At 45.1% G+C, this 259937-nt stretch overlaps 6 protein-coding genes and 1 long non-coding RNA gene across 8 annotated transcripts; 3 read left to right on the top strand and 4 right to left on the bottom strand.

Moving 5' to 3' along the window:
* The first annotated feature begins 11446 nt into the window (after positions 1-11446).
* Positions 11447-40020, top strand: LOC122919567. The gene is made up of 6 exons (XR_006386809.1): positions 11447-11461; positions 28677-28992; positions 32762-32874; positions 37091-37622; positions 38494-38578; positions 39606-40020. It is a non-coding gene; the product is annotated as an uncharacterized LOC122919567 (long non-coding RNA).
* Positions 40021-47805: 7785 nt separating this feature from the next.
* Positions 47806-84610, bottom strand: VWA7 (von Willebrand factor A domain containing 7). Its single transcript, XM_044306693.1, is given in 18 exon segments — positions 47806-48497; positions 49889-50060; positions 51088-51218; positions 51415-51627; positions 51629-51675; positions 51926-52018; positions 52484-52612; positions 52710-52842; positions 53612-53800; positions 55583-55699; positions 55796-55908; positions 56011-56180; positions 56724-56919; positions 57242-57364; positions 60018-60114; positions 64879-65160; positions 76070-76318; positions 84548-84610. Coding segments are annotated over 17 exon segments (2826 nt in total). The 5' UTR covers positions 76280-76318; positions 84548-84610; the 3' UTR covers positions 47806-48086.
* A 2840-nt stretch (positions 84611-87450) lies between these two features.
* On the bottom strand, positions 87451-132192 carry VARS1 (valyl-tRNA synthetase 1). Of its 2 annotated transcripts, none has more exons than XM_044268638.1 (30): positions 132174-132192; positions 113485-113821; positions 113254-113397; positions 112289-112403; positions 111593-111762; positions 111321-111506; positions 110461-110588; positions 106537-106701; positions 106368-106449; positions 106166-106285; positions 101159-101267; positions 100985-101073; positions 100813-100903; positions 100602-100726; positions 100400-100503; positions 99832-99990; positions 99659-99749; positions 99100-99205; positions 98870-98940; positions 98243-98368; positions 97395-97499; positions 97149-97217; positions 96972-97050; positions 95381-95508; positions 93344-93499; positions 93040-93246; positions 92136-92247; positions 90257-90432; positions 89986-90135; positions 87451-87662 (listed from the first exon to the last, which is right to left on the bottom strand). In XM_044268638.1, the coding sequence occupies exons 2-30, from the start codon at positions 113797-113799 to the stop codon at positions 87591-87593; spliced, it is 3750 nt and encodes a 1249-aa protein (XP_044124573.1). In that variant the 5' UTR covers positions 113800-113821; positions 132174-132192; the 3' UTR covers positions 87451-87590. The 2 variants fall into 2 exon arrangements, with proteins under 2 accessions (XP_044124573.1, XP_044124574.1); XM_044268639.1 differs by lacking the exon at positions 132174-132192 and adding an exon at positions 117419-117515.
* A 4214-nt stretch (positions 132193-136406) lies between these two features.
* LOC122919555 (fucolectin-like) lies at positions 136407-156815 on the top strand. Its single transcript, XM_044268641.1, has 7 exons — positions 136407-136503; positions 144323-144355; positions 145666-145951; positions 146155-146303; positions 146724-146806; positions 146883-146949; positions 156222-156815. The coding sequence occupies exons 1-7, from the start codon at positions 136461-136463 to the stop codon at positions 156254-156256; spliced, it is 696 nt and encodes a 231-aa protein (XP_044124576.1). The 5' UTR covers positions 136407-136460; the 3' UTR covers positions 156257-156815.
* A 152-nt stretch (positions 156816-156967) lies between these two features.
* LSM2 (LSM2 homolog, U6 small nuclear RNA and mRNA degradation associated) lies at positions 156968-162593 on the bottom strand. The gene is made up of 5 exons (XM_044268642.1): positions 162436-162593; positions 161936-162003; positions 160010-160040; positions 158213-158272; positions 156968-158006 (listed from the first exon to the last, which is right to left on the bottom strand). The coding sequence occupies exons 1-5, from the start codon at positions 162436-162438 to the stop codon at positions 157881-157883; spliced, it is 288 nt and encodes a 95-aa protein (XP_044124577.1). The 5' UTR covers positions 162439-162593; the 3' UTR covers positions 156968-157880.
* A 217-nt stretch (positions 162594-162810) lies between these two features.
* RPS28 (ribosomal protein S28) lies at positions 162811-171034 on the top strand. Its single transcript, XM_044268643.1, has 4 exons — positions 162811-162918; positions 163132-163179; positions 167562-167696; positions 170950-171034. The coding sequence occupies exons 1-3, from the start codon at positions 162880-162882 to the stop codon at positions 167682-167684; spliced, it is 210 nt and encodes a 69-aa protein (XP_044124578.1). The 5' UTR covers positions 162811-162879; the 3' UTR covers positions 167685-167696; positions 170950-171034.
* A 7623-nt stretch (positions 171035-178657) lies between these two features.
* Positions 178658-192200, bottom strand: NDUFA7 (NADH:ubiquinone oxidoreductase subunit A7). The gene is made up of 4 exons (XM_044306388.1): positions 192056-192200; positions 190095-190144; positions 186730-186879; positions 178658-178844 (listed from the first exon to the last, which is right to left on the bottom strand). The coding sequence occupies exons 1-4, from the start codon at positions 192104-192106 to the stop codon at positions 178748-178750; spliced, it is 348 nt and encodes a 115-aa protein (XP_044162323.1). The 5' UTR covers positions 192107-192200; the 3' UTR covers positions 178658-178747.
* Between the last annotated feature and the right edge of the window lie 67737 nt (positions 192201-259937).

Here is a 259937-nt window from a genome sequence, read left to right on the forward strand (position 1 = left end):
CTTAAACCCCATGGTGATTTGACTGTGTTTTTGGCATGTTTGGATATATTGAGCGCTCAGATCCAAGCCATCTGGGGAAATGTTAAATGTCTATGTTTACTGTAATGGTTGGGACATTGTATATTTGAGTAGTGATGTCTGTCCTATTGTCTCCACGTGTGTATTGGCGATTTCCTTTTGTCCTGAGAGATAATTGAATTACTCCTCGGTTGTCTCCAGGACAGAAGACATTGTGTATTCTCCTGCCTGTCATAATTACATCAACCCATTGTGTAAGGTAATTGTATCACAGGCAAAGGGGAGGATTTTGTGTGGGAGTTTTTTTTCTGTATTGTACGTGTTTATTGGTTGTTTTTTCAAAACCCTGTGGGTGGTACTAGTGTGTAACAATGTTATATAAGAACAATAAACACGCAGCTCTGGCTGTCCACTGCTTTACCCTCAACACGGAGCCTCGTCTCGTTCTTGGGGGGATTTGCTGTATGCTGTTAGAGACTGATTGCTAGGAGTGTAAGACGCTTGGGTGCGTTTCCTATTCATCTGCTAGCAGCTATTTATGAGGTTCCATTCAGGAGTTTGGAGTATTCCCTTGTATGCCGTTACAATTGGTGGCAAGCGGCGGGATCATTCCCACAGCCAGAAGGACAGCTACAGGAGACACCATTCCATGGATTTTACAATTTGAGGGCAACGCATGTCCCAGTACAGTGACCCTGACAGCAGCAGGATGGAACCAGCAGTGGCATACGATGAGGAAGACTTGGATGGCCGGGATGCATTAAGGAAAGGCATCTGGTACCAGGACCTGGACAATGTAAAATACCAGCAAGGTGAGAGTCTCCCCAGTGAAGAGCAGCGATTGTAGAAGCAAGTGTCCCTGCGGATGCCCTTCCTGGGAGAGCAGCCCCTGGAGGAATGGGCGAAGGAACTAGAGCACCGGGTATGGCAGGAGCTATGGCTGGAGGATGCCTACCAGGCACTCTGGTGGTATATGGCACAGTATATACCCTAAACAGCTGAGCATGACAAGCCAGAGGGACAGGAGTTTGATGGTCCTGGCTTGTTATGGGAGTCCTTTGCAGAGCCTGACTTCGGGAGCCCTGCACAGTACAGACTTCAGGACATTTTATATGAGAGGGAGGCTAGGTAGGATTGGGATGACCCTCATGAGGTAGAGAAAGACCTGGCTCACCCCTAGCAACCCTGGAGTGGGAACTGGAGCAGGACTACTGAGATCTCTTCCACTCCATTGGGAAGGCTCAGCAGGACAGCAAGATGACAGATCCGGATCCAGACCCATTCAGCTGGGCAGATATTGTGGAGATTTACTGGGAATAACCCCAGGTGGCTGGTGGAGGTGGGACCAAGGTCTCTCCAACTGTCCTGCAGGGAATTGGGAGCCCAGTCTCCATTCCCCAGCGGCAGGCTGAGTTACAGGGGGCAGAGACAGTCGGTCCTGTCCCCCAGCGGCAGAGTGTCCTACAGGGAATAGAGAGCCCAGTCTCCTTTCCCCACCAACAGGACACTGTATTGGGAGCTGAGACAGTCTGTCTCCCTCCCCAGAGGCTAGAAGTATGTATGGGAGAGGAGCTTCTTACCCCCTCTCCCTATTGGCAGTGTAAATTGCAGGGAATTGGGAGCCCAGTCTCCATTCCCTAGTGGCCAGGTGATTTACAGAGAATTGGGAGCCCAGTCTCCATTCCCCAGCGGCTGGGTGATTTACAGGGAATTGGGAGCCCAGTCTCCATTCCCCAGTGGGAGTGTGATTTATTGGGAATTGGGAGCCTAGTCTTCATTCCCCAGCGGCAGGCTGAGTTACAGGGGGCAGAGACAATCAGTCCTGTCCCCCAGCAGCAGATTGAGTTGTTGGGAATTGGGAGCCCAGTCTCCACCCCACAGCAACAGAAGGATTTGTTGGGAATTGGGAGCCCAGTCTCCATTCCCCAGCGGCAGCTTAACGTACCAGGGGGAGACAGTAAGCCCCACAACCGTGCAGATGGGACCGTGGTCTCTGCACTCACAGATCAGGGGGTAGGGACAGTCGGTCTTTGGAAAAGGGGAGAAATGTGGCGAAACCAACCTCGCCACTGGGTGGTGGAGAAGCCTGGTTGCCAGCCTCTTGCCCCAGGATTATAGGCCCTCTCATCAGCCCATGCTAAACTTAAACCCCATGGCGATTTGACTGTGTTTGTGGCATCTGAGCGCTGTTTGGATATATTGAGTGCTCAGATACAAGCCATCTGGGGATATGTTAAATGTCTATGTTTACTGTAATGGTTGGGACATTGTATATTTGAGCAGTGATGTCTGTCCTATTGTCTCCACGTGTGTATCGGCGATTTCCTTTTGTCCTGAGAGATAATTGAATAACTCCTCGATTGTCTCCAGGACAGAAGACATTGTGTATTCTCCTGCCTGTGATAATTACATCAACCCATTGTGTAAGGTAATTGTATCACAGGCAGAGGGGAGGATTTTGTGTGGGAGTGTTTTACTGTATTGTATGTGTTTATTGGTTGTTTTTACAAAACCCTGTGGGTGGTACTAGTGTGTAGCACCCAAAGGCTATTCCAGCAAAATCTGTCCTCCAAAAACCATATGGCGCTCCTTGCTTTCTGAGCCCTGCCGTGTGCACATACAGCAGTTCACGACCACATATGGGGTGTTCCTCTAAACTGCAGATTCAGGGTAATAAATAGTGAGGTTTGTTTTGCTGTTAACCCTTGATGTGTTACAGGGAAAAATTGATTAAAATAGAAAAACTTTTGAAATTTTATCCATTTTGCCTTAATTCCTGTGGACTATTTAAAGGGCTAACAACATTTCTTAAAAAACAGTTTTGAATAGTAGTTTCTAAAATGGGGTCATTTATGGGTGGTTTCTATTATGTCAGCTCCTCAAAGTGACTTTAGAACTGAACTGGTTCTTGATTTTGGAAATTTTCTTGAAAATTAAAAAAAATTGCTTCTATAATCCTAAATCTTCTAACGTCCTAAAATAAAATTACATTATCAAAATTATGCCAACATAAAATAGACATATGGTGAATGTTAATTAATATGTATTTTATGAGGTATCACTGTCTTAAAAGCAAAGAGAATCAAATTTAGAAAATAGTGAATTTTTCCAAGTTTTTGTTAACTTTTGGATTTTTTAATAAATGAAGGTAAAACATACTGACTCAAATTTACAATTAACATGTGCAGTGTGTCACGAGAAAACAATGTCAGAATGGTTTGGATAAGTAAAACCATTTCAAAGCTATTACCACATAAAGTGACATATGTCAGATTTGCAAAATTAGGCCTGGTCAGGAAGGGGGTAAATGGCCAGATCTGGAAGTGATTTTTTTTTTCTCTACAGTTTAGTCCTCTTATTAAGAGAAACAAGAGTCTTGGGGGGCAGTTATGAATTGCAGAAGGAGTTAATAGGAGCAGCATGCCTGTGGTCTTGTGGAGAGACTGCAAAGTGTCCTTAGAAGGAGAGTCAGGGATTTCTACCATTGCCATCCTTGTTGTGTCCCATACACAGCCATTGGGAAAGGTAAGCTCTGTGCTACACCTCACAACTGAGCCTGTTGCTGTTATGTGTGCTGCAACTCTCATCATCCTCAGTGAAGAGACTGTTCTTTTTTATCACTAAACTGGGTCTGCAAATTAACTCCATAACCCACCTAACATCAAGGGCACCCGAACTACCATGAAGCAGGAGCCCCACATAGTCAAGGAATGCCCCAAGGTAAGGGGAAAAAAAAGGTGCCCCCCCCCATTCACTGCACAGCTCTAGGGAACACCAGAAGGAGGACTGCCACCATGAATTGTGAGTGCTACTACCCCCTCAGGGCCACAACCACCACTCCCATGCTCTTTGCCCTGCGCCTCCCCTCTGGGTCACTGCACAGCTATATAAAACATGCATCCACATTAGCGCAGTGGTGCCCTTACAACCACTAGCCACAAAACCTCAACCAGCTGAAGTCATGAAACCATGGGTATCCATTAACAGTAAACCACGAGCCATAACTTGCTTCCCAGGGTCCGCCCCCTAGAGAAACACATATATGTCATACTACACCTTAGTGTAACTAAAATCACCCAATTTTCTTATGATCCCCATTGAACAGGGTAATGAGTTGTTGCCAAAAAAAAACACCAAAGTACCCAGACTTGATTGCTTTAAGTCTGCATACTCCACCAATCATGGATCCCAAACTCCCAAACTTATTCCAGGCCAAAATTAAACACATCCAAACCTAAATCTGTAAGGTGGACCCCATCCCTACCAATTTACAAACTTCCCTTCTCCAATAACACAAGTCTCACCACCAAGCCCCCATTCAGCCTGACAAAGTTATCCAGGCTTTGTTATTCTTCCCATCCAAAGTAGAGACTGAAACCTGATTCCTCCACTTGAAGCGTTAAATAATTTCAGATCAAATAATCAGCAAACCAGGATGCCGATCCCAAAAGCATAACAGGTCCCGTTTGATGTGTTTGATAAAATTCAGCATAGGATGGCTATCCACGTGATTGCTTCCCACGTGAGTGACTAAAATTTGTAGAAACCCCCCCCCCCAATAATCTACAAATACTAACCTGAAATCGAGGACACCCATCCAATGCACCTTTACGATTTCCCTGTCCAAATTCTGCCACCTGGACGAACCTGGGCCCTCTGATTCGCCCAGTAGATATATATGAATGTCCAAGGGTCCAAATTATACACTTTACGGGAATCTGAAAGAACAAGAGCATGTAAGACACAGCAAAAAGAAAAACTCCAACAGAATGAACACTACCGGTCACTCCAACAACTGAGGCCCACATAAATATTGAAATTACTGGACGCTCAACGACAGCAGCCAAACCACAGCGCACCACCTTGGATTGCAATTGCGCCTCTCCCCGTCATTGTACCTCTCAGATGCTGTGTTCATAGCTTATCACGGCATCTGATAGAAATAACACAGTGTAAAATAAAAAATTAAAATAAATTTTTTTTTTTTTAAAACAAGCATAATCATACTTATCGCATCCATTTGCTCGGGACGAGCCGGCCGCAGCCATCTTGATTGGAGATCTGGAGCTAAATCTCGTGCGGCCCGTGATGATCCAAGACACCCAAGATGAAGCGGATCAAAACCCGGGTCAGGCATTGTGTTGGATTTTTTGCGCAAATAAACAAGAATCTTGTAAGTAAATTAAGTGCTTTGGAAAAGTTTTTAGTGGATCTATGCCATGTTCATTTTCTTTCAAAGGTGGGGCATATAAGATCTGAAGCCACCAGTGGGTTAAGAAATACCGGAGCAGGGGGCGTGGCCTGCTGCCGTCTGAGATGGCTGCTCAGTGTTAGAGCTCCTCACCACCATCCCTGACAACGCGGCTCAAAGCATCGTGGCTGAAGAGGAACGACGACAGAAACATCCTCTCGAGTTCCCCACCGCCTCAGGGACATGATGACTAGAAAAAAATCGTCCCGACCGGGTCTCAGAAGGCTAACTGACTTCTTCTCTGCTCAGGAGCCGGAGGGCGGCTTCCCGCCATTGCGACATGCGGCGGCAGCGGAGTGCCGAGATAATGAAGGCACCGCTACTCTCTCCAACAGAGGAAGCGCTCCCCGTACCTCACAGGGATACGAGGTCCCAGGGGAAGGGGGCGATCATTTTCCCTTGCCGCAGAGAAGCAAGCCCAGAAGCGGAGAATATAGACGTGACTCTGTGCAGGAGGAAGGGGCCGCCATGACACCAACGTCTCCGGTGAGTGAGAACACAGCCGGCTCTGACAAGCGCGGCACCCTCTCCCCAGGCAAGGCCCAAAAAACACCCTTAAACACAACTACAAGCTCAGGGGCCGCACTGCTAGATCCTCTCCAGAGCTTTATATGTACTGACCAGGCAGTGTCAGAGAGTTCATTGAAAGCGATGATGACAGCGGTCCATCAATCTCTCACATCGCAACTCCAGCAGGTAGCGTCCACCATTACTTCTGCTGTAGACGACTTAGGTTCCAGGGTGAACCATATAGAATGCAAGATGGGGGAATTAACCAACTCCCACAATAACCTTATCGATGCACACTATTCCCTGGAAGACGAGGTGTCAGGGCTGAAAGCTAAACTTGCGGATTTAGAAGACAGGAATAGACGCAATAACTTAAAATTTAGAGGGATCTCTGATGCGATTAGCTCAGCCAACCTACAACTACATCTTGGAGAAATGCTCAAAATGGTGTTTCCAGATAAAGATCCTAACCTTCTTCTGATTGATAGAGCGCATCACCTACCTAAACCGAAACACCTCCAGGCCTCTGTGCCCAAAGATGTTATTGCACGTTTTCACTTTTACTGCATAAAGGAGGATTTAGTTGCTTATATGAAGAAAAACCGTAACCTTCCAGCTCCCTATCAGGACATTCAAATATTCGCTGATTTGTCCCAAGCGACGTTACAAGCAAGAAAACAACTTTCTCCAATTACCAGAATTCTGAGAGATCTTCAGATTCCATATAGATGGGGATTCCCGATGAAGCTCCTGATCCACAAAGATGGGAGAACATATATCATAAAGAACCCAGAAGAGGGTGAAGCACTACTTAAGGCCTGGAATGCTGGCGGACCGACCTCGCCGACACCAGCAAAGAACAAACCTAACGCCCGTATTACTCCAGATTGGTCCACAGTGGGAGATTGAGTTTCATAATACGGTCTAGAGCGGTCGTTGTTCTCTTTAACCATATTGTTTTCCATTATAGGGATGGAGGAATAGGGCCGGACTGTTTCCCCCCCAGATTTCTCTGGTCCAGGTTTCTCTTTAACCTCCTCCAGACCAGTCATAACAATTCTGATTGTTTAACCCCAGTTTACTATGCGAATCGTATTAATCCTAATACTGTGTTATTTTGGCAATGTTGTCTCCCCTATTCTTTTTCTTTTTCTATGTCCTTTTAATTTTCTTTTTACAGATGGTGATGCTATACTATATCCAGTTCCTACACAGACTAGAGTTGTAAGGGCTACACTATGTATTCTACCTCAAGGTATTTTTATATGTGATGGCGGTTAAGGTACTATCTATTAATGCCAAGGGGCTCAACTCTCCATACAAAAGATCCTCGCTTTGGAAGGATGTTCGCTCCTCTCATACTGATATAGTTTGTGTTCAAGAGACACATTTTGTGAGTGGCAAACATCCACAGTTCTCTAATAAAGAGTTCTCTATAGTATTACTCGCTAATTCTTGTAAAAAGAAAGCAGGAGTAGCTATTGCAATAAGAAACTCACTAGGATTTCAAACTGAAAAAGTGATTTGTGATGAAGGCGGGCGATATATTATCTTAGTAGGCCAGATTGGCCCGGTAGTAATGACCCTCGTCAATATCTATGCCCCTAACAAATCCCCAGTTAGATTTTTAAACAAAGTCCTGGCAAAAACTCGCAAGATTCAAAAAGGAGCTTTGATGATATGTGGAGACTTCAACATTGTCCCCGACGGGTCTATTGATTCTTCCAGCTCGAATAGAGTGTTGGCTCCCTCACTGGGACGGTGGATAAGGGACAATCATTTTTATGACACGTTTAGGTGTTTAAATGCAAATTCTAGGGAATATAGCTTCTACTCTGCTAGACATAGATCATTCTCCCGAATTGATCTGTTTCTTTCAGACAGATCTCTTTTGTCTAAGATTTCCAAATCTTCAATTGGGAAGACATCTTGGTCAGATCATGCGCCCATATATTGTTCTATCTCCCAAATCTTACCAACAAACACACAAAGAGTGTGGAGAAACAATACTTTTCTTCTCCGTCATCCCACGTATCAGGCACGTACAAAAGCAGCTTTGATAGAGTATTTCTCCCTCAATAACACAGGTGATGTTAGTAACTTTACTATCTGGCAAGCCCATAAAGCGACTATTAGAGGAGAACTGATTAAACAAAGCTCTCACTTCAAAAAAATAAGGGAAGCTAAACTGACATCCCTCCTAGATGAAGAAACCAGACTGGAAAGACAAATTAGTTCAGACCCGTCCTTACTATTACATAAAACATTAATGTCTCTCAGACATGATATTCACTCTACCCTTCAGATGGATTATGATAGACAGCTAACCTCTATGCGTCTAGCGTACTACAGGTCATACAATAAACCAAGTAGATTAATGGCGAGGAAAGTAAAACCGCTGGCCCAAAAAATTAATATCCCTTTTATACTAGCCCCTGACAAGATATCTAAAATTACTCACCCAAATAAGATAGCAGAAGCATTCAATCAGTACTATTCGAAGCTATACAACCTTAGCAAAGATGCCTCCACTCACCAACCATCCACAGACAGCATTGATGCTTTTCTCCAAAAAATTAATTTGCCCTCTTTAAACTCTGAACAACTAACGGAACTAAATTCCCCAGTCTCCATTTCCGAAATAGAAAGTATTATTAAATCTCTTAAAGCTAACAAGTCACCCGGTCCAGATGGATTTTCCAACGAATACTATCAGATATTCTCCTCCGTTTTGCAGCCACATCTAGTGAAACTCTTTAATGGAGTCTTACTCGGTGACCAATTTCCATCTGAAATGCTGCAAGCCACCATCGTCACCATACCTAAACCGGGGAAAACACCTGACTCCCCCGCAAATTTCCGCCCTATCTCGCTTCTTAACTGTGATATTAAGCTTTATGCCAAATTACTCGCTCATAGACTTATGAAGTTTATGCCTATAATAATTCACAGTGATCAAGTAGGCTTTACAAAGGGCAGAGAGGCCCCAGATGGGACTAGGAGGATGCTGGGTTTATTGCAGAAAGCTAGGTCCATGGCGTCGTCTTCTCTGCTTCTTACCCTAGATGCAGAGAAGGCGTTCGACCGGATACACTGGGGATTTGCATCAGCAGTGCTAAATAAATTTGGGTTTAGTGGCTATATAAAAACTGCAATTTTAGCTCTTTATACTTCCCCCTCAGCTAGAGTATTGGTAAATGGGTCCTTATCATCCCCTTTTTTAATTACAAATGGCACTCGTCAGGGTTGCCCCCTTTCGCCTTTCCTTTTTTTAATGGTTATGGAGCCTTTTGCGGAAATGATAAGGGTGTCAAGTGAGATTAGGGGTATCCCAGCCGGTAACCGCCAACATAAAATAGGACTGTTCGCGGATGACGTCATCCTGTCAATCACTGATCCCATTCCTTCCTTAAGAGCGGCTTCTCAGATTATTAAAGAATTTGGAGAGGTATCATATTATAAAGTTAATGAGACCAAATCCCAAATGCTAGCTATAAAAGTCCCTCCACCCTTGAAAGAGTTATTAGGAAAAGAATTCCCTTTCCAATGGGCAGAACAATCTATTACATATTTGGGTGTCCAGTTATGCTTTCCTCTATCCAGAATAGTAAAGTATAACTATGATACAATGTACAAATCTCTTCAAGCCGACTTGATCAGATACTCCAAAATAGAGTTGTCCTGGCTGGGACGAATAACAATATATAAAATGATGATTCTACCAAAAATTCTATATCTGTTCAGAACACTTCCTATCCCCATCCCTGCTTCAGTCATAGCTAAGTTTAAAACTCAAATGCTTTCATTCATATGGAACAAAGGTCCTCATAGAATTGCAGCCTCTATACTTTATAACCACAGGTCCAATGGAGGCCTAGGTGTCCCTAACCTTCAGGGGTATTACAACTCCTTTATCTTAAAGCAGCTAAAACTTTGGCTTAACACAGAACAATATCCAAGCTGGAAACAGATAGAAACGGATCTTAATGAGGGGAAGACTCTCCGTTCACTTTTGCTATTACATGCAATGGATAAGAAATTTCCGCTACCCACGGCACCGACAATGAAAGCCACTATCCAAACATGGAAAATGGTGTTGCAGAAGGATGAGCTTAAGGTGCCGGTGAAAACCTTGCAGATCCCGGTAGAGATTCTGCAATATTATATTCCAGACATCTCGGTGAGCGGGTGGCGGAAAGCAGGGATTAGCGTATTGAATGATCTCTATGAGGGAGATACTATTAAGTCCTTTGCATGTCTGAAATCCTCATATCATCTACCGGACTCTTATAGCTACCAGTTTACTAGAATAGCCCACTTTTTAGTTAAAGGACCTAAAAGGGAAGTAAAAGTCCCGATAATTCTACTCCATACAGCACCTGGCCCACAAGGAATTCCCCAAGTACCTACAAAGGTTATATACAACTATGTGACAAATGATGACCACTTTACTAAGAAAGCACATTTACTTAACTGGGAGAGGGATTTTAAAATATCTTTTCCCCTGGCTAAATGGCAGATTGCGATAAGAACTACTTACAAAGCCACAAGAAACTCTAATCTGATTGAAGGGTACCTAAAACTCCTAACACGGTGGTACTTCACCCCAGTCAAACTTGCCAGATTCTATCCTAACATTGACAATACATGTTGGCGATGCCAAGTGAAGCCTGGTAATTTGATCCATGTTTTTTGGGATTGCATTGGACTCCGCCCCTTCTGGGTAGAAGTAAATAAGCTAATTGAAGATGTCTTAGGACGGAGTCTAATGCTATCCCCAGCTATGGCTCTTTTGTCATTAGACATTGACACACTCCCCCCCCAAGTTAGACCTTTATTATGTCATATTTTATTAACAGCTAAATTATTGATTGCTAAACATTGGAAATCATCTAGGAGCCCTTCCGTGAACGAATTGACAGAAAGGATTTCCACAAATGTCATTTTTGAACATTTATGGGCCCATAGAACGAACAGGTTAAAATTCTTCTATACTTCCTGGTCCCCGTGGCTATCTAAATTTCCTTTGCCGCAGTAATCAATCTCCTATGGATGCTCTTGTGCATCTCCCAGGGATTCCCTGAATTGGCCTAATATAAGTAGGTAATTATACGCCTTTGGTTGCTTTTCAACAATACCATCTCTTTCATTTTTATTATTTTTCTTTTTCTTATTCTCTCCCCCCCCCCCTCCCCCTTCATGACTTACCTTCGGGTAGCTTACTGTAATAGTTCTTATTGTTGTTACCCTAAGTTCTATGTTGGCAGCACCCGCGCGGGTGCCATAGGACTTTATACATTAACAAAAATGTTGTCAATCTACCAAAACGGTGGCTGCGCCCACCAGTTATCGAGTTTATACGTTTGAAGAACTCTTGTGTGGCTGCGTCCACAATATGTCGATACCACTTGCTATACATTTTGACAATAAAAATTTTCTTGAGAAAAAAAAAAAAAGAAATACCGGAGCAGTACCCGTGAAGAGGAGAGGAAGGAAATGGTGTTACCACATTCCGGGGAATTCGGCGTTCTATCTGTCTGTATAGCAGAGTCTTTTGTAAATGCGGCAGAACCAGACAGGCTATGCAATACCAAACTAGAGACAGAAAGTCGTCAGAAGACGAGCCACGGTCAGTGGAACAAGCAATCCAAAAGGCACAAGAACCAGGAACACAGCTAATGAGTAAGAGACTATCACTGGAGTGCAGACTCAACGACCCTTATACAACTTGAATCGCTGGGAGGGCGGGCAACTCTTCCAAAATCAAGGAATTTGCTCATCGAGAGTGACTTAAGGCATTTTTAATCAGCCAGATGTGGCAGACAATTGTCGAGAGGGAAGCGTTCCCTCCCAGCAATCACCTGCTTGCTAGCGGAGGAGACTTCTACTATTACATGTAGCGATCTCCTCCACAGCATAGAGAGGAGCGCTCATTATGACATCACTCGTTCCCATGCTGTATAGCGGTTTGCCAGCGGCAGATTGTTATTAGACCAAACGATCTGCCGAATGCAAATGATAATTTTTTAACATGTCAAAAGATTTAGATTGCCCGATGACTTCTCGTTCATCTGGAAATTGGCAACAGTATTGCACTGCAAGATGATCACTAACAAAAGCTCATGCGGAACGCTCGTTAGCGATTTTCTGCAGAAAAATCAGGTAGTGTAATACGGCCTTAACCCCTATGCCGCGCAATAAATTTTCCTGGCACTGGTCTATAATATCACATCCATGACAAAGCAGATCTTCTGTTTGGTAACTGAATACATCGTTTAAGGAAATTCTGCAACGTCTTAGGCAATCTTTTTTCATTTCAAATGATTTTTAAACAATAAGCAAATCGACTGTTTACTTCTTATTGTTTCCTTCTTTTCTGGCCAGCTTTCTTGAAACAAGTTAGAGCTCTTCTTGACGTGGCTTAATTCCACAGTCTTTTTTGGTTTTATTCAAGATGGAATTTAAAAGTAACATTTCCTTTCCTTTGCCATTTGTACAAAAAACCTGATAGTACAGAAATTCACAACTGCATGATAAAAATGGATTCTCCAAACCTGAATATCAAAAACAGGTAATTGATTATGAGATTGCAAACTTGCAGATTGCCCCAAGTCCGTCTTCAGAAACCCCCAACAATCGATTGTACATAGGTTAATTTTTATTGATCTTTCACTTACCTGGTATTGATTGTGCTGGATTAATGGAATGATGCTATCTGGGTCATGGGATGAGGATATCTAATTGACGTATCTACAGTTCCCTAAATTTGTGTCTCTTACAGGGGTAATTCCAGGCTCGAGATATTGAGGACCTATTCTCAGGATAGGTCATCATATCAGATCGGCAGGGGTCCAACACCTGGCAAGAGAGAAGGATGACGGAACTTGCGCACTGTGCGCACCTTCCCTTCATACAGCTGATAAGCAGGGGTGCCGGGTGTCGTACCCCCGCCGATCTGATATTGATGACCTATCCTGAGGATAACCCGGAGAACCTCTTTAAAGGGGTTGTCTCATCTCGCTGAAATGAGACACAGTCCTGACCACCAGCACTCCAGCACTCGTTGTTTCAGTAGCTCCCATTACAGTGCATGGCCAGGACTGGGTTGGCCCTAATGCTATGCTGGGTCCCCAGAGACCACCGAGGTGTCACCATGTGTGGATGCTCTCCAGAAGGGATGGTAAGGCGTGGTGCACCCCAATGGGAATTAAGTCCAGAGAGTCAGGGTCTGCAGTAAACCAAGGTGCTTCTTTACTGGAGGAATTCAGGTGCAAAACAATACAGGCGAGGCATAGGACTGGCTTCTCCAGTCTGGCAGAAGAAGGGTGAGCTGGCACTATGGGGTGAGCTGGCATTATGGGGGGAGCTGGAACTATGGGAGGAGCTGGTACTATGGGGGGAGCTGGCACTATGGGGAGGCTGACACTATGGGTGGGCTATCCGAAAAAAAGCAATGGAGGCAGCATGTCCGGTAAAAAACCCTTTAATGGGCACAGCCAAGTGAACTTAACGTGCAAAAAAGTGTGTTTGATAAAGGCTGTGAAGCGGCCGAAACGTCACAACTTTTTTGCACGTTAAGTTCACTTGGCTGTGCCCATTAAAGGGTTTTTTACCGGACATGCTGCCTCCATTGCTTTTTTTCGGATTCATCATGAGGGAGCCCTAAAGAATCTTGGACTCCAGGTGGGCTGTTGCATTCCGGTTGACCGCAAGATCTGGTGAGTGCGATTCCAATACTTTATTTTTTACTACTATGGGTGGGCTGACACTATGGGGGGAGCTAGCACTATGGGGAGGAGCTGGCACTATGAAGGGAGCTGGCACTATGGGGATATCTGGGGGCTCTAAAGGGGCTTTTTTTTATTATTGGCACATTATGGGGGCACTATAGGGGTGAGAGGCACCATGGGGCATCTGGTGTCACTATAGGGGCATTATTTGGGGGCACTATGGGGAAGTGGGGGCTCTAAAGGGGCCTTTTTTATTGGCACATTATGGGGGGCACTATTGCATTTGGTGGCACTAAGGGGGCATTTTTTACTGGCACATTATGGGAGGCACTATAGGAGAGAGCGGCACTATGGGGCATTATTTGGGGCACTATTGGGGAATATAGTGGCACTAAGAAGGGGCATTTTTTACTGGCACATTATCGGGGAGAGGAGCACTTTAGGGACATCTGCTGAGGGCACTAAGAAGGGGCATTTTTTTACTGACATATTATGGGGGACACTATGGGGAAGGGGGAGAGGAGCACTATGAGGGCATTTACTGGGGCACTATATAGGGGTATTTTATACTGGCATACATTATGGGGACATTAGCTCAACTGCGGGCACTAAGCGGGTATTTCATGTACTGTCATATTATTACTACTAGGGGGTATTATGGGGAGCTTTACTACTACTGGGGGGGCTATGAGGAACATGATTACTAGTATGGGCACTATAGGGGCACTATTACTACTAAGTGTGCTCTGGCAGAGAATTATTTCTATTAGTGGGATTTTGGGGAGCACTGTTACTTTGGGGGGCACCCTGGCATAGTATCAACTTAGCACAATTATTTTGGGGGGACATTATCTTTATACTATTAGTGTCTGGGCGCAGTTATTTTTTAGAGCCCTGTGTGCCAATAATTGTTGAAGGGGGCACTATCTGTGAGGTAGTAGTATTCCCAGGGGTACTGTTTCTGCAGTATAGTATTCGGGGCACTATCTGTGTGGTAGTAGTATTTCCAGGGGGACTGTTTCTGCAGTATAGTATTGGGGGTGGAAGGAAAGGGTGTTCAGAAGATGTAAAGATGATGGAAATGTGGGAAACTAATGTCTGTTTGTCAATCTCTGCAGAGACAGGAGATGGCTGAAAAATCATCATGGCGGTCTGGTCTGAATGGAGAAGATGAGGAAAGAGAACATCTACAACAAAGGTGACATCACTGGATGTAAGAGGTAGGTGGCGCTATGTAGGAGAGGAGATGCTCCGGCTCCTCCCCCTGCCATTTGCAGAAGGGGGATTCAGAGCTGGGTGAGGACGACCAGGGGGGGCAGCAGGCCACGGGCGGCTGGCAGATGGTGGGGGAAACCACAGGCCTTGAGCAGGATCTGGGGAGGTAGGAGAGCGGAGGAGCTTCCTGGCTGTAGCCGGCTGTCTGTTGCATAATGTGAAGCAGGCAGGTCCTCCCCTCTCCTTATGATGTGTAGAGACAGGCCTCAACAATAGAATTTCAGCTGTACAGTGTTTGTTGGGAGTGGCCTATTATATGTAGGAAGGTCTTTTAATAATGGGCGGGGCAAAAAATTGGCCACTTGACTGGATTTGCTCCCCAGGACTAAGGCTGCCAGCCCTTCCCCGAGTGGGAGGGGTGGAGTGGAGAAACTCAGCACAAACAATTACAAAGTTGCCACTCTCGTCTGGCATAGAATTACATTAGAGCTTCAATGATACTCAATGGCAATGACACAGTAAAAATAAGTTTCCAGACATAACAACAGAGCTAAACCCCAAACATTCAAAGGTTCAATCTGTCTGGTTTTGGTGGTAAGCAAGTCTGGCTTTTCCCTCCAAAACATACTCTTCTTTAAACCCTATGGCAGCTGTAGAAAACTACCAGCTTCTTATTCAAAGTCCCAAAAGTCTCTCAGTATTCATTAACCCTTTCCACAGAGCCCTGCAAATACAGTGCAAATGAACAGGACATATATCACAACTAGAGATGAACGAATCAAAGCTGACGAAGTGGAATTTGTTTAGAATTACAGAAAAAATTTGATTTGCAACGAATGGGAATTTGCTCCCGCTTCATGGTAACGAATCGCAATTTTCCTAAAACGGCGGCTACACGTGTGATAACTGAGGACATGGGGCAAGGAACTCTGGGAAGGCGGCATCACCCAGATTGACATGCCTGCATGCAGCTAATCAGCAGCCAGCCAGCCCTGTGATGTCACAGCCCTATAAATTTGTCAGCCATCGTACAGTCAGACATTTTCCAGCGTTCAAAGTGCAGGGACAGATGTGTGAAGGCGCTAGGGACAGCAATGGGAAAAACAATTGTGGGGGGGGAGACAGAAAAAACTATTTATAAGTGCAGGGAAAATATAGGGAGGAATCATTTCACAGCATCTTAGTGCAGGGAGAGACGTCAGAAGGCTCTAGGGACATTGATAGGAAAGTGATTTACAAGTGCAGGGAACGATTATTTGGGGATGCAAATAGTCATTAGACAGCTCTGTCATTCAAGCTTTTTGCTATTGGGCTGCAAGTGTTATGTTGAAAAGGCTTTAGAGGCTTATATCTTAGTTTCTTATTTAGTACTACAAGAAAAATATATACGCATTTCACTTCTGCAGTTATCTCTGTTGAAAGCGTATAGGGGTGTATTTTAGTAACAAAGAAAAATATATATACGCACTGCACTGTTGCAGATATTTCTGGTGAAAGCGTATAGGGGCGTATTTCAGTACAACAAGAAAAATATATACGTACTGCACTGTTGCAGTTATTTCTGGTGAAAGCATATAGGGGCGTATTTCAGTACTACAAGAAAAATATATACGTACTTCACTCTTAAAAATTTTTCTGGTCAAAGCGTATCGTGGCCTATTTCAGTCCAACAAGAAATATATATTCTCAGGTTACTTCTGCAGTTATTTCTGGTGAAAGCGTATAGGGGTGTATTTCAGTAAAAAAAAGAAAAATATGTACGCACTGCACTGTTGCAGTTATTTCTGTTAAAAGCGTATAGGGGTGTATTACAGTAAAAAAGGAAAAATATATACGCAGTGCACTGTTGCAGTTATTTCTTGTGAAAGCGTATAGGGGCGTCTTTCAGTACTACAAGAAAAATATATACGCACTTCACTCTTTAATTGTTTTCTGGTTAAAGCGTATAGTGGCCTATTTCAGTCCAACAAGAAATATATATTCTCAGGTCACTTATGCCTCTTCTCCTAGAAAACCCGCCGCAAGTTGTCTTCTGTACAGGTTTCCCTATCTTTCTATGGTTTGAGTAAATTCACATGGTAAACCTGCTACGGCTTTCGCCGCCCTGGCTGGTGTACCTTGTAGTTTACATCTCCAATTTTCTCGAGTACCTCGTAGGGCCCCTGCCACCTAGCCAGGAACTGTCCACGGTCGGCACCAGAACCAAAACCTGATCACCAGGGGTTAAAGATCCGGACCTGAGCCTGCCAATTATAGACCCGACTCTGGGCTCGTTGAGCTGCCTCCATATGCTCCCTAACAAGAGGCAACACTGTCTCTATCCGATCTTGCATCTGGGTAACATACTCAATGACACTTTTATGTGGAGTGGGTTGTTGTTCCCATGCCTCTTTAGCCACATTCAAGAGACCGCGAGGGTGTCTGTCATATAGCAGTTCGAAGTAGAGGCCTGGGGTACCTCTAGCACTGCGAACATGAGATAAGGCAGAAGCGCACTCTGCCCTAACCCCTGAAGACGCCGTGATACGGCGAAACATGTCGGGGGGCAGCGTGAGGCTCTGATTTTATAACAGTAAATCACTGTCGCTCAACAGCACAAGCAAAATGACACACACAGTGCATATATAATATACAGGCAGCGCGCAGCCTGTTGGCACAAGTGTATAGGAGGTTAACCTAGTCAGGTGACAATCTGACAAGGTGGTCTAAGTGATATATGAAGGGCAGTGATTACTGGAATTTTAATTTAAATGAATTAGCTATTCACACCAGTAATATTAAGTAATTGAGAATAAAAGTTAAGTCTTAGTTAAATAGGTAGGCGCAGGGAAAATTGGTGGAATTGAGTCCAATAGGACATTAGTAGTAGAGAATGTTGGTCAACACACCATACCCCTGCTCTTAAAGGGGAAGTACAATAATTGTAAGGCAGAAGGAGGTCCCAGTCCTTCCCATCTTTAGACACTACCTTTTTCAAAATATTTTTTTATGTTTGGTTAAACCGTACTACCACACCGTCCGTTTGCGGATGGTAAACGGACGTCCATAGTTGTTTTATGTGCAGCAACTTACAGAGTTCCCTCATCACCTTGGACATAAAAGAGGTCCCTTGGTCGGTCAGAACCTCTTTAGGTAGTCCTACTCGGGAAAACATCTCCATTAACTCCTTAGCTATGAGTTTGGCTGATGTATGTCACAGTGGGTACCGAGTGGCGTAGTCTAGAATGTCTAAGATGTGTTGATGCCCTCTGGCAGACTTGGTTACTGGGCCTATGAGGTCCATAGCTATTCGGTCAAACGGTACTTCGATAATCGGGAGAGGTACTAGGGGACTACGGAAATGTGGCTCGGGGCTAGTTATCTGGCAGGTCGGGCAAGATTTACAAAACTCTTCCACTTCTTTGAATATGCTGGGCCAATAAAACCGCTGTAAAATATGATCCTGAGTTTTCTGCAGCCCAGGTGACCCCCGAGAACGTGTTGGTGGGCTATATCTAACTCAAACTCACGATAAGCCTTGGGGACCCAACTGTTCAATAGGTTCACTCCGTAGTTGGTTTACCCGATACAACATATCTTGATGAACCACAAAACGGGAAAACACCTACTCTGCCCCAGGTTGTTGTGGTTCACCATCTACTATTAACACATTTTTCCAGGCGCGGGATAGGGTTGGGTCCCGACGTTGGGCGGTACCAAAATTATCCCCGGAAACATTGAGGTCTGCCAATTCAGGGCCCGCCGGAAATTCCTCAACTTCTCCCACCATCACACTTAGCGGGGTTGTCTCCCCCTTTTCCACCGAAGTGGCAGTCACCCCTACTCACTCTGGTAGACAGGATTAGCGGACGCAGTATACAGGCAACAACAAGTTCTTTGGATCAAACAGTTCAGTGTTTTATTCACACTTTAGGCAGGTGACAAAACAAATAGTCATATTCAAACAAAAAGTCACCTTGCGGTGTAATTCACAGCATGCAGCAATTCTGCCTCAAATAGTCCTTCCTGATAGCAGCATCAACCTGTTTTCACACCAAACAGGTAGCAAGCCTTCATCCAGACACAAGGCTCCCAGATCCTAACACAGAGACCTGGCTTCTGAGCCCAGTTGCCTATTTAAGGACATTTAAATTTAAACCGGCGTTTAAAATCTGGTCCGGTATTTAACCTCACCCAGCTGTAAATCAGCCCAGCAGCACATGCTAGGAGGATTTACCTGTTTTCCAAGACCAAACCTCTCACTTTGTCACAATAAGCACTTCACTCTTTAATTTTTTTTCTAGTTAAAGTCGCCAAATTCAATTCAATAAGAAATATATATTCTCAGTTCACTGCTGCAGTTATTTCTGGTTAAAGCATATAGGGGCGTATTTCAATACTGCAAGAAATATATATACGCACTTCACTCTTTAATTTTTTTCGGTCAAAGTGTATAGTGGCCTAATTCAATCCAATAAAAAAAATATATTCTCACTTTACTGTTGCAGTTATTTCTGGTAAAAGTGTATAGGGGCGTATTTGAGTACTGCAATAAATATATTAAGGCACTTCACTCTTTAATTTTTTTTCTGGTCAAAGCGTATAGTGGCTTTGTCAGTCCAACAATAAATATATATTCTCAGTTCATTGCTGCAGTTATTGCTGGTGAAAGCGTATAGGGGCATATTTCAGTACTGCAAGAAATATATATATGCACTTCACTCTTTAATTTATTTCTGGTTAAAGCATATACCGTAGTGGCCTAATTCAGTCCAACAAGAAATATATATTCTCAGTTCACTGCTGCAGTTATTCCTGGTGAAAGCGTATAGAGGCATATTTCCGTACTGCAAGAAATATATATACGCACTTCACTCTTTAATTTTTTTCTGGTTAAAGCATATAGTGGCCTAATTCAGTCCAACAAGAAATATATATTCTCAGTTCACTGATGCAGTTATTTCTGGTGAAAGCGTATAGGAGCATATTGCAGTAAAAAAATAAAAATATATACGCACTGCACTGTTGCAGTTATTACTGGTGAAAGCGTATAGGGGTTTATTTCAGTACTTCAAGAAATATATATACCTGTCATCTCTACTATGCTACCCTCAATGAGCATTTCTAAATGTTCATTGTGTTACCCTAAACATATAAATTACACTTTTAATTTCATTTGCAGACAAATTCAATAAGTATTATGCATTTTTGTACTTCCCGCCTTTTATGCAAATTAACATTAAAAGAGTCATATCTTACTTGTGTGACCAGAGAAGAGTCATATTTTCAAGCTCTGACTCATCTCAGGTTAATTTGCATATGTATCAAATCATTTTTTTCCACAATAAAAGCACACAGAGCTATGGGGACTGGGTATTGCGGATGTGCTAGCAGCCATCTAGCACTCCATGTTCTCAGCTCTATACCCAAAATCCAGGTGACAGGTTCCCTTTAAGTTGTTTTATGGTGTAAGCATATAGGGACGTATTTCAGTACTACTAGAAAAATACACTGAACAAAAATATAAACGCAATACTTTAGGTTTTGCTCCCATTTTGCATGAGCTGAACAAAAAAATCTGAAATATTTTCTACATACACAAAAGACCCATTACTCTCAAAATATTGTTCACAAATCTGTCTAAATCTGTGTTAGTGAGTGCTTCTCCTTTGCAGGAATGTCTACCAGAGCTGTTGCCCGTGTAATGAATGTTCATTTCTCTACCATAAGCCGTCTCGAAAGGCGTTTCAGAGAATTTGGCAGTACATCCAACCGGCCTCACAAACGCAGACCACGTGTAATCACACCAGCCCAGGATCTCTACATCCAGCACGTTCACCTTCATGATCATCTGAGATCAGCCACCCGGACAGCTGCAGCAACAATCGGTTTGCATAACCAAAGAATTTCTGCACAAACTGTCAGAAACCGTCTCGGGGAAGCTCATCTGCATGCTCGTCGTCCTCATCGGGGTCTGGACCTGACTGCAGTTCGTCGCCGTAACCGGCTTGAGTGGGCAAATGCTCACATTCTATGGCATCTGGCGTTCTGTTCACGGATGAGTCCCGGTTTTCACTGTTCGGGGCAGATGGCAGACAGCGTGTGTGGCATCGTGTGGGTGAGTGGTTTGCTGACTTCAACGTTGTGGATCGAGTGGCCCATGGTGGTGGTGGGGTTATGGTATGGGAAGGCGTATGTTATGGACAATGAACACAGGTGCATTTTGATGGCATTTTGAATGCACAGAGATACCGTGACGAGATCCTGAGGCCCATTGTTGTGCAATTCATCCACGAGCATCACCTCATGTTGCAGCATGATAATGCACGGCCCCATATTGCAAGGATCTGTACACAATTCCTGGAAGCTGAAAACATCCCAGGTCTTGCATGGCCCGGACTCACCGGACATCTCACCCATTGAGCATGTTTGGCATGCTCTGGATTGGCGTATACGACAGCGTGTTCCCGTTCCTGCCAATATTCTGCAACTTCGCACAGCTATTGAAGAGGAGTGGACCAACATTCCACAGGCCACAATAAACAACCTGATCAACTCTATGTGATGGAGATGTGTTGCAAATGGTGGCCACACCAGATACTGACTGGTTTTCTGATCCCCCCCCCCAGTAAAGCAAAACTGTGCACATTTCAGAGTGGTCTTTTTTTGTGGGCAGTCTAAGGCCCACCTGTGCAATATTCATGCTGTCTCATCAGCACCTTGATATGCCACACCTGTGAGGTGGGATGGATTATCTCGGCATAGGAGAAGTGCTTACTAACACAGATTTAGACAGATTTGTGAACAATATTTGAGAGTAATGGGTCTTTTGTGTATGTAGAAAATGTTTCAGATCTTTGAGTTCAGCTCATGCAAAATGGGAGCAAGCGTTTATATTTTTGTTCAGTGTATATAGGCACTTCACTCTTAGAGTTTTTTCTGGTCAAAGCGTATAGGGTCATATTTTAGTACAACAAGAGAAATATATTCTCAGTGCATTTCTGCAGTTAATTGTGGTGAAAGCATTTAGTGGCCTATTTCAGTAAAAAAGGAAAAATATATTTGTTGCTTTTAGGGTTGTTTTAATTTCCGTTTAATTTGTTTCATTCAGCTACAAGTATGTCAGGCAGAGAAGTGCTGGGCCATGCACAGAGGAGTGGCAGAGGCCTGAATGTTTCTGGCGCAAGCAGATGTCGCAGCAGAGTAAGGGGGCGTGGCAGCAGGAGTCGCAGCGAGAGGTCTGAGCTCCCGGTGTCATCTAGCTGTCGTGTCTTGACCAGCAACCCAGCGGTTCTTGATTGGTTAACTCTGTCATCCACGTCATCCCAAATGACATCAGATACCCCCAGCCAATAGTCGGTGGGTTCGTCAGACACAACCATTAGTTGGCATGGCCTGGGAGCAGGCCTTGTACCATCACCTATCCTATTCCCTCACCACGGGAAGTACTACATGCAGTGGGCTCAGCTCCACTTTTCAGCGAGGATGAGCTACTAGAGGACAGTCGGCAGCTACTGCCCAGCCAAGATGTGGAGAAGACATCCACCGCTTCCTTTGCTAGGTGGGCAAGTAGTGATGAGGAGAGTAGCGTGGGAGCTTGTATTGCGAGCGGTCAGGCTCCTGACCCAGAGACCGTTGAGGAGACACTACTCGATGATGATGAAGCCAATCGCACTTGGGAGCCGTGTGAAGAAGGGGCTTCTTCATCATCAGGAGAACAGGGTGGCAGCTTGCCCGTCAGGCAGCGGCTGAGCCAGCAAGTTGCTAGCGTAGCCAGGAGTCAGCAGGGTGGCAGCAGTGGGAGGTCGGGAGCCAAACGTGCACGGGGTAGACCACTTGCTCTGCAGTAGCCTACCTGCCCAGAAAGGAGTGGTGCATGGGTTCACGGAAGCAGCGGTGGTAGCAGTCAGCCAGTGAGTAGTGTTGGGGGGAAAATCAGGTATTCGGCGCTGTGGCAGTTTTTTGTGAATCCGCCGGAGGAGGTCAACATGGCCATATGTAGAATATGTGGTGTCAGAGGTAACTTTCTTTCCAGGGATCATCCTCACAAATACCTTCGCAGACAACAGGTTTTCATGTCCCAACTCGCGACACCTAAACACAGTATATCCCTGACTCACCTAAGTCACCGTTCACACACACGTGAACCCATGCGGCTTTCCCAGCCTGATGTCCATCAGCCTCCAGGCTGTTACCACACCGGTGTCTTTTGGGAGATTGTGGTCTAGTCGTACACCCTACGCTGACCATGCAACCCTTATCCCTAGGCGTCGCGGGATCCCCCCAAACCTCAGGCTAATCCCAGCCTTGTGATCTCTCAGCACTCCCAGCTCAGACCACACACAGAACCACTCCAGGCTTCTGTACAAAACACACCCCTCTCACTTTGAGGACAGCTTTATGCTCCGTTGATTGTGGCACCTGTTGCTGACCACTGATGGGAAAGAGATGGATAATCCTGCCATTCCTCTGTCCTAACAGCTATGAGGCCTGTCACTGTCTTACAGTGGGCAGAAGGTGAAGCGTGACCAGGGTGCCAATGTTGGCACCACAGCCTTGTGTCAACATATGCAGCGTCCCCAGGGCCGACTCCAGCCTCATGTGGGCCCTTGGGCGACAAATCCCCCTAGGCCCCCTTGGGGCATTTTTTTTCATTTACATGTCCCTCTGTGGCTCCCACATGGTATAATGACCCCACTGGCCCCTATACAGTATAATGACCACTAGTGGCCCTTCACACAGTATAATTCCCCCCCCCCCAAAACCCCCACACACAATATAATGACCCCAGAGTGGCCCTCTATTGAGAATAATGACCCCCAGTCACCCCCCCATTCAGAATAATGACCCCCAGTGTGGTTATACTGTATGGAGGGGGCACTGGGAGTCATTATACTGTATAGTGGTCATTGGGGGTCATTTTATTTAATGGGGGGTCTGGGGGTCATTATACTGAATGGAGGGTCATTATACTAAAAGGGGGCACTGGGGGTCATTATACTGTGTAAGGGGCCCTCACAGTGTAATTACCCCCCAGTGTCCCCCTCACATACAGTGGATATAAAAAGTCTACACACCCCTGTTAAAATGTCAGGTTTCTGTGCTGTAAAAAATATGAGACAAAGATAAATCATTTCAGAACTTTTTCCACATTTAATGTGACCTATAAACTGTACAACTCAATTGAAAAACAAACTGAAATCTTTTAGTTGGAGGGAAGAAAAGAAAAGAAACTAAAATAATGTAATTGCATAAGTGTGCACACCCTCCTATAACTGGGGATGTAGCTGTGTTCAGAATTAAGCAATCACATTCAGAATCCTGTTACATAGGAGTCAGCATACACCTGCCATCATTTACAGTGCCTCTGATTAACCCCAAATAAAGTTCAGCTGCTCTAGTTGGTCTTTCCTGAAATTTTCTTAGTCGCATCCCACAGCAGAAGCCATGGTCCACAGAGAGCTTCCAAAGCATCAGAGGGATCTCATTGCTAAAAGGTATCAGTCAGGAGAAGGGTACAAAAGAATTTCAAAGGCATTAGATATACCATGGAACACAGTGAAGACATCATCATCAAGTGGAGAAAATATGGCACAACAGTGACATTACCAAGAACTGGACTTCCCTCCAAAATTTATGAAAAGATGAGAAGAAAACTGGTCTGGGAGACTACCAAGAGGCCTACAGCAACATTAAAGGAGCTTCAGGAATGTCTGGCAAGTACTGGCTGTGTGGTACATGTGACAACAATCTCCCGTATTCTTCATATGTCTGGGCTATGGGGTAGAGTGGCAAGACGAAAGCCCTTTTCTTACAAAGAAAAACATCCAAGCCAGGCTACATTTTGCAAAAAACACATCTGAAGTCTCCCAAAAGCATGTGGGAAAAGGTGTTATGGTCTGATGAAACCAAGGTTGAACTTTTTGGCCATAATTCAAAAAGATATGTTTGGCAGCAAAAACAACACTGCACATCACCAAGAGAACACCATCCCCACAGTGAAGCATGGTGGTGGCAGCATCATGCCAAGGGGCTGTTCTTCTTCAGCTGGAAGTGGGGCCTTAGTTAAGCTAAAGGGAATGAATATATCTAAGGTACTTTTAAGTAGTTAATGATTGTATATAATTAGTTAGATTATAATCAAATATCCACATGACAGGTTCCCTTTAAGCATGACAAAGACCCAAAGCATACATCCAAATCAACATAGGAATGACTTTACCAGAAGAAGATTAAAGTTTTGGAATGGCCCAGCCAGAGCCCAGACCTGAATCCGATTGAAAATCTGTGGGGTGATCTGAAGAGGGCTGTGCCCAGGAGATGCACTCGCAATCTGACAGATTTGGAGTGTTTTTGCAAAGTCAAAATGTGCCATGCTGATAGACTCATACCCAAAAAGACTGAGTGCTGTAATAAAATCAAAAGGTGCTTCAACAAAGTATTAGTTTAAGGGTGTGCACACTTATGCAACCATATTATTTTATTTTTATATTTCTTCTTCCCTCCACCTAAAAGATTTCAGTTTGTTTTTCATTTGAGTGGTGCAGTTTATAGGTCACATTAAAGGTGGAAAAAGTTCTGAAATGATTTAACTTTGTCTCATTTTTTTATATCACAGAAACCTGACATTTTAACAGGGGTGTGTAGACTTTTTATATCCACTTTACCTATCATTGCTGGAGCACAGGGGAGCCGGCGGTCTTGTCATTCAGTAACCACAGCTCGCTGCACGCCTTCTCTTCTCTGGCCCGCTGCTGCAGTGAGACACACGTCATGATGTCACTGCTGGGCTGGGCCTGGAGGAGAGAAGGAGCTGTGCAGTGATGTAGCTAGAACTAACTGGGACCCACAGTAAATTTTAGTACGCCCAGGTATGCCGGGTGCTGAAGTCGGCCCTGAGCATCACCATAAAGTGGCCTGGGAGAACCGTGGCTCCGATGTGGTGGTCCAGCCTGCCGCAGCTACCGCTACATCACCCAGTGGCACGCACCCAGTTTCAGCCAGTCAAGGCTCCACCACCTCAGCCGAAGGGAGCTGTCTGTCAATCCCATCTTCTGCTGGTCCAGATGCTCCTGCTCCTACTCCTCATTAGTCATTCCGTCAGCAATCGATCACCGAAGCGATTGCCAAGAGACAACATTATGCAGTGCACGCATCCAACGGCGCAGAAGCTGAACGTGCTCCTGTCCAAGTTGCTGGTGTTTCAGTCCCTCCCGTTCCAAGTGGTGGATTCTGCACCTTTTAGCGAACTGATGGCTTGTGCCAAGCCGAGGTGGAGAGTCCAAAGCCATTATTTCTTTGCAAAAAAGTCAGTACCAGCCCTGCACACACATGTAGAACAGAAGGTAGGCCAGTCCTTGAGCCTGTCGGTGTCTGCCAAAGTGCACGGCAGAACCGACGCGTGGAGCTCTAACTACGGTCAGGGACAATACATGTCCTTTATGGCCCACTGGGTGAATGTGGTTCCTGCACAGCCACACCAGCAACTTGGCAAGGTCATGCCGCTTCCGCCTCCACGTTTTCACACCGTTGGTCCTGCGGAATAGGCAGAGGCTGGGGCAGGGAAACAATGAAAAAAGACAGAGCAGCCAACACGATGAATGTCGCCCCTGGGCACTTGCGAGTGCTTATTTGCATATGAATTAAAGTACTGTGGAAAGGGTTAATAACACTGAGAGACTTTCTAGCTAATAATGAGAAGCTGGTAATTTTCCACAGCTGCCATGTCAAGTATGTCAAAGCCCCTAGTGTTCTTCAGTTAGGGAACTGTGCATGACAAGAAGAAGAAACTGAGATGGGGATACTTTAACTAGGGGGGCTTTTTCATGTACTTCATTAGAATTTTGTGAAATTCCCTATAAAACACATGATGGATAATGGGTGGCTGAGTAGAGTTATATAGCCATACCCCTTCTTGGGTAGTGGTTGATCACATTGCGGTTCCTCTATGCCTTGTCAAGAAAACACTATACTTGACTATAAATGACATCTGTCTATCAAAGGAGGGGAAAGGATACTGATGATGGTATATGTCAATTTTAAAGCTTTGTTTTCCCCTATTGATTCAGAAAAATATAAGAAAAATGCATAAATTTCACTGTCCTAAAAGGAAAAACGTCTTTCTAGATCCCAAGTGGCAAACGATCAGGTCACCAATCCTTTACATTTCAATAGGCACTAAGGTTATCTAGCTCTCAACTGTAGCCATCACATGTTCCTGCTATGACCAGCTGCTGAGGTGTCTTCTTCTCTGGTTCACCGCTGTTTAAGACTGCTTTCACACTAGCGTTCGTCGGTCCGCTCGTGAGCTCCGTTTGAAGGGGCTCACGAGCGGACCCGAACGCAGCCGTCCAGCCCTGATGCAGTCTGAATGGAGTGGTCTGGCGGCGTTCAGCCTCCGCTCCGCTCGCCTCCGCACGGACAGGCGGACAGCTGAACGCTGCTTGCAGCGTTCGGGTGTCCGCCTGGCCGTGCGGAGGCGTGCGGATCCGTCCAGACTTCCAATGTAAGTCAATGGGGACGGATCCGTTTGAAGATGCCACAATATGGCTCAATCTTCAGGCGGATCCGTCCCCCATTGACTTTACATTGAAAGTCTGGACGGATCCGTACGAGGCTATTTTCACACTTAGCTTTTATATGCTAAAATAATGCAGACGGATCCGTTCTGAACGGATCCGATCGAACGCTAGTGTGAAAGTAGCCTAAGAAGCTTTGTCGACTTCGGGAACTTTACCTTTTTTCCTTCAAACAGAGGCACTGCACACTTGTCTTTCTGGGGAATTCATTTGTAAATCGATGTACATTATTAATTTTCCCACTCCTTACCTCTTCTCAAGGCTAAATAAATGGAATTATTTTACTCTTTCCTAATTAAAGAAGGTCACCTTAAATTTTGTCTTGGGATTGTATTCTTTTTTATGTTCGCTCAATGGGGTCCACTATTGTGTTACAACCATCTGAATTTGGAACTGATTAAGAAATTGCTCTTGTGTGATCACTTTCAATAAATGTGCTCGGATTTCTTGTCCTACGGGTATCAGTATTTCTGTTCTGCCCAGCTGAGTTAGAGAATCATTAGAGATCACGTCTGCCTCAGTCTTGGTATTTCTGAAGTGTTTAGTGTGGTTATAGCACCATCTAGCGGTGTTAAGTTGTATTATACTTTGTTTTTCCTGTTACAATACTACTGTATTGTGGGAGTGCAAAGCATCCTGGGAAAGAGAAGTCTCCAGTTTCCAGGACACATCAGCAGAGCTGTCCTATGCATGTCTCCTTCTCAAACTCCACCATCCTTGTAAAAGCATATCTGGTCAGAGATCTACATTTGTTTCAGGGATATTGTGTGTTGCAGAGCTGTTCAGCTAGTTGTAATTGTTACTCAGGGAGTTGTTATTACTGTTAGGCTACTTTCACACTAGCGTTAATATTTTCCGGTATTGAGATCCGTCATAGGGTCTCATTACCGGAAAAAAAAACGCTTCTGTTTTGTCCCCATTCATTGTCAATGGGGACAAAACGTAACTGAACAGAACTGAATGCTCCAAAATGCATTACGTTCCGTTCTCATACCGTAAAGCAAACCGCAGCATGGGATGTGGAGCAAAACTGATCTGTCATGACCCACAATGCAAGTCAATTGGAACAGATGCGTTTTCTCTGACACAATATAAATTGGATCTGTCCCCCATTGACTTTCAATGGAGTTCATGAGGGATCCATCTTGGGTATGTTGCAGATAATACAAACGGATCAATTCATAACGGATGCAGATGGTTGTATTATCAGTAATGGAAGTGTTTTTGCTGAACCCTGCCGGATCCAGCAAAAACGCTAATGTAAAAGTAGCCTTAGCTAGCCATGCAATCTTATGTACAGGCAGCCATTTTACCATGTGCTTCAGTGTTAATGTAAAGTTATAGTACATGCTATGCTATGCTTAATACTTATATATGTTATTTGTATTCTTGTAGTTTTACCAAACAATCCTGTTTTACCAATCAATCGTATATAATCAATAAATCACATGTACGACCTGTTGATCAATAAACAAATTAGACTACAAAGAACAGTCCTCTTATTTGGGAGACAGGAATGGTTTATGCTGAATGTCAGACTGCACACTGTGTCAACATGTATGAAGACAGAACAGTATCACAATATCCTGTCCGGATGTATCTGTACATTGTGGGGAGAAGATATCATTGATTTGCAAATACTGTGTGAAGCAACACATTTATAAGGACTGGGGATCAGGTACCCATCGTTACACTTCATTCGAACATCCAGGTAATGCTTTGTGTGTGAATGGTATTCAACAAATATCTCATAGACGTCAGTCATTTCTCTTCATAGTACTGAGGCTGCACCTGTGATGCTGTACTTGTCTCCATCTCTGGCTGACATACCTGTGCAGTATTTATCCAAAATTTGCTAATTTAAATATAGTTGTTGAACCTAAGACAGGCTGAAATAGCCATAGGTACCAGTATAAATGTCTGATTGGATGGGCTCTTCCCATAGATTATAACAGAGAGAGCTGGAAGAGAACTGCACTGGTAGGACAATGCAAAAGAAAATCACTAAAATAGATATTACTGAAATGTTACCTAGATAGGAGTGACGTATATCACACTAGACGGCAGTTATATCTAATATACAGTCTCTTCTGCTGGGAGGGAGGTGTTCTAATAACATATGGAAATATGATATGATATAATGCAGTATAATGAGCTAAGTCAGTGTATCTAAGCTTATCATTGTGTGATACTGTCTACTGAACCATGTATCTAAGCCTATCATATGTAATACTGTCTACTGAACCATACATCCAAGCCTATCATATGTGATACTGTCTACTGAACCATGTATCTAAGCCTATCATATGTGATACTGTCTACAGCACCATGTATCTAAGCCTATCATATGTGATACTGTCCGCTGAGCCATGTATCTAACCCTATTATGTATGATATTGTCTACTGAGCCATGTATCTAATTGTATTATGTGTGACACTGTCTGCTGAGCTGATGATCTAATCCTCTCATGTGTGATACTGTCTGCAAGCTGTGTATCTAAATCTGTCATATGTGATACCATCTGGCTGAGCAGTGTATCTAATCCTCAGAATGGTCCTCAACTTTTAACTGGACTTAAAAAAAATTCCAGGGGAGTACCTCATTGGGAGTTATGTCATATCTACGCTCAGGTCCATAAATATTGGGACGTCGACACAATTCTAACATTTTTGGCTCTATACACCACAATGGATTTGAAATGAAACAAACAAGATGTGCTTTACCTGCAGACTGTCAGCTTTAATTTGAGGTATTTACATCCAAGTCAGGTGAACGGTCCAGGAATTACAACACTTTGCATATGTGCCTCCCACTTGTTAAGGGACCAAAAGTAATGGGACAGAATAATAATCATAAATCAAACTTTCACTTTTTAATACTTGGTTGCAAATCCTTTGCAGTCAATTACAGCCGGAAGTCTGGAACGCATAGACATCACCAGACGCTGGGTTTCATCCCTGGTGATGCTCTGCCAGGCCTCTACTGCAACTGTCTTCAGTTCCTGCTTGTTCTTGGGGCATTTTCCCTTCAGTTTTGTCTTCAGCAAGTGAAATGCAGCTCAATCGGATTCAGGTCTGGTGATTGACTTGGCCATTGCATAACATTCCACTTCTTTCCCTTAAACTCTTTGGTTGCTTTTGCAGTATGCTTTGGGTCATTGTCCATCTGCACTGTGAAGCGCCGTCCAATGAGTTCTGAAGCATTTGGCTGAATATGAGCAGATAATATTGCCCGAAACACTTCAGAATTCATCCTGCTGCTTTTGTCAGCAGTCACATCATCAATAAATACAAGAGAACCAGTTCCATTGGCAGCCATACATGCCCACGCCATGACACTACCACCACCATGCTTCACTGATGAGGTGGTATGCTTAGGATCATGAGCAGTTCCTTTCCTTCTCCATACTCTTCTCTTCCTATCACTCTGGTACAAGTTGATCTTGGTCTCATCTGTCCATAGGATGTTGTTCCAGAACTGTGGAGGCTTTTTTAGATGTCGTTTGGCAAACTCTAATCTGGCCTTCCTGTTTTTGAGGCTCACCAATGGTTTACATCTTGTGGTGAACCCTCTGTATTCACTCTGGTGAAGTCTTCTCTTGATTGTTGACTTTGACACACATACACCTACCTCCTGGAGAGTGTTCTTGATCTGGCCAACTGTTGTGAAGGGTGTTTTCTTCACCAGGGAAATAATTCTTTGTCATCAACCACAGTTGGTTTCCGTGGTCTTCTAGGTCTTTTGGTGTTGCTGAGCTCACCGGTGCGTTCCTTCTTTTTAAGAATGTTCCAAACAGTTGTTTTGGCCAGGCCTAATGTTTTTGCTATCTCTCTGATGGGTTTGTTTTGTTTTTTCAGCCTAATGATGGCTTGCTTCACTGATAGTGACAGCTCTTTGGATCTCATCTTGAGAGTTGACAGCAACAGATTCCAAATGCAAATAGCAGACTGGAAATGAACTCTGGACCTTTTATCTGCTCATTGCAATTGGGATAATGAGGGAATAACACACACCCGGCCATGGAACAGCTGAGAAGCCAATTGTCCCATTACTTTTGGTTCCTTAACAAGTGGGAGGCACATATGCAAACTGCTGTAATTCCTGCACCGTTCACCTGATTTGGATGTAAATCCCCTCAAATTAAAGCTGACAGTCTGCAGGTAAAGCACATCTTGTCTGTTTCATTTCAACTCCATTGTGGTGGTGTATAGAGCCAAAAATGTTAGAATTGTGTCGATGTCCCAATATTTATGGACTTGACTGTATCCTCTGTGCGTATTTAAAAGCAACTCCAACTTATTCAGACAAGTGTTAAAGGCATTGTGTGCACCAAGGCACCTACCAGTGGAGCACCTTAAATGGAGGCAGACCATGCAATTGCTATAGGGCCTGGGTAGAGGGAGTTACAGAGCCGAACTCCTTTCTCTTCACAATGTAAAAACACTGCATTTTCATACAGAGGCCACTAGGGGGAGCTGAATGCAAACAGATTATTTCAGCGTCCAGTAAATTGTAGCTGCATACATTTCTATGCACTGATCTCCCCCTAGTGGTGGCTGCAGACAGACAGATTTATAAAGGAATAGAATCAGGACATTTTTCAGTGCATTTTTTTCAAGCTGTGTGGTGAAAATACACAGAAGGAGCGCCATAATTATGAAGAATCTGTTCCAACTTTTTTCCAACATAGAAGCCGGATAAAATGAGTAAGGTGGAGGGAGACTTTTTTTTACAATTATTTTTAATTACATTTTCTAGTGCTCCATACAAAACAAAAATTTGTAAGATATCTGGGGCATTGTACTTTGTGTTGTCTGTGACTGATTATCAGAAATTAATGCTAAGTTTAGCTATGGCGAGATCCGTGTTCGCCCCTGGTACCTACATACAATTATGGTGGACACGCCCTGTCCTCAAGACTTTCTCATCTTCCCTATTTAAGGCACTAGATCAATCAACGGCAACGCACCCGTTGCTCCTAGAGGCTCATTTCCATATATTAAAACATTACTTTTCTCAGCAATGCGGGCACATATGAACATGGGACCAACACAGACGCTTCACCTGCCAAGCGCACCTGTAACAGGTCAGCCAGTGTCAGAGGTACAAATCTGCCAACTGATGCCCGTTATCCATTGGGTATACAATGTGTTAAGAGTGCCTGGCCCTGTCAATCAAAGTGGAGAGGGTGCGACAGTTGCATGTACACAATTAAGAAGGTTGTACAGCATTTGTGTCTGGTCTTGCTGCTCAGGTCCATTAAAGTAAATAGGGCTGAGCTGTAATTCTTCACACCACCTATGGCGCTGTTTTTTGGAGGAAGCAACCATGTCTCAATAATTCTGAACAACCCATAAAAACCTGGACAACCCATTACAATTCCTAGATTTATGGGTTGTCATAACCTTACAACTTCCAGAACACTTTTAAATAGACTTTGTAAGATAAAATTGTAATGAGAAGAGCAATCTTCTGCCAGTTCTTCTGCCAGTAGATCCCGCTCTGGACCAGATCAACAGGTCAAGTCTGACGAAGGCCAAATGATGGACTTTGGAAAGAAAACCTTGATTTTCATTACTCTCTGGACACTTGGTAAGAGGAGATTGAAATTGATGATGATGAGTGATGTGAGATTTGAAGCACTATGAGATGTCTCCATGATGTGCCTACAAGGGCAAATTTTTGTTCCCTAGAGGAATAGCTTTAGTTAAATGACATTTTCGATAGCTCTGGAGACATCTCCTACCAAGATAAGGTTCAAAAACATAGATGTCCATAGAGGCTTTATAAACGTGAGGGAGCAGAAAATCTAAATCTACACATTTGAGGAATCAACATCACTAAGAAAACTTATCCATAGGGTTGGGGGAGTCGACAATGTCATCCGCAACCAGCTTGGGAGCCACATGTGGCCCTTGAATAGGCTTTTTAGTTCAGTGTAGCTCAAAGCTACCAGTCCAACTAGAAAGTGGCTTGCCAACTGACAAAAAGGTTGGGGACCCTACACCTTGGGGGCCAATAATCTACCTATTCACATAATATAATTAATAGAATCAGTTTTCCCCAAACAGAATGTGTATTTTTGTGTATTCTAGAAATGCCACCTACAGGTGGAATTTTTGAATTTGAGGCTGTGAAGAATAAGCAGTTGAAATGGAGCTCCCACCACTACAACAATACAGTATATTAAAGGGAATGTGTCATCTATCATTTTTTGTGACATTTTAAAAAAGATAGTCGTACATATCCTTTTTATTTACTGTGTTTTTAATCTCCTGTGCAGTGACCCAGTGGTTCATTGCTAAAGGGTTAATACTATGGATGACCGAAAAAAGGATTACTGTTATGGTTTATTGTTAGAATTGCCATATGGCTTATTGCTTAAAGGGAACCTGTCACCTCCAAAAACCATCCCAAGCCACCAGCAGTACCTGAGAGTAGCCCGCAGTTTGTTTCTAATGATCATTTTCGTTCAGCAGTCAGATGTGGTAAAAGATCTGAAAACATTATTTTATCCCCTGCCCATGCTATTTTGTAGGCATGCTTGAAGTCAAGGGGGCAGCGGCCTCCTTGCTTCAAGTCAAGGTACCCGCGTCCCCTTCCGTACCCCTTCGCTGTGACTGACAGCGCTTATGCAGAGAGTTCGGCAAAGCCAGTCAAACTGCCGGCTGTCAGTCACAGCAGAGGGGCAGGGAAGGGGGCAATGGTTACCTTGACTTGAAGCAAGGAGGCTGCTGCCATCTTGACTTCAAGCATGCCTAGAAAATAGTGCGGGCATGGGATAAAAGAACGTTTTCAGAGCTTTTAGCACATCTGACTGCTGAACGAAAATGATCATTAGAAACACACTGCGGGCTACTCTCAGGTACTGCTGGTGGTTTGGGATGGTTTTTGGAGGTGACAGGTTCCCTTTAAACTATATACAATACTTTATGCACTATGTACTCCAAAAGGTTGCATATGGGGGGGAAGAGTTAACTGCCATCCCTTAGTTAGAGTTGCCGGGTGGTGGGCTGGACCTGCCAAGCACCTGGCAACCTGGGCTGGACCCACCCTCTAGTTATATGGCTGCTGTACAGAGAAAAGTCTAGCTAAGTTACAGAAAAGAGTCTAGCTAAGCTACAGAGTAGTCTAGCAAAGCCATAGAGGCCTAACTGCCAGAAAAAGCAACTGCACTGAGAACCAACCTCTGAGAGAGAACAGAACAGATATTTACAGAAGGTTGAGGACCATTAAGGGACAGTGTGTTTACTAGCCAGAGAAAATAAAGCACACTTATGACTTTGGATTTGCTGCACATGTTTAGGGTTAATTGCTTCTGGCACTTACTACAATTCCAAGATGGACTAGCCATTCGATTTAGAACTGCACTCTGCAGTATGGATATTGCAGCTATATGGAAAAAGGACTTACTCAACTGTAGTCTATTGAGAAGATTGTCTTGTGTATTTAGAAAGAGACTTAGAGGGAATATGCGGTAACTCAGAATAGGGTAGTTGTGAAATGTAAAATTATGTTATTTAATGCTTTGTAATGTAAAAATCACGGTTCTGTATGGATCTGTTGGGATTATTAATCTTGACGCTGCCCCTACAAGAAATTAAGTGTGGGTCTGAATCTGCCTTTAGATCAGTCTAGTGAGTTAGCAGAGGAAGTGAGGGGTTGTTACACGTGCTCCGCTCCTCACGGTACAAGGCCAAAGTTCTAGAGAATCACCTTCATTCTCAGAGGATTATCTACTGAGTGAAAAACCTCACCTTTTCTACCGTTCTCAGGAAAGAGAGGGAGGAAAGAAAAAACGTGAAGGTCCAGAATATGCCTGGCTTAGCAATGGAGTCAGTCAGTAAGGCCTTTGCTGACCAAAGCTATTGACTTTATTGCAGTGAGAGGGACATTGCTGAGACACCCTTCACACTTGGACACAGTCTATCTTAAATCCTGTACCCCTCAGCTGGGAATTACAGTCAGCATTGCAAGAGAAATATTGCCAGCTATAAATTCAGTAGAGAGAGACTTTGGAGAGACAGAGGGAAGGAATACTAACAAACCTCCATCCTTGATCAAATCCATACATTGCTATCCGGGCAGGTTTGCACTGTAATCCTGGGTTCAGACCTGAGCGTTTTACAGCGCGTTCCTACGCGCTGTAAAATGCTCAACAAGGAGAAACCAATGATTCCCTATGGTAATGGTTCTCACCTCGGCGTTTTACAGCGCGTACGATCGCGCTGTAAAACGCCCGAAGCCCCAAGAAGTACATGAGCTTATTTGGGGCGTCCTGTCACGCGTTCTCGTACATAGACTTTCGGGAATGCGCGACAATGGGCGTTCGCTTGTCTCTGTATGCGCGATTGTAAACGCCGGTACAATCGCGCATACAGAGCGCTCCATCGCGAACACTCAAGTGTGAACCCAGGGTAAAGGGGCATAGCTATAGGGGAAGTGGCTGCTTTGGGGCCTGAACTCAGAAGGCGCCCACCCAGCATGAGGACTAAAAGATTGTATTGTCAGGACCCCCTCAACAGTATTATAATATGACATTATATACAGAGACACTGTAGGAAACGGACCGAGCGGCTGCCGGGCCTCGTCAGAGAGCACAACCTTGACAGGAGTGGGGGTTGCACGTGAGGACGGTTTTGCAAAGAAGTTTCTGGTGGTGGGGGACCCATTCAAAAATTTGCTGTGGGGCCCAATCATTTCTAGTTATGCCACTGACTGTAAACTATTTGGCACTGTGTTTTGATTCCGTTGGATGTACTACAACTCCTATTCTGCACTTTAGTAAAAAGAGATTTTTATTTTCTACAACTGGCCTGGTTACTGACTACAGCATCATACGCCGGCCACCCACACCAAAAGCACAACACCCTGGGCACCTCAACTACCATTAAGCAGGAATCCCAACATTGGGTGAAGGGGTGGAAAAGATGCACTCTCCTTTCAGTCCCCTGGCCCTATGGAGCATCAGTGTGAGGATTGCCACTACGGTTAACCGTTACAGACAGTCACTACCACTCCCATCTTCCTTTACATTCCCGCTCGGCTGGTTGGCACAGATTCATCTACTGCCTGCCGCTACACACAGCTTTTGGAAAAAGACTGTCTCATGATATACCCTAGAACTATGCCTTCTACTGATATTTGTACATTGACACCCATCATCCTTAGGAAAGAGGCTTTTAGTCATCATAGTCATGCAAGCCTAGTTGCTGCCTCCATCATCTGCTTGTTACTCTGTTTGTTATTCTTCTCATTTCCCTGTCCACCTCCGTAACATCACTGAGTTGGTCGCACATGCTCAGTTCCATACTTCAGCTGCAGCCCTCCGTATCTACTATGACAGTTACAGGAGAATAGTTGCAGTAGAAAGGGCAAGACCCCAGAGAAAGGACTCGTCCCTATGTGCCAGCCTGAAGAGGATCTTGTAGAGTAACTGGAGAAATGAATGGGGAGATCTCTAGATCCATGTTAGGTACAGAGCTGGCTTTAGCTTTGCTAGTAAGAGATTGTCTTGTCCTTGTCTGATTTTCATTTTACATTAATCATAAATCAACACATAAAAACCCATTAATTATATCTATGCACTTTGACATAATGGTATATCAAGGTCCATGGGCAGTTATGATATCTTGATGGGCACAGTTCTCTTGACTGTTTCAGAACTTGCTATTATGGTTAGCCCTCTCCCTTGGTCAGGGACCTGCAGTACTCCATTCCTCCATCGAGACTGAGGTTCTTCTTCTGAAATGTGGTTTACTGAAGTTCTTGTTCCTTTACACGTCTTATATTGCTATTTCTTCCGCAGTTAGATCCCAAAATGTTCAAAGGATCACAAACAATCTAGAAATTTTGGTTTCTGTCCCATCGACCCACATCGGAGACACAGAAATTGGGTCAGCAGACCTCACTGTATCAGCCGGCCACCCACTCCTGTACACAATGGTAGCCCAGAAGAATGAAACCCAATGCATCAACTCCACCGATCTCCTCTGCACCTCTATGATCAAGGAGCCAACGGTTAATGTATCAGTGTCCTCCAGAGGAAGCAAATGGGAACAGATTAATCTATTCCAATTCCACTAATGGGTCACTGCAGCTCGTAATCCATGTTGGCTCTGAAGTCACTCTCACCCCCCAGATACTGAATGGTGGAAGTGACAACATCACGATTATTCTAGATATTTTGTATGATAGCGCCAACACAAGTCAAGGCTCGTTGAGGTCAAGAAGAAAACCAACTACATTTAGCCTTAATGTTGACTTTGCCACTACTACGACCTCTACTACCACCGTGGATGAAGAAGATAAAGGACAAGGAAATGGACAATCTACCCTCCGTGAGTTGGCATATTAATATAATTTTTTTATATATATGTATATATATTTTATATTAGGTCTAGGGCCCCTTTCACATGAGCGAGTTTTCCACGCGGGTGCAATGCGTGACGTGAACGCACAGCACCCGCACTGAATCTTGACCCATTCATTTCAATGGATCTGTGTACATGAGTGTTTTTTTCACGCATCAGTTCTGCGTTGTGTGAAAAACGCAGCATGTTCTATATTCTGAGTTTTCCACGCAGCCCTGGCCCCATAGAAGTGAACGGGGCTTTAGTGAAAAACGCATTGCATCCGCAAGCAAGTCCGGATGCAACGTGTTTTTCACTGATGGTTGCTAGGAGATGTTGTTTGTAAACCTTCAGTTTTTAATCACGCGCGTGAAAAACGCATCAAAATGCATTGCAACCACGCGGAAAAAACTGAACAACTGAACGCAATCGCAGACAAAACTGACTGAACTTGCTTGCAAAATGGTGCGAGTTTCACTGAACGCATCCGGAGCCGATCCGTCACGCACGTGTGAAAGAGGCCTAAAACTTGTACTTTCCATGAAAATACCAATGGAAATGTCTGAATAAATGGACAGTTGGGCGTTACCATTCTCCTTGTCTGCCTGGCGTGTCCTTACAAATTTTGACATTGTCCAACCCCTCCATCAGATTGTGTACGGACACACCCTACTGACAGAGGAAGGTATCAGCCAGTTGATAATTTAGTCAAGCTTTTCCAGGAGTAATAAACAGAGGGACAGCAAAGCGTAGATTTAAAAGTGCTTTTCAAGGAGGACAATTCGGCGCCCAAGGAACAATGGCGGAGATTACTGAGTGCAGCTCGGATTGTAAGGAGTATTATGTGATTTCTCCGCAGATTCTGGCCCATTGAGCGCTCTCATTCTCCTGACTCTGCTTCCGATTTTGCTTCTCAAGTGATCGACAAGAGACTGATGACCGAGGTAAGTTGTAAGAATGACACAGACAGTCACACATCTCCACCTCTTCTCCAGGACTGTGGAAGGCCTTCGGGGGATCCCCATGTTCCTGGGGGGGTCCAGATGTGAGCAGTATGTACAGAACCCAGAAAAAAGGAGCCGAACTGGATAATACTGAGCCTCATGGCAATGTTTGTAAAGTCCCCTATTAAATTTAGCGATCCCATTCTACTACAGGCTCATCCTCTCACAGCGTAGACACCCGGTTGTAAAAAAAACTACTTAAAAGGCATCTGTCAGCAGTAGTGTAGAGCGAATCGAGCTTCGGATAATAGATCCAAAGTCGATTCATTCTAACACATTATAATGTATTAGGCAAAATTCGCTTCACCCGAAGTCGCGCAAGACTCCGGTGAATGAATTCAATATTCTGTTCTGTGCATCTTTCTACATTTGTACCTATGACACTGGCTGACCTGTTACATGTGCGCTTGGCAGCTGAAGGATTCTGTGTTGGTCCCATGTTCATATGTGTCCGCATTGCTGAGAATAATGTTTTAATAAGCCTCTAGGTGCAACGGGGGCGTTACCATTACACCTAGACACTCTGCTCTCTCTGCACCTGCCGTGCCCTCAGTACTTTGTTTGGCAGGACCATTGACAGGTGTGATGTCTTTTTCACTGCCTGTCTCTGTCAATCAAAGTGTCAATCAAGGCAGTTGCAGAGAGAGCAGAGCCTGTAGGAGTAATGACAACTCCCCCATTGCTCCTAGATGCTAATTTGCATATATTAAAACATCATCTTTCTCTGCAATGCGGGCACATATGACCATGGGACCAACACAGATGCCTTCAGCTGCCAAGAGCACATGTAACAGGTCAGCCAGTGTCATAGGTACAAATCTGCTGACAGATGGGCTTTAAAGGGTCAATAAATGTAATAGATAGTTAGATAGATAGATAGATAGATAGATAGATAGATAGATAGATAGATCTTTAACCCTTTAATAACACATTCTGACCAAGCCGCTATTTCTTTCTTTATTTTTAGGCTATTAAATGGCATTTCCTTCATTTTTATGACAATACTGTATTGTCTCTTCTCGGATCACCTCGTCACTTCTAGCAAATCCCATCCAAAGTAATAAAGGCAAAGATATGAGGAGGATCAAACAGCAACGAGCCCTTAATACAGGACTCCCTGCTCCTGATGATGGAAAACAACAGGCACAGAAACAGAGAAAATAGCAAATTCCCGGAGCTGAATGGTCAATATCTCCGGATTATCCACGTTATGTTCACACAACTCCTCCCCAGACAGGACCTCTTCTTCCTATAGAACTTCCACAGCAAAAATAAATAAATAAAATACAATGCAACAGCTCTCTGCAAACCAAATGAAGTACAAAAAGTATTCTCATGCTAATGCTATGCTTTTTAAGTAAATTTAAAATTCTTGGCAAATACATTTTGTACATAATTATTTGGGCCCGTCTGCCATCGTCAAGGCGATCTCTGTAAGAAGGGAACCTAACACTAAATTCTGCCTGTTATGTGCTATGATGGCTACTGTAAAATCCAGGGAGTGCAGGTTCCACATGCATGCTGGGCCCAGCTTAATTTTTGTCATTAAGGTCATTAACTTCCACAGCAGGTTTATCACAGCTCGGGACACAACCCCTGATGAAGCCGTAAAGGTGAAACCTGGTAGGAGGTGATCTCCTGGGCATCGTACTGATGTGTAATGCATGCCTCCCAAGTGTCCCTCTTTTGCAGGGACAGTCTTCTTTTTGACCCAAGTCCCTCTGTCCCTCTTTTTGTCCTGCATTAATACATTTACTAAATTGCTCCTTACTAAACTATCTGTATGGTTTCTACCTGTATATTACACCATTATTTCTTTATTTGGTACAATTTCTACCTTAAAATATCTATAATCTGATGATTTATGTGCTAATATTTAAATGGACATTGAAGCGCAAGAAAAATATTGTCTTAGGGGCTCCACATGCTGTAAAAAAATAAAGGAACTCACCTCACCGATCCCCGGCTGCTCCAGTTGTGACGGTGTCAGTACTTATGCTTTGGGCGGAGTTAGAGGTGTGGCCTAGTATGAAAAAAATTGCCGTGGTGCATGTCGGCATATATTGTCCCTCTTTGCGATTTTCAAAAGTTGGGAGGTATGGTAATGTATTTAAATCTAATATGGATCTCCTCTAGTAATCCTATATGTCCTGCTGTCTGCTGTCCCGGCTGTCTTCTGGTCTCCAAGAAGTGATGTGACTAATGAAGTCTGAACGCTGAGAGAATCCGTCCAGAAGAAGAACCTGCTGTGGAAGTGACTTTTCAGCTCCGGAACATTGTTTCTGTGTTTAATGGGGTTGTCTGAGATTTTGATATCTATAGCTCAGTAATGGCTAACCTCCGGCACTCCAGCTGTTCGAAAACTACAACTCCCAGCATGCTCCATCCATTTCTGTGGAGTTCTGAGAACGGCCAAGCAAGTGTACATCTTGGGAGATGTAGTTTTACCACAGCTGGAGTTCCGGAGGTTAGCCATCACAGGGATAGGTCAACCTTATCTGATCACTGAGGGTTCCGACTCCCGACACTCCTGACGATCAGCTGTTTGAAGAGGCTGCAGGACGCCAGTGAGCACCGCGGCCTTCTCCCTGCTCACCAAGCACAGCGCCGTACATTGTATAGTGGCTGTGCTTGGTATTGCAGTCCAGGGCTATTCACTTGAATGGGATTGAGGTGCAACTTGGCCACGTGACTGATGAATGTGACATCACTAGTCTGTAAAGAGGCTGCAGCATTCACAGGAGCACAGCGGCCTCTTCAAACAGCTGATTAGTGGGGGTGCCAGGAATCAAAATCTTGGACACAAGATGATGATGTGACACTACTGGCAGGTGGGTAAATGAACAACGGTACCTGAGCTATGGCTGTGCGCTGCCTCCAAGAGATCGAGGAGGGAGTCCTCTGATTCCAGGAAAAGTGTCATCCACAGCCAGAGCCACTGATTCCGGGACTACCGCCACCTCCAACTTTCCTGATGGGATACCAGGCCACGACGACCTTCTCATATAACCCACGGTAGTCAACTACCTGGAAGATGGTGTGGTGTCGGCAGCAGCCAAAGGTCCTCGATTTCCGACTCCACCAGCTGAGACCCAGTTACCACAGCACCCGCAGCCAGAGATCCTGAGTTCCCCTGCCCGGCGGGAGATTCCTGCGACCTGAAGCAACAAGTGGCCGCAGCCATTGCTAATTTGACCACTTGGTCATTACCTGATATCTCCACAAGAGGGCAGTGGAGTACCGCAACAACAGCGTGGCTCACCGACAAAGGGCAGGAGCCTCTCCTCATGAGTTTTAGCAGCTCAAGCAGCGATGAGAATTTTAGGTTCCTCCTCTAAGGAGCTGCCTTTCAGTCAAGATGCAGAAAGAAAAGTTATAGACTATGGGAGCCACAACATGGACTGGACTTGAAGGGTGAGAACTTGTTGGCCCATCTGTTTTGTTCTGTTGCCCTGTTCGGTCTTCACCCAGATGGACATGGTTTGTCAGGACTCCGCCATCTGCAAAATACCTCCAAGTTGCACTCAATGGCGCCAATCCCCTTTTTTCCCCTTTTTTCCCCTTCTCATGTTAAGTGGGAACACCACCTGTCTTAAAGGGTTCTCATTTATTTGATACCATACCTTATGTGGATTACAAATGACTTTTGTCTTTTTGTACTATTTTTGCATTAATGTTTTTACTGGTTCTGCAACGTTTAAGCACTTTAGGCCCATTGTCTGGACTCTTTCATGGGTACAACAATGTGACCTCTTATGCACTTTTGAATGGACTTTGAACTTTATACTGTTAGCCAGATAGTTAGTGTCCTTGCTTCATTGCTCATATGGACTGCCTCTGAGGACGCTGAATACTAATGGTCCCACTTTGCCTTGTGTTAGTTTAGAAAGCCTAGGTATTGTACTGTATTTGCATATGCCCTTAAGAGTTCGGTATCCACACACAACAGGAGTGTATTTGAGCGCTTGTTGCAGACTTTTTGGTTCTCTGGTTAAACCGAGAGGGAGAGCTGTGAATAGACACCCTACTCATACGGGCAGAGACCTAGTGGTTGCTGTTGCTATATCAGTCTACGTATGTCATAATAATAAATAGTCTCATGCAGCACTCTAACTTTCCTTGGGTAAACTTAGACCACACCCTAAGCAGATGCCAAGGGCGGCTTGGTTTTAAGTAAGGGGGTATGTAACACTCCACAGTGGTGTTACCACTCCTGCACCCTGCTATTTCTAATGGGCTACCACAATGTCACCTTATGTATTTTTGTCCAGGTCCTCCACAATGTGCATTCCTAATCTTGTTATGCAACTGTTCATATGTAATGTACCTGGTTCACCAGCAGGTGGCAGCAAACATGGCAGAGCTATAGTTAGAGAGAATGGAACTTGCCATTCCATTCTTACCCCTCTCTGAAGAGAAGTAGGCTAGCCCGACTTTCTGAAGGACAGGTGGGGACCAGATAGGTTTAGTTTTAGTTTACCCCCAGCAAGGGAAAGGGTGTGTAGGGGAACGTCTCTGCTGGACATGCCCATGCCAGCCAGAGGAACCTAAGCTCTACTGGCCATGGAGGCAGAAGTTTGAAGCCTCAGAAGCCAAGAGCATAGTCCTCTGGTAGAACCAAAGTCTGACTAAGGAGTGAGATACAGCATAAAGAAGAAATAAAAGTCATTAAGCTAGCCTATCAGTACAGCAGAGAGAAAGAGAGAAAGCAGAGTTGAGTTTGCCTGGACTGGACTCAAGTTATTCTTTCAAATCCCTCAATTATTTCCCCCTATTTATTGCTTCGGAGCCAAAGCCTGGGGTCTAGCAGTATCTAGGTAGGAGCACCGTGACACACAGTAAGAGAAATTTAGGCCACACTACACCACTCGGCATTCCTACTGAACCTTGGAAGCAATATAGAAGGCCCTGGGGAACGCTCCCTGATCTGTGATGCAAGTCTAAAATAGACAAACTATCAGAGCACATATTAAAAAGTAAGGAGAATCTGACCATGGACAGGGTTTTTTTAAAACATTTTTATTACAAATACCTTGTGCTTGTGAAAAATGCAGCGACAATTATGTATATAACGAGGAATAGCTGGAGGTTGTGTCTTAATAAATATAATATGTTCACCTCAAGACCAACCAGCCGTAAACCAAGGAACATCAAATCTACAAAAACATTCAAAAACATACAGTGGAAATGATAACAGATCGTAGATTTCCAGGCTTCAGTAGACACGGTGGATTTATAAAATCATGGCTCATGACTGTTTTTGTGATCTGATCAGGGCTCGAAACGTCTCCCCAATGGAGTCTTAGATGGCTTCTTTATATAGCGGAGGGTGTTACATGTTTCACAGGTGTTGGAGCCAGGCAAACAACAAGCCACTCTGCCCTGGTCAGGGTATTTAGATGAAGGGCTACCAATTATTTTGCCCTCTTTTGTTAGTTTTGATACCTGAGGCCCAAACCTTCTCAAATAACCAAACAGGACCTAAATGACCATCTCTGGTGGACATCTACTTCTTAGAACAAGGGCTGCAAAATTGTCTATACATTGGTATCTCTGTGTCCTGGTCTAGTGGCAGCTCTAAGCCGTGATGGCCCAGTGGTCATTGTATTTTCTGATGGCCCAATGGACATGGAGGCCTGGAGGCCATTAGCAGACATTCTTCACCTGTTAGGTCTTATCTTAAAGGGGTTGTCCGATCCTCTTATATTGAGGATAGGCCTCCGGTGTCCGACAACCTGCAACCCCACCAATCAGATGTTTTGAAGTAGCTCTAGGTCAGCACTGGGACTTCAGCTCCGTCTATTGTGTAGTAGCTTCTGGTACCAGAGCTACAGCAGACCAGTTGATCGGCGGAGGTGCAGGGTTGGACCTCCACCGATCAGGTATGGATTGCCTACCCGGAGGATAGGTCATCAGTATAGAAGGACCAGAAAAATGTTTTAACCTTAAAACACCAAGGATTTAAAAAATATTATACAACTGAAGTTCACTGCACAAACCAAACTACAGAACGTCTCTCCAAATATTTCACCAAGTTCAAACTGTGCCTAACCATACTGTCCACACACGTAGCTTCTAAGCATCCTACATCGTCTAACTACTCCGTCCATGGATTACGTCTTCTTGTATCTGCTGAGCAGATGCAACATGGCCGGAAACACGGACTTGTGCAAAACAGGAAATGCTATCATCAGTTCCGACCAAATCATAGGGACTTCTTAAAGGAACATGCCAGGCACAACTGATACACTGGGTTATGCCTGGTGCAGGCCCAGAGGGGGCGGAGCATGACGGAGGGATTCTTCTCTTTGGTGTTCTTTGTATACCTGAGTTATGCTCCGCCCCCTCGGGGCCTGCACTAGGCATGACGCAGTGTATCCGTTTTGCCTATAGTGTTCCTTTAAGGAGCAAACTAAAATGTCATCATAAGGGCTCATGCATGCGAACATTTTCTTTCCGTGTCCGTTCCGTTTTTTTTTTTTTGCGGACTGTATGCGGAACCATTCATTTCAATGGGTCCGCAAAAAAACGGAAGTTACTGCATTCCGTTTCCGTATGTCCGTATTTCCATTCTGCAAAAGAATAGAACATGTCCTATTATTGTCTGCATTATGGACACGGATAGCACTGTTCTATTAGGGGCCAGCTGTTCTGTTCCGCCAAATACAGAATGCACACGGACATCAACCATATTTTTTGCGGATCTGTTTTTGCGGACCACAAAATACATATGGCCGTGTGCATCAGCCCTTAGTCCTCGAGTTGCCCTCATCCAAAGACTTTTTTTTTTAAAGATTCCATTCCACCATTTGTAACAATAGGTTGTGATCACTTCCACTGGGTTTGTCACCCAGCGTTTCCTCAAACCAGTCAATCAAACCAGATACGTAGTTATATCCTCCATCCCTATACAGTGGCATAATGAGGCAGATTAACCCTTCATAGACTGAGAGCAATGGCTGACAATCCCTGATGAACCTGAAATAGTAGCCATATTGCAAACAGATTTAACTTATTTTTTATTTTCTTATTTTTCTTTATTATTTTAGTTGGAAATGCCCTTTAAATGAACGTCTGCTATTTAAAGAATACCTGTCCCCTCTCCTGACATGTCTGTTTTAGTAACTACTTGCATTCCCCATGTAACAACATTTCTGGAGCAATTTTTAATATACGGTAACTGTATGTTGTTCCTATTTTAGTGTTACTAGAAGTTATGAGCTAATAAAGGTCCATCTGGGTGTTACCAGTTGGGGGGAGGGGTTCCTGCACAGTCTAACACTGGCAGCCTGTGATTGGATAGTACCAAGACACTCCCAACTGGTAACACCCAGCTGGACTATTGCAAACTGTTAGCAATTCAATTATAAACTTCTAGTAAGAATAATAGAGGAACAGCACAACAGATATATATATATAATGCTCCAGAATTGTTATTACATGGGTAATGCATGTAGTTACTAAAGTAGACATGTCAGGAGAGGTGACAGGGCCTCTTTAACGGAATATCATCTTTAGGAGCAATATTTTGTGCTGATAATAGCCACCACAAGGGGGAGCTCTGGAGCATAACGCATACTGTTTTATTATTGCTTTCATTGTATATACAGAATGCAATAAGCTCATAAGCTCCCCCTAGTGGTAGCATCAGGAAGTCAGAATTTTAAAATGTAGGAAGTCATAGCATATGTAGAGAACGTGCAATAAATATGTGACAGATGCGGAACTCCTCGCAGAACTTGCACCTATCTCGAAATGAGGGTCCTCCATCTTCTGCCAACCTGGTGAGACAGCCGTTGACCACAGCATCCTGGAAGGTACTAAATGGAGAAGCGGCTGTTTGTATCTCTCTCCATTCCTATCTATGGCAGCCACATCTTGGCTGTTTTTGTGACTCCCATAGTAATGGAGAGAGCTACAGACACACGTAGACCCCTCTACATTCACTATCTGCCTAGAGGCAGGGGCTACCATCCGCTTCACCCATCAGGATGGGAGTTGGGGTACCTCCATTGTGGTACCCCAGGTTCCACATACAGGTCCCACAGGTTCTCAAAGGTCCCAAACATAGAAAATTACCATATTTTTCACTTTATAAGACACACTTTTTTTAGGGGGGAAATGGTTGTGCGTCTCATAAAGCAAATACCAGTGAGCGCTTACATTATGGAAGTAAGCTAGTATGCATTAGGTGCCGGGAGCGGGGAAGAAGTGCTGCAAGTGCTTCGGGTACTCACCCTCCCTGGTCTTCTTTGCTGGGGCCAGCGCTGCACTGTCCTGACCCCGTACAGCGTCAGGATGTAGTGCGCGCACTATGACCTGACGGTGCATGCTGTCAGGTGACAGTGCAGCGCGGGCCGGAGAAGACAGGGGAGCGAGACGTCTGCCGGAGATGAAGAGGAGCCGCAGCGCAGGAGAGGTAGGAGGAGTTTTTTTATTTTATTCTGATACTGAGGTCTGATGGGATCAGAAACAAAGGGCTGATTGAGGTCTGATGGGGGTCAAAAATAAAGGGCTGATTTGAGGTCTGATGGAGGTATGACATTAATGCCTCTTGCACAAGACCGTATGTATTTTGTGGTCCGCAAAAAATACGGATGACATCCGTGTGCATTCCGTATTTTGCAAAACGGAACAGCTGGCCCCTAAGAACAGTACTATCCATGTCTGTAATGCGGGCAATAATAGGACATGTTCTATTTTTTTGCGGAACGGAAATACGGAAACGGAATGCATACAGAGTACCTTCCATTTTTTTTTGCGGACCCATTGAAATAAATGGTTCCATATACTGTCCGCAAAAAAAACGGAAAAGGAATAAAATTTGTTTGTGTGCAAGAGGCCTAAGTGCTGATCTGAGGTCTGATGTGGGTCTGACATAGAGGGCTGATGGGGTTCTGACGTGGAGAGTTGATATGGGGATCTGATGTAATGTCCTGATATGGGGATCTGATGTAATGTCCTGATATGGGGATCTGATGTAATGTCCTGATATGGGGGTCTGATGTAATGTCCTGATATGGGGGTCTGATGTGATGTCCTGATATGGGGATCTGATGTAATGTCCTGATATGGGGGTCTGATGTAATGTCCTGATATGGGGGTCTGATGTGATGTCCTGATATGGGGGTCTGATGTGATGTCCTGATATTTATTTGGGTCTGATCTGAGGATCTGATATAAGATCTGATGAAAAAAAAAAATCTTATTTTCCTCCTCTAAAATCTGGGGTGCGTCTTATCATCAGGTGCATCTTATAAAGCGAAAAAATACGGTAATCAGCACAGAATTTCGGACCAATTAAGTAAAAAATGGAGGGCAATCACCTTAACGTTTTGTGCTCCTATCTGATCACTGTGCTTTTCATACCTGGTGCTGGGGATTTTTGGCACCAGACATTTTCATCAGTTAACATTATTCTTTCTCGCAGTCCTTTGGACTGCTGTAATCAGTCTGACGTCGCCTTATCTTCTGCATGTAACATATCCCCGAGGCCCACCACAAGTACCAGCAGAAGGGGTATAATCAGTAAATAGTGGGCTTTATGTTCCGTCTGCGCAGCCGTGAATGGGGCAAGTAGAGAACAGCTCCACGCTGCCTCCTTGTGGTTAGTAATCGATAGCTCAGCTTGCAGGGCACAGCAGTCGGATGTGTATTCAACGCCGTCATTTCCTGCATCTGAATAATGAGAGGCTGAACCAGAACCATTCACAACGTGGACAGATTTAATCCCATCTATGTCTGTGACTAAGAGAGTGGCCCTCCACTGGTGATCCTTGCAGCGGCTGGGGGCCAACGACTCAGGGCAGGACTGGAGATAGGATGGCTGAGGGCAAATGGGTGGAGGCGACGTGGAGGTCTGCAGATAGGAAAGATAAGGTGGAGTTAAGAATGGAATACACTACGAGTTGTAATAAGTAGCCATGGGGCCCCTATAGCAAAACTCAGAATAGGGCCCCACTTTGAAGTAGCAAATTCATTTAAGAATTGAAAATATAATTACTAGGGTTAGATTAAACCACCAGAGGATCCTTCTTAAGGCCATGTTCTGGCACAATAATGGGCCCCTATTACCACAGGGTCCTAAAAGGGGCTGTCTATGTTCTGAGGCCTTTTGGCATGAGCATCCACGTCACCGGTCCTACAGAGGGAAGCATTCCTCCCTGCCGCTAGGGTACGTCTATTTTGGTTCTGCCACGCAGTCTGATCCCACATGTCAACATCCAGTTTGACACGGGGCATGTGTGCAGCTGCAGCCAGTACACATCCCCCATGCGTTACATGACCACCATCAAACCAGATGTTGATACATGGGATAGGGGCACCTTAGTGGCAGTGGGGGACCAGAGGGGAGCAGAAAAGATTGCTTTCCTCCGTAGATCTGGTGACTTGTGGGGGCTCAAGCTGAAAGGTTCCCAAATGTGTACAACCCCTCAAAGGTCCAGGAGAGAACATCACCATTTGGTGTTGACTCTAGGTTGATCATAAAAATTCTAACATATTGATTACATGTTCTTGCCCACCATGGAAGTTTGTAGTCAGTTTGTAAAATAGCACTGGTGGATTGTCAGCAAGCCCCCTGAGCACCATAGCAGTTCACATGCCTGGTACTTCAGCGGTTGTGCCCATGTGAAGAAGCCTGAGAATCAAAAACTATTTTGTCTTCATAGCACCATCTAGTGTCCAGACATTGTAGTTTTAGTATTTTTCTTCATATAATCTACTCCAATGTTTCCTGAAAGTGGTGCAGCTACAGGGGTGCAGAGAAGTGCAGCCACCAGAAGGCCTCTGCCCTTGGGGGAGCATTACAAACTGCAGGGGCAAAGAGCCCAGGGTTTAGTTCTGATTCGCGGTCCTAGTGCTCATTAAAAACTAATGCAATTATCATTAAAGGGTTTCTCCATTTTGGATAATCCCTTCTTGTTAGAAGGGTCCCTCGATAAAGAACTGATCACAACGTGTTCAGCTGTGTCCTTTAGAGTGCTTAAGTTCCCTGCAGCACCCCCACAGGAGAAATGAAGCATTACACAGTGTCCATTCAAATTAATGGGATGTCTATGTAATGGAGGACTGGACTGGATGATCTATAAACTTTGGTCAGTTCTTCAGGAGCACATGAGGTCCAGTTGGGATCTGCTCATATGGAAGGGTACTAAAACAAAGGTCAAGCTGACTAAAAAAAAAATGGCCTCTTAGCACAATTACACAATAAAGTCACTATTCACATTTAGTAGAGCAGGTATCACCTACCTCATTTTCCCCAATAACTATTAATGAGAGGTGGGTGAAGCATGGCGGTTGGGAGCTGCTGCCGCACACATCCGCCTTTGCCATCACTGTGACGATGGTATTTTGCTCGGTGTTGTCAGGAACTCTGATCTCCATGTTCCTTAGTTCTGTCTTTCCAGGCTCCATCTGTATCCTGTCAGGAGAAGTTCAGAGGTTTCAGGTTCAGAAAGTCAAATAATCTTCAAGAGTTGGGAGAAAACAAAGAGGAGGTACCTTCAAGGAAATCAAATACAGAGGAGGATTATATTTAAAGGGAACCTGTCATGTTGCACAGGTAGGCAGCAATTTATAGAGCAGGAGGAACTGAGCAGACTGATGTATAGTTTCATGGGAAAAGATTCTGTATAACTCATGTTTTACTCTTCTAAATCTCTGCACTATGTTTAAATGGAATCTGAGTTTTCAAAAAATAAATTGCATAATGCTGTGCTTCCTTGTACAATCTTAATTGTGAAGGTGTATTATTATTCCCTGTTTTACTTGCACAGCTAGATGCATTTCACTCAGAAGCACTCCGAAGCTCACAGAATAGATAAGGAGGGGGAAATCACACTTACAGAAAGGCTGTATGCTCCCGTGAATTAAGAAGCAGAATTAAGAAGTTGTTTTATCAGTCTCAGAATCTCAGCTACCTCTGACACGCATCTTTTTCGTTTGAGCTGTCTTCTGAGTCTCTGTTACTAGAGACGGATCTTGCCTGACAGGCAGTGGACTGCAACTTAGGTGGAAGTGAGACCCCTAGTGGCCATTACTTTACAGCTTTTTTCAGGTGGATGCAGGCAGATTTTTAAAATTAAGTGATTTAGACTTTTGCTAGTTACTCGATTCTCTATTAAATGAGAGAAATTGTGTGAAAGTACGGTGACTCTTTAAGAGCCTAGTAGGGCGATCGACAACTATCTCTGAATGAACAGGGAAGGCTGTCAATCACTGAAAGGACCGCCCACCGGACTCCTAAACACAGAAAGACCAGAGATTTAAACACATAAATGACAAGTTATACTGCAAATCAAACACAGTGTTCAACATGACAGGTTCCATTTAAGTAATGGCTTGGGACTAGTGAATATGTAGTCCATGTGCAATTTTCTGATCAAGCATCAAAAGTCATAAAACGATCTGAAGAAGAATCTAGTATGTTTAATGGGACAGCTGCTCACCTGAATGTAGTAGAGTCCGTGTTGACATCGTTAGTCATGCTGATGGAATAGCAGTGATGTTCTCCAAAATTCGTGACCTTCATTAAAATTGGATGTAAGGTTCCTGGTGTCACAAGTGAATTACTGGACATCTGGAAGACATTATTATACTTCTATTTTAAACAAAATACTCAAACAGTTCTATGAATCTACTGTATAAAAGATGAATCTATCATGGTCTGGTCTACCTCTGAACCCCCTAGGAGACTCATATAGATGGCAATGCCACACCTGATTTTGGTATGTTGACATAAAGAGTCCCTAGGAATTAATAAGCACAAAGCTTACCTCCAAAATGCATTCAGCTGCACTGAATTGTTGCGGTGCCTCCCGTTTCAGCTGAAGTCCTCTCCCATCCTGACCTCTCACACCAACACTAAACTCTCCGATGGGGATGTCACTGATTTTCGCCGTGAAGAGTCCGGCCTGATTGGCCGTCTCTAGTTCGGCTGTCTGCGTCTCGCCGTTGCGTGAGGTCAAGCTGACATGGCTTAGGTTGGCAGGACTCTGGGAGGCCAATGGCATCAACAACCAGGATCACAGGGACACCTTGAGGACAGCAAAAGGAAATAATGGAAAGAGTGGAGGCATAATAAACAAAATAACGTGCCATAGTCTATATCCACTCAGTTGTAACATAAGTATTCCCTAAGACTCGAAGACCTTCCCTACTCAGTCTCCAGCATAGAACCATGACATCATGCATGTTCTCAAATGGAAGCCTCGAGGAAGCCTAACCTAATTCCTCCACAAGTCTGGAAGGTAAACACCTGGCTTAGACCCTTGCATTATTACCTACCAGCCACTGGTTGGTTGTTGAGTTCATAGAGTCCAGGATGAGACCCATTCACAGGAGTCCCAAAATAATAGAGGAAATCGACAGAGCTTCGACCTAACAAAGAGAAAGAAAACCAGTAGTCTGAGATAGGAGAGGAGACATAATTTACATGGAGAGGAGAAACCTAAGACATCAGTAGATCCAGGTGAAAAGTTATGAAGCTAGAAAAAAATGTATGCTTGATACCACATGTAAAAGTTATAGGTTGGAATTCATTCAACAAGATGTTAAAGTTGTCAGAAGGTGTTCTTACATGCATCGTACATATTATCATTTTTTTTCCTTAGCACCAGTAATTCACCAACACATTTCATGTAAAAAACACCAAAAACCAACAAGGTAAAACATGTGTGGTTTTCATAAGTATTTCCCTTTTTCAAAAGCACAAAAAAGATTGCAAAGAAATGTGAAAAACATAACGTATCCAAAAAGAAATTAGACTAACACAGCTCTGCTCCATCTGCTGCAGAGACGTAATATGTCCACATTTTAGCAAAAGTGCTTCTTAACATTCCTCACCTTGGACGTGAATACTGTAGGGTTCGACAGTTTTCATGAATATTGTCCAGTTCCCCACCTGCAGAGGGTCTGACAGAAACACTCGGGTAAATTTGCCATAAGACTGGCGGCGGCCATTTTGTTTTCGACCTAGTTCAAGTAAGAGAGAAGTGTCTGCTTAGTAAGGCTCGAAGGCGTTCATATCTCACATTTCAGCTCACTCTGGAGCTCCACACTACTCCATTACCTCTCGGATCATGGATACGGAATTCCCTGATATCGCCGTTTATGTACAGCGTGACGCTGTGCAGAAACTCGTCCACCAGAAAGACATGATGAGCGATGCCTCCCTCTGTGGTCTGCACGTGCAGGAGGGTGACCTGCGGCAGGAAAGATTTACCATTACACCTGCAGTACCCCAGAGGGTTACTACAAATAAATTAATGTCCATTGTTAATTTTAAAGCACTTTTTCTAGGTGATGTTTGCAACACAATTTAGTTATTGTATCCTCCTCTGGGTCAGGAACTTAGTGAGTTGAGGTCTAGCTGACTGCGGGAGGAACTCTCATCCATGCATCCCAACAACTACCACCAGGACAGAATATACAGACTGCTGAGGGCCAATTTAAAGGACTGGTACAAAGGACAGACAGTAAATGCAATCGCTTGTTTATGGCAAGAGGCCTTACTGCTAGTGGAAAGGGTACATCGCCTCAGAAGACCACCACACCTTTACCAGAGATTAGGTACCCGTTGAAAGATCTACATCTTGCTGTGGGAACTGTAGTTCAATATTGTGAATTTGCACCCCCTTTAGTTGACTTGGAAAGTAGTTGGGATCTGATAGAGAGACTGAGAGTCAGCAATCTTACTATCATCTCATGTTCAGCCTTGGAAGTATTGTGTATGTACTCTGGAGGATCTGAACTGAATGCTCCACCACTAGGTGGGAGTCCCCAAAAGGTCCTTGGTGTGCCCTGAGGGAGGAAAGGGTGCATCCTCCATTCACTAAGGCCACCATGAACCATTACTACCACTATCTAGGCCACAACTACCTCTCCCATTCCTCCTCCACTTCCCATGTAGGCTCGTGCACACCTATGCTTACAATTCTTTGGCGGACTCTCCCTCGAAGCGTCTTTACTCACCACATCAAAATAGGCTGAATCTGTTATAACTTTGGCAACTTCCGAGATGTCTTGGTTGTTGGTAAAGATGATCTGACCTCCAGAAACTGAAGCCAATTCTGCATAAAGATCAAATCTGTTTGGACGTAATAACTCCCGACGGCTTCTTGCTCTTGTTCTGGAAGGGTCCTCTGTTATTAGGAAAGACACCTAAATATGATAGACACTATATTATTACTAATAACCTTTCTATTAATGTGGTGGTCCAGGATAACAAAATCAAAATTGCTTTCTCCAAAAATAGCGCCACATCACAGGCTGTCTGTGGTATTGCATATACAGTGAGGAACAGAAGTAATTGAACACCCTGCGATTTTGCAAGTTCTCCCACTTAGAAATCATGGAGGGGTCTGAAATTCACATTGTAGGTGCATTCCCACTCTGAGAGACAGAATAAAATAAAACAATTCAGGAAATCACATTGTGTGATTTTTTAATAATTTATTTGTCTTGCACTGCTGATCATAAGTATTTCAACACCTGAGAAAATTAGTGTTAATATTTGGTACAGAAACCTTTGTTTGCCATTACAGAGGTCAAACGTTTCCTGTAGTTCTTGACCAGGGTTGCACACACTGCAACAGGGATTTTGGCCCACTCCTCCACACAGATCTCCTCTAGGTGAGGAATCAGCCCAGAACTACAAGGAAGGAGCTGGTCAATGACATGAAGAGAGCTTGGACCACAGTTTCAAAGGTCACTGTCGGTAGAACACTACGCCATCATGGTTTCAAATCAAGCATTGAACGGAAAGTTCCCCTGCTCAAGTCATCACATGTCCAGGCCCGTCTGAAGTTTGCCAATGACCATCTGGATGATCCATAGGAGGCTTAGTACAAAATCATGTGGTCAGATGAGACCAAAGTAGAACTTTTTGGTCTAAACTTCACTCATCGTGTTTGGAGGAAAAAGAAGGATGAGCTGCATCCCAAGAACACCATCCCTACTGTGAAGCATGGGGGTGGTAACATCATGCTTTGGGGGTGCTTTTCTGCAAAGGGGACAGGGTGACTGCACTGTATTAAGGAGAGGATGAAAGGGGCCATTTACTGTGAGATTTTGAGCAACAACCTCCTTCCCTCAGTCAGAGCATTGAAGGTGGGTCTTGGCTGGGTCTTCCAACATGACAACGACCCGAAGCACACAGCCAGGATAACCAAGGAGTGGCTCCGTAAGAAGCATATCAAGGTTCTGGAGTGGCCTAGCCAGTCTCCAGACCTAAATCCAATAGAACATCTTTGGAGGGAGCTGAAACTGAAGCTGTTGCTCAGCAACAACCCTTAATTCTGACCTAGAGGAGGAGTGGGCCAAAATCCCTGATGCAGTGTGTGCAAACCTGGTCAAGAACTACAGGAAACGTTTGACCTCTGTAATTGCAAACAAAGGCTTCTGTACCAAATATTAACACTAATTTTCTCAGGTGTTGAAATACTTATGTTCAGCTGTGCAAGACAAATAAATTCTGTCTCTCAGAGTGAGAATGCACCTACAATGTGAATTTCAGACCTCTCCATGATTTCTAAGTGGGAGAACTTGCAAAATCGCAGGGTGTTCAAATACTTCTGTTCCTCACTGTATACTTCAATGGCACTAAACTGCAATACCAGACACAACCCATTGACAAGTGTGGAGCGGTTTTTGGAAAAAAGCAGCCTTGAATTTCTAATCCTGGACAATCTTGAGGGAGCTCCTGTAGGAGGAATAATTAAGGAACAAGGCCTTACCCTAGCATATGTACGGTATAATTTCCATACCGAATGTGAAAGCAAGATACGGTCAAGGGGGTTACTTAGCTCCCAAAAATATTTTTGGATTGTTGGAGCACAAGAAGAACATGATAACTTCATACTTATGTCTTCAGGGCAGCAATAGTGACCAACTAGCTTCTATCATTAAAGTCTCACCCAACTGTTTCAAGCCTCAATCACTCACCTTCATCTTCCTTTCTTGGATTAAAGCCTCAACATTACTTCGGAGATGTTCATCCTTGGACGAGGCATCGGTGAAGACGAAGATTTCAGAATGTGGAGGTGTATTGATTAGGGCTAGCTGAGGAGATAGGAAAAATGGTGATGAAAAATTGTTAAAAAGTGAAAAGATGTCAGAGAGAGATAGAGATTTGGGCTGAAGGTTATGGACACTTACCTGAAGAGCTGATAAACACATCTCAGGTTCATCTCCACCACCAAGAGCATGAAGACTGTCAAGGACTTTTAAGAATTCTTCAGGGTCACTTGTCTTATACACAGGGCCAAAGCCTAAAGATGCAAAATTACCATGATTGACCATCTGACCCTACCACAGATAAGTTGGTACCTGAATGTAAGAATAAGTGAGTCCAGATGAACTGGTGAACTTACTTGGGTCATGGAAGGGCACCAAGATGTAGTAATCTGGTTCCAGTAAAGTCCTGCGTTGACGTTGGATAATGTTTCGTGACTGTAGACGAGCCGATGTGATCTCTTCTCCCATACTACCTGTAGTGTCCAGGACAAAGCTCAAAGCTGGGAAGGCAGAAACTCCCAGGAGTCTGAAGCAACAAGCGGATATATGCAGATATGTAGCAGAGCTGAATGACAGCACAATGTGCTATATTATCTTAATTCAAAAAGTTACGACAATGTAAACCTTTAATAGGGTTCTTTGGGATTCCATTAAGGATTCCATCATTTTGGTGGCATGAATGCAGCCAACAACATGCTGGAAAACGTGACAGATAGATTTGACACAAATGTAAATGGAGCCCGACAACATTTAAATTACTAGAGTACAACCATAGATTTGCATGCAGTATCAAACTTAGGTTACGTGGCCAACCCTCCATCTATACAGGTCATGTGCACGTCCAGTTTTAATTGCATCATTAACATTTTTATCATCTTGATCAGTGTAAGATACATCATCAACAAGATCTATTCAATCAATTAGAAGTAAACCCTAGTCACAGGGTTGGCTCCACACAGGCTTTTCTGCCGAACTTTTGGGGCCCCATGAATAAAATAAAGGCTGAGTCAACTGGTTGTCTTATAGGCCAATCTGGCCCTGTATGCAATCATCTATCTGTGCATCTCACCTTAACATATCTCTATCAGTCACCTCTCTTCGTAGCTCACTCAGAAATTTAATAGACGCCTGTAGAGCCAATCGAGCAGCTTTATCATGGAGAAAATGGTGGGGGGAAAATACAGCAGTGGCTGTGTCCTTGTTGATCCCTCCTCGGGCACTGCGTTCTCTACTGTCATCAAATATACCCCCATGACTGCACTTCCCTAATGTAAAAACAAAAAATTACAAGTTTTCAGTTTTAGGAATCAACAGGGGTCTTAACGGTCAGATTGACACACATAGACAATGTATGAAGGTTCATGGTGGGAAACATTTTATTCTATGGAATAAGAGAATATAAGCAACTACCAGAGATCTCCAACAGGGGAAATTCAATATGCCCAGTCTAATATTTAAACATTGGGGTACAGTTGCACTCACTGACAAATATCTACTGTTTATGGTCATCTTAGGTTATGTCACAATGACATGTTTTTCATCAGAACATATGAAAATCCATGAAGTCTCTGATTTAACTCTACGTACCTCGAGGCTTTACAGGTGACACTCCAAAGTATCCGGATGTCAGGAGATGTCTCTTTTGAATGGCTGCTGCAATGTTATTCTGGCAAGAGATATCAGCACAATCTGTACAGGTCTGTTCAGAGACTGAGAGATGGAGAGAAGAGACAGAGGAACAGTCATGGAAAACCTCTGCAGGATAATGGCAGTGAAGACGTGGAGAGGATATTAGAACAGATGGCAGTGGTCAAGTTTCTGATGTCAACGAGAAGATGTTTGTTATTCACAAATGATCCCTAATGAACAATGGACATTTTGGACAGAGGGTGATTGATTCCATGATGCCCTAGATACTACATGGATGAAAGCACTGTTTACATCAGCCTGTACTCTATTGACCAAAGTAAAATGGCAAAGATTAGAACATTGTTAAGGAAAAGATAAACATCCTCCGTCGGCTACATGGCTTGTGACCTATAGACCAAACTCTACATCCTTTGAGGCACTTGTCTTACACAATGAGGATCTCTTATGCCTGTATTCCTTTAGTGGAGTAAAACACATCCACAGATGACAGCATAACAGGCAGACAATGCTGGCCACACCACAACAGGCTGACAAGGCTGGTTATGCCACAACAGGCAGACAAGGCTGGTCACACCACAACAGGCGGACAAGGCTGGTCACAGCACAACAGGCAGAAAAGGCTGGCCCCACCACAATAGGCGGACAAGGCTGCTCACACCACAAGAGGCAGACACGGCTGGCCACACCACAACGGGCTGACAAGGCTGGTCACACCATAACAGGCAGACAGGATTAGTCACACCACAACAGGCTGACAAGGCTGGTCACAGCACAACAAGCTGACAAGGCTGGTCACAGAACATAAGGCTGACAAGGCTGGTCACAGCACAAAAGGCTGACAAGGTTGGTCAAACCACAACAGGGTGACAAGGTTGGTCACACCACAACAGGGTGACAAGGTTGGTCACACCACAACAGGCTGACACGGCTGGTCACAGCACAAAAGGCTGACAAGGTTGGTCAAACCACAACAGGGTGACAAGGTTGGTCACACCACAACAGGCTGACACGGCTGGTCACACCACAACAGGGTGACAAGGTTGGTCACACCACAACAGGGTGACACGGCTGGACACAGCACAACAGGCAGACAAGGCTGGTCACAGCACAACATGCTGACACGGCTGGACACAGCACAACAGGCAGACAAGGCTGGTCACAGCACAACATGCTGACAATGCTGGTCAAACCACAACAGGTTGACAAGGCTGGCCTCACCACAACAGGCTGACAAGGTTGGTCACACCACAACAGACTGACACGGCTGGTCACACCACAACAGGGTGACAAGGTTGGTCACACCACAACAGGCTGACACGGCTGGACACAGCACAACAGGCTGACAAGGCTGGTCACAGCACAAAAGGCTGACAAGGTTGGTCAAACCACAACAGGGTGACAAGGTTGGTCACACCACAACAGGCTGACACGGCTGGTCACACCACAACAGGGTGACAAGGTTGGTCACACCACAACAGGCTGACACGGCTGGTCACAGCACAACAGGCAGACAAGGCTGGTCACACCACAACAGGCTGACACGGCTGGACACAGCACAACAGGCTGACAAGGCTGGTCACAGCACAACAGGCTGACAAGGCTGGTCACAGCACAACAGGCTGACAAGGCTGGTCACAGCACAACAGGCTGACAAGGCTGGTCACAGCACAAAAGGCTGACAAGGCTGGTCACAGCACAACAGGCTGACAAGGCTGGTCACAGCACAACAGGCTGACAAGGCTGGTCACAGCACAAAAGGCTGACAAGGTTGGTCAAACCACAACAGGGTGACAAGGTTGGTCACAGCACAAAAGGCTGACAAGGTTGGTCAAACCACAACAGGGTGACAAGGTTGGTCACACCACAACAGGCTGACACGGCTGGTCACACCACAACAGGGTGACAAGGTTGGTCACACCACAACAGGCTGACACGGCTGGACACAGCACAACAGGCTGACAAGGCTGGTCACAGCACAACAGGCTGACAAGGCTGGTCACAGCACAAAAGGCTGACAAGGTTGGTCAAACCACAACAGGGTGACAAGGTTGGTCACACCACAACAGGCTGACACAGCTGGTCACACCACAACAGGGTGACAAGGTTGGTCACACCACAACAGGCTGACACGGCTGGACACAGCACAACAGGCAGACAAGGCTGGTCACAGCACAACAGGCTGACAATGCTGGTCAAACCACAACAGGTTGACAAGGCTGGCCTCACCACAACAGGCTGACAAGGTTGGTCACACCACAACAGACTGACAAGACAGTTCACAGCACAAAAGGCTGACAAGGCTGGTCACACCAAAACAGGCTGAGAAGGCTGGTCACACCACAACAGGCTGACAAGGCTGGTCACACCACAACAGGCTGACAAGGCTGGTCACAGCACAACAGGCTGGCAAGGCTGGTCACAGCACAACAGGCTGACAAAAGTGGTCACACAACAACAGGCTGACAAGGCTGGTCACAGCACAACTGGCTGAGAGGGCTGGTCACAGGACAACAGTCTGCCAAGGCTGGTCACATCACAACAAGCTGACAACGCTGGTTACAAGGCCGGATTGCACTAGGCAAGAATAGCGTATAAGAAGTGAACTACTTTGAATAGGTGACAACCTCAGGGGCATCAATAAGAGTCTTAATAAAGCAGAAATTAAGAAAAAAGACAGTGCCAGGATGGCAGAGCTTATAAAAATCCTACATACCTTCAGCTATAGAGTCAATGTCTTTCCCAGGGGTGGCAAGATCAGGATGGATGTCTGCGTTCCCCAGTTCTACCCAGTTGGTATGGCTATAAAAATCCTGAAAGTAAAAGTGAGCAGAAGTTAGGACAGAGGTGTAGACCAAGCAGATATCAGTTACAGCCATGAGAAAAACAAAGTATGCCCTCTTTGAACTCTATGGTTTTACATATCAAAACACAATAAAAATCATTTGGTCCATGGAAGGTCTTAAAATTGAGTGAATACAACCTCAGATAATCCACAACACAACAGATTCCAATGTGTAATTATCTATTCAACAAAAATGAATTCAAAATGGAAAAGTCATCTGATCTGTGAAAAACTAAGTTCACCCCTTGAATCAGTAGCTTGTAGAACTTTTAGCAGCAGAAGTACCTTGACTTCATCTGTCCCTCACATTGTTCTGGAAGAAGTTTGGCCCACTCTTCTTAACAACATTGCTTCAGTTCATTGAGGTTTGTGGGAATTCATTTTTGCACAGGTCCTGCCACATTAATTCATTTGGGTTGAGGTCAAGACTTTGACTGGACCATGCAATCACTTTGATTCTTTTCTTTTTCAGCAATTTTGTTGTAGACTTGCCAATCTGCTTGGGATTATTGTCCTGTTGCATGACCTACTTTCAGCCAATCTTTAACTGTTGGATAGATGGCCTCACATTTACCTCTAGAATACTTTGGTATACAGAGGAGATCATGGTCGACTCAATGACTGCAAAGTACCCAGGTCCTGTGGCTGCAAAACAAGTTGAAATCAAAAGTTCTCCACCACCATGCCTGACAGTCGGGGTGTTTGTGCTTATATGTTGCATTTGGTTTTCATAAAAAATGTAACTGTGCATTATGGTCAAACATCTCCACTTTGGCCTCGTCTCTCATAATCAGTGTGGGGGGGAAACTCCACACTGAACACAGGAGGGAAGGTGAACAGTAACTGGGCCTGGAAACTAGGGAAGAAACAGGTCACCTCCTAGATAACCCTAATCCGGGCCCTGACTACCTATGATATGATCAATATGAATAGACCTTGAAGGTAGGAATATTCATATGCAGGAAACCTAGGCCTTGATTTCCCCATAAGGCCCTGGAATAAGATTAGGACCAGAGACAACCCATTCCTCCCCAGATGGACGAATGGAAGTCTCTGTCTCAGGCCCAGATACAACAACAGGGAATATAACAAACACAAACAAATGCAACACTTAACTTCTGTAGAGATGGACGAACAGGAACACCAGAGACGACCTCACACCAGCTCAGCCAAACCCAAATGAAGCTATCTATCGCATAGTCAGAAGGATGGGGTCAGACTATAAATGGTAGAAGTGATGACCACTGAGCAACAGCTGAGAAAATGGAAGTGGTCATTAACCCTATCAACACTGAATCAAGAGAAATCAAGGAGGCTGTTAGATTCCTCCACACTCAGCCAGTCTCCCTGATCTCCTGACACCAGTCACCTGAGGGACCGTGACATCGTCTGTCTAAAGAACATTGTTCCAGGAGTCTTGTGGTTTGTTCAGATGTAACTTTAGCAGGGCTGCCAAACTCTTTTAACAAAGAAGAGGCTTTCTCCTGTTCAGTCTTTTTCCTAATCCTAACATGATCTTGAACATTTAACATGCTAACCAAATCCTGTAGCGTCTTAAACATTTATTTTTATTTTTTTCATCTGAGCATTGCATGGTCTGACCTTGGGATAAATTTGTTGGGACGTCCATTCCTGGAAAGATTGTCAGCTGTCTTGAATGTTTTTCAATTGTTAATAATCTTTCTCGCTGCAAAATGATGGACTTCCCAAACTGATGGGCAGCAACAATTTCTTCTTTAAGATCACTGCTGATGTCTTTTCCCCTTGGCATTATGTTAACAAATGCCTGAATGCTCCAGACCAGCAAACTGCCAAAACGCCTGCTTTTATAGAGATCTTCACACTTACTGATGATTAGTTAATCAAGGGCATTTGATTAGCAGCTGCTTCTTTTTCTTACCCTCTTAAGCAGTAAGGGTATACTTAAATTTTTATTGAATTAATTATGACGCAGTAGAATCTTTCATGTGCTGCTATTCATCTGAAGTTTAATTTATGTAATTTTAAGACCTTCTAAGGACCAGATGTTCTTTTATTATGTCCTAATTAAACCATAGAATTCATGGAGGGTGAGCTTTGTTTTTCTCATCACTTTAAGGGTCCATTCACACGTCTGTTGTTTCTTTCCGGATCCGTTCCGTTTTTTGCGGAACGGATGCGGACCACCAGTTGCGTACCCATTAATTTTCAATGGGTCCTGAAAAAATTCGGACAGCACAATGTGTGCTGTCCGTTTCCGTTGTTCCGTTCCGCATGTCCGAAAAAATATAAAACTTGTCATATTATTATCAATACAAAGTCAATGGATCCGCAAAAAACGGATGACATACGGAAACATTTTCAGGAACAACGGATCCGCAAAAAACGGACCGCAATTCGGGATATAGAAAAATACTGACGTGTGAATGGACCCTAACTGTATATAGTCCATGCAGCATTTTGCTTCACCAGGGACTCCCAAAAAGGAAGAGCGACCCCTCTGTAGACAACTGTTATGAGGTTCTTGTCCCTCATAAGTAAAGAGCAGGATACTGGTTGGCTGGATGAGATGCCAAAGACACAGCTGGGGGTATGGGGTGTGGAGGTGATGGCTCTCATTGAGGAAACCTAGCCAACTATTATTTTCAGCCAATGTTGGAATTTGTGCGTTTCTCATGTATCTTCTGTAAAGCTGATCAACATTATACAGATCCTTAGGAGAGTTTGATTTATGACACTACAAAATTATTAGTCTTTGGCCGATTTGAACTAATTTGCATATTTGTTTTTCTGGATTGGTTGACATGAGCTAATTTGCACAGATTTTTGATAAGAAGGTCAAAATGCTCTACACTGACACCTACTGGCCCATAGAGGTACTGTTGGAAAAAATTCTAATGATTAACAAAATTTTAAGGATTATGACCTGACCACGAAGCGCCGATCTCTTGTGATCTTATCTAGGTAAGATACCAGCACTACAAGATTGCCATTGCAATCCATGGGCTATACATGTAATGCACTGACCAGTCAGGTCCAACATGTAAAGTCGTGGCCAAAAGTTTTGAGAATTACATAAATATTGGAAATTGGAAAAGTTGCTGCTTAAGTTTTTATAATAGCAATTTGCATAAACTCCGAAATGTTATGAAGAGTGATCAGATGAATTACATAGTCCTTCTTTGCCATGAAAATGAACTAAATCCCCCCAAAAACTTTCCACTGCATTTCATTGCTGTCATTAAAGGACCTGCTGAGATCATTTCAGCAATCGTCTTGTTAACTCAGGTGAGAATGTTGATGAGCACAAGGCTGGAGATCATTATGTCAGGCTGAGTGGGTTAAAATGGCAGACTTGACCTGTTAAAAGGTGATGCTTGAAATCATTGTTCTTCCATTGTTAACCATGGTGACCTGCAAAGAAACGCGTGCAGCCATCATTGCGTTGCATAAAAATGGCTTCACAGGCAAGGATATTGTGGCTACTAAGATTGCACCTCAATCAACAATTTATAGGATCATCAATAACTTCAAGGAAAGAAGTTTAATTCTAGTTAAGAAGGCTTCAGGGCGTCCAAGAAAGTCCAGCAAGCGCCAGGATAGTCTCCTAAAGAGGATTCAGCTGCGGGATCGGAGTGCCACCAGTGCAGAGCTTGCTCAGGAATGGCAGCAGGCATGTGTGAGCGCATCTGCACGCACAGTGAGGCGAAGACTTTTGGAAGATGGCCTGGTGTCAAGAAGGGCAGGAAAGAAGCCACTTCTCTCCAAAAAAAACATCAGGGACAGATTGATCTTCTGCAGAAAATATGGTGAATGGACTGCTGAGGACTGGGGCAAAGTCATATTCTCCGATGAAGCCTCTTTCCGATTTGTTTGGGTCATCTGGAAAAAGGCTTGTCCGGAGAAGAAAAGGTGAGTGCTACCATCAGTCCTGTGTCATGCCAACAGTAAAGCATCCTGAGACCATTCATGTGTGGGGTGGCTTCTCATCCAAGGGAGTGGGCTCACTCACAATTTTGCCCCAAAACACAGCCATGAATAAAGAATGGTACCAAAACACCCTCCAACAGCAACTTCAACAATCCAACAACAGTTTGGTGAAGAACAATGCATTTTCCAGCACGATGGAGCACCGTGCCATAAGGCAAAAGTGATAACTAAGTGGCTCGGGACCAAAACGTTGACATTTTGGGTCCATGGCCTGGAAACTCCCCAGATCTTAATCCCATTGAGAACTTGTGTTCAATCCTCAAGAGGCGGGTGCACAAACAAAAACCCACTAATTATGACAAACTCCAAGAAGTGATTATGAAAGAATGGGTTGCTATCAGTCAGGAATTGGCCCAGAAGTTGATTGAGAGCATGCCCAGTCGAATTGCAGAGGTCCTGAAAAAGAAGGGCCAACACTGCAAATACTGACTCTTTGCATAAATGTCATGTAATTGTCGATAAAAGCCTTTGAAACGTATGAAGTGCGTGTAATTATATTTCACTACATCACAGAAACAACTGAAACAAAGATCTAAAAGCAGTTTAGCAGCAAACTTTGTGAAAACTAATATTTGTGTCATTCTCAAAACTTTTGGCCACGACTGTACAGTATACTGAGTCTCTTTGGAGTGGCTCTTCATTTTGGCTAAAGGAAAGGATTAATAATGGGTTTTAGCTTTCTATTATACCCAAGCGCCCAAAAATAGACAACCCCTTTAAAGTTTAAATTCAGCTAGCCTCAGTATACCACCTCCAGCCTTACCTGCAGTGAATGTAATATCTGGCCCAGTATCTCTCGGGCTCCTTCATATTCCTTGGCCCTCATACTCCACAGCAGATCCTCACGGGCTCGTAGCACCAGGCTGTTCCCTTGTCTCACCCTCTCGGAGTCAAAGTGCCTCAGAGGATCATTGCGGGTACCATTCAGAAAGTCCATATTAGCATTGGCACTAACGATCTGCCTCATGGCGGTTCGATATGGACGCAAGGACACTTCATCTCCATAATATGCCCCCAATATGGCGTCAGCTGTTAGAGTCTTGCCCTGGGAGGTAAAGGAAAAAACGTATGAAGTTATTCTTTGGACGGTGAGTGAAAGTATTACGTGAGCACAATATGGTGATTTGTGGTCACTGTTTGGCGGCATTATTTGGACTTTGCAAAAGCGTATTATTTGGAGACTATATGGTGTAAATATTTGGCCAGTGTATTATTTAGACCACGCTTTGCTGCAATATTTGGGCACTGTATGGCAATATACTGTATGTACTCATCATATGATGGTACTTCCTGCCATACATGGTGGTTTTTTTCAGTATATGTAGCTCTTATATGATAATGTTATTCATGCTTGGTATGGCAGTATAATTTAGGCACAGTATAGGGGTATTATTAGAACTTTGGACAGCGGTATTATTTGCAGACTATAAGTCTTATAATTTGGTTATTGCATAATACTAATATTTTTTTCATTCATTTATTTATGTTACGCACTTATATAGCGCTACTATATTCCGCAACGCTTTACAGACATTAGCATCCAACTGTCCCCAGTGGGGCTCACAATCTAAGTTCCCTATCAGTATGTCTTAGAAGTTTGGATGGAAACCGGAGAACCCGGAGGAAACCCATGCAAACACGGGGAGAACATACAAACTCAATGCTAATATTTACACAATGCTTGACGGTACTTTTTTGGGCACTGTGTCAGTACATGCAGTCATTATATGATGGTATTAGTCATGCAATATTTTTGGAAAGTGTTCTTTTTATCTGGGGCAATTTATGGCAGTTTATGCAGTAACTATCTAATAGTATTATTTATGCTCTGTATGGCAGTATTATTTACACTTTGCATGCCAGTATTGTTTGAAGACTTTTATTATTGCATCAAAGCATGTGAATAATACTTAGTCTCTGCTTGGTTGCAATGTTTGGACACTGTATGGCAGTAAATGAAGACATTGCATGATGTGAATATTCATCCAACATATGGCAGTTCTATTTGGGCACTATGGTAATATATGAGGGCACTATACAGTACTATTATATATGCTTGGTATAGCAGTATTATTTATGTACTATATGGCATAATTATTATTTGGGTACTGTATAGCAGTATTGTTGAGCACTGTATTGGAGTATTTAGGCACTGCATGGCAGCATTATTAACACACTGTATAACAGTAATATTTGGGCACTGTATAGCAGTATTTTTTGAGAATTGTATGGCAGTATTATTTGGTCACTGCACAGCAGCATTTTTTGAGCACTGTATGGCAGTATTATTTGGATATTGTATGGCAGTATTATTTGGATATTGTATGGCAGTATTATTTAGCCACTGATCTTATTGCAGTATTGTATGGAAAACATTGCAGAGATCCCTTTCAATGTTTCCACACATACCTTAGACCAGTCTGTGGCCCTGACTGTGTCATTTTAACTCCGTCATATTCACATTGCATAAATACTAAGATGAATATAGACTCCCGGAGCTATAGTGCAGATCCTGGCATTTGCACAGTACAGGACCATGGATAGCGCCTGTATGTCGTACGGATGTAATGCGGCTTGTCAGGGGGGGTCATGTGTGGTGAGTCAGCACCGCTGCCCCCAGTCTGAAGCAGAACATTGCATCAATGGCCGCCCCAGCAGGGGGGACTTATAGAGACAAGCATGTGGCGCGGTCATCCCCTTATAATTTCTCAGTGCACCTGCTCCATTAGTCATCTGTCCTTCTCCATTCAATCTCTGATGACTCCTTTCCTATTATTAATAGGCTGATTAAGATTGCTGAAAAGTCTACAGCAAACTGGGAACGGGAAGGAAACCGTGACTATGTGATCTCATCAAGAGCCACCGAAATCCACTGAAAACATGCAATTATCTGCACCAGTGAAGCGGTAGTTTTGCACATAATGCATATAGTAGATGCATATAGAGGGGCTTATATGAACTACTGGGGACACTATAGAGGGGTCTATATGAACTACTGGGGGCACTAAAGAGTGGCCTATATTAACTACTGGGGACACTATAGAGGGGTCTATATTTACTGCTGGGGACACTATAGAGGGCCCTATATCAACTACTGGGGGCACTATAGAGGGGCCTATATCAACTACTGGGGGCACTATAGAGGGGTCTATATCAACTACTGGAGGCACTATAAAGGGGCCTATATTAACTACTGGGGACACTATAGAGGGCCCTATATCAACTACTGGGGGCACTATAGAGGGGCCTATATCAACTACTGGGGGCACTATAGAGGGGTCTATATCAACTACTGGGGGCACTATAGAGGGGCCTATATTAACTACTTGGGGCACTATAGAGGGGCCTATATTAACTGCTGGGGACACTATAGAGGGGGCTATATGAACTACTGGGGCACTATAGAGGGGCCTATATTAACTACTTGGGGCACTATAGAGGGGCCTATATTAACTGTTGGGGACACTATAGAGGGGCCTATATTAACTGTTGGGGACACTATAGAGGGGCCTATATTAACTACTGGGGGCATTATAGATGGGCCTATATTAACTACTTGGGGCACTATAGAGGGGCCTATATTAACTGCTGGGGACACTATAGAGGGGCCTATATTAACTACTGGGGACACTATAGAGGGGCCTATATTAACTGCTGGGGACACTATAGAGGGGGCTATATGAACTACTGGGGCACTATAGAGGGGCCTATATTAACTACTTGGGGCACTATAGAGGGGCCTATATTAACTGTTGGGGACACTATAGAGGGGCCTATATTAACTGTTGGGGACACTATAGAGGGGCCTATATTAACTACTGGGGGCATTATAGATGGGCCTATATTAACTACTTGGGGCACTATAGAGGGGCCTATATTAACTGCTGGGGACACTATAGAGGGGCCTATATTAACTACTGGGGACACTATAGAGGGGCCTATATTAACTACTGGGGGCACTATAGAGGGGCCTATATTAACTACTGGGGACACTATAGAGGGGCTTATATTAACTACTGGGGGAACTATAGAGGGGCCTATGATAACTACTTGGGGCACTATAAAGGGATCTATATCAACTACTAAGGCACTATAAAGGGGTCTATAGTATCTATTTGGGGACCTATACAGGGGCCTATAAAAACTACTGGGGAACTACACAGGGGCCTATGATAACTACTTGGAGCACTATAAAGGGGCCTTATTATTACTGGGGGCACAATAGAGGGGCCTATAATAATTACTGGAGGATTATAAAGGGGCCTTATTAATACTGGTGGTACAGTGGAGGGGCATTATTATTGGAGGACACTACTACTAATGGGCTCTATTAGTAATGAGGGTACTCTGGGAAAGGATTTTAATTGGTGGGACTTATATTACTATGATGAACTATCTCTATGGCACTATTATTTCTGCTGTATAGTATTTGGGGGCATGAAGGAGCACAGTGGGTGCAGTATTAGGGTAGCAGCAGGATGACACTGTTGGGGCACAAAAAGTGAGGAACATAATATGTCTGTGCGGTAAACTCTGCAGAGACGAGACGTGGCTGAGAGAAGTCGTAATTATGGTCTGATTCCAATGGAGAAGATGAGAGAAGAGAACATCTACATTCGAGGAGACATCACTGGAAGGACTAGGTATGTGGTGATGTATTCTCCTGGATGTTTAGTAGTAATGTAATGTAATGTCCATCCAAATACACCATTAGCACTGGGGTGGGTGGGCAGAGGTGCAAATATATTTCACATTCACCACACAAGTTGGACTGTCTATTTTAAAATGCAGGGCGGATTTTCAGTCCCAGTCCGGCCCTGTCTCTGGGGAGAACTACAAGTTATAGTAAATGGGTGTTATATGTACTTCTGGGTTCACTTTATTTGGCTATAGCCAACTTTGGTTGTGGACCATCCGGTAGTACCAACTTTTTACTTATTGCCAAAGGTCCACAAGGATAGGAATAACCTTCTCGGATGCCCAATAGTGTCTGGGATTGGAGGACTCTGTGAGCAGGCTAGTAGATATGTTGACTTTTATCTGAGGGGATGTGTGGGGACCTTACTGTCTTATGTCAAAGACACCTCAGATGTCTTGCGTAAATTCAATCGGGTCTGGTTGGAGGACAACATGATCCATGTAACTTGTGATGTTGAGTCCCTGTATACGTCGATGTGTCATGACCACGGGATCCGAGCAGCCAGATATTTTTTTGCAGATGACAGATTTAGATAGGGATTTGATCCAGTTCATCATTGATTTGTTGACCTTTGTATTGACACATAATTTTTTTGTGTTTAAGGACCGCCTCTTCCTACAGCTCCGGGGGACGGCAATGAGGGCGACTCATATGCCAATCTGTTCCTGGGGCTGTGGGAGAGGGAAAATGTCCATAATCCGCCTGGCTATAGCTCTGTGATCTCGTGGTCCAGATATATCACCAATATTTTGTTTATTTGGTAGGGCTCGACATCCGACCTGGACCACTGCATCTGACCATCGTTATGTGAGGCACAGTGTATTACCTTTTATCTAGAGATTGTTATTATTATCTTGTGGAGAGACATGGTTGTCCAGGGAGGTTTGGCCCCTTGCTTCTCTATGTATCTTTATTCCAACTTGCCTTTTTTCTCAATTGTTTAATATATGTAACTTAATAAAGTGAATATATTTTTGATAATTTGGGCCCACTGCTTTTTTGTTTTTATGACATTGTGCGTAGTTTAGGTGGGGTACGGTACTGTCAGCAATAGACAGAGAGGTTTTGTAGGTTTATACCTGGTGGTCTAAGGCAGTGAGGGAGTTCATTCCAGTATCCCTGATGGTCTAGGCAGGGCCATGAAGGGGTTACTGTAAAGATCCCCTGTGGTCTAGGGTAGTAAAGGGATAGAGATGAGTGTCGGTATGAGATGTCAGAGGAGCTATAACTGTATGATGGCACAGTTCTGTCTATGATTGGGCAGAGGGAGTCAGGAGTGCTCTGCTGATCATTAAGGGGAGAGTCAGCAGGTGATACGTGGGGAGCCATGGTTTTTGGTTGGTAAGTGGTGTATGTGAGCTCTCCACTCAACGATGGCAGGAGGAATCAGGCAGATAGAGTTGTATCAATATGCTTGACAGTTACTGCATGGCAGTATTATTTGGACTGCAGAGTACAGTATTAAAAACTATAAAAGCTACAATATCTGGGGAAATTGTGTGAAGTGTTGTTGCCTCCACCAGTAGTCTACAACTGGAGTGGGCGGAGTAACTGGGTGGAGTGCCTTGAGTAACTGTTGTGTGGTAGGAGTGGCTGAAGTAACTGTGGAAAGGTTGGACTGGGCAGAGTAACTTTATGGAGTGGGCAGAGTAACTGTGTGGAGTGTTTGGAGTGAGTAAAGATAGTAAACATTACACTAGCCAAAATTTTAAAAAGTGCACATGGCAAGCTTGATAGAGTGAGAAATGCATTTCAACTTTCATTCATTTATATAGCACATTTCATTGCAATGTTGTTGCCCAAAGTGCTTCACAGTTACATTAAAACATACATTTATAAAAACATTAGCAGCCGATTTGTGTAGGTGGGCTTGAAAATGAGGGAGTGGTGGCAGTTTAGAAATCATGTCCTGATTTTTCAGCTCACACTCTAGCTTTTGTCACTCTGCTGGCTGCTCACACATCTGGGTTCCTATGGCAACTCACTCTACAGCAAGGGCAGAGAAGAGCGGTTAAAAATAATCTGCTCCAACTTGCTCACTTCACTGGCGGTTTATAAATTATAAATCCTACGGCAAAGTGTCACAACCAGACAGCTGAGAAGCTCTGACAGAGGCCTTTCAGAACCTCCTCCTTGAGTTCTCTTTGTTGTGCTGTTCAGTTCCTCATCTCGTTAGCCTCTCTCAGCTGTCATGGAGTTGGACTGATTGCATCCCTTTAAATTCCGCCCCATAATGCATTACTGGGCGGCTTATACTACTTCCTGGAGTATGTGTGCATGCTGATCTTGTTTTCCAGTCTGCTACAAAGTTAAGTGCTGAACATTTATCTGTTATTTTCTGTTTGCTGGATCCCAGGTGACCCTGACTCCCTCCGTGTCTGGTGTAGGGAGCCGGTGGTCGTGTCCCCTCACTATTGTAGGGTGTTCAGGGGTTATATAGTCAAGGTACGTGGATATGCAACCTTCCACCTCTGGGATCTTTGCATAGGCTGAGCAGCCAGGGAAAGTCTCAGGTCTTGTGCAGGGGTCTCCCTTTTGGTTCCTTAGCTTTGGATCCACTCAGTCATATATGCATGTTGCTTTGTCTTGTTTCCCGTACACCATCCGTGACACAAAGAGCTTTATATTGCAAGAATCACAAGACCAAGACCTACATTTTGATGCATAGTCTCTGTCTCTGAAATATTAAAAATGAAGGCACAGTCGCAGTTTAGAAATTGCCCTTCAAATTTGAGGTGGCTAGAGTGGAGTTTCAATGAATGTTAATGGGCGGCGTGAGTTGCAAACAAATGGTCATATTGTGAAAACTATCAGGACTATGGCTTAGCCGTGGACATTTTTAGTGGCAGCAGGGATAGCTGAACATTTTGATATAAGATTTGTGTAGGTGGGCTTGAAAGTGAGGGAGTGGTGGCAGTTTAGAAATCATGTCCTGATTTTTCAGCTCCCACTCTAGCTTTTGTCAGCTCCCACTAGTTTTGAACATTCCGCTATTACTTCCTATGGGACCAATTTCGCCACAAAAACGCTGATATTTCGTGAACCATTTGGCGAAACGTTCCACAAAGTAATAGCACACCAATCCGCACGTTTCGGTATATTACTGTCTATGTAGTGTAAAAACGGTGGGAGGAGTTAGGGTGGAAAATTTGGCTATAATAATAATAATAAGAAGAAGAATATATATGTGAGATAACAGTAAGTGGTCTTGCGATGCAAGAACAATTAATAAGCCAGCAAGGAGCTAGCATAGATGTCAGGCGTAACTAAACCAAGCTTACTTCATAGAACAGTAAGGAAGCAAGCTCAGTAAATGGATGCAGCACTAGAACCAAACTTACTACATAGATATGGTACCAGAACCAAGCTTGTTCAGTAGATACAGTAAGAGAACCACACTTACAACATAGATATGGTACCAGAACTAAACTTACTACATAGATATGGTACCAGAACCAAGATTACTACATAGATATGGTACCAGAACCAAGATTACTACATAGATATGGTAAAAGAACCAAGCTTACTACATAGATATGGTACCAGAACCAAGCTTACAACATAGATACAGCATCAGAACCGAGCCCATTACACATTTCTCCAGCCGCCCTGCTGGGGTTTTGATTTGCTCCTAAAGCTAAAAAAATAAGTTCTGGAAATAGCTCAACATTGCTATCTAATCAATTCCCTGAGGCATTGCACAGTCCACAGACAGCGCACCCGCCGCAGCCGCTCAGTATTATGCAATAACATGTAATGATGACAACCTTGCTCTACATGTAGGGCACTTGTAACAGGATGGAGAATACGCTCAGCCCTTGGTCACGTGTCCCTGACATACAAAACCTCATGAACCACACACGCCATATAGACAAAGAGGAAGAGCTGAGTACGTGACCCTCCACAGACACGAAGAGCGGTTTTCTGATCTACAGACGTACACCATACACTAATAGCCATAGAAAATACTATAAACGAAAAAAGTTAAAGAGCAGCACACAAACCAATACCTTTAAAAGACCAAGGACCAAGGTCTTGCTGAAGATACCAAAAAGAACATAGGCAGCACACTTAAATCCGTGAAAAAAAGTGGGTGATTTATTAACCCATGTGATAGCAACGTTTCAGCTCTCTCCATGGAGCCTTTGTCAAGCCATGTTACAATGTGCTTATATAGCATACACAATTAGACCTAGTGATTACATGATTAGATCTCAATAAAATTAAAAACAGTGTTTAAATACATGATTCCGAAGTGATTTCATAAACGTGTACATAATTCTTTATCAAAAGTACCAAAACAATACTATATAAAGTGCAATGTGCTAATAATCCATATCATAAAATATCCTTAATTGACAAACATCTCATCACAAGTGTACATGATTGTGTGATTAAAATCAAATAACTCATTAGCAGAGTCTCACATGTAGCTCGAGACGGCAGGAACCGATCGGCGTTAGGTAAGACATACTGCGCAGGCGTCGAGTGCTTCTCTTCCCGCGAGACTAACATTTCGCATAGAGGACATCTGATACCACAACCAAGATGGCGACCCAGCAGTGAAAATTGACTGTGCATGCTCCAGCCCATAAGGAGGTTGGATGCGTTACTCAAATCACATGATCGCGGCACATGACTGCCACTCAAAACAAAGCAATTCACTCCATACTGTTCACCTCGTAGAGGAATACTGGCTGGAATTACAAATCGGGCTAATAGCAAATCGCCATCATAGAAAATACTACATATGTGGGGTCATTTATCAAGCTGGTGTAGAACTGGCTTAGTTGCCTATAGCAACCAATCAGATTCGACCTTTCATTTTTCACAGCTCCTTTGGAAAATGAAAGACAGACTCTGATTGGTTGCTATGGGCAACTAAGCCAGTTCTACTTTACACCAGTTTGATAAATGAACCCAATAGGAGGCAGAAACACGTCTATCCAATCTGTATTACATGTTCATTGCATATAGCCTGAAGCTCCTGGGCTCCAGTACAAAACCTGTGACCGGAACCTCGGCCTAACTGGACTCCTCCTATGGATCTTTCGGCCCCTTCAGACTCCAGAGTGGTGGAATTGGAGGCTCGGCAGGGAGGTGGTAAATGTTTACTGTGAGAAAACCCCTTTAAATCTACATAGATCCAAAATACTGAGCCTGACACAGTGTCCCAAACCTCCTGCTGCCCTTCACACAGCCCTATAATGACAGCCCTATTGATATCAATAGAAGCTGTACAAATCTGTAAGCGGTAACTTTTTTTAAAAGGTCAGAACGGGTTAAAAAGCAGCAATCCTTTTGTCGCCTCCCATTATGACGCTTCCCAGTTCCCTGCTGGTGTCTCTACTTACTGAGCCCTCTTGGCACACAAGAAATGACTGCTCAGCCAATCACTGGCCGCAAAGGAGACCCACCCACCTCATACAGTGATTGGTTGACTGCTGATTTCCTGTGTGTCAAGATGGAACAGGAAGTAAACCAGCGGGGAAGTGTCAGAATGGGAGTAGCGGGAATCAGTGAGGTGAGTAACACTCTTCTTTTATCCTCATCCATTTGATGGCACTGCGGGGAACACTCTACTTACTGAATGCGCAGGACCTGTGAAATGTCATCACACTGGAGCGCAGGTCTTGTCCTGTGCATCCAGTGAGCAGCGAGTGTTCACCGCAGCGCGATCAAATGGAGGAGGTGAGTTTTATAACAGTGGCATTATTAATACTGGGGCCATTACTGGGGCTATATTAATACTGGTGACAACTAATGGGGCATTATTAATACTGGAGGCCACTAATGGGGGGCCTTATTAATATTGGGTGCCACTACTGGGGCTATAGTAATACTGGGGGCCAACTAATGTGGGCCTTATTAATACTGGGGACAACTAATGGGGCATTATTAATACTGGGGGCCACTAATGGGGGCCTTTTTAATACTTGGGGCAACTAAAGGGACAATATTAATACTGGGGGCCACTAATGGGGGCCTTAATAATACTGGGGACCACTACTAGGACATTATTAATACTGGGGGTCACTACTGGGGGCCATTACTGGGACATTATTAATACTAAAGGGGGCAACAACGGGGCATTCATTTTACTGGGGCCTGTGTTAAGCCACGCCCCCACAACTTAACTTGGCCAGTATTTTTTTTAGTATTCAGGTTAAATTGCATTGTTGGCACTTTGGGATAAATAAGTGGGTTTTGGGTTACAGTTTGGGCACTCGGTCTCTAAAAGGTTCGCCATCACTGGCCTAGGCCATGTGACCAATGAATGTGATGTCACTGGTCTAGGAACAGGCTGCAGCGCTCACCGGCTGATCAGCGGGGGTGCCGGGAGTCAGACCCCCACCGATCAGATATCGATGACCTATCCTAAGGATGTGAATCTCAAAAAAACCTTTAATATATCATGAATCCCAAATTAGAGGAACAATTTCTACGTTATACTTTAAACAAGACCCGTGGCCCTTCCGGTGTCTCAAAACTACAACTCTCATCATACCCTGATGGCTGACGAGACATCATCACACAGGACAAGAGACAGAAGCATAAAGATCTGTTGCCAATATAAAAGTGCTTTATGTCATCTCCTAAATTGCGCTGCTTAGTCATGCCCCTTGGAAAGACGCCTGAGCCTCCATCCAGCCGGGTCTTCCAAGAGATTAAGGATCTCTGCTCAGGAATCCATCATCCTACCGTAATGAACTATACTTATCCATATTGTGACTCACAGGGAGTAGTCCAGGAGCATGATGAGTACTCATGTAGCTCAGTGGGCCCTAACTCTAATCAGGTATGGTTAGATCCACCATTAGGACAAAATACCGCTATACACGTACCATGCAATCCATGGCGGAAACCAAACAGATACCACTAGAGTCAATGGGATCTGTCAGGTGCCATGGTGTTCATCAGATCCCAGAGTTGTCAATTCCATTTTTTTATTATACAGCCCAATAGGAAATTCTCCTCCTTATTAAGGTCTATATATTTTTGCCAATAGGAGAATCTGCCATATCATTAATTTCATAAAGATGGAGGCCAGTGTGAACAGAGGCTTAGCACAGGGCAGGGAAGTTCGGCAGGGCATGCATTTGACCCAATTAAAGGGTCAAAGGACCCCTAAATATAAGATCCATCTAAAAATAACAAAATGTAGATCTACCTAAGAAATCCACAAGGTGCCCCCACATGGCCTTGTAAACAATGAGACGCCCCCCCCCCCCACCCCCACCCCCCATCACCTCACCTCAAAGTCTTCCCAGCGAAGAGGGGGTCTGGTGGGATGCTTGTTGTCCAGTAGGATCTGCAGGGTGACGTTGAGCATGGCTTCTTCTGTCAGATCCTGATGAGTGAAAGATCCCCAGGTGAAGGACAGGATCTTGGACCAGAAGTTGGGGAAGAAGGCATGGCCGCCTGGTATGGCCAGGCCCCAGAGGAAGAGAAAGGGGAGGAGCATGGGGCAAGGAGATGGTTATGGATCCTTCATTGAGGGCACCTGCCTGGATGGAGAAGGACCACATATTAGTGTATGATTACCTAAAGGTCAGATAACTTTCTGGTCTATCTTACATTTCAGTAAATGTCACCAATTTCAAGATCTCTGCTTGCTGCCAATGAATGGAGGCATTTTTGGTTATACCCAGAGCCAGAAAACACTACTTTGCCCTAAATAAACACTTAAAAGGGTTGTGTCAGTATACTGTAAATGCTGTTGTCTTTGATTCTATGCCCTTTGTGTATGTACTATGTATGTTTCATGCAAACTGTATACCACCCAAGCCATTATTGTGTAATCCTTCACCTGGTCCCTTGTCCTTATGTGATTGTGCTATCCTTGTACATTGATTTTGACCCTTGAGTGGGTTGCCACATTGTCTTGTGTGTACCATACTTGTGCTATTCTCTTTTAATAAAACGAGTTAAAAAATATAGGGTTGTGTCATGAAACATATACTAAGTTTTTTAAACCAGCACCTGATCTGAATACTTTTGTAATTGCATGTAATTAAAAATTTGGTATAGCCAAAGAGTTATTCAATAAAATGTATCTGTACAGCGCCACCTGCTGTTTGTTCTTTTTCTTATTTTTTTTGTCCATCTCACTGAGCTGGTCGCACGTGCTCAGTTTAAAAGTGCACACTTTTTATGTATTTTTTTTTAATATAGTGTCAGGTTCTTTTCTTTTTCATTTGCAGTATATTCATGGCAGTTGTATTTTGTTTAAAGCAGAATGTTGTAACAATTCACACGTTTGTAACAAAAAACAGACCTAAAAAAAATGGATGTGACATGAAAAACACAACAAAAAACACCATCAAATTCATGTGTGAAGGAACCCTTAAAGGGACATTATATAAAACATAGCAGCATCCCTGAGCGTGCTATTCTCCTCTTTTCGGATCACGTCCTGTCATTACTATGAGCCTCACTTGTCACTTATCAGAACTGTTTAACGATAAGACATTTGTCATTGTCGCCCAAAGCAACCAATCAGAGCGCACCTTTCATTTTTTAACTGCTGTGGTAAAATCAAAGCTGAGCTCTGATTTATCGCGAAGGGCAACAAAGACAGTCTTACTGTGAATGACTCCTTATGTACCTCTGGAGGCTTCCATTTTGCTCCTGAGGCCAGACACCAGATCAGACCAGCTAGCCAGCAGCTGCAGGGACCTTCCAGACACCCACAGCACCGCCAGTCCCTAGTCAAACTTGGAGGGACTAGAACCTCCTTATCAGAAACCATTTGGGCTACTGGGACCCCAGAGATCATCGGTGGGTACCCTGGAAGCAAGTGTTCAGTTTCTCTGCAGTGCCACCACTGGTAGAAATTGAGTATTGCACACATGTCATTGAAATCAATGGGTGGTCAGTGTAACGTATGGACATGATGGGTCCTCCAGAGCGAGAGGAGTTCTTTGGGGCCGTTCTTCACTCAAGGTCCTTAATTGGAGACTTAAAGGGATCTGTATATGACTTTATGTCTAACGTATCTTCCTCAGCCGACACTGGAGGCCATATGGCCACCAGATGAGACTTTCTCAAACACATTTCCATTTTTCTTGCTGTGTCTGCATGTTGACAGCGTTTTGTTGAATTTGGAGTTAACATGGCATCTTCACATCTCATTAGGAATGCCAAGCAGCTTTGTCACCCCCCCCCCCCCCCAACTCCAGCTGCTAATATAAACCCTGCACCCTTCCCCGCCACTGAATACGCTATTCCTCAGTCACACAAAGCCTCCTGTCACATAATTACTGCCTGCGACCCCATTATTACATCTCTGCCGCTGCTCACACTCTATTATTAATGCGATGGAGGCGTGGAGAAAATTACAATACTCAGCCTTACTGGATTACTTGACACCGAAAATTGTAATATTACATTTAAAATGCAATTTAAAAATTTAATGTAAAATTAAATTGAGCAAATTCATGTATAAACTTTTTTTTTTTTTTTTTTTTATCAGTCTTTTAATTGCTGCTTTAAAAAACCAAAAGTCACCTGTATTGGCTGACAATGCAGTCCCCATCAGCTTCCCTAGAGTCCATCCATGCCAAGGCACCGCAGTGCGGCGTGCTACCGACAACCGTGGCAGCTGGGCCATTCAGGGTTCTGGGAAAGCTGGACTGCAGCTTCTGTCATACAGATCATGTTGGTGGTCACCCAGCTTTCCAAGAAGCTGATAGACCTAAGAGAACAACATGGCATTTACTACTGATCTGTAGGTTTTGTCTAAGGCTGGTTTTAGGAGGCCAGAAGATCTGACTCTGGACCCCGCACCGTCCTACTAAACCAGATTCAGGCAGGGATCAGCAACCTTCGGCACTCCAGCTGCTGTGAAACTACTACTCCCAATATGCAAAATTTCTTGGCTGCTTTTGTAACTCCCCCAGAAGTGTAAGGAGGATTCTGGGAGTAGTAGTTGTAGAACAGCTGGAGCACCTGCACTATAGAATCCTAGGGGGATCTAAGTTTGCGTCAGAAGATCCATGAGGGCTCTAGATTCTGAAGCTGGCCTATGCTGTAGGGCAGTGAGCCCAAGAGCTGACACTCCGCTAGCTGCATCTTTGTAAGTCCTGACCTACCTTCATGTACTGTAGGTCACCACAACATTAATCTTGAGACACCCACAGATATAAGAAAGTTGTCAGGTTTTCTCATGACAACACACACGTCTTCCAGCTATGGCCAATTTGACACAGGCATGTTCGGTTTGGGAAACATGTTCCGTGTGATGGCCGCATTTCCCAGACCGAACGTTGCTCCTCTGACCTGAACTCACATCATCTTCATGACTTACCATGGTGTGAGTTCCTGCCCAACCACAGGTCTACTGAACTGTACTCACATAATGCCACGAGTACAGTACAGAGTAGTAGACCCGTGTTTGAGAAGGAACTCACAGCATCATAAGTCATGAAGATGATGTGAGTTCGGGTCAGGGAAACACTTTGTCTGATGGATGCATTTCCCGGTACGAACACTGCTCCCCTGACCCGAACTCATGACTTACCATGCTGTGAGTTCCTGCCCACCCACAGGTCTACTGAACTGTAGTCACATAATGTCATGACTACAGTACAGTAGGAACTCAAAGCGTCATCAGTCATGAAGATGATGTGAGTTCGGGTCAGGGAAATACTTTGCGTGATGGCCGCATGCTCCACTGTGTGTGAGTACCCTTAGACTAATTTCACATGAGCGTGTTCCATCCATGAAATATGCTTCATGTGATGGCTGCATACCCCGGACTGAATGCTGCCCCTCTGACCCGAACTCACAGCATCATCATGACTTAAAATGCAGTGAGTTCCTGCCCAACCACAGGTCCTCTGTATTGTACTCGCGCATTCTGAATGGAAAGAGATCCAATCAGGATGTCTTCCGTTCCGTCAGCGTTCCGTTTTGTGACCAGACACAAAACCGCTGCAAGCTACGGTTTTGTGTTAAGTCATAAAAACGTGAAAAAACGGATTACTGAAAGCAATGTAAGTTAATGGTGACTTTCAATGTATTTAGTGATTTGGATCTGTTTTTTTTCCGTTTTGATTTTACACAACCGCCTCCTAACGGAACGAATGCATCCAGATTCAGAACGGTGCGGAAACTGACCTGCGGGACGTATTTTGACATTCGCAGCACATGTATTATTTGTGCAGATTTTACCCTTTGCAATGAAGTGGATTTGATGCTGAAACGCAACGAAAATCCGCACAGAAAATCAGCAAAAACTGACACTGCTCTGTACATTCACTCTGAGGAAGGAAAGAGATAAGCGGCTGGCATACACCTCTGACGACGCTTATCTTGGGAAAACAAAGGATCCAATAAAATCTGACGAGTCCGACCCTTGTTTCCCCTCAACATCGCGCTGCCCCATAGACACGAGATTCTCAATATCCGCAGCCCGCTGTCTCCTACGTCAGTGCGGGGGTCGCATTGTAACCAGTGCCTATAGCCAGAACTGGGGGCTCCTGAGCTACTGGTTGGGGGCCACTGCATTAGACAATGAGCTCTCTCGTTGACAGGTCTGCTCCACGGTGCACAGTGGAACAAAAAAAATTAAAAAATCAGGACCTTTTTGCAATTCCCACATGGGAGATGTCACTCTGGCCGCAGGGATTCAGTGCACATAGTACGGTACATAACTGTGCGAGACGCGCGGTGGGAACAGGTGTCGGGAGGAGACTCCGATTATAGGCGAGTCCCACAGGCACGCCCGATCTATACATCTATATGGGGCACAATGACAGCGTTTATGCCTGCAGCGTGCAAAGGTGCACGGGTACAACCTGCATACATTATACATGGGTCTATAGTGCACTCATAAATTAATGTATACTTACACGCACTTATAGAGATCCAGAATTTCCCCTGCCGAGTGCACACAGATCAGCGTGTACTGGAGTATACAACAGAGCGCACACAGTTATGTATAGGTCCATATTGTGCCCATAGTCTATGCATAAATCTATACAGTACACACAAGACCATGCGCACACGTCTGTAGATACTAACATGTAACGTGCACACTATGTATAGATCTATATAGAACACACAAGACCATGCGCACACGTCTGTAGATATTCACATGTAACGTGCACACTCCTATGTACAGATCTGTACAGTACACACAGGACCATGCGCACACGTCTGTAGATACATGTAATGTGCACACTCCTATGTACAGATCTATACAGTACACACAGGACCATGCGCACACGTCTGTAGATATTTACATGTAAAGTGCACATTATGTACAGATCTATACAGTACACACAGGACCATGCGCACACGTCTGTAGATACTCACATGTAACGTGCACACTCCTATGTACAGATCTATACAGTACACACAGGACCATGCGCACACGTCTGTAGATATTTACATGTAATGTGCACACTCCTATGTACAGATCTATACAGTACACACAGGACCATGCGCACACGTCTGCAGATATTTACATGTAACGTGCACACTCCTATGTACAGATCTATACAGTACACACAGGACCAGGCGCACACGTCTGTAGATACTCACATGTAACGTGCACACTCCTATGTACAGATCTATACAGTACACACAGGACCATGCGCACACGTCTGTAGATATTCACATGTAAAGTGCACACTCCTATGTACAGATCTATACAGTACACACAGGACCATGCGCACACGTCTGTAGATACTAACATGTAAAGTGCACACTCCTATGTACAGATCTATACAGTACACACAGGACCATGCGCACACGTCTGTAGATATTCACATGTAAAGTGCACACTCCTATGTACAGATCTATACAGTACACACAGGACCATGCACACACGTCTGTAGATACTAACATGTAAAGTGCACACTCCTATGTACAGATCTATACAGTACACACAAGACCATGCGCACACGTCTGTAGATACTCACATGGACCAGGCGCACACGTCTGTAGATACTCACATGTAACGTGCACACTCCTATGTACAGATCTATACAGTACACACAGGACCATGTGCACACGTCTGTAGATACTCACATGTAACGTGCACACTCCTATGTACAGATCTATACAGTACACACAGGACCATGCGCACACGTCTGTAGATACTCACATGTAACGTGCACACTTCTATGTACAGATCTATACAGTACACACAGGACCATGCGCACACGTCTGTAGATACTCACATGTAACGTGCACACTCCTATGTACAGATCTATACAGTACACACAGGACCATGCGCACACGTCTGTAGATATTTACATGTAAAGTGCACATTATGTACAGATCTATACAGTACACACAGGACCATGCGCACACGTCTGTAGATACTCACATGTAACGTGCACACTCCTATGTACAGATCTATACAGTACACACAGGACCATGCGCACACGTCTGCAGATATTTACATGTAACGTGCACACTCCTATGTACAGATCTATACAGTACACACAGGACCATGCGCACACGTCTGCAGATATTTACATGTAACGTGCACACTCCTATGTACAGATCTATACAGTACACACAGGACCAGGCGCACACGTCTGTAGATACTCACATGTAACGTGCACACTCCTATGTACAGATCTATACAGTACACACAGGACCATGCGCACACGTCTGTAGATATTCACATGTAAAGTGCACACTCCTATGTACAGATCTATACAGTACACACAGGACCATGCGCACACGTCTGTAGATACTAACATGTAAAGTGCACACTCCTATGTACAGATCTATACAGTACACACAGGACCATGCGCACACGTCTGTAGATATTCACATGTAAAGTGCACACTCCTATGTACAGATCTATACAGTACACACAGGACCATGCACACACGTCTGTAGATACTAACATGTAAAGTGCACACTCCTATGTACAGATCTATACAGTACACACAAGACCATGCGCACACGTCTGTAGATACTCACATGGACCAGGCGCACACGTCTGTAGATACTCACATGTAACGTGCACACTCCTATGTACAGATCTATACAGTACACACAGGACCATGTGCACACGTCTGTAGATACTCACATGTAACGTGCACACTCCTATGTACAGATCTATACAGTACACACAGGACCATGCGCACACGTCTGTAGATACTCACATGTAACGTGCACACTTCTATGTACAGATCTATACAGTACACACAGGACCATGCGCACACGTCTGTAGATACTCACATGTAACGTGCACACTCCTATGTACAGATCTATACAGTACACACAGGACCATGCGCACACGTCTGTAGATACTCACATGTAACATGCACACTCCTTGGTACAGATCTATACAGTACACACAGGACCATGCGCACACGTCTATTCACATGTAACATGCACACTCCTTGGTACAGATCTATACAGTACACACAGGACCATGCGTACACGTCTGTAGATACTCACATGTAACGTGCACACTCCTATGTACAGATCTATACAGTACACACAGGACCATGCGCACACGTCTATTCACATGTAACATGCACACTCCTTGGTACAGATCTATACAGTACACACAGGACCATGCGCACACGTCTGTAGATACTCACATGTAACGTGCACACTCCAATGTACAGATCTATACAGTACACACAGGACCATGCGCACACGTCTGCAGATATTCACATGTAATGTGCACACTCCTATGTACAGATCTATACAGTACACACAGGACCATGCGCACACGTCTGCAGATATTTACATGTAACGTGCACACTCCTATGTACAGATCTATACAGTACACACAGGACCATGCGCACACGTCTGCAGATATTTACATGTAACGTGCACACTCCTATGTACAGATCTATACAGTACACACAGGACCAGGCGCACACGTCTGTAGATACTCACATGTAACGTGCACACTCCTATGTACAGATCTATACAGTACACACAGGACCATGCGCACACGTCTGTAGATACTCACATGTAACATGCACACTCCTATGTACAGATCTATACAGTACCCCCCTGTAGGTGCAGATACTCACGTGTGGTAAAGTGCACACTCCTATGTACAGATCTATACAGTACACACAGGACCATGTGCACAGGTCTGTAGATACTCACATGTAACGTGCACACTCCTATGTACAGATCTATACAGTACACACAGGACCATGTGCACATGTCTGTAGATACTCACATGTAACGTGCACACTCCTATGTACAGATCTATACAGTACACACAGGACCAGGCGCACACGTCTGTAGATACTCACATGTAACGTGCACACTTCTATGTACATATCTATACAGTACCCCCCTGTAGGTGCAGATACTCACGTGTGGTAAAGTGCACACTCCTATGTACAGATCTATACAGTACACACAGGACCAGGCGCACACGTCTGTAGATACTCACATGTAACATGCACACTCCTATGTACAGATCTATACAGTACACACAGGACCATGCGCACACGTCTATTCACATGTAACATGCACACTCCTATGTACAGATCTATACAGTACCCACCTGTAGGTGCAGATACTCACGTGTGGTAAAGTGCACACTCCTATGTATAGACCCACAACGTACACACACAATTGACAACTGAAGCTGTGACAGGTACACACACCTATATTAACCATTACAGCACCAAGCTTACGCCGCTTCTCCCATGTATATTTCTACAAATCTCTTCATCAAACCTCCTAATTGCCGTGTCACCAGTCATAACCCCCATCATCCCCTCCGCACCTGCAGTTCTCGGCCACCCTTCAGCGTCCTCACCCAGACCTCTAATCTTCTACTTTACAGTCGCCACTTCGGAGTGTTCATCAGCCCGATAAATGACAGCGGGTCCCTCCCTCCGCTCTTAAAGGGACAGCAGCAAATTATTCACTAAGGCTGCATGTCAGGAGAGTTACTTTATTGTGTGTGTGTGTGTGTGCGGGGAGACAAGCGGTGTCACAGAAAAAGGAAGCAATCATCTGAAAGCAATGCGATCACAAATAGACCGGGCGGCCCCACAGGACAGGGCAGTGCAAAAAAAGTCACTCACAAAAAATTTATAAAAAAATAAAATAAAAACTCTGGATCCAAAATGAGTAAAACGTAGAACTTCACAGTGGTGTGGCCCCTTTAATCCGCCTTCTTTGTGTGCCTGTCTTTTGTGTGTGCGCACAAGTAACAGGTCACAAATCCTTTGTGCTCCCACAAAAAGCCGAGGCTGGGGGGGAGCGTGAGAAAGTAAGCGTTAGCCACTAACCCCCCCCCCCCCCCAGGAATAGCCAAGTGCATCTCCCTATTAGTAGGCAATGGATGCTTAGGCGCCAGGACTGGGGCACATAGGTCTTTATAAGCTGTAATACAGTGGCCCCAAGAGCTGACACTCCATCACGCTGGTGTTTTTCGGTTTTAGATAATTTTTTGGAGGATATTATATACCGCCATCATGTGTATGATTGCACAGTTCTGCTCTTGTTATTCGCAGCCATGTGAATGGGATTAGGTTCTGAAGCGGTGTCATGGGACTGCGCCCCGCAGAGAGGACGGCTGCTCGCAGCTGCACCAACCAATTAACTCCTGCGCGTTTCCTTAAAGAACCTTTCATTTAAAAGAGAAACTGTCTCTGGCTTCTGCACCGACCCTTTATCTTCACGTTACATAGCGCCTCGTGTCACCATTATTGTACACACCGTTCCCTTTAATCTTAAAGGAACGGTACACTTATTATGCCAATCCCGTCTACTACTTGCTGTGCGGTTTTAAAAGGGATCGGGGCACATTTACTAAAGGCGTAAAATAGTCACAAGTCCCCCTTCTCTAACCGGCCGTGCGACAATATTTAGTCGCGTGGCCGGTTTTACGCCATGTCTGCCAGTTAGGCGTGAGGGGGTCGGCCCTGGAAAATTTATTTACATTTACACTTGGAAACAGGCGTAATTGTTGAGATAAAAAAAAACAGACTGCTATAAATGCACCTAATAGATGACAAGGCGCATGCCGTCATAGGTGGGAGGCCATAGAGGGGTCCACACACTCGGCTTGTTCAAATATTACACTGGACATTTATTTGAATACATATCCTCTTTTTCTCCTACTTAAAGGGGTTCTGCAGTTTTTTTAAACTGATGATCTATCCTCTGGATAGATCATCAGCATCTGATCGGCGGGGGTCCGACCCCCGGGACCCCCGCCCATCAGCTGTTTGAGAAGGCAGTAGCGCCGCGGCCTTCTCACTGTTTACCGCAGGCCCAGTGACATCACGACTAGTATCACTGGCCTGGGCGGGGCTAAGCTCTGTGCACTTGAATGGAGCTTAGCTCCGCCCAGGCTAGTTGATACTAGTCGTGATGTCAGTGGGCCAGCGGTAAACAGTGAGAAGGCCGCGGCGCTGCTGGAGCACCGCTGCCTTCTCAAACAGCTGATCGTGGGGGTCCTGGGTTTCTGACCCCCGCCGATCAGATGCTGATGATCTATCCAGAGGATAGTTCATCAGTTTTAAAAAAACTGCAGAACCCATTTAAGGCCCATGGAGATTTCATTTAAAAAAATAATAATAATTTACTTCCTAAGTAACTTTTAAAATAGTCTTCATTAAAGATTTCCTACCATCTTGCTTCTGCAGTGTGTGTGCACGTCCTTCACCTAGCTGGTAGTGCTGCTGAATCTGACATACCGGTATGCTAAATGCACACAACAAACACATGTCTGCTAAATGAACAAACCCAGCTCTGCTACACGCAAACACCGATCTGCTACAGGCACACACAGCTCCGCTACACAACAAACACAGCTCGGCTACATGCACACAGCTCTGCAACACGCATAGGGTACATCCTTGGTAATAGACAAGGAGACACTGGTTGCTTGGGACAACTAAGCCAGTTTTTCCTTTAGGCTAGGTCTACACGACAGAATTTGTCACAGGAAATCCATTCAAGATGGATTTTTCTGCGACTGTAGCGTCGCAGCATGTCGCATGTTGCAGTGCGACAACATAGACTGCCATTATAAAAATTGTTGCGCGATATTAGTGCAACAAAATGTCGCGCTACAAATGTCGTCGTGTAGACCTAGCCTTACCCTATAGGGTACATCTTTACTCATTTCTTGCACTACTCGTCTGCCCACCGGTGACATCATCGCAGGTCCTTGACGTGCAGCACTTTCATCCCCATAAATTGCGGCTTGGGGAGACCTTCAGCCAGAGTTACACCTCACGCCTCTCTCATTGATCCAGTAGGGCGGTGTACGAGGGCTTTGCCGGATCATTAAGGAAACGGTCAGAGGGTCTTGCACTGCTTGACCACCCTGATTGCGGACTATAAGATGCAAGCTATTTCTTGCTTTAAAAAAAAAAAAGTGCGTCTTATCATCCAGGAAATACGGTAATCACGTTTACTTAAATATTATTTTTGATTGGTACATTCCCTACCACCATTGCCTGTATGGACACTACAGAAAACCACGGGGTATGGGGGGCATATGCTTTGGGACATGGCAGATGGTAGGTGGCATCAGGCTGCATTGTATTTGATATGAACGATGGGAAATCAAAAGCAAAAGGGCTGTCTGGTTATGTGGAGTCAATGGTGTATACGTCTCTGTTCATACAGCCGCACCCTCCCCTCAGGAATCCACACGCTGAGCCGTCCTTGGTTCTACAGGATTTATTACATACAATACACCCTGCAAGACAATTCTAGAACAACATTGTCCTCTTCTCTAAAAAAGATAAAGTTCTGGAGCAGCATCAGGGCCGCGGGCGAGTCCTGCAAAAGCCGAAAATAATTTACTACTGGACCATGCCCTGGAAACTGCTCATGGCCTCCTCCACCTTCTGGTATTCTGTTTCAAACTGCTTCATCTAAGGGAACATAGAAAGTGGAGACAAACAAGTAAAAAGAATGCGCACAGTAGAATGATAAATCAGTAATGTCACGGTAGAGGGGGTAATACACACAGCGGCGTCAAAGTACAGGGGGTAATACACACAGCGGCGTCAAAGTACAGGGGGTAATACACACAGCGATGTCACAGGAGAGGGGGTAATACACACAGCAATGTCACGGTAGAGGGGGTAATACACACAGCGATGTCACGGTAGAGGGGGTAATACACACAGCGATGTCACGGTAGAGGGGGTAATACACACAGCGGCGTCAAAGTACAGGGGGTAATACACACAGCGATGTCACAGGAGAGGGGGTAATACACACAGTGATGTCAGGGTAGAGGGGGTAATACACACAGCAATGTCACGGTAGAGGGGGTAATACACACAGCGATGTCACGGTAGAGGGGGTAATACACACAGCGATGTCACGGTAGAGGGGGTAATACACACAGCGATGTCACGGTAGAGGGGGTAATACACACAGCGATGTCACGGTAGAGGGGGTAATACACACAGCGATGTCACGGTAGAGGGGGTAATACACACAGCGATGTCACGGTAGAGGGGGTAATACACACAGCGATGTCACGGTAGAGGGGGTAATACACACAGCGATGTCACGGTAGAGGGGGTAATACACACAGCGATGTCACGGTAGAGGGGGTAATACACACAGCGATGTCACGGTAGAGGGGGTAATACACACAGCGATGTCACGGTAAAGGGGGTAATACACACAGCGATGTCACGGTACAGGGGGTATTACACACAGCAATGTCACGGTACAGGGGGTAATACACACAGCGATATCACGGTACAGGGGGTAATACACACAGCGATGTCACGGTAGAGGGGGTAATACACACAGCGATGTCACAGTACAGGGGGTAATACACACAGCGATGTCACGGTAGAGGGGGTAATACACACAGCGATGTCACAGTACAGGGGGTAATACACACAGCGATGTCACAGTACAGGGGGTAATACACACAGCGATGTCACGGTAGAGGGGGTAATACACACAGCGATGTCACAGTACAGGGGGTAATACACACAGCGATGTCACGGTAGAGGGGGTAATACACACAGTGATGTCACAGTACAGGGGGTAATACACACAGCGATGTCACGGTAGAGGGGGTAATACACACAGCGATGTCAGGGTAGAGGGGGTAATACACACAGCTGGGTCAAAGTACAGGTGGTAATACACACAGCGATATCACGGTACAGGGGGTAATACACACAGCGATGTCACGGTAGAGGGGGTAATACACACAGCGATGTCACAGTACAGGGGGTAATACACACAGCGATGTCACGGTAGAGGGGTAATACACACAGCGATGTCACAGTACAGGGGGTAATACACACAGCGATGTCACAGTACAGGGGGTAATACACACAGCGATGTCACGGTAGAGGGGGTAATACACACAGCGATGTCACAGTACAGGGGGTAATACACACAGCGATGTCACGGTAGAGGGGGTAATACACACAGTGATGTCACAGTACAGGGGGTAATACACACAGCGATGTCACGGTAGAGGGGGTAATACACACAGCGATGTCACAGTACAGGGGGTAATACACACAGCGATGTCACGGTAGAGGGGGTAATACACACAGCGATGTCACGGTAGAGGGGGTAATACACACAGCGATGTCACAGTACAGGGGGTAATACACACAGCGATGTCACAGTAGAGGGGGTAATACACACAGCGATGTCACGGTAGAGGGGGTAATACACACAGCGATGTCACGGTAGAGGGGGTAATACACACAGCGATGTCACGGTAGAGGGGGTAATACACACAGTGATGTCACGGTAGAGGGGGTAATACACACAGCGATGTCACGGTAGAGGGGGTAATACACACAGCGATGTCACAGTACAGGGGGTAATACACACAGCGATGTCACGGTAGAGGGGGTAATACACACAGCCATGTCACAGTACAGGGGGTAATACACACAGCGATGTCACAGTAGAGGGGGTAATACACACAGCGATGTCACGATAGAGGGGGTAATACACACAGTGATGTCACGGTAGAGGGGGTAATACACACAGTGATGTCACGGTAGAGGGGGTAATACACACAGCGATGTCACGGTAGAGGGGGTAATACACACAGCGATGTCACAGTAGAGGGGGTAATACACACAGTAATGTCACGGTAGAGGGGGTAATACACACAGTAATGTCACTGTGCCACCTGTAGGCAGAGGCTGGTATTGTTAGTGAATAACCATCCAGGTTGCAGGGTTGTCCCGGTCTCACCTTTTCAGAGTCCTGCTGCTGCACGGTGGGGGGAACCTTGGTGCGGTAGTCCGCTCCCCCTATCCGCTCACGTAACTTTGCCAGCTGTCGGCTCAGCTCGGTCTTCTTCAACAGCAGCTTTCCCAGCTCTTTGTCCACGTCGATGAGCCCCTGCACGAGAAGATAAGACACACATGAAGCCACTACTGGAGAAATGTATAATGTGGACGGAAAAGCAGCGGGACGCTGGCGCTGGAGACGCCGTTTCATCTGTACCGGCGGTTCTTTTTACCTTCAGCATCATGAAAACCGTAGCCTTATCAGAAGCCGTGTTGACGGCGCTCCCTGCTGGAGATGGATCCCGAGGCTCAAGGATTGCCAGGGAGCGGGAGGAAGAGAGGACGGTGATATACGAGGTGTGGGCAACAACCACAGCTTTCGTATCGGCGTCCTGGCATTTCACGTAACCTGTGACAGCACAAGAACATGCAAAAAGCTGGAGAGACGATTAAACACTTAAAGAAGAGCCGTCACCTCCCCCGACATGTCTGCTTCAGCAATGACTTGCACCCCTCTTGCAATAACCATTCTTACAAATATGTTGTGCTATTCCTCTATTATTCCTGCTAGAAGTTATGAACGAACTGCTAGCAGCTTGCATTGGAGACCCAGATGGGAGTTTCCAGTTGGGAGGAGGGGTGTCCAGTCCTCCGATGCTAACAGCACTGACTGGATAGTGTCAGACCGTGCAGGGAACCCCCCCAAATGGTTACACCCAGCTGAACCTTCATTAGATACTGCTAGCAATTAATGAATAAATTCCAGTAGGAATAGTACAGGGATGGCACAACATAGAGTCATAAGAAGAGATGCTTCAGAATGGTTATTACATGGGGGGGGGGGATGCAAGTTAGTTACCACAACAGACACGTCAGGAGAGGGGACGGCTCCTCTTGACGCTGGACTTACACGCCGTTGTGTCAGCGGTCAGTAACATCCGCAATATTTATATAGTGAATAGGACAAGCCCTGATCAACGTGAGATAATGCGGAAAGAATTTTATCACTTTATGGCACTAAAGGGTTAATAGGCAACCAACCTTTATGGTTAAAACACTAGTGACAGACTGTATATAGGTATAGGCTAGCGCAAAGTCCAGACTCTGTACAAAGACCACGCCTTGATGCTACATACAATGATACGTTTAAAGAACACCCGCCACCTCCCCTGACATGTCTGCTTTAGTGACCACTGGCCTCCCCCACGGGATATCAATTCTGGAGCATCTATTCTTATGATTCCTTTATTATTCCTTCTAGTTATGAATGACTTGCTAGCAGTTTGCAGTGAAGGTCCAGAGGGGGGTTACCAGTCTGACACTATTTAATCGGTGCTGTCAGTGTCAGCCTGCGCAGGGACACCCCCCCCAACTGGTAACCCCCCTCTGGACCTTCACTGCAAACTGCTAGCAATTCATTCATAACTTCTAGTAGGAATAACAGAAGACTGGCCCATCAGGGAGACAGAGGAACAGTTTCTCCAGAATTGTTATTAAATGGAGCAGTTACTAAGACAGACCTGTCAGGAGAGGGGACGAGTCCTCTTTAATGCCATGATGCATTCCATATTACTGCTAGGCAATGAAAAGGTTAAGGTGGCAGCCTGGCTGCTGTTGGAGAAGGCATACATGGAAGGATGTCAACATGCCCAATCATTTGCCATCCTGAGAGGTGAGCACTGTCAGAAACGGGTGGCAGCACTATACCCTCCTCCTACGGCAGTGAACACGCATGCTCGGCTGATCTGTAGAAGTATCTCACGTGTAGGACTGGCAGGAGGACATGTCCGCCCATCACTATTAAAATGTACTTATTTTCTAAACTATTCCAGAAAAAAAACACTTTTTTCCTAAAGCTCAGAGCCCAGTTTTAATCTGATCCCAACTCTAAAATCCCCTTGTACAGCCTGCTGCCACCACTAGGGGGTGCTCACAACATACAGATTTATACAGCAGCAGCATAAAGGAACCATCATCAAAGACCCTAAATAGGCAGCAGCGAAGGGGGTTCATAGACCACTGGCCCGATTCCTACGACAGAGCTGGAAGAGTCGCAAAAAGGAACGCCACACAGAGGCAGGAGCGGTCTCCGATCCACCGGGGCCTACTCACAGTCAGCCTTGGTCTTGGTGAGATTATAATCGGCCCGCAGAGACCGGATGGATTTCACGATCAGTAAAGCCAGATCCATATTCTTCTCTATTTCCTCGTCTCGCCAACGGAACTAGGAGGACAGAAACGACGGTGAGTGCAACCCTACACAGACAGTTCTGACAGGATCCACTCCACACAGGCTTAGGACGGTCCCATCCTTACAATAAGTCCTCATCAGCAGATGGATGGACTCCCAAGCACCCCCACAATCATCTGTTTGAAGGGACCGCAGCGCTCCAGCGCACCCCAGGCGGTACTTTTACTAGTGGTGGTGCCTGGTATTGCATTTAATTAAAGTGTAGCTGTCATTCTTTCTATATGCAGTACATCATACAGATGTAGCAGAGTGGATGTTCACATCATTAATGTCCCTGTGCATATTGCAAGGCTCTTTAAAAAGGGCATCTGTCAGCAGTTTTGTACCCATCTACCTGTGTTGGTCCTATGTTCATACGCGCCGGCAGTGCTGAGAAAAATTATGTTTTAATATACTCAAATGACAGATGCCCTTTAATGGCCGAGACCAGGGGAACTTTACAAACGCAATTCATCGTACAGATGTAGCAGAGTTGATGTTAAGATCATTAATGTCCCTGTAGATGTCTCGGGGCTCTTTATTGGGTTGGATGTAACTTACTTTGTAGCTACCCATCGGTGGCACTAGAGGAACGTTTTTTTCCCCCTACCTATAGGTGGCAGTAGAAAGACTGCTTTCTTTCTTCTGGAGGAGAGCCATTTTACATACCTCTCCCTAAAAATATTGCTCATCCTGCCTGAGATGCTGCACACCCCCCTCTACATGACGACACAACGGTCCTGCTCCTAAATCTAGAGATAAATACGGTATTATAGAGGCGGTCACCTCTGTAGCATCAGGATAAGGAGTGACGGCTATACTGGGGAACTTCTCAGAGGACCGTCGGGGGAGTCGCTGATAAAGCTCCTCTGTGAGGAACGGCATGAAGGGTGAGAGGAGTCGGAGGCCAGCGTCCAGGCACGTGTAGAGCATGTTCCTGGCTACGGCAATGGCGATTTCATCTGTGCCGGAGAACACAGGCTTCAGACATTCCTGAAGAAGAAGAAACCAACATGAAGGACAGTGAAAAGAAGATGGAAAAAAGACAATGATGGTGGAAAGGTCATATCCATGAACTGTAGGTCCTTACCAGGTAGACGTCACACAGGTCATACAACCAGAAGTTGTACACGGCTGTGGTGATCCCCGGAAAGTCGTAATTCCGGAAGCCAGTGTCGCAAAGATCCACCGCTAAACTGAGACGACTCAGAATCCAGAGATCCACCAGACTCTCCTGTCCAGTGGGCTGAAACATGACACGGATTAGAGGGCAAGACACCCATGAATGTTAGGCTTCACTTGAGTCGCCGGCACTTGAAGCAATTCTGTTGCACGTACAAGGTCATAAACCATAATGGCGGCCTACACGACTGCCTTCAAGGGAATCTCGAGTGAGAGTGAGTGTGTCGCCTTTAACAACATTAGAAATTCTCATCAAGTCCTGGTCAGACTACCTGCTCAACATCACTACTGTGTTTTATAGGGAAAGAGTGTTATGATAAGTGGGTGGGGGGCTCTCATGGGATATTGCACTCTTTTAGATTTGGGTGCGTTGGATCTGTATCGCTGGCTTTAGTTGGTGGGAGGAAGTGGAGGTGGGATCCTGATAACCGCCTCTTCACTAGGGGTTGGGTGGGAATTCTGGGGCACATGCCTTGTTCTTTATGGATACAGTATTATGTGGGATGCTGTTGTCCCTATTGTTTGTATACATTTAAAAAAAAAAGTTAAATAAAAATTATACGATAAAAAAAAATAAAAAATTCTCATCAAGAATGGTGGATTTAGGTCTCCTAGAGTAAACTGATCATGACTCGAAGGGCTGTTTCACACGAGCGAGGCTATTGCAGGAATCTCACTCCATGCGCGAGCGCTGTCCTCCGTTCTGGACTTGCAGCATCATCATGATTTATAATGCTGTTTGCCTCTGCTTGACCTTACTTCTACAGGATCACGGGGACATAAAGCGGTCAGTATCATCCTGTACCGTGTTTCTCCAAAAATAAGACAGGGTCTTATATTATTATTTTTCTCCGAAAAAAGGGGTAGGGCTTATTTTGGGTCCATGAACAACAATCACACATTAATGCTTGGACAAAAAATAAAATAAATAGAGATTCATTCAAATACAGTATAATCACAGTGGGTGGCACAGTACTACGGTATGATACCGGTACAGTACTCTGGCAGGCAATGCCACACTTCTTTCTGGTACCGTACGTACACTGCCCCTGAGCCCCTAGGCAGCAATGTGTACGGTACGTTACCAGGGAGATCCGGCGCGAGAGATGACAGGGTGCTGATTGGGGGAGGGAGCAGGACGCGCTCACCACCAATCAGCACCCCCAGCTCAAGGCAGCAGAGAGGAGAAGGACATCCTCCTGCTGCCTCATTCAGCTACGGTAGGGGTAAGTTAGAACGTGCGGCTGGCGGCAGTACAGGGTAGAGAAGCGGTCCAGCGATGTACCCGTTCGGTACCGTAGATGGAAGCACCGCTGCCGGCATACTTTTGCAATGAGTGAAGCCGCCAGCCGCGACGTATGCGCGGGCTGGCGGCTTCACTGAAGGCTAAGTGTTGGCAGCCTGCGCTGCTGTACCGTAACTCCTGCCCGCCTCTGATCAGCTGGGAGAGCGCTGATGTCCTGCTAGCCCGCCCTGGCAGCTCAGGAGCCATTAGTGATCGCTCCTGAATCCATAAATATAAAATTAATCTAGGGCTTATTTTTGGAGTAGGGCTTATATTTAAGCCCTACTCCCAAAACTCTGCAAAATAGGGCTAGGTCTTATTTTCGGGGAAACACTGTAGAAGGTAGGTCACACAGAAGCACACAGCATTATAAATCATGATTAGGGATGAGCAAACTTGTGTTTCAAGTTCCGCGTACAAAGTTCGGGTTATCTAAGAATTCCGTTATGGATTCCGCTAACACGGACCATAACTTATGGCCGAACTTGAAACACCGGTTCGCTCATCACTAATCATGACAATGTCGTGCTCTCCTGCAAATCCAGAAAGGAGGATCACTCACACGGAGCGCGATACCAGCCATGACCTCGCTGTGCACTACTGTCTACCCAACTAACTAAACCAACGTGACCCTGGAAACCTCCCTCTCCCACCACTCACCAGTGAAGATGGAGGAGGGACATAGTTATCTCCCAGGCCCCGCATGGCGAACTTGGTTGCATTCCAGAGTTTGTTGCAGAAATGACGGTAACCGAGGATCCTGTTGACATCGAGGTTAATATCTCGGCCTGAAAATAATTAATACGAGGTAAAATAATTGATTTCTTATTATAAACTACCAACACGTCTTACCATATCCTAAAACTATCTGAATCTCCTTTTCGGATACCGAGCTTCCTATCTACTGTCTGGGCAAAAATGTGTGGGCTGCCTGCTACCACTAGGGGGAGCTCGCTGCCTGCTGTTTGGACAATAACACAGCATGCAGTAAGCTCATGACCTCCCTCTAGTGGTGACGGCAGAAAGCCTGAATGCTATTTTTTAAAGGGATTTTCAAGGTCTCATCATTCCACCTTCATTAATCCTAACTTGGCTGCAAAAGAAAGTTTCCAATATACTTACTGTCTCGAAGTTGCACGGATCTGCCACACGACACACCTGTGCTCCGAAATTCTACATCTGCCGACATCACATCCTTCAGTCAGAACACTTGGTTTCTGATCTATGGACGGCATGTCATTTCCACACCCCAGTGTAAACTACATGCTGTCGACGGGGTAAGAACCATTTGTCTTCATAGCACACATGCAAACTCCTGAATCCACCTAACCTGCACATGCACCAGGGAGACGATAGTCGTGGCCCCATACACCCCCCCCATCAATTCTGGGCTGCACAAGTGACTTGCCTATCCATAGACCAGATCGGAAAACGGGTATTCAAACTGAAGAACGAGATGTTGGTGGATATAGGATTTCAGGAGAGAAGTTCGATCCACACAACGTCGAGAAGGTAAGTATAGTGGACACTTTCTTCTGCAGGCCGGTTAGGATTAATTAATGTGGATTGATGAATCTCCACTGGGTCCAAGAAACCTCTTTAACTAGGACTCTGCAGGGGATCTGGAGCGCTCATCAGAAATAAGGAGCTCTGATTGTTATAAAGATGTTTTAAGAAGCTAGTCAGCACTGAATTTCGCACCATAAACAAGAAGACGCTAAAAGCTGGACATTCCCTTTAGGCCTCATGCACACGACAGTATTGCTTTTTCAGTGTTTTGCGGTCCGTTTTTTATGGATCCGTTGTTCCGTTTTTTGTTTCCGTTGTGCTTCCGTTTCCTTTCCGTTTTTCCGTATGCCATATACAGTATACAGTAATTACATAGAAAAAATTGGGCTGAGCATAACAATTTCAATAGATGGTTCAGTAAAAACGGAACAGATACGGAGGACATTCGGATGCATTTCCGTACGTGTTCCGTTTTTTTTGCGGACCCATTGACTTGAATGGAGCCAAGCACCGTGATTTGCGGACAAGAATAGGACATGTTCTATCTTTTCACGGCACGGAAATACTGAAATACTGAAACGGAATGCACACTGAGACACTTCAGTATTTTTTGCTGAACCATTGAAATGAATGGTTCAGTATATGTTCCGTATACTGAGCTCAAAAAACGTCCAGTATACTGAACGCAAAATACTGTCGTGTGCATGAGCCCTTAAGGCCAACCACAGAACTGTAAACCTACCCTGACTGGTATACGCGCACAAAGCAAATCTCAGGGCATCTGTTCCACACTCGGGGATCCCACCAGGATAATCCGCTTTCTAAGGAGTAAAGGACAGACCGTTTTATTACATGGTCCATCAGCCGACCTGGTATGGTGATGGATGGGACTCCGCGCTGAGCAGGGATCTGGACTCACCTGTCCTTCCTTGGCTCTTTCCATCTCAGCAGGATCCAGGTTACTGTCAAGAAGTTGGGTGTGAAGACCCTGGGAAAGTAGACAGAAGGGTTAAAGGGGCTGAAACGCCGCCGATCAGATGTTGAGGATAGGCCATCACTTGTAATGAAGTGGAAGCCCCTTTAAGGAGACAAACACATACAATTATGATGACTTCTTGATTTGACATCCCACCTCAGCACTTCCCCTTCCACGTGATCTCCTTACCTCCAGGGTAATACCTTTGATCACGTCCAGGGGGTCAATGACATTGCCCAAGGATTTACTCATCTTGCGGCCATGAGCATCACGCACTATAGCATGGAGGTACACCTGAGGGAGGACAAGAGGATGAAGGTGACATGAGTACTATGTAAATACCTTATTTATATAGTTCTGACCTCCAGTTACACCCTGCATTATAGTCACAGCTGCATTCATAATTCTGTAAGCTTCAGAGCTGAACTCTCTGAAGCTTATGCCTATAGGCATTTGCTTCCAATGATCTTATAGTTTAAACTAGAAGACAAATAATTAGGGAACACTGAGGTGATAGCCGGGTAACTGAACTTATCTATAAAAGCAGGGATCCGCAACGTTCACTACTCTACCTGTGGTGAAATTACAATTCCTAGAATGCATATTTGCTTGGTTTTTCTTGGAACTCTCATAGAAGTGAGCGGAGCATGTCGGGAGTAGTAGTTTCACAAGAGCTGGTGTGCTGACTACTGTATTAGATGTATGTCATCCAATTTTGTGAGGGTAACAAACCATCTAATGCGTAAGGTGGGCCTGACCACTCGCCACCGGATGGAAGATGCCGGGGGAAGAGAACAGTCAGGCATGTTGGATTTAAAAATATCCGATCCGACACTAATGATGTCTGGCAGCGGCTTTCTCTCCTCTCCCATTCACAACACATGCATACTTGGCCAGACAGACATGTGTATCAGGGAACCGTTGTCATGAGCGTTCGGCCAACACTTATCTCATGTGTATGTCCGGCTTTATTCTGAGAGGTTTTCCTACGTGGATAAACGTACAAGTCTACGAGATAAGCACACGTGGTACCTCACCTCTTTGAAGGGCAGCTTCTCGGTCAGCGTAAGACCTAGCATCACCATTCGGGCCACCCAGAAGAACAAGATGTCATGTCCAGTCTCCAGGAGAGTGCCGGGGTAGAAAACCTTTAGGTCCTCAGACTAAGGGAAATCAATAGAATGCGTTTTATTATCCAATATAGTGAGGAAACAAGTACAATAAACAGGACACCATGCATACACTGCCGCTTATGGACAGGTGGGAACCTGGTGGCCACTAGAAGATCCAACTTAAGGGGATCTTCATACCACAGCTATGATATGCCATCAGCTACTGATTTGCTGGAGGTCCTACTGCCAGGACCACACCAATTCTTAGAAAGGAGGGCAAAGTCCTAACGTGTTTCCCGTCACAGCGACCACCAGGCCAACCACTAGGGCAGGAACATGCAACATGGCCCCACTGGCTTGTTTGAGTCTGTATCACAATTCCCTGTCCAGTAGGTGACCAGGACATCCATTGTGCAGAAGAAAAGCAGCCTTGGTTCCCTCAGTCTCAGAACTGGCGACGGTCATAGAGGCCGCACCCACACTGGATAAATCAGAAAGTTGGGGCGGAAATACCCCCGTAAATACTAAGCTTCAGTCTTTAGGGATCCTAACCTCATTGGGCCAGCCAAAGATGGAGAATGGGAAAATCCCAGAGGAAAACCAGGTGTCAAGTACGTCTTCATCTGCAACACAACACAGAGATGTAGAATTCAAAGTGAGGACAACACAGCGAGGGACTCTGTACAATTCATGTTTTACGGATGTACTAAGAACCACAATATAAGGTCAGTCAGGAACAAGTCTAATCTTTGGAAGTTAGTTCCTACTACCAAAGTACTTACCCTGCCTCAGCGACACCTTTTCAGGGGCAACGTTAAAAGCTTTGGCGGCCTTGGATCTCACCTCCTCCTCCGATCGCCCGCTAATCCAATATTTGCCGTCTGTATCCTGTACAAGCAAACTGCATGGTCAATACGTATGATAAATGCATCGATACTGTCAATTGTTGCCTTATGTTTGTTGAAAGGGGTTTTCCAAGGCTGGATAGGTCATCAGTACCTGATCAGTGGCGTTTTGACACCGGGGACCCCCCCGACCAGCTGTTTTAGAAGGCAAAAATGCTACTGCGCCTTCTCACAGCTGTCCCTAGGCTAGTGACATCACATTCATCAGTCAGATGGCCACGGTGCAGCTCAATCCCATTCAACTGAATATGGCTGAGCTGCGATACCAAGCACGGCCACTATACAATGTACGGTGCTGTGCTTGGCGAGCTGCGAGAAGGCCGCGAGCGCTGGTACCTTCTCTAACAGCTAATCAGTGGGGGTCTCGAGTGTCAGAAAACCCCCTCTAAGCTGGTCACACAGGCACAAGAAACTGCAGTCATCCGAACCCTCTCACCTCTCCAGGTGGCACAGACGGGTCATTAATAGTAACAAAGTAGGCCGGGATACGGTGACCCCACCAGAGCTGCCGGGAAATGCACCAATCCCTGCAAAACGAAATTCAACATGAGAAGTAGTAAGTATTCAATGCCGACAGCAGCGCTCACATCCATACAGCGTGATAATCACCTGATATTATCCATCCAATTAAACCAGGTTTTAGTGTGGAACTCGGGTTTGATTGACAGGTGTCCATCACGGACGGCGTCCGCGGCTTTCTTGCCCATCTCATCGCAGCGCACGTACCACTGAGGCTTGAGGAGCGGCTCTACAATGTCCTTAGATCGACTGGAGAAAGAAAGAGCCTTATCACAGATGTAGCAGAGCGGAGTATGCCATCTGGTGGAACTCAACGTGAAATCAATCTGTGATTTACACAAGGCTGCAAGCAGCCCTCGAGCAGTACTTTAACTTTCAAGTGATTGTATAAGATTGGGAATTTATTTATTTTTTAACCCCCTCAAAAAACAAAACAAAGCACCACTATTGTCTACGAGCTGGTACTGTAGCTGAACTGCTATACCACACATAGCCTATAGACAAGAATGGCGAAGTTTCCTGAAACGTCTTGTGCCCTCACACTGCAGATGGAATCTAACCCAAATTACATGTCCCACCTCCGAGCACCATTCGATCCATGTTAATAGAATGCTTCTAATACTGCAAAAAGTGAGCAATGACTTCATGAGGTCATTACCTGCAGACTGGGACCACCATGGGATTGTCCTTTATTTCCTTGAATAATCCCTTATCTTTCAAAGCTTGCAAGACGGCTTTCCGGGCCTCAAAACGCTTCATTCCCTAGAACAGGAAAGAAAATTCAAAGTGTTGGAGGACGGAAAAAAAAAACATGATGAGGCCTTCACAAAACGATAAAATATCACCGCTCTGCTCCTCACCAAGAAAGGTTGTGGGACGTTAATCAGGAGTCCGTTGTCATCCATGATGTTCACAAACTCGAGCGAATGTCTCATCCCAACCTCGTAATCGGTCTGGTCGTGAGCCGGGGTGATCTTCACCGCCCCTGAAATGGTGGGGGAGAGATGGAGAAGATGAGGAGGAGACGAGAGCTGGTTCCATACGGCAAAGACTAGTCATGCTCACACTTACCGGTCCCAAAACTCATATCCACAAACTCATCAAAGACAATGGGAAGGAGTCGAGAGGAGAATGGGTGGACCACAGACTTTCCCCTCAAGTGCTGGAATCATGAAAGACAGGAGTAAATATCTTCTGAGGTACGAACCAAAACACGTCACCTAAAGAAGAACTGCTTGCTTACCTTGTAGCGCTCGTCCTGAGGATGGACAGCCACGGCCGTGTCCCCCAGCATGGTCTCAACACGAGTGGTGGCCACTACAACCTCCTCACCTAGAAGGACATCCATATCAGAAAGTAAATGGGGTGGGGGTCAACAACAGACACAGAGGGAACAAGAAAGGTCATAGGATCTCACCTGTATCTTGTATTTTATAAGCAAAGGAAACCAACACCCCAAATTCCACGCCCTCCTTGTATCCAGGCACCGGCAGCACTGTGCGACCCGTCAGTTCCTTCTTGTCTACCTACAATACCAACGTCATTGACGTTAAAACCATCGACCAACCTTCCAACAGTGAGTAAAAGGGATGACCAAATTCAAGGCTGACTGTCCATTCGCTATACTCAACTGTGACCTGATAAATCAGACCCCTAGGCCACACTTAGAGGCTATGTCCTCGGGCGGACATGTGTCTCCATGGTAACAGACTACAAACAAACCCTGTGTAATTTGGCTCAGCAGCCAAATTCTTACTAACCTATACAACGAATGTCAGCAAGAAGTAAAGGACAGAGAGAAGCAAACATGGCTCTGGGAAGTGACTACATAAAGTATGTTTGTAGTCTGTAACCATGGAAACACAAGATGCACAGGATCTGAAGATACAAAACGGTACGAAATTTTTCATGAAGATGGTTGCAAAAATATATATTTTTTCATTATAGATGCAAAGAAGTTTTTCCAGCTTTACTTGAACAAACATTAACCCATTCACAACTTCAGTTAAGTAATGCCGACAAGGGACCAATCAGAGTGGTCCCTTGTCAGCGATTGCTCCAATTGGTTAGTCTATCAGACTAACCAATAGGATCGCGGCAGTGTAAAAGTGCCGGTTTCAGGCTTGGATCTGCAGGCATTAGCTGATCTGTGCCTCCAATATGTGCCCCTCATCTGTGTCCCCTGTCCCAATCTGTGCCCCCAAATAGCTACTGTCTCCCTCTCTGCGCAATCTGTTCGCAGTGGCTTTAACTTACTCTGCACGTGCCAGTCCGTGGCTCCCACTGTGCATGCCTGTGTCCCCTGCCCCCATATCAGTCCCCTGCCCCCATCTGTGCCCCGTTGCAGTCCTCTTGAATGTGATGGCAGTGGCTCAGTTTCTGAGCCTCCGCCATCAGCAGCGAGTGTCAGCTGTATGCTGACACTGCTATAACCCCTTAGATGCCGCGGGGGGCTCCCTCTCTCAACCATCGGGCTGCTGTGCTGTGATGGCAACAGCCCGATGGTTGTCATGGCAACTGGACGCTTTGCAAATGCGTCCAGTGTTGCCATCAGAAAACCTGATAGTACTATACTTTGCAATGCAAGAGCATTGCAAAGTATAATACAGACATCAGCCCCACTGGATCTTCAAGATAAAAATAAAAATAAAATAAAAAGTGTGAAAAAAAAATGTAAAAAAATAAATGTCAATTAAAAAGAAAATAAACAGCCTTTTCACATGTCCGCTAATTTATAAGAGATGCAAAAAAAATTATAAATAAACTACACATAATTGCTATTGCTGCATCCGTAATGACCTGATCAATAAAATGATTATGGTACTAATCCCACATGGTAAACGCTGTAAAAATAAAAAAAACTATGGCGGATTTGCTGTTTTTTTGCCTCACCTCAAAAAAAATAAAAAAAATAAAAATTAATAAAAACTGATCAAAAAGTCATATGCATACCAAGAATGATATCAATAAAAACTACAGTCCATACCGCAAAAAATAAGCCCTTATATAACTATGTTGACGGAAAAATAAAAAAATGATGGGTCTTAGATTTTGGCAATGCAAAACAAGAAAAAAAATGTTTAATAAAAAGTGATTTTATGATAAAAAAAAAAGTGGTAGAACACAATACAAATTTGGTGTGGCCATAACCGTATCAACCCACAGAATAAAATCATATCAGATATACCACATGGAGAAACCCATAAAAATAAAAAACATTTACAAAAATGCAATTTTTGTCTGCTTCACCTCTTCAAAAATGGAATAAAAAGTGCTCAAAAGGTCATATAGACCCCAATATTGTACCAGTAAAAATTACAGCCCGTCCTGCAAAAAAACAAGCTCTCACACAACTACATTGACGGAAAAATAAAAAAAGTTATGGATCTTCGATTTGGCGATGCGAAAAAAGAAATGTTAAAAAAAAAATAAAAAATTTAGGATATAAAAGTGGTAGAACATAAATAAAACAATATAAATTTGGTGTTGTCATAACCGTATCAACCCACAGAATAAAATTATCTTAACAAATATACAACATGGAGAACCTTATAAAAATAAAAAAAACACTAGCAGAATTGCAATATTAGCCCACTTCACCTCACATAAAATTAAATAAAAAGCTATCAAAAAGTCATATGTACCCAAAAATGGTACCATTAAAAACTACAGCCCATCCCGCAAAAAATTTGCCCCACACAGCTCAATCAACAAAAAAAAAAAAAAAAAAAAAAAAAAAAGAAGGAGATCGCCCTTAAAGGGTTTCTGTCACCTGAAAAATAGGTATTAAGCTGGCTGACATGAGCGATGTGCTAATGTCAGCTGAACACAACTATATTAGCGCCATCTCACTGCCTGAAGCCTTTATTAAGAAAAGAAAACTCTTGTAATATGCTAATTAGACTCTAGGAGTGGGGGGCGTTGCCCCCCGCTCCTAGAGGCTCCGTTCTCCCACCTCTGGCCACGCCCTGCTACACTAGATTGACAGGAGCAGACATCGTTGGTCTCCTACCTCTGGCCCTGTCTGCAGCGTAAATCTCGCGCCATTCAGTATTTGGCGCAGGCGCAGTGAGTGAAGGGCGCTCACCGGCTGCCAGCTTCCTCACTGCGACTTTCTTGTACAAAAATATAACTTTTCATTTTCACAGCCATGTGTTTCTAAATATTATGAAACGCCTCTAAGGTAAAAGTGGTCAGTAAACCCCTCAAAAAATTATTTGAGAGGTGTAGTTTCCAAAATGGGGGGGGGGGGGTTCTACTGTAGTGGGCCTTCAAATATGACCGATACCCAAAAGCCATTCCAGCAAAATCTGCTCTCCAAAAATCATATGGCGCTCCTTTCCTTCTGAACCCTGTCGTGTGCCCATACAGCAGGTTACGACCACATATGGGGCGTTTCTGTAAACTGCAGAATCAGGGTAATAAATATTAAGGTTCATTTTGCTGCTAACCCTTGCTATGTTATAGGAAAAATTGGATTAAAATTAAAAATCTGCGTAAAAACTGAAAATTTAAAATTTCACCTCCATTTTCCTTTAATTCTTGTGGAACACCTAAAGGGCTAACATAGTTTGTAAAACCAGTTTTGAGCAATTTGAGGTGCGTCCTTTCTAAAATGGGGTCAATTATGGGTGGTTTCTATAATGTAAGGACCTCAAAGTGAGTTCAGAACTGAACTGGTCCTTGAAAAATTTGGTTCTGAAAATTTTTTAGAAAATTTGATAAATTGCTTCTTAAATTCTAAGCCTTCCAACGTCCTAAAAAAATAAAATGTAATTTTTTAAATGATGCCAACATAAGGTAGACATATAGGGAATCTTAAGTAAAAACTATCTAATAAGGGATCATTATCTGCCTTTAATACGTAGAAATTCAAATTTAGAAAATTACATTTTTTCCCACATTTTCTGTAAATTTTAGATTTTTTTATAATTTAAAGGTAAAAGTCATCAACCCAAATTTACCCCTAACATACGAGACGTCACGAGAAATCGATCTCAGAATGGCTTGGATAAATAAAAGCATTCCAAAGTTATCACCACATAAGGGAACCTGTCACCATGATTTTGCGCATAGAGCTGGGGACATGGGTTGCTAGATGGCCGCTAGCACATCTGCAATCCCAGTCCCCATAGCTCTGTGTGCTTTTATTGTGTTAAAAAAACGTTTTGATTGATATGCAAATGACCTGATATGAGTCCTGTATCCGGAGATGAGTCAAGCGGAAAGGAGCCCAGCACTGCCCCGCGTCCTCCAAATCTCCTCCTTGCTGGCTGACGTCACAGAGCTGGGGTGCCGAAATCTCCCGATGCGCGAGCTAGCGCATGCGTAGTTCGTTCCCTGTGCTGATGCCAGTACAGGAAATGAACATGATGCCGACACTGCGCATGCGCTAGCTCGCGCATCGCGAGATTTCGGCGCTCCAGCTCTGTGACGTCAGCCAGCAAGGAGGAGATTCGGAGGACGCGGGGCAGTGCTGGGCTCCTTTCCGCTTGACTCATCTCCGGCTACAGGACTCATATCAGGTCATTTGCATATCACTCAAAACTGTTTTTTAACACAATAAAAGTGCAGAGAGCTATGGGACCTGGGTACTGCAGATGTGCTAGTGGCCATCTAGCAGCCCATGTCCCCAGCTCTATGCACAAAATCATGGTGACAGGTTCCCTTTAAGCCTGGTCACGAAGGTGAAGGAATACATTGGTGGTATATCGCTAGGATATGCCCCCATTGTCTGATAGGTGCAGATGCCACACCTCTGGGACACGCACCTATGTCAAGAATGGAGCCCCGAAAGTTGGGGAGGGCGCACTGCGCATGTGCAGCTGTCCTCTATTAATTTCTATGGGGCCGCCGAAAATAGCTGAGTGCTGGCTCGACTATTTCCGTCGGCCCTATAGAAATGAATAGGAGCGAGGGCCGCACAAGCGCGGTGTTTCCCCCCCCAGGGTCTTGCGGTCACCACCTTTCCCGCTCCATTCTTGGGTCCCAGAGAAGACACCCACACCTATCAGACAATGGGGACATATCCTGGCGATATGCCCCTGTTGTCTTAGATGGGAATAAAGCTTTAATCAATACATAACTTCTAATATACTTGTTTATTTCCTTCAGTTTCAAGATCTCTACTTGCTGTCATTGAATTGCAACTATTTGGTTCTCAACTAAAGGCTGAAAACCTGTCCTGACGATGAGCCGACTGACATAGGCATTGCTCTTTGACCGGAGTATGCATGTCTTCAGCCTTTGAAGGTCAACAAGAATCTTTCTATTCCCGACAGCAAGAGGAGATCTTAAATGCAGAGGAAGAAACCTACACTTCACCAATCCAGCAGATTAAATCAAGGCAATTAAAAACACTTGAAAGTCTTCAACAACCCTAAACTTATGAGTGTCCCAAATATCTGCTCCTCCAGCCACTCACCTCTATGTCCGATATGGCAGAGTTGAGGGTGCACGACCAGTTGACCAGTCGCTTGCTGCGATAGATAATCCCGGTTTCATGCAGACGAATGAAAGCTTCCTGGACGGCTTGTGATAGTTTCTGAGATAAGGAAACAAGAACATTATTAATTGGGAGAATATTCTCAAATGGAAAGAACTGGAGGAACATGGTGGCTTCTTACTGGCTCCATCGTGAAACAAGCTCGATCCCAGTCCAATGAACTACCAAGAATCCTCAGCTGGTGATAGATCCGGTCACCTTTTCTGATAAGAAGAGAAGGAAGATGGTGTGAAGGCCATAATATATATAGCTAATGGGAACAATGATGGGTAAAGCAGGCCATGACTCACTCTCCCTTCCATTTCCAGACCTCCTCTATGAACTTTTCTCTGCCCAGGTCATGGCGGGTCTTCTTCTGTTCTCTCCAGAGCTTCTTTTCCACCACAACCTGAGTAGCAATCCCTGCGTGGTCACATCCAGGGTTCCACAGGGTCAGCTCACCTTGCATGCGATGCCTTAAGGGAAAGTAATGGGGGTTAAGTTGGCCATAGACATTAGATAAAGGTCAGAAGAACCCACCAGTTTCGGGGTTTCCTCAACAGAAGAAGTTGAGGAAGATGAGGATTAGGCAGCTGGATTCCGACAGGCACCATCCATTTGTTCTCAAGTGCAGAAAAGTTGCTACTAGAGGTGTCAGGCAGCGGCTTATACCTGTCTCTACTGAGAAACACACGCACACTTGGGCCAAGCCCAGGATGAATGCGGTTTGAAAAAGATAGCTATCTGAGGAGATCGGCTACCTTCAGTGTCACAGATACAGTCATGTGAAAAAATTAGGACACCCTTTGAAAGCATGTGGTTTTTTGTAACATTTTTAATAAAAGGTTATTTCATCTCCGTTTCAACAATACAGAGAGATTAAAGTAATCCAACTAAACAAAGAAAACTGAAGAAAAGTCTTTTCAAGATCTTCTGTAAATGTCATTCTACAAAAATGCCTATTCTAACTGAGGAAAAAGATAGGACACCCTTGCCCCTAATAGCGAGTGTTACCTCCTTTGGCTGAAATAACTGCAGTGAGACGGTTCTTGTAGCCATCTACCAGTCTTCGACATCGGTCTGAGGAAATTTTACCCCACTCCTCAATGCAGAACTTTTTCAGCTGTGAGATGTTTGAGGGGTTTCTTGCACGTACAGCCCTTTTCAAGTCACCCCACAGCATCTCAATGGGATTCAAATCTGGACTTTGACTTGGCCATTCCAGGACTCTCCATTTCTTCTTTTTCAGCCAATCTTTGGTTGATTTACTAGTATGTTTTGGGTCATTGTCATGTTGCATGGTCCAGTTCCGCTTCAGCTTTAATTTTCTAACTGATGGTCTCACATGTTCTTCAAGCACCTTCTGATACACAGTAGAATTCATCGTGGATTCTATGATGGTGAGCTGACCAGGTCCTGCTGCAGCAAAGCAGCCCCAAACCATGACACTTCCACCTCCATGCTTCACAGTTGGTATGAGGTTCTTTTCTTGGAATGCTGTGTTTGGTTTACGCCAAACATGTCCTCTGCTGTTGTGTCCAAATAATTCAATTTTGGACTCATCTGTCCAAAGAACATTATTCCAGAAGTCCTGGTCTTTGTCAACTTTATCTCTGGCAAATGTCAGTCTGGCCTCGATGTTTCTCTTGGAAAGCAAAGGTTTCCTCCTTGCACACCTCCCATGCAAGTTAAACTTGTACAGTCTCTTTCTGATTGTAGAGGCATGTACTTCTACATCAACAGTAGCCAGAGCCTGCTGTAGTTCTCGAGATGACACTTTAGGGTTTTTGGAGACCTCTTAGCATCTTGCGGTCTGCTCTTGGGGTGAACTTGCTGGGGCGACCAGTCCTGGGCATGTTGGCAGTTGTTTTGAAAGCCCTCCACTTGTAGACTATCTTCCGGACAGTGGAATGGCTGATTTCAAAATCTTTTGAGATCTTTTTAAATCCCTTCCCAGACTCATAGGCTGCTACAATCTTTTTTCTGAAGTCCTCTGACAGCTCTTTTGCTCTCACCATGGTGCTCACTCTCACTTCAACAGTCAGGAGCACACCAAACTAAATGTCTGAGGTTTAAATAGGGCAAGCCTCATTCAACATGCAGAGTAACGATCTACTAATTATGTGCACCTGGTGTGATATACCTGTGTGAGATCTGAGCCAATTTAAGAGGGAATACATGTGAGGGTGTCCTATCTTTTTCCTCAGTTAGAATAGGCATTTTTGTAGAATGACATTTACAGAAGATCTTGAAAAGACTTTTCTTCAGTTTTCTTTGTTTAGTTGGATTACTTTAATCTCTCTGTATTGTTGAAACGGAGATGAAATAACCTTTTATTAAAAATGTTACAAAAAACCACATGCTTTCAAAGGGTGTCCTAATTTTTTCACATGACTGTACATGCTATACTATGTTGTGCTTTTTCATAGTAATAATGGGTATTATTTTAGTTATAATGGGTATTCATCGCCTTTAAGAGCAATGTTGATTTATAGTCACTGTTTTGTATGGATTTTCATGTAGGCCAAAGTAAGTCCATGAGAGGATTACTGTGCTGTTCAAAAGCTAGTGTTATTGTAACAATATAGTATACATTTAGAAAGTTAGAAGATACACCACACCTGCAGATTCTGAGGCTTCATTGTTTTTCCTATCTGAACATGAATTCCACAGTGTGAGAATTGTCTAGATGTTCCACAAAGTATACATTCATGTATCAAAGTTAGTCCCTCGGCCTTAAGACAAGGCCTCCAGATGTCAGAGGTGTGAAGTATTGAAAATATCAGGCATGTATGAGTTAACCCTTAATAGTATGATGCTTATTGCTTATACAACAGTGCCACCTAGATATGAGCAGTTAATACTACATTAGTAGCAAAATTGCATTCTGGGTAGTATTATGACGTCATGCTCCTTATCAATGCACACACCCATCCAACAATGATTGGAAAGTTCCAAATTCGGAGGGCGGGTTCTTCTGATAATTTTTGGGTTAAGAAACCAGATACCAGGAAAGAAAAAAAAAAGGAAAAGGAAAAGAAGGAAAAAGAGAAATAGATATCTGGAGAATCATTTGGATTATAGGGAAAAACTCTTGAGAGCTGGCTGCCCCAAGACTCTGCACATCACTTGACCCTTGGGTAATGTATATTTTGTTTTTACGTAGTATTGATCTAAATTAATTGGTATGATACTTAGCCAGATACCCGCTCATTTGCGGACGTGTAACGTTAGTTGCTACATCAGTATTTTCTCCGATTTCAGTTACGATGCATATAACTGAAAAAAGGGGATAATATTGGAGAAACTCTTTGTTGGGAATCTTTGTATTCCCTAGTTTGATATCAAGCCAATAATTTATAAGTTTTGTTGCAATACTACCATTATCCGAAGATTGGTCATCATTTTGGGCGGAGCAAGGGCTCGTATCTGTCATCTTCTTGATTGAGTTTTCCGCATAATCCATTGATTGTATATCTCTTACAAATTTAAAGCTGTATTGCATAATATTCTTGTGTTGGTTGAGTAGTGCTTTGTTGGTATCATATAGTGGTGAATTCTGGGTACTGCATATCATTGTATATTATTGAAATTTATGTTTATTAATTTTTGTTTGTATTTTAACCTATTGTATAATAAACCATTTATATTTTTGCATAGACGCTTGTACTCTGTTTTACTGATTACACAAAATAATCAGGTTCTCGATTGAACTCTTTTTGAGATGTTTATGTCCATCTAACGGGTCAATATAGTTTGCATAATTTCTCTTTTTTTTTTTACATTTATATAAAGCATTTGCTTTATATACCCGACAACTATACACCTCATATTTATTGGGCCTCGCTGCATCCTGCTGGGATGCCCTTGTATCAGTAAGTATGGCAAGACGATGAGGACCGTCCACTCGGATTGCATCCAAAATATTAAATAATATCTCATCTCTCTAACACAGCCCAATGGGTATCAGTGCTTTGTGGGCTGTGCTAGGCGAGATGTGACCAATAGGCTGGTAGCCCACACGGTGCACTACACATATCCGTGCACCTTGCACCTTTTAGAAGCCTTATTTATGTCCAAGTATTATGCCTTTTTCAGTGAGGTGCTTGTTATATACATTTTTGAACCATTTGAAAGCTTTGTATCTACTGGACATTGCACTATAAAAATAAAAAAATAAATCTCCTGCCTCTAATGCTTGATTCGGATCACCTAAGTTCTTGATGGGTACTCACCAGCGGGTCAGACTGTCCTGGATGGCGTTGGTGAGGGCATGGCCAAGATGCAGGGAGCCCGTCACATTTGGGGGAGGAATACACATCATAAACATGCCCTTTGGGTTGGGTTCTGAGATACTTTTTCTCTGTAAGACAAAGATAAAGGAGCTGAAGCTGATCCGACATGAAGAGGCTATATGAAGTCCAGGGAGCTATATTGATCGAGGAGACACTGGACTGATCAAAGATCGCACATGCAGATTTTTCACTAGGTTCCTACATGCGTCCAATCCATCAGTGGATGGAACATATGCGAACAAAACCAGGGTTGGAGGACCTAGTGTGTCCATGCGTTACATGAAAACCAGCTGATATCAATGAGAGCTGTGTAATGCTTCATTTCCCCTGTGGAGGCACTGCAGGGAAACTGAGCACTGAGAATGCCAGTTGCAGATAACCACTGAGCCGCTTGCCCAAAGCTAATATGTGCTTTAAATTGGGTATGCCAAGATTTTTATATTGATGGTGTATCCTCAAGATAGACCATCAATATCAGATCGGTGAGGGGGCCCTGCCAAGAAGCTGTATCACAAAAGCTCAGATGCCGGAACTACAGAGCTCCGTCCATTGTGTGGTGGAGGATGCTGGTAACCTCAGCACCGTTACCACTAAAGTGAACGGGAGCGGCGCTGTACAATGGACGGAGCTGTGTAGTTCTGGCACCAACTTCCAGGGGCAGAACTCAGTGGTGGTGTGGGGTGTCAGTCAACCCCCAATCTGATATGGATGGCCTACCCTGAGGATAGCCTTAGATATTAAAATCCTGGACAGCCCCTTTAAGCAAATATCTGATAAAACAAGGAAAACATGATACTCACCCCAAACTCTGGTTTGAAAAATCCTTCCTTCTCCCACCACGCATACCAAGCAGCCTCCACAAACTGAGGACTATACGATTCCGGCATAGGACCCGAGATGTCCTTCTTCTCCCCTAGAGGGGTTGGAATATCATAGGCGATCACACCGAGATCCTTCTTGTCTTTCTTCTCGACTTTTGGTTTCTTCTGTGATTGGGCAGCATAAGAAAAGACAAAACGTTAAAAAGAAAGAACAGAATAAAAACTAATGGTCACAAGTGCGACCTCTGTACCTCTGTCTGCTGCTCCTTCATCTTCTCCTGCTTCTCCTGCTTCTGCTGGAACCGTTCCAGCTTCTCTTTCTTCTTGGACTCCTTCTTCAGCTGGGCAGCAGTCTTGGGAGGGCCGTTAACGGCAGGAGTGTTTGCGGTGACAGCCGGAGAGTTACGGTCATTCTTGGGTTCTGGGATGAAAGACAAGATGTAGGTTATATACGGCCGAGGCTGAGGGAGATGCGCACCTATAGGAAGGAGAACAGGGGTACAGTGACTCCCAATCTGGCTGGTGAGGTTGCAGGGTTCCCAAATAGACCATGAATGTCTCTCTCCATTCTAGTCTATAAAATGGACAAATCATTTCTTTAAAAGGGAGAGGTTATCTAGAATTAAAAAACCTGCATTGTTTCGAAATTTGTTCCTTGCCCGTCCATGGGTTGTCTGGTTTTCCAGCTCTGAACCAGGATACTGAATGGATCTGAGCTGTGGTACCACAAACAACCCGTGGACAGGTGTGACGCTGTGTTTAGAAGAATGCTGGACAATCCCTTCAACTCCAACAGAAGATAATGGCCTGGCCACCTCCTCATTCGTTCTCCACCTGGGTGTGGAGGCCGCCTAACCAGATGGGTCGGAGGATCAGATAATCAAATAGCAAGTGATAAAAACATATAAAAACTGCAAACCAGGGCAGAGTCGCATAGAGGTCATTACCTTCACTCGGTGGTGTCGCTTGTCCCAAAATCTCCTTGAATTGCGGCTGGTTTACACAGGTCAGGAACCAGCGGGTGACATTAGGAATAGACTGTCTGAGGGAAGGAGAGATGACCTGGAAGGAGCAGCGAGACAGGGTTTATAGTCCATGGTGACCTCAGGCCTGACACCTTACCCTTTGTAGACCACCCCACTCCCTGCAGTGCCACGGGCCCTCTACGGTTGTTAGTTGCGCCAAGGTTGGAGGAAAATTCCAGATCTGCCCATGACTCTTATGTACCTGGTGAACTACAGTTATGTGACTAAAGACGATGTCTGGTCCAGGCCTGTGCGTACACTTACATCCATATACTACACCCTGGAAGGACATGTACGTACCACAGCTGTGCTTATAGACCATGAAGGGAGTGGAATTTAAAGGGCACCAGTCATTACAAAGCCCTTGTTATTAGGGCACCTTTACATGGATGTGCCCATGCCCCACGATAGAGGAGGCCAGCACAAAAACATGGGGGGCCTTTATCAAGCTCTGCGCTCCTGCATTGTGCCTTCAAAAGGTCACAAAATAGGGCTTTTGGGTCTTATTTGCTCAAAACGTTTCCAACATTTTGCACTTTGACTCCTCTCCATCTTTAAAAAGTGGGTGCCACAGGGGCTGTGGATAGCCTCTCCACTGATTTACACAGGATTTATCAACTGTGACTTTTTAAAAGTTGCGGTCATACTCCATTAGAGGGGTTGTGAGAGGACAGTTGGGTTTTTGGCAAATCCTCAAAATAAAATGCGGATCGGACACAGATACAAAATATGGTCGTGTTCATGAGGCCTAAGATAACTGGAACTAAACCCTGTGGCAGGTAGCAGGTAAGTATGCTTCCCTCTGCAGGTCTGACCACATGAGAGGGTCTGACCGAGGGACCCCTTAAGATGAACCACCTCCTGCAAAATAGACTTGAAAATCTCACGTTGTCGAATGGATGGATGAGACAACAGGACACGGCGATGTCTGCAAGGCTCAGGCGCTCGCCTACTAAGTACGTTCGCACTTTGAGGTGACCTTCTAGGACCTCCAGTATCTTCTGAAGCTCCAGGCGAGAGCGCTCTTTTGTCTGTGACAAAATCAAAAGTAGAATAAGAAAACAGGAGGACGTCAAAAATCCAAGAACGTCCATTGTAAAGCCCCCACCGAGTCTCACCTGCTTATGGTCCACGCCGTAGGCAGCCGGCAACAAGTCAGATTCTGCGTAGTTCACCCATTGCTTAATGAGGGAGAACGCTCGGGGATCCCCTCGCCCCGAGAGACTCTCAGGAGCCAGCATGTACGACACGGCCCAGGTGCCCCATACTGAGCCGGTGGAAGGAGACAGCAGGCATGGCAGGGGTAGACCGCGAGGCCCAGTCTCAACCTCCTGCACGGCCGGCCGAGGGTGGGGGGAGTACTGTCCGGAGATGCGCACCCAGATGCATCGTGGGTCTGAGGTAGAAGACAGTGGAAGGTAGAGCGTTGACATGGTGGAAGGGGGAAGCCAATACCTGCGGAGAAAGGGGACACTGAGTAACACTACTACAGCGGCAGTCAGGAGACAGTACTACTAGAACAGATCTATTGTCTCCCCAACAACGGGTACCAGAGGCAGATCGGCGTATCCTGCTCTATGGGGGAGCTTTACAAGAATCTGGCTGATCAGAGTCAAGAGATCTCTTTTCACTGTTTGTTACAGTGTGTCAGTGAAGGTAACACTCATCAGTTTGGAGGCCAATCTGCTTGGAGCCTCTATCGAAAAACCTGTCGTATTTGCCAGAAGAATACAGCACAGCAAGCGGACACCATGACGAAACCTGACCGCCCCCATTATACGCCTATGGGGTCCATCGAGCTCACGTGATGGATAAGTCACAGCAGGAATTATGGTTGCCTTATGCTTTGGAACAGGAAAACAGAATTCCAAACCCTCAGCTGTGAGAAGCATTAAGCTTTGGGATGTCGACTGGAAGTGAGCATATCCATGAAGACGGCTATTGGTATTTATTAAAAAGTTTCATCAGTTTTGACTCTACAGCACAATCCCCGACCGGCGCAGCCAAGGTTGGTGACCCCAGTCCTGCCGGACAGGAACCCAGAATGATTGTCAACGATAAACTGTCTGACAATTGGCCTGTCTAAGGCTAGGGCTACGCGGCGACAGTTGTTGCGTGACACAAAAGTCGTGCAACAATTTTTATAATGACAGTCTATGGCACTGCGACATGTGACATGCTGCGATCGCGACACGAAAGTCGCAAAAAATCCGGCTTTAGGAGACCCCGATCAGCTCTGCCTGTGAGCAGTGCCCCCAATGATAGTGGAAAAGTGCAAACTAAATGGAAAAAATAAATTAAAAAATCTGAATTGTAATGTCCCCCAGGTTTTTTAAGGACTTCCTGGGGGATCATATTAAAAGATATTAATCATAAAATACAAATATAACAAAATAAACTAATAAAAATGCCTACGCCAACCAAAACCATCACCATTACATGAAACTACACATGTATACAGTGGATATAAAAAGTCTACACACCCCTGTTATAATGTCAGGTTTCTGTGATGTAAAAAAATTTGACAAAGATAAATCATTTCAGAACTTTTTCCACATTTAATGTGACCTATAAACTGCACAACTCAACTGAAAAACAAACTGAAATCTTTTAGGTGGAGGGAAGAAAAAATATAAAAATAAAATAATGTGGTTGCATAAGTGTGCACACCCTCTTATAACTGGGGATGTAGCTGTGTTCAGAATTAAGCAATCACATTCACAATCCTGTTACATAGGAGTCAGCATACACCTGCCATCATTTAAAGTGCCTCTGATTAACCTCAAATAAAGTTCAGCTGCTCTAGTTGGTCTTTCCTGAAATTTTCTTAGTCACATCCCACAGCAGAAGCCATGGTCCACAGAGAGCTTCCAAAGCATCAGAGGGATCTTATTGTTAGAAGGTATCAGTCAGGAGAAGGGGACAAAAGAATTTCCAAGGCATTAGATATACCATGGAAGACAGTGAAGACAGTCATCATCAAGTGGAGAAAATATGGCACAACAGTGACATTACCAAGAACTGGACGTCCCTCCAAAGTTGATGAAAAGATGAGAAGAAAACTGGTCTGGGAGGCGACCAAGAGGCCTACAGCAACATTAAAGGAGCTGCATGAATATCTGGCAAGTACTGGCTGTGTGGTACATGTGACAACAATCTCCCGTATTCTTCATATGTCTGGGCTATGGGGTAGAGTGGCTAGCCGAAAGCCTTTTGCTACATCAAAGCCAAGCTACATTGTGCAAAAACATATCTGAAGTCTCCCAGAAGCATGTGGGAAAAGGTGTTCTGGTCTGATGAAACCAAGGTTGAACTTTTTGGCCATAATTCCAAAAGATATGTTTCGTGCAAAAACAACACTGCACATCACCAAGAGAACACCATCCCCACAGTGAAGCATGGTGGTGGCAGCATCATGCCAAGGGGCTGTTCTTCTTCAGCTGGAACTGGGGCCTTAGTTAAGCTGGAGGGAATTATGAACAGTTCCAAATACCAGTCAATATTGGCACAAAACCTTCAGGCTTCTGCTAGAAAGCTGAACATGGAGAGGAACTCCATCTTTCAGCATGACAACGACCCAAAGCATACATCCAAATCAACCAAGGAATGGCTTCACCAGAAGAAGATTAAAGTTTTGGAATGGCCCAGCCAGAGCCCAGACCTGAATCCGATTAAAAATCTGTGGGGTGATCTGAAGAGGGCTGTGCCCAGGAGATGCCCTCGCAATCTGACAGATTGAGTGTTTTTGCAAAGAAGAGTGGGCAAATCTTGCCAAGACAAAATGTGCCATGCTGATAGACTAATACCCAAAAAGACTTAGTGCTGTAATAAAATCAAAAGATGCTTCAACAAAGTATTAGTTTAAGGGTGTGCACATTTATGCAACAATATTATGTTATTTGTATATAGTTTTTCTTCCCTCTACCTAAAATATTTCAGTTTGTTTTTCCATTGAGTTGTACAGTTTATAGGTCACATTAAAGGAGGAAAAAGTTCTGAAATGATATCTTTGTCTCATTTTTTTTACGTCACAGAAACCTGACATTATAACAGGGGTGTGTAGACTTTTTATATCAACCTGACCGACACGAAATAAGGAACTCACTTTAATCATTATTTTGGTGGCAGTTTGCAGGTTTAAAGGGGTTGTCCTGGCTTTTAATATTGATGAGTTGTCCTCAGGATAGGTCATTGATATTAGATCGGTGGGGGTCCGGAAACAACAACACCCCCCCCCCCCCCCCCCCCCCCCCCTGCAGATGAGCAGTGTGAAGAGAAGGCGCACAGTGCTGTCTCCTGCTATGTCTATGGCAAGCAGGAAGGGAGATGGGGGGCGCCTGCTCTTCATACAGCTGATCGGTGGGGGGTGCCCGCCGATCTGATATTAAAACCCCGGAGAACCCCTTTAAAGAATAAGGAGCTCTGACTTTTGAGTTGTTGGTTTTTTTTTTTTTTTCTGTTTTCCCCAAACAAAATGTGAAGAGATATGACTAAAAATAAGCCGTGTGTCGCATTAAAAAAAAATAATTATATTTTTCTAGTCGAATACAAAAGTTAGCAGTAAGTGGAAAGCAGTGGGGACCCCGGGTCAGATTATATATGTATAAAAACTGAATCCCACCGGCCACCACCGCTGATCACCTATCCTGACCGACCATCAAGATCTAAAAGGTGGACATCCCCTTTAAGATCTCTGGACCTGTTCCCGCCACTGTGTTTTAATTCCTCCCTATTTTCAGTCTCTCTGCTTGCTGTCAGTGAACTGACTCGATCTTGTTTACATTATGTACAGCTTCTCTGACAGCTGGGGATCTGTTACAGTTGCATCCTGTCTGAATGAAGCGCTGTGGGTTCAGACTGATGCATTTTACCTGCACTGATAGCTAACGATGCCACACACAGGTCATATGACAGCTGGCAAGGGGATATCCTTCTGAGACTTGTAGTCCCCCTGGGTTTGGCGTAGAAGTGACTTCTGTCTCTGACCTGCCGCACTGTTACCCCCTCCCCCACATTCCCCCAATACCCCGGTACCCTCACTTTCACACTCACTTCTCCTCAGCTCCTCGTCAGTGACGTCACGCACATTCCCCCCACGTGTATTTTCTTTTTTTTTCCCCCACTTCCTACTTCCGCCCTTACCGGCAAGCGTCAATGGACCCCGATTTGCCCTTAGTGAGCTGTCTGAAGCTCTCGCCTGTATCCAATGTCGCCTTCTAAATATATTTTTTTCTTTCTCTTTCCCTATATCTTTGAATACACTAACACTAACCACTGCCATGTTGTCTCTGAAGTACATTCACTGGGATTTTCTACACCGAGACACCAGATAGTGACAACGATCATTACCTACAGGCAATATGTGGGGCAGCCCGCTATCTTGGCTAGTGAAGCGACCTCTGGTGGTGAAACCTGGTTATTACAGCTGATGCAATATCAGCGCCATCCTCCTCTGAGTCAGGCAGCCTTCCTGTCCATTACCAGGAATACTTATTATTACACTTCAAAGCTGATGCTGCAGGTGGTTCAATATGAAGATGTCAGGGTAATATAGAGAATGGGGCTGACTCATGCGCTTGAACAGAAGTGCTCTTACAAAGCCTTGCCCAATGCAAGTTGCTGCCTCAAAAGGGAGTTTTGCATCAGACGTAGGTGATGGGATGTGGCCATAATCGGATAAAATATATCGGACGGATATCTGGGGGAGAAAAGACCGACTCTGGCCATCAGCGTCATCAGAATGCGGTTCACCAGCGCTCATACTGATCCAGGCTCATTGCACGGATTACTGGACATGCGGTTGATCAAATCAGTTCTGCTGAGTTATAATATAATACCCTAGAGCTGCATTCCAAATTCTGCTGATTTATGATACTCCAGAGCTACATTCACAGTTCTGCTGACTGCTGTTGGTTATGGATGTTCGGGTTCAGGGCCCGAACCCCATTGAAGTCAATGGGGACCTGAACTTTGGTGCACTAAAATGGCTGTAAAATAGTTGTAGTAAGGGCTAGAATGCTGCTAAAGAAAGCAAAATGGGGGTAAGAGCAGGACAGTTGCCCTGCAAACAAATGTGGATCGGGAAATGACTTAAAATAACACAGAATAGAAAAAAAATTAAAATAATAATCTTGAACTAGGAGGTGGAGGAGGTAGCCAACACTGTTTTTTTATTATTTATTTTTCCTTTATTTTTTTTATCAATTTGAGAAGACCCCAAAACATTGGGAAATAGAAAAGAGAAAGTGCAATGGAGTATAGCAATGGTTGGGTAAGGCAGGTATACATGTATATTCTGCACAAGGTCCAGTCCTGTGGGATCCCTGACTGGTTCATTTTAATGAACGTGAGCTTGTCCACATTGGCTGTGGACAGACGGCTGCGCTTGTCTGTGATGACGCCCCCTGCCGTGCTGAATACACGTTCAGATAATACACTGGTTGCAGGGCAGGCCAGCACCTCAAAGGCATAAAGGGCAAGCTCAGGCCATGTGCCCAATTTGGAGACCCAGAAGTTGAAGGAGGTAGACCCCTCATTCAGTACGTGTAGGCGTGTGCACACATACTGCTCCACCATGTTAGTGAAATGCTGCCTTCTGCTAAGACGTTCCATATCAGCTGGTGGTGCTGGTTGTTGTGGCGTGCTGACATAGCTTTTCACATTTTGGCCATGCTAACCCTGCCTTCTGATGTGCTGGTGGTGCCCCAGCTGCGTTGGTAACTTCTTCCTCCTCTGCCTTCACCTTGTGTTTCCACTGTGCCCCCCGCTGTCAGGTGGGAATGCCACCAGCAGCGCGTCTTTAGCGTGTGCTTGTACTCGCGCATCTTACGATCACGCTCCAGTGACGGAATTAAGGATGGTACGTTGTCCTTGTAGCGGGGATCCAGCAGAGTGGCCACCCAGTAATCAGAACTGGTTGGAATGTGGGCAACTCGGTGCTCGTTGTGCAGGCACTGCAGCATGTAATCGCTCATGTGTGCAAGGCTGCCCAGAGGCAACGAAAAGCTGTCCTCTGTGGGAGGCGTATCGTCTGTATCCCCCCAGCCACGCTCCAGTGATGCCCATGAGCTGGTCTGGGTGCCACCCTGCTGTGAACACGTTTCCTCATCATCCAGAACTGTGTCCTGGCTGAACAATTGTGTACCTGGCCTCTGTTGGTGCAGGAACCCACCCTCGGAGCCACTTGTGAATGACTGGCCTGATAACTATGGAAATGATCCCTCCTCCTCCTCCTGGGCCACATCCTCTTCCATCATCGCCCAAAGTGTTTTTTCAAGGAGACATAGAAGTGGGATAGTAACGCTGATAACGGCGTCATCGCCACTGGCCATATTAGAGTACTCGAAACAGCGCAACACAGCAGACAGGTCTCGCATGGAGGCCCAGTCATTGGTGGTGAAGTGGTGCTGTTCCGCAGTGCGACTGACCCGTGCGTGCTGCAGCTGAAGCTCCACTATGGCCTGCTGCTGCTCGCACAGTCTGTCCAGCATGTGCAAGGTGGAGTTCCACCTGGTGGGCACGTCGCATATGAGGCGGTGAGCGGGAAGGCCGAAGTTATGCTGCAGCGCTGACAGGCGAGCAGCAGCAGGGTGAGAACGAACAGACGGCCCGCACTTTCCGCAGCAGCTCTGACATCGGGATAATTTTTCAGGAACCCCTGCACCGCCAAATTCAGCACATGCGCCAGGCAAGGGATGTGCGTCAAACCGGCTAGCCGCAGAGCTGCTACGAGATTTTGCCCGTTATCAAAAACCACAAGGCCGGGCTTGAGGCTCAGCGGCACAAACCACTCATCGGTCTGTTGTTCCATGCCCGTCCACAGCTCCTGCGCGGTGTGGGGTTTTGCCCCCAAACAGATGAGTTTCAAAACAGCCTGCTGTCATTTACCCCGGGCTGTGCTGAAGTTGGTGGTGAAGGTGTTACGCTGACCGGATGAGGAGGCAACGAGAAATCTCCTGCAATCCTCGGTGGCGGTAGGACATGCGCCAAACTGCCTCGATAACAAATCAAGGATATATAATATTTCCTATCCCTAAGTAACCCATACTAATGCCCCACGTGACCCCTCTGTGACCTATGAGGAGCTAGTCACATGGATTTCCAGCAACAGGTCAGCCACAGATGGATCGCTGATCGGCGCTTCCAACCCCGGGGATGCGCACCACGTGACCGCTGTATATGCGATCACATGGGAAGCATCCAGACACGAGCTGGATCGCAACCTACCAGCAGCGTGTCTGGTTGCTATGGCGATGGACCATGTGACCGCAGCCCAGCGGTCACATGATCCACTCTGTGTGATTTCACCTACATAGAGGGTGAAAGCTGCATAAGATTAGGGGCAACAGAGATGCTCGTTTTCAACTATAATATACAAAGGAAGTATCTCTACAGGGGTCCAAACTATGGACTCTGGTCTGATCACTACTTTTTTTTATTAAAATGAGGTTTATGCAAAGTTGGGAGCACAGCTGGAAACGCTCCTCCCCGGGCAGCCCCATGATGCTCATTTGTGTTTGACTATAAATATGTGCAATGAGTGCAACAGAAAGCATTGAGTCTTTTTAACCTGATGAAGGGGGCTTTAGTACCCCCCGAAACGCGTTGTTTTGTTATTTTATTGAAAAAAACCTCAATAAAGAAGAAGATTCTTACTTTTCATGCGAGTGTCCTTTTGCTCCTTAATTGTATCCTGCTATATCCCTACTAATATTGTCCTTGGAGAAGATTGGGCATCCTCTCCGGAACCTGTGCTTATTGATAGCATAACTCTTTAAGGTGGGCCTCCATTTTTTAGTTCTATCAACCAGCCATATCTTACTGGAACATACTACCCTATGGTGCTCTTTCTTTAGGCTTTTCTAGCCACTGTACGCCTATACATATAAACTTGGTTGTGCAGGGCAGGGATGACTCGCCTGGAAAAGTAGTGGCGGCTGGGAACCACGTAAGGTTTTTAAAAGTCTCCACCAGACGGAATGACAGCATTTCAAAGGCCAGGAATTTTGAAATGCTGACATTCAGGGCCAGGGATTGCAGGTGGGTAGGGGGGTACTTCCTCTTTCTCTCCAGTGTTTGGGGAATGGACAGCTGAACGCTTCCATGGGACAGTGTGGACATGCTGGGTGATGGTGGTGGAGGCCAGAGACCTTTCTTGGTTTTTGAGGGGTCTACTCCACTGCAGCTCGTGCTTTGCACTTAGATGCCTGGTCATGCAGGTTGTGCTCAGGTTTAGAACGTTTATGCCTCGCTTTAGGCTCTGATGGCACAGCGTGCAAACCACTCGTGTCTTGTTGTTAGCACATTGTCTGAAGAACTGCCACTCCAGGGAACTCCTTGGAGCTGGGCTTTGGTGTGCGGTGGGCAGTAGCAGGCGTACTGTCTAGGGGATAGACACTCTGCTTTTGCACCCTGCTCCCTCTTTTGCTGGCGGCTGGCGCTGTGTGACCACCGCCTCTTCCTCCGTACTGCACACGTTACTTGCATGACCTTGATTCCATGTGGAGTCTAGGACCTCATCATCTTCCACCCACAAATCACCCCTTCCCTCCTTGTCGGTTTTTACACTGCAGAAAGCTGCAGCAGTTGACACCGTCTTTTGTCATAATCATCAGAGATTTGCTGCGGTGGTCCTCCCATGTCCACATCCTGAAACATAAGTGGTTGGGCATCTTCCACTTCTGGGGCAGGGCTAGGTGGATGGCCCATGGAAACCCTGCCAGCAGAGTCATCAAAAGGCAGAAGAGACTGCTGCATGACTTGGGGCTCAGACTGCTTGGCTGATTTGCAAGGGGGTGAGGTGAAAGACAGATGCCCATGGGCTGCAGGTGCCAACTCTGCGCTTTCAGCAGAGGACCGGGTGGGAGACAATGTGAAGGAACTGGAGGCACTGTGAGCCATCCAGTCTACTACTGCCTGTACTTGTTCTGGCCTCACCATTCATACACCAGTAATCGGGCCTACAAAATGATGCTGAACGTCCTGTCGCCTACGTGCACCTGAGGAAGGTGTTTCATTTGGGCGTGTAGCTGGCACAGATCGACCACGTCCTCTCCCTGCAACAGGAGCTCCACCAACACCACGACCAGAGACACGTCACTTATTTGATGCTCTCCTCATTCTTTGAGGTCACCCATCAAACTAAAAGACAGATTAACTATATCAATTTCCCTGTCACGTATAAAGTGCAGGTGTATCTCACACCAAAATGGGTATAGGTCACCCATCGAACTAACAGATGGATTAACTATTATATTTTTGTTTCAGGGATACAAAAATGGTGCATTGCACCCACAAAACATCCCTATAGGTCACCCACAGAATTAACAGCCAGATTTATTATTATATTTCTATGTCAGGGGTGCAAAGCTGGTGTATTGGATCCACAAAAAATCATTATAGGTCACCCACAAAACAAATAGCCGGATTCCTAACACTCTCCCTCGCTTCAGTGTCCCTGCACTACTAAGTAGTCACGTGAAAACAAAAGAAAAAACAGGGAGGTTATCTGAATGCTTCACAGGACCAGGGTATGTCCTTGAAGGAGAAGGATAAACAAGAGGTGCCTACAGGACCATGAAGTGGATGTAACCAAAGTCTGAAGAGGTGATGTAGTGGAGAAGGCTGCTCCAGTGTTAGCAAGGCTCAACACTGAGGAATAAGACAAAGAATCAGCATACAGCAGTGACAAGGTGGGAAAAAAAAGGGGAAGTGACCCACCCCGGGTAAAACACCGTTGTCAATGATAATGTGAGGAAATGAGCGCCAATCTCAAGGGTGTCAGATAGAATGCTATGAGTTGCACCACCCACAATTATGCGTGAGTCGCGTGTGGACTCAAACAATGTATTATATATAAAATGAGATAAATTGAAATATAATAAAACAATAAAATAAAATTAATAATAATCCACTCACTTCACCGGGGGGTCACCCCCCCGGCCGGGCTCGAGTGTAGAATGGTAGAGGTCGATATCAGCGCGCTGCCCTGCAGCCTTTCAAAAGCTTTATTAAATGCCCGAACAACGAACTCAAACCCAAACTTTTCCAGCAAAGTTCGGGTTTGGGTCCAGCTACCTGAACTCGCAAAGTTCAGTACGGACCTGAACTTTACAGTTATGGTTCGCTCAACAACAGTCAGCAAGCTTTTCATCACACACACGCCATCACATCACACCCACCCCTGAGTCCCTATAATAAAGTGGGTTATATTTTTAAGGACGCCATTAGAGATCAGTGAATTAATTCGTAAAAATCGACCTGCTTCATCAAGCAGGGCCCTGACATTCTCGCGCATGCGCTGGTGCTCCACAAGTGCTCTGCATTCGATACTGAAGAAGCAACTGATCGTGTACCGCTCTCCGGAAGTGTTGCAGTGCATGTGCAGTTGCTGCTCCAGCAGCAGCGCAGGCGCAAAATTGTCCGGGATGTCCACCCCTCTCAATCAAGCGAGGGGGGGGGAGCATCTTCAGCTTGGTGGTGGATACAGTCTCTCTGCCTGACAGCCGTTCAGTCTGCCCCCCCCCCCAGGTGCTATTTAGTCCTCACTCTCTTTCCCACCATTTCGCTGCGCTCACCCCACCCCCATCACAGCTACCAGACCGCCACCGATGCTGTGGACACAGTCACCATTTTTTGTTCACCTCCCTCCTGATCCCCCAGGGGGCACACAGTGTGATGGGAGCACACAGAGGTGGGCACATATCACAGCCTGGCGGTAGAGGAGAACCCAGTGTGGTGCAGTTCTGTCCATTATTAGAGATGAGCAAAATTCTTTGGGTCCGATTTGGCCAAATGGACGGAATTTCTTAAAAATTTTCTCTGATTGCCTGTGTGGTGTTTCGCTCTGGTAGATAGGGTAAGCTGGCGCAGTACAGAGGACAAAATACAAGTTCTTACCTCAAAACGTCATTGTTTATTCACACTTGAGGCAATTGCACAAAACAGCAGTAACTTTGCAGTCTTGGTGTTAATTCACACACAATGGAAAGTTCATATAACACAAGTCACCTTGTTGGCAGTTCTGCCTCCAGTAGTCTACAGCGGGCTTTAGGGGGCTTGTTTCCCCAGTGTGCGGGTCTCAGCCCTCCAGCACGGCACATAGCCTCAGATCCCAAAAATAGAGACATCTCTGCTGAGCCCAGCTGCCTATTTAAGGACAGCCAGTGAGCCAGGTGCTGCCAAAACCCGGACCGGCACTTATACTCCGGTCCGGTATATGTCCTCACCTGGCTGGAAACCAGCTCAGCATCACATGCTGGGAGGAAAATACCTGCCTTGCCAGCCACAACCCCTCACTGTGTCACACCTGGTAAAATCTCCTCTATCTCCCTCTTAGGGCTCATGCACCCAACCGTATGTATTTTGCGGTCCTCAAAAAACGGATCAGCAAAAAAAAACAGCTGGCCCCTAATAGAACAGTCCTATCCTTACTGTAATGCTGACAATAATAGGACAAGTTTAATTTATTTGTGGAACAGACATACGGAAGCAGAATGCACACGGAGTAACTTACGTTTTTTGTTTTTTTTTGCAGACCCATTGAAATGAGTGGTTGTGCATACGGTCCTAAAAAAACGGACACGGAAAGAAAATGTGCATGAGCCCTTACCATGACCCCCTTCAATTAAATTTGGTCGATTTAAATCGGGTCAAATAACCAAATTTTAGAACTGATTCACTCATCGTTATACATTACAGTGAGGAGGGGGGTCTTGAAAATGGGCCGTGAATTTCTAAAAAAGAGGTGTGGGCTCTAAAAGTGTGGGTGTGGCTTATGTACGCAAATTTTATTTTCCCCTAAAATTGGCAAGTACGATTTAAAATCCATTAACTGATCGAGACAGAATAAGGGCGCATTCACACAAATGTATTTTGCGTTCCGTATACAGACCGTTTTATGCGTTCCGCATACGGTCCGTATACGGTCCGTATACGGAACCATTCATTTCAACGGGTCCGCAAAAGATGCGGACAGCACTGTGTAATTAATCGCAATGGACAGATGCTGTCCACATCCGTTGCTATGTTCCATGGCCCCGCAAAAATTATGAGTCCTGTCCTATTCTTGTCCGTTTTGCGGACAAGAATAGGCATTTCTATAATGGGCCTCCTGTTCCGTAAATTGCGGAAGGCACACGGGCGGCAGCCGTTTTTGGCGGATCCGCAATTTGCGGACCGCAAAATCGGCACGTTCGTGTGAACGAGCCCTAAATCTGTGACAGGTAGGTTCTCTATGAGGAAGTGTGGGCCATGTGCACCGTGTGCTGCATGATGTACCACACATGGTAGGTAGCGGACCCTATAGAAGGTTTTATATTGTGGCCCAGGAGCTTCAGGTGACACCTAGGTGCCCAGTTCCGCCCTGGTGGGTCGGCAGAGAGAGGTAGGTATTTCAGTGAGCTCTGTCTCCACAATTTTCACCCGACACAAGGTGATTATTACGTAATGTAATCTCCAAGCTCGTATTTTCATACTGTGTTGATACAAGAGAAGCTAAAATATCCAATACGTTGGAGTTACACAGCCATACAGAAGTTTGAGAAGATCCACAAGGTCACACATGACCGGTCTTCACTGCCCATAATTCGCCCATAGGACACCCAGAATAACACGCAGACTGCCTACCTGTCGCCCTTCCACTGTCCTGGTGCAGGAACCCAAAGCTGCTGTCAGAGCAGGACGTGCGGCAGTGAGAGTCGAGGCTCCGCTTCCTGGGATGTAAGACATCAACATCAAAGGCGAGGAGAGAAGCGGCAGCGGTTACTCATAGAGTCCCATATTACAGGAGCCTGTTCTGTGATAGCTTAATGCGCCCTTGTGATGTCACCTATTAGCTACTGCTCCTGTCCTGTGTACGACTCCGACAGCTCATGCACACAAAGGTATTTTTTTTCCGTGTCCGTTCCTTTTTTTTTTTTGCAGACCGTATGCGGAACCATTCATTTCAATGGGTCTACGAAAAAAAAGGAAGTGCATTCTGTTTCCTTATGTCCGTTCCGCAAAAAGATGGAATATGTCCTATTATTGTCCGCATTCGTGACAAGGATAGGACTGTTCTATTAGGAGCCAGCCGTTCCGTTCCACAAAATACGGAGTGCACATGGATGTCATCCGCATTTTTTGCGGACCGCAAAATACATACGGTCGTATGCATGAGCTCTTAAGTGTATAATCTGTAAATGTCTTACAGTGGAAATCTCCATGGAGAAATAGTTTTTTTTTTTTTTTGGGGGGGGGGTTTCATTTATTAGAATGTCAACAAAAAATGTAAAAAAAAAAAAGCAATCCAGATTGCAGTACCACCTATGACCACCAGGTGGCTTCCTATTATTTATTATTATATCTATATCTTCATATATCGCTTCTATATACTATATACATCATAGGCGCCTGGCAGCTTCCTATACCACTCTGCCTAATTGCAATTACAGTTATGTATGTACATAGGGTGGTCCGGGCAGGGGTGTACCTAGCCTTCCTGAAAAACTGAAACATCGCCCCCCCTCCCCAATGCCAATTTCTTAACCCTTCCCTTCAGCCCATGGCCCTTCCCCTGCCCCCATCTTGCCCTGGCCTCATTGATGGTGCACCCCTTCGTCATTCATTACTGTTTTTCAAAAATGTTAGCTGTCCGTGATTTTGGGATAAGTTGTCCAGGATAAAGAAAAATTCTGGTTGGCAACCCTGTTTTTGTGTTCCCCTCGTGTTAGCGTGGATTGACTCTGGTTTTCCCATGTCCTCCCATCGTCCGAAAACATAGAGCCAGCGCATGCGTGACAGAGAGAGGTACGGTAAATTAGATTGTGCACACCGCTGCAGGATGTTGCCGCTATTTAAAACAACGAGCAAAAAAACTGAAGAAATAACTAACCGTTCCAAGACCTAAGATATACTCCTTCTGTGGCAGCTCCCCTAGTGGTAACCCGAAGTACTGCACAGCATGTATTGAAGTCAATGCCAGCCATGTGAATGCACGGTCACTTTGAATCCTCCAGTCATTATAGGGACTGTCTTAAAGGGGTTGTGCAAGACTGGAAGGGGGGGGGCGCCGTCTCCTCACGCCTTCTCCTCCTGGCCTGCAATCCTGTGAACGACCGGTTTGACATCGCCGCAGCCAATCACTTTCCGTGGTGGAGACCGGATCCTCTTACATCATGACAAATGGTCACATGATGCAAGGGCATCTGGTCTCCGCCACGGCCAGTGATTGGCTGCGGCGATGTCAAACCGGATGTTGACATCGAGGGAGCCCAGCGAAGCATCACAGGCCAGAAGAAGAAGGAGAGGAGAGCCGGCGCCGGGAAGCAGGTAAGTCATCTTCCTGGTCTGGTATTGTGGAAGGGTTGCCTCCATTCTTGAACAACTCCTTTAATGTATAATACTGCCTTCTCCGTGACATACCGTAGACTATGGCGCTGCCATATAAGTAAATATATATATAGGTAAAAGTTCTGACTTACTCGTTTAGGTCCGCCTGGAGTATAGCACATCCATTTCACCTCCTGCGTTCATCTGTGTCTACTAGACCTAGCAACTAATTTATTTATTTTTTGCAAGGTTATACCCGCCGCCTAACCATTGCCATGCTGTGCTGAGACGCCACGTAATCCCCGGATTATTGCGCCATGAGCCTCCAACACTTTTGAAAATCCATAAAATATCCATTTGCTAATCCCAACAAATCTGTATGATCCCTCAAGGTGTCAGGAACGTCTATGCGGTGGCCATTTTGGAACATTCCTGGGTGGCTGTGTCACCAGATGTAGTCACAAGCTCATCATCCCTTATACAAGAGGAGCTGAGTGCTTCCCGACGCTTAACGAGACGGTAATTAATGTTCTGCGCCGTGTAAGCCACCGTTTACAGATCGTAAAGACCATCTCCGAATCCTCCCAGATCTTTACAAGCTTTATCTGGCTGACGTGTCCATCGCCGCTATTGTCGCCTTGTAAAGCCTGAAAGAAATCCCTCACGACAAGCGCGACGACTGATGTAGGTTTTGGAGCCTCGGGATCGCCCAGTTCCGAATACATAGAAAATGGCTGGTTTAAAAAGTGGAGTCATTACCCATAGCAACCAGATTCCAGCTCTCAGTTCATGGCATGTTGGAAAGTCATGGTTCTCCTCGGCAGCCGCCATATTTTGGCTGGAATTTTGAGTGAAGTAGGTGGACATTTATCAAAACCAGTGTAAAGGAAAATTGGCTTAGTTGCCCATAACAACCAATCACCTTTCATTTTTCAGAGCTCCTTTGGAAAATGAAAGCAGGAATCTGATTGGTTGCTGTGGGCAACTAAGACAGTTTTCCTTAGCACCAGTTTTGATAAATAGTTTTTAGGGTATTAGAGTATTTTAGGGGTATTTTTTCCCCACATGATGAAACATTGCATGATAACCTTATTCTGCAGGTCAGGACGATGATGATGATACCACATATTTATGTATTTTTTTTTGTTATGGTTATATTACTTTTAAGATAATTTTTAAAAACTTGAAAAAAATTGCTACGTCTCCGTATTCTGACACCCATAACTTTTTTTTATTTTTTATGCCAGTCTGCAATCTGTAGCTTTTCTTAATAGCAATTTAGGGTATGAATGACTTTTTGATCACTTATATGCAAAAAAAATTGAAAGACAGACAATATGGCTAAAAATTGTCAGTTTGCCCATTTTTATAAATTTTTGCTTTACGGAGTTCACAGCACGGGATAAATACATTAAGCAGTGTTTTTGGGCATTTTGGACTCAGAAATACCAATGAACTTTATTTTTATATGTATAATGTGGAGAGGGTGATTTCAGTTTTTTATATATTTTTAAAACTATTTTTTACTATATTTTTAGCCCCCACAGGGCACTTTCGATCATTCAATCACCTCTACCATTGACCACAGTGGTTTATTATTGTGGTCTATGGTGAAATTGATGGGTCCTTATTAAGCACTGCCAAAGGCAGGGCTTAACAGCCACTTAAAGGAGTATTCTGGTTGATAAAGGTTATCCCTATCCACAAAATAGGTGATATCTATTAGATTGTTGGGGTTGTACTGCTGGGACCCCCACCAATCACAAAATAGGTTACTCCATACCCCTTGGAGCCCAACACAGTAAATGTGATCTGAGCACCGAGGGGCTGGCCTAGCCCCTCCGAGCACTACTTCACCTTGTCCCACCTGTAGCTAATCCCCTCATGGCCTGATTAATCAGGAATCCTGATTGTTATCCTGATTGTTGGGATGCATGGCCCCGAAATCTTGCTCTTGTGTCAGCGAAACTTCATCGGTGCATGCCCAGTGCAGATCTCATGAAGTCTCGCTGGCACAAGAGCAAGATTTCAGGGCCAGACTTCCGAACAGTATTTTTAGAAGTCTCATAGTGGTGAATGGAGAGCGCATCATGCATGTAGGGCCACCACTATGGGACTTAAGGAAATAGCCAAGTCAACCCTCTATAGCGTTCCCCACTCCAATGTTGAAGAAAGGTACCAGCCTGAAGGCCAAAGTCAACCTCGTCAAGTGTTGGAAATAAGCGCTTTTTGCCTCCTTTTCCAGAGTAGGGGACATGTTGGATGGTATAAACCATCAACATTTGCAATTTTGCAATGGGTTAGGGTCCCCAGTCAAATATGTATGCTGGGGTTTAGATGGTGAGACTTGTCCTGGGGCAAAGGGGGTGCCAGGGTATTTAGATACAAGTCTAGGACATGGAATCAATCCCACCTACACCTGACATATGCCCCATACATGATGTACAGGAAACTGACCATGAAAAATGATAATGATTTATCAGACAATCATGCCTCAAAACATAAATGTAATGAGGTGAGAGAGAAGAATTGCAGTGTATTAATAACAAGGCTCCTTATCTCCAAGACTTTTCATGGCCCACATTAATTACCCCGAGTAATCCTGTCTCCACTCTCCACATGTAATTATTTCCACCTACCTTTCCCAAGACTTAAGGTATTTCATTTTGCTGTCTGTATGAAGCAACTTCTCAGGACAGGATAAAGAAGAAAAACATAAACAGTAATAACGAGTCTGATGTCCGGGTCCACCGTGCTTCTCACATGATGTGTCTGTCAAGACGTAGACTCTTCTAAGAAGTGATGTAAGTGAAGATCCTTCCTTAAATCCGTCACCCACCTACCCTATAAAGTCTGTCAGTAACCATCCCGTCATGTCGTAAAACTGCCAAGGTTTACATAGATCCACCCAATACACATTATGTAATATGTTGCACGCTACCTAGACTTCATACTATCTGTTCTATCTATCTGTCCTATCTATCTATCTTTTGCTTTTTAACCACTGGAGTGTGCTGCCTTGTTGCTGCTTTATTTACTGGGATTTGGTCAAGTCCCCTTGGACTTGCACCTCGCATTTTTTTTGCTTTTTTGGTTCTGCTATTTTTGTACAGCATCTATCTGTTTGTCTATCCAGTGTGTGGGCTGAAACGTTGCCTGGGAATAAACGGGTCATCACCTTTTACCACATTTGGAGTTCTGCCTATCCTTTGGATATACTGTTTGTCTATCTATCTAAAGACATCCTAAACGTTCATTGTGAGAGGCAGGGGTGGACTAGGAACTTAAAGTGGCCCTGGAAAAAATACTAAAAGTGGCCCTGTTTTGTAGTTGGGTCCAAATTGATGGAAGGCAGGGCCAACACAAGTAGACGGGGCCAGTAGTACCATATTGTGGCACATTATACCACCCCAACAAAGCCAAATACCACAGTGCATCACAAAATCCTGCTGCCAGATGCACAAAATACATCTACAAAAACTTCCCTGGGACAGGCACCCCCTGGGAAATTTCCCTGTAAGGTCTATGGCCAATCCACCCGTGGTGAGAGGTACATACCTTATGGGAATAAAAGGGTGAGAAACAAGAAAAAACAAAGAAGATAGAAATGTAAAGACAGCAATAAATGACAAAAATAAAGCATTTAAAATCGCCAAAACAGGAGGGTAGCGAGGAAGCATTGAAAAACTACAAGAAAAAAAATAGAATATGTAAAAGTCAAATAAAAGTGGCTGTCTGACCCAGGAAGAAGTGCAGCAGCGTCTGAAAAAGATTAAAATAGACAAATCACCGGGACCAGATGGAATACACCCCTGTATCCTAAGAGAATTAAGTAATGTCATAGTCAGATCCTTATTTCTGATATTTAAGGACTCTGTAATGACAGGGAGTGTTCCACAGGATTGGCCCTTAGCCAATGTGGTGCCAATATTCAAAAAAAGGTCAAAAACAGAGCCCGGAAACTAAAGGCCGACATCTGTCGTGGGTAAACTGTTTTAAGGTTTTCTAAGAGATGCTATTTTGGAGTACCTCAATGAAAAAAAGTGAATAATGCCATATCAGCACGGCTTCATGAGGGATCCGTCCTGTCAAACAAATTTAATCAGTTTCTATGAGGAGGTAAGTTCTAGACTTGATTGGGGTGAATCAATGGATGTAGTATATCTGGACTTCTCCAAAGCATTTGATGCTGTGCCACATACAAGGTAAGTACATAAAATCAGAATGCTTGGGGGGTCAGTATTGGGCCCTATACTCTTCAATATACTGTATTTCTAAATGATCTTGTATTGAGGTTTCACAGTCTTGAATGTTCTGAAAAGAAAGTATCGAGAATAGACCGCATAAGCCTGTGGAACCGGAAACACGCAAAGGAGCTACTGGCGCCAGTAAGTGAAAATCCAATCTGCTAAAGTGAACGGCAAAGGACTTTTTCGAGATACCCTCGATATTTCTGCAAAATTGTATATTACTATTCCTTGTTGAAGTCGATACTCACGTGAATAAGCAGCAGCGGAAGATCGGACTTAAATCACCACGCGGGACGCCGCGGACTGTCCATTGGATCCGCCTACGTAGATCTGTTTCATGAGTAGACACTATATTTAGAGATGGAATAAGTATTTGCGATGGGGGTATAATCGACACACAGTCCTATTCGAATATACTGTAAGACATTTTCTCGATTTGTCCACTAACAGACTATAAACTATATAGACAAATTCGGAGCAATCTCGAAAATTTCACGATTATTTATGTAAAATTCTGGACATTGGATCAAAAACGAACAAACAAGTTTTATAGGAGCACCTTGTTCTTAATTTAGGATTGTATTATTATTATTAGCATTGTCTAAGTTATTGTTTATTACGTTTTAGTCTGGCCAGACCTGTCATTGATTAAATTGTATTTTTAGGAGTATAAATTTTCAGATTTTATGAAATAAAGCACCACTCACTTCAGATATAGAGAGTGCCCAGCCCTCTCTTTGTTATATCGATATAAAGTAATACCATGTAATCTAGTATAGCGTATAATAGTCAAATAGCATAGTGTATGTAACATAGTATAATTTTGTAAAATATTATATTGTAAAGTACATTAATATGTTGTAATATACAGTAGTATATTGTAATGCAGTATTATGAAATATAGTATAATATAATAAAATGTATTGTAAAGTAATAATATGTAACATAATGTCATACAACATACTGTAGTATAGTATATTATGAAGTACCGTATTTTTCGCCCCATAAGACGCCGTTTTTTTATCCAAAGTGGGGGGGAAATGTCCCTGCGTCTTATGGGGCGAATACTAATGAGCACTTCCATTATGGAAGCACTCATTAGTACCGGAGTACCGGGAAGCGTTGAAAGCTCTGTACTCACCGCTTCCTTGTCCTCGGTTGTTGGCTGTGCGCGCCGGTTCACAGCACAGCTGACAGCAGGAGGAAGAAGAGCGCGGGCGGTGAGGGGTGGCAGCATCCAGGAGCAGGAGAGGTAAGTGGTTTTTTACTTTATGTCATCTGAGGCATGGGGCAAATCTGAGGAAATGGGGGCAGATAAAAAGGGTCAATTGGGGCTGATAAAAAGAGGCATGTGGGCTGATATGAGGCTGGGGGTCTGAATGGGGTCTTATTTATATTGGGGCTCATATCTGAGGTCTGATTGGGTGTCATTCACTTTTGGGTGTGAGCTGAGGTCTGATTTTAGGTCTGAGTAACATTGGGGGTCTGATTGCTGGTCTGACCTGAGGTCTAATGAAAAATATTTTTTCTTATTGTCCTCCTCTAAAACCTAGGGGTGACTTATGGGCTGGTGCGTCTTATAGGGCGAAAAATTCGGTAATATAATACAATATAATGTAGTATAGCGTAATAATGTAAAATAGAATATGTAATGTAATATAGCGTAATATGGTATAATGTCATGTAATATAATATTTATATAGTCACATACTGTATGCTGTACTTTAAACGAGTTGCCCGGGTCTTTCATCATAATGACCTATCCTCTTAGTGTAGATCATCAATATCAGATCTGTGGGGGGTCCAGCTACTGACAATCCCACCGATCAGCTGTTTGCAGGAGCCGCTGTGTCTGGGAAGCAGCTGATATTGACGACCTACTTTATCCAAGAACAGGTCATCAGTATTAAAAATCTGGAGAATCCCTTTATTTCTTTGAATAAATGTAAGACGTACGTGACGATTATCACTCCTTGCATACCATGCTGTGTTAACCCTTTCATCCTGTTCAGAATGATGATCCTTTTATCTCTTGACCTCAGCTCTTGCTGTAATACTATAAATACTCATTTTATTGCATCTTTACACAGTGACTTCATGTCATAGAAAGAGGTCATTAATAAACTCTCACGCTGCCGTCATCATCCTCAAGTCCTTCCTATGAGTAGCCTGATGACTGTGCATGGTTACTAGATGACCACATGTGGAATTTTTGGCGCAGGCTGAAGGCCGGTACATACCAGGTACATATGGTCCTTCGGGTCGAGTTCAATGTGTACATCTACTTTGAATAGGATTTCCCTATTCTCATGACTCGTCCTTCTGTGGACACATCATTGAATACACCATGGAGAACCAAGAAAATACACCAATCAGCCATAAAAAAAAAACATCTGCCTTATCTAAAGGTGTCCAAGACATTACTCCTGTATATTGCTCGGTGTGGCCTCCATGGATTGGACTTGTTTCCAGCACATCCCACAGATGATGATCAAATTCCGATTTGTATAATTTGGAAATGTCATCACCTTGATCTTTTTGTGATGTTCTTCATTCCTGCAGTGTGTCTGGGGCATTATCCTGCTAAAAGAGAGCATTGCTATTAGGGGGCACCCCTGACATGATGAGGAGTACTTGTGTGACGGGCAGTGAGTATGGACCCACTGTGCCAGCTAAACGGTTTGACTTTGGGCTAATTCTAAGGGTACTATCCTAGCATTACCATTCTTCACCCTTTAACCCCTATACAGTGATCTGGACTTTGCTGCAGTGGAGCCACCAGGCCACTACACCTTGGAAAAGTTCTGGTGTATTTGGTAGCTGACCTACAGCAGTCAGAGACTACGATGCAAAGCACTGATGGGTCAGGCAATATTCATAGTCCAATAACAGGCTGAGGTCGGGGCAAGCAGTATCTACACAAATCCAAGAAACAAGCTCGAGGTCAGGACAAGCAGCAATGGCTAATATAAGAAACAGGCTAAGGTCAGGACAGATGACAGAATCATTGTGAAGCTGGAGTATGGTACACTGGTAGTCAGAGAATCACACCTTTGCTGGTAAGTAGGAACCTATAGCTCGGGGGAGAGCGCCTTCACTAGGGATGACCGGCCATTGGCTGGGGAAGGATTTGGTCCTTTAAGAGGCTGAGAGTAAGTCTGCACGCACCCTATAAAGCGAGCCAGGAGGCCTATAGTCCAGACGCCCCGTCACAGCCTGCAGAGGATGCCAGAGAATGGAACTAACAGGGCTAGAGGGAGAGGATCGGGACCAAACAGCGGGAATGTGAGTAGCGTGACGTCAGCACAACTTGTCTATACAGTATTTAGGTAGGTATTCATCCAAATGAATGCCAAGACCCACATTTTTTAGCTTTTCCTCTCCTGGTGCCATCTCTTTTTCAGGTAAGTGATGCACATGCATCCGGCCGTCCACATGATTTAAAGTGATTCATTAGACAAGGCTGTCTTCTTCCATTGCTCCATGGTCCAGTTCTGATGATCATGAAACCATTGTAGTGTCATGCCCTGCTCTGACTATGTACAGAGGTCGGCCAGAATAGCAGAACGTGTTTAGTGTTTGTTAGTTGTGTTAGTGTTGTTTGCTGTCTAGTTGTGCTTGTGTCATCTCTCCCATCCAGGTTCTGTGCGAGCAGGCTGCTCCTATTTCCCCTTTTCACCATCTCAGTGAATCTAGGGTGTTTTAGCCCAGGCACGGGGACACGTCATTCCTACCACCAAGGTCTGAATGTGGGCTGAGCAGTGCAGGGAGAGAAGTCAGGGATTAGCTAAGAGGTGACCCTTCCCCTCCTTCTCGCCTAGAGTTTGGTTGCTGGTTTATCTGTGTGTCTCCGCCGTGACATTTACCGTAGTCACTTTTGGTGGTGGACAGGGGTCAATGATCAATTGATGTCCTTCCTTCTGCCACTTTCGGCAGGGAACACCCACAGGGTAGCTCCACACAGATTTCCATACCAAAATCTGCATGCGTTTCTTGCGGATTTTGATGAGGTCTTGTCCCAATCTCACCCTTTGCATTGCAAACGGTGAAATCCGCGCAAAACAATTGACATGCTGCGGATTTATAAATCCATAGAGCAGGTCATTTTCCATACGGAAAGAAAAAGCAAAGTGTCCATGAGATTTGTCTACGCCAGGGATCAGCAACCTTTAGCACTCTCCTGTCCACCATATGACAGATGTTAGGTAATGCTAGGAAATTACATCTGCCACAACGTAAGAGATGTTTCATGGTCTGAATCTGACTGTAGTACGCTTCAATGCAAGCACTGACCAGAAGTCTAGAAAGCTCCCTGACCCCCATGATGACTACTGCAGCTCGTATATCCCCAGTGCTCACATTTACATGCACAGGTGTGAGCGCTAGCAACAGCTCTATGTGTAAACTGTTGACTTCAGGCTTAGGGACCATTTATCTGCATAGACAAACATTGTCCTGATTTCCATTGCAAAACAGACCAAAGGGAAGCGACACTGAAAGTAATGACTCTGCTATTATCCGGACATCTGGAATAGATGGAGATGTTCCTGGTGGTTCTCATATTCATCGTGCTGGGAGGTGAGTAATATAACATATAAATATTCTTTACCGGGATAAGGAAGGGTCCCGGAAACAATTTAACTGAGCTGTAAGTCTAATGGCAATAGGATGGATAGCGGGGCATCAATATGTAGCTATAGCCTTAAAGGGGTTGTGCCACCATGAAATGTTACTTCATATAATTCCCCCACAAAAACAAGTTACTTTTGTAATTTACGTTCTATGACTAGAACGTTCATGAAATATTCTCTTTTACGTCTGTCATGTATTTACCTGTCCGTGCTCCGGTGGTGAGCAAGCAGGTCCACCGACAGTCAGACTGGTTGGCCTATCAGGGACACCCGATGCCAGTCAATGAGAGATTTATACAGGCATCTGCTGGCAACAGGTGCCTGTGGTTGGTCTTCATTGCCTTACTCGCACGTGTTGTACTATCGTTTGGATTCCTGGCATTCTGACCTTTGGATTGTCCCTGACTCTGCTCCTGACTACTGGTTATACCTCTGTGATTATCTCCTGGCACTGATTCCATCTGGTATTTGACTCTGTGTTTGTACCTTCTGTTGGCTCTGACATCTCTCTCTGGTTTGGACTCTGGCCTGATTTTTTTTACCTTGCTTTTGGATCCTGGTTTTGCCTTTCTTATTTTGATTTATTTCTGTCAGACTACTCTTTTACCCCACTAGGGTTTAAGCCCCTGTACCATCACCAAGTTGTTGGCCCCCATGTATGGCAGATTGTGCAAGTAACTTGGGACAGTGGTGTGGGTGGAGTACAACTTCAGTATAAGGGTAACCCTTGGTGCGCGTAATCTGCATGGCAATGTGCACGTACACCTACTGAGGTGGTTGCACGCGCTCAGTTCCATCCTTTAACTGCCACCAGCCAAATCTACTGTTAGAAGCTGTGACAGTTACAGGGAGAGAGCTGCCGCGGAAAGGACACACCCCATAAGTTGTCATAGGGAGAGAGCTGCAGCGGAAAGGACACACCCCATAAGTTGTCATAGGGAGAGAGCTGCAGCGGAAAGGACACACCCCATAAGTTGTCATGCAGTAGAAAGGACACACATCTCTTAGCTGTGATCAGGAGACAGCTGCAACAGAAAGGACACGCCTCTGGAGCTGCCAGCCTAAAGAGAATCTAGCAGAGCAATGAATGGGGAGATCTCTGGATCCATGTGAGGTACAGGGCTGGTTCTAGCTTTGTTAGAAAGAGATTGTCATGTTCTATATGATGTCTGATTGTTATATTTTTTTTTACATTGATCATGGGGATAACCCCTTTAAAAGGGTTGTCACAAGATTTTAACTTATTCCCAATCTACAGGATGGGGAATCAATATCTGAGGGGGTTCGACTGATCCTATAAATGGTGGTTTTGTCCCCCACCACAGTATGAATGGAGCGGCAGCAAATGAAGCAGCCAGGTGCACACATGATTGCTGATTCATTTATATGGGCACAGGACCCCGTTCTCGTAATCCATGTGTGAATGGAGGATATATTTACATTTTGGGGCAACCCCTTTAAGGATTGCATTGTGGGAACTTATCACCTTGATTTTTTTTTTTTTTTACTAAATAGAAACAAATAGTGGAATAAGTTTTTTTTTTTCTTCTGTACACAAGTGGCCATCTTGCCTGAGCAGCTGCTCTGTTCTGTAAACAGCAGTTCAGATTTGCTTTATAGCAGCCATCTTTCTAGACCATAGGAAACTAACGTCTATAGATAACTCATCCACTTCTAAGGGAGAGTGTTGTGGCAATTCTGCAGGGAGCTGTGACCATCACCGTTCGGTGAATCCTATGTTATCTATTCAGAGGTGTTACCTGTCATTGTAAGTCTGCCTGTGGTGATGAGGATTAGGGATGAGTGAATCGATTTCGGATGAAACATTCAAAGTCGATTTGCATACTACTTCGTTTGCATACTGTACAGAGCGAGCGTTCTGTACAGTATTAGAATGTATTGGCTCCTATGAGCCAAAGTTATTACTTCGCATAATAACTTCATAAATCAATTTCTACTGTAAAAAAGACAAAAACATTTCCCGAACTCTGGTTTGGTTCCAAGTGGCAACTTGATTTATAAAGTTATTATGCGACACCTCGCAAAGTAATAACTTCGGCTCATCGGAGCCAATACATTCTAATAGTGTATTCAAAAAAAGGGATCCGCTCACCTCTACTCTCTCAGGATAGGTGCTCCAAACCAAAATTTGAGTCACCCCTCAAAGATTGAAGTATATAGTAAAAAGAAGATGGAATGGTCACTCTTATATGGAAATATAGGACACTTTATTGGGCATATATCATGGAATTGTGTGCAATAAAATTACAATAAAATGTTAAAACTAAATTTTGATCAATAATATATTAAAAAATAAAATGAAACAAAAAGCAGTGTTGAATGGGTGCTGATGGCTCCAAATGAAACCCCTCTCTATCATTCGCATCCAGACTTGTCCAGTCCCAGGTGCGATAGTTCTATCTGGTTTGCAGAGGTAGGTTGGTGCAAACAGCATTCACTCAGCTAAAAAATCCATATAATAGCAAAGTACATCAGATATAATTATACATCAGATATAAAGTATATAATCCTATAAACAATTAAAAAGAAATGTCACACTGTTTGGGATCTGTGAATGTCTAGATTTTTGTTGTTCACTTGTGTTTGGACACAATTGGTTAAACCGTCTGTATCAAAAGGCTGCTACAAACTGGTTGAATAATGTCAGTTTTCCTGCTGCTGACTGTTGCAATCTACTGTTTGTTTGGCTTGATTGTAGCAGAAATCATTACTTGAATAACCAGCAGTTCATTTGATATGATGCTTCTTAGTATAATACCCACTACTGTGGGCTTACCTTCACCCGCGCCGTCGGTCAAAAAGGGACTTACTGTTGAGCTCTTACTCCGTTGAATCTGCCGGCGTCCCGGCTATGGAGCTACTCACGTCCCACGTGTCTCTCACAGGTGATGTTAGAATCCAGTCCAAAGTGAGGATCACAGACCTTTCTTTTGCCGGCGCTATTGGATGGCGTGTTGCAGTCTTTTAGGATAGATGAATTTCTTTTGTTTGTAGTGCACTAGGTAGAATCGGAAAGTGGGGTATTCATCCAAGTTTGCTTGACGCCAGACGCGTTTCGGGGAGACGCTTCCCCTTCCTCAGTGGCATACCCCCATTCCTTAAATCGAGGTAATTTATACCCGATGATGGTTCTTCAAAAGATCCGAACTGGATTTGGAATTATATTTTCAAAAGGTGGTCTGGAATTTTTGAATTCCATTCCAGTATTTTCATTCTGGTTTCAATGGGTCTTATTCTGATATATATTGCTTATAATACTTATAATAATGTGGGTTCTTATTCCTCCCATATTTGCTATTATCATCATTTACTTGTACAATACATTTAAAAAATAAAGTCCATTTAAAACAATAAATATATATGCACTCAAGGCAGTTTTCCCAAGCCTTGCGTGGAAGGGTTGTCCCTCCTCCATTGGGATTCTTTCTCAAAAAGCCTATTTGACCAAAAAAAAAAAAAAAAAAAAACATATATAGCAAAAAAAAAAAAAAAAAAAAAATTTTGTTTTTCTCTTTCAAAAAACGCATATGCGATTTCAATGCGTTTTTTCTGAATTTGATGCGTTTTTCTTTCCCATTACCTTTAAATCATGATTTTAGTTCATCAAAGTGTCTGGAACATAAATATTGTTGTAAATTATTTTCTACAGACATTATTTGTAATTCTTTTTTCTTCTAAATGACTACATATTATTGAAAAAATGATAGAAAAAAAATGATAGAAAAAACGAAAAAATGATAGATATTTATGTAACACCTTCCATAAACCTACGGCCAGGAAAGGATATATCCCGTTTTCAAGCTGTCATCTGCCTCGTTGGCTGACAAATGTCCCTTTCGGGCAGTTCCGCCGACTTAAGCGTAACTGCACGGAAGATGACATATTTGAGGAAGAAGCCAAGGATATGAGTAGCCAATTTAAAGAAAAAGACTACCCAGATGCAATTATTAGAGAAGCCCTTGAAAAAGTAAAGGAGTTGGATCGGAAAACCTTTTTCGTACCTACACAAAAGCCAGAACGAGAAAGTAACACAGACTTTAGGATTATTTTGCCCTATAACACTCAGGCAAAACAAGTGGAATCCATTATAAAATCCCACTGGCACCATCTACATAGGGATAAAACTATAGGAACGTTTCTGCCCCCAATCCCCAAAATCACATATTCAAGGGCTCCGAACTTAGGAATTCAAATAGCTCCCTCAGTAAAAGAAAAAATGAAAAAAGGTCCAACATTAAATTGGCTTCAACCGAAAGGTTTTTTTAGATGTGGGAGATGTTCAGGCTGTAGGAAAACCAAGTTCCCAAGGAAAACAACAACAGCCACCTCCACACAAAATTCACATACCATGACCATCAAACATTTTCTCACATGTGACTCCTCCAATGTGATCTACCTGATCCAGTGCCCATGTCTGAGACAATACATTGGGAGAACCAAACGTACCTTGAAGGTTAGAATAGCGGAACACCTAAACAACATCATTAAAGGATACGAAAAACATTCGCTGTCTAAGCACTTCAAGGACGTACATCATCAAGACCCTAAGGGTCTCTCATTCATGGCGCTGGAAAAGGTGGAGAAACATTGGCGAGGAGGTAACCAGATCGAGAGGTTATCAAGAGCGGAATCCAGAAAAATATATGAATTTGGTAGCCTCCTACCAAAAGGCCTAAATGCAGAATTAGAAATTTTTGGGTTCATCTAACACTGGGTGGTCCGTTTGGGTGTCGATGGAGAGTTGCATGTCAGGCTGTTTTTCCCAGCACTGCAACTCTCCCTCTACCCCAAACGTGCCCCCCCTATCCATCAATAATTTGTAGTCATTTAGAAGAAAAAAGAATTACAAATAATGTCTGTAGAAAATAATTTACAACAATATTTATGTTCCAGACACTTTGATGAACTAAAATCATGATTTAAAGGTAATGGGAAAGAAAAACGCATCAAATTCAGAAAAAACGCATTGAAATCGCATATGCGTTTTTTGAAAGAGAAAAAAAATTTTTTTTTTTTTTTTTTTTTTTTGGTCAAATAGGCTTTTTGAGAAAGAATCCCAATGGAGGAGGGACAACCCTTCCACGCAAGGCTTGGGAAAACTGCCTTGAGTGCATATATATTTATTGTTTTAAATGGACTTTATTTTTTAAATGTATTGTACAAGTAAATGATGATAATAGCAAATATGGGAGGAATAAGAACCCACATTATTATAAGTATTATAAGCAATATATATCAGAATAAGACCCATTGAAACCAGAATGAAAATACTGGAATGGAATTCAAAAATTCCAGACCACCTTTTGAAAATATAATTCCAAATCCAGTTCGGATCTTTTGAAGAACCATCATCGGGTATAAATTACCTCGATTTAAGGAATGGGGGTATGCCACTGAGGAAGGGGAAGCGTCTCCCCGAAACGCGTCTGGCGTCAAGCAAACTTGGATGAATACCCCACTTTCCGATTCTACCTAGTGCACTACAAACAAAAGAAATTCATCTATCCTAAAAGACTGCAACACGCCATCCAATAGCGCCGGCAAAAGAAAGGTCTGTGATCCTCACTTTGGACTGGATTCTAACATCACCTGTGAGAGACACGTGGGACGTGAGTAGCTCCATAGCCGGGACGCCGGCAGATTCAACGGAGTAAGAGCTCCACAGTAAGTCCCTTTTTTGACCGACGGCGCGAGTGAAGGTAAGCCCACAGTAGTGGGTATTATACTAAGAAGCATCATATCAAATGAACTGCTGGTTATTCAAGTAATGATTTCTGCTACAATCAAGCCAAACAAACAGTAGATTGCAACAGTCAGCAGCAGGAAAACGGACATTATTCAACCAGTTTGTAGCAGCCTTTTGATACAGACGGTTTAACCAATTGTGTCCAAACACAAGTGAACAACAAAAATCTAGACATTCACAGATCCCAAACAGTGTGACATTTCTTTTTAATTGTTTATAGGATTATATACTTTATATCTGATGTATAATTATATCTGATGTACTTTGCTATTATATGGATTTTTTAGCTGAGTGAATGCTGTTTGCACCAACCTACCTCTGCAAACCAGATAGAACTATCGCACCTGGGACTGGACAAGTCTGGATGCGAATGATAGAGAGGGGTTTCATTTGGAGCCATCAGCACCCATTCAACACTGCTTTTTGTTTCATTTTATTTTTTAATATATTATTGATCAAAATTTAGTTTTAACATTTTATTGTAATTTTATTGCACACAATTCCATGATATATGCCCAATAAAGTGTCCTATATTTCCATATAAGAGTGACCATTCCATCTTCTTTTTACTACATTCTAATAGTGTACAGAGCTATTCAAACAAAGTATTATGCTCAAAGATTCGCTCATCCCTAATGAGGATGATGAGATGACTGCTGAGAAGTGATCACCACAGAAAAGTCAGCCTACTTTGAGGCTCAGAGTAAAAAATAAAAATCTACTTTTCATTTTTTCCCCTAAACACAGGTAGTGAGATGGAAAATCTGAAAAAAACAAAACAAAAACATAAAAAACTTTGTTTAAACATTTGGTCATTTCCGAACATACATTTCCATTAAAGTGGTTATTTGCATTTAAAAACGCATTAAGAGAGGGGAGTCTTCCATTCAGGACCCTTATCTCTCACTCTGGGGGTCTGTATATTGCATGGACAAACCATAGACTTCAATACGAACCATGTAATACTTAATTCCTCCTGTGGTGGCGCTGAAGAGGAAAGCAACACTTCCTTCCACATAGATTACAGCTGATCGCTGAGGGTTCCTGCAATAAAAGACTTTTTGATCTGCTCATCATAGGAGAATATTTCTAACAAAGGTTCACATTACCACTGCTATGGTCGACTCTCTGAACAGGAGGATCAGTTCCTTCTTCAGCTCCCCATCCAACACTGCAATGCATGTAGAGCGGTAGACCACTCGTGATGGTTCACTCCACTGGAGGGCAGTGCGTTTTTAAAGAGGACCTGTCGTCACTCCTGACATGCCTGTGTTAATAGCTTCATACATTCCCCATATAATATCAGTTCTGGAGCATCTGATCTTATGACTGTATGTTGTGCCATTCTTTTATTATTTCTACTAGAAGTTATGAATGAATTGCTAGCAGTCTGCAGTAAGGGTACAGAGGGGTGGTAACCAGTTTGGGGGGGGGGGGGGGGTGTACCTGCACAGACTCACTATATCCAATCAGTGCTGTCATTTTCAGACTGTGCAGGTACAACCCTCTCAACTGGTTACCAGCCCTCTGTACCCTTACTGCAGACTGCTAGCAATTCATTCATAACTTCTAGTAGAAATAACACAGGAATGGCAGAACATAGAGCCATAAGAATAGATGCTCCAGAACTGATATTACATGGGGAATGCATGAAGGTATTAAAACAGGCATGGCATGTCAGGAGTGGTGGAAGGTCCTCTTTAGAGATGGTGGTTGCATCAGGTTTTTAGTCACAAATTATACAAGCAACGTTCATGAAACAGTATGATCACCATAACCTAGTTTATCTCAGGGAACACGCAAGACCCCATTGCGGTACCACATCTTCCAACGCACTGGTTTAATATATGATGGTATACACTGTGGTGGAAGTCAAGTAATAAAATTCTACAGTACTTTTTGCTGGGCTGATGCTCAGGGGATTTTTCTTCTTTGGATTAGAATGTGGAGGATATACAATATGCTGCTCACATGTCATATGTACCATGTTTGTTTACAGGCTTAAAGCATGAATCACATGTGGAGTCTGTGGGTAAGTGAATAAACTGTAAGCACCTGTATAATATGTTTTATTTTACTTATGTATTAAGTGTTAGGACTATGTATCCAGTAAGCGCCACCTAGAGGCAGCTGCAGGAATCCAGAATTTTAACAAATACACAAGAAGCGGCTTATACAGAGCAGACAGAGAGTCAGCGCTCCACGGTGAAAGTCCTTTTTTGAACCTTATTTGTTGCATACATTTCTGCAACCATAAATCAGTTCCATACATGTGAATTGGGTTGTTTTGGATTTCTGTAAGCCCCATTAAAATGAAAGGAAGTCTCAGGCACTTCTGTGAGGCCTCTTGCACGCGACCGTGTGTCCCGCATACGGCGGTTTCGCAATACACGGGACACCGGCCCTGTGCATTCCACAGCATGGATGCATACCCATTCACTTCAATGGGTCCGGAGATGCGGTCCGGAAGCACTACGGTGTGCTTCTGCGGTGTTCCATTCCGTAAAAAGATAGGACAAGTCCTATCTTTTTACGGAACGGACAGATCGTGGACCCCATTCAAGTGAATGGCGTCGCGTTCCGCATGCAGCTGGCCCAGGGTCGATTCTCGTGCAGTGCAGACCGCAGCCCTTACATTCGTCTGCAAGAGGCCTGACTATTCTCTAACTGTAGGACCTTTCTGTCTGGCAATATAGGAAAAAGAGAAAATCCAGCTTCCAAACGACCAATTGAATGCTTCAATGAAAAAACGTGCTAAAATCCGGACATGTACACCAGGTTTCTATCTGGCACAACTGCAAAGAAGGTGCCAGTGCCACACTCCCATGTGCTCTTACCCATTTCCATTTAAGGGGACAGCCTAAAGGTGCCGTCACATGCTTCAGACTTTGTTTCAGAAACTTCCACTACTGAAAATCAGTTCCGTGGACCTGAATGTGTCTTGCAGATGTCCATGTGTTTGCCGCCCCACTGAAATGAATGGAACTGATTTTGAGCTGCAGAAACTTCTGCAACAAGATCCGTAGCGTGAGTGCACCCTAACACATCATGGTGGCACCTTAGGAACCCAATTTTAAGAAGCACCAACCTGTTTAAAATTACTTAAAGGTGTTGTCCCACAGGACAGGTGATAAATGTAGGATCATTGGGTGTCCAACCGTTGGGACTCCCAGTGATCACAAGAGCAGGGGTCCCCAAGTCATCAATTTGAATCAAGTAGTAGTGCACGTGTAAGCCCCCTGCTCCACTCACGACAGGCTGGCCATAGACATGGAGTAAATAAAACTCAGGCTCTCAAGTCACACATACACATTTAACAGCCATGTTGGTCCTCTCTTCCAGCAGTGAACGTGGCTCTACAGGGTCTCGCCTTCCAGTCCAGCACAGTCCCAGGGCAGGGTGAAGCTCACTTAGCAATAGACGGCAACACTAATACTGACTTTCTGAAAGGGTCCTGCAGTCAGACAACCAGCGAGTACCAGCCATGGTGGACTGTGGACCTAAGACGTGGCTACCTAATTGCCAATGTCACCATTACTAGCCAACTCAGAACCCTGACCTCTCAGGTGCCTTGGGCTGAGATCCACGTGGGCGAGAGTCTCCAAGGCTATGGAGTGTCTAACCCCAGGTGAGCACAGGAAGGTCATGGAGACCTTGATTTCTATCTTCTCTTTGAGGTACTGTGACTACTTGGGTATTAGAAATAGTAGGCTGAGTCTTCATGAATAGAGAGTTACCGTAATAATGCTTTCTAAAGATTTCCATAACGCATCTTAAGATTTCAGATACATGTGCTCCAGCCCTTTGCCTTTTTATACCTTTTTCTTCCAGCTGCTCGGTCATCACCTCCATGACTGCGGGTGCAACAATGACCTTTCCATGTAAAGGAATGATCGGACGATACATCACTCTGGTCATACCGAACCGCATCGATACGCTGACCTTATGTGAGGTTCAGGTGGCAGTCCTAAATGTACCAGGTAAACATGGCTGCAGAGAGTCCTACACCAGAAGTATTAGATTAAAACCATGGTGCACAGACCCACTGGACCGCATGTTGTCCATTCTGCACAGCCGGTTCTTTCAGTTGCTTCTTCGTATAGTAGATTCTATCAACCATTTGGGCTGACACTAACGTTTTTACATGGATGGTCATCCAGCGTTCCCAGAACATCTCCTCAGATATGCATCCTGGGCTCTCATACCACTAAGCAGGCTTGCCACAAAACCCAAGAACACTGATGGAACAGGACACATGGCTGACTTTACAGCCACAGATTTTGCATGTACCTCGCACATTCTGTGGGAAACTTCTTGTGGGTTGCACCTTATACATTACAAATGGTGAAATTGTCAGCAGAAACCCAAAATATTAAGAGTACCCACGTCACTTCTTACAGATCTGCAGCTCGGACTAACGATTAAAAGTGTGTCTGCTTCTGGACCAGGCCTCTTACCAAGCACAGAAACGATTGTCCAGATGGTGAGACCCCCTATTCCGCCGAGATGTCTCTTCTGCATTTCTGGTGACGTATAATCACATTTTCTATCAATAACAGCTCAAGGCGAAAACAAAGATGAAGATCAGGACACTGAGCCGGGGAATTGACAACTTCCTACAACGAGGTGGGTCATACAAAGAAAGAGGGAGCACCCCCCTGGCTATATCTTATTGAAGTGACCCGTGTCACATTTCTCTGTCAATCTCATACTTTACCTCTGCTGTTCAGTAGAAGGCCCTAAGCCACCATCTATGGGCTATGTAAATGCTGCAAGCCTCAGGTGCTATGTCCATAGGGCACAAGATGGTGCTTTTCACACGACTTCCCACCACATACAGTGGAGGAAATAATTATTTGACCCCTCACTGATTTTGTAAGTTTGTCCAATGACAAAGAAATGAAAAGTCTCAGAACAGTATCATTTCAATGGTAGGTTTATTGTAACAGTGGCAGATAGCACATCAAAAGGAAAATCGAAAAAATAACTTTAAATAAAAGATAGCAACTGATTTGCATTTCATTGAGTGAAATAAGTATTTGAACCCCTACCAACCATTAAGAGTTCTGGCTCCCACAGAGTGGTTAGACACTTCTACTCAATTAGTCACCCTCATTAAGGACACCTGTCTTAACTAGTCACCTGTATAAAAGACACCTGTCCACAGAATCAATCAATCAAGCAGACTCCAAACTCTCCAACATGGGAAAGACCAAAGAGCTGTCCAAGGATGTCAGAGACAAAATTGTAGACCTGCACAAGGCTGGAATGGGCTACAAAACCATTAGCAAGAAGCTGGGAGAGAAGGTGACAACTGTTGGTGCGATTGTTCGAAAATGGAAGGAGCACAAAATGACCATCAATCGACCTCGCTCTGGGGCTCCACGCAAGATCTCACCTCGTGGGGTGTCAATGGTTCTGAGAAAGGTGAAAAAGCATCCTAGAACTACACAGGAGGAGTTAGTTAATGACCTCAAATTAGCAGGGACCACAGTCACCAAGAAAACCATTGGAAACACATTACACTGCAATGGATTAAAATCCTGCAGGGCTCGCAAGGTCCCCCTGCTCAGGAAGGCACATGTGCAGGCCCGTCTGAAGTTTGCCAATGAACACCTGAATGATTCAGAGAGTGACTGGGAGAAGGTGCTGTGGTCTGATGAGACCAAAATAGAGCTCTTTGGCATTAACTCAACTCGCTGTGTTTGGAGGAAGAAAAATGCTGCCTATGACCCCCAAAACACCGTCCCCACCGTCAAGCATGGGGGTGGAAACATTTTGCTTTGGGGGTGTTTTTCTGCTAAGGGCACAGGACAACTTATTCGCATAAACGGGAAAATGGACGGAGCCATGTATCGTGAAATCCTGAGCGACAACCTCCTTCCCTCTGCCAGGAAACTGAAAATGGGTCGTGGATGGGTGTTCCAGCACGACAATGACCCAAAACATACAGCAAAGGCAACAAAGGAGTGGCTCAAGAAGAAGCACATTAAGGTCATGGAGTGGCCTAGTCAGTCTCCGGACCTTAATCCAATCGAAAACCTATGGAGGGAGCTCAAGCTCAGAGTTGCACAGAGACAGCCTCGAAACCTTAGGGATTTAGAGATGATCTGCAAAGAGGAGTGGACCAACATTCCTCCTAAAATGTGCGCAAACTTGGTCATCAATTACAAGAAACGTTTGACCTCTGTGCTTGCAAACAAGGGTTTTTCCACCAAGTATTAAGTCTTTTTTTGTTAGAGGGTTCAAATACTTATTTCACTCAATGAAATGCAAATCAGTTGCTATCTTTTATTTAAAGTTATTTTTTCGATTTTCCTTTTGATGTGCTATCTGCCACTGTTACAATAAACCTACCATTGAAATGATACTGTTCTGAGACTTTTCATTTCTTTGTCATTGGACAAACTTACAAAATCAGTGAGGGGTCAAATAATTATTTCCTCCACTGTACATGCTTTATCAGATGTCACATGCTGAATACGATCAGAACCCAGGCAGTTAGACAGCAGAACTGAGGGCTGTGGAGCCTGCAAGCCAATGTTCTGACCGACTCCTGCATTTTATCACACCCCGACTCCTTCATAAATGGCCAATTTAGTAATACATATACCGTAGTAAAATGGTGACATCAGGCTTTTCTTACAATCACCGTTTATTGTATAAGGACAGGGAATGATTATCACTACTAGAACACGCTGCCTATAGTATAAAGGGACAGGGGAGAACACAGAACTGATTATCTATCATCACTAAAACATCCTGCTTATCACCGTTTATAGCATAAGGGACAGGAGACGCTAGAACCGATCATCTATCACCACTACAACACACTGCTTATCACTTTATAGTATAAGGGACAGAAGAGAGGAAAGAACTGATCATCACCGTTTATAGTATAAGAGACAGGAGAGGATAGAACTGATTTTCTATCACCACCATAACATCCTGTTTTTCACTGTTTATAGTATAAAGGGACAGGAGAGCATACAGGGTGGCGAGACCTGATTATCTATCAGCACTAGAACGTCCTGCTTATCACTTTGTTTTTAAATAAGGGCCTTAGATTGATAAAAACATAAAATATATTTATACTCCCTTGCCCCCATGATGCGGAGGTTGACCTGATCCCCGATTCACTATCTCGTGGCCCTAAGTTGTCGACTGAACAAAGCGCCAGCTTGGAGGCCCTGTTCACAGAAACAGAGTGTGATCAAGTCCTTACCGGGTGGCAAGAGCCCAGGCCCTGACAGATTTACCGCCAGTTTCTATAAGTCTTTTTCGGCTCCCCCAACTCCCTTTCTGTTGAAAGTCTTCAATGCTGTGTCCTCTGGATGCTCTTTCCCGGCGCAACCTACCATGGCCCCATTGCAGTTATCCCCAAGCCCGACAAGTACCCACACCTCTGCGCCAGCTATCGTCCCATTTCTTTGCTGAATGTTGACCTTAAGTAATTCGCCAAATTGCTTGCCAACAGACTAAATACGTTCTTGACCTTTTTGATACACCCTGACCAGGTAGGCTTTACCCCCGGGAGGGAAGCCCACAATAACGCCCTCAGAACACTAGACATCGTCGAGCACGCAAAATCTACCAACACCCCCCTTATGATCTTATCCCTGGCCGCGGAAAAAGCCTTTGATCGAGTTTCTTGGCAAGCGATTCGAATTGCCCTTTCGGGATTGGGGATAGGCCCGGACTTCATGGGGAAAATCTTCAGTCTATACCAGCAACCCTCTGCTCGCGTTAAGATCAATGGCATACTCCCCTCCCTTCCTCATCCGCAATGGCACGCGTCAAGGCTGCCCACTATCCCCCCTCCTATATGTACTAGTAATGGAGCACCTCCTTGCTTCTATCCATGAAAATCCGGATATTGCTGGAGTCAAGATAGGTAGCGTGGAGCATAAATGCGCAGCCTTTGCGGATTACCTCTTATTGTACATAACCAACCCACGTATTGCGCTCCCGTCCTTACTCCGCGAACTCACTGGTTTCGGCAAATGGACAAACTTTAAAATAAATGTCTAAGTCCGAGGCCCTAAACGTCTCCTTGTCTCAGGAATTAGTTTCCTCCCTTAAATCCTCGTTCCCTTTCGCCTGGCCGCTCACGGGAATAAAGTATTTGGGCATAAAAGTCTCGGCGGACCTCTCCCGGCTCTTTCAGATGAACTTCTCTCCGGTTCTGGACTCCTGGCATTGCCGCAACTTCTCATGGTTCGGCAGGGTCAGTATCCTGAAGATGAACTTGCTTCCAAAGCTGCTCTACCTCCTACAGACCATCCCTATCCGATTGCCGTCAACCTACTGGCCGCAGTTGAAACGATGCTTTACGCAGTTTGTGTGTGGCAGGCCACGTACGAAATATTGGCTAGGTCCAAGGTGTCGGGGGGGGTCTGCCAGACTGTAGATTGTATTATTACTCCACGGCGTACACCAGATTTCTAGATCTGCTAACAGTGGACACCACTGGGTCCACATGGCACGGGATTCCTCCCCTACCTAGCTCTCGGCGCTTCCTTGGCTGATCGGGTCGTCTACCGTCTCTGCCCCAAGCCCCTCTTTCACGGTCAACCATACCCTCACAATACTCACCTCCATACATAGCCACCTTTCCCTCATTGATGCTACAGGTCCTCTAACCCCTATCACAGATCACCTTGACTTCCCGCCTGGAAGCTCCTCTCATCCCTTTCTGACAGGGACAGGCTCGCGCCCTCTCTGATTTTAACCCATGTTCTGTCTAGAGCCCTTACTGTGTTTGAACAAATGTGCTTAGCCCCATCGGCAGTATGTAGGGACATCTCCCCTATATACAACCTGCTCATACTGCAACACTCTTCCCACCTTTTACCAAGCCTGGGAACGCGACTTAGGCATCCAACTCACCCCTTCTCAGTGGAAGAGAGCCTTCTCCCTGACCCACAAGGCGCCGATTTCCACAAAGGCGCAGGAAACAAACTACAAGGTCCTCTCCATGTGGTACAGGGTGCCCACTCTTTTACATAAATGGTTCCCGTCTGTATCTGATAGATGCTGGAGATGTATGTCAGAGGAAGGCACAATGATCCATGTCTGGTGGCAATGCCTTACCCTACGTCCTTTCTGGGACTCGGTACACAAAATCACAGTGACAGGGATTGCTATACCCAACACTCCTGAATCCCTCTTGTTCTTCATCTTTGACCTGAATATCCGAGCGTATAGGGCCTCCCTTCTGAAATATATACATCAAGCTGCAAAAACGGTTATCCACCAGAGGATGGGGGACCTAATCTGTATCACCCCCTCCCCACCTCTCTCTCTTGTTTCTTTTCTGTTGTTTCTAATGCTTCCTAACATTTATTTGCTTCATTTTCTATACACTGTTCCTATTGTTTTAGGGGGTTGTACCCCTAGTGGTTTGAACTGCTGATATTGTATCTTGATTGTCCTAAACTCATTGCCTAGTATTGTATTTTTTTTTTAAAATCAGATAATTTTTATTTGGAATTTTGTGAAAATTACAAAAATACAAAGAAAGAAATTGGCCTGCACATTATACATGCATCAGTTGATAATAATAGTATCATAGCATTACATGATCGCCAAAGAGTCACTTCCATTAGTATGTAATATGGCAACAGGCATAACACGAGATGCACCTAAGATCAAGTAATCTAGTTACACAGTATACCATGTACAAACCACCTTTCCATCCATTGTAATTAATGAATTAATGAACAAAAGATCAACCCTCCCTGCCCAACTGTAACCCAATCCCCCCCCCCCCCCCTTACCCAAGCGATGGAACGGATCCGAACTCCAACATCAGCTATTTTATTAATGTATCTTAATCATAGCCTTTGGTGTACTTCTCCTATCTGTTTAATATTCATCTTGACACCCATCCTGTGTAATGCTAATCACTTTCATACATCATACGTCTATAGCTGATTAAGCTGAAGAACAAAAGAAATCAGGGACTGTGCCTCTACCGTCTCATATTTCAACTAAGACGAGAGGCTAATCCGGACACTGTATCCGAAATTCCTCCCACTTATCCCATATTTTGGTAAATTTCGTTACACATTGCCTTTTAACATATACACCTTTTTCTAGGCGTATTATCTCTGACATCCTACTAAGGAATTCTCCCCTAGCCGGTGGTTGAGGTCTAAGCCAGAATCTGGCTATCAATTTCCTAGCCTGGAATAACAGACGCTGCACTCCCGAACGGTGATGGCGATTTTTGATGTCTAATATTCCTACTATACATGTTCTCGGACCAGGCGGAACCGTGATATTAAATGCGTCTTTTATTAAGGCCAGAACTGAGGACCAGAAATTCCGGAGCTCCGCACAATCCCAGAACATGTGCATTAAGGTAGCAGGGCTCAAGCCACATCTAGGACAATCCGCATCCCCCCGAACACCTATCCGACACAAAAACTCTGGCGTCCTATACACCCGGTGTAGTAAAAACAACTGGGACATGCGCTGCCCCTCACAAACTGACAGTTGCGGGGTGAGTGCTAGGATCATCTTCCACTGCTCTTCTGAAATCGGCCCAACCTCGCTTTCCCATTTAGATTTAACTGCCAAAACCTCTTGTTTAATTGACTTCACATATAAGTTCCTGTAGGTAGATGATATTAAACCGCACGAGGAACTGTTAGTAAGAAGTTGCTGAAACAATGGGACCGTAGTACATTTCAATGATATAGAGCTAGCCTGTTTCTGAAAGGCATGCCGTAGTTGCAAAAATTGATAGAAGGCCGTATTTGGGAGACCAAATTCAGTTCTCAACTGCTCAAAGGACTTAAAGCCATCAGCAGTCTGTAGTTGCCGTAGATACCTCACTCCTTTGCGCTCCCAGGGTGAGAAGCCATCTAATTGGAATAGTTCAGGAAGATGCGGATTCCTCCAGATAGGGGAAAACTGTGTAAATCCTGTTACTGATAACAGCGCCCGACATTTCTGCCAAACTTTGTACATCATGGAAAGTGTAGGATGCCCTGGCAGCTTACCAACAATTCCGTTATTTTCCAACAAGACCACCGGTGAGTCGTGACCGATAATGTGCGCCACCAATCTGGCTGAGGCAACGTCTCCAGGAGTCCTCCCCCATCCCCTCAACTGTTGCAACTGTGCTGAAATGTAGTAGAGCCATGCATTCGGTACTGCTAGCCCTCCCTCCTCTTTTCCTCTTTGCAGAGTATCTAGTTTAATCCGTGCTTTTTTATGGCGCCAAATCAGATCCCTAAATAACCTATCAATTTTTATAAATATCCTACGAGGAATCCATACTGGGGAATTATGCAATAGATACATGAGCTTGGGCATGAGAATCATTTTAAGAAGATTGCTCCTCCCAATTTCAGATAACGGCAACTTGCACCAAGCCTTAATTTTATCCAACATTGTGATTAAGAGCGGCTCTATGTTAAGTTTAATATAGCTGTTAGGATTTGCTGTAACTATTATCCCCAAATACTTGACCTGATGCGCAATTTGCAGCGGACTGGATCTGGGGACGAGATTCACAGCAGAGTCATCTAACGGTAAGAGAATAGACTTGTCCCAGTTGATACGGAGCCCAGACCTATCACCAAATTCCCGTATAAGTGCCATGACAGGACTTAACGACTGTTCCACATTACCTAAGTAAATTAACATGTCATCAGCGTAAAGGGACACTCTCTCCTCCCAAGACCCACATGGAAACCCTACAATCTTATCAGACGAGCGCAGCAGGCAAGCCAGTGGCTCAATTGCAATAGCAAACAGGAGGGGGGATAGTGGACATCCCTGACGGGTCCCTCTTCCCAATCTGAATGACTCCGATGTTCCCCCATTCGCCCGTATCCTAGCCGAGGGGCCGTTATATAACAATTGGACCCAGGAGATAAAGGTCCTCCCAAATCCCATGACCCGCAGCACTTCCCAAAGATAGCTCCACTCAACACTGTCAAAGGCTTTAGCCGCATCTAATGAAAGAATGGCTCGACCTCCGATAGACTCAACTCTTCTCTGAGTATTAAGAAAAAGGCGTCTAAGATTTACTGAAGTAGACTTGTCAGGCATGAAACCCGCCTGATCGCTATGAATAATAGTGGAAATGACGGACTGTAGACGATTCGCTAAAACCTTCGCCAGAATCTTAATATCAGAGGTCAACAGTGAGATTGGTCTGTACGAGTCAGGGGATCTGGGATCCTTACCAGGTTTGGGCAGGACCACTACTATAGGAACTCTTCCTGCTTCTATGAAAGAAGCTAACTGAAGGGAATCATTGAAAACTGACAGTAATTGGGGCATAAGGACACTACTATACTTTTTAAAAAATTCTATCGGTAATCCATCTATACCTGGAGCTTTCTCATTGGGAAATGATTGTAGGGCTAATTCCAGCTCCTTGAGTGTTAAGGGACCTTCTAAGCATGCTACACTTGTCGCCGATAGTCTCGGGATCTCAATCCCTGTAAGATAATTAGCTATATTGGTAGAATCCACCTTTAATTTAGTCCTATACAGGGATTCATAATAATTGTGGAAAATTGACAGTATCTCCTCATCCGTCGTGGCAAGAGAACCATCCATTCTCTGGATAGACAATATTTTGGACGGTCCCTCCTGGGCTCTAATTACCCTTGCCAATAGCTTACCAGAACTTTCCCCCGCCTCAAATAGTATTGTATATTTCACTACGCATTTCTGTCATCATTTTCTCCAAAAATTCTATGAAAACCTTGAATGAATTTTTTTTGATATTTATACCAACATTCCTAAACTTTTCTAAATGTATTTATAAGTTACACAATATCAATAACTAAATATATATTTTTTTTAAAGCTGGAATCGGTATATTTCTACTGACTTCAAATTTCACCCAAAACTAGCTTTGACTCGACAGAATCTGCATATGTTTCCCTTTAGTACTTGTGCAAGGATATACAAGTAAGCAGTCATGTGTGTAAAGCCCTTGACACACTATCTTGTGCCATACAAAGCAACACAGAGTCTTGCAGCATTTACACAGCCTGCAAATGGGCAGCAGGGCACAGCAAATGTTCAAATTTCCCTATAGCGCCACCACAGGTTAAATGAAGTATTACACAGTTCTTATTGAAGTTAATCGGCTGCCCTTGTAAGACTAGGGCTACACAACTACATGTTTTGCATGACACCTAGGGCACAACTACACTGCAACATGTGTTGTGTGACAATTGTTGTGTAGCCCTAGCCTATCTCATTGACATGCATCTTCATAGAGAGACCTTGTTTATAAGCAGTCTCCCCTTCTAGCTCATGTCCCTAAGGGTTCGTTCACACAAACGCATTTTGTGTTCCGGATACGGGCCGTTGTCTGCGTTCGCAATACGGTCCTTATACAGAACTATTCATTTCAATGGGTCCGCAAAAGATGCAGACAGCACTCTGTGTGCTGTCCGCATCCATTGCTCCGTTCCGTGGCACCGCAAAAATTATGAGTCCTGTCCTATTCTTGTCAGTGTCAGTTTTGCAGACAAAAATAGGCATTTCTATAATAGGCCTCCTGTTCCGTTGCACAAATTGCGGAAGGCACACGGGCACCATCCGTGATTTGCAGACCACAAAGAAAAAGGACACAAACGAACCCTACTAGAAAGCCCTTTCCTCTACCATAGGGGGTTGGTCCAGTATTACAAAAACAGTACTAGGACTTTACCTAGGCAGCGTGATGGGAAGTGAACCCGTCACTAGGCTTAGGGTCGCTAAAGACATCCTGGCACAGTGGCCCCAAAGGTTTCCCTTTTATTCAGGTCTAAATGTGAGCAAAGCTTATGAATTCTGGCTGCAGGATGTAAAATCTGCTGTGAATGAGGATTGTAGCTGTACACCTTTCAAAATGTAAAGTATATCCCATCTCTCTGCAGATAACCAAACCTGCGTCCCTATGAGGTCTCCATGATCTTTCGTGCAATTGAGGAGCAGTCATACCCAGGACACAGCACAAGGGAGAATGTTAGAAAAATCCAGATGCAATAAAAATAGGAAACCAACATTCTTCTCTCCCTGTACATAGGATTACTGTATGCAAAAGTAAAAATTAAAAAGTAAAAATAGCATAAACTACCTTTTTAACACATTTTCCTTCACCTTGTTTTAGCAGTAGGGTCTCAGCCCCTGGACATACCTATGATGTCAGGACTGAGTTTGATAAAGCAAGTGACCCTTAAGTAATGCAAGATGTGAATGGGATTATTAAAAGATCCATTTTACTAATACTCCAGAGCTGGTAAGGGCTCCTTGCTTCAGCTAATAAAGGACGAGAGTCTGGGATTCCAATCAGGCGACCCCACCCCCACTGCGTTAGGGCTCATGCACACAAACATTTTCTGTGTCCGTTCCGTGTTTGGTTCTGCATACGGTCCACAAAAAAAACAACAACCACACACAAGTTACTCCATGTATAGTCAGTTTCCGTATGCCCGTTCCGCAAAAGGACAGAACACATCCTATTATTGTCCACATTACGGACAAGGATAGGACTGTTCTATTAGGGGCCGGCTGTTCCTTTCCGCAGAATGCATACAGACGTCAGCCGTAGTTTTTGCGGATCACAAAATTCATAGGGTGGCGTGCATGAACACCATATTTAAAAACTTTCTCTAGTCAGCAGTGACTGTGGGCCCAGTGGAACCCAAAATTTTTTATTTTTTATTTATAAACATAAAAATAGAACAAAAATCAATCTGCCCCATGAACCCTTCAGTGGAGGCAAAAATATCGCACTCGTCTTCTTTTCACCACATAAGTCTAACAATAAACTGGGTTTGCTGATTTAACAGATAGGGTTAATTTCTGGAAAATTGCAGTCCGCTGGTGATACTGTGCTCCTGCAGGACCATCATGATAAAAAAAATAAATAAAAAAAAAGTGTAAAATGCACGACCACGATCCCTGCACCTTCCGAGAAACAGCGCCACTCTTGTCCATATGCTGTGTTTGGAATTGCAGCTCAGGGGACAAGAGTGAGTGACTTCTTCTCAGTTGCATGCACCCCTTTAAATATGGCATTTCTTAATCAAATAGGGTGGTAGTAAAGGGCAAGACGCACAAAAAGGACTGTCCTAGTACGGAGTCCTGTCCAGCCGCAAGAGATTGGAGAGCTTTACAAGCAATTGGCATTGCAACAGGTGAAATCTGCACTAAGAACGGACACCTGCTGCAGATCTGGACAGCAAAATCTGTAGCATGTCCACAGCGCGTCAAGATAGCGTTAGGGGTTCAGCAACTTTACTCCTGCTCAGGGAAGGAGGTGGCGTTCGATTAACCCTTTAGTATCACCTCCTAGATTAGGACACTTATACATAAAAAAATAAAATTAAAAAAATTAACAGTCAACAGTGACACCAACAGGAAACCAAAGGAATTACACCCTGGGGGACCAAAAAAAAAAACCCATCAGCAGAAAGGCTGCATACTTTCGTCTCCTTTAAATTACCAGTAGTCCAAGTGCCAAGCTTACAGGTAAACACCTGAGAGGCAAGATGGCCCAGAATGTGATCGCTGGACTCAGATATGCTCGCACATCACTGCTTCTGTTGAACCGCCTCCTTCCTTGCAGCATCTTGAAGGAGCTGGGTGTCCACCTCATCGGCAGGAAGCTGGACGTAGCGGACCACAGAGCCGCGGATAAAGCAGTTCTTCACCGACAGCTGCCCAGACAAACAGCGCAGAAAAGGATAAAAAAAAATTATACCAGAACCAAAGCAGACAATGGATTTGCGACCGGCAGCCGATGTGAAAATGCAACTCCCAGCATCTACCAACTGCAACTCCCAGCACACCTAGACAATCATGGGCTGTTGTAGTTTCACAGCAGTTGCCGAGTCCTGGGATGCAAACAGGATGGAGGGCTCACCATGTGCGGATATTTCTCTGGGTCGGTCACACTGATGTCTGTTAGTTTGATATTCAGATACTGCAAAAAAATAGAAATAAGTTAAGCTGATCTGCAATACCCAACACAGCCACACGGACCTGAGTGGTGCAATTTTTTCTTCTACAACTAGTATAGGCCAGCAACCTTCAGCACTCCAGCTGTTGTGAAACTACAATTTCCAGCATGCTCCATTCATTTCTAGGAGAGTTATGAGATGCGCAGTGTGCATGCTGGGAGTTGTAGTGTCACAACACCTGGCGTGCCAGAGGTTACCTACCCCAGGTATAGGCTTTATGTTTGTTGCTTCCCTGTGGGAGAATTTTAAAGAGTGACTCTACTTTCACACAATCTAATTTCATTTACTAGAGAATGGTGTAACAAGCAAATTTCTAAATCATCTGCCTGTATCCACCTGAAAAAAAGCAGTAAAGTCATGGCCACTAGGGGGTCTCGCTTCCACCTAATTTGCAGTCCACTGCCTATTGCCAGTGAAGATCCATCCCTAACAGACTTAAGACGGCTGGGAGGAAGTGGGGGGTGCCAGAGCCATCTGAGCCTGATAGAAGAACTGCTTCTAAGCCGCCTCCTACACATTAGGGAAGCCCAAACATAACTGTTCCTTTACCCCCCAATATGCCTGGGCCCTTCACAGAGGTTGTACTTCCGTCACTCCTCCGGCACAGCCACCGCTGCATCTCCCCGTTGCGCGGGTGAAAACATCTTGCGTCGGGGGGAGGCTCGTCGACGTGCCGGTATGAGAAGTGAGACGGAGAGGATGGTAAGTACAACCTCTGTTAGGGGGCCGGGCATTATAGATCTTGTATAACCCTTTAAGGATCCATCACTATTCCTTTGAATCAATTAGGACAAGTCTCCCAAATGTCTTCATGGTGGAAGTTTTGTTTAAAGGGAGTCTGTCACCACATTTGAGCATATTAGACTGATCAAATAGCGTTATATGTGCCACCGAGAACTTAAAAACTGTACCTTTGTTGTATCTAATGGAGTTTTCTTTCAGCCATAAATGAACTTTTAAGATTCTGTAAATGCGCCTTCTCAAGTGCCCAGGGCGGCGTCTCAATCGTCCGAGCCCCAGGCAGCACCTCCCCAACAGCTCATAACCCCGCCCTCCGTGTGCCCGCCCGTTTACTCTCCTTTTCTCTCCTTTTCCACTGCGCCAGCTACAAATTTGACCGCGCAGCCGCAGTGGAAAAAGGAGGAGAGTAAATGGGCGGGCAGAGGCACACGGAGGGCGGGGTTATGAGCCGTTGAGGAGGTGCTGCCTGGGGCTCGGACGATTGAGACGCCGCCCTGGGCACTTGAGAAGGCGCATTTACAGAATCTTAAAAGTTCATTTATGGCTGAAAGAAAACTCCATTAGATACAACAAAGGTACTGTTTTTAAGTTCTCGGTGGCACATATAACGCTATTTGATCAGTCTAATATGCCCAAATGTGGTGACAGACTCCCTTTAAAGCAAACATCCTACAGTTAACACACAGATCTCTGGGAGCAGATATCCCCAGGATAGTCCACCAATATGTGATCAGCTGCGGTAGTGCTGGAACCACACAGGTCCATCCATTGTGTGCAGTGGACAGAGTAGATAACTGCAGTGCTGCTCCCATTCCCTGCACACAATGAATGGAGCTGGGGTGCTCAAGCATTCTAGAACAGCTGATCCTGAGGACCGGCCATCAATATGAAAGGACCAGAAAACCCCTTTACGGTGCCCATCTTTCCACACACCTCTGATCCCACACTGCGGCACTTACCTGATCTACAGAATGCAGAGTCCCACAAATGCTGCAAGAGAAACCAGTCATCAGTATCAGGACAGAAGAGGAGAAATATATAAATAACATATATGCCCACTAGGGCCGAAACAATTACTCGGTTTAATCGATTAACGCGACACAAAAAATCCTTGATGCAAGATTCGTTTGTGTTATGTGACGACGGAGCGGGAGTGAAGCACTTGCTATTACTCACAGCTCCGTGGTCATCCGTCGGCCCGTAACATGCTGCACCCGCCGGCTGTTGGACAGCAGCTTCATCGCCAACCTCCCCAATGGCTACATGACCGGCCTGCAGCGCCCTGAGCCCCCCCAACCCACCGGGCTGGACAGGAGCAGGCAGAGCGGAGGTGGCGGGAGAGCTTCTTAATCACCAACATGGTCAAACAGACAGCGGCCTTGGCGGGTCCGGGGGAGCAGAGAGCAGGGGTCCCCAAATAAATGTATGCAAATTATTTCTTTATATTCCACATCCTGCATTCCAGGGGCCCCCGAAAACTATATGGAAGATATATTATGTCATGTACACAGGGGCCCCTGTGTTAGATTGCCATAGGACCCCAGCAAAATATATGTACATAGAGATGGTATTTTTTTTGGGACCGATATATAATGTTAGTGACTAGGAATCTGTGGGCAAGCTGGTGGCACTGGGGGGGGGGGGGGGAATGAGCTTAAAAAATAATAATGTCGTTTTCTTATTAGAGTACTCGATTAATCGTAAAAAAAAAAAAAGTTGATCGAATACTCGATTTCTAAAATAATCGTTTACTGCAGCCCTAATACACAATTTTTCATCCCATAATATGCACACCCCCCCTCCCCAAAATGTGGGGAAGTGTCACTGCGTCTTATGGGATGAATACTAATGAGGGCTTCCATTAAGGAGGTGCTCATCCATACCGGAGGATCAAGAAACAGTGAATGCAGCGCTCCCCGGGCTCCGTACTCCCCGTCCTCTGCCGTCGGGTCACTGCAGAGCGTGCAGCAGGAAGAGAGTCAGCCGGATGGAGCAGGAGAGGCAAGGGGATTATTATTTTTTTGCTCTGAGCAAGGGAGTCTGTACTGAGGTCTGGGGGGTCATTTACATTCGGGGGGTCTGAATAGGAGGTTCTTATTCATATTGGGGCTCTGATTTGAGGGGGTCAGAGCTGAGGTCTGAGATAAGGTCTGATTGAGGGTCTTAACATTGGTGGGCTGATCTGAGGTCTAATGAAAAATATTTTTTCTTATTCTCCTCCTCTGAAACCTAGGTGCGTCTTGTAAGGCACAAAATACGAATCTATACAGGTGAAACTCAAAGTTAGAATATTGTGCAAAGTTAATTTATTTCAGTAATGCAACTTAAAAGGGGAAACTAATATATGAGACTCATTACAGGCAGAGCGAGATATTTCAAGCCTCTATTTGTTAAAATTTGGATGATTATGGCTTACAGCTTATGAAACCAAAAGACCAAAGTCTCAATTTTGAGGTCCCCTTTGCTCAGGGGGTATGGATAGCTGACTAGAGTGCGACACTGAGCCGAGAACATTGAACCTTTCCACAAAATTCTCATTTTAAGCTGCATTAATGCAATTCCTTTTAAAGGGAACCATGTCACCAGGATTTTGTGTATAGAGCTGAGGACATGGGTTGCTAGATCGCCGCTAGCACATCTGCAATACCCAGTCCCCATAGCTCTGTGTGCTTTTATTGTGGAAAAAAACTGATTTGATACGTATGCAAGTTACCCTGAGAGGAGTCCTGTATGTGAGATGAGTCAGGGACAGGACTCATCTCAGGTTAATTTGTATCAAATAGTTTTTTTCCCCCACAATAAAAGCACACAGAGCTATGTGGACTGGATATTGCAGATGTGCTAGCGGCCATCTAGCAACCCTGCTGGAGACGTAAGTCACTTACCTCAAGTCGTTCTTTAACTCCACCACAACGTCCTTCCCCACCAGAGACTTGAAAAACGAATAGAAGAGCTGCAGAGGAGGACAAGAGGAGAATCTAGATGATGGAACTGACAGGGGATACCAATACAGCCATGTACCTATCCATTTTCAATACCACTGCTTGCTGCCAGTGAATGAACCAGCACAGCTTACAGTTTTCTGCAGCTATACCTTATGTTTGGTGTATAGAATTCCAGCCTCTAAATCTAAAGACGGAAGGCTCTACTTACCGACAGCAAGCAGAGATATTTGGGAGGGAAAACAAGATATACTGGAAAGTAAAACAAGTCAGTCCAAGCTACAATGTATAGGCTTTATGTTTTTCTGCAACTACACATCCCAGCATTCCCTAGTAAGGAACAGAGTCAGGCTGGGACTTATAGTTCTACAAGAACAAGCTAATCACATGGCGCAGACACTCTCGGCTGCCCCCCGGACACACAGGAACTGTGCGGCTCTTACCATAATGGCGGCGCCGGTCACTCAGGACGCGACTTTCTGAGCTGACGAATAATTTGTTTTCAGAAACCAGAACCCACCGACCGACGAGCGCCTCACGTTTGTTTAATGCCGGCAGAGAAATCTCGCGAGGACGCGGCAGCCAATCACGTCGTCTGCTTTTCGTCAAGGTGAAATTATAGAGAGAAACTGTGATAGTTTACTGCAACGACCGAGGCGCTAGGAGGCGGCCATCTTACCGAAGACCCTCCGAGTCTGGTCACATGGGCAGTGACGTCAGCAGAGGTGCTTTAGCCCGCTAGGAAATAGCCTCTACCGTAATTGTAAATTTGTCTTCAGGACGTCAGCACAGTCGCAGCTGACGACACTTCCGGTCTCCACCCAGTCCTATAAAAGAGCGCTGCCTCCACACGTGATCCTCTTTTTGGGCCTACAGCAGCCGCAGATATGGACGCCAGCCGCGTTGCACCCATCAAATTAGCCAGGGTAACGTATCCTGATTCTGTAGCAGGTACCGCTGGGCGCGGATGGTCCGTCCGTCCTTCCCGTCTGTCCTGACCGCCATAGAAGTCCCGCTATAATAGGGAATAAAGCGCGCCAATAGCCGCAGTTCCCTGTGCAGTGTGCACGCCTCTGCCTGGCCGCGTGCGGTACCGCAGGACCTGCTGCTAACGATTCTCACTATTTTTCTTTATTTAGGTCACTAAAGTTCTTGGAAGAACTGGATCTCAAGGGCAATGTACTCAGGTAAGGTGTCAGGGCCAAGGGAAGGAAAGTGTTAACCAGTGAATCTTTTCTAGGATGTTTGGAAATCTGGAAGGAGTTTAAAGGGTTATCCAAGATCTATGTCCCGTCCCTTCCATTTGTCCAGCCTGAGATTGTACCCTGGCACCGCACTGACCCTTGTCAGGCCACAAAGGGAACGAGCCTCCCTAGCTTAGCGGGTTGCGCTGGGGAGCCTTGTCCCTGTCACGCCCGGCTATTGGCTGCCCCATCCCACCTCGGGGAACTGTCTACTCTTAGAATGGTGTCACTTCTATGGTGTTGATGGAAGTCGCCTGATATCTTCAGCCAAGTCGTAGAATCAATTCGCTGGTGACCGTGCATGTGTGGAGCTCCCCACAGCACTCTCTGGGCTCCGTTCTCTAAGAATTGTACATTTTGTGCCCTTGTACTAAAATCCTTTAAAAGGATTCTGTTAGCAGTTTTGATGATGGAGCTGACAGCAGCAGGTGAGGGGCTGGGGAGGTCAGGAAGAACGTTCATTTTGTGGAGCTTTTCACACACCAGGAGTAGTGCATATGTGAGGTTTTATTCTGTTCCTGCAGGTGGAGCTACCCTGAAGGGATCTCAGCTGTGTCATCAGCCCTCCTCTGCTGAGTGACAGCTGAACTAGCCCACCAGGAGGCTTGGATGTCACTCAGGGGAGGGGCTGTGAAAGCACTTGTGACTCCGCCCCCAGGGGCAATAGAGAGGAGCTTGGCAGAATAAAACTTAAAAGGGACACTGACAGGCCCAATTAGCATATTTAGGTGTATATATGTCAGTACAGGTCTTATGAAGTCTATTAAAATCATTTAAGTATCCCCCTTATAAATACCAAAATATAAAGTTTTATAACCTGCTTGTCCGGTCACCAATCTGCCCAAGGGGCGGCGTTTCATGTCAAAATGCGCCCAGCCAACTGCCGTTCTGAAGCCCCGCCCAGCTCATCAATATTCACTTCGCTGGGCGGCGGCTACAACTCTCCCGACTCACGGTCCTGCGCACGGCCCATTCAATCCTCTGGGCACGTCCTCCGTCCAATCTTCAGCACATGCGCCCGGCCGGGGTCACATCGTGCCTGCGTACAGAGTGCTGCAGCCTCTACTTTATGCTCATGCGCCGGGCACTTGAGTCGGGAGAGTTGTAGCCACCGACCAGCTAAGTGAATATTGATGAGCTGGGCGGGGCTTCAGAACGGCAGTTGGGAGCGGACTGAAACGCCGCCCTTTGGGCAGATTGGTGACCGGACAAGCAGGTTATAAAACTTTATATTTCGGTATTTATAAGGGGGATACTTAAATGATTTTAATAGACTTTATAAGACCTGTACTGACATATATACCTAAATATGCTAATTGGGCCTGTCAGTGTCCCTTTAAATTCACTACTCCTGATGAGAGCTCCACAAATGGTATTTGTACATCTCACCCCAGCTTCTCCCTTATGTTGTCAGTACTGCTGTGTAGGTTGGTAGTTTTGAGGGGATTCAGTGTAACTTGTACTTTATACGTTAACCCTTTATGGGACTATAGATCTGATAGAAGTCTAGTCTTAAAAAATGGCACCCGCTGTTGGGTGCAGTAGCTGCTCTTTCTATTGTAATATCCATGATCAGCGATCATGTAGATTTCAGATATTTAACTCCTCAGATGCCATGGTCAAACGGGACCATTGCATCTGAGTGCGAGTCTGCAGTGCAGCTCCCGGCCATCCTAAAGATGGCAAAGTGGATTAATGCCACAACATCAGAGCAGCGGCCCAATGGTTAGCCCCTTCTATTCCATACGCAGTCCCTAAGGATGGCGGCACGGAAGGGTTATGTCTGTAGCTTGAAGCAGACTGTCAGCTGTATGTTACAGCTGACAGTCTGCAACTCTCTGCCTTCCTGGAGGAGGGAAAGGGACAGTGCGTGCTCCCATGTGGAGCGAGGAGTTAGACTTCAGCTACCTTGAACAGTCCCTTTTCTGTGCCCTCCACCCTTGCATACTGGCATCCATGGTGACAAGAATGTAAGGAGAGCTTCCGCTGAGCTCCCATCCTCAGGTTTTGTGGGTCTGTCCACCATGAAGCCATCTTCCTGAGGTCTCTATACCAACTGACCAATCATTCTTGATGTGCAGGAATGGAATTGAGTCCGAGGGGTCATCGGGATGCATGTGCTTCCATCAGTGAGCAGTTTTTTTTCCGTCAGCATGATTCCTTGTTTGACAGGTGGGAGAAATGACATTTGAGTCTTCGAATCCAGAAGAGTTCCCAAAAAGACCTCCTTGGTACTTGGGAGGAGATCTGATTTCTTGACTATCCACGGTGAACCGCTACATGGGGAGATATGTGCCAGCCTCTCTGGTCCTGGGACCATAGGGTGTGCACGATGGACGGCGCATGCACAGTGAGACTAGCAGCTGGCTGACTGCGGAAGCCGGGATCGCGCAGTAAGGGGCGGCTTAGCTTGAAGCAAGGAGGCCGCTGGCTCTGAAGATAGGTGCGACTGGGTATTAAAACTGCGTTTTTATAAAGTACGCAGCAACTGCTGGAGGAATCATAAACTATTATGAACACACTGGGGGCTACTGTAAGGTAATGTCGGTTTTGGAGGTGACAGGTTCCTTTTAAAGGGGTTGTCCGGGTTCAGAGCTGAACCCGGACATACCCTTATTTTCACCCCGGCAGCTCCCCTGAGCCTAGCATCGGAGCATCTCATGCTCCGATGCGCTCCAGTGCCCTGCGCTCGATCGCGCAGGGCACGGGCTCTTGTGTTTACAATAACACACTGCCGGGCTGGTAACTTCCGCCCAGCAGTGTGTTCTGTGACGTCACCGGCTCTGAGGGGCGGGCTTTAGCTCTGCCCTAGCCGTTTTACTGGCTAGGGCAGAGCCAAATCCCGCCCATCAGTGCCGGTGACATCACCGGGCTTCCTGTCAGCCCCATGGAGAGCCCGGTATGTCACCTGGAACTCTGAAAAATGCCTTTGCCCTGCGCGATTTAGCGCAGGGCAAAGGAGAGCATCGGAGCATGACCTGCTCCGATGCTTATGTCAGGGGGGCTGCCTGGGTGAAAATGGAGGTATGTCCAGGGTTCAGCTCTGAACCTGGACAACCCCTTTAAGTAACAAGTCTGATTTTTGATCCATCAGATCTTTATGCTGAGGGGACTCTTTATATGGCATAGTCTTTACCCCTTTGGCTAGCAGCACATGGAGCTTGGGAATTTCCTCCCATAACTTTATATCCACTATTAAATAACAGCAAGTTCTCTAAATTCTTGTGGAATGGATAGTCTTAGTTTTCCCATTTCTCAAAGGGATATTCCAAGGATAACCATCAGCTCAGTTGGGTGTTCCACCGCCGGGACCTCATACCCTGTGTAGCCCCACTGAAGTGGACGGAGCAGCTGGTGGGAAATGTTCTTATGCTCTGCATTTTTCTATGGGGATGATGGCAAAGCACAAAATTTTCTTAAAATATTTACCCTAACCAGGGAATGCGCTGCATCTGTCCCCACTAATCCCCTTAATCGTTCTTCCTGTTCTTGGAGGCCTAGGACAACCTCCTGTGGTGCGGTCATAGGGATGTCCAGGAAATTCTGCTTTTCTAGGGGATGCTTGATTTTGATACTCTGTATAATAATGCCGGACCACCAATGAGTACGACTATTAGATGGGGCTATTAGTCCTGTCAAAGGGCAGGGGCTGTGAGCACTAGGAGCATAGCTGTAGATGTTCAGAGCTGCAGCCTACCCCTTGATGCTTCAACTGCCTGATGTGCATAAAGATAAAAATCCTCATCTCAAATGCTGCAACCTACAAAGATAAATACGGTATGAATTTAGTTGTCCATGATCAACCCTGCCGGGCAATATGAATTTATAAGGTTGATCATGCGGACAGAGGCTCTTTCTGAGCTCAGTAGCTGAATTCAGTATAATCGGTGGCATTCTCTGTGTAAGCATGTATACATGGTAAGCTGTCGGCAACTGATAAGATGGCCCTGGGTACAACTGAACTGTAAGAACAGATTCATCAATTACAAGTTTTATTGGTGTCCCTTTTGTGGAAAAATATTTATCTGGTTGTGGGGCTCCACTGCATACTAAACGGTGCTATACATTGTAAAGTGGCTATGCTTGGTATTTGACAGCCCACTCATTAGAATGGGACAGAGCTGCACATAGGCCGTCCGATGCCACAAATAGGCTGCAGTGACCAGAGCGCAGCGGCCTCTCCAGTAGCTGGTGGTGGTGGACCCCCCATTGCTCTACTAACACTAATTGCTGTATTCAATAAATATCTTAAGTCCATGTTTTCTAAATGGTAAGATCTTACTTTGTCATTCAACTGTACTGAGTTCTATTTTTATTTTCTTTAGGTCCGTGTAGAATTCATGGATGACAGCAACCGTTCCATCATAAGAAATGTCAAAGGACCAGTCAGAGAAGGGGATGTTCTTACACTGCTGGAGTCGGAACGTGAAGCCAGAAGGCTGCGCTAGCTTGCTTTGAAGGTAATTGAGTTGGGAGCTGTTTCTCCATGATGTCGTCGGTTCAGCACATGGTTACAGGGTACCCATGTTCTATGCCAGGATTTGGTAAACCTCGGGGGGGGGGGGTTACTTGTCCACTGTTGAACTGTCCTCACTCCTGAAACTACCCAGAGCCAAGTAACTCTACGGTCTGCCTCCTTGACTTGTCCTCGGCCTCTGGCGGTTACCGCTTGGGTGCCTTGGCATCAGACGTGGCACTCTCCTTGATCACCTCAGACCAGACATTAAGGTCTTATTCAGTCGGTGTTTAGTCAGTGACTTGTGTCCAAACCAGGATTTGGAGGTTACATAGAGAAGTTAAAAAGGAAATAATTGCACATGTTTTTTGACAGCACCTGGTTGTAGCTCAATCACTGATGAAACAGACTGAGGCCTCTTGCACACGACCATATTCAGTGTTTAGCAGTCTGTTTTGAAACTGATCCGTTTTTCAAATTTTTTTTTCAGTAGTGTTTCCGTTCCGCTTCAGTTTCGCAATTCCGTTTTTCTGTTTAGTTTCTGTTTTTTGCAGATTGCAAACGGAAGCTTGGCATATACAGTAATTACATAGAAAAATTGGGCTGGGCATAACATTTTCAATAGATGGTTCTGCAAAAACGGGACAGATACGGATGCATTCCATATCGTTCGTTTTTTATTTATTTTTTTACAGCCCCATTGAATGGAGCCATGGAACGTGATTTGCGGGCTGGAGTACAATTTTTTTTTATTTTTTTTGGCGTACCCATTGAAATGAATGGCTTTGTATACGGAACACAAAAAACAGAATGTAAACGGGGGGAAAAAAATGTTTGTGCAAGAGGCCCGACTGAATAAGCACTGTCACCTCACGTACCATCCTGGTCTCTGGTGTCCCTCAAGACAGTCCTTGGACCTCTGCTCTTCTCAGTCTACACCTGGCCTAGGATGGCTCATGGTTCCACTACCACCTTTATGCTATCACATACTGTATTTACCTCTCCGTTCCAGATAGACATGGTGGGACTCAGGATTTCTGCTATATCCTCCTCTTGCTTTCTAAAACTTAACATGGGGAAAATAGAATTTCTTTCCCCAATCTCTCAGCCTCCCAGCAGACATCCTCTGGTAACCTTTGAGTTTACTGTCCTTCAAACCACACATCCAAGTCTTTCTACCTCCTGCTGACTCGCATCTCTTGAATCTGCACATTCCACAAAAATGTGCCTAGACTACTGCATCCTCCTCCTGTGACCTCCCATCTAGCACTCTGGTGCCCCTCCAGTCTGCCGCCTGGCTAATCCACATCTCCTCCATTAGTCCGCTGCCTGGTCTCTCTACCAGTCCCTTCACTGGCTCCCCATTGCCCAGTTGGTACAAAGCAAAGTGGTATTCGGATTATAGAAAGTTATAACTATCAGATTGGAGGACGTCCTACTGCTGGGACTCCCCACAGATCATGAACTGGGGACCTGTACCCAGTGAAGACCCTTAAAATGCAACAGAGCTGCTGGTTGTAAAAGAGCATGGCTGCTCTGGTCATCTGAGTGCCCTGTACTCTCTGCTGCTCCTATGTAAATGAATGGAACAGCAAGACCCTCTTCCGGCTAGCCACTTCATCCATTTCAGAGGGGGCTCAATGTGGTACAGGACCCCTGTTGTGATCAGAGGGGACCCCTCAGATCTGCAAGCTATCGCCTATCCTGTGGATGGGGGATAACTTTATATAATCAGAATACCCCTTTAACTATCTCAAGGCTATCCAGAACCTGTCCCTTCCATATCTGTGACCTGATCTCCTCCTGGTACCTTGCCACATGGAATCTTCAATCCGCAAAGCTCTTTCTCTACTCTTCTCCCACAGTCGCCACAAAGATTTCTCCCCATGCTTTCCCCATATTCGGACTCTCTACCCAATATCACTCTCGCCTACCATGGAAACCTTCAAAAGAAACATGAAAACCCACCTGTTCAGACGAGCCTACAATGTACAGTAACACTGCCACAACTCTGCCATATGAGTAGCTTATACCCTTACCTACTGTACCCTTCCTCATCCTTCACAGGCATTCCTCTTGTACCAGTTTGTAACTCATCTTGCTCATAGAACCTGCAGCATGTAAGCGGTTAGAGGGAGCAGACTCCCTATTTCCTATCGGCACCCCGCAGATTGCAGGGTGTGGCTTTCAGTGCAGTTGGGTCAGGGCCTAGTAAAGGCCCCATGTCTGCTTCTAGCTGTGCCTCAGGTGCAGCCTCCTGGTGAATGTTGATATAGCACAGACATTAAAATATATTGCACTATTTCTATAGTGCAGAGAATTTCAGAAGCAATCAAGATTGCCTGTTATAAATGACAAAAAATTATGTGAAATGCAATATTTATAACCTAAAAACGGAGTTGCAGTATTGCTACTAATTTACTCAGTAAGTTGTGTGCCCCAACATGGTGCCATTAAAGATTACAAATTGTCCTACAAAAAAAGCCCTAATGGCTACATAGGTGTTTTGTCACCTTCCAAGAGCTATAACTTATTTTTCTAAGGCCCCTCACACTTCAGGCGGGCGAACAACCTGTCGGATCCATGCTGCCACTAGTGCATGCGTGCCCCCTGCACTACCGGGGCAGAGTTCCGACTGGCAGTGCATGCCGAGAGATGGCTGGACTGAGGGGTTGTTTCACACGAGCGAGTCATTGCGGGAATCGTGCTCCGTGTGTGTGATCCTCTGCTCTGGACTTGCAGGAGCGCACTGTATGATCATGATTTATAATGCTGTGCGTCTCTGCATGGCCTTTCCCACAGAATCAGTGACCTAAAGCTGTCAGTATGATTCTGTAGAAATAAGGTCAAGCAGAGACACATAGCATTATGAAGATACCGTGCGCTCCAGAGCGGAGGATCACACTCGCACATGGAGCGTGGACTCGCTCATGTGAAATGGCCCTAAAAGTGACATGTCGTACTTTTTAGTCCGACCGCCTCTTGGCATGTGCCAGAACTCCGCCCTGCCCCCGTTATAGTCGAGGGGGTCGGAGCAGTAGTCCGGGGGCACACGTGCACTAGCGGCAGCATGGATCCGACAGGCTGTTCGCCCGCTGGAACAGCCTGCTACAGTCCCTGTGCCCTAGTGTGAAACTAGCCTAAAACGGGCTGGACACTAAAGGGTTTAAACTAAATGTGCACTTGTGGTATCAACATTTAGCTGTATTCACGTGAAGCCGCTTTTCTCCAGGTAACATATTTCTGTTCATTTCCAGATGCCCGATGTTTGGTCCCCATAGATCATTGGAGATGGAGTCAGTGAAACAACTTGTTGGCTGAAAATAAAGTTTTCTAAAGGAATTTGTCTGGATTTTTCTTTTTTTTTTTTTGTCCACTTTGAATTTTTATACTAAAGTGTCTGAACTGGGCAGTAGGGAAAAGGTCACCTGGAATTTGTGTGAAACCAGACCCCATGCCTTGTAGGGCTAGCTGTGCTGAATGTAGTTATACCCTTCATGTAGCCATAAAAAAAGTACCATATGCAATTGTGCAGCAGTGATGGACCAGAGGTGCTTTGTGGGCCCTTCATTCTCGACTGCCCGTGCCTGGAGAGATGACTATGCAGAAACTTCTACTGGTTTAGGGCCCGCTCACACAACCGTAAGGCCCCTTTCACACGGGCGAGTTTTCCGCGCGGGTGCAATGCGTGACGTGAATGCATGGCACCCGCACTGAATCTGCACACATTCATTTCAATGGGTCTGTGTACATGAGAAAAATTTCACGCATCAGTTCTGCGTTGCATGAAACACAGCATGTTTTTTTTATGTTCTGAGTTTTTCACGCAGCCCTGGCCCCATAGAAGTGATTGGGGCTTCAGTGAAAAACGCATTGCATCTGGAAGAAAGTGCGGCTGCAGAGTTTTTCACCGATTGTTAGGAGATGTTTGTAAACCTTTTAGGTGTTTTTCACATGCGTGAAAAACGCCTAAAGCGCATTGCACCTGTGCGGAAAAAACTGAACGCAATCGCAGACAAAACTGACTGAACTTGCTCGCAAAATAGTTTGAGTTTCGCTGAACGCATCCTGAGCCGATCCGTCACACGCTCGTGTGAGAGAGGCCTAAGTGTTTTGTGGTCTGCAAATTGCAGATCTGCGAAAGATACTGGCCGTGTGCGTTATGTGGAGCGCACACATGTCCAGCCCTATAATAGAAGCGCCTATTGTCCGTTATTGCAGATGAGAATAGGACATGTTCTATCTTTTTTTGTGGGGCCATGAAACGGCACTATAGGATGCGGAGAGCAGCATGGGGTGCTGTCTGCATCTTTTGTCACCCCATTGAAATGAATGGGTCCATATCTGTTTTGAATGGATGCAGACCCAGAAATACACCCCTTAGGCTAGCAGAATTTCATGCAGAAATAATGCATATTTGCTGCGCAGGTACCATTAATTGCCCCGGAGCTGCAATCACAAGTGCTGTGGTGGAAGCCACTTCATTATGTGTCCTTGTCTCTGCGCTTTGGACATCCCAATAACTCTTGACAGCTCTAGTCGTCTCCTGTTTGGCTGCTAGAACTGCAGGTAGTGGTAGCATCAGGTGTGCTGTCCAAGGCCTGGCTCCATGTCACCTGTGATTGCAACTTAAAGGGGTTATCCCATGACTAATATATAAAAAAAAATGTACATCATATAGTACATGACTATCTTTCTAACAAAGCCAGAACCAGCCCTGTACCCCCCCCCCCCCATTGATTGCTCTGATTCATATCAAGCTGCCCTCTCATGGGGTCTGTCCATTCTTTTGGAGCTCAGGAGGCAGTTGAAGGATGAAACTGAGCATGTGCGACCATCTGAGTGAGCAGGTCAAAGAACATGTAAGGGGGCTGGTTTTAAAACGAATAGTTTTCACAGGAAACACCCTTTACCTTCTGACAACTTGGTGTTCTGAGTCTTGTGAAAGGGATGTGCGCTAGAGTTGTCACTACCAGAATGTTGATTACATTTCAATATGAAGAATAATAGTCGATACCGTGCAAAAACACAAAATAGCCTGTCCAGTGGTTAAATGTGAAAACATTGAATTAAACCAAATCTATCAGATTGTCAACGTTGAGCCTTCACCTCTCCTGGGAAGAATTTGTATTCCCTTTCTGGAGCATCTATTCTATTAACCCTTAGGCTGCCGGAGGTTTTTTGCGGTTTCATTTTTCTTCCCTATTTTCCTTGAGCCATAACTTTTTTTGTTTGTATTTCCAGTCACAGAGCTGTATTAGGGCTTATTTTTTGCAGGACAGGTTGTACTTTCTAATGCCTCTAAATTATGGCATAATGCAGTGGATAGCGGTAAAAAAAATATCCGAATTGGGGAAAAAAATGCAATTCCTTCACCGTTTAATGGATTTTGTTCCCATGAAAACTGACCCATGCCCTTCTTTCTCTGGGTCAGTACGATTACAATACCCCATATCTGTAGGTTTTTATGTCTAAATGGTGTAAAAAAAAATAATATATCGCCATATTCTGATCCCCATAACTTTTTTATACTTCTGTCTACTGAGCTGTGTGGGGGCTCATTTTTTGCAGAACAATCTGTAGTTTTTATTGATTCCATTTTGGAGTGTGTGATTTTATTTTCACTTTTTTTTTTTTTTTTTGGGTAGTAAGAGAAGCAATGAAAAAATTACAAATTGGCCATTTTGACCCTTTTTTCCATTACACCATTTGCTGTATTGGAATTTTTCTTTTATTTAATAGTATGGGTGTTTTCGGTCACAATGATACCCATGATGAAGTAGATTCGCATAAAACTGTTTTAATACTGTACAAAGCGAGTGCTCCGTACAGTATTGTCTCTGAGCTGAGGTTATGACTTCGCAACATCATAACTTTGGCTCATCGCAGCCAATTGGTTCTAATACTGTATGGAGCACTCGCTCTGTAGAGTATTAAAACAAAGTTTCAGATGTTTCACCCGAAGTCGATTCGCTCATCCCTATTGATGACCTATCCGTAGGTTTGTGAAACCTGATGAAGGGGAGTCTTTGATCCCCGAAACGCGTTGTTTCTGAGTAAAAGAAGAATACATCTATAAGACCGCTTCCACTAGTGATTTCGCGCCGACGCAGAACCTTTTTTCTCTATCCGTAGGATAGGTCATCAATAAATATAACTTGGACAACCCCTTTAAGCCTTTTGTCTTCCCCATCTCTTGTGTAAATTCCCTCCCTGGCTGAGCAGAGGGTTGTCTGGGTTCTTGATATTGACGGCCTATCTTCAGGGCGGCAGTAGCTGATTGGTCAGGTTCTGACTCCTCGCAGATCAGCTCTGATCTCTTCCCGAGCAGACTGTGATGTTACATTTATCGGTCACAGGGCCGAGGTTCAGCTCAGTCCCAGAGTCTGTGCCTGCCTGGTAAGCTAGGAGGCTGGAGTGGCACAGCTGGTCAGGAGTGGTGGTGCCAGACCCCCACCGATCAGATAAAGAGCTCAAAATAAAATTCACTTTTAATTGAGACAATCATAAATAAATAAAATCACTGCAACAGACAGAACACAAACTAAAACCTGGTCTATTCTGAAATGACACACTTGAGATCAGAGGTCGCACTACTTCCCCCCGAAGAATAAAAAATACGCCTCTTACCATTTTTGAGGAGTATTTTTACCCGAGGAGGAGTACGAAAGTTGCAGTAATACAGATACATAATATGTAGGCCTGCACTTGCCCACATTGGTGTTTGGAGATTCTGTTAAAAGACCAAACAAAAAAAGCCTTATATGCAGCACTTTGGTGAAAAGACAGGATCTCCTCATAATTGGCGCAGTCTGTTCAGCTTCTGTCAGGCTGGGACATCACAATTTTTGTCATACATTTAATGTACATAAAAAAAACGTGTGTGTGTGTGTTAAGGCACTTCAGACAGATGCCATATTGTGGCATCCGTCACCATAGAGTTGTAAAAAAAAAAAAAAAAAAGTAGATGTTAACCTTTGCTGGATGGGAAAAACGTGGTTTTATTTTTTTCTTAACAATGGAACTCTATGGTGATGGATACCACAGTATGGCATCTGTCTGAGGCATCCATTAATGTATACTTTTTTGTGTACGTTAAACCTATGTAAAAAAAATCACCCTTACGTGTCTCATCCAGCACTTCCAATTTTTTTTTGTTGCTCTGCTCATCTAACAGAGCAGAACAGGAATGAATAGTGGAGGTGTGAACTGGCCTAAGAGGTGGGTATTTATGCAGGGAACAATTACTGGTCTAAATAACATCAGGCAATTATAGAAAAGTGATCCAGTCCATATAGAGGATCTACCCCCTTGGCTATAATAGCCTGCTGTGTATTTACACTGGGGCATGCGGTTTACACACTGCTGTCACCTTGATGTCCAAGGCTGTCGTTTTGGAGTCCTCTTCATCTCTGCCGCGGCCATGTTTGTCGGGTTACTATAGAAACCCCCTGGAGCTAGCCCCTCCTCCTTTCAGCTCCCGCCAGCCTCCCATGCATCACTCTGGCAGCTGCCCGAACCAACCAATAGCAAAGCTCCTTGCTGTGAGGAGCTTTGCTATTGGTCATCGGTACACCTTTGACTTTTTCAGAGAGATAGGAAATAACTGAAGCGGGTAAAAGGGAAAGGACTTTTGTTCTGTACAGTCGTGGCCAAAAGTTTTGAGAATGACACAAATATTAGTTTTCACAAAGTTTGCTGCTAAACTGCTTTGAGATCTTTGTTTCAGTTGTTCCTGTGATGTAGTGAAATATAATTACTCGCACTTCATACGTTTCAAAGGCTTTTATCGACAATTACAGGACATTTATGCAAAGAGTCAGCATTTGCAGTGTTGGCCCTTCTTTTTCAGGACCTCTGCAATTCCACTGGGCATGCTCTCAATCAACTTCTGGGCCAATTCCTGACTGATAGCAACCCATTCTTTCATAATCACTTCTTGGAGTTTGTCAGAATTAAGGGGTTTTTGTTTGCCCACTCGCCTCTTGAGGATTGACCACAAGTTCTCAATGGGATTAAGATCTGGGGAGTTTCCAGGCCATGGACCCAAAATGTCAACGTTTTGGCCCCCGAGCCACTTAGTTATCACTTTTGCCTTATGGCACGGTGCTCCATCGTGCTGGAAAATGCATTGTTCTTCACCAAACTTGTTGGATTGTTGGAAGAAGTTGCTGTTGGAGGGTGTTTTGGTACCATTCTTTATTCATGGCTGTGTTTTTGGGCAAAATTGTGAGTGAGCCCACTCCCTTGGATGGGAAGCAACCCCACACATGAATGATCTCAGGAGGCTTTACTGTTGGCAGGACACAGGACTGATGGTAGCGCTCACCTTTTTTTCTCCGGACAAGCCTTTTTCCTGATGCCCTAAACAATCGGAAAGAGGCTTCAACGGAGAATATGACTTTGCCCCAGTCATCATATTTTCTGCAGAAGATCAATCTGTCCCTGATTTATTTATCTTTTTGGAGAGAAGTGGCTTCTTTGCTGCCCTTCTTGACACCAGGCCATCTTCCAAAAGTCTTCGCCTCACTGTGTGTGCAGATGCGCTGACACAAGCCTGCTGCCATTCCTGAGCAAGCTCTGCACTGGTGGCACTCCGATCCCGCAGCTGAATCCTCTTTAGGAGACGATCCTGGCGCTTGCTGGACTTTCTTGGACGCCCTGAAGCCTTCTTAACAAGAATTGAACCTCTTTCCTTGAAGTTCTTGATGATCCTATAAATTGTGGATTGAGGTGCAATCTTAGTAGCCACAATATCCTTGCCTGTGAAGCCATTTTTATGCAACGCAATGATGGCTGCACGCGTTTCTTTGCAGGTCACCATGGTTAACAGTCGCCCTCCTTTCAAGTCTGCCATTTTAACCCAATCAGCCTGACATAATGATCTCCAGCCTTGTGCTCGTCAACATTCTGACCTGAGTTAACAAGACGATTACTGAAATGATCTCAGCAGGTCCTGTAAAGGGGTTGTCCCACTTCATAAAATAGGTTTTATCTAATCTATTTACCCCCACACAACATATCTTCCTATCCATGTTATTATCCAAAAGCTACCTTTCATTCAAAAAATCATGTAAAGCGATTCCTCTTTCGTCCGGCCGCATCGCTGTGCCGCGCCTGTGCATAACAGCTGAACAAGTACTCCGGCCGCCTCTCCATTCCTACAAGTACGCGCACGTCCGCGCATGCGCAAATACAGCAGGCGGGTGCCGGAATCAAATAGCTGGCACCCGACCTCTATGACAGGGAGCGGGACCTTAGGGGTTAACTGACGCTGATCGCAGCCCCCTATCATAGAGGTCGGGTGCCGGCTATTTCACTCCGGCACCCACCTCCTGCATTTGTATTAACATTGGTGGCGCAGTGCGCCCCCCCCCCAGTATAATATACATTGTGTGCGGCCACCCCCCCCCCCCCCCCCAGTATAATAAACATTGGTGGCGCAGTGGGAAGTGCCAATGAGGGTTAAAAAAATAAATAAAAAATTAACTCACCTCCTCCAATTGATCGCGTAGATGCCGGTCTCCTGTTCTTTCTTTAGGACCTGTGGTGACATCACTGTGGTCATCACATGGTACATCATATGATCCATCACCATGGTAATGGACCATGTGATTAGCTCAGTGACGTCACCACAGGTCCTGAAGCAAGAACAGGAGACCGGCAGCTGCGCGATCAATAGGTGGAGGTGAGTTAATTTTTTATTTATTTTTTTAACCCTCATTGGCACTTCCCACTGCGCCACCAATGTTTATTATACTGGGGGGGGGGGGGGTGGCCGCACTCAATGTATATTATACTGGGGGGGGTGGCCGCACTCAATGTATATTATACTGGGGGGGGGTGGCCGCACTCAATGTATATTATACTGGGGGGGGGTGGCCGCACTCAATGTATATTATACTGGGGGGGGGTGGCCGCACTCAATGTATATTATACTGGGGGGGGTGGCCGCACTCAATGTATATTATACTGGGGGGGGGGCGCACTAAATGTATATTATACTGGGGGGGGGGCGCACTAAATGTTTATTATACTGGGGGGGGGGGCGGGACCTCACATACGGCTCCATGTGGATGACTCATCCACATGAACGAGCATGCAAGGACTGAGCTCTCAGGGTGAGTCATGAGGAGGCGTGGCCTTCACTCAACTACAGGAGCCGAACCAGGAAGTTATCAGGACATCTGCTGGTAAGATTAAAAAAGCAAAGTGGGACAACCCCTATAATGACAGCAATGAAATGCAGTGGAAAGTTTTTGGGGGGATTAAGTTAATTTTCATGGCAAAGAAGGACTATGCAATTCATCTGATCACTCTTCATAACATTCTGGAGTATATGCAAATTGTTATTATAAAAACTTAAGCAGCAACTTTTCCAATATTTATGTAATTCTCAAAACTTTTGGCCACGACTGTACATAGTTTCCTGTCCCTGTGGAGTGCCATCGTGGAAGTGCCAAGAAAATTTGTGCCTGTATCATGGCGGATAGTCCCAGCCTGACTTTGGGGATAGCATTATAGGGATCTATGAACCTCTCAGCTCCGTTCAAGGGACACTTTGCCATACTATGGGGGGCATTTATCAAACTGGTGTAAAGTAGAACAGGCTTAGTTGCCCCTAGCAACCAATCAGATTCCACCTTTCATTTTTCACAGCTCCTTTGATAAATCTCTCCCAGCGAGCTCATGTGAAACTAATCTTAGCACGACTAGGTTCACACCTGTGCATGTCCCCTATTTCTATGATGCGACAAGCACCGACAGTGCCTGACAGACCACCCAATGACTGTACTGGGGTCTGCTGGTATCAGTCATTCTGCTAGCATGCTGTGGTATTCTGACCTGCATTTTTTTTTACAAGAATCTGCAATGGAGGCGGATATGAACCCAGCCTAGAGGGAGCCTGGAAGGTCGCTTATATCAACATATTGCACAAAAAAAATTAAAAAAATACAGAAACAATTCAAATTTTTCTTTTTCTTTATTTTCGATTTATACAATATAATAGTTGAATAGATGCATATATTTCAGATTCAGGTTTTCATGCTTCATTCACAGGTATGGCTCATCACTTGACAGCTTCAGCTTGGGAGGACAAGGTCCAGGTGTTACCGGCTTCTTTAGGGCTTTTGCAACGGTCACGTCAGAGCTACAAAAAAATAAAAAGGATAAGAACTATGCAATGGTGCTCTGCATATGGCATTTTTAAGGCAGGGTTCACATCATCTTTTTGTCATATGTTTAACGTACACAAAAAAAAGGTATACATTAACGGATATCTCAGACAGACGCCATACTGCGGCATCCGTCACCATAGAGTTCCATTGTAAAAATAAAAAAAGTATACATTTTTTGCAAGACTCTGTAGGATGGAAAAGGAAGGTGAGGTACCACATTCCCATCCTGCAGAGTAATGCAAAAAAGTATACTTTTTCTTATACAGACTATGGTGACGGATGCCGCAGTATGGCATCTGTCTGAGATATCTGTGCATGTTAAACATATGCCAAAACATGATATAAACCCAAAATAAATATATTTACTGCATGTGTGAAATAAAAATAGAATCGACTCCCATCAGGGACAAGAAAAGTAGGCTGAATTAATCACATTTTCCGTACCAGCTCCTTGGTTCAGCTCCACTCCACAGACTTAGACTGATGCTCACTGGAATAACGGGATGGTAAAGGGGTTTCCCACAAACACATGAACATGAAGGTCCCGAAGTCCCTTACAATGATTGACCAGTGGAGCGCATATGTGGCAAACACCACCTTCAACAGTCCCATAGAAGTGAATGAACCCATAGACATTCACTCCATTTTTATAGGGGATTCTGGGACCTTCGTTATCATGATACCTGTGGGTTCTGGAGGTGTCAGACACTTATCTCCTCAGAATACCCTTTTGAAGGCCAAATTGTAAGAGGTACATACTGTAGGAATGCTTACCGTATATGAAGAACCCAAGTAGGCCACAAATAATCAGGAGGCTCAGGGTGACCCTGACAGAGTAAATCCTCATGCAGACGTCCATGGAGCACGGTCCGTCAGATACCGGACTGGCATTCTGCGGAGCGCACAGCTTCATTGGTTGCTATGACGCTGTGCGCTTTGTGCCGCCGCAGTACAGTTATACACTTGTATAGATCAGAAGAGTGTATTACTGTACAAAGCGCACAGCGTCATAGCAACCAATGACGCCGTGCGCTCCGCAGGATGCCAGTCCGGTATCTCACGGACCGTGTTCAACGGACGTCTGCGTGAGGCTTTACAGACTAAAAAGCGCTCCTTCAAATTCCACAACTGTTTTCAAACCATAACTATGAAAAGCTAGTTATACTTATTCCAAAGCCACTAAAAAATGCAAAGCACAAAAATATTAAAAACCTACAAATAAAGCAAGCCTGCAAGTCTAGGTTGAATAAGTACCGCGCCACTTTTCACCTTAAATCCCAGGCCGATATTTGCAATTCTGACATGTGTCACTTTATGTGGTAATAACTTTGGAACGCTTTTACTTATCCAGGCCATTCCGAGTTAATTTTCTCATGACACATTGTAATTAATAGAGGTCATACATTTGAGTCAATATATTTCACCTTTATTCATGAAAAAAAATCCAAAATTTACCAAAAGTTGGGAAAAATTTGCAATTTCAATTTCTCTGCTTTTAAAGGGCTTCTGTCACCCCACTAAACCATGTTTTTGTTTACTTCTAATCCCTATAGTGCGATTTATGCCTACATAATCTAATTATTAATTTTGGTCCAGTAGATGGTGTTAAAAACGTGCTTTTAAAATATGCAAATTACCTTGCTACCAGCAAGTAGGGCGGCTACTTGCTGGTAGGAGCCGCATCCTCCGATCCTAAAGACGCCCCCTCTGCATGTTGATTGACAGGGCCAGGGAACAAGATCGTTCTCTGCTGGCCCTGTTTGCATTCAAAATCTCACGCCTGCGCCGTACCCGTCTTCAATCGGCGCAGGCGCACTGAGAGGCGGACGCTCGCTCGGCCGCTCCATCCTCAATGTGCCTGCAACGGGTGTAGATGTGACGTCATCGGCGCAGGCGCATTGAGGATGGAGCGGCCGCCTCTCAGTGCGCCTGCGACCGAGATCTATATAGCAGACAGGGCCAGTAGAGAACGATCCCGTTCACTGGCCCTGTCAATCAACATGCGGAGGGGGCGTCTTTAGGATCGGAGGATGCGGCTGCTACCAGCAAGCAGCCGCCCTACTTGCTGGTAGCAAGGTAATTTACATATTATAAAAGCACGTTTTTAACACAATCTACTAAACCAAAATGATTAATTAGATTATGTAGGCATAAATCGCAGTATAGGGATTAGAAGTAAACAAAAAAAAAAAGGGTTTAGTGGGGTGACAGAAGCCCTTTAAAACAGAAAGTGATACATCATAAAATATGTATTACCAATTTAGGCTACTTTTACACTAGCGTTGTTTAAATCCGGCGTTCAATTCAAAACGAGTGAAAACGGATTACATTTGAATCCTGATCAGGATTTTGATCACAATAAAAAAATGCATTGGAAAAAACGGATCCGCCATTTATGGACTAACTTTTTTTTCACATTTTTCAGGTTTAACATGCAAAAGCCGGATCCGGTTTGACGGAACACACTGCGCCGGATCCGGCGTTAATGCAAGTCAATGGGAAAAAGACCGGATCCGGCGTTCAGTCAAAGTGTTCAGGATTTTTGGCCGGAGGTAAAAATACAACATGCTACGGTTTTCTGAAAAGCCTGATCACTCAAAAAGACTGAACTGAAGACATCCTGATGCATCCTGAACGGATTACTCTCCATTCAGAATGCATTAGGGTACTTTCACACTAGCGTTTTTCTTTTCCGGCGCTGAGTTCCGTCCTAGGGGCTCAAATCTGGAAAAGAACTGATCAGTTTTATCCTAATGCATTCTGAAACGCCGTATTTAAACAACGCTAGTGTGAAAGTAGCCTTAGGATAAAACTGATCAGTTATTTTCCGGATTTGAGCCCCTAGGACAGAACTCAGCGCCGGAAAAGAAAAAACGCTAGTGTGAAAGTGCCCTTACGGTACTTAACATTCCCCGTTTGTCTGCTGTATGTTGGGATCATTTTGTAAATGTCATTTTATTTTTTTAGGATGTTAGAGTAGACGTTGAAAAGCAATTTTTCAAACTTTTTTTTTTTAAGCAGCAATTCAGTTATAAAGTGATTTTGAGGGGCTTAGGTAATGGAAATCACCCATAAATGACCTCATTTTAGAAACTACACCCCTCAAATTATTTAAAACTGAGGTTACAAACTTTGTTAATCCTTGAGGTGTTCCACAAGAATTAAAAGGGAAATGAAGGTGAAATTTCAATGATATTGTTTTCAGATTTTCCATTTTCGCTGTAACATAGCAAGGGTTAAAAGGAAAAATAAACCTCATTATTTATTGCCCTGATTTTGCAGATTACAAACCCCCCCAAAATGTGCTCAAAAACTGTCGTATAAGCGCATGGCAGGGTTCAAAAGGGAAGGCGCGCCATAGGGCTTTTGGAGGACAGATTTTGCAGGATTGGCTTTTGAAAGCTATGTCGCATATGAAGACACCCTGAGGTGGCCCTACAGTGGAAACCCCCAAAAATGTCCCCATTCTGGAAACTACACCCCTCAAGGAATATTTCAAGGTGTATAGTGAGGACTTTGACCTATGAAGCATTTCACAGAATTAGGAAACACTTGGCTGTGAAAATGAAAAATTACTATTTTTTTCCCAGAAAAAGTTGCTTTACTCCCACATTTTTCACTTTCACAAGGTGTTAAAGGAGAAAATACACCCCAGTATGTGTTAACCATTTTCTTCCCCATTTGTAGCCTGCTGTATGGGCGCACAGCAGGGCTTTAGAGGCAAAGTGCAAAATATGGATTTTGCAGCCCTGAATAAACATATGGATTTTAGCTGCCATGTCACATGTTAATAATTTCTGAGGTCCCCATAAATTAAAAACCCCAAGAAGCGACCCCATTTTGGAAAGTGCACCCCTGTACGAACATTTTAGGGGGTGGTGAAAAGGGTACTTTTAAGTAAACAGGCGTCTCACAAAAGGCAGAAACACTTGTCCAAGGATTTCAAAGCACTCAGCTGTGAAAATAAAAAAATACAACTAGACCCCAATTTTTTTACTTTCACTAGGGGTAAGAGGAGAAAGTGCACCCCAGTATGTGTTCCCTATTTTCGCCCCATTCAGGAAACACACCGGAGCTGCTGGCTCCTCCCCATTGCTCTGATCGTAATTAGCATATGGAGCAGGACTGCAGGAGACTGTAATGGGGCACAGCAGGCGAACGGAGCGGCGCCCAGGAATAATAATAAGTGCTGGGACATCCCTGGGCTCCGCTCTGTGTAGCCTGCTGCTTAACAAAGTCCGGACCCATATAAGGTAGTCTTTAACGTTTAATACAGGAGGCAGGTGCCGGCAGCAGAATCGCATAGCCGACATCCTGCCTCTGACAGGGAGCTGTGATCAGCGGCAGTTAACCCCTCAGGTGCCGCCGCTGATCTGCTGCCAGTACCCGCCTCCTGTATTGAGGGTTAATTATCATCGGTGGTGCAGTGCGCCCTCACCCCCCCAGTATTATAATCATTGGTGGCAGTGGCCACAGGGTCCCCTCTCCCCTTCCTCCTCATTGGTGGCAGCGGCAGCTTCTGATCGTAGCCCCAGCTGTGTAATCCTGGGGCTCCAATCGCTTACCATGGCAGCCAGGACGCTACTGAAGCCCTGGCTGCCATGGTAATCTCTATTTTATTTACAATAACATACTGCCGGGTGGAGGCTTCCGCCCGGCAGTGTGTTCAGTGATGTCACAGACTCTGATGGGCCGGCTTTAGCGCTGCCCTAGCTGTTTTACTAGGCTCACTGCTGGGCGGAAGCCTCCGCCTGGCAGCCCTAAGGAGAGCCCGGTTTGTCACCGGAACTCCAGAAAATGCGATTCAGCACAGGGCAAAGGAGAGCATCGGAGCATGAACTGCTCCGATGCGCAAGTCAGGGGAACTGCCTGGGTGAAAATGGAGATATGTCCGGGTTCAGCTCTGAACCCAGACAACCCCTTTAACTTTTAAGGCCCTTAGCCTGCATCGCCTCCTGAAAGATTCATACTTAGTTATCGGATCAGTTATTGTGAGCCAGAACTAGGTGCAGGTCAAAAACATAGGGCAACGGCATTCTTTCCATTATACCTCATCTCACAAAACCTGAAGGAAATAAATGATCAAATAACTGAAGTGTGAACTTGGGGCAGCCATTTAGTCTGCATGGATGGAGGGGCAGACAGATGTTCCAGGCTGCAAAGAGGGGCCTAGATCCTCCTCTTATCCCTGTAACTATAGAGGACCGCAGTGGGACAAAGGTTTTCACAAAAGACATTTAAATCCATTGTTTGCAACTAGCTGTACAAAAATAAATAAAAATAAATGAAAGCCAGTTTTCGGATGCTTTCCAATGGGTGTAATACTGGTGATGCTCATAATTAAAGAGGTTGTGCAGTGCAAAGATATTGAGGACCCATCCTCCGAACAAGTCACCAATATCAGATTGGTGAGCGCCGATTCCACTTCAAAATTACTTGTCCACCGTCTCATTTGCAGCGCTGTATTTACAACCGCTCATCCCAGTCACTTGAATGGAACAAGCAGTTTTCATTACATTGTGCCGAGTCTACAATGCGCAGGAAATTTTGAAGGATAGTTCAATATCTTTGCACTTCACTATCCTTTTTAAGGGTCCATTCACACATCCGCAAGCGTTTTGCGGTCCGCAAACTGCGGATCAGCAATACACGGGTCACCAGCCGTGTGCATTCCGCATCACGGATGCGGACCCATTCACTTGAATGGGTCCGCAAATCCGGAGATGCGGTGCGGAACGGAACTCCACGGAAGTACTACGGAGTGCTTCCGTGGGGTTCCGTTCCATGCTTGCCTTGTGCAAAAAAGAACTTTTTCTATCTTTTTGCGCAACGAACTGATTGCGGACCGCAGTCAAGTGAATGGGTCCGAGATCCAGATGCGGGTGCTCGTACATTGCGGACCGCAATTTGTGGTCCGCAGCATGGGCACGGAGCCCTTAAGTTCGTGGGCAAGAGACCTTACAGACGGGAATGGTCGACAGTGTAAAATTCTTTTGGCGTCACGTATATGACCTTCTCCTGGATCACCTCGTATCTCACAGACTGGACACTCACACACCACCACCTGATCTCGACCCCTTTCTGTTGGTGTCCCTCAAGCCTTTGTCCTAGGACCCCTGCTCTTCTGAATCTACAACTTTGGCCTGAGTGGCATGGCTTTCGGTATCACTTCTATGTTGACTACATGCAAATTCCCCTCTCTGGTCCAGGTATCACCTCTTTATTAAGAAACCTGAAATGCCCATCTGCTATATCCTCCATCTCCTCTCACTTTCTTAAACAGAAGTTATCATCTGTTCCCCATCTCACTCAGCGCCACCAACAGACCTATCTATCACAGTTCATGGCTGGAAACTCCCCCTGGTCAACCAAGTCCGCTGTCTTGGGGTAACCTTTGATTCTACTTTGTCCTTCAAACTGCACATACAAGCCTTTTCCACATCCAACCCAAGATCTCTCTCAGATACGCACATTCCTAACCGGGAGTCTCCAAAAATGCTTGTACGTGCCTTACCTGTAACATCCTCGTCTAGTTAATTCCGGCCTCCAGATAAAACAATGGAATCCTTTACTGAAGAGACAGAAGTGGGAAAACTGCCTCCTGATAGCAGCAGGGAGATTGAACACTTGCTGCCAGGTTCACCCACATCTCCAAGGTTTCTACCAGGACCTATCAAAACCTATGGCACCATTTCTAATTGGGAAGTGGGAGGACATAAGGCCATTGACCGACACGGATGCCGAAGAGTGCGTATACACGGAGAACATAGCATTTATGAACTGGAAAGGAATCTGGAATTTCGAAAGAGCCTTCTTAATATACGTCCAGTCCACCCTGTCAAATGCTTTTTCGGCATCCGTGCCAATAGTCTCAAAACTCACCCTATTCGGCTCGTTATCTAACTTTAAAGTTAACCCCTCAAAGTCCCAAGTCCTACATGTTGGCATATCTTCCCCAAATCTCTTATCCCTTCAGGCAAACTCCCCATTCAATTGGAAAACTCAACAACTAACATATCTAGGTATAAAGATCTCACCCCATTTGTCAGACCTGTTTAATCTAAACTATAAACCCCTTCTAGCTTCTATTCAGACTCAATTGGAGTCATTAGACTTCCCGGACCTCTCCTGGTTTGGGAGGAAGAATATTCTAATGTCCTTAAAGGGGTTCTGCACTTTCAATTAACTGATGATCTATCCTCTGGATAGATCATCAGCTTCTGATCGGCCGGGGTCTGACACCCGGGACCCCCGCCGATCAGCTGTATCAACTAGAGTGGGCGCGGCTAAACTCCATTCAAGTGAACAAAGCTTAGCCGCACCCACTCTAGTTGATACAAGTCGTGACGTCAGTGGGCGGGCGGCCCGGCGGTAAACAGTGAGAAGGCCACGGCGCTGCTGGAGCGCCGCTGCCTTCTCAAACAGCTGATCGGCGGGGGTCCCGGGTGTCGGACCCCGGCCGATCAGAAGCTGATGATCTATCCAGAGGATAGATCATCAGTTAATTGAAAGTGCAGAACCCCTTTAATCTTGCCCAGACTTACTTACCTGATGTCTCAATTTACCTGTCACTTCTTTGTTCCTCATTTTAATGTTTGGATTTATTTGTTTTTTCATTTGAATGCGCGGTCTCGCATACTCAAGATACTTGTGGCTTGATAAGCCTTCCTTTATAGCTCACAATGCTACTTCACGGCTATGTGTAGTCAAGACATCTCAATGCATGTCATCTACTCTGTATGAAATGTTTCATGCTATGTACTTGTCAATGTTTAATCCTTGAAAATGAAAAACAATAAAAATTGTTAATTACAAAAACAAAAAAAAAAAACTATGTCACCAGAAGAAATGACTTACCTGGGTGAGGGTTCTCCAGACACCAGAGCCTTTTGTGGAGACATAATGATAGTAGGAGGTACATTTTCTCGGCGTCCATCGTGAGTGCAGTAGTAGTTGTTGGCCAACTTGTGGTTTGGACCCACTGGAAGATTTGGTGGAGGCGGTGACCTGATTGTAAGTAATGTCACATTTTATACAAACTATTCAGCATAACTTATATTTTACTGCAGGTTGGTTATATTTTAATAATTTTTGTACACAAGCTTTATAATAAGCCCCTCTGCTCTGGATGACAGCGGTTTTGGACTCCTAGTTGGATGCTAATGCTGTGACAGAGCAGAGAGGAGAAGCCGCTCAATGCTGAATTTAGTAAGTGCCATTTTCTCCTTATCAAGGTATTGCCGCTTCTGCAGTGACCGACTCTATAAAAGTATCACATGATCTAACCCGCCAGGTGAATGCCGTAAAAAATAAATAAAGTGCCAGAAAAGCCATTTTTTGGTCACTTCACTTCCCAAAAAGTGCAATATTGAGCGATCCCCAAAAAGTGCTATGTACCCCACAGTGTGTTCGGTGACAGGGCAGCACTAAAGCTAAATGGCACCACTAAAGTGGTGCCGGTGACGTCACCGGGCTCACTGCTGGAAGCCCTAAGGAGAGCCCGGTTCATCACCGAAACTCCAGAAAATGCATTTTCCCTGCGCGATTTAGCACAGGGTAAAGGAGAGCATCGGAGCATGAACTGCCTGCTTTGTCTGCTGAGAGTAGGTCTTTATTACAGGAACCTCTTCGTGTTGAGGAACTTGAAGCGGTTGTCAAAAGTATTCCTAATGACAAAGCCCCGGGAATGGATGGTCTCCAGACAGAAATATATAGGTTACTAGCATAAGGACCCAGGAATCTTCAGTTAGACCGGCTGAAATCTCGCGCAGGCGCAGTACCGCCTACTGCCTGCGCCTGTGCGATCCAACCGCTCCTGAGGGCAACAGCGATAAGAAGCGAGGAGGCGTGCTTGGGCTATAAACTAAGGCGGTCTAGGCACTGCAGGGGGGGGGGGGGGGGCGTTACTGGGCTCAGAGGGTGAAGAGTAAAGCCTCTGGGCGCCTTCTGAGATCATTTGCATAATACAAAGATCGCTTTTTTAGCAAAATGAAAGCATGAATATAAGAAAGAAAACCCCTGCAGGAGAGAAGGTATTTTATTAAACATGGCGAGAGCTTAATATGGTCTAACCAGGTGACAGATTCCCTTTAACAGTGACCTCCACAGTGCCCACCCCTTTAATGCTAGGGCTACACAACGACATGTGTCGCGCCACATTTTGTCTCAACAATTTTTATAATGATAGGCTATGGTGTCGCACTACGGCATGCTGCGACTGCGGCAGTTGCAAAAAATTGATCCAAGATGGGTGCATGTAGCAGCGTAGTTGTGCCCTATGTGTCGTGCGACTTACTGTCGTCCTGTAGCCCTAGCCTAAAGCTGACCTACAGCAGTCAAGAAAAATGGCTGGATTGTTATGTTTTTTTGTCGAATTACTCGATTCAATAAAGTAATCGCTTCAGCCCCATCTGGAAGGTCTTAGGATGTTGTGGGAGAAGGACGTAGGACTAACTGCCACTAATTTGAACCATATACTTGCGCAGATCCCGCGACTTTCCATGAGTCCAGTATATAGGGTATCTCAAATATATCTCATTCATTGAGCCTTTTTACATAGGATATCGGTACGGGACACGACACAATGTGTGAGGTGCGTGGCTTCTCCTGCTGATTCGATGCATGTGTTCTGGCATTGTCCGATATTAGAAGTGTTTTGGAAGGGGAGTACTGGCTCCGATTTATAGGATATATCAGATTACAGTTCCTAATAACCCCCCCACATTAGGCACTGGGGAGTATATCAGCCTAGCTATTGCCAAGATACTACATCAGGAGAGGAAGCGGATACCATCGTTCTGCTGGAACCTGCTGCCCCATCCATTTCAGTGCTCAATGGTAGGGAGTCCCGATCGAGGGGAGGGCGTACCTCAATGAAAAAGTTTGAATGTCAGTGGAGTATGTGGATTCTGCACGTCTTTGCGTCATAGTGGACACGTGTGGACGGCAGGACCTTTGGAAGTAGGTGAAATTGTACTGCTAGGAGCATAGCTCTTTCAGAAATATATTTGTTCGCACCACATGGGAGGGGAAGGGAGGCGTTTTGTACTGTTCTTGTTGATTGGAACTGTATATGTACAGTAAAATCTTGAATAAAAAAAAATGATCCGATTTAAAAAATAAAACACACCATTTTTATGGCCACCTCCTAGCTGCGGTGCCGTCTCCAAATATCAGGAAGGCGCACGTTCCCTTTTCTGCATGCGGCCGTGCAGTCTGAAATCTTCAGCCAGCAAACTGTGCATGCACCAGCGGTGTGAGGGTGAGGCCAGCAAGATTTGGGGCAGCATCATGGTAACGTCACTGTAGCCAAGAGGAGAGGAGGAACGGGGCAAACTGCTGGACTCCAGCGCGGTTCAAGGGGTTCTCTGGGTTCAGGGCTGAACCCCAATACATTTTCTTCTTCATTCCTCTTCCGTTCTTGCACAAAACATATCGGTATGGTTTCCGTATTTGATCAGTTTTTTGCGGATCGTATACAGAAACGGTAACTTGTTAATCACCAAACTCATGAGCAATATGGGCTGGGCATAGCATTTCTACAGTATGGATCCGCAAAATACGGATGTGCTCCGTGTGCGTTCCGTAGTTTTTGCGGACCCATTGACTTGAATGGGGTCTCGGACCGTGATTTGCGGACAATAATAGGACATGCACATGAAGTAACTTCTGTATTTTCTACAGCCCCATTGAAGTAAATGGTTACGCATACGGTCCGCAAAAAATAAAAAATAAATTAAATAAAAAACACGGAACGAAAACGGAAAGAAAATACGTTCGTGTGCATGAGCCCTAAGGGTCCATTCACACGTCCCTAGTATACAAACCCGGCCGGCACCCCCATAGAACTGCCTATTCTTGTCTGCAATTGCGGACAAGAATAGGACATGTTCTAGTTTTTTCCGGAGCCGCGGACCAGAAGATCGGGGTCGTGCTCCGGAAATGCGGATGCGGACAGCACACTGTGTGCTGTCCCTATCCATTCCTGCCGCATAGAGAATGAATGGGTTCGCCCCTGTTCCGCAGAATTGCGGAACGGGTGCGCGGACACATTCACGGACGTGTGAATGGACACTTAAGCGGAGACTTCCACCTGGCAGTGAGCCCAGTGATGTCACAGGCACAAATGGGCGGTGTATAGCGCTGCCCTAGGCGGTTTTGGAGGCGGGTACTAAAGTAGCATTCTCCATCTATAGCAATACCATTTTATTGCCAATGCTTACCTGCTTGCAATTTCCGTATAACGCAGCTGTAATTTTGATTGAAGATTATGCTGTGGGTTTAAAAAGAACACATGAAACAAGTTAATACAATGCATCTCATAAACACTTCCCAAAGAACAATGTCTTAAAGCGAGTGTCACCTGAGGGCTCTTTCACACCTGCGTTCTTTTCTTCCGGCATAGAGTTCCGTCGTCGGGGCTCTATGCCGGAAGAATCCTGATCAGTTTTATCCTTATGCATTCTGAATGGAGAGAAATCCGTTCAGGATGCATCAGGATGTCTTCAGTTCAGGACCGGAATGTTTTTTGCTCCGGCCAAAACCGCTGGCGACAGGTGGGGGGGCGCGCACGCTGGCGACAAGGGGGGGGGGCGCACGCGCTGGCGACAGGCGGGGGGGGCACGCGCGCGCTGGCGACAGGCGGGGGGGGCACGCGCGCGCTGGCGACAGGCGGGGGGGGCACGCGCGCGCTGGCGACAGGCGGGGGGGGCACGCGCGCGCTGGCGACAGGCGGGGGGGGCACGCGCGCGCTGGCGACAGCTGGGGGGGGCACGCGCGCGCTGGCAACAGCTGGGGGGGGCACGCGCGCGCTGGCAACAGCTGGGGGGGGGCACGCGCGCGCTGGCAACAGCTGGGGGGGGCACGCGCGCGCTGGCAACAGCTGGGGGGGGCACGCGCACGCTGGCAACAGCTGGGGGGGGCACGCTGGCAACAGCTGGGGGGGGCACGCTGGCAACAGCTGGGGGGGGCACGCTGGCAACAGCTGGGGGGGGCACGCTGGCAACAGCTGGGGGGGGCACGCTGGCAACAGCTGGGGGGGGCACGCTGGCAACAGCTGGGGGGCACGCTGGCAACAGCTGGGGGGGGCACGCTGGCAACAGCTGGGGGGGGCACGCTGGCAACAGCTGGGGGGGGCACGCTGGCAACAGCTGGGGGGGGCACGCTGGCAACAGCTGGGGGGGGCACGCTGGCAACAGCTGGGGGGGCACGCTGGCAACAGCTGGGGGGGCACGCTGGCAACAGCTGGGGGGGGCACGCTGGCAACAGCTGGGGGGGGCACGCTGGCAACAGCTGGGGGGGGCACGCTGGCAACAGCTGGGGGGGGCACGCTGGCAACAGCTGGGGGGGGCACGCTGGCAACAGCTGGGGGGGGCACGCTGGCAACAGCTGGGGGGGGCACGCTGGCAACAGCTGGGGGGGCACGCTGGCAACAGCTGGGGGGGCACGCTGGCAACAGCTGGGGGGGGCACGCTGGCAACAGCTGGGGGGGGCGCGCTGGCAACAGCTGGGGGGGGCGCGCTGGCAACAGCTGGGGGGGGCGCGCTGGCAACAGCTGGGGGGGCGCGCTGGCAACAGCTGGGGGGGGCGCGCTGGCAACAGCTGGGGGGGGGCGCGCTGGCAACAGCTGGGGGGGGCGCGCTGGCAACAGCTGGGGGGGGCGCGCTGGCAACAGCTGGGGGGGGCGCGCTGGCAACAGCTGGGGGGGGCGCGCTGGCAACAGCTGGGGGGGGGCGCGCTGGCAACAGCTGGGGGGGAGAGCGCTGGCAACAGCTGGGGGGAGCGGGCTGGCAACAGCTGGGGGGGGCGCGCTGGCAACAGCTGGGGGGGGCGCGCTGGCAACAGCTGGGGGGGGGGCGCACGATGGAACAGGTTCCCTTTAAAAACTAAAAGCTGTCAAATGACAGAGGAGAATAAAGTAGTGGCAGCAGCACTACTGTGCACTGGGGCATCTCTAGCACAGGGTCTCCTGGGAGTTTAGCAGGAGCTCTAGTAACATTTTGGATCCAGATACAAACCTGACCTGAATTACCCTTTTATTCACACAATGCGGTATAACCAAGGCAGAGATCGCACGAATACATCCCTGAACCGTCACACCTGCTGTGCCCAGGAACAGATACAACAGCTCCCACAAGTTCTCCGTCTACTATACTGAGCCATGAGCATGACGCCGTGATCTTACCCCAGACGCCCAGTTTCTGAGCTTCTGAATGAATTTGGTTGCAGTGGCCATGTTACCCGTCAAGGGCAGAAAGCGGAACCTTTATGGAGAGGGAAGGATTAGCCTGACACACCAGCCGCTGCTGAAAGGGGAGTGACTAGAATGAAGTTGCTCCTGGCAGGTATGATGTCATAGGAAAAGGCGGGGTCTCGTCGCCCAAGGGGCGGGGCCTCAGGATATGCTGGAGATTCTACACAGAGCGCGTTGTTGGAGAGAGGAGCAGAGGCGGCCGGCAGGTCAGTGTGTGGAGGAGAAGACGGACTGGTGTGTGTACTGGGGGGCTGAAGGGAGGAGGAATCATTATTGTACTGGAGACTGTATGTTTGGGGGGTGGGTCATTACATGGGACTGTATGCTGAAGGCAGAGGGAGGGATGTATTTTACATGGGACTGTATGCTGGAGGGGCTGAAAGCAGGGGGAGTGATGTATTTTACATGGGACTGTATACTGGAGGGGCTGAAAGCAGGAGAGTGATGTATTTTACATGGGACTGTATGCTGGAGGGGCTGAAAGCAGGAGAGTGATGTATTTTACATGGGACTGTATGCTGGAGGGGCTGAAAGCAGGAGAGTGATGTATTTTACATGGGACTGTATGCTGGAGGGGCTGAAAGCAGGAGAGTGATGTATTTTACATGGGACTGTATGCTGGAGGTATTTTTCGTAAGTACCATGATTGTAAAGAGGTTGCGGTGAGGGGGGTCTAGATGGGGACTTGGTTCCAGAGGTGGCGACATTCAGCGAGCATTGTTACGGTATGGACGGTATTGGTGGATACAAGGACTCCAGGGGCCTAAATGAATATAACGGCTTTAAATCCTTATAGGAAGTGCGGGAATTGTAACTTTGGAGGTATATATATATCTATTTGTTTTTTAATGTGTAATTTCTTTGATATATTTTCTAGATTGCTCTTTGCATACTTTTGGCGGATGAATCGCGGTCTACGGATGAAGTTATATAAATATCACAAGCAAGAAGGGAACGAAAGGGGAGGGAGAGATGTCTTAGTTATGATTGTTATGGAAGATATGGGATTTATTAGTTTTTGATTCTGTATTTGTATTCTCTCCTATAGGGGCTACACGGACAATGTTATGTGGGACTGCGCTTCACCTGATTTTCAATTGGGTGGACCTCACTCCTACATGACTTTGTCTTTTCACAGTGTTTATGGTTTGTTTTTTGTTTTTTTGCATTTAGATATGATAATATCAGTTATGGTATTCACACACTTTTTGTATATGGTATAGTTGTTTTGCACTATGCACTTTATTGTATGGACTGCGTGAGACACATTTGCCCATATGTTGTGGGCTTTGAATGGTCTCGTGCAGACACATGCATCATATGAGTTGATATATATAGTGCAAAAATATGTACAAAATATAACATTTAATTTTTAAGGGGCAATAGTGCTCCTTTTTTTGGAGCCTTAACACGTCTACACTATGCACGTTATCATGGTATTAATTATGGAGTTACATTCAATTAACGTGAACAAAATTATTGTGTATTTTATTAATTATATGTATATTATTAAATTTATAAGCTATGATTACCAGTATATATTTTTTTTAATACATTTTTTCATATATAAATTTCTTTAAAGAGGTGAGAGATTGATCATGATTACATTGTTGCACATATGAGGACTCTTTTCTTGTCCCTCTCTTTCGTTCGCTCTTTCTTTTTTCCTTTTTTTTTGTTCTACAATTTCTTCTCTTTTTTTCTCTATCTTAATCATGTGGGCCTCTCACCCTGGGTTCAGACCTGAGCGTATTTTATATGCGCGTTTTTGTCGCGCGTTTTTTGTAATAGTAAACGCGCGTTTGACGTGCGTTTGGGTGATTGACAGCAGTGTTGTCCAAAGAGTCTATGGCCCAAACGCGCGTCAAACGCTCCTGAACTTGCTTAAGCGTCGGGCGTTTCACAGCGCGTTCAAACGCGCTGTAAAACGCTCAAGTGTGAACCAGGGCCATAGGAAAGCATTGGGATTCACGTGTTGAGCGTTTTACAGCGCGTTTGAACGCGCTGTAAAACGCTCAAGTGTGAACCAGGGCCATAGGAAAGCATTGGGATTCACGTGTTGAGCGTTTTACAGCGCGTTTGAACGCGCTGTAAAACGCTCAGGTGTGAACTTAGGGTCATAGTGATTTGTTATGGTTGCGGTATTTTAGTGATGCTTGTATTTATACTGTGATTGTGCAGCCTATTTAATTGCGGTGTTATCTAGCGCACTTATATAAGCAGAACAGCGGCAACTTAGCATTCCACCACTGATACTAAGTTCCGGTTTTGCTCGCGTGATGCTAGAATCGCATGACCACATCAAGTCGCGGCCCGTTTCATGCGCTGAACGATTCTATCTTGATGCGCTCTGATACACGGGACCTTTAGTTGCGCGCTGGTTGCGTGGGGACGCGCTGCAGAGATGAGGATCGTCCATCATGGCGGGGCCGCGCCATCTACCGTGTGTTTCATGTGATTCGATTTTGTAATTAATTGGATCCCCCTTCTCCCTATATATACACCTCAATTTTATATTAGAATACACCACCTGACAAAGCCTAAGGGGCAAAACGCGTGTCGAGGTGCTGGTGCGTGTGGTGACATCTCAGTGTGCTGTATACAATGTCTGTGGGTAGGTTGTTGTAGCCTTAGGGTCCAATCACACGTCCGTGTGTGTTTTGCGGATCCACAAAACACAGACGTCGGCGATGTGCATTCCGCATTTTGCGGACCGCACATGGCCGGCACTTAATAGAAAATGCCTATTCTTGTCCGCAATTGCGGACAAGAATAGGACATGTTCTATTTTTTCGGGGGGGAACAGGATTACAGATCCGGAAAGGGCGGAACGAAATTGCGGACGTGTGAATGGACCCTTATATGGCTCCTTTTATTAGCCGGACACTTTCTTTCATTCACTGGTACTGTCCACTTACTTTATAGCAGGTATTTAGTTTAAGGTGCAGCATAATACTTTAGAGCCTTTTGTATCATTGATGTACTCAGCGTTATATACTCAGCTTTATGGGGCGTTCCATACCTATATTATCCATGTATTTAGCGATATACATCTAGCTTTATAGGGTGTCTCATTTATGTATTCAGCGTAATATATTTAGCCTTATAGGGCATCTAGTATTATTTATATACTCGGCCTACAGCAGTTATATTTTATGCTGTTTTAGGTGAGTGTATCGCTATCCATGTATCCAGCTTTGACATATCTTCCTTGGGTTTCACATGGTGTTACCCTGGGCGAATAGCGATTATACATGTATTCAGAAACCTACAAGCAATATGTGCATACCCAGGTCACAGAAACACAAGCAACCATACAATAAGCAAAAACATATTTATTGGAAATAGTCAATAAAACACATGTAATGGAGTCTACAAAATTCCATGGGGTAAAACATACATAAGAGAGGGACTACTGGGAAAGGGGGAGAGGGCCAATAGTTATGGTATTTGCTGCTACTCCCATGTATACCACTAAGTGTGGTTTACATCAAAGTATACACAAGGTAATCACCCCCAAATTACTCTAAAAAAATGGGGAAAACACAGAAAAGGTTTCCACATAATGGCCACTAGCCAAGTAAAGTGCATAACAATAGTGCCAAGGAAAACCCAAGAACTACTACAGCTCCTCACCAAATCATAAAAATCATTATCACAGCCTCATCACCCATCCCAGTGTCCCTCACTTGGGGACATTATACTAGAGGGGGAGAGCATTATATATGGGGGGCATTATACTAGAGGGGGGAGAACAGTATTATATATGAGCATTATGCTAGATAGGGGGGTATTATATATGGGGACATTATACTAGAGGGGGAAAGCATTATATATGGAGCATTATACTACCAACCCCAAGCGCAGCTCCATACAAGTGAATGGGAGCGCACCGCGCATGTGCGGCCCCGACTCCTGTTCATTTCTATGGGGCCGACGGAAATTGCCAAGCCAGTGCGCCCTCCTCTACTCATTCTGGGACCCCCACCTATCAGACAATGGGGGCATATCCTAGCGATATGCCCCCATTGTCTATAATGGCAAAACCCCTTTAATATTGAAGGTACTGTGGGGGATTTATTGGACACAATATGGAGGGCACTACTACTAATGGATTGCTATTGGGGGCACTATTATTATTGAGGACAATCTGTGAGTTAGTCCCCCACTCAGTATCTGTTTAGCGCTATTATGTCTACAGTGGCATGCTAAGGGGGGTGCAGTCTGCCGCAGGTGCCCGCTCTTAGTGGGGTGCCAGAGCCCACAAGCAATGAGCGCTTCCATCATTACAGATGGCAGCACTCATTGCTGTAGCGCAGGGAGCTGTGGTCCTGTCACTCAGCTCCCCGCACAACGTCTCTCCTGCCCTGACTGGTGAAGCAGGAGGGAGACTTCTCTCTGCTCCACCATTCAGCCTGCAGGCATGGATCCAGCTGCTGGCCTGTGTGGGAGGAGCCTGCAGCCCTGGAATCTGCCTAAGCTCCTCCCGCACTGTGCTGCAGAGCGATCTGTGTCTTCAGGGGAGAGAGGACTGTGAGCTTCAGGAACGGGACAAGGTGAGTAGGTACTGTGTTTTTTTTTGTTTTAGTTTTTTTTGGGGGGGGGGGGTTTAACAGAGGGGGCATAGAGGGCATTTCTACCATGGATGAGGCACTAAAAACATATACTTTTTTTATATATATATATGTTTATATTTTTGTTCAGTGTATATACAGTCATGTGAAAAAATTAGGACACCCTTTGAAAGCATGTGGTTTTTTGTAACATTTTTAATAAAAGGTTATTTCATCTCCGTTTCAACAATACAGAGAGATTAAAGTAATCCAACTAAACAAAGAAAACTGAAGAAAAGTCTTTTCAAGATCTTCTGTAAATGTCATTCTACAAAAATGCCTATTCTAACTGAGGAAAAAGATAGGACACCCTTGCCCCTAATAGCGAGTGTTACCTCCTTTGGCTGAAATAACTGCAGTGAGACGGTTCTTGTAGCCATCTACCAGTCTTCGACATCGGTCTGAGGAAATTTTACCCCACTCCTCAATGCAGAACTTTTTCAGCTGTGAGATGTTTGAGGGGTTTCTTGCACGTACAGCCCTTTTCAAGTCACCCCACAGCATCTCAATGGGATTCAAATCTGGACTTTGACTTGGCCATTCCAGGACTCTCCATTTCTTCTTTTTCAGCCAATCTTTGGTTGATTTACTAGTATGTTTTGGGTCATTGTCATGTTGCATGGTCCAGTTCCGCTTCAGCTTTAATTTTCTAACTGATGGTCTCACATGTTCTTCAAGCACCTTCTGATACACAGTAGAATTCATCGTGGATTCTATGATGGTGAGCTGACCAGGTCCTGCTGCAGCAAAGCAGCCCCAAACCATGACACTTCCACCTCCATGCTTCACAGTTGGTATGAGGTTCTTTTCTTGGAATGCTGTGTTTGGTTTACGCCAAACATGTCCTCTGCTGTTGTGTCCAAATAATTCAATTTTGGACTCATCTGTCCAAAGAACATTATTCCAGAAGTCCTGGTCTTTGTCAACTTTATCTCTGGCAAATGTCAGTCTGGCCTCGATGTTTCTCTTGGAAAGCAAAGGTTTCCTCCTTGCACACCTCCCATGCAAGTTAAACTTGTACAGTCTCTTTCTGATTGTAGAGGCATGTACTTCTACATCAACAGTAGCCAGAGCCTGCTGTAGTTCTCGAGATGACACTTTAGGGTTTTTGGAGACCTCTTTTAGCATCTTGCGGTCTGCTCTTGGGGTGAACTTGCTGGGGCGACCAGTCCTGGGCATGTTGGCAGTTGTTTTGAAAGCCCTCCACTTGTAGACTATCTTCCGGACAGTGGAATGGCTGATTTCAAAATCTTTTGAGATCTTTTTAAATCCCTTCCCAGACTCATAGGCTGCTACAATCTTTTTTCTGAAGTCCTCTGACAGCTCTTTTGCTCTCACCATGGTGCTCACTCTCACTTCAACAGTCAGGAGCACACCAAACTAAATGTCTGAGGTTTAAATAGGGCAAGCCTCATTCAACATGCAGAGTAACGATCTACTAATTATGTGCACCTGGTGTGATATACCTGTGTGAGATCTGAGCCAATTTAAGAGGGAATACATGTGAGGGTGTCCTATCTTTTTCCTCAGTTAGAATAGGCATTTTTGTAGAATGACATTTACAGAAGATCTTGAAAAGACTTTTCTTCAGTTTTCTTTGTTTAGTTGGATTACTTTAATCTCTCTGTATTGTTGAAACGGAGATGAAATAACCTTTTATTAAAAATGTTACAAAAAACCACATGCTTTCAAAGGGTGTCCTAATTTTTTCACATGACTGTACATACATACACACACACATACTTTATATATATATATATATATATATATATATACACTCACCTAAAGAATTATTAGGAACACCATACTAATACGGTGTTGGACCCCCTTTTGCCTTCAGAACTGCCTTTATTCTATTTAGCATTGATTCAACAAGGTGCTGATAGCATTATTTAGAAATGTTGGCCCATATTGATAGGATAGCATCTTGCAGTTGATGGAGATTTGAGGGATGCACATCCAGGGCACGAAGCTCCCGTTCCACCACATCTCAAAGATGCTCTATTGGGTTGAGATCTAGTGACTATGGGGCCATTTTAGTACAGTGAACTCATTGTCATGGTCAAGCAACCAATTACAAATGATTCGAGCTTTGTGACATGGTGCATTATCCTGCTGGAAGTAGCAATCAGAGGATGGGTACATGGTGGTCATGAAGGGATGGACATGGTCAGAAACAATGCTCAGGTAGCCCATGGCATTTAAACGATGGCCAATTGGCACTAAGGGGCCTAAAGTGTGCCCAGAAAACATCCCCCACACCATTACACCACCACCACCAGCCTGCACAGTGGTAACAAGGCATGATGGATATATGTTCTCATTCTGTTTACGCCAAATTCGGACTCTACCATTTGAATTTCTCAACAGAAATCGAGACTCATCAGACCAGGCAACATTTTTCCAGTCTTCAACAGTCCAATTTTGGTGAGCTCGTGCAAATTGTAGCCTCTTTTTCCTATTTGTAGAGGAGATGAGTGGTACCCGGTGGGGTCTTCTGCTGTTGTAGCCCATCCTCCTCAAGGTTGCGCGTGTTGTGGCTTCACAAATGCTTTGCTGCATACCTCGGTTGTAACGAGTGGTTATTTCACTCAACGTTGCTCTTCTATCAGCTTGAATCAGTCGGCCCATTCTCCTCTGACCTCTAACATCAACAAGGCATTTTCGCCCACAGGACTGCCGCATACTGGATGTTTTTCACTTTTCACACCATTCTTTGTAAACCCTAGAAATGGTTGTGTGTGAAAATCCCAGTAACTGAGCAGATTGTGAAATACTCAGACCGGCCCGTCTGGCACCAACAACATTGCCACGCTCAAAATAGCTTAAATCACCTTTTTCCCCATTCTGAAATTCAATTTGGAGTTCAGGAGATTGTCTTGACCAGGACAACAACCCTACATGCATTGAAGCAACTGCCATGTGATTGGTTGACTAGATAATCGCATTAATGAGAAATAGAACAGGTGTTCCTAATAATTCTTTAGGTGAGTGTATATATATATAAAGTATATGTGTGTGTGTGTGTGTGTGTGTATATATACACTGAACAAAAATATAAACGCAACACTTTCGGTTTTGCTCCCATTTTGCATGAGCTGAACTCAAAGATCTGAAACAGTTTCTACATACACAAAAGACCCATTACTCTCAAATATTGTTCACAAATCTGTCTAGATCTGTGTCAGTGAGCACTTCTCCTTTGCCGAGATAATCCATCCCACCTCACAGGTGTGGGATATCAAGGTGCTGATTAGACAGCATGAATATTGCACAGGTGTGCCTTAGACTGCCCACAATAAAAGGCCACTCTGAAATGTGCAGTTTGATCTCACAGCAAAATGCCATAGATGTCGCAACATTTGAGGGAGCGTGCAGTCGGCATGCTGACTGCAGGATTGTCTACCAGAGCTGTTGCCCGTGCAACGAATGTTAATTTCTCTACCATAAGCCGTCTCCAAAGGTGCTTCAGAGAATTTGGCAGTACATCCAACCGGCCTCACAACCACAGACCACGTGTAACCACACCAGCCCAGGACCTCCACATCCAGCATGTTCACCTCCATGATCATCTGCGACCAGCCACCCGGACAGCTGCAGCAACAATTGGTTTGCATAACCAAACAATCTCTGCACAAACTGTCAGAAACCGTCTCAGAGTAGCTCATCTGCATGCTCGTCCTCCTGTAACCAAATTGAGTGGGCAAATGCTCAAATTCGATGGCGTCTCGCACGTTGGAGAGGCATCCTGTTCACAGATGAGTCACGGTTTTCACTATTCAGGGTAGATGGCAGACAGTGTGTGTGGGCGAGCGGTTTGCTAACGTCAACGTTGTGGATCGAGTGGCCCATAGTGGCGGTGGGGTTGTGGTATGGGCAGGCGTATGTTATGGACCATGAACACAGGTACATTTTATTGATGGCATTTTGAATGCACAGAGATACCGTGACGAGATCCTGAGGCCCATTGTTGTGCCATTCATCCACGACCATCACCTCATGTACACAGCATGATAATGCACGGCCGCATATTGCAAGGATCTGTACACAATTCCTGGAAGCTGAAAACATCCCAGTTCTTGCATGGCCAGAATACTCACCGGACTTGTCACCCATTGAGCATGTTTGGCATGCTCTGTATCGGCGTATACGACAGCGTGTTTTAGTTCCTGCCAATATTCTGCAACTTCGCACAACTAATGAAGAGGAGTGGACCAACATTCCACAGGCCACAATCAACTCTATGCGACTGAGATGTGTTGCACTGCGAATGGTGACCACACCAGATACTGACTGGTTAGCTAACCCCCACCCCCTGTAAAGGCAAAACTGTGCACATTTCAGAGTTGCCTTTTATTGTGGGCAGTCTAAGGCACACCTGTGCAATATTCATGCTGTCTAATCAGCACCTTGATATGCCACACCTGTGAGGTGGGATGGATTATCTCTGCAAAGGAGAAGTGCTCACTAACACAAATTTAGGCCTCATGCACCCGACCGTTTTTCAGGTCCGCATCCGAGCCACAGTTTTTGGGGCTCGGTTGCAGACCGATTCACTTCAATGGGGCCGCAAAAGATATGGACAGCACTCCGTGTGCTGTCCGCATCCGTTTCTCCGTTCCGCGGCCCCGTAAAAAAAAATATAACCTGTCCTATTCTTGTCCGTTTTGCGGACAAGAATAGGCATTTCTACAATGGGCCGCTTGTTCCGTTCCGCAAATTGCGAAAGGCACACGGACGGTTTCCGTTTTTTACGGACCGCAAAAAACGGCACGATCGTGTGCATGTAGCCTGCGACAGATTTGTGAACAATATTTGAGAGTAATGGGTCTTTTGTGTATGTAGAAAATGTTCTTCTGCGGGGATTGTGGCCCAGTAGTCCTCCCGACTCTGGCCTCATGACCCAGGTCCCAGGTGTCACCCAAAGTTCCGGCTAGCACCTAGCCCCGTGGCCCCTCAGCCAACCCGGTTGAGACCATTTTTAGAGAGCCTCCACAAGACTCTGTTTCACCAAACACTCCCCTGACTGACAGTCTGGGCTCTTATCCCAGACTGATTGTGGCACCTGGTGCTGCCTCAGACCTGATGATTGCCGGGGAAGACATGCAAACTCCTGCCATAAATCTTCCCTAGCATCCATGAAGCCTGTCACTGCCTCACAGTATATATGTATGTATGTTCCACGATCACTCGAAAACGCAAACATCGATTTCAACGAAACTTGGTATACACATCCCTTGCTACCTGGAAAGAAATCTTGTGGAGGTCATACTCCCCTACACAGCAGCTGCATGGAGTTTGTATTCTCCAACTGTTTTTGCTACACACACATTGCTCTGTAACTCAAAAACTCATTGAATAATTTCTACTAAACTTAGTACACATATCACTTACTATCTGGGACAGAATACTGTGGAGGTAACATGCGACCAAACGACTGGACTGATCTTCACCGAAATTTGGAACACAGGTACATCTGATGTACCTGTGTTCCAAATTTGGTGAAGATCAGTCCAGTCGTTTGGTCGGGCATAAAAGACAGACAGAAACTCATTGTATACCGTCATGTTACCGCCACAGTCTTCTGTCCCAGATAGTAAGTGATATGTGTACCAAGTTTAGTAGAAATGAATCGATAAGTTTTTGGGGTATAGACTCGGCTCTCTAGGACGGTACCGTTCCTGAGATATTCCCAAAACATGACCTGCATTAGCCAGTACAAGCCTGCAAGTCTTTCTCTTCATATCCCAACTGCCATACATACGGTCACATATCCCTTATCAACCAATAGGAGCTCGCAGGCCCTTAGTCTCCACATACACACAGTTTTACTCCAGGTTTCCATAACAACTCAGACATTTTTCTTTACTGCTGTAGGTGAGCTTTAGGCTAGGGCTACACAACGACATGTGTCGTGCGACTTGACACATAGGGCACAACTACACTGCTACATTGATGTCGCACCACAATTTTTATAATGATAGACCATCATGGATGGATTTTTTGCGACTGTCGTGTCGCAACATGTCGCAGTGCGACACCATAGCCTATCATTATAAGAATTGTTGCGACAAAATGTCGTTGTGTAGCCCTAGCATTAAAGGGGCAGGGCGCTGTGGAGGTCATTGTTAAGGGGGCAGGGGCTACCATTAAAGGGGCTACCGCTGTGGAGGTCACTGTTAAGGCAGCAGAGTACTGTGAGGTCACTGTTAAGGGAGCGGGGTACTGTGGAGGTCACTGTTAAGGGGGCGGGCCCCTGAGGAGGTCACTGTCAAGGGAGTGGGGTGCTGTGAAACGCACTGTTAAAGGGACGGGCTGCTGTGAAGGTCAAAGTTAAGGGGATGGGCTGCTGTGAAGGTCCCATTTTAGTGGCGGAGCACTATGGGGGGGGGGGTCAATGTTAAGGGTGGGGGACTGTGGAGTTCACCGTTAAAGGGGTGGGCACTGTAGAGTTCACCGTCATGGGGGATACTGTCGATGTCTTAACGACACACACAAACATTAAATGAAATAGATGGAATATACCCGTGTGAAGCCGAGTCCTTCTGCTAGTTCACAATAAAAATAAGAGATTAGGTGATGCATTGATCCTCAATAATTATAAACATCGAACAGATGGTGAAGCCCCATATTGTGAAACATATAGAGGACTTCCAACATATAGGTCATATATGTCCCATCAAATTGGCGCATCCAGTATGATAACCTGGGGACCACAAAGGAGCTATCACCAAACTGACTAAGGGTACTTTCACACTTGCGGCAGGACGGATCCGACAGGCTGTTCACCATGTCAGATCCGTCCTGCGGCTATTTCGCCGTGCCCTCCGTCCCCATTGACTATAATGGGAACGGGGGCGGAGCTACGGCGCTGCACGGAGAAAGGCCGCCGGACTAAAATTACTGCATGTCAGGCTTTTTAGTCCGGCGGCTTTCTCCGTGCTGCGCCGGAGCTCCGCCCCCGTCCCCATTGTAGTCAATGGGGACGGAGCGGCGGTCCGTGGGGACGGCAAAATAGCTGCAGGACGGATCCGACATGGTGAACAGCCTGTCGGATCCGTCCTGCCGCTAGTGTGAAACTAGCCTAAACAAATGATGAAACATCAAACCGCACAGATCATGTGCATCCTTTCTGAAACCAGTGTAAGTAACAACACCTAAAGGGTGATACCGTGCAGTTAATGGAAGGACAACTATGGGGCAATGAAGGATAACTATGTTCTATTGAGGCCCGCTAATATTTTAGTGCCAGTTAAGCCCCAGATAGTCTATCCTCCACTGAGAAAGTAGCCTCAGGGTATGATGGATCCTTGTTTTTGGAACCTAATGCCCAAATAAAGCTCAGGTTGCCTCTCTGCTGCCTTTCCCATAAATAGCTCAGCTATCTAAGATTCCCACATAAGCGTCTTGCTCGACGCGTTTCTTCAACAGTGAATCATCAGGAGCTAGCTTTTATTGTGGTAGTCAGGCTGAGAAAATGCTGCCACATTGTAGAAATGTCTCAGCATGTCCGGCGCTAGTTAAACGAAAATATAAAATATTTAATTCAGAAAGAGTTGAAAAAACATGACAAGAAGTTTGTTATCCCTAGAAATGTTAAAAGAAAATATCCTTTTGATGAGGGCGAGTCCTTCTGCTGAGATAGGCCTCCTAAATTGGACGCCCCAATCGCTAAGATTTCTAAAAGGTCTGCTTTGCCTTTTGAGGATCTCGGTGCCTTAAAAGATCCGATGGATAGACGGGCAGAAATATACCTTAAAAAAGTATGGGAGGCCTCTACGCAGGCATTTTACCCAAATATTGCCACTACCTCTACTGCCAGGTCTTTAAAGTTATGGCTAGAAGAGTTAGAATCCCATATCCAGAATAAAACCTCAAGAGACCAGTTGCTAGGGGTGTTTCCTACCATCTTTAAAGCGGTGGACTTCATTTCGGATACTTTTGTGGATGCATTAAGATTAAATGCCAGGTCAGCAGCTCTATCTAATTCTGCTAGGAGGGCCACTTGGCTTAAGGAGTGGTCTGGTGACACGGGGGGTTAAAAAAATAAGCTTTGATCTATTCCGTGCCACAGAGATTTCCTTTTTGGGTCGGTTTTGGACGACCTCTTTAGAAAAGGCCTCTGACAACAAAAAAGGCTTTCCTGAGTTCAGACCCCCTAAAAGACAACATTTTTTTTTGCAGAAATAGAATAATTTTCAATATAACAGACAAAAAGCAGAATAATTAGAAAGAAAACAGATGTAGAAAGGATAAGGGATTCCTCTTTAATACCCAGTCCACCAAGGCTGGTCAACAATGACGGTTACTGTCCTGTGGGGAAAAGACTTTCTCTCTTTTCTCCGGTTTGGGAAAAAATCTCGGCAAGCCCCTGGATTATTGGTATTATAAAAGACTGGTTTAGTCTAGAGTTTTTCTCCCCACCAGAAAGATTAAAAATTACAAATCTGGTTCCAAATTCTGTAAGAGACTTAGCACTAAGACAAGAAGTTTTTTCCCTGTTAAAGGAAAAGGTTCTTCTTCCGGTTCCAGAATCAGAGAAGGGAAGGGGATTTTATTCGTCCCTTTTTCTCATACCCAAGCCAGACGGATCATTCAGAATGATTATAAACCTGAGAGACTTCAATCGGTACCTAAAATACAAAAAAATCTGAATGGAATCCGTACAGTCTGCAATAAAACATCTCTTCAAAGACTGTGTCATGGCTACCATAGACATAAAGGATGCCTACTATCACATCCCAATTCATGCAGATTTTCTAAAATATGTTAGTGGTGGTGTCTATGGGAGGCTAAGTTCATCATTTACAATACAGAACACTTCCATTTGGAATATCTCAGGCCCCCAGGCTCTTTACGAAACTGATGGCAGAGGTTATGGCCCACATAAGGGAAAGAGAGATTCTGGTCATTCCTTATTTGAACGATCTTCTAGTGGTGGCAGAATCCGAAGACCTTCTAACTTTTCGTCTTCTAGAAGTAATAGAAATTCTAGCAAAGCTAGGGTGGCAGATAAATGCAAAAAATCAAACCTGACCCCTTCCCAAAAATGTGTGTTTGTAGGACTGATTCTGGATTCTGTGAAGCTACGTTGCATCCTCCCTCAGCGCAAGATATCCCAAATAATGGCCTAAAAAAATCGAACTATCAGGCAAGGGATGGCAGTATTAGGCAGAATGACCTCCATGATACCTGCTGTGGTTCAGTTGGTTGAGGAAGCTATCTCTTGCAGATCCCTGGATTCTTCCCCACAGGCAGGATCTGTTGTTTCAGGGTCCTGTCTTCCATCCGGAAGTGAGCGACCTTCATCTAACAGCCTGTTATTTGAAGGGGAAATCCTAGAGCGTAGGACTCTATCTAAGAAAGTTATATCTAATCTTTTATCATGTGGGAAAGAAGTAACTGTGACGGTATCATCCGTGTCACCGTCTAGTATTCCCTTCTTCCCATGAAATAGCACCGCCAAGTAATCCACAGAGCAATAAATCGCTATTATCGCTGGTATCGCCAAATAAGTCTATACATGAGCCAAAGCTGAATGCTAGAAATTTTACTGGAAGGCACACTTTACTGGGAGGCACACTACATTCAAAAATACAATTTCTTTTATCCCCTGCTCCCATGCAAGGGAGAAACCCACAACAAACATACATTAACCAATAACACAAAGGTTACAACCCACATAACATCCTCCCGTCTGCCTGTGATATAATTATGGTACAATGGTTAACATAATTATCCCAGGCAGGACAATACACAATGTCCTCTGTCCTGAAGACAACCGAGGTGTAATTCCATTATCTCTCAGGACAAAGGGAAATCGCCAATACACACGGGGAGACAATAGGACAGACATCACTTACTCAAATATACAATGTCCCACCCTTTTACAATACACATAGACATTTAACACATCCCAAAATGGCACGAATTAGACCAGGAATTCAAAAGTTAGTACAAGTCTCTTTGGCCTGGCTGTACTCATGGCTTTTCTGTCCAAAACCGGTTCTACACAGTCTTTTGTCCTGGAGACAATTGAGAAGTGATCCACTTATCTCCCAAAGACAGAGGCCAGACTCCATTAGCCACATGGTAGCAAAAGACAGCAAAATACAGGAACTTATATAACTATGCCGCTATTGCATAAAACTGGTACATACAACATGGGACCGTAATCACATGGTAAGAGGCTGGTAAGTAGTCCTCTCCAAGCACTAGTGGCAACCTCAAAAGAGGGGAGTTTGTCACAGTAACCTCTACTATTTACCTCAGAGTATGGAAGACCTTCTTACATTTTTCTAAAGTCCCGGTAGATCCCTCGAGTTCTCCTCCTAAGTCCAAAATTTGGTCTCGATAAGAACCTAAGACTTAGAACCCTTAAAGTTCAACTTTCTGCCCTTAGTGCTTTCTTTGATTTTCCTATTGCCAATCATCCATGGATTAGGAGGTTCTTTAAAGTGGTTAGTAGGATTAAGCCTGTGATCTTCCGTTCCCCCGTGGGATCTTAATCTAGTTTTGTCTAGAATGATGGAGCCTCCTTTCAGACCTCTGCAGGATTTATCTATTAAAACTTTGTCTTTCAAAACTGCTTTTCTGGTGGCTATCACCTCTGCCAGGCGTGTGGGTGAGATTTCTGCCTTTTCAGCCTCTCCTCCTTATGCTAACTTCCTGGAGGACAGAGTGCTCATTAAACTAGATCCTTTTTTTCTACCTAAAGTGGTCTCCCTGTTTCATAGGAGCCAAGACATTGTTCTTCCATCCTTGTGTCAATCCCCAAAGAACGAGAAAGAGAGGAGGCTCCATTGTTTAGACTTTAAAAGATGCCTTTTGAGATCACCCAGACATGTGCCAATTGTTGTGGAAATTTTATTATGCGGACATTTTATCTTAGGATGTGTGTGTTTTTATAGATTGTCGTCTGTCTTTCTGTGTCGGATTTGGCCAAAGAACGCTCTAGCAGAGGGTCCTTGGGTTGAATCTGGACCAGTTCTAAAACTGTCAGTATGAAAACCTTCTCATGGGCTTGGAGACGTGTTCTCAGTGTGTAGGGGGGCGTTTGCCAGTTTGTGACCACTAAGTGCAATGCACTGGGCTTCTTCCCTTCAAATGTCTAGAAGTGAAGTCTGCATAACGAGAGATACATATTATACCTCTGCTGTGGCTTCGCTATCCCTTTCTGGATACATATCTTCTTTTAAGTAGAATATTTTAAGTTTAAATATCTATAATTTGATGATTTATGTGCTAATATTTAAACGGATATTAAAGTGCAAGAAAAATATTGTCTCAGGGGCTCCACATGCTGCAAAAAAAAACTACACTCACCTCACCGATCCCCGGCTGCTGCAGTTGTGACGGTGTCAGTAATTATGCTTTGGGCGGAGTTAGAGGCGTGGCCTAGCATGAAACAAATTGCCGCGATGAATGCCGGCATATATTGTCCCTCTTTGTGATTTTCAAAAGTTGGGAGGTATGGTGATCCGTCTAGATTGGAGTTGCTCCTAGTCGATCCTGCCTCCAGCAACTCCATTCCAGCCTCCTCACTTGCTGTAGGAAGGACCTGCCAGGAGCAACTCCAATCTAGATGCAACCCCTATATGTATGGCAGGTACTCGAGCTCAAGCTTGTATTTGAGGAATAAAGTGCTGATGATAAGTATCTTTCATGTCATTTTCAGTATGATGGCCTTGTAAAAGAATTTCAGGCATTTCAAGCTAAAACAAAATGTTCTTCAGTCATCAGATGGCTAGGAATATGGGTTGTCATCCAGCTTTCCTAGAATCCTTAAAGGGGTTGTGTCACAAAGCATGACGGTTTTCAAACCAGCCCCTGGATCTGAATCCTTTTGTAATTGCATGTAATTAAAAGGTTAGTACATACAGTGAGCTATTCAATAAAGTGTATGTGTATAGCGCCACCTGCTGTTTGTTCTTTGTCTTATTTTCTTTTGACGGTTTCACTGAGGTGGTCGCACATATTCAGTTTAAATCTTCAATTGCCACCAGCCATATGTTCTGGTAGAAGCTGTGGTAGTTACAGGGAGAATGCCGCAGCAGAAAGGACCCCCCATCCCTTCCGAACTGCCAGGCTGGGCAGAGCAATAGGAGCAGTGAATGTGGAGGCTGCTTCTAGGTTGTTGTTTTTTTTTTTTATGTATTGTCATGTACTACTGTACATGATGTCTGATTTTCATTTTTTTTTACATCAATCATGGGATAACCCCTACATAAGCTAACCGGGTAATAAATTATATACTGTATGTCACTGTGCATACAAGCGCAAGTGCACAAAATGCTAATGCAGCTATGCCAAAGCGCAGTGGCACGTATGACAGTAGCTAATAGGCATTTCCTAACCTTCGATCCATCTGGTGAGGCAGCTGCAGGCGTCAGACAGATAATGGGGACTCCCCCCCCTCAATGAGCCAGGACCGAGAGCCTGTTTGTACAGGCCACTTCCATTCTGGATGACTGGAGCCGTCCTTGTATTATATTGCCAGCCATTCAATCTAAACGGTCACCATGTAATACTTTTTTCCACCTGCAGGGGATTGGGCGCTGCCTCCTTAGGATAAATCAGCTGTTGGTCGGGGTTGCCCAGATGGCCACTTTTTTAGAAGGAGTTCTTCAGGAATACTGATTTTTCAGTAAGTGCCCACAGCCTGACTCCATGAACAGAGCAGTCATACTTACCTGCTCCTGGTTTGTTTTCTTGCCCGGCGCTGCATGGGCAGTGGTCAAATGGTCCGCTGCAGCCAATGACTGACATTTTTTTCAGTAGAGGTCCAAGTGCTATGACCCCTATGATCACCGAAAAGAAGGGGTAATATCACTCACCTGAGTGCTGCCCCCCTCTTTGTCTGTGATCGTTCCGTCTCATTAGCTGGACAGGTTCACAGACTTTATGGGAGCTCATCTCAGCTAATGAAGAGGGCGATCAATACCAAAAGGGGCACAGCACTGGACTGAGCACTTCTGCCCCTATGTTGGGGTGTGGAGAAGCCAAGAGCATAGTTTCTTGGCCTAATCTAAGTCTGACTAAGAAGAGAGAAGTGCAGCATAAAGAAGAAGCCAAGTTATTCGGTCAGCTTGTCAGTACAGCAGAGTGAGAGAAAGATATAGCAGAGTTGAGTTTGCCTGCCAGTTCATGCTAAAGCCTGCTGGAACCAAGACAAAGCCTGAAAGCTGTTTGAAGAAACGTTTATTTAAGTAAAGCTGCCACTGAACTTCATCTCAAGGTCTGGACTTAAGTTATTCTTTAAAATACCTCAATTATTCTCCCTTTTTATTGCTTCGTAGTCAAAGCCTGGGGTCCAGCGGTATCCAGGTAGGAGCACTGTGACACACAATAAGAGACATTTAGGCCGCACCACACCACTCAGCATTCCTACTAAACCTGAGACAGGGGGCGTGGCCTGAGAGCGCATGGAGTAGGTCGCACCGCTCACAGCTCCTGCCGGTATCCTGACTTAATGTGTGGTAGCACCCAGCGGATTGCTAATCCTGTATACCCTGGTGGAGGGAAAGTGACCGGAGAGTGCGGCGGTGTTTGTGTGAGCTACGATATGCCGAGGAAGTCGAGCAAGGTGCCGAAGTCCGACGGACCGGAGGTGGGCCAAGATGGCGCCGATGGAGGAGAGGAGACGGCGCAGCTGACGATGAGCCAGAGCGTGGCTGCTAAACTGAGCAAGTATGCTCGTGCTGATACTAGAGTGGGCGATTGGGCTGAGGGAAAGGAGGCAGACATACATACCTCGTCTGATCAGGAGGACAGATCCCTTGATAGTGAGGCCCTGGATGCGGTGAACTGGCCGCCGCTGACTCCTGCAGGCGCAGTTAAAAGCATAGTAGGCCCTAAGGCCGCGTCCAGTGAGGAGCCCACCTTAAAAGATATCATGGCTGCTGTGGCCAGCTGTAACAGTACCCTGAAGGTGCTCACAGTGCAAGTTGGCAGCCTGAGATCAGATGTGTCTATAATTAGACATGACCTACACAAGATTTCTGAGCGCACCTCTGAATTGGAGAAAAGGGTGTCCACGATTGAAGATGTAGTACAGCCGTTGCAAATGGCGGCGAAAACGACTGCTAAGGACATTGCTGCTTTATATGCCAAAACGGATGATCTGGAGAACAGGTCCAGAAGGAATAACCTGCGGATTGTGGGGGTGCCGGAAAAGGCGGAGGGGAATAATGCCACAGAATTCGTGGAAAAATTGCTGCACCAACTGTTTCATGAGAAAGGCCTTTCTTCCCTATACGCGGTGGAGCGGGCGCACAGAGTGCCCATGCGGCCGCTGCCGCCCGGCAGGCCCCCTCGCCCGATATTGCGAAGATTTTGCATTTCAAGGACCGGGACACTATTTTGCGGCAGTCTAGGGACAATGTGGAGATGGTCCTGAACGGGGCTAAAGTGTCCATATTCCCTGATTACTCGAATGAGGTGCAGCGGAGAAGAAGTAGATTTATGGATATAAAGAAAAGGCTGAGAGGATTACAAGTCCAGTACGCTATGCTGTTCCCTGCTAAACTGCGTGTGGTGGCGTTGGGATCCACCAGATTTTTTGAGGATCCGGAGGAAGTGGCGCAGTGGCTGGACGTCCACGAGCGGCAATTGAGGAGTGGGGCCCTGGACACTTGAAGAAGGCTGAGATATGGTTAGGGAGTAGTAAGTTAGATAGGAGTATGATGAAGGGTGGTATATATGAGTGGATGAGATGTGAGTGGGGTGTGAGTAGCAGATATGTCGGTATGTTTTACCATGACACGGGGGATTAAAGTTTTGAGCTGGAACGTGAGAGGTTTGGCTGATGCGAAAAAACGGCAAAGTGTCTTTCATTATTTGGGGCGCTTTCAGCCAGCTATTCTTTGCTTGCAAGAAACGCATTTGACTAGGGATACTGTACAATGGTTGAGCAAGAATTGGGTGGGTCAGGTGGTTCATGCGACGCATTCTTCACATTCCAGGGGGGTGAGTGTTTTAGTGCATAAGAGTATCAGGTATGAACATGTGCAGCAATGTGTGGATGGTGAGGGCAGGTTTGTCTGTATTGTGTGTAAGATTGATGGGATCCAGGTGGTATTAGTGGCGGTTAATGTGCCACCTCCATTCGCTTCCCCTTTAGTAAGGGCAATTATGTCGTTTGTGGCGGACTTCCCTGGGTTGCCATGGCTACTAGTGGGGGACTTTAACTGCACGCCGGATGACTCGATGGATAGATGTCGGGTGGAAGGTGGGGGCGGATCGCCTGGTAGTGCGGCCCTGAGAAATATTATGACTGAAGTCGGTTTGGTGGATGTGTGGAGAGTACGCAACCCCAATAGGCGTGAATATTCGTGTCGTTCTGCTACGCATCATTCATTGTCACGTATTGATTTGGCGCTGGTTAATGATTGTATGTTACCTCTGGTCCGGGGGGTTGTCTATCATCCCCGGTCGTTGTCTGACCACTCCCTGGTACAAATTGACCTGTGCTTGGGGGAGCTTGGACAGGGACCGAGGTTGTGGAAGTGCAATCCGCATTGGCTTAATGTATTGGGTGATTTATCTGAAGTTTCTATAGCGCTTAGAGAATACTTTGCGATTAATGTAGGGACGGCCTCAATTCACGGTGTCTGGGACGCTATGAAAGCGTTCTTGAGGGAAGTGTTAATTAAAGAGATTTGTAAGCATAAAACCAAGTCTAGGGAAGCAGATGTTAAGGTACATTTACAAGCGGCAGAAGCTGAAAGGGTGTTTAGCAGGGTGCCTTCCTTGGTTAATAGTGAGGCGCTGGCGGTTGCCCAGGAACAGTTGAGGTGTCACTTAATCCAGGCTGCGGAGCGGAAGCGTAGTTTTTACCGCCAAAGATCCTTTGAAGAGGGTGAGAAGGTTGGGCATCTGCTGTCGGTCGTCTCTCAGGCCCAACGGGGATCCTCCTGTATACAGGAACTGAGGGATGGAAATGGGAACGGTAGGCAAGATACCAAGGGAATTTTGGATATATTACAGGGTTTTTATGTGTCACTGTATAAATCTACTGTCCCTAGTTCTGGGGATGCGTTGAACGTCTTTTTAGAGGGGGCACAGTTGCCGGCTCTGTCGGATGAGGATAGAGAGAGACTGGAAGAGCCGATTTCACTGGAGGAGCTGGAAGCAGCACTGGGAGGTATGGCGAATGGTAAGGCCCCGGGGGCAGACGGATTGCCTGTGGAGGTATATAAGAAGCTGCAGGGGGTGCTCCTTCCGGAATTACTTAAGGTGCTGGAATACTCACTGGAGACAGGTTCGTTGCCACTCTCGATGCAGGAGGCTATAATTGTAGTACTTCCCAAACCTGGGAAAGATCCCAAATTTCCAGAATCATATAGGCCGATTTCACTTCTCACGGCTGATGTGAAGCTCCTGGCTAAGGTGCTGGCGAACAGGTTGTCCAGGGTGATTCTGACTATTGTACATTCTGACCAGACAGGCTTTATGCCTGGGAAGTCGACGGCTATTAACATCAGGAGGTTGTATGCTGGTCTGAATGTCCCGGCTGACAACTGTGGAGATAGGGCTCTGCTCTCTTTAGATGCCGCTAAGGCATTTGACAGTGTAGAGTGGACTTACCTGTGGGGTGTTTTGAGAGCTATGGGGTTTGGGGACCGGTTTGTGAGGTGGGTACAGGTTTTGTATTCCTGTCCCAGAGCCCGCATTAGAGCTAATGGAGGATTGTCGGACAATTTTAATTTGGCTAGAGGTACCAGGCAGGGATGCCCATTGTCGCCCTTACTGTTTGCACTGGCCATTGAGCCACTAGCAGCTTTAATACGCCTGTCTCCTCATATTGTGGGGTTTAGATATGGCGAATTCCAGAATAAGGTGGCTCTATATGCCGATGATACCTTGCTTTTTTTGGGCGACACTGGGTCATCTTTGGACAGTGCCATGTCACTAATAGATAGATTTGGGAGTTTCTCCGGTCTTAGGATCAATTGGCAAAAATCTGCTTTGATGCCTGTGGATGGACAGGTTGTGCCTGATGTGCGAGTGGATGATAGAATTCCCTGGGTTAATAAGTTTAAATATTTAGGGCTGTACATAACGCCTAGACTGATGGACTTTGAAGATCTTAATCTAACCCCCCTGCTTGTGGCTTTCAGGCTTAAGGTGAGAACTTGGTGTAAGCTCTTTTTGTCGGTAGTGGGTAGAGTGAACCTTTTAAAAATGGTTATGATGCCGCAGCTGCTTTATGTACTTAATAATGCTCCTGTATGGATCCCTCGAGATAGGTTTAGGAAAATTCATTCCATATTTAGAGATCTTATTTGGAAGTATGGCCAAGCAAGGATCAAATTAGAGACGTTGCAGTACCCTAAGACGGAGGGTGGTTTGTCAGTCCCGAATGCCTGGATTTATTTCCTGGCGTCTCAGTGCCAGCACTTTAAGGGCTGGATTGATTTTCAGGCCTCGGATGTGACGGGGAAGATATTGCAACATTGGGTGGGTAGTCGGGACCTTATGTGTATATTAGAGGGGGCGGGAATGCATGGGGGGAGAGATAGGGTCCTAATTATTGATCTTATGAAGAAAGTTTGGGCGACGGTGAAGCAACTTAGAGGTGTGGGTGGTGTTGGTGAGCTTTCCCCAATATGGGATAATAATCTATTGCCAGAGTTCACGTCACTGTCGGGACTTAGGAACTGGGAGTCTCGGGAGGTGATGAGGATAGGTCAATTACTTGAAGGCACGGTATTCAAATCCTTTCAGGAAATGCAGCAAGAGTTTAATGTCCCAAAGAGATGGTTTTACCAGTATTTGCAATTGAGGCACGCTTATGATGTCACGGTAAGGAAAGGGTGTCGTATAGCTAAAACGGATGTGGTGCAGAAGCTTGTTCTTTCAAAAGGTGGGAGGAGAGGACTGATTTCACAGGTGTATACGTTATTACTGGATACGTTTCTGGATGGGTTCCCTCGGTCGCGGATGTTGAAGTGGGAGGGTGATTTGGGTGCAGTTTCGAAGGATCAGTGGGATGCTATATTAGATGCAGTTCCCAGAGTGTCTCTAAGTGAGCAGGCGAAATTATCACAACTCTTTATCATCCACAGAGTTTATAAAACACCAGTATTTTTACGAAAAATCGGGGTCAGGACTGATGATAGGTGTCCGAAATGTATGAAGGAAGGAGCGGATCTGGTGCATATGATGTGGTCGTGCTCTGTCATAAGTAGATATTGGGATGAGGTGCTGAATAAGATTAACCGTAAGCTGGGGCTGAGTTTGCAAAAAGATCCTAAGGTGTGTGTGCTGGGATATGTGGCAGAGATTGGAGGAAGTGAGTTGGTTAAGGTGGCGGTGGGAAGACTGTTATATGTAGCCAGGAAACTGGTGGCGCAGAGGTGGATCCAGGGGAGTCCGCCAGCGATTGAAGAGTTTGAAAGGAAGGTGAACGACATGTTGATATTGGAGAAGAGTGTGTTTGTTAAGCGTGGATGTCCTCAGAAGTTTGACAAGTTGTGGAACGAATGGATGTCACATACTCATCTAATGCTATAAACTAGGATAGAAGGTTTCTTACTCCTTTCATTTGGGGGGGGGGGGGGGGGGGGAAGGGGTGTTAACATGTTAGTCTAGGGAACATCGTCATGATCAGTGTTCTTAGTAGATTATGGGGGGTGTATCTTATAGGCCATTTCAAGTACTCAAGATTGTATATTATGTGAAATTGCAATAGTCATTTTTGCCAATTGTGAGTTCTATGATAGAATCGTATTGTGATGGTGGTAATGGCATAATGTGATTGTGAACCCTGATATTGCCTTCATTAAAAATTTTCAATAAAAATGATTTGATTAAAAAAAAAAAGAAAAAACCTGGGACACGATATGGAGGGCCCTGGGGTGAGGCGGCCCATTGCACTCTCAGCACTTGGATCCCCACTGGTCAAAACTAGTTCCTGTAGTGCTACCCAATATTCACTTCAATGGGTGCAGTACCAGCTCCGTCTGCTGCACAGCGAATGGAAGGGCACACTGGGCACTTAAAGTAGCCCCATGTTGTAGTCGGGTGCTAATTGATAGAAGGCGTTACAACACAAGTAGGCAGGGCCAACAATACATTAGAGCAACACAAATACTGCCCCAGCAGAACCGAATACTACAGTACAGCACAGCACAAAATACTGCCGCTCCCGCTTTATTATTCAATTGTGCCACTGTCCTGCAGAGGGCCATAGAGTTGAAAGCATAGGGTCCGCTGGCCAGTCCACCCCTGGAATGCAGCTATTCTGAAATAGATGATTGGCAGGGTGTGCGGTGTCAGACTCCACCTATTTAACACTTATGACCTGTCCTAGAGATAGATCATCAATTATTAAATCCCAGAGAACCTCTTGAAAGGGAGCTTCCAGGATTCTGATATTTATAGGTCATCAATATCAGATCAGTGGGGGTCCCACATCCATCAACCCCGCCGATCAGCTGTTTGAGTAAGCCACAGCTTACTAAGCACAGCTCCATACTTTGTATAGTGGCTGTACTAGGTATTGCAGCACAGGTCTATTGCCTTGAATGGCAAATAGGCCACTGTGAATAATGAATGTGACATCCCTGGCCCTAGGATGAGGCGAGCACCACGGCCTCGTCATACAGCTGATCGGATGTATAGAATATTGAGGTCCCAGAAAACCCATTTATTTTAAAAACATTCCAGACACAAAATCCAAATGTTAAAAAACATTTTATTTTGTAATCAATTAATACTATCAAATATAAAAAAAGGTCACAACTATAAACAGGAACAAGTAAAAAACAATAAACTATCCATGTATTGAAACAGCAAACCTAAACGGCGGCTCAGCTTTGGAGCTCATTTCTACATGCAGTGACTGACTTAAAGGGGTTGTCTGGTATCACTACCTAAACTCCCATGTACATGTCCTCTAACTACTTTTCCTGATCTGTGCCTTCCTCCATGAGCTGCCGATCACCACCGCCTCCAGGATGATTTCAATCCACCAGGGACACATGCGCAGTAGTGAGCTGCATGCGCCCAGGAAGTGATGCTTCTCTTCTAAAGCTTCGGTCCTGCATGTATACGACGTCAGTGATGACGCCCATACATTGCCTGGACCAGAAGACAAAATACTGATTACAGGCAGCAGGCCACGTGACATGCTGAAAACAGGACTGAGACCGTGACCGTAGCAGAGATGGAGGAATCTGTGGCAGTATGGAAGGGTAAGTAATGTGAAAATCTCTTCTTTCCACAGGTAGAAGAGAAGCCTTTTTAAAGAGAGGTCAGCGTGATGTAAATGAGCTTCCACTGGATTCAGGGCTAGACATGGCGCATGCGCGGGAAGCTGGGGCTCAGACCTTGGTCAGTTGGAATCAGCGCTGCTTAGCTAAGGCGTGACTAACTTTTCAATTTTTTTTTATGATATAGACCAGTGATGCCCAACCTGCGGCCCTCCAGCTGTTGTAAAGTCCGAGCATGCTGCCTCCACTGATAAACACTTTTAATACGGCCTAGGACACATCAAAGGTTTTTTTGAAAAGCCTATCAAATATATATTTACTATGGGCGAAAATTATAAAACTGGTGTAAAGTAGAACTGGCTTAGTTGCCCATAGCAACTAATCAGATTCCACCTTTCATTTTCCAAAGTAGCTGTGAAAAATGAAAGGTGGACTCTGATTGGTTGCTATAGGCAACTAAGCCAGTTCTACACCAGTTTGATAAATCTTCCCCTATGTACTTACCTTTCCGGGGCTCCAGCATCACTATGCACGCCGTGAGGTTACCATCTCTGCAGGCCTACACTACAGTGGTAGTCACCTGATTCACTACAGTCTAGACTTTTTGCTATTGTTGTATAGTTGAAGGGAAAGTGTTCAAATCTAATAAGGAGTCAGGGTAACTACTTGGACATTTATTGCATATCTATAGGATCCTCCTATCCCACTCCTACTGAGAACGAAGAGTACACGTGCATGTGAAGCGTTCTCTATTTTCTTCCAATCAGATGTTTCTGGAAGCTGCTGCGCTCACCAGAGCTCTGGGCCTCCCAGGCACTTACCTGTACAGCGGCAGTGCTTGGTATTACAGCTCAGTCCCATTGACTTGAACAGGGCTGAGCTGCAACTAGGTCATGTGACCAATATACAGTGACGTCACATGTCCTGGAAGAGCCTAAGGCTCCTACAGAGCACCTGGCCTCTTCTAACAGACACCCTGTGATCTCATTCTAATGACCTATCCAGAGGATAGGTCATTAATATGAATTCCCAGATAACCCCTTTAAGTCGCATAGCAGTGAATGTAGAAAGCGGCACATGCGCAGCCTGCTCTCCATTGGCATCTATCAGCTATTTATGGCATATCCTGCAAGAGGAGACAAGCTTTTTAAAAGGGAACCTGTCATCAACTTTATGCTGACCTCACTGAGGGCAGCATAAAATAGTGACAGAAATACTGATTTCAGCGGTGTGTCCCTCCTGAGCTAAAAGTAAGTAGTTGCTGAGAACCAGCATCATAATCATTACAGCCCAGGCCTGGAAAAGAGTCAAATCTACGTGAGAAGAGTCCTGGTTATTCATAATCTCCTGCACTTACCCATCTGCTGATGATTGGCAGTTCTCTCCTAAAGAGAAAAGGAGAAAACTAGGTAGAAGACTGTCAGTCACCAGCAGGTGGGCAGGAGAGCAGGAATTCATGAATAACCAGGACTCTTCTCAGGTGTCCGTGACTCTTTTCCAGGCCCAGTCTGCAAGGATTGTGATGTTGGTTCTCAGCAACCACTTACTTTTAACTTATAACTGACAGACCGCTGAAATAAACTCACCGGTCTCTACTTTATTCTGTCGTTAGTGTGGGCAGAATAAAGTTGATGACAGGTTCCCTTTAAGCCAGTTCCTGCACATGTAGGCAATTGTTGCTCCAAATGAAAGGGTTTCTGTCATAAGAAATAACGTTATGTAGCTGACTGACATGAGAGATGCGCTAATGTCAGCACTACATAACAGTATGCACTTTATAACTCCCTGCCTGCCGCCGTTCTCTTAAAATAAAGACTTTTAAAATATGCTAATGAGCCTCTAGGTGCTATTAGGGCGTTGCTTCAGCACATAGAGGCTCGGTCTACGCACCCTTTGGCACGCCCAGGTCCAGTTGATTGACTTTCGAGTTCTCCTCATCGTCCCATAAATCCCGCGCCTGCGCCGTCCCGTTTATTATTCCGTGCAGGCGAAGTGAGTGAAGGACGCGCTCCTGCTGCCGGCTTCCTCACTGCGCCTGCGCCGAAGGAAGTCGGCAGCTGGAGCGCGTCCTCCACTCACTGCGCCGAATACTAAAAACGGGACGGCGCTGGATTTACAGGATGATGAGGAGAACTCGAAAGTCAATCAACTGGACCTGGGCGTGCCAAAGGGTGCGTAGACGGAGGCTCTACGTGCTGAAGCAACGCCCTTATAGCACCTAGAGGCTCATTAGCATATTTTGAAAGTCTTTATTTTAAGAGAACGGCTGCAGGCAGGGAGTTATAAAGCGCACTGTTATGTAGTGCTGACATCAGCACATCGCTCATGTCAGTCAGCTACATAACGTTATTTCTTATGACAGAAACCCTTTAAAGTGTCACTTTAAAAGAGGCTAAAATGGAAATAAAACATTCAAACCAATAATACACAGTTTAAAATGCAAATCGCATACTAATAAAAGTCGTGAAGTAACTAGTCTATGGAGCTATACACCGAGTAGAGTGCTTGGCTATCTCCATTGAATGAAGCCACAGGGTGAATTCTTGGCCACCACTCCATTTCAACTTCTTCTAAAACGCCGGCCTTGGGACTCACTTTCTAGTGTCTTGTGGGAATGCCAGCCATCGGACTCTGACAATCATAGATTTACCTGTGGATAGGTGATAGGGTAGGCCCTGTGAATGTATATGTCATATCCCTTAAGCTCTTAGGATGCCTCTACTGCAGGCAGAATTGTATAATTTAACTGTAGGTCTATGCAGGGTCTGGAGGTCAATATTTCAAGAGTGCTCCAACCTCTATGAAGATACAGGTATATTATGATTACATTTCTCTTAAGAGGAATCGGTCAGCTCCCAAACAACAGTAAGCACCATGTAAAGACTGCTGGGTTAGATTAAGTCCTTTGTATATTTCTACTTACTGGCATTCCCCCGCTGTGGTCCTGCAAACTGGTAGTAACATGTATTATGAGGACTACAAGGCACATGTGCATACTGGAGAGGACTTCAAAAGGAGTCCTCTCACTCCATTATTCTGCCTGTTTGTGACAGCCCAATTTCAGAGAGTATAAATATACAAATTACATAAGATTCTGCAATCCTTACACTATACACAGTTTCCTTTAGTTTGGGGGGGTGATTGGAGCTGACAGATCTTCTGTGACATATGTGTATATAAATTAGAGATAAGCAAAAAAGTTCTTAACTTTTATAGACTCTGGACACCTTTTGGGCGAAACTTTTTATTGCATTAGCTGTATTATGGGATAAAAACATATTTGTAATTGGGATTCATTTAACATTTTGCCTAGGTTGTCCCCTGCAGACTGCATGTATTCTCAAATATTGCAGGCTGCTCAGTCCCATTCAATGTGAAATTTGTCAGACAGGCTCTCTGACAGCTCAGTCTGCAGCCCGGTATCGATCTTCCAGGGCATTCGTTATGCTGATAACCCATTTGTGTCAACTTAGATTTGTGTTCAGGAGAGAAGAAATAGGGACTACAGGGTGAGCTGTCAGATCGTTGTCTGATGGATTTCACACTAAACAGCACTGAGCAGCCTCAGATGTATGAGAATATTTGCAGGCTGCAGAAGACAAAATGATATGCAGATATGTTTTATTCCACCACAGTATACACCCAATGTGATAAAGAAGTGCACTATAGGTGTCTGTAGACTAAGAGGACTTTCAGTCTCAAGATACTCAGGCTCATATTTAGCAAATTATTTCAAAAGGTTTTCCAAGTTTATTTTTACTGATGACCTATCCTCAGATTAGATCATCAGTATCTGATTAGTGAGGGTCCGACACCCAGGACCCCGGCGATCAGCTGTTTTGAATGGGACTGAACTGCTCTTAGGCCACGATGAACATGTCGTCACTTGGCCTAGGAAAAGCAGAGAGAAAGCCGGGCGCTCACCACTGCATTCTCAAACAGCTGACTGGTGGGGTTCCCAGGTATTGGACCCCCACCAGATACTGATGACCTATTCAGAGGATAGATCATCATTAAAAAATCTCAGAAAACCACTAACTTATTTGTGTTCGTTGCACGTTTCTCTTGCATTATCTAGTAAGTACTGTCTTTCTAATTGAACAGGCAACCTGTAAAGTTTTATAACACACTGTCTGACATATGTATTTTCTTTAACAGTTGATTGACCTGTTGGTCTATCACAACATGAAGCCCCCGGAACCTTCACTGCTGTATCGGATCTTTGTGAAGCCATTTTTTCTAAAGGACAATTTAAATTATCTGTCAATTTTGTATCATGTTCAATGCCCACTTTGGTTGATTTGTTCAATACCGGTAGTGAAGAGGACACTGTTGTTTTAATTCTTTCTAAAGGAACATATGGATCACACGAGATTTGATCTCTAAATAAACCGGTTGTCAATTTGTCCTTCAAAACATCTGCTTCCATTTCTTGCTTTTTCCAATTTAGTTTTGTGGAGTCAGAGTTTAAGTAATGGTTATTACTGAGATTCGAGGACACCTGGCTTTTTTCATTTAGTGGCTGATTAACGCATCTAAAGTCTTGATTTGGAATGCTTGCTTCGAGAACCTCTTTAGATACTGAAATGTCACATATGAAGGACACTGTAGCAGCATTTATGTGAGTGAGCAGACATCTAGTTGTTTTCTCTAGATTTAGGCTAGGTTCCGTGGTACAGGTTGGCTTCTTTTCATCAGAAACAGCTTTCCGATTCGATACTCCAGATTTCCTTCTTTTTGATGAATCTCTTTCCGATGAAGGGTTATTTGTTTTCCTCTTCCTTTGTCTTGGAGTCTGTTTCTTACCTTCATGATCTAAATTGTGTTCGTATTCAAACTTCTGTCCACATTTCTTATACTTATCACTGAATTTAGCTTTTTGCATGGCAGAGGTGGCCTCCTCATTACTACCTTCAACTACACAGTGGTCATTTTTTGATATTTTTTGTTCAGAATCCAAGTGAGAAACTGTCTCTGTTTGTAGATCTAGGGGCGATCTAGAGGTACTTATCTTATGCACAAATATGCTTGAGATCAATTTGGTTACTGCTTGGTCTCTCTTTAAATTACATGCATTTTGTTTGTCCTTCTCAGTCCCCTCCTTACTTTCATCACAATTCATTGAGCTCTCATGTCTGCACACTGAGGGTGGAGATGCATCTGAGGTTTCTACAGAGGTATTCTGCTCATCTAGTCCAGGACTGTGCGACTTCCTTCTTGACGTGGAACCTGTTCTTATAGCTTTAGTAGGAAAGCATTGAGTTTTGCTTTGAGATTGTCTCTTTGACTTGTTAGTTGAATCATGTCTATCGTCTGAGACAATTTCTTGTAGTTTTTCCACAGTTAATTTTTGGACTGATGGTACTAAATGTAAATCTGTACTGTTCTGTTTTACAATGCCAGATGTATTTTTATTTACCTTATTTACTAAGCTGTAGTTATCTTTGGGAAGTTCTTGCTCAACATCTAACTTTCTCAGTTGGGAAAATGTCTTAGTTTCTAGATCTGGAAATGCTACTCTGGTATAAATGGTGGTCACTGACTTCTCGGTGGACACCTGCGTTTTTTGGCATGCCTTCAGTTGATTTTCTTTTACTTCTTGTATGTGAACGTCTAAATTATGAAAACCATGTACTGCTTATTTCACTGTCTGATTTCTTTTTTTCACAAGTTGATGGATCCCCCACATCTGCCGTCGGGGATGAAACTTGTTGTATTGCTTTCTCTGAAGACATATGTTCAGAAATGTTAACTTTGAGAAAATGACTGGATTCTTCTGGACAAACTCCTATGGAGCTGTGAGCAGGAACTAATTTCTTTTTTTGCCTTTTTGGTCTTACTATATCTTTAGGTAAATGATTTTGATTGGCAGTGTGCAGGGGCCACCCTTCTGACATCTGGCTAGGAATTCTAAAACTTTGTTTACATGAAGAGCTTCCAAACTTCTTACTAAGTGAAGAGCTGCTATCTTTACAGAGTTCTGTAGATATTCGCTTCACAAACTGCTTTTTTCCCAACTGTATTAGCGAACCTTGTTCTACCTTTCTTAGGGAAAATTGTGAATTGTCCACATATCTTGAACTTACTTTACTTGGTTGTCCTCTTTTATTGTCAGTATTTGATTTCATTACATCCAACTTTGGGGATGCTAAAGTTTCTATGGTGTCAATGAAAACCTCTGGTTCGGGTCGGCCTAGTTTTGTGTATTGTGTTTTCTTCCCAGTTGGCTTGCTTTTATGATTTGATAGCTGCCCACAGTCATTTAATTCTGGTTGACCTAACTGTTGACTATGGTGAGTGATATTTAGTTCTACAGCGGATGCCTTTTTAAGAACATCTATTGCGCCATCACAGGTGTTTTTTGAAGGGGTTGTCCCAGTGACTATATGACTGCCTGGAGAACACATCTTTGATTGTAAATTCAGGTTATTTTTAATGGTAGGTGTGCAATTAATTGCCTCTTTTGGATACCCTATGTGGTCTTTCTTCGCAGGAAACAACTGTAAACCTTCTATATGCTGTGTATTCCAAATGCTTCTACTGCAAAGTCTTGTTTTGCTGAATTCCGATACCTTCCCAGATAGTTCTGCTTTGCGTGCTGTATTTATGCTCTGCCGCAGCTGTCTTATTCTATCCAAAAACCTGCATTCCTGAACATGTATTGTAGATTTCTCAAGTACGTTCTGTTCATGTTCCACAGGCGAGGTGCATTGGTTATGCGCATTTTGTTTGCTCTTTCTTGATAGTTGATTGCTGCAGTCTTGTTTCGGTACAGGGGTATTCTCATTAAACCTATTGAATCGTGCTGTAGTGGTAACTATTTGGCTTACTGTTGGAAAAGATTTTGCTTGTAGACCACAACAGACTTCATTGGTCAATGCGGAGTCCCTTTTCTTTTTCACATGTGTGTTTGGTTTATTTACCGCAGCTGCTGTATTATCTACATGAGGCAAACTACTGTTACACTGTACCAGACCTGGAGCAGTCTGCGTCATTTGAGATAATGGTAGTGGTTGCGCTTTTCCTATGTGAAACTGTATATTTGTCTGTTGGTCTTTTTTCTTTTTGTCCAATTGTTTTGCAATTCTTGTATTATGCAATCTTGATTTGTTTGCTGTTGAAGCCGATTTAAATTTTCCTTCTAAATTAATATTTGTTCTTTTGCGCTTTTTTCTTCCTAATCCCGATCTGTTCCCAGAAATATATTCCTTTGACTTAAATTTTTTTGGGATATACTTTTCAGAAATGTTACCTCGATTTTTCAGTTGTGGCCTTGATCGCAGAGCAGCTGTTCCGGTATCTTTTTTCTTAGACCTGTTTTTTTTTTTTTTTATCAAAGGGACATTGACTTTGCAGGATGGGTGACTGATTTGAGAGCATGCTTCTCCATCTACTCCTAAATTTGTCGCTTGTGACACACATGTGCACAAGCATTTTGACTGTTCTCCACAAACATAGGCTGACCAACTTAACATACAACAAAATTGTTTGTTGCTTGTGTCCTTCTGTACCTTTTCTGCTGTCTTATCATTTGATCCGTTATCTGATGTCTTTGCACAGTGAAGCTCATAATTGTCTCTGTTGTTGCAGAGGAAACTTGCATTCTTGTCATCAAACGGTTTGATCAGATCCTCAAAATTGTCAAGACATGTGTCAATAACTTCATTACTATAGCCTTCCTGACTTATTACTGCAGTTCCTTTATCTAAAGAAGGCTTATCTGTATTTACATCATGTATGCCTAATGGAAACTGCGTTATTATTTCAGATAGCTGATCTGTCCAATTGAATTGATTTTCTTGGTCACCAATGGGAAAACTCTGACTTTTTTGCTCAGTGCTTATAGCTAAAGATGCCAGTGATTGCTCTGGGATTTCCTCGATACTTGAGGTTAAGGAATGTTCTTCTCTTACTTCACAAAGCTTTTCATTGCAAGCTACACATGGAACATTATTATGCACACATCTGGCTTCTGCTGATTCATTTTCAAATTTATCATCATCTGACCCATATTTATTTTCAGGACGTAGTGGATTTTGTTCCTCTATTTGGCTATCTTGTACTACTTCATCAATGAAAGTGGCATCTTGGCAGTCATTATGAACGTTATCCTTGACTTTGAATGTAGATTCAGAATTATTTTTGGGGTGTTCTGGTCGTGTATCTTGGTGATGGATAGAAGAAGAACTACATTGTGTATGCACAATGGATTCTCCAATAAGTGTACCTGTCTGTTTTGGAGACACATAAAAACTTCCTCCCATGTTCACAGATAATTTGTTTTGTTCAGACAGAGTAGAATTTTTCTCACCATCATTGTTCAGTATGTTCTTACTGCGATCTGCTTTACTGACATTTGCATTAGTACAACTTTTTACATATTTTGGTTTGAACATCGGAAATTGGGAAATATCCTGTTTAGGAAGAAGGTCTTGCCTCACATTTTCAGGAATCGATACGCCTGTTTCCATAATATCAAAATCAGATTCATTTGAGGATATGGACAGAATATCAGAATCTACAGGTATGTTCTTTTCGTCTTCATTTCCTGTGCATAGCTGTATATCAGCATTTTGTGCTTTCTTTTGACTGTCTAATAAGTTTGTACTTTCATTACATGTTCTTAAAGTCTTCAGTTGCAAAAACGAATTTACAACGGGTTCCTGTGTTCCTTTTGCTTGGCTATTTTCTCCTTCCGATAACTCAGATGTTTTTGATTTTCTTCTTCCTACTCCAGAACTTTCTTTCAAAATGTAGGTGTGTATCTCCTGTTTGTTCTGGATTGGCTCCTCACAACGCTGTGGAGTTGAAGTGCTTCCATTCTGCACAGTATTGGTGGTATTATTTACATCTTTGTAGGGTTCTCTATGTAGAGCAAGTTGGCTTAATGAAAAAGAAGACCTGGTTGTGTAATTATGTCCAGGTTTTGCAGTACCTGCTGGAAATGTGCATGGGCACTGGAACTGTTTTCCATAAATACAGGTTAACCAACTGAGCATACAACAGAACTCTTTACTGGATAACTTATTTCCCATACTTTGTTCTGGGTTACTCTTTGATCGGTTACCCAATGGTACAAGACTGCAACTGACTGAAGAACTAGACTCTTTGTGTACGTCAGAATCTTGGAAAAGTGTTTCTATCTCTTTCTGTTTCAGATATACAAAAGATCTGGTCCTGATCTTCGGTAATTTGTTTGGTTCAGACTTAATGGAATTTGCTCCGGCATTATTCTGAAGACTGCTCAAGGTGCTATGGGTATGTGACGCACCTATTTCTATTAAATCTGTCTTTGTGGTATTGTCTTCACAGCTTTGTAATGTGGACGTTGGGGAGGGTACCGCTGGAGAGACAGATAGTTTTGGCTCATTAGATAAACGTCTTTCTTCTGTCAGATCATTCGATAAGAAATTATTTTGATTTTTGCCATCACTGTTGCCTGCTTTTGTTGTGCTTGCATTTTCAGTGCTCCATGCCCCGATTTTCCTAATGTCAGAATCAGACTCATCTGAGGATATGGACATAGTATCAGCATTCAATGATATGCATTGCACATCAGATTTACTTAGCAGTTTACAGTGATTTGGATCTGCAGGTTTTTCTTCAACAGGGATCGGGTGAAGCTCATCAAACCTTTCTGCCACAGATGGGCAGCCACTTTGAGACAAGGCTGATAACTGGATCTTTGGTAAATCACGCATCGATGCTCGAGGACGGTGTTGAAGTTCCCTCTGAGCACACTCTCCTTTCTCTAATTCACTTGCTTCCTTCAGTTCTGTGGAATGCCTGCATGCCACCCTCCTTCTTGAGTAACCAGACATTAGTTATATTGGGCTCTGTAAAACACAAGCACCATTTGTTTACATGACTAATAAAGTTAATATAAAAATGGTAACATTAAAATGTAAAATCAGCCCACATCAAAAGGACTAAACAGCCTAAGCCCTACTTAATTATTCCACATTGTGTTGTGTTTGATGAGATGCTTTAGTACAATAAAGATTTCTCTGCCTTGAATGACAGCTGTTTACTGACTTAGGCATCATTATGCCACCAGGAACACTTGGTTCACTGCTTGTACAGACTACAAGTCCCACTATTCTGAGCAAATGTCACTGGTTTGGGAATATTTATCCATTACTCACTCGCTTCTCCCTCTTCCCAACATCAGGAAGTCAACAAACCTAACAATTATGAGAAATGTTACTCAGTGTCAAGTTCATAGACTTTAATGGGAGCAGCGCTGTAGTAACAAGCTCCTTCCACTACAAGGCTGACGGAGCTGTGTAGTTCCAGCCCTGACCTCTGACAACAAAGCTACACGTGAACAACTGATCGGCTGGTGCGAGGTGTCCTACTGGCGATGAGGTAGTGAAAGCCTATCCCGATTCCTGAGGGTAGGCGCCATTGCTTAGTAAAGGCCGGACAGGATAGGTCCTCAGGATAGGTCATCAATATCAGATCAGCGGGGGTCTTATTCCCGGTACCCCTGACGATCAGCTGTTTAAAGAGAAGGCCATGCTCGTGCGAGCGCTGCCTTCCCTTCAATGTTTACCTGCTCGCCGTCGCAACTGCTGCGGAGAGCAGGTGTAATTACACCTAAGCCGTCCAGTTCACGTCAATGGGACGGCTCCTGTCTGTTCAAGTGTATAGGAAGGAGCCATCCCATAGAAGTGAATAGGACGGCTTACTTGTAATTACACTGCTCGCCACTGCAGTGGCAACAGTGATCAGGTAAACAATGAAGGGAAGGCAGCGCTCGCACGAGTCAGACCCTGCCGATCTGATATTGATGACCTATCCTGAGGTTTAATATGATTTACCATGAGTGCATGCAAGTTACACTTCGGACAATACAAAGATAAGTAAAAGAAAAAGGAATTACATAGGAACTAAACTCACATCCCTAAAAGCTTTATTGCACCTGCAGATTTTTCAGCAGATGATCGTTAACGAATGTTCGTATGAACGCTCGTTAGCGATCATCTTACAGTGTAATACTGTCGCCAATTGCCTGATGAATGAGCAAACGCTCATCCATCGGGCAATTAGGATTTTTAAGCACACTTAAATATCATTGTTTGCCTGCGGCAGATTGTCCTCTCTAATTACGATCTGCCGCCGGCAAGCCCCTATACAGCATAGCTATGCCATGGCTTATCCCCATGCTGCAGAGGAGATCACTCCATGTAATAGAAGTGATCTCCTCCGCTAGCATGCAAGCTATTGCCGTCAGGGGAGAGCTTCCCTCCCGACAATCGCTTGCTCAATCAGACTGTGTAATACAGGCTTAAAGATGTGGTTCAGGTATTTCTGCCAGTGGAGCTTGGCATTGGGTTCTTATAGTCCTTTTATCCAGGGAGCTGTGTTCTAATGTTATTGCATGGCTCCACGCACAGACTCTCACCCACAAAACCAGGTCGTTTATTTTACACTTTCGCTGGGATAGCACACACTAAATTCCCTTTGCCCAATCATATGGTTAACAGATAATGTTATCTGATATGTTGTGCCTCCTATGGTTGTTTCAGGAATCAAAATATCGATACCCAATCGATACGATAACGGGATTTGACATTTATCGATACTAGGCTGCGCTACTCATTGGTGGCAGCAGCGGCAAAGGGGGAGGGAGACAGTGGAAAAGGAGTCACTCTCTCCCTCCCCCCTGTGCCGCTGCTGCCACCAATGAGGAGAGAGAGGGGCGGAGGAGGGGGCGGGTGCACTTCACCACCAATGAAAGTTAACGTTTAATACAAATACAGGTGCCGGCAGCAGAATCACATAGCCAGCACCCAGCCTCTATGACAGAAAGCTGCAATCAGCGGCAGATCTCAGCTCCCTGTCAGAGGCAGGGTGCCGGCTATGTGATTCTGCTGCCAGCACCCGCCTCCTGTATTAAAGGTTATTATCATTGGTGGAGCAGTGCGCCCTCCCCCATCTCGCCCAATATTAAAATGCATTGGTGGCGCAGTGCGCCCCCCTCTCAACCCCCCTAGTATTAAAATCATTGGTGGCAGTGGCCACAGGGTCCCCTCCCATCCTCATCATTGGTGGCAGTGGCAGCTTCTGATCAGAGCCCCAGCAGTGTAATCATGGGGCTCCAAACAGTTACCATGGCGCCAGGGCGCTACTGAAGCCCTGGCTGCCATGGTAATCTCTCTGTTGCTGTGTGTACTATGCACAGGGCAGCAGGGAGAATGTGAAGTCCTATTCACCCTAATAGAGCTCTATTAGGGTGAATAGGACAAGGGATGAAAAGATCCCAGGTTCGAGACCCTAAAGGGGCTAATAGTTATTAAATAAAAAGTTAAAAAAAATAATAACGTTTAAAAAAAAAACACACATTTCACATATTGCCACGTCCGAAAAGTCAAAACTATTAAAATATTTTAAAAAAAATTGGCTATGCTGTGAACGCCGGAACAGAAAAAATAAAAACTGTGCGATTCGCCATTTTTTAAAATGTGGAATGCATGCGGCTTTTTTGCTGTTTAATTTTTTTTCACGTGGTATTGAATGGTATCAAGTATCGCAATACTTTTTCATTGTATCGAAATCTAATCAAAATTTTGGTATCGAAACAACCCTAGTGCCTCCCCAGCCAATCCATTTGGGGACCAGTGCTAAATGGGTTTGAGGCTCATATTCACTCTCTTCAAAACAAAGGCAATATGGAGCCCAACCTACACTCTTTCACTCCCTTGCCCAGTCTCAGAAGAAATGGGAGGCCACTCCATCTTCTTGGAAATGATCAGCCTTCTAGCTCCTACAGTATTTTACGAAAATGTAATTTCCTATTCACTGCTATGAGAGATTGAGTTCTGCAAACATCTCTGCAGAGCCAACAACAGCATATCATAATGTAGACCATGACACTGTATGCAGCAATACAGGGAAGTATATACAGTAGTACATAGCTATATAGGGGAGTACAAACCGGAATCCAAAAAAAGTTGGGACACTATACAAATCGTGAATAAAAACTGAATGCAATGATGTGGAGATGACAAATGTCAATATTTTATTTGTAATAGAACGTAGATGACAGATCAAATGTTTAATCCGAGTAAATGTATCATTTTAAAGGAAAAATACGTTGATTAAAAATTTCACGGTGTCAACAAATCCCCAAAAAGTTGGGACAAGTAGCAATAAGAGGCTGGAAAAAGTAAATTTGAGCATAACGAAGAGCTGGAAGACCAATTAACACTAATTAGGTCAATTGGCAACATGATTGGGTATAAAAAGAACTTCTCAGAGAGGCAGTGTCTCTCAGAAGCCAAGATGGGTAGAGGATCACCAATTCCCACAATGTTGTGCAGAAAGATAGTGGAGCAATATCAGAAAGGTGTTACCCAGCGAAAAATTGCAAAGACTTTGCATCTATCATCATCAACTGTGCATAACATCATCCGAAGATTCAGAGAATCTGGAACAATCTCTGTGCGCAAGGGTCAAGGCCGTAAAACCATACTGGATGCCCGTGATCTCCGGGCCCTTAAACGATACTGCACCACAAACAGGAATGCTACTGTAAAGGAAATCCCAGAATGGGCTCAGGAATACTTCCAGAAACCATTGTCAGTGAACACAATCCACCGTGCCATCCGCCGTTGCCAGCTGAAACTCTACAGTGCAAAGAAGAAGCCATTTCTAAGCAAGATCCACAAGCTCAGGAGTTTTCACTGGGCCAGGGATCATTTAAAATGGAGTGTGGCAAAATGGAAGACTGCTCTGTGGTCAGACGAGTCACGATTCAAAGTTATTTTTGGAAATCTGGGACGCCATGTCATCCGGACCAAAGAGGACAAGGACAACCCAAGTTGTTATCAACGCTCAGTTCAGAAGCCTGCATCTCTGATGGTATGGGGTTGCATGGGTAGCTTGCATGTCTGGAAAGGCACCATCAATGCAGAAAAATATATTCAGGTTCTAGAACAACATATGCTCCCATCCAGACGTCATCTCTTTCAGGGAAGACCCTGCATTTTTCAACAAGATAATGCTAGACCACATTCTGCATCAATCACAACATCATGGCTGCGTAGGAGAAGGATCCGGGTACTGAAATGGCCAGTCTGCAGTCCAGATCTTTCACCTATAGAGAACATTTGGCGCATCATAAAGAGGAAGGTGCAACAAAGAAGGCCCAAGACGATTGAACAGTTAGAGGCCTGTATTAGACAAGAATGGGAGAGCATTCCTATTTCTAAACTTGAGAAACTGGTCTCCTCGGTCCCCAGATGTCTGTTGAGTGTTGTAAGAAGAAGGGGAGATGCCACACGGTGGTGAAAATGGCCTTGTCCCAACTTTTTGGGGATTTGTTGACACCATGAAATTCTAATTCAACATATTTTTCCCTTAAAATGGTACATTTTCTCAGTTTAAACTTTTGTTCCGTGATTTATGTTATATTCTGTATAAAATATTAGAAGTTGGCATCTCCACATCATTGCATTCAGTTTTTATTCACGATTTGTATAGTGTCCCAACTTTTTTGGAATCCGGTTTGTATATACAGGAGTACACAGCAATATAGAGGGGTACAGGAGTATACAGCAATATAAAGGGGTATATACAAGAATATACAGCAATACTCAGGGGTATAGCAGTCCTGTATATACAGGAGTACACAGAAATATAGAGGGCCTCTATATTGCTGTGCACTTCTGTATATACCCCTCTATATTACTGTATACTCCGGTATATACCCTGAGAGGTAGTAAGGGGCACTAAATGGGTAGAAAATAATGGGCAACTTAGGACAGAACAAGAGAACATCCTTAAAATATGTACGATTCCACTAGAAAAATATTCCACATTTCATGTTTAAAGGGGTTGGCCACCATACGCATAAAAAAATAATAAAGGGTCCGAGATAATAACTAAAGCCACAAGGTATTTGTATCATGAGAGATATACTGTGTACATATAATTTTTCTAATTTATTCAGCATAGCATGCTCCCATAGATGAGAGGCTGGAGCAGCTTCAAAGTGAAAGTAAAAATCCCAGCATGCATCACAGCAAGCATCTTCAGAGGAGCGGTCACATGACATCCCTGGCCAAACAAAACAAATCATGCTTTTTTTGTATCACCATTTTCTGAAAGCTATACTTTTTCTTTTTTTTCCTGCCAATCATCTTGTGCACGGGGTGATTTTTTGCGGGAAGAGTTGATGTTTTTATTGGTACCATTTTTGGGTACATATGATTTTTGGATCATTTAATATTACTCTTTATGGGTCAAGGTGACCAAAAATATTGGTTGTTTTGACACAGTTTTTAGTTTATTGTTTTACGCCATTCACCTGAGGGGCTAGACCATGTGAAATTTTTATAGAGCAGGTCGTTACAAATGCAGCGATACCCAATATGTCTACTTAAAAAAATAATAATAATATTCAGTTTTACACAATGAAAGCATTTTTGAAATTTTTTTTATGTTTTAGTGTGTCCTTTTTCTGAAAGACATATTTTTGGGAGATTATCTTATGTAGGGGCTCATTTTTTGCAGGATGGTTTTATTGGTACTATTTTGGGGTACATATGACTTTTTGATCGCTTTATATTACGCTATTTGTTGGGCAAGGTAACCAAAAATGCTGGCACAGTTTTTATTTTTTGTTTTTTACAGTGTTCATCTGACAGGGTAGATTATGTGCTATTTTTATAGAGCAGGTTGTTACGGACGTGATGATATCAAATATGTCTACTTTCTTTATTTGTTTGTTTCAGTTTTACATAATAAAGCATTTAAAAAAATAAAAAAAACTGTTACTAGGGCCCGGCGATGTGCGCTTGCTTCGCAGCATCGCCGGCACCCTTCGCGAGATGAGGAGCGAGGACGCAAGCTGCTTCCTCATTCCCATGACAACGGTGGGGCGAGGAGGACCCGGCCGTGCAAACCTCCTCAGCGTGGCCGTGTGTCTCCATTTTATGAAAGACATATTTTTTTCTATTTTACTGCCGATCGTCTTGTGCAGGGGCTCATTATGTATACACACATTTTAGAAGGTTCTGGTCCCCATCAGAATCTTTTAGTCGGCATCAGGATCGTGTGATTAGCAGACAGATTTTTTAAATAAAGTATATTTGGAATCTCTTTTTTTACCCTGCTTCCAACAATGTTGTGTATAGTACTGATATAGTGGCCAACCCCTTTAGCATATGTACATTAAGTACACAGAGAAAAAATAATAATAATCACACAATTCAAAATAAGATCATGTGTTGTATAAGCCACACTCTCAAATAATCGTTCTATGATCAAAATTAAGGTTACGTGTTCAATTAATCACTATTTTAATTTTTGTCATCCAGCCCTAACTTATCGATTATAAAATGTACAGTTTACATTATTATGACCACCAGGTTGCCAGAGGTATCTTGAACCATGCTGACCGCATTGCATTCTAGAGCTGCTGGAGGGTGCGTGGGGCGGATCCACAGAGCAAACACGATGACTGAGGTGGACCCATAGATGCTCAATTGGGTTCAAGTCTGACAAATTAGGGGGCCAGGGTAGTACTTGGAAGTCGATTATCAGGGACAGACCAGGAACCTAAAGTGACCCTAGAAAAAATACTAAAAGTGGCCCCATGTTGTAAGCAGGTCCAAATTGACAGAAGGCAGGGCAGCACAAGTAGACAGGGACAGCAGAAGTGGGAGGGTTCAGCAATACCATATTGCTGCACAAAATACTGTCACCCTTACCACAGTATTCAACTGTAACACTGCTGACCAGGTGCATTAGTGTCTGATGCTCCTAGCATTAATTAATGCTGAGAGCATGAGATCGTTATGTACCCGACCAGAGGCCATGAGAAGGGTTTGGACAGCCATCTGGCCATCAGCCCACCAGGAAATTTCCCTGTAGGGTCTATGGCCAGTCCGTCCCTGTTGGACATTTCTAGCCATACATGTGGCATTGTTTTGCTGAGAGATCCCATGGGTGCATGTGATCTGCAAGGATTAATTCATACACAAATCGGTTGAGAGCATCTTCCACATGTAATACACATGTAATAGTGAGCTCAGAGAATACCAGAAAAATAATTCCCAGACCATAACGCTGCCACCGCCAGCTTGTGTTCTTTCACCAATGGTTGCAGGGTGTTTGTTCTCTGTTGTTTCTCATGTGACACGAAAATGAGCTCCATCAGAGAAGGCAATCCTTTGCCAATGAGCGGAGGTTCAATTCCAATACTGTTACAAAAATCGAAGCCTTTTCTGCCAATGCAACTTCGTTAGCAGAGATGCAGTGACCAGCCGTCTGCTTCTGAGCCCCATTATTTGGGGGTGTGGCTTGGGGAGTAGCTTAGGGTGGGATATGACACATGATCAGTAATATAAGAACTGAGCTATAATGAGTGTGTATAGGGTCAGAGAGCAGAGATAAGGAGCCCGTCAGCTCCTCAACTGACGGAAAATAGAGAAAATCCACAGGCTGCTGCTAGGGTATCTGAGCTATGTGCAGAAAAATTGGATTTTTTGTACTCACCGTAAAATCCTTTTCTCGTAGTAGGCATTGGGGGACACAGCACCATGGGTATATGTCCAACTACCACTAGGAGGCACTAGACACAAAAAGTGTTGGCTCCTCCCAGGTGGGCTATACCCTCTCCACAGGCACGAGGCTATTCAGTTTGTACCAAAAGCAGTAGGAGAGAGAAGAAAAGCAAGGAACCAACAACTCCCGTACCGGGAAAGATCAAGAGACCAGCCCGGAGAAGCGGAAGTAAAAACATAGGGTGGGATCTGTGTCCCCCAATGCCTACTACGAGAAAAGGATTTTACGGTGAGTACAAAAAATCCAATTTTCTCGTGCATGGCATTGGGGGACACAGCACCATGGGACGTCCCAAAGCAGTCCCTGAGGGTGGGAAAAGAAGAGACGTGCCACCGGCTGGGCATACAGGTGCAGGAGAATGTGACCATGTGACCCAACAGGAAAAAACACGGAATGGGCAAGAGGTCTCATAACAAGGAAGAAACCTCAGAAGAAGCAGGGAAGACTGCCAGCACCCCAGGACAAATGTCTGGAAGAAAATCCCAAATGCAAGAAGGTGGCAAAAGGGAACACCAAGCGCAGCCAAGGGCTGGAGAAAAAAATTAGGACAGCACTGCGTGTTGGATCGACCCAACGCCCTACATTGTCTCAGACCCATAAACCTGTGGCCATCCCCTGAAAGGCCAGGGGAGAAAAGAAACAGGGAAGCACTGGAAACCAAACGAGTGAGGGAAGCCATAGCAAGGCTCACATGTGAAGGGAGAGGGACTCCCCTCACCGCAAGGCCAGGTGAAGAAGCCAAGCGCCCCATGTAAAGGCGAAAACCCAAGGCTGCTAGAGGAAACTGCCAACCCTTGGAGAAGGAGGGGGTTGTAGGTAAAAGCCAGGAACAAAGAACGATCGCTCCTGCGTCCCCAAAAACAGGAAACGAGGCACAAGCCTCCGAAAACAAGATAGCACTGTAAAGCGCAAGACCAGAGGAAACTCTGGGCATGTGAAGTATCATGGAAAAAAGGAACCAGAGACAGGCCCAGGCAACCTTGGCAGGAACACACTGGACTGACAGACATGGGAGTAGAAGAAGAGCACTCCAAACAGCCTAAGGAGGAAGGGGTCTACAACAGGAGGAGGTCCCTCCCGAAGGAGACCATACGGTGGAATTGCAAACCGTAGCACCAAACCACTCAATACCAGGTACTTTACGTGGGAGGATGGAAAAAAAAAAAAGACAAATCCCAAGAGGACCTCAAATGAACAGGGACAGGGACTCCAGAAAGGAGTACCCAGATGGGGTCACAAGGAACCAGGAGCTGAACCACCGGAAGACAACGCAAGCCAGCATATCCAGGAAAGGCGAAAAGAAACCGCCATAGGGGAAGGGACATTGGCCATGGACAACTAGCCGCACCAAAAACATTGACCAGCAAACCGTAAACATTGTCCCAGAGAGGGCAAGTACAGCAGCTCGGAGGTACCACAAAACGACAGACATCGATATGCATAAGGAATGCAGAAGTCGCCATGAAAAAACCGGGGTAGCCTACATAGAAATGTAGAAACCAGCTGCGACCGGCATACAGAAAACTTCCAGGGGGGAGAAAGTACCAGACAGGTGCAGACGACAGCAAGGTCCAAGAGGACTGCCCCTTCGCCATGTAGCACAACTAAGCAGAAAATACAAGGGAATACCGAAAACACCTGGACCCAGAAGGAACTACGGGGCCCTGTCCGATACCAGAGCAATCAGCTGAAAATTCAGACAGGTGTGTGTGGCGCTCAGAGGTCCTGTCCTTGACCCGTCAGGGAGGACGTCCAGCAATGATAAAAGCCGTGGACCCAGAAGGATACCGTGAGGCGGACATCCAGCGATGACCGAAAACCACTGCCGCGGCCGATGCTCACCAGCTACATGTCCAAACAAGGTAGAAGATCCAGTGGAGATCCTTGTACTACACCAGGAATGGCCCGCTCAGCAATAGGAAACAATGTGAGTACTCCCCTATAACATGGGGTAACGCGGAGCACAGCATACCGTAGGACCTTAAAGAGAAAGCAAGAGCAACTCTAGCACAAAGGCCAACAACCACCTGGCCATGGAGTAGGAGGTTGAATGAGGACCACCCGCCGGACCAGACAGATCAGTCATATACTGGAGCTACCAGAAGCAGCACTAGACCGATAAGGTGGGGGATGGGCTGACCCACCCCTGCCAGATATGGTAACCATGCACATGCTGAACAAGGGTGACCTGGTGCTGACAGTGCCTTGAGCGGCACAAGGAGACCAATGAGGACGACAGTAACGGAGTGGCAGACGTACGGAAGAACCAAACGGATGGAACCAACATCTGCAGCACAGATTAGAACCCGTGGGCAGAAAACACCTAGTAAGAAAGAAACTGTCTGGGCCACAGATCGCACCACAGGGCCCAGCACTTGGGGTACTACAAACACACGCCTAAAATAAAGGTAAAGTGGCTGCATGTTGCCGACCAAGGAGAGTGGAAACATAGCCACAGCATCTGGGGATGCGACAGCATTCGAAGGGTACAGGTACACAACCTGTAAAGTAGAAATATGGCTGTGAAGAGGAACTTCATTTAAGATCGAAGCAATGTGGCCGCATGGTGCACCCCAGACCCAGAGAGGTGCAACAGCAACTGCGTTAACAATGGAACCCATAGGGCCGCACGGTACCACAAAGAACAAGACAGGTGCACACTACAATCAGGTAGGTGCAATGGCAACAGAAACAGGGCCGCATAGTACACCATAGAAGCCAGACAGGTGTAACGGCTGCAGCATCAAAGACGGTTCAGGAACTCTACCTATGAAGGAAGTAAGATGGCTGTTTGGTGCACACTATGATGAGGTAGGTGCAATGGCCACGGCAACTGGAGGAGGCCTCAAAATCTCGTCCTGTAAGGGAGAGAAAATGCCACATGGTACACCATAAAGCCGGACAGGAGGAACGGCTACCACATCCGGAGATGGTGCAGGTACTCTACCTGTTAAGGGATCAAGGTGGCAGGGAACAGACAGGTGTAACTGAACCGGACAGGGGCAACTCTATGGCAATAGAAAGTGGCCTCTATATCTCGCCCGTAGGGAGAAATGTTGCCGCCTGGAAGACAATAGAGCCCGCCAGGGGTATCGACCACAGCACCGGAGATGGCGTAGGTACTCTACCTATGAAGGGAGCAAAATGGCTGGGAATAGACAGGTGCAATTTCAACGGCAATTAAAGGCGGCCTGTAAATCTCGCCAGAAAGGGAGAAATAGTGCCGCACGGAACACCATAGCGCCAGCCAGGGGAATTGGCTACAGCATCAGGAGATGGCGTAGATACTCTACCTATGACGGGAGCAAAGTGGCTGGGAACAGACAGGTGCAATTGCAACGGCAATCGAAGCGGCCTGTACATCTCGCCCGGAAGGGAGAAATAGTGCTGTATGGAACACCCCAGAGCCAGCCAGGAGTAATGGCTTCAGCATCTGGAGTAGGTGTAGGTACACTACCTATGAAAAGGGGCAAGGCAGCTGTACAATTGCTCTTAACTCCCCAACCTACAGGAGGCGATAGCCGAGCTAACCGCTTGCCCAGAACAGGAACCCCCTGTAATGAGGTAGAGTGGCGAACACCACCACCAGGATGGGGACCCTGTGGAAACACTCTCAAATATGTAGAGGATAGCCCCTGGTATAGGGGAACCAGGAAGGCTTGTCAGGGACAGCCTATGGCAGTGGTGCAGGCATCCCCCTGTTAAGGAGAAGGCGTACGTATCAGAGACACCGCGTAGGTGACTCAGTATGCTAAACACGGGGACGGCTGCCTTACCTGTGCGGTTGAATACCTGTGTGGTCAGGGGAGCACCATCCGAAAATCCACTAGAGGGGATACCAACCCTGGGTAGGAAAGGTTCCTCCGTCCACATTCGTCTTGACCTCCCAGAGGGCTTCTGTATGGAGGAAGACCGCCTGATGCTCTGTTCCGAGGGAATCGGCGCAGAGGTGTCCCCAGAGGCAACGGATGGGGTGACAGGAAGGATTCGTCACCAGCCTCAGGCCTGTCCTGGGGGGGATCCGAGGATGCCGAGGAGGGGTGGTACCCCGTTGAGACCACCCGAGGGAGTACCGTGAGCTACCCCTAGCCGAACCCGGGTGCAGGTACCCCTAACTGAGCGTGCCCCATCTGCAGGGAGGACCCTGGGAGGGCAGAGGTGGCCGCAATTTGGATTGGTAGCGGCCAGCGACACCGCCAGGGAGAGGCGGTCAAGGTTCCCATGGCATTGACACGGAGGGAGCCCATTCATGGGGGACCGACACAAAGGGATTGTTCGGGGAAAGGATCTGGGAAGAGGTACTGCACCCAGCAGGGACAGGCTGACCGCACGGCAGCCATTGTTAGACCCAGAGAGGTGCAGACAGCGGACGCACGTGAAAACACGTGGCGACCGAGGAGAGGCTGGGAGAGGAGATGCTCAAAAAGCAGCCAGCAGAGGCTGTCTATCCTGACCCGGACGCCCTGTTCCCCCAAAGAGGCGCTGCAGCAGCTTGTCCCCCCAAAAGAGGTGGTCAGTAGGGCTGCAGGGGACATAAAGCAATTGAGGGGAGGGAAGGGGTTAACCACCCCCTTCAGCAGAAAAAACACGTTAGCCCAGGAAAGGGTGAAGAGATAGCCCCTCCCAAGGGCCGGGCGGGGCTCAGAAAAGCCCGGGAAGCAAGGAGGAGGGGCCGGGAAGATTGCGGCCTAGCAGGCCCAAAAGCCGGGGCCTCGATTTATTAAGGCGGCCGGGAATGGAGCGAGGGGGGCGGGGCGAACCGCGGCCGACAGAGGGCCCACCGAATCATAAAAATAGGTGAGGAGGGTAGGGGGGGAGAAGCGACACCTAGGGACAGGTGGATCAGGGCAAACGGAGCACCTGGGAGCCGGGAACGGGCCACAGAAGATGAGGCCTAGTCCCGGCAGAAGCCGGGGACTAAAGTAGCGGAGAAGCCAGGGAGAAGACTGTGTGGCCAGGGAGGAGAGAAAAGACCAACCAAGGGGGAAGAGAAGGGAGGGGAAACAAGAATATAACCCCCCCCAGAAAAAAGGGGGGGTTGGCTAGGGGGAAGATGGAGGCTCCCCAGGACCCCCAGCTAAGGTGGATCCCATCCCCCTGGCCACAGGAGGGAACCTAACCCTGGGGCAGGGACACAGGGGAGTATACTCACCATCAGATATACTCACCATCCGATGTCTTCGGGCGCAGCAGGGTCACCCCTTCGGCAGACTCAACACGGAAACCGTGGGAATGCCGGCAAGCCACTGCGGATGCAGTCCGTGGGGACTGGGTGACCGGCGATGGTACCGAAGTACGCGCCCGCAGGGGGGCAACTAAAGTGGAACACGATGGAGCCCCAGCCTGCAGCAGGTATAACGGTGGAGAACACCGAGACCTGCGGAAGAGAGAAAAAAGAAAAGAATAAAAATAAAAAACAGCAGAACCTGCAAAAAAGCAGGACAGGTCTGCCTCCTACGGACACTAGACTAAAACTGAATAGCCTCGTGCCTGTGGAGAGGGTATAGCCCACCTGGGAGGAGCCAACACTTTTTGTGTCTAGTGCCTCCTAGTGGTAGTTGGACATATACCCATGGTGCTGTGTCCCCCAATGCCATGCACGAGAAAAAGGGGCTCAATACTTTTAATAAAGAGCAATTGAAAAAATGGGTTTTAACTCAAAATAAGTACGATGCAAAGATGTACATAGCCTTGAAGGAAGGCTAATGCTACGGCAGTGGGTGTCGAAAGCACTGCATCAATCAGGGCGCTATCCTGGCCGTCCCCTGGTATTCACCCTTTAATAACTATACAGGGATCTGCACTTTGCTGCAGGGGAGTCACCAGTCTGCTACCTCTTGGAATAGTCCAGGTGTGATTGGTAGATTACCTACTGGGGTTAGAGATGCCGATGCAAAGCACACTCATACTCAGAAGACAGGCCAAGGTCAGGGCAGTTAAAGTACCTGCAAATACATGAAACTAGTCCGAGGCCAGGACAGGCAGCAAAGGGTCAATACAGCAAACTGGCGTAGGTCATGCAAAGGAAAGGCAGAGTCAGTAAACAGGCAAGGGTCGGTACACAGGCAGACAAACAAAACATACCGAAACTAGTAACTAGCACGCCAGGACCCTAAAGCTGAGGTGCACTCCCTTTGGGGATGGCACTTAAAATACCCAGCAGAGTCCAGGCATTGGTTTGAACCACCAGCAAGGCAACAGATGAGGCAGGGTAAGTGACGCTGGGCCATGTCCACCCGGGGCAGTGGTACAGCTGCGGGCGTGGGCCTTAAAGGGAACCTGTCACCGGGATTTTGTGTATAGAGCTGAGGACATGGGTTGCTAGATAAAAGCACAGAGAGCTATGGGGACTGGATATTGCGGATGTGCTAGCGGCCATCTAGCAACCCATGTCCTCAGCGCTATACACAAAATCCCGGTGACAGGTTCCCTTTAAGTTCAACAGCTAATCAGGAAAGGAAAACAATTGTATGTGAAAAACCTCATAATCTCATTATGACATTTTGTTTACTCTCTGTAATACCTGGAGAAAGAAGAAGTTCTGGATTCTCCAACCTCACATAGACACGTCCTCTATAGACCCCTGGACACTGAAACGAGAAACAAAAAGTGTCTTGTGAACAACCCATAAGGCTAATTTAAGACAAGTGTATCAACTGCAGGAAAACACTTGCATTGTTTCCTGTTATGGACACTGCCCATTTGACAGGACCGCATGGCATTATAATGATTTATAATGCTTTGTTTCTCTGCCTGAACTTGGATCTACCTAATTGTACTGACATAATACCATCGGTACAATGCAATAAATCCTAACTATAAATCGTTATAATGCTGTGCAGTCCAGAGTTTAAAGTGTCCACAATGGGAAATCACACTTACACATGGCGCGTGTTTCCCACAGTGGACATGCTGCAGACCACAAATGGCACTCAGCAATGCATGGGCAGTGGCCATGTGCAGTCCGTGCTGCGGATGCAGATCCACTGGCTTGAATGGGTCAGTGATCCGCAAGATACAGTAAAAGATACGACATGTCTTCCCTTTTTCGTTCTAGAGGCACAGACACAAAAGCCCACAGAAGCGCTTTGTAGTGCCTCCATTCAGCAAAAGATAGGACACGTCCTATCTTTGGCCATTCCTGCGGATCAGGGACCCATTCAAGCCAATGGGTTCGCATCCACAGAATGGAGGGTTCATGCCCACACATGTCAGGATTCAGTGCCTGTATTTTGGTCCGCAAACAGTGGTTCCACAATGCACTCCGTAACATACGGCCAAAGATAGGACATGTCCTATCTTTTGTGGAACAGAGGCACGAATCGGTAGCCCTATGAAGCACTTCCGTGGACTTTCGGGTTTAAGCCTCAGCACCGCAAAAGATAAGACATGTCCAGTCTTTGGCTGTATTTTGCAGATTGCAGACCCATTCAAGTCAATGGGACTGGATCCGAACCACGGAGTGCACACTGCATTAGCCCTTATTTTTGTGGGCATGAGCCCCAAGGCTGTGGTCACATCTGCGTTGGAAGCTGTCAAACATGGCAAAATAGCACAGCATGCTGGAAACCTGACGGATCCCATTATGGTAATTCCCTCATGTCAAGGATCTGATACTAAGGGGAAGAGTTATCAAAAGTGGAACAAAGAAATCCGGAATTAGTCTTACCAATAATTCCGTTTCCATGAGATCACCACGACGGCACACAAGGAAATTGACCCCTAACCTCTGTAGGGGCAGGAACAGAGAAAGGTTTAAATCCCCTCCCACCACCAACACCAGTGTTTCCAAAATTACTAAGAGCAAAAGGTGGTGGTTAACACATAGTGAGACAAAGGATAATATAACCTATAGAAGGTATTAAATCATACACACCAGAAAGTTCTGCCGAAATACACACCAGAAAGTTCTGCCGAAAAAAAAAAAAAAAAAATGGGAGGAAATAATGTGCCGTCGTGGTGATCTCTTTAAACCTGAATTACCGGTAAGACTAGTTCCAGATTTCCATATCACCACCACCACGACGGCACACAAGGAGATATACAAAATTATTATATCAAGGGGGGGCGACTGCCTGATGGACTTTACGTCCAAATGACAAGTCTGAACTTTTGGAAAAATCTAGTCTTTTAGTGCTTCATGAATATATGTACACTAGACCATGTAGCAGCCCTGCAAATGTCTTCTAAGGATGCTCCAGCTTGCTCAGCCTGAGAAGAGGATATGGCCCCGGTTAAATGCGTTTTTAGTTGTCAGGACAGGGGAGGTCCTGAATCTCATAGCAAAGGGAAATAGTGTTCCTAATCCACCTGGCTAAGGAAGATTTCGAACTTTTTTGACCCTTGTTTCTCCCTGAGAATTGAACTAGAGGGCTATCGGACTTTCTGAAACCTTTGGTAGCCTCAATATAATTCTAAACTGTACATCTGACGTCCAGGGTATGAAAAACTGATTATTTGCGGTTTGAAGGGTTTTTACAAAAGATGGTAAAATGATCTCCTGCTCACAATGAAAATTTTTACACTACCTTTGGGAGGAACCCCGGATCTAATCGGAGTATCATTCTATCCTCCATAACTCTCAGGTAATGTTCTCTAATGGAAAAGGTCTGCATCTCACCCAGTCTTCAGGCTGATGTACTCATGATTAAGAATGCTGTCTTAAAAGATATTAGTTTGATAGAACAATCATCTAGTGGCTCCAAGGGAGATAGTGTTAGGCCAGTAAGAACAATATTAAGGTCCCAGAAGGGGACACGAGATTTTAGAGTCTGTCTAAGCCTGGAAGCTGCTCTCAAATCTTTTTATCCATCTGTGGTTTGCAAGATCAGAATCGAAGAAACAGCCAAGAGTCGACACCTGGACTTTGAGGGTGGATGGCCTAAGCCCCAGCTCAATCCCCTGCTGTAAGAACTCCAAGATTATCTGGATGTTTGGTCCTTTGAGATTCGGGGACAAGTTCCCCGACAAGGAACAGAATTCTCTTCCATATCTTTAGGTAGATGGCAGAAGTTACTTTTTTCCTGCATGCTCTAAGCATGGTTATCACTCTATCTGAAAGAGCTTGGTACTTCAGTATCTGGATCTCAGGATTCAAGCTGTTAGTCTCAGGAACTCTGGATTGGGATGTAGAATCGGTCCCTGATGAAGAAGGTCCTTCCAGGATGGTAGAGGCCAAGGATCCGAGATGGAGAGTTTCTTGAGGGAGGAAAACCAGCTTCTCTTCGGACAGAATGGGGTTATTAGAATTATTGTTGTATTGTCTTGATGGATCTTTTAAATCACTATTGGAATGAGTGGAAGCGGTGGAAAGGCGTAATTGAGACCCCAGTCCCATGCTAGGGCAAATGCATCTAATGCCCAGGAATTTAGGGAGCAGAATCTTTCCACCTTCGTATTCTCCCTTGAAGAAAACAGGTCCACTTCTGGAACGCCCCATTTGTCTACTATCATTCGAAAGACTTCTGTATTTAGAGACCATTCTGAGATAGTCCGCCTCTAGATTCAGCGACCCCTTGAGATGGATCGCCGAAATAGATTTTACATTTTGTTCTGCCCAGTTAAAGATCTTGGTTGATAAGGACAGGAGATTTTGCGACTTTGTTCCTCCCTGATGGGAGAGGTAGGCAATGGTCATCATGTTGTCTGAATTTTTTTTTTTAGGTGGGAACCCCGAAGATTTTCTTCCGCTATCTTTAGGGATTCCCATACTGCATTCAGTTCTCTGAAATTTGACGACTGAGAGCTGACTGACTGGGGCCAGGAGCCTCGATCATAAAAAATCTCCCACTTTCGCTTACCATCCTAACTGACTTGCGTCCGTCATGATCTGTACATAGGGAGTTCTCATCCATACTACTCCCCTGGAGAGGTTCCTTGAGACTGTCCACCAACATAGTGATGTTTTTACCATGTGAGGAATGGATACTCTGTAATCTGGAGTAATCTGTTGCCTGTTCCAAACTCTGACAATCCAAGTCTGTAGAGGTCGAAAATGCAGTTGACTCCAAGGTACTGAGGGTATGCATGATGTAAGTAGGCCAAGTAGACTCATTGCTTCCCTTATGGAGCAGATCTTCTTTTTTTGAAACATTCTGACTTTCTCCCGCAGTGAACTGATTTTGTCTTGGGGAAGAAAAGTGGATTGAATATGAGAGTCTAGAATCACCCCCAGGAAACGTATTTTTGTTGACGGTTGTAGGTTTGATTTGTTGATGTTCACCATCCGCCCTAGTTTTCTCAGTGTTGATAGGAAGGTATCTAAATCTGCCAATAGGTGGTCTACTGTATCGCCAATTAGTAGAAAATCGTCTAAGTATGGGACTAAGATTAGTTCTCTATTCCTCAAATATGCCACCATCTCGACTACGAGTTTGGTGAAAATCCTAGGTGCGGAGTAAATTCCAAATGGAAGGGCCGTGAATTGATAATGATGTATTAACCATCTGTGGTCTCTGATGGCGAACCGCAGGAATTTTTGGGAGTTGATATGAATTGGAACATGGTAAAAGGTGTCCTTTAAAGGGAATCTGTCACCTGCTTTTAGCATTTTAAGCTGTCACCATCGCCATGTTCACTAAAGTACCTTATTTCCTGCAGTCGTCTTCTTACTTTATTTCGTTTTGTCCTTTTGATAAAAAAAGCCCTTTTTATGAAATGCTAATGAAGCTCCAAGGTGCCCAGAGGGGCGTTTTTTCCTCTCTGGTGCCCAGTGACGCCCCCCTGCAGTGCCCAGCCCGCCTTAATTTAAATCCCAAGAAAGCCTCCTGATCCTGAAATAACCTCCCACAGCCCCGGCAAACGGATTCCGCCCCCTTGCCACGTCATAGTCTACCTTCTAGAAATGCCCCGTCCTTCTTCCTGTCGGCGGCCAGAAATCTAACGCAGGCGCAGTACCGCCTGCGGCCTGCGCGATCATCAACCTCCTCAGGGCAACAGCCTCAAAAGTCTCACTGGGCATCCGCCGAGCCCAGTGATGTAATCTGAGCACTGTTGCCCTGAGGAGGTTGATGATCGCGCAGGCGGTACTGTGCCTGCGCAAGATTTCTGGCCGCCGACAGGAAGAAGGACGGGGCATTTCTAGAAGGTAGACGATGACGTGGGGAGGGGGAGGAACCGTTTGCCGGACCTGTGGGAGGTTATTTCAGGATCTGGAGGCGTTCTTGGGATTCAAATTAAGGCGGGCTGGGCACTGCAGGGGGGCGTCACTGGGCACCAGAGAGGAAAAAAAAACGCCCCTCTGGGCGCCTTGGAGCTTCATTAGCATTTCATAAACAGGGCTTTTTTATCAAAAGGACAAAACAAAATAAAGTAAGAAGAAGACTGCAGAAAATAAGGTACTTTAGTGAACATGGCGATGGTGACAGCTTAAAATGGTAAAAGCAGGTGACAGATTCCCTTTAAGTCCACTGTTCACATTAAGGCGTCTTTTCCTATTAAGCGTATTTTAGACTCTAGGGACTCCATCCTGAATTTTTGGTAAGATATGAATTTGTTTAGGGATTTCAGATTTATTATGGTTCGAAATGAGCCCTCTTTCTTTTTCACTAGGAATAGATTGGAGTAGAATCCTCTTCCTTGCTCTGGAAACGGGACCTTGACTACCACTTCCATTTTTAAAAGATCTTGCACTCCCTGCCAGATCTTGTTCTGAGCAGTCAGAGATCTGAGGCTGGACACAATTTGTTTGGGTAGACTGAAGAAAATTCTATCCTGTAACCGGATTTTACTACCTCCCTGGCCTAGGGATTCAGAGAGATCAGTTCCCAAAATGTAAGAAAATTCTTCAGTCTCCCCCCTACCCTGGCGTCATTGTTTATCACTGGGTTTGCTCTGGGGGTTAAGGAGAAAACCCCTTTCTCTCCCCCCTTTGGAATAGCTCCAGCGTCCAAATTTTCCCTTTCCTCTATACCAGTGGTCGGCAAAGTGCGGCTCTTTAGATCCTTGAATGCGGCTCTTTGGTGCGGGCTGGCAGGTGGGCGGCCGCGCAGCCATATCGCGCCGATCAAGCTGCTTGCAAAATGTCCGTCATGCGCCTCCTGCCCAGTCTGTCTGCTCCTTCCACTTTATTTATGAAGCAGGCAGGCGGGGCAGGAGGCGCATGACGGAGGGTGAGATGTCACGCTGCGCACAGCAGCAGAAGAGCGGGCAGTGGCGGACTTTCGGCAGACCACCAGCCATGTGAGGAGTGGTGAAGAGGCCGCAGCTCAGGAGAAGCGAAATGTCCTGCAGCAGAAAGGTAGGAGCTGCCCACAGTGTGTGCACAGCGTCGGGCACTGCACCGGCCCCGCAGCAAGTGTCCCTGCCTCCTCCCTTCCCCCCACTAATACATTACTTTACTTACTGGAGGGCACTTATGGGGGATATCTGTGGAGGGCACTTATGGGGGATATCTGTGGAGGGCATATATATAGCATCTTATGCCATATATGCGTCAGCCACAGATATCCCCCATAAGCGCGTCAGCCACAGATATCCCCCATAAGCTCGTCAGCCACAGATATCCCCCATAAGCGCGTCAGCCACAGATATCCCCCATAAGCGCGTCAGCCACAGATATCCCCCATAAGCGCGTCAGCCACAGATATCCCCCATAAGCGCGTCAGCCACAGATATCCCCCATAAGCGCGTCAGCCACAGATATCCCCCATAAGCGCGTCAGCCACAGATATCCCCCATAAGCGCGTCAGCCAGATATCCCCCATAAGCGCATCATCCACAGATATCCCCCATAAGCGCGTCATCCACAGATATCCCCCATAAGCGCGTCATCCACAGATATCCCCCATAAGCGCGTCATCCACAGATATCCCCCATAAGCGCGTCATCCACAGATATCCCCCATAAGCGCGTCATCCACAGATATCCCCCATAAGCGCGTCATCCACAGATATCCCCCATAAGCGCGTCATCCACAGATATCCCCCATAAGCGCGTCATCCACAGATATCCCCCATAAGTGCGTCATCCACATTACATCCACATCTGCAGACAAGTTTAATAAAAGTAAAAAATGATAAAGATAAAATGAAATAATAATCAAGATCCAAATAAAAGAAAGTACATATAAAAGTATGTAAAAACACATTCTGGGCTCATGCCCACAAATGTAAGGGCGCTGTGCCTGTGCTGTGGACCGCAAATAGCGGTCCGCAATGCACAGACACAGACCATGGGGCAGCTGCATGAGGATCGCGGACCCATTCAATTGAATGGGGTTCGCGATCCGCATCCGACTGCCAGCACCGCAAAAAAGTAGCACATGCTAAAGTGAATGGGTCCAGGATCCGGGATATGAGTGCTTCCGTGGTGCTTCTGGCTGTGCCTCCGCACCGCAAAAAAGTAGTGCATGCGCTAATAGTCCTCACTGGTACTGTTGATGCAATATTTTAGGTTTTAAAAATGTGGCTCTCGAAAGAAATTTCAATCGTGGTTTTGGCGATATTTGGCTCAGTTGACAAAAAAGTTTGCCCACCACTGCTCTATACAATCTATCCTGGCCTGAGGAAGAACGAAAGGTATATTTTTTCCTATATGGCCTGTCTACGGGAAAACCTTTTTTCTTGTCCGAGGCTTTTTCCAAGATCTTATGTAACACAGGCCCGAAAACATATTCACCTGAAAAGGGAATGGAGCACAGCTTCATCTTTGAAGTCTTGTCTCCTGACCAAGACTTCATCCAAAGGGCTCTGCGAGCCGCGTTGGAGAGGCCCGCGTCCTCGGCTGAGAATCTTACCTACTCAGCAGAGGCATCTGCTATGAAAGCCATGGCTGATTTCAGCAAGGGGATAGAGTTTAGAATCTCCTCTCTAGGGGTCTTATCCCTAATATGGTTCTCAAGTTCATTTAGCCAAAGGAACATAGATCTAGCGACAGATGTTGCGGCGATATTTGATTTAAGGTTAAACATCGCCGCTTCCCATAATTTTCGTAACAGACTGTCCGCTTTCCTCTCCATGGGATCCCTTAACTGGGATGCGTCTTCAAAGGGCAATGATGTCTTTTTATTGACCTTTGCCACTTGCACTTCTATTTTAGGGATCTCATTGAATATTTTAGATTCAGCCGGATCAAATAATAGACGTTTTTTTGAAAGCCTTGGACACACCCAGGCGTTTTTCATGGTCAGACCATTCCTCTAAAATCATCTCTCTTATGTTCTCATTAATGGGGAATATTCGGGTTCCTTTAACCCTTAGACCCCCAAACATTTCCTCCTGGATGGAATGGGTTTTCTGCACCTCTTCCAGCCCCATAGTGGCCCTCACAGCTTTTAAGAGATCCGGCATTTCGTCCACAGCGAAATAGAATTTTCTATCACCCTCAGAGAATTCAGTTTCTGAAGCAAGGTCTATGCCTGGAGGAGGAGGCATCCTCCCCCAAATCTTGGGAATTCGAGGATGAGGGCGATATTAATTTCTGTAGCTTCCCCTAGGAGTCGTAGACAAATGAGATAATGAGGATTTAACTTCTTCCTGTATCATAGCCCTGATTTCCTCCATTAGTGAGGGCTGTTCCTCATGAACAATACTTGCAATACAGTCCTTGCATAATTTTTTAGGTTGGTTATCAGGAAGCCGTTTGTAACACGATATAAATATTTGCAGCTTCTTTGGATTTCTTCTGCGTCTCCTTGGAGTCCTATGAGGCGAGAACAGACCAAAGTCAGGAGGAGGCCTGCACACATAAATATATATGTGGTTAAGGCCTCTTTCACACTTGCGTTGTCCGGATCCGGCGTGTACTCCACTTGCCGGAATTACACGCCGGATCCGGAAAAACGCAAGTGTACTGAAAGCATTTGAAGACGGATCCGTCTTCAAAATGCTTTCAGTGTTACTATGGCAGCCAGGACGCTATTAAAGTCCTGGTTGCCATAGTAGTAGTGGGGAGCGGTATACTTACAGTCCGCGCGGCTCCCGGGGCGCTCCAGAGTGACGTCAGAGCGCCCCATGCGCATGGATCATGTGATCCATGCGATGACGTCATCCATGCGCTTGGGGCGCCCTGACGTCACTCTGGAGCGCCCCGGGAGCCGCACGGATGGTAAGTATGCTGCTCCCCGCTCCCCACTACACTTTACCATGGCTGCCAGGACTTTAGAATCCCGGCAGCCATGGTAACCATTGAGAAAAAGCTAAACGTCGCATCCGGCAATGCGCCGAAATGACGTTTAGCTTAAGGCCGGATCCGGATCAATGCCTTTCAATGGGCATTCATTCCGGAACCGGCCTTGCGGCAAGTGTTCCGGATTTTTGGCCGGAGCAAAAAGCGCAGCATGCTGCGCTATTTGCTGCGGCCAAAAAACGTTCCGTTCCGGAACGGAAGACATCCTGATGCATCCTGAAGGACGGACTGTCCATTCAGAATGCATTAGGATAATCCTGATCAGTATTCTTCCGGCATAGAGCCCCGACGACGGAACTCTATGCCGGAAGAAAAGAACGCAGATGTGAAAGAGCCCTTACCCTGGTGAAACACCCTGTGTTTATAAAAGGAGAGGGGGATCAATTATGACTCCCTGACCTGACCATAGTGCACCTCAAACATAGTGAGCAAAATATCAAATTATTTCTCCCCACAGGGGAACTTACGGAGTATCCAGCTCCCGTGGTGAACACGGCTCTGGTCCTGATATGCTGCAACAACGTACCACTCAGATCAGTGTGGCTCTCCTGCTTTATGCCGGCCAGAACGCCGCACACCGTTCTAGTCAGTTCCTGCATCCGCCAAAAGTGACATACTTTCAAAGCGCCGAACGCACTGGGTGCGCAAATCCGGCTTAACCCACCAGGGGCAAGGCGGGAAACAACACCCTGGGAAGCAGGCTCTAGATCAACCGGAGCGAGCCCTCCAGATTCCCCGCCCCCCCCTTGCTCAGCCTTAGTACAAGACCGCTGGAGAGCAGGGGGACACCACGATTCATTATGGTGTTACGGTAGGATTTCCTATCTTCATCTCCCTGCACACGTGAAGACCTTTCTCCGCCCTGTCCTCTGTAGGGCCAGGAAAACACTGGTGTGGGTGGTGGGATTTAAACCTTTCTCTGTTCCTGTCCCTACAGAGGTCAGGAGTCAATCTCCTTGTGTGCCGTCATGGTGAGGATATGGAAAAACTGGGTTATTTGCGCACAGCAACCAATCATATTCCACTTTTATTTTTTTAGAGTTCCTTTGGGCAATTAAACCAATTTTCATTTTCACTAGTTTTGATAACTCTCCCCCCTAGTTTTGGTATTCTGCTCCCATGATGGAGCACAGCAATGTAAATAACCAAAGAAGAGGTGAACAGAGCCTGCACAGGTTGCAGATTACATAATACAGTACCGGCAAGGTGTATGAGAATAGACAAATCTTTGCTTTTTCCATCCGTGCAGCAATTAACCTGCCGTGTGGATTCTGATCTTTTTGTGTGGAAAAAAACTACAAATAAAGCCTGATACACATGACAGTGGTTTGGGTCCGCATCCAAGCCGCATTTTTTGCAGGTCGGATGTAGACCCATTCACTTCAACTCCGTTTACTGTCTGCATCCGCACGTCCATTCTGCTGCCCCGCAAAAAAACATAAAACATATGCTATTCTTGTCCATATCATAATCAAGGAGAGGACTGCTCTATTGAGGGCTGGAGGATCCGTTCCGCAAAATGTGAAACGCACACGGCCGGTATCAATGTTTTGCAGATACGCAATTTGCAGGCCACAAAACAGACACGGTCGTGTGCATGAGGCCTAAACACATGCAGTTTTTGGTGCACATTTGCTGCAGAAACACATGGAAACCTGTGCAGATTTTCTGTTTGTAAACCTTATGCAGGTAGCCTAAGGTTGCAGGTACACAGTGCATATTATGCACGGATTTTCATGCAGAAAATCCACAGCATAATACAGTACCAGCTAAGTACATGAAATTTTCCAAATCTCATGTACACAGTGTGGATTCTGAAACGGACTGTGGTGGGGATTCTAAATCTTTAGCACGTCAAATGTTTGTGTGGATTTTCGATGCAGATTTCACCCTTTGCAATGCAAGAGTGAGATCTGCGGCAAATATACAGCCAAATCTGTAAAACATACGGATTTTGGTGCAGAAATGCAGTGAAAAACCCCATAAACTAGAATGCCATGTGCACACCTTTGCGAGATAACTACAGTTTTTCCATCCAGAAAACCTGCAGCGTAGTACAGAGCCAGCAAAGTGTATGAGAATACAATAATCTCATGTACACTTTGCAGAGTTTTTCTGTGCGGAAATTAACCTGCATTGTGGATCTCTCTCTCAATGAAGTGTAAGATCTGTGGCAAAACCATATCTAATCTGCACCAAAAACTGCAATTAGAAATTACGGATTTTGAAGCGGATATGCTGCAGGAACGCACAAAAATCCGCACGTAAATTTGTGCGGATCTTATGTGCGTTCAACCACACTCTTGTAGCTTTAGGGCACATTCACACACAGCAGATACTGTTGCAGAAAATTTCTGCGACCGAAATTCAGTTCCATTCATCTGAATGGGGCTTGCGGAAATCCATGCGTTTGTCGCCAAAACAATTCTGTTCAGACGTACGATACTGATCTTAAGTGGCAGAAATTTTCTGCGACAAAATTTGCCTTGCGTGAAGGCACCCTAAGGGCTCATACACACGAACGTAAGAGATGCATGCCAGTATTGCGGACCACAAACGGCGGGTCTGCAATATACAGGTATTGGCTCCGTGTGCACTCCACTTGAATGGGTCCGCGATCCGCAAGATACGGCCAAAGATAGGACATGTCCTGTATTTTGCGGAATGGAGGCATGGATCGGAAGCCTATGTAAACACTACGAAGATCTTCCGTGGGCTTTTGAGTAGGGATCGACCGATTATCGGATTTACCGATATTATCGGCCGATATTCAGGATTTTGAACGTTATCGGTATCGGCATTTATTTTGCCGATATTCCGATAACGTCCTGGGAACACAGATCGCGCTGCTGACAGCGCTCTCCGTGTTCCCTCAGCAGCAGCACAGGGGAGAAGGAGCAGTGTCTCCTCCCCCTGTGCTGCTGCTGCCGCTCCAGCCAATGGGAGGACAGGGGACAAGATGAGGGGAGGAGCTATGGCCACTGCGCCACCAATGAAGCTTAATCTTACATTAATTCATATACAGGAGGCGGGAGCTGCAGAATCACATAGCCGGCTCCCGGCCTCTATGAGCGGTAGCTGCGATCTGCGGTAGTTAACTCCTCAGGTGCCGCGGATCGCAGCTACAGCTCATAGAGGTCGGGAGCCGGCTATGTGATCCTGCAGCCAGCTCCCGCCTCCTGTATATGAATAAATGTGAGATTAAGCTTCATTGGTGGCGCAGTGCGCCCCCCCCAAGCCCCCCAGTATCAGACATTGGTGGCGCAGTGCGCCCCCCCCCCCCCCAATATTAGGCATTGGTGGCGCAGTGCGCCTCCCCCCCAAGCCCCCCCAGTATTAAGCATTGGTGGCGCAGTGCGCCCCCCCTCCCCCCCAGTATTAAACAGTGGTGCGCCCCCCCTCCCCCCCACCCCAGTCGCAGTGCGCCCCCCACAGGATTCCCTCTCCCCTGCTCCTCCGATCGGAGCCCCAGCAGTGTAATGCTGGGGCTCCGATCGGTTACCATGGCAGCCAGGACGCTATTGAAGCCCTGGCTGTCATGGTAAGCTCCATGCTGCTGTGTGCACAAAGCACACAGCAGCAGGGACAGTGTGAGCTCCTATTCACCCTGATAGATCTCTATCAGGGTGAATAGGACAAGGGTTCTAGTCCCTAAGGGGGCTAAAAGTTAGTTAAAAAAAAAAGTAATAAAAATAAAAACACCAAAATATTAAATATAAATGAAAAAGAAAGATTTACAAAAAAAATAAAAATACACATTAACAATAAACATTAATTTTCAGCAGATGTGGGAATTTTAATTTTTTTTTCAAAAATGAAAATTCCCAGAATATCGGTATAAATTATCGGCTATCGGCCTGAAAGTTCACAAATTATCGGTATCGGTATCGGCCCTAAAAAATCAATATCGGTCGATCCCTACTTTTGAGTCCGTGCCTCTGCACCGCAAAAGATATAGATATGTCCTATCTTTTGGTATATCTTGCGGGTCGTGGAGTGATTCAAGTCAAAGGGTCCACATTCGCAAATGGAGTGCACACGGCTGATGCACTGATCCCTTACGTTCGTGTGCATGAGTCCTAAGGCAGCATTCATACGGCTCTGTGGAGTCAGACCGTGAGCCGAACTTGGTGATCTACGATGCTGCAAGTTCCAGCTTGACCACAGGTCTTCTGAACTATATTCACAGCATCAGTTCAGTAAAGGACATTGTCCCCTCATTTCGGCGGACATAAGGTCAGTTTGGGAAATGTAGTCGTCACACAGAGCGCATTTCACGGACCACACAGGGCCATGTGAAAGCCACCTAAGGTTATGTCCTCATCTGCATTAGAAGCCTCCGTCACAGAGTTCATTAACAATAGCTGAGAGAAAAGTTTCTCCGCTAAAAAAAAAAAAGTTATCTCGAACAGATCTCATTATAGTCAATGGGATCTTTTTCCATTTGTCAGTTATGTGGCGAATAGAGCACTTCCGTTAGTTCCGCTCTTCTGCTCCTATAACGAAAAATGATAACGCTGATGTGAACATAGCCTTAGGCTACATGCACACAACATGTGATGGACGTTTGTTTTTTTAACAAACATCAAACATCTGTTTTAAGACCAATGGTAGTCTATGAGGTTATTCACACAGGGTTATAACAGACGTAAAAATAAAATAGAACATATTTAGTCTTGTCACTTTTTCACTGACCGACTGCCCCCATACAATTGAATGGGTCAGTTTTTTTAACGTCAGTTTCTCAGAAAAGCACCAGTAAAAAAAAAAAAAAAAAGGTTTTTTCACTGTTCATGTAGCCTTAGGCTAGAGCCACTTCTGCATTACACTACTGGAATTACCGTATCCCCATTCACTATAGCAGGATCGGTCAGGTTTCTAACAGAGAGCTGACATCCCGACAGATCCCTTTACAGTGAGTTTCATATGCTGCGGTGTCCAGCTATACCGGATACGTTAATTCAGTTGGTCTGTCGAGACGGAATACCGCAACGCAGATGTCAACCTCACCTTAGGGTACTTTCACACTAGCGTTTTTGTTTTCCGGTATTGAGTTCCGTCCTACGGGCTCAATACCGGGAAAAAACTGATCAGTTTTATCCTAATGCATTCTGAATAGAGAGCATTCCGTTCAGGATGCATCAGTTCAGTCCCTCTTACGTTTTTTGTTGGCCAGAGAAAATACCGCAGTATGCTGCAGTTTTCTCTCCGGCCAAAAAACCTGAACACTTGCCGGAATCGGTATTCATTTCCATTGAAATGCATTAATGCCCCAAGTGTTCCAGCAAAATGGGTCTGTTCTTTCTGTCCGCGCCTGCGCAGACCATTAATTCTGGGGGGGAAAAAATACCGGATCCGTTTTTCCAGATAACAACCGGAAAGATGGATCCGGTATTGCAATGCATTTGCGAGATGGATCCGCATCCGGATCGGTCTCAAAAATGCATCCGTTTGCGTCCGGATTGCCGGATCTGGCAGGCAGTTCCGGCGACGGAACTGCCTGCCGGAATAATCCTCTGCCGCAAGTGTGAAAGTACCCAAGGCTAATTTCACACAAGTGCTTTCCGAGCTTACAGACGGCATCCAGGCCAAACACATTCAACTGAAGTGGTATCTTCACATGGCAGACTGGTCCCTGGCTAGAAAATGGCAGCACATTCTACATTTGTCCGTTTTTTCCACATGACACATTCACTAAAATGAAGGGGTCAGAGGGAACACAGACCACACAAGGATTTCCTTCTCATTTTAAAACTGGTGCCTGTTCACCATCCAGAAAATGGCTGTCTGAGAGATATCTAATGAAACTCCTGAGGTAAAACCCCCTCCATACAGTAAGTACTGTCAGAGGAAATAGTCATGGACATAACGTTTCTGTCAGTTGCAGTCCTGTCCAGTCAGAAGCACCAATACATATACACGTCTATATACTGTACATCTACACTCCAGGCAGCAGCTCCAACGGCGCCCTTTGGATTCCTTCACGCGCTCCCTCCGCTCGCTGATTGGCCAGGCTGTTATTCTCCCTCTCGTTCTGTCCGCCGATTGGCCAGTTCATCCCTGATTGACCGCTCCTTCTCGTGATTGGTCAGTTTACCCTCTGACTGACGGCTCCCAGCTTCTTCAGCCCGCGAGCTGCGCTCCAGCTACAAAACGGCGCGAATTTTCTCCAGAGGCTTTTTACACTCGACTAAAAAGTAGCTCGCTGATTGGCTGAAACGTTCGGAAAACTTCGGGAAAGTTGCCAGGCGACACCGGAGCCTAGCGCTGGACCGCGCTGTGATTGGTTGGAAGGTGCGAGGAGTCTAAGATTACGGTCGGCGGAGTCAGGTGTCAGCCAGCAGACACCTGTCTAGTCCGGGCATTGTGCTGAGCACCTGCCTGGTTACCTGAAGAATAGACTGGGCCGTCACCTAACAATGCTGTGGAGACAGTCTCAGGAGAGCTGGGGACTGAAGGGGCAGTCACTGGCACAGAGCAGGGTGGAGTGCAGCCTTATAATCAAAGCAAAAAACCAAAGCTGCCGATGAGATAAAAGAGTAACTAGGCTTCAGAAAACATGTCAGGGAGAGGCATGTCAAAGGTTTTTATTAGTGGGGTCCAAGTGTGGAGACCCCCACCGATCGCTAAAACTGAGAGAGGAGCTCACACACAGCGCAGTGAGGCACATTTACTATAGCGTCTGCACCTGTTTTTAGGCATAAAAATACTTTTTTAATTCACTTTAACTACCGAAAAGGTGCCTGTTTTAGAGGTATTTGCGCCTTGTTCGCCTATTTATATATATATTTTTAGACTGGGCAAAATACTAAATTTTACAGCCCTTGTTGCATCTGTCAGCGTGAAATACAAGTGTTAGATACTGCTGTCATATTCTGTAATTTAAAAAAAACACCCATTTTGGGCAAATACAAAATTTTACAGCCTTTGTTGCATCTGTCAAATATTCTGTAAGTTAAAAACACCCATTTTGGGCAAAATATTGAATTTTGCAGCCTTTGCTGCATCTGTCATTTCGAGATACACACATTAGATGCTGGTGTTCTGTTATTAAAAAAAACACCTATTTGGGGCAAAAAAAACTAATTTTGCAGCCTTTGCTGCATCTGTCAGTGTGAGATACACACGTTAGATACTGTTGTTCTATTCTGTTATTGAAAGAACACCCATTTTGGGCGAAATAATACATTTGCGGCCTTGCCTGCATCTGTCAGTGTGAGATACAAGCTTGAAATACAGCAATAATATTCTGGGTTTTAAAAAAAAAACACCCATTTTGGGCAAAGTACTTAATATTGCAGCCTTTGCTGCATCTGTCATTGTGAGATACACGTGTTAGATACTGGTGTTTTTTTATTCTGTTATTAAAAAAACACCAATTTTGGGCAAAAAAACTAAATTTGAGAGAGCATATCTCCAGTCATACCCTTTTTTTGGGATACGGCGAAAGCTGTATTAAGGGGCCATATAATGGCTTATACTACGGGGAAAAAGAAAGAAGCTAGGAGAAAATTTGATGAGGCCACGAAGAAGCTCAGATACATGTACACTATTCTGAACCACCCGACGGAGTCCAATAAACTACAGGGGGTAACAGTCAAGCACGAGTATTATTATGATCTAGAACAGGCATTTAAATGGTTTGGGGACCGTAAGAAGGCCGATCTGTTTCAGCATGGAAACAAGGCAGGAAAGTTGTTATCCAATCTCACTAAACCTTACTTTAAGCAATCCCACTACCACCCCTTAAAAGATGAGTGTGGAAACCTCCGCACTAAACCAGAGGGAATAATGGGAAAATATTTTAAATCAAAACCCTTTCTGGTGGTAAAGCCCCAGGACCTGATGGCTTCCCGGCTGAGTTTTACAAAGCTCTGCCAGGGTAATTGGCCCCCATTCTTACCCCATTATATAATTCTATTATGAAGGGCAATAGTTTGCCGCCATCAGGTCATATAGCTTATATAAAAATGATCCCCAAGCCCGATAGAGACTTGACACAACCAGGGTCCTACAGACCCATATCTCTTATCAACCATAACGTCAAACTCCTGTCGAAAATAATAGCCAGCAGGCTAGCCTCTCTGCTGCTGTTAATTTTAGGGGAACATCAAGTAGGCTTTATGACGGGAAGGTCGGCGATAACTAACATTCGGAAAGTCCTCACGATACAGGACGGACTGAAAGGTAGACAACATGGGGGCAATCCGGCTTTGTTGGCGATAGACGCCGAAAAAGCCTTTGACAACGTCAGTTGGGAATGGCTCGACTTGGTTTTAGATACTATAGGCTTCGCGGGGGAATTTCGCAATTGTCTAAAGGCTCTCTATTCAAAACCCCAAGCGAAAATATATGTACCCAGCTTCCTATCCAATAGAATTGCACTTGAGAAAGGAACCAGAAAGGGATGTCTTTTATCCCCCCTGTTATTTATTCCAGCTCTAGAATCACTTGTTCTACAGCTAAAACATTCTGATCTGTTCAAGGGTATTGACGTAGGGGAGATGGAAACCAAGGTGACATGTTTCGCTGATGACAAACTACTTTATTTAGATTCCCCAGACTCGCACCTCACAGGGGTACTGGATGCTTTACTTCACTATGGCTCGGTAACGGGATATAAAATAAATGTGTCCAAAAGCCAAATCCTCACAACCAGGGAGATAAGCGGCGATATGACACCATAGAAGTTAGAAAGGATTACCTAAAGAATTTGGGGATTAAGATTGGGCGTTCATCGACAGCGTTGTATCTCCTAAATTATCCTCCCCTGATCCAGAAGATAACACAGGATTTGATAAAATGGAAAGACCTGACGCTTTCTTTAAGTTGAAGGGCACACCTGATTAAAATGTCATGTTTCTCTAAACTCCTATACCTTTTACAGACAATCCCTCTGTTATTATGACATGATGATGTCAGGAAAATCCATTCAGCATTCATAGCCTTTTTGTGGAAGCATAAAAGGCCACGTATATCTTATGAGAAACTTACGATGCTAAAATGGGAGGGGGGCCTTCAGATGCCAAATGTTCGTCATTATAACCTGACAGCTATGTTTCGCAACATGAGGGACTGGATATGGGGTACCTCCTTCTTTTCGGCTACTTCCCTGGAACAGGAGTTGGCACGCCCGTGGCGACTGGGGGCGCTGTTACACACGAAATTAAGTGATGTCCCATCTCAAATCAAACAGAATGTGGTATTGCGAGATACAATTATGGCTTCGAAAGCCATTAGAAAGATCTACCGACTGACGTTTTATGGGTCACCACAGATACCACTGTGGTCTTTGCCTTCTTCTGTGGGAAATAGAAGTGAAACCTAACCCAATGCAGTGTATCTTTCAATATATCCCGAGGGATCAATCAGATATACAAGGCCTGGCGTTTGCTGAGAGTGGTATACACGTTCTGCTCATGTCAGTCAAAAAATTTATTCTGAGAAAATGGTTGCAACCGACAGTCCCGGAATGGGAGGAGGTCATGGGCACTATGAAGTACATGCTATATATGGAGAGGTTGGTGATTGAGAGACACAAAGAAAAGACAGTGGGCAGGTTTATGAAAAAATTTATTTGAGACGCTCTATCAGACAATGAAATACAGGAGCTAATGTCACTGTTTAAACAGACGAAATGGTATTTGACGTCCCAACTGAGAGGAAACTTGGGAAGGCTGGCTATATGACAATAGGATCTGGTAAATACAGGTGGCGATTTGTGGACCCGAATGGCCCTGGTTACTCTGAACGCATCCAGTATACTTTGGAGATTGGCTGTCAGAATCACCTTTGGGTTTAGAGAAGTTGGTGTTATATAGGGAGGGTTGGATATTACTATAAAAAGATATCAAGATGTCATGCTGTAATGCTTTAACAATAGTTATGATTAGTCAACTATGTAACAACAGATTCTACATGATGTACAAGCTGTTGGCTTTTAATGTGTACAATGTATCTTAATAAATATAAAATATATTTTAAAAAAACTGTGTGAGATACACGCGTTGGATACTATTGTTCTATTCTGTTATTAAAAAAACACCCATTTTGGGCAAGATCCTAAATTTGAGAAATATGAGGAGAGCGTCAAATAAGGGACGTGGCCCCAATCGTGGTGCTGCTGGTGGAGCTCCTGTTGCAGGGAGAGGACGTGGTCGATCTCTGCCAGCTACACACATAAGTGAAACACCTTCCTCAGGTGTGAGTAGGCGACAGAACCTTTAGCGTTATTTGGTCGGGCCTAATGCGGCTCTACGAATGGTGAGGTCAGAACAAGTACAG

This window comes from Bufo gargarizans, chromosome 9 (genome assembly GCF_014858855.1).
Source record: "Bufo gargarizans isolate SCDJY-AF-19 chromosome 9, ASM1485885v1, whole genome shotgun sequence".
Taxonomy (NCBI): Eukaryota; Metazoa; Chordata; class Amphibia; order Anura; family Bufonidae; genus Bufo; species Bufo gargarizans.

Bases quoted from the DNA above. Each gene is read 5' to 3' on its own strand.
- VARS1 (XM_044268638.1), bottom strand. From the start codon at position 113,799: ATGTCAACGCTCTACCTTCCACTGTCTTCTACCTCAGACCCACGATGC. The intron at 98,941-99,099 runs GTAAGTACTTTG...GTTGTGTTGCAG, and splicing joins AAAGGTGTCGCTGAGGCAGG to ATGAAGACGTACTTGACACC. The intron at 92,248-93,039 runs GTGACCGCCTCT...CTGTCCTCCTAG, and splicing joins CTTATCCTGATGCTACAGAG to TTCCGTTGGCGAGACGAGGA.
- LOC122919555 (XM_044268641.1), top strand. From the start codon at position 136,461: ATGGAGATGTTCCTGGTGGTTCTCATATTCATCGTGCTGGGAG. The intron at 145,952-146,154 runs GTGAGCACAGGA...TTTTTCTTCCAG, and splicing joins TATGGAGTGTCTAACCCCAG to CTGCTCGGTCATCACCTCCA. The intron at 146,304-146,723 runs GTAAACATGGCT...CACTTCTTACAG, and splicing joins GGCAGTCCTAAATGTACCAG to ATCTGCAGCTCGGACTAACG.
- LSM2 (XM_044268642.1), bottom strand. The intron at 160,041-161,935 runs GTAAGTGACTTA...TTTCTCTTGCAG, and splicing joins GAGTTAAAGAACGACTTGAG to CATTTGTGGGACTCTGCATT. The intron at 158,273-160,009 runs GTAAGTGCCGCA...ATTTTTTTGCAG, and splicing joins CTCTGCATTCTGTAGATCAG to TATCTGAATATCAAACTAAC.
- RPS28 (XM_044268643.1), top strand. From the start codon at position 162,880: ATGGACGCCAGCCGCGTTGCACCCATCAAATTAGCCAGG. The intron at 162,919-163,131 runs GTAACGTATCCT...TTCTTTATTTAG, and splicing joins CACCCATCAAATTAGCCAGG to GTCACTAAAGTTCTTGGAAG. The intron at 163,180-167,561 runs GTAAGGTGTCAG...TATTTTCTTTAG, and splicing joins CTCAAGGGCAATGTACTCAG to GTCCGTGTAGAATTCATGGA.
- NDUFA7 (XM_044306388.1), bottom strand. From the start codon at position 192,106: ATGGCCACTGCAACCAAATTCATTCAGAAGCTCAGAAACTGGGCGTCT. The intron at 190,145-192,055 runs GTAAGATCACGG...TTAAACCCACAG, and splicing joins TCAGAAACTGGGCGTCTGGG to CATAATCTTCAATCAAAATT. The intron at 186,880-190,094 runs GTAAGCATTGGC...ACTTACAATCAG, and splicing joins TATACGGAAATTGCAAGCAG to GTCACCGCCTCCACCAAATC.